At 31.3% G+C, this 270657-nt stretch overlaps 11 protein-coding genes and 11 long non-coding RNA genes across 28 annotated transcripts; 12 read left to right on the forward strand and 10 right to left on the reverse strand.

Annotated features, from left to right (window-relative positions):
• Positions 1-18555: 18555 nt before the first annotated feature.
• On the reverse strand, positions 18556-31678 carry LOC141392198 (centrosomal protein of 104 kDa). The gene is made up of 8 exons (XM_073965153.1): positions 31660-31678; positions 30649-30816; positions 25980-27108; positions 25197-25311; positions 23624-24807; positions 19782-19927; positions 19214-19315; positions 18556-19151 (listed from the first exon to the last, which is right to left on the reverse strand). The coding sequence occupies exons 1-8, from the start codon at positions 31676-31678 to the stop codon at positions 19003-19005; spliced, it is 3012 nt and encodes a 1003-aa protein (XP_073821254.1). The 3' UTR covers positions 18556-19002.
• Positions 31679-32566: 888 nt separating this feature from the next.
• LOC141392617 (uncharacterized) lies at positions 32567-35279 on the forward strand. 2 transcript variants are annotated; one of them, XM_073965548.1, is made up of 5 exons: positions 32567-32839; positions 32893-33230; positions 34564-34683; positions 34801-34984; positions 35048-35279. In XM_073965548.1, exons 1-3 carry the CDS (start codon positions 32824-32826, stop codon positions 34621-34623), a joined length of 414 nt encoding a protein of 137 aa, XP_073821649.1. In that variant the 5' UTR covers positions 32567-32823; the 3' UTR covers positions 34624-34683; positions 34801-34984; positions 35048-35279. The 2 variants fall into 2 exon arrangements, with proteins under 2 accessions (XP_073821649.1, XP_073821648.1); XM_073965547.1 differs by having other exon boundaries at positions 34863-34984.
• Positions 35280-35345: 66 nt separating this feature from the next.
• On the reverse strand, positions 35346-38032 carry LOC141392618 (uncharacterized). 3 transcript variants are annotated; one of them, XR_012409800.1, is made up of 4 exons: positions 37941-38032; positions 37595-37816; positions 36021-37543; positions 35346-35880 (listed from the first exon to the last, which is right to left on the reverse strand). XR_012409800.1 is itself a non-coding variant. In XM_073965549.1 (4 exons), exons 2-3 carry the CDS (start codon positions 37707-37709, stop codon positions 37300-37302), a joined length of 363 nt encoding a protein of 120 aa, XP_073821650.1. In that variant the 5' UTR covers positions 37710-37816; positions 37941-38032; the 3' UTR covers positions 35346-35880; positions 37289-37299. The 3 variants fall into 3 exon arrangements, 1 of the variants encoding a protein (XP_073821650.1); XR_012409799.1 differs by having other exon boundaries at positions 36021-37547; XM_073965549.1 differs by having other exon boundaries at positions 37289-37547.
• Positions 38033-38494: 462 nt separating this feature from the next.
• On the forward strand, positions 38495-62697 carry LOC141392619 (transmembrane reductase CYB561D2). Of its 2 annotated transcripts, none has more exons than XM_073965551.1 (3): positions 38495-38782; positions 58641-58833; positions 62223-62697. In XM_073965551.1, exons 1-3 carry the CDS (start codon positions 38546-38548, stop codon positions 62531-62533), a joined length of 741 nt encoding a protein of 246 aa, XP_073821652.1. In that variant the 5' UTR covers positions 38495-38545; the 3' UTR covers positions 62534-62697. The 2 variants fall into 2 exon arrangements, with proteins under 2 accessions (XP_073821652.1, XP_073821653.1); XM_073965552.1 differs by lacking the exon at positions 38495-38782 and adding an exon at positions 50648-50923.
• LOC141392620 (uncharacterized) lies at positions 62616-63053 on the reverse strand. The gene is made up of 2 exons (XR_012409801.1): positions 62898-63053; positions 62616-62827 (listed from the first exon to the last, which is right to left on the reverse strand). It is a non-coding gene; the product is annotated as an uncharacterized lncRNA (long non-coding RNA).
• A 21729-nt stretch (positions 63054-84782) lies between these two features.
• Positions 84783-104523, forward strand: LOC141392621 (uncharacterized). 2 transcript variants are annotated; one of them, XM_073965553.1, is made up of 5 exons: positions 84783-84947; positions 96672-96827; positions 103480-103557; positions 104026-104196; positions 104348-104523. In XM_073965553.1, the coding sequence occupies exons 1-5, from the start codon at positions 84846-84848 to the stop codon at positions 104501-104503; spliced, it is 663 nt and encodes a 220-aa protein (XP_073821654.1). In that variant the 5' UTR covers positions 84783-84845; the 3' UTR covers positions 104504-104523. The 2 variants fall into 2 exon arrangements, with proteins under 2 accessions (XP_073821654.1, XP_073821655.1); XM_073965554.1 differs by lacking the exon at positions 103480-103557.
• Positions 104524-111940: 7417 nt separating this feature from the next.
• Positions 111941-130147, forward strand: LOC141393841 (uncharacterized). The gene is made up of 13 exons (XM_073967401.1): positions 111941-112169; positions 114020-114055; positions 114120-114155; positions 114219-114272; positions 114512-114556; positions 114629-114724; positions 114795-114845; positions 114917-114985; positions 127439-127507; positions 127576-127641; positions 127713-127811; positions 129496-129645; positions 129714-130147. Exons 1-13 carry the CDS (start codon positions 112038-112040, stop codon positions 129993-129995), a joined length of 1185 nt encoding a protein of 394 aa, XP_073823502.1. The 5' UTR covers positions 111941-112037; the 3' UTR covers positions 129996-130147.
• A 15045-nt stretch (positions 130148-145192) lies between these two features.
• On the forward strand, positions 145193-145718 carry LOC141392622 (uncharacterized). Its single transcript, XM_073965555.1, has 2 exons — positions 145193-145301; positions 145365-145718. The coding sequence occupies exons 1-2, from the start codon at positions 145206-145208 to the stop codon at positions 145620-145622; spliced, it is 354 nt and encodes a 117-aa protein (XP_073821656.1). The 5' UTR covers positions 145193-145205; the 3' UTR covers positions 145623-145718.
• Positions 145719-145920: 202 nt separating this feature from the next.
• On the reverse strand, positions 145921-146363 carry LOC141392623 (uncharacterized). The gene is made up of 2 exons (XR_012409802.1): positions 146221-146363; positions 145921-146151 (listed from the first exon to the last, which is right to left on the reverse strand). It is a non-coding gene; the product is annotated as an uncharacterized lncRNA (long non-coding RNA).
• A 6354-nt stretch (positions 146364-152717) lies between these two features.
• On the reverse strand, positions 152718-153366 carry LOC141392624 (uncharacterized). The gene is made up of 2 exons (XM_073965556.1): positions 153265-153366; positions 152718-153205 (listed from the first exon to the last, which is right to left on the reverse strand). Exons 1-2 carry the CDS (start codon positions 153358-153360, stop codon positions 152762-152764), a joined length of 540 nt encoding a protein of 179 aa, XP_073821657.1. The 5' UTR covers positions 153361-153366; the 3' UTR covers positions 152718-152761.
• A 7388-nt stretch (positions 153367-160754) lies between these two features.
• On the forward strand, positions 160755-161423 carry LOC141392626 (uncharacterized). The gene is made up of 2 exons (XM_073965557.1): positions 160755-160857; positions 160917-161423. The coding sequence occupies exons 1-2, from the start codon at positions 160762-160764 to the stop codon at positions 161403-161405; spliced, it is 585 nt and encodes a 194-aa protein (XP_073821658.1). The 5' UTR covers positions 160755-160761; the 3' UTR covers positions 161406-161423.
• Positions 161424-164546: 3123 nt separating this feature from the next.
• LOC141392627 (uncharacterized) lies at positions 164547-165697 on the reverse strand. Its single transcript, XM_073965558.1, has 2 exons — positions 165581-165697; positions 164547-165522 (listed from the first exon to the last, which is right to left on the reverse strand). Exons 1-2 carry the CDS (start codon positions 165674-165676, stop codon positions 164602-164604), a joined length of 1017 nt encoding a protein of 338 aa, XP_073821659.1. The 5' UTR covers positions 165677-165697; the 3' UTR covers positions 164547-164601.
• Positions 165698-179637: 13940 nt separating this feature from the next.
• LOC141392628 (uncharacterized) lies at positions 179638-180482 on the forward strand. The gene is made up of 2 exons (XM_073965559.1): positions 179638-180219; positions 180291-180482. Exons 1-2 carry the CDS (start codon positions 179698-179700, stop codon positions 180351-180353), a joined length of 585 nt encoding a protein of 194 aa, XP_073821660.1. The 5' UTR covers positions 179638-179697; the 3' UTR covers positions 180354-180482.
• Positions 180483-184538: 4056 nt separating this feature from the next.
• LOC141392629 (uncharacterized) lies at positions 184539-185705 on the forward strand. Its single transcript, XR_012409803.1, has 3 exons — positions 184539-184640; positions 184868-185536; positions 185618-185705. It is a non-coding gene; the product is annotated as an uncharacterized lncRNA (long non-coding RNA).
• A 17289-nt stretch (positions 185706-202994) lies between these two features.
• On the reverse strand, positions 202995-203347 carry LOC141392630 (uncharacterized). Its single transcript, XR_012409804.1, has 2 exons — positions 203187-203347; positions 202995-203123 (listed from the first exon to the last, which is right to left on the reverse strand). It is a non-coding gene; the product is annotated as an uncharacterized lncRNA (long non-coding RNA).
• Positions 203348-220503: 17156 nt separating this feature from the next.
• On the reverse strand, positions 220504-220967 carry LOC141392631 (uncharacterized). Its single transcript, XR_012409805.1, has 2 exons — positions 220840-220967; positions 220504-220782 (listed from the first exon to the last, which is right to left on the reverse strand). It is a non-coding gene; the product is annotated as an uncharacterized lncRNA (long non-coding RNA).
• Positions 220968-221184: 217 nt separating this feature from the next.
• LOC141392632 (uncharacterized) lies at positions 221185-221498 on the forward strand. Its single transcript, XR_012409806.1, has 2 exons — positions 221185-221327; positions 221405-221498. It is a non-coding gene; the product is annotated as an uncharacterized lncRNA (long non-coding RNA).
• Positions 221499-223868: 2370 nt separating this feature from the next.
• On the reverse strand, positions 223869-224286 carry LOC141392633 (uncharacterized). Its single transcript, XR_012409807.1, has 2 exons — positions 224064-224286; positions 223869-224005 (listed from the first exon to the last, which is right to left on the reverse strand). It is a non-coding gene; the product is annotated as an uncharacterized lncRNA (long non-coding RNA).
• Positions 224287-241293: 17007 nt separating this feature from the next.
• On the reverse strand, positions 241294-245283 carry LOC141392634 (uncharacterized). Of its 2 annotated transcripts, XR_012409809.1 has the most exons (3): positions 245265-245283; positions 241499-241623; positions 241294-241440 (listed from the first exon to the last, which is right to left on the reverse strand). It is a non-coding gene; the product is annotated as an uncharacterized lncRNA (long non-coding RNA). The 2 variants fall into 2 exon arrangements; XR_012409808.1 differs by lacking the exon at positions 245265-245283 and having other exon boundaries at positions 241499-241660.
• Positions 245284-252855: 7572 nt separating this feature from the next.
• On the forward strand, positions 252856-253464 carry LOC141392635 (uncharacterized). Its single transcript, XR_012409810.1, has 3 exons — positions 252856-252972; positions 253035-253200; positions 253290-253464. It is a non-coding gene; the product is annotated as an uncharacterized lncRNA (long non-coding RNA).
• Positions 253465-256753: 3289 nt separating this feature from the next.
• On the forward strand, positions 256754-257125 carry LOC141392636 (uncharacterized). Its single transcript, XR_012409811.1, has 2 exons — positions 256754-256922; positions 256991-257125. It is a non-coding gene; the product is annotated as an uncharacterized lncRNA (long non-coding RNA).
• Positions 257126-257670: 545 nt separating this feature from the next.
• Positions 257671-258010, forward strand: LOC141392637 (uncharacterized). The gene is made up of 2 exons (XR_012409812.1): positions 257671-257815; positions 257886-258010. It is a non-coding gene; the product is annotated as an uncharacterized lncRNA (long non-coding RNA).
• The last annotated feature ends 12647 nt before the right edge of the window (positions 258011-270657 follow it).

Raw genomic sequence — 270657 nt, forward strand, 5'->3', positions numbered from 1 at the left:
ACGAATTATTGAAAAATAATTTTTAAAAAATCCACGAATTATTGAAAAATAATTTTTAAAAAATCCACGAATTATTGAAAAATAATTTTTAAAAAATCCACGAATTATTGAAAAATAATTTTTAAAAAATCCACGAATTATTGAAAAATAATTTTTAAAAAATCCACGAATTATTGAAAAATAATTTTTAAAAAATCCACGAATTATTGAAAAATAATTTTTAAAAAATCCACGAATTATTGAAAAATAATTTTTAAAAAATCCACGAATTATTGAAAAATAATTTTTAAAAAATCCACGAATTATTGAAAAATAATTTTTAAAAAATCCACGAATTATTGAAAAATAATTTTTAAAAAATCCACGAATTATTGAAAAATAATTTTTAAAAAATCCACGAATTATTGAAAAATAATTTTTAAAAAATCCACGAATTATTGAAAAATAATTTTTAAAAAATCCACGAATTATTGAAAAATAATTTTTAAAAAATCCACGAATTATTGAAAAATAATTTTTAAAAAATCCACGAATTATTGAAAAATAATTTTTAAAAAATCCACGAATTATTGAAAAATAATTTTTAAAAAATCCACGAATTATTGAAAAATAATTTTTAAAAAATCCACGAATTATTGAAAAATAATTTTTAAAAAATCCACGAATTATTGAAAAATAATTTTTAAAAAATCCACGAATTATTGAAAAATAATTTTTAAAAAATCCACGAATTATTGAAAAATAATTTTTAAAAAATCCACGAATTATTGAAAAATAATTTTTAAAAAATCCACGAATTATTGAAAAATAATTTTTAAAAAATCCACGAATTATTGAAAAATAATTTTTAAAAAATCCACGAATTATTGAAAAATAATTTTTAAAAAATCCACGAATTATTGAAAAATAATTTTTAAAAAATCCACGAATTATTGAAAAATAATTTTTAAAAAATCCACGAATTATTGAAAAATAATTTTTAAAAAATCCACGAATTATTGAAAAATAATTTTTAAAAAATCCACGAATTATTGAAAAATAATTTTTAAAAAATCCACGAATTATTGAAAAATAATTTTTAAAAAATCCACGAATTATTGAAAAATAATTTTTAAAAAATCCACGAATTATTGAAAAATAATTTTTAAAAAATCCACGAATTATTGAAAAATAATTTTTAAAAAATCCACGAATTATTGAAAAATAATTTTTAAAAAATCCACGAATTATTGAAAAATAATTTTTAAAAAATCCACGAATTATTGAAAAATAATTTTTAAAAAATCCACGAATTATTGAAAAATAATTTTTAAAAAATCCACGAATTATTGAAAAATAATTTTTAAAAAATCCACGAATTATTGAAAAATAATTTTTAAAAAATCCACGAATTATTGAAAAATAATTTTTAAAAAATCCACGAATTATTGAAAAATAATTTTTAAAAAATCCACGAATTATTGAAAAATAATTTTTAAAAAATCCACGAATTATTGAAAAATAATTTTTAAAAATCCACGAATTATTGAAAAATAATTTTTAAAAAATCCACGAATTATTGAAAAATAATTTTTAAAAAATCCACGAATTATTGAAAAATAATTTTTAAAAAATCCACGAATTATTGAAAAATAATTTTTAAAAAATCCACGAATTATTGAAAAATAATTTTTAAAAAATCCACGAATTATTGAAAAATAATTTTTAAAAAATCCACGAATTATTGAAAAATAATTTTTAAAAAATCCACGAATTATTGAAAAATAATTTTTAAAAAATCCACGAATTATTGAAAAATAATTTTTAAAAAATCCACGAATTATTGAAAAATAATTTTTAAAAAATCCACGAATTATTGAAAAATAATTTTTAAAAAATCCACGAATTATTGAAAAATAATTTTTAAAAAATCCACGAATTATTGAAAAATAATTTTTAAAAAATCCACGAATTATTGAAAAATAATTTTTAAAAAATCCACGAATTATTGAAAAATAATTTTTAAAAAATCCACGAATTATTGAAAAATAATTTTTAAAAAATCCACGAATTATTGAAAAATAATTTTTAAAAAATCCACGAATTATTGAAAAATAATTTTTAAAAAATCCACGAATTATTGAAAAATAATTTTTAAAAAATCCACGAATTATTGAAAAATAATTTTTAAAAAATCCACGAATTATTGAAAAATAATTTTTAAAAAATCCACGAATTATTGAAAAATAATTTTTAAAAAATCCACGAATTATTGAAAAATAATTTTTAAAAAATCCACGAATTATTGAAAAATAATTTTTAAAAAATCCACGAATTATTGAAAAATAATTTTTAAAAAATCCACGAATTATTGAAAAATAATTTTTAAAAAATCCACGAATTATTGAAAAATAATTTTTAAAAAATCCACGAATTATTGAAAAATAATTTTTAAAAAATCCACGAATTATTGAAAAATAATTTTTAAAAAATCCACGAATTATTGAAAAATAATTTTTAAAAAATCCACGAATTATTGAAAAATAATTTTTAAAAAATCCACGAATTATTGAAAAATAATTTTTAAAAAATCCACGAATTATTGAAAAATAATTTTTAAAAAATCCACGAATTATTGAAAAATAATTTTTAAAAAATCCACGAATTATTGAAAAATAATTTTTAAAAAATCCACGAATTATTGAAAAATAATTTTTAAAAAATCCACGAATTATTGAAAAATAATTTTTAAAAAATCCACGAATTATTGAAAAATAATTTTTAAAAAATCCACGAATTATTGAAAAATAATTTTTAAAAAATCCACGAATTATTGAAAAATAATTTTTAAAAAATCCACGAATTATTGAAAAATAATTTTTAAAAAATCCACGAATTATTGAAAAATAATTTTTAAAAAATCCACGAATTATTGAAAAATAATTTTTAAAAAATCCACGAATTATTGAAAAATAATTTTTAAAAAATCCACGAATTATTGAAAAATAATTTTTAAAAAATCCACGAATTATTGAAAAATAATTTTTAAAAAATCCACGAATTATTGAAAAATAATTTTTAAAAAATCCACGAATTATTGAAAAATAATTTTTAAAAAATCCACGAATTATTGAAAAATAATTTTTAAAAAATCCACGAATTATTGAAAAATAATTTTTAAAAAATCCACGAATTATTGAAAAATAATTTTTAAAAAATCCACGAATTATTGAAAAATAATTTTTAAAAAATCCACGAATTATTGAAAAATAATTTTTAAAAAATCCACGAATTATTGAAAAATAATTTTTAAAAAATCCACGAATTATTGAAAAATAATTTTTAAAAAATCCACGAATTATTGAAAAATAATTTTTAAAAAATCCACGAATTATTGAAAAATAATTTTTAAAAAATCCACGAATTATTGAAAAATAATTTTTAAAAAATCCACGAATTATTGAAAAATAATTTTTAAAAAATCCACGAATTATTGAAAAATAATTTTTAAAAAATCCACGAATTATTGAAAAATAATTTTTAAAAAATCCACGAATTATTGAAAAATAATTTTTAAAAAATCCACGAATTATTGAAAAATAATTTTTAAAAATCCACGAATTATTGAAAAATAATTTTTAAAAAATCCACGAATTATTGAAAAATAATTTTTAAAAAATCCACGAATTATTGAAAAATAATTTTTAAAAAATCCACGAATTATTGAAAAATAATTTTTAAAAAATCCACGAATTATTGAAAAATAATTTTTAAAAAATCCACGAATTATTGAAAAATAATTTTTAAAAAATCCACGAATTATTGAAAAATAATTTTTAAAAAATCCACGAATTATTGAAAAATAATTTTTAAAAAATCCACGAATTATTGAAAAATAATTTTTAAAAAATCCACGAATTATTGAAAAATAATTTTTAAAAAATCCACGAATTATTGAAAAATAATTTTTAAAAAATCCACGAATTATTGAAAAATAATTTTTAAAAAATCCACGAATTATTGAAAAATAATTTTTAAAAAATCCACGAATTATTGAAAAATAATTTTTAAAAAATCCACGAATTATTGAAAAATAATTTTTAAAAAATCCACGAATTATTGAAAAATAATTTTTAAAAAATCCACGAATTATTGAAAAATAATTTTTAAAAAATCCACGAATTATTGAAAAATAATTTTTAAAAAATCCACGAATTATTGAAAAATAATTTTTAAAAAATCCACGAATTATTGAAAAATAATTTTTAAAAAATCCACGAATTATTGAAAAATAATTTTTAAAAAATCCACGAATTATTGAAAAATAATTTTTAAAAAATCCACGAATTATTGAAAAATAATTTTTAAAAAATCCACGAATTATTGAAAAATAATTTTTAAAAAATCCACGAATTATTGAAAAATAATTTTTAAAAAATCCACGAATTATTGAAAAATAATTTTTAAAAAATCCACGAATTATTGAAAAATAATTTTTAAAAAATCCACGAATTATTGAAAAATAATTTTTAAAAAATCCACGAATTATTGAAAAATAATTTTTAAAAAATCCACGAATTATTGAAAAATAATTTTTAAAAAATCCACGAATTATTGAAAAATAATTTTTAAAAAATCCACGAATTATTGAAAAATAATTTTTAAAAAATCCACGAATTATTGAAAAATAATTTTTAAAAAATCCACGAATTATTGAAAAATAATTTTTAAAAAATCCACGAATTATTGAAAAATAATTTTTAAAAAATCCACGAATTATTGAAAAATAATTTTTAAAAAATCCACGAATTATTGAAAAATAATTTTTAAAAAATCCACGAATTATTGAAAAATAATTTTTAAAAAATCCACGAATTATTGAAAAATAATTTTTAAAAAATCCACGAATTATTGAAAAATAATTTTTAAAAAATCCACGAATTATTGAAAAATAATTTTTAAAAAATCCACGAATTATTGAAAAATAATTTTTAAAAAATCCACGAATTATTGAAAAATAATTTTTAAAAAATCCACGAATTATTGAAAAATAATTTTTAAAAAATCCACGAATTATTGAAAAATAATTTTTAAAAAATCCACGAATTATTGAAAAATAATTTTTAAAAAATCCACGAATTATTGAAAAATAATTTTTAAAAATCCACGAATTATTGAAAAATAATTTTTAAAAAATCCACGAATTATTGAAAAATAATTTTTAAAAAATCCACGAATTATTGAAAAATAATTTTTAAAAAATCCACGAATTATTGAAAAATAATTTTTAAAAAATCCACGAATTATTGAAAAATAATTTTTAAAAAATCCACGAATTATTGAAAAATAATTTTTAAAAAATCCACGAATTATTGAAAAATAATTTTTAAAAAATCCACGAATTATTGAAAAATAATTTTTAAAAAATCCACGAATTATTGAAAAATAATTTTTAAAAAATCCACGAATTATTGAAAAATAATTTTTAAAAAATCCACGAATTATTGAAAAATAATTTTTAAAAAATCCACGAATTATTGAAAAATAATTTTTAAAAAATCCACGAATTATTGAAAAATAATTTTTAAAAAATCCACGAATTATTGAAAAATAATTTTTAAAAAATCCACGAATTATTGAAAAATAATTTTTAAAAAATCCACGAATTATTGAAAAATAATTTTTAAAAAATCCACGAATTATTGAAAAATAATTTTTAAAAAATCCACGAATTATTGAAAAATAATTTTTAAAAAATCCACGAATTATTGAAAAATAATTTTTAAAAAATCCACGAATTATTGAAAAATAATTTTTAAAAAATCCACGAATTATTGAAAAATAATTTTTAAAAAATCCACGAATTATTGAAAAATAATTTTTAAAAAATCCACGAATTATTGAAAAATAATTTTTAAAAAATCCACGAATTATTGAAAAATAATTTTTAAAAAATCCACGAATTATTGAAAAATAATTTTTAAAAAATCCACGAATTATTGAAAAATAATTTTTAAAAAATCCACGAATTATTGAAAAATAATTTTTAAAAAATCCACGAATTATTGAAAAATAATTTTTAAAAAATCCACGAATTATTGAAAAATAATTTTTAAAAAATCCACGAATTATTGAAAAATAATTTTTAAAAAATCCACGAATTATTGAAAAATAATTTTTAAAAAATCCACGAATTATTGAAAAATAATTTTTAAAAAATCCACGAATTATTGAAAAATAATTTTTAAAAAATCCACGAATTATTGAAAAATAATTTTTAAAAATCCACGAATTATTGAAAAATAATTTTTAAAAAATCCACGAATTATTGAAAAATAATTTTTAAAAAATCCACGAATTATTGAAAAATAATTTTTAAAAAATCCACGAATTATTGAAAAATAATTTTTAAAAAATCCACGAATTATTGAAAAATAAGTTTAAAAAATTCACGAATTATTGAAAAATAAATTTAAAAAATCCACGAATTATTGAAAAATAATTTTTAAAAAAGTTCACGAATTATTGAAAAATAATTTTTAAAAAAGTTCACGAATTATTGAAAAATAATTTTTAAAAAAGTTCACGAATTATTGAAAAATAATTTTTAAAAAATCCACGAATTATTGAAAAATAATTTTTAAAAAATCCACGAATTATTGAAAAATAATTTTTAAAAAATCCACGAATTATTGAAAAATAATTTTTAAAAAATCCACGAATTATTGAAGAATCATTTTTAAAAAATCCACGAATTATTGAAAAATAATTTTTAAAAAATCCACGAAATATTGAAAAATAATTTTTAAAAAATCCACGAATTATTGAAAAATAATTTTTAAAAAATCCACGAATTATTGAAAAATAAATTTTAAAGAATCCACGAATTATTGAAAAATAAATTTTAAAAAATCCACGAATTATTGAAAAATAAATTTTAAAAAATCCACGAATTATTGAAAAATAATTTTTAAAAAATCCACGAATTATTGAAAAATAATTTTTAAAAAATCCACGAATTATTGAAAAATAATTTTTAAAAAATCCACGAATTATTGAAAAATAATTTTTAAAAAATCCACGAATTATTGAAAAATAATTTTTAAAAAATCCACGAATTATTGAAAAATAATTTTTAAAAAATCCACGAATTATTGAAAAATAATTTTTAAAAAATCCACGAATTATTGAAAAATAATTTTTAAAAAATCCACGAATTATTGAAAAATAATTTTTAAAAAATCCACGAATTATTGAAAAATAATTTTTAAAAAATCCACGAATTATTGAAAAATAATTTTTAAAAAATCCACGAATTATTGAAAAATAATTTTTAAAAAATCCACGAATTATTGAAAAATAATTTTTAAAAAATCCACGAATTATTGAAAAATAATTTTTAAAAAATCCACGAATTATTGAAAAATAATTTTTAAAAAATCCACGAATTATTGAAAAATAATTTTTAAAAAATCCACGAATTATTGAAAAATAATTTTTAAAAAATCCACGAATTATTGAAAAATAATTTTTAAAAAATCCACGAATTATTGAAAAATAATTTTTAAAAAATCCACGAATTATTGAAAAATAATTTTTAAAAAATCCACGAATTATTGAAAAATAATTTTTAAAAAATCCACGAATTATTGAAAAATAATTTTTAAAAAATCCACGAATTATTGAAAAATAATTTTTAAAAAATCCACGAATTATTGAAAAATAATTTTTAAAAAATCCACGAATTATTGAAAAATAATTTTTAAAAAATCCACGAATTATTGAAAAATAATTTTTAAAAAATCCACGAATTATTGAAAAATAATTTTTAAAAAATCCACGAATTATTGAAAAATAATTTTTAAAAAATCCACGAATTATTGAAAAATAATTTTTAAAAAATCCACGAATTATTGAAAAATAATTTTTAAAAAATCCACGAATTATTGAAAAATAATTTTTAAAAAATCCACGAATTATTGAAAAATAATTTTTAAAAAATCCACGAATTATTGAAAAATAATTTTTAAAAAATCCACGAATTATTGAAAAATAATTTTTAAAAAATCCACGAATTATTGAAAAATAATTTTTAAAAAATCCACGAATTATTGAAAAATATTTTTTAAAAAATCCACGAATTATTGAAAAATAATTTTTAAAAAATCCACGAATTATTGAAAAATAATTTTTAAAAAATCCACGAATTATTGAAAAATAATTTTTAAAAAATCCACGAATTATTGAAAAATAATTTTTAAAAAATCCACGAATTATTGAAAAATATTTTTTAAAAAATCCACGAATTATTGAAAAATAATTTTTAAAAAATCCACGAATTATTGAAAAATAATTTTTAAAAAATCCACGAATTATTGAAAAATAATTTTTAAAAAATCCACGAATTATTGAAAAATAATTTTTAAAAAATCCACGAATTATTGAAAAATAATTTTTAATTTTTTTAAATAAAACACATTTTTTAATTTTGTTTTCGTCTTTACTTTATTCAGAATCATTTTATTTTTGTTGTGTATTTTTCAACTACAATTTTATTGTATTAATTTGTATTTTTTTGGTTTTTATTTGTTTGTTATATTTTTATTTTGTTTTAAATTACTAATAATAATTGTTACATTTTGAATTGTGGAGGGGTTAGATTTAACGGACGTTTAACTATAGTGTTTTGTTTTTGTAAACATAGAACTTAGACCTGTTTCTTTGAGACTTTTTAATTTTGAACTAAAGCTAAAGTTTAACAAGAGGGCAACTTAATTAAATTAACGTAATGGGATCGTTTTCTTTAGTATACACAACTGGTATGCTCCTTTACTTTTAAAAATGGCAACAGTGGCAAAAAATGGTAAAAGTAGTGTACTGCTCTCATATAAATTGTATGCTTTTAAAAGTAAGGGAACACTTTGCGGGTAAAAAGTCGTAACTTCAGGCACGTAAAGGAACACGACTTACGTTAACGGGAAGCTGTTGGTGTTGCCAAGCTTTAACCACTATCAACCACATACATATATACTTGTGAAAGACTGACGACTGTCACAAAAAATAAATGTTATAAAAAGTAATAGTGGGTCTGTTCCAAAACTGCAAGAATCTACAATTTTTTAGATTCTGGAAGGTTCTGGAACATTCAACTCCAATTGAGAGTACGTTTAAACCGTCGCCATGTTGCCAACTGTTTTCGAAATAGTCCTGTTATCATGATAATAGACGTTAATCTAAACTTAATGACTTAAGGATTTCATAATTATTATATTTAGAAACGATCAAAATAAAACTTTCTATAACTAAAAATCGACCTAATAATTAGGAAGATAATGACGTAACAGAATAATAATACGTATTGCAAAAATAGTAACAAAATTTAACATAGGAATATACAACATGCATATGTAATTCAGTATGCATTATCAGTAATTATATAGATATATATCAAATAAATTATATGACTTTATTTATATATGTATATATAAATGTATAAAACTTAATTTTATATATTTAGTTTTAATAGAATCGTGTGTTTTGGGTTTGTTTGGTTGATCAGTTGTTTGAATTGTAGCTGTGTGGAAAAACAGCCTTATATGGACAATTACTGAGAATACATTTTAAATAAACATATTGGCGGACTTCCGAAACGTCAGGTGCTTTGTAGTCGTGCATGATCTAAGAACCGCTAGTTACAAATAATTTTTAAAAAAGTCCACGAATTATTGAAAAATAATTAAAAAAATCCACGTATTATTGAAAAATAATTTTAAAAAATCCTCGAATAATTGAAAATTAATTTAAAAAAAATTCACGAATTATTGAAAAAAAATTAAAAAATCCGTGAGTTATTGAAAAATAACTTTTAAAAAATCCACGAATTATTGAAAAATAATTTTTAAAAAATCCACGAATTATTGAAAAATAATTTTTAAAAAATCCACGATTTATTTAAACACAATTTTTAAAAAATCCACGATTAATTTAAAAATAATTTTTAAAAAATCCACGATTTATTTAAAAATAATTTTTAAAAAATCCACGAATTATTTAAACACAATTTTTAAAAAATCCACAAATTATTAAAAAAAAAAAAAAAATTAAAAATTCGCAAGTTATTGAAAAATAATTTTAAAAAAATCCACGAATTATTGAAAAATAATTTTTAAAAAATCCACCATTTCTGTAAAAATAATTTTTAAAAAATCCACTAATTATTGAAAAATAGTTTTTAAAAAATCCACGAATTATTGAAAAATAATTTTTAAAAAATCCACGAATTATTGAAAAATAATTTTTAAAAAATCCACGAATTATTGAAAAATAATTTTTAAAAAATCCACGAATTATTGAAAAATAATTTTTAAAAAATCCACGAATTATTGAAAAATAATTTTTAAAAAATCCACGAATTATTGAAAAATAATTTTTAAAAAATCCACGAATTATTGAAAAATAATTTTTTTTAAAAAATCCATGATTTATTTAAAAATAATTTTTTTTAAAAAATCCACGATTTATTTAAAAATATTTTTTTTTAAAAAATCCACGATTTATTTAAAAATATTTTTTTTTAAAAAAAATCCACGATTTATTTAAAAATAATTTTTTTAAAAAATCCACGATTTATTTAAAAATAATTTTTTTAAAAAATCCACGATTTATTTAAAAATAATTTTTTTAAAAAATCCACGATTCATTTAAAAATAATTTTTAAAAAATCCACGATTTATTTAAAAATAATTTTTAAAAAATCCACGATTTATTTAAAAATTATTTTTAAAAAATCCACGATTTATTTAAAAATAATTTTTAAAAAATCCACGATTTATTTAAAAATAATTTTTAAAAAATCCACGAATTATTGAAAAATAATTTTTAAAAAATCCACGAATTATTGAAAAATAATTATTAAAAAATCCACAAATTATTGAAAAATAATTTTTAAAAAATCCACGAATTATTGAAAAATAATTATTAAAAAATCCACAAATTATTGAAAAATAATTTATTTAAAAATTTAATTTGTGTGAACTACTTCTGCCAGCTGTACTCCAGGTAATAAGCTCTTTTGATAGGTCATAACCGCCTAGCCTTGAGGGACTTTAATGCACATAATGACCAGAGGGATATAGACTGGCTGAGCAGATTGATAGCTCTATGTTTTGCACGGTCAATGAGGACGCTCCTACCAGAGTTAGCGGAAAGTGTCACAGTTTGCCAGACAAAACAATCGTGTAACCTGCTCGGACAAATGACGTCACCTGTCAACGCGTCGTTTCTCTTGGGTCAGACCATCTCCCTTTAATTGTTTCTATCAGCAGACCGCCCCGATTTCATAATCTCTAATTGCCTCACTTTCATCAATCATGGGAAAACTAAGTGGCCTAGTTTCAGAGAGTTCACTAATCACCGCTTCAGAGATCTATTCAACCCTTCTGATGTTCGGGTACACTCCGAGACATAATCACTGCTACAGCCGCTCGTTATATACCTGTTGGTCGAATACTCGAAGTGAGACCAAACTTCCCAGCAGAAGCGACGGGATTGGCAAATGAGCGTAATGAGCTTCGTCGTGACAACCCCAGAGTCAGGGAGCTGACACTGGAAGTTAACAGGCTGGTCGGCGAGCATAAGCGGAACAAGTGGTTAAATCATCTGAAGAGTTGCAACATGGTGCCGGTTTAAGAGAATTGTGGGCACTTTCGAACCTTGGAAGGAGGGAAGATAGGACCTCAGTCACGTTTGGCGACATTAAGGCCAGAACAGAATAAATCGTCGCTTGCTTCCCAAATGTCAAATTATAAAGGAATGCCAGAGCCTCCTAAAGGAGAACGCATGCGGATTTGCAAAGAGGCTCTGGCATTCCTTTATAATTTGACATTTGGAGAAGCAAGCAAAGCAAGTGACGATTGATTTTGTTCTGGCCTTTATGATGACTGACCCGAAGAGGTCCTCAAGTTATTTCAATCGACACTTTGTCTAGCACCCCCTGAGTGACAGGGCGAAGAGAAGAGCACTACGTCGCACTTGATCTCTTCCTGCCGAGAATGAACCACAACAGTTTACAAATGGATGATGTTGCGAATGCCATCAGGAACGCTAAATCATCCAAAGCGTTGGGCCCTGGTAGAATCTCCATAGTAATGCTAAAGGAGATGGATAAGCCGGGAGTGGAGTATCTCAGTAAAATTCTGAACTTGTCGCTAGCCACCCTCATTGTTCCCGAAGTCTGGAAAATGGACCCTTGAGTCCTTAATCCACAGGAACAAGAAGTCCGAACCCCGTAGATTGAAAAAGGGAGTTCACCAATGTGGGGTAATATTTCCGGAACTGTTTAACCTCTACCTTTCCTGTATTCCGCCCCCTCTAGACGGCATTGAGATCGTAACGTATGCGGATGATTGTACGATCTTGGCGTAATGACATCTGCGAGAGACTGAACTCTTATTTAACCGATCTTACCACATTTTTCCACGCGATGAATCTACGGCCACTCTGTTCACCACATGGACGGCGCAGTATAGAAGAGAGTTGAATGCAGTGGTTGATGGTAGCAGAATTCCGGCCACAAACTGCCCCAAAATTAAAGGGGTCACATTCGACAGCACGTTCTCGTCGTCCGAGCTATTTGCGACAAGCTGAAATGTAGCAACAAGGTCCTCAAGACCCTAGCCGGCAGCACTTGGGGTGCAGATAAAGAAACCTTGTTGACTCTGGTAAGCTGTTTGTTCCACGGCGCCAGTTTGTTCCACGAATTTATGTGATACGCAGTGGATTAAGATTCAATCTTGTCAGAATGCCGCCTTGAGACATGATGTCTCCTCATGTCTTCCGTGGACATTCTACATGAGGAGACAAACAACAACGTTACAACAACGCTCCTAAGTCCATATTGAGGGTGTTGAGAGGGTTACCATATGCCTCACCTCTCTCTCTCATACAAACTGACAATGTCATTCTCCAAGCGGCCAAGCGTCATATCCCAGCTGGAAGAATTCCGCAATGTAGACCTGGTTATCCCACGGCTGCAGCAAGACTTGCTGACCAACGCGACCACCTGCGTGCTACAAGCCTCGATGACCACAGGATGGCATCCTTGACGGCAGAGATTAATATTCTGGTCAACCAGCACCGTCGGGAAAAATGGATCAATCACCTCAACAATTGTGATGCTGGTTCACATAAATTATGGTCTACGATCAAAGGTCTATCCGGCGTAAATAGCAACCAGGGTAACATTGCTATAACTTTCGACAACGCCCAACAATCAGATGCCAAAAAGTGCGCAAATAAGTTCTGCCAGCAATTTATTGCCCATCCCACCACGCAGAATAGGGCCAGAAGAGCAACCCTTTGGAAATTTAGGAAACTCCCATGCGAGACCAATCCCCGCTCCTTCACAACTGCTGAAGTTGAAGCTGCAATCTCCAAGGCGAAACCATCAAAAGCTCATGGCCCAGATGGCATCTCCATGGTGATGCTAAAGCACCTCGGTCCAATAGCCCTGGAATTCCTTTCGCAACTTCTTAGTCTTTCGGTAAACATGTTGGTAATACCAGAGATTTGGAAAGTTGCACGGGTAATCCCACTTCCAAAGCCTGATAAAACGGCAAACTCTGGAGAATCATATAGTCCTATCTCTCTATTATCACCTATTGCCAAGGTTTTCGAAGCGCTATTGCTGCCATCCATGAGCGAACACCTCCAACTAGCTAATCATCAGCTTGGATTTCGAAAGGCTCGTAGCACAACGACGGCTTTAAACGAGATAACTACACATATTGCGAATGGTTTCAACCAGAATCGACCGCCAGCACGGACTGTGATCGCCGCTTTGGACTTGTCAAAGGCTTTTGACACGGTGGATCACTCGATTCTGATGGGTGACATTATGGATTTCACATTGCCGGTAATATTGGGCAATGTGGAATCCATAATGTCGGGTGACGTAGGGGATGAATGATACCAAGCAACGGTCTTGACCGGCTTTAACTTGGCAAAGTCCAGGATTTATCTTGGTCCCTCTTTCATCTCAAGTGGACACTGACCTCCCCGTGGTGTCACCTGGGGTAGCTGGCTTTAACACCCGTTAAAGGTAGTGAGCTAACATGTGCCGCGCGTTCACCCATAAGAACGTTAAAAGCCTGGGTTTGGGCACAGGGTCAGTAACCCTCCCCAAGAAAAAGCAACCTACTATGAAAAAATAAAAGAAAAGAAAAACAAATCCCTCAAAAGTTGACGACCCCCGCAAACGTTTTAAGGACCATGATCTGCGAATCTGCACCTGGAATGTTCGCACTCTTTATAGAGTATTCGCAGTTTACGCATTGGCAGTTGTACTTGAAAAGTACAAGGCCGACACTACTGCTATACAGGAAATACGATGGAATGGGAAAGGCGTCACAACAACACCTAAAGGTGACGCACTGTATTATAGCTGCCATGACACAAAGCATGAGTTTGGTTGCGGATTTGTAGTTGGTCGGAGGTTAAAACACCTGGTCTCCAGCTTCACACCAGTGAATGAAAGACTTGCTGCAATTCGAATAAAAGCTAAATTCTTCAACATCAGCTTTATTTGCGCTCATGCTCCCACTGAAGACAAGGACGAACTGACCAAAGATATATTTTATGAGCGCTTAGAAGAAACATATGACCGTTGTCCTTTCCATGACATTAAAATTATTCTAGGCGATTTTAATGCCAAATTTGGAAAGAAAAATATCTTTGGCCCAACAGTCGGAAAATTCAGACTCCACAGTGAAACATCTGACAATGGTATGAGGCTGATAGACTTCGCAGCGGCAAAAGATTTCAACATCTCGACATACATAAGGGCACCTGGCTGTCTCCAGATCAGAAAACAAGAAATCAAATTGGTCACGTTGTGATAGATGGAAGACATTAATCTAGCGTGTTAGATGTGCGTTTGTTCCGAGGCACAAACATAGACTCGGACCACTACTTTGTTGCAGCAAAGGTACGCACCCGTTTAAACGTTGCAAACAAAGTACGAACACACACAACGCGAAAATTAGACATCGGTAAGCTGCAATCACAACAGATAGCCACAACATATTCCACTCAACTAGCCCAATTGCTTAATCAAAGCACTCCTCATCCCGATAACATATCAGCACAATGGCATGTATTGCCCACTCCATACAAACAGCCGCAAAATCCATACTTGGATACCAGAGACCTCCACCAAGGAATCCATGGTATGATCAAGAGTGTCGTGGTGCTACCGAAGAGAAAAAATGCGGCATATATGGCTACTTTACAATCCGTAGCAATGCGTAGCGCACGAGAGAGATATCGGGAGAAAAGGAGAGAGGAGAAACGTCTTTTCCGCAGGCAAAAGAGACAGATGGAAAAGCGGGAGTGTGAAAAAATCGATATGTACAGGAACCAGAATGAAGTCCGAAAATTCTACCAAAGACTCAAGCATCAAACTGATGGCTTTGGTACAGGAACATCCTCCTGTAGAGACCAGAAAGGTAATTTGGTAACTGATGCAGATAGTGTGCTCAGGATATGGAAAGAACATTTGACAAAACTGTTGGTATCCAATAGCAGCGAAGACGATGAAGATACCACACACCCAATCCCAGAAGATGGGATTGAATGTAAACCGCCCAGCCAAGATGAGGTAAAGACAGCAATAAATCGGCTGAAGAATAATAAGGCAGCAGGAGCCTATGGCTTAACAGCCGAGCTGTTCAAAACCGGAGGCGACACGCTGATAAGGTGTATTCATCAGCTAGTTAGCACCATTTGGCAGGAAGAACGAGTACCCGACGATTGGAACCTGAGTATCCTGTGCCCCGTCCACAAGAAGGGAGATAAGACTGTATGCTCTAACTATAGGGGCATAAGTCTACTCCCTATTGCCTACAAGATCGTGTCAGGGATATTGTGCGAACGACTAAAGCCTATGGCCAACGAAATAATTGGACTATAACAATGCGGCTTTAGACCTGGCAAGTCCACCATTGACCAGATATTTACCCTTCGGCAAATCCTGGAGAAGACCAAAGAGATGCAGATCGACACCTAACACTTTTTTGTCGATTGTAAAGCAGCCTTCGACAGCCCGCTGCGTTCAAAGGTATTCCAAGCCATGTCTGAATTTGGTATCCCCGCAAAGCTCATCCGGCTTTGTAAAATGATTTTAACTGACACGAGGTCCTCAGTTAAAATAGGAAAGAACCTCTCCGAAGAGTTTTGTACCAAAAGATGTTTCAGACAAGGAGACAGCCTTTCGTGTGATCTCTTCAACATCCTGCTGGAAAAGGTTATACGAGAGGCAAACGTCTAAAGAAGTGGCACAATCTACACCAATAGCCACATGTTACTTGCTTGTGCTAATGATATAGACATCATGGGACGATCAGTAAAAGAAGTAACTGATACCTTTATGAAGGACGAAGGCGAATCTGCTAAAGTGAGTCTGGCGGTAAACGGTGAGAAGGCCAAGTTGATGGTGTCGACGCGCAATGCGTCCATTGAGCTCGGACCAACTGTGGAAGTTGGTTCCTATAATTTTGAGGTAGTAAAAGACTTCGTTTACCTCGGCACTTTCGGTTAGGAACTGTGTTCATAACGTTTAAAACCCTTAATATGGGGCAGTACCGTTATATGGGGACTATATTAAAACGTGGACATACACTGACAGCTTTTATAATAAATGATTCTCACTTGCAGAGAACCCAAAATATAAAATTTCAGCCAATTTGGTTGGCAAATGTGGCCAGAAACACCAAAAACTCTTCAAATGGGCGGTACCGTTGTATGGGGTCTATATTAAAAAATGGACCCACTTTGACAATTTTTGGTAGGGAGATAGTGTACTCGTAAATAACCTTATATTTCAATTTTTAACTAAATCGGATAATTGTTGTAGGTAAAATCCTGAAAATATATAAAATCGGGAGGTACAGTTATAGGGGGTCTATATCCCGGCGTCGCACGTGGTCGCAGCTAATTTATTGAGAAATTGATAGCTCAACAGCTCCTCTAAATTTGTGTACTATTAGAACTGCGGATAACCGCGGGGCTTTTTAGTTATATCCCATTTAAAAAGACCAATATAAGATATACACGTAGAAAAGGTTCCAAAACAAATCCGGGTTTTCTACAGAAGTGTTACACAAATGCAATTACTTTTAAACATATTTTAATACGTCAGATTTCGTACTATAGTTTAGCAAAAAGAACCATTAAAATTTTTCAATAACTCGCGACAATATGGTCCACACAAAATCGACAAATTTGACTGTGTTTTTGAGTATTCGTTTGTCGTAAAAAAAGTCCATGTTATAGGTACCATTACATCAAAAATAGCGGTACAACCAACGAAATTTTTAATTTTCTCTCATAGCTAGAATGTTTTCTATCCCTCCATGTAAAATTTTTGTAAATTTTCAAACAAAATTTTTTGGAATTTTTGGCACAAAATATTGTGAAATAAAAAGGAGAATTATATTGGCCAACAGATGCTTCTTTGGCTTAAGTAAGCAGTTTAAAAACAAAGCCACATCTCGTCAAACAAAAATAACGCTCTACAAAACACTGATACTACCCGTGCTTATGTATGGCTCCGAAGCCTCGGTACTTGCGCAAGCAGACATGGCAGTGCTTGGTGTGTTTGAGAGAAAAATTCTTCGAAAGATCTACGGACCAATCTGCGTTGACGGTGAATATCGACGTCGTATGAACCACGAGCTGTATCTGCTATACAACGACATCAATATTGTTAAACGTATCGAGATGCAGCGATTGCGTTGGCTAGGCCATGTCATAAGAATGGGCGAGTATGAACCCGCTAAAAAGGCGTATACATACGAACCACTTGGCGGTGCACGCAGAATTGGCAGGCCAAGGAATAGATGGCGCAAACAAGTGGATGAATAGACGAAAAGGCGCTGTATTCCTGAGTGCGAAGCAACAAATAGAGAGAATTGGAGATCGTTTCTTAGTTCGGCCTAAGGAACAAATGTTCTGTAATGGGACAGCTAAGTAAGTAAATATGGTCTAAGATTTGTTTCGGGCAAATTTTTTAATGACTGCCTTTTCTGAGAACGTAGGAAATGGAAGGAAGAAGAATTCATCGAAAATATGTGTAAAAAATGTATTTCTTGATGTTAGTATTTCGTCCATATAAGGTAGTGGTGTGTTTTATTAAAATTGTTGACCTTGATTTTGTGGTGTGGGTATATAAAATATAATTTTGAAATGGCTATCTACCAAACAATAGCTGTTTTGCACAAAAATCTGGTGACTAGTTTATTATTTTTTTCCTATTAGATACAAGGAAAAACGGTTATAACAAACTTATTGGATTTTACAAAAATGAAGATCCTTTGGAATTAAAGTCAAGGTTGTAATTATCAGATCTAAACTTAAAGACTTAATATATTCCATAAAATTGTATAATTTCCAAAAGTTCGTTATAACCGATTCGATTCCTTTTTTGTATTTAGTTAAATTTCAATGTTTAAGCTCCAAAAATGTTTTGTTGTTCGCAAAAAAGTCTCTTAACAATTTAAGACAGGATTTCTTCATTGATTATTTGTATTATTATCGTAGTTTTTAATTTTTGTTTAGATTTAAGTTCAGTTTTAAAAATGTGCTTAAATTGTAAATCCCTAAAGAGAAGAGCTAAACACGTAACTATTCCCAATTAACCTTTTTTTCTTCTTCAACATTCAAGCTCTTAGATTTTAATTGAGTTATTTTTTTTTTTTGTTTTTAATTTTTTTGATTATTTTATTCCATAATTTTTCTTCTATCTTCAAGTCCCTTAATTTTGCCAAAGATTCCAGATTGGTTCTTATGCTCTTTTGAATTGGCTTATTCTTATTTTCTTCTTATATAAGTAACACATACATATATCTTATAAAGGCAGATAGTGGACTGTGTATGTTTGTGAGAAATATGAAAAATTTCGTGTGGGGTAGAATGAGCGAGTTTCTTTTTGTTGTTGTTTCATTATAACCATTATCCATTTGCTTAGATTTACGAAGATGAAGTGGATTTTTTGGAACGTCTTCTTGTATTACCAGGACAACCAGAGGCACTCAGCAAATGTAACTTCCAACCACCATCCAAGGGTAAATGGACATCGTCGTGACACAATGGGCAACGGGCGGCACCGGTTTTTAATTCTGGAAGAAAGATATTTGTGTGAATACAAGGTTTCTACGAAGTTCTAGGATATTAATCCTACCTCTACAATAGTCTTCCATTTGATGCAAATCATACAGTTGCTTGTGTACCGATTCTGTGCACCTTTCACACATTATATAATTATCCTTGACCTCACATTCCTCTGAAAATATTAATAAAAATTATGTATAAGAATATTATTTTGGTTATATTGATAAGTTCCAGTCCACAATAGAGTGATTTCATTGAAAAAATACATGAAATTATGCGTCACTAGATCGAGTTCCATAGTAGAGTAATATCATCAAATTGTTGCACCTAATTTCATGAAATTTTTTCAATGAAATCACTCTAATGTGAACCTGGACTAGTTTATTATAGATGGAAATTTAAATTTTCGAAAATAATTGAGAAATTTTGAAAATATATTTTAGCCAATATTTCAATTAAAAAAACTCGACACTAAGAAACATTATTTACGAATTTAAAATTTTTCTAAAATTATAAAAATATCCAAATTTTCTAAAAAAAAAAAATAAATTTCTCAAAATTTTATTTGAGACATAAAAGTAAAAAATACCTTAATAATATAGAATAATTCCTATGGAACTGTCTAAATCAAAACTTACTTGTCAAATGATAGTTTAAGGCAGCCACCTCCAACACTTGACTACATTGCGGACATTTTGTCAGGAATGGGCAAGACTTCCAATAGTGACGATCTAGCTGTGATGGATCACCGCTCTGTGAGGACCAATCACAGAATGGGCAAGATCTGAAAGAGGAGAAAAAAACGTGGTCTCCTGTTAAATTCTTTAAAAAATGCACAATACTTGGCCCCCAAAATTCTTTAAAAATATCCACGATATGTGGCCTCTAAAATTCATTAAAAAAATGCACGATGTGTAACCTCCTAAAGTTCCTTAAAAATCCACGTTACGAGGCCTCTAAAATTCTTTAAAAAAATGCACGATACGTGGCCTCTAAAATTGTTAAAAAAATCCACGTTTCGAGGTCTCTAAAATTCTTTAAAAAAATGCACGAAACGTGGCCTCTAAAATTTTTTAAAAAATCCACGATACGTGGCCACTAAAAATCTTTAAAAAAATCCACGACACACGGCCCTTAAATTTTTTAAAAAATCCACGATACGTGGCCACTAAAAATCTTTAAAAAAATCCACGACACACGGCCCTTAAATTTTTTAAAAAAGTCACGATACTTGGCCTCTAAAATTCTTTAAGAAAATCCACGTTACGTGGCCTCTAGAATTCTTTAAGAAAATCCACGTTACGTGGCCTCTAGAATTCTTTAAAAAAATCCACGTTACGTGGCTTCCTAAAATTCTTTAAAAAAATCCACTTTAGATGGTCTTCAAAATTCTTTAAAAAATCCACTTCAGATGGTCTCTAAAATTATTTAAAAAATCCACGCTCTCTAAAATTCTTTAAAAAAGCCACGTTACGTGGCCTCTAAAATTCTTTAAAAAAGCCACGTTACGTGGCCTCTAAAATCCTTTTAAAAAATTCACGAGACGTGGCCTTTAAAATTTTTTGTAAAAAATCCATGATACGTGGCCTCTAAAAATTTTTAAAAATATCCACGATACGTGGCCTCTAAAATTCTTTAAAAAAATCCATGAAAAGTGGCCTTTAAAATTCTTAAAAAATCCACGTTACGTGGCCTCTAAAATTCCTTAAGAAAAATCCAAGATATGTGGCCTCCTAAAGTTCTTAAAAAAAACAAAAGTGGCCTTTAAAATTATTTAAAAAATCCACGATACGTGTACTCTATAATTATTTAAAAAATCCACGTTAGGTGGTCTCTATAATTATTTAAAAAATCCACGTTAGGTGGTCTCTATAATTATTTAAAAAATCCACGTTAGGTGGTCTCTATAATTATTTAAAAAATCCACGTTAGGTGGTCTCTATAATTATTTAAAAAATCCACGTTAGGTGGTCTCTATAATTATTTAAAAAATCCACGATACGTGGCCTCTAAAATTCTTTAAAAAATCCACGATACGTTGCCTCTTTAAAAAATCCACGATACGTGGCCTCTAAAATTCTTTAAAAAATCCACGATACGTTGCCTCTTTAAAAAATCCACGATACGTGACCTCTAAAATTTTTTTAAAATATCCACGATACGTGGCCTCTAAAATTTTTTAAAAATATCCACGATACGTGGCCTCTAAAATTCTTTAAAAATCCATGAAAAGTGGCCTTTAAAATTCTTTAAAAAATCCACGTTACGTGGCCTCTAAAATTCCGTAAAAAATCCACGTTACGTGGCCTCTAAAATTCTTTAAAAAATCCACAATACGTAGCCTCCAAAATTATTTAAAAAATCCACGATACGTAGCCTCCAAAATTATTTAAAAAATCCACGATACGTGGTCTCAATTTTTTTTAAAAAAAATCCACGTTACGTGGCCTCCAAAAATTCTTTAAGAAATCTAAGTTACGTGGCCTCCTAAAATTCTTTTAAAAATTCACGATACGTGGCCACTGAAATTCTTTAAAAAATCCACTTCAAGAGGTCTCTAAAATTATTTTTTAAAAAATCCACGTCTCTAAAATTATTTTAAAAATCCACGCTACGTGGTCCCTAAAATTCCTTAAATAATCCGAGGCCTCTAAAATTGTTAAAAAATCTACTATAAGTGGTATCCAAAAATTCTTTAAAAAATTACGATACTGTCCTCTAAAATCCACGTTACGTGGTCTCTAAAATTCTTTAAAAAATTACGATACTGTCCTCTAAAATCCACGTTACGTGGTCTCTAAAATTCTTTAAAAAATTACGATACTGACCTCTAAAATCCACGTTACGTGGTCTCTAAAATTCTTTAAAAAATCCACGTTACGTGGTCTCTAAACTTCTTTAAAAAATCCACGTTACGTGGTCTCTAAAATTCTTTAAAAAATCCACGTTACGTGGTCTCTAAAATTCTTTAAAAAATCCACGTTACGTGGTCTCTAAAATTCTTTAAAAAATCCACGTTACGTGGTCTCTAAAATTCTTTAAAAAATCCACGTTACGTGGTCTCTAAAATTCTTTAAAAAATCCACGTTATGTGGTCTCTAAAATTCTTTAAAAAATACACGTTACGTGGCCTGTAAAATTCTTTAAAAAAATCCACGTTACGTGGCCTGTAAAATTCTTTAAAAAAATCTACGTTACGTGGCCTCTAAAATTCTTTAAAAAATCCACGTTACGTGGCCTCTAAAATTTTTAAAAAACCTACAATACAAGGCCTCTAAAATTCTTTAAAAAAAAATCCATGAAAAGTGGCCTCTAAATTCTTTAAAAAATCCACGTTACGTGGCCTGTAAAATTCTTTAAAAAAATCCACGTTACGTGGCCTGTAAAATTCTTTAAAAAAATCTACGTTACGTGGCCTCTAAAATTCTTTAAAAAATCCACGTTACGTGGCCTCTAAAATTCTCAAAAAATCCACGTTACGTGGCCTGTAAAATTCTTTAAAAAAATCTACTTTACGTGGCCTGTAAAATTCTTTAAAAAAATCTACGTTACGTGGCCTCTAAAATTCTTTAAAAAATCCACGTTACGTGGTCTCTAAAATTCTTTAAAAAATCCACGTTACGTGGTCTCTAAAATTCTTTAAAAAATCCACGTTACGTGGTCTCTAAAATTCTTTAAAAAATCCACGTTACGTGGTCTCTAAAATTCTTTAAAAAATCCACGTTACGTGGTCTCTAAAATTCTTTAAAAAATCTACGTTACGTGGTCTCTAAAATTCTTTAAAAAATCCACGTTACGTGGTCTCTAAATTTTTTTAAAAAATCCACGTTACGTGGTCTCTAAAATTCTTTAAAAAATCCACGTTACGTGGTCTCTAAAATTCTTTAAAAAATCCACGTTACGTGGTCTCTAAAATTCTTTAAAAAATCCACGTTACGTGGTCTCTAAAAGTCTTTAAAAAATCCACGTTACGTGGTCTCTAAAATTCTTTAAAAAATCCACGTTACGTGGTCTCTAAAATTCTTTAAAAAATCCAAGTTACGTGGTCTCTAAAATTCTTTAAAAAATCCACGTTACGTGGTCTCTAAAATTCTTTAAAAAATCCACGTTACGTGGTCTCTAAAATTCTTTAAAGAATCCACGTTACGTGGTCTCTAAAATTCTTTAAAAAATCCACGTTACGTGGTCTCTAAAATTCTTTTAAAAATCCACGTTACGAGGCCTCTAAAATTCTTTAAAAAATCCAAGTTACGAGGCCTCTAAAATTCTTTAAGAAATCCAGGTTACGTGGCATCTAAAATTCTTTAAAAAATCCACGATAAGTGGCCTCTAAATTTTTTTAAAAAAGTCCATGATACGTGGCCTCTAAAATTCTTAAAAAATCCACGATACGTGACCTCTAAAATTCTTTAAAAAAAAACATGAATAGTGTCCTCTAAAATTCTTAAAAAAATCCACGTTACGTGGCCTTTCTACTTACATCACATCGGCTGCTTCTTCAAACGATTCCGAGTTGGAATTCGAATTGGAATTCTTCCGGGAACTGCTGGCCGATATCATGGACCGTTTCAAAAGCTCATTATACTGTTGTTTTCCATTACATTTAGCATTGTCACGACCGCTGCCACTGCTGTTATAACCATTACTTGTGCCTGGATTATTGGCCTGAGCCAATGTCTGACCGCTACGACTTTTAAGAATTCTTGTCTCCGAACGGCGCATAGGACTTGACTGGGAATCTGGAGATTTACATGAAAATCCATAGGGACTGGCTCGACTATCTGAGCTACCACCACTGGCCGCACCGCCACCACCTCCACCCAACTGTAAATGTTCCACAGCACTGCGATTTGAGGGAGGAGATTGTGGATCACTGGAACTATGACCACCAGCATATTTATTCGCCTCCAGCATTTCCGTTTTACGTTCCAAATCCAACTTATCGAATTCCGTAAATAGCTGCCTATACAACAAATTACGACGTGTTATATCATCATCGGGCGGTAGCTGTTTACGCACAAGACGTGGATTGACTTTGTACACAAGTAAAAGAATCCTTTCGGCTACCTTACGCACCGGCTCCGCAGGATGATGTATACCCGAACAGCCGCATTCCGAGAGGGCACGACATGTCAAACCGCTATGCTTATCAGTGCTAATGCCTTGACTAAGGACTAATTGCTCAAGCATTTGCATTCGACTCAAGGCCAGACGAGGGTGAGTACCAGAACTGACAGTCCTCGATAGGGCTGGTGCGACCAAATGTTGTTCGGCAACTTCGGGGCATGAAGCCATACTCAAAATGGTATGTTGGGCCAGTGTGTGGATACGAGCAGAGGGATCACCCGATTTGGCCAACAATTCTGGCAGCAAACGATCTACACAACGAGCCACCTCGCTTTGTGACACCCGTCCGGGTACATATTCCAAGAAAAGAACTCGTACAGTTTCGGTGGCTTGATTAAACACTGAATATACAGCATCTCGTACGCCACGATGCAGAAGGAAGGCGGCGCTGCGTGCTACCTTATTGGGACCGGCAGTGTTTTCGGTTCCCGAATTACTGGCCGGTAGGGTTTCCGTCTCTTGACCTTTGAGAAAGTTCCGCAAACGCACCAAACCATCTTCACGATCTTGAAATTGTCGCGAGTAGAATTGTTCGACCTGAAATGGAGAGGGAGAGGAAAATAATAAAAAAGGATATTAAAAAGAAATTTTTTCTGAATTTCTTATTAAAAATCCACGTTACGTGGTTTTCTAAAATTCTTTAAAAAATCCATGTTACGGGTCTTCCTAAAGTTCTTTAAAAAAATCCACGTTACGTGTCTTCCTAAACTCTTTAAAAATCCACGTTACGTGTTTTTAAAAAAATTCTTTAAAAATCCACGTTACGTGTTTTTAAAAAAATTCTTTAAAAATCCACGTTACGTGTTTTAAAAATTCTTTAAAAAATCCATGTTACGTGTTTTGTAAATTTCTTTAAAAATTCACGTTACGTGGCCTCTTAATATTCTTTAAATTGTGCTTTCAATATACCTTACATTAATGCTTACCATATCATTACCAAACACCAATATGGGTAGAGCTGCCTGACGACGTTCACGATCATTGAGCCGAGAACGTCCACGATTTGGATCCGCTTCCAGTAGGGCCGTACCTTGACACTCTCTTAAAAATTCATTAGTATTTGAACTGGTGATCAGAGGTCATGGGAAGGTTTTCAAAGTGTTTTTGGTAATATGTTAAACATCGATTACAACAAAAATGGAAAAATCGAAAACAAAGTATTACAAAAATAAGGTTATGTATGGTATTATGGAAATATAATTTTGTGACATATCAGGCGAGTGAAAGATACAGAAAGAGAGCCATATGATTCCAATTCGTTTGATGACAGAGTAGCCATGATAAACAAATAAAAAACACAGTTATAATTGTAGAAAGAGATAGAGAAACGAGAAGAACAAAGAGAAGTGTTTAGAACTAATTGAAGCTACAAATTAAAATTGACCTGTGGTAGATGAGGTAGTAGATGATGATGATGACGACCAAGACGACGGATATGAAGTCAATGGTGTTAAGGGTTCATCAACTAGTCTAGGTATGTTTGTTGTTGTAAATAGATCACATAAGAGCATGCATGAGGGAGAACAAATTATTATTTTATCTAAAGTTTTTTTTTTAATTATTTTTTTAGAAGAAGAGTTAGAACATCCAAAGTAACTTTGTCTTAAGGGGGAAAGGGATAGTTACAACTAGAATCATTAGGCTAAATAGAATCTAGAAACATTTCTCGCTATATATTACGAAGGGGGAAAATATTGACTGATACTTACTGCCTTAGAGTGGGTATGGCGCGATCTTCATATTCCTCATAGGAGTTGCGGGGAGCACTTTTGTTACGTCTCCTCAAGGAACCCTGGTGACTGGACATGGGTGAACTATGGCGACTGGGACTGCGACGCATGTTGAGTTTAGGTGACATGGGTATTTCATCGTGGGATCTACGCAAATTGGCTGCAGTTAACGATGAGACATGATCAGTTTGTTTGTTACTGGTTGAAGTTTGGAAATGTTTACCACCTCCACTGCCTCCTCCAGTGACACCACCTCCTGTAGAACTATTACCATCTGTAGAGGATTTATCTTCTTGGCAACTTTTGGGACTCATGGTGGCAGCCATGTGGGCCTCTGCCAAGGCCTGGGCCACATCTTGTAGACTGGGAGCCACCGGCAATATCGGCTTCGAGGCATACACCTCACATGCCACATCATTGGCCGCCAAGGATTCACCATTTTTCTCCAGCAAATCATCAACCAAAAGATGTTTAAAAACTGCCGATTTATACATTTCAATTTGCTCTTTCCTCAGCTTGGCTGTAGTGAAATCCTCCTGCTGCACCGCCTGCCTCTTCGCCAAGGCATAGCGACCCAAACGTTCTCCTGCTGAACGCAAGGCGCTCATACACAACTTTAGCTTACGGGCATATTCAAAACGTTCCGATGCCACTGCCTTGGCTTTGCGTTCCTCCATTTCGCGAATAATATCAGCAATGGATTCTTCCACATACATAGAAAACAATAAATCATCACACATCGAAGCCAAGGGCAGTTCACTGGCATCACTTGAATCACCAGCTCCCGCAAGCGAACCACCACTATTTTCCGCCTCCGTTTCTTTACTCGCATTTCCACTTGTCTCCAAATCTTCACCCAAAACATTTACCGCAATTAAGGCAATTTGATTATTCGTATTATATTCATTCGTATGTGGACCACTTAGCCTTAATTTTAAGTGGGTACCCTTGCGAGGATTAACGGAGACACTTTGTAGCTCTCGTGATTTATAATTTGTTGCAGCATTATCGGCTAAGGCTACAAAGCCAAGGAAATCAAAGCATTGCGATGATGGTGTACTGGGTATACTTTTTGGGGAATAGTGTAACCAAAGTTCAACTTTTTCAGCTGGAAAGAGAGGGAGAGATACGAAATGTTAATAAGAACTCTAGTTTGTATAAAAATAAGTTTTAAAATAACCTCCTAGTATTGATTTCGACCTCAGCTTCCCGACAAACAAAAAATTCTTTAAAAAAACTACGAGGTTTCCTCTAAAATTCTTTAAAAAATTTACGATACGTGGCCTCAAAAATTCTTTAAAAAAATTCTAAAAAAATCTAGTTTACGTTTCCACTAAAATTCTTTAAAAAATCTACGTTACATTTCCACTAAAATTCTTTAAAAGATCTACGTTACGTTTCTACTAAAATTCTTTAAAAAATCTACGTTACGTTTCCACTAAAATTCTTTAAAAAATCTACGTTACGTTTCCACTAAAATTCGAAAAAAAACTAATTTACGTTTCCTCTAACATTCTAAAAAAATCTAGTTTACGTTTCCTCTAAAATACTTTAAAAAAATCCAAGTTACGCAGCCTCAAAAATTCTTAAAAAATCGACGTTACGTTGCCTTCAAAATTATTAAAAAATTCCACCTTACGTAAACAGTAACAGTAGAAGCCCCATTATGGAGGGAACCAAATACATTCTTAGTTTCTTTGAGAGAAGTGCTGCTCATCGCATTAATGAGTACGATAATCTGAGGAAGCACATCCCGCTCCAGAGATATCATGCGGCTGCAGATTTTTATATCCATCAATCGTGGATTTTTTAAAAAGTATTTTTTCATAAATCGTGGATTTTTTAAAAAGTATTTTTTCATAAATCGTGGATTTTTTAAAACATTTTTTATAAATCGTAGATTTTTTAAAACATTTTTTATAAATCGTAGATTTTTTAAAACATTTTTTATAAATCGTAGATTTTTTAAAACATTTTTTATAAATCGTAGATTTTTTAAAACATTTTTTATAAATCGTAGATTTTTTAAAAAATTTTTTATAAATCGTAGATTTTTTAAAACATTTTTTATAAATCGTAGATTTTTTAAAACATTTTTTATAAATGGTAGATTTTTTTAAAGAATATTCGTGGATTTTTTAAAAACTATTTTTTCATAAATTGTGGATTTGTAAAAAAAAGTTTTTTTTTATAAATCGTAGATTTTTTAAAAAATATTTTTTCATAATCGTGGATTTTTTAAAAAATATTTTTTCATAATCGTGGATTTTAAAAAAAAAATTTTCATAATCGTGGATTTAAAAAAAAAAAAAAAAAATTTCATAATCGTGGATTTTTAAAAAAAATTTGTTTTTATAAATTTTGGATTTTTTAAAAAATATTTTTTCATAAATCGTGGATTTTTTAAAAAATATTTTTTCATAAATCGTGGATTTTCAAAAAATATTTTTCAATAATTCGTGGATTTTTTTAAAAATAGTTTTTCATAAATTGTGGATTTTTTTAAAAATATTTTTTCATAAATCGTGGATTTTTTAAAAAAATATTTTTTCATAAATCGTGGATTATTTAAAAAATATTTTCTCATAAATCGTGGATTTTTTAAAAAAAAATTTTCTCTTAAATCGTGGATTTTTGAAAAAAATATTTTTCATAAATCGTGGATTTTAAAAAAAATATTTTTTCGTAAATCGTGGATTTTTAAAAAAATATTTTTTTCATAAATCGTGGATTTTCTAAGAAAATATTTTTTCACAAATCGAGGATTTTCTAAAAAAAATATTTTTTCACAAATCGAGGATTTTCTAAAAAAAATATTTTTTCATAAATCGTCGATTTTTTAAAAAATATTTTTTCATAAATCGTCGATTTTTTAAAAAATATTTTTTCATAAATCGTCGATTTTTTAAAAAATATTTTTTCATAAATCGTGGATTTTTAAAAAATATTTTTTCATAAATCTTGGATTTTTTAAAAAATATTTTTTTCATAAATCTTGGTTTTTTTAAAAAAATATTTTTTCATAAATCTTGGGTTTTTTAAAAAATATTTTTTCATAAATCTTGGATTTTTTAAAAAATATTTTTTCATAAATCTCGGATTTTTAGATCATGGATTTTTTAAAAAATATTTTTTCATAAATTGTGGATTTTTTAAAAAATGGTTTTTCATAAATCGGGTATTTTTTTGAAAATATTTGTTCATATATCGTGAATATTTGTAAAACAATAATTTTTTATAATTTGTGAATTTTTGTAAAACAATATTTTTTATTAATTCGTGAATTTCTTAAAAATTTTTTGAAAAGTTCGTAAATTTTTTAAAAAATGTTTTTAATAAATAATTCTTGAGGTTTTTATAAAATATTGTTGAATAATTCGTAATTTTTTAAAATAATAATTTTTCAATAACTAATGGGTTTTTTCAATAATTCCTGGATGTTTTAAAAATATTGTATAGTATATTCGTGAATTTTTAATTTTTTTTTTCAATAATTGGAGGATTTTTTAAAAAATTTATCGATTTATCGATAATTCGTGGATTAACAAAATATCAATAATTCGTGGATTTCTAAAAAAATATTTCTCAATAATTCCCAAATTTCTTAAAACTTCTAAAAAATATTTGTCAATAGTTCTAATTTTTAAAAAAAAATCTGATTTAAATAAATCAATAATCGTTGATTTTTTAAAAATATTTTTAAATAATTTTTAATTTTTTTGAAAATGTTTTTCAATAATTCCTAATTTAAAAAAAAAAATATTTTTCAATGATTCCTAAATTGTTAATAAAATAGTTTCAATAATTCAATATTTTTTTAATTTTTTTCAATAATTCCTAAATTTAAAAAAAAATATTTTTTCATATATAGTGGATTTTTTAAAAAATATTTTTCAATAATTCGTGGATTTTTTTAAAAATATTTTTCAATAATTCGAGGATTTGTTAAAAAATATATTTCAATAATTTTTTTTAAATATTTTTCAATAATTCTTAAAAAATATTTTTCAATAACTCCTAAATTTCATAAAAATTTTTCGATAGTTCTAATTTAAAAAAAAATATTATTCAATAATTCTGATTTAAAAATAAATTAATTATTCGTGGATTTTTTAAAAAAATATTTTTAAATAATTTTTAATTTTTTTGAAAATGTTTTTCAATAATTCCCAATTGTTTCAAAAAAAATAGTTTTCAATGAATCCTAAATTGTTAAAAAAATAGTTTCAATAATTCCAATTTTTTTAATTTTAAATTTATAATAATTTTAAAAAAAATATTTTATCAAATATAGTGAATTTTTAAAAAAACATTTTGCAACAATTCGTGGATTTTCTAAAAATATTTTTCAATAATTCGAGTTTCAATTATTCCTAATTTTTTAACTTTTTTTCAATAATTCCTAAATTTTTAAAAAATATTTTTTCACATATAGTGGATTTTTAAAAAAATATGTTTAAATAACTCGTGGATTTTTTTAAAAATATTCTTCAATAATTCGTGATTTTTTTAAAAAAATATTTTACAATAATTCGTGCATTTTTTAAAAATATTTTTCAATAATTCGTGCATTTTTTAAAAAATATTTTTCAATAAAAGGTGAATTTTTTGAATAGGTAGATTTTTAAAAAATTTAAATTATACTTACGTATCAAATATTGGTGGGCTAATATCTGTATACGATATATTTTGGCTGGTTTATGAAATCTCAGTACAATATCATGCGGTGTGATGGTACTATTCGGGGCACTCCGCCATCCATGTACCGTTGGACCATGTGTATTTAATTCACTGGCAGGATAATTAGGATCCTCATCTATAAAGAAAAAAAATGGGAAATAACGATATTAGTAATGGAACAAAGCTATTATTTTTAATAGTGATAATTATTAGGTTCGGTTTTCAGATAACCATTTTATTTGGAGGTAATCTAACCTTATCAGCTGATTGTAGGTAGAAACATACAGTCAACCAAAAAAGTCTACATACACACTATAAATCTCGGGTTTTAAGGGTAAGGAAGCATTTTTATGAAAATCCAAGTACATAGCTCTATTTAATATCCCTAATAAACAATATTACATACAACAAAAATATATTCCATAATACGAATAACGGTAAATTCTATAAAAATTAAAAAATTAATAGGGAAAAAGTGTACATACACCCAATGAAATACTAAGATTACCGTAAAATTTATGAAAAAAGCAATACAAATTTTACATTTTATTGCTTTATCGAATGTCTCTGGTTGTCTATGATATATTTTAGACAAAATAGGAACATATTTGTGGATTAATTGCCGTTATTTAATGTCAGACTTCGCGTATAGCTCGTTAAGGCGGACCCTTGCAGATTTCTTTGAGTTTTTCAGCCTGGTAGATTCTGAAACCCAAGGAAATACAGTGGGACTAATTATTTTGAGATCCTAGAGCGCTTTGAAGTTGTTCTTATGGATAATATATGCTTCTGAGCTTCGTTAAATATGTGAATTCCTGAGCCTTTCATAAATTGTATAGTTTTCACAACATTCCAAGGGGCAAATTACATGCAGAAGCCTTCGAATTACCTTGTAATAAGGTCTAGTACAATCCACGAGCATCCCTTGAATCAGCAATGTAAAAGTATCCGACATTTAAGCGCTTCAAGTGACCCTAACGATCATTATACGATGGCATACTAGTTAACAGTGTAAATTTCATACAAATTCCATGCATTCTTTGGTGGTGCTTTTATTTTGATGCTTTGGAAACTTTAGGAGCGGGTTTGTAGAATAATGTTGTACATTTCTGATTGAGTTAAGGTCCAAAAATGTATTACAAGGTAATTCCAAGGCTTCTGCATGTATTTTGCCCCTTGGAATGCTGTGAAAACTATAAACTTTATGAGAAAACTCAGGAATTCGTATACTTAGCGAAGCTCAGGAACATATATTATCCACAAGGAAAACTTCAAAGCACTCTAGGACCTCAAAATAATTAGTCCCACTATATTTCCTGGGGTTTCATATGCTACCAGACTGAAAACTCAAAGATATCTGCAAGGGTCCGCCTTAACGAGCTATACGCGAAGTCTGACCTTAAATAACGTCAATTAAAGCACAAATATGTTCCTATTTTGTCTAAAATATATCATAGACAACCAAAGACATTCGATAAAGCAATAAAATGTAAAATTTGTACTGCTTATTCCATAAATTTTACGGTAATCTTAATATTTCATTCGGTGTATGTACACTTTTTCCCTATTAATTTTTTAATTTTTATAGAATTTACCGTTATTCGTATTATGGAATATATTTTTGTTTTATGTAATATTGTTTATTAGGGATATGAAATAGATCTATGTACTTGGATTTTCATAAAAATGCTTCCTTACCCTTAAAACTCGAGATTTATAGGGTGTATGTAGACTTTTTTGGTTGACTGTAAGTTTATGATGTTACAGGTGTCACAGATATGACAGCTATATGTTTATGTTTCTCACTAAAATAAAAAGATATGTATGGGAAAGATAGAGTTGCCATTTCAAAAATTATTTATGACGAGCAAAAGAAAGTAAAGCTTCGTTCCAGTACTTTTTGAATGGGAAAAGTTGCAAAAGAGAGAACTGTCAGAATCGCTCTGAGAATACCCATTTGGCAGAAATGTACGGGAATGGAAAATAGTAGCAAAAAATAGTAATTGTAGTGTCCAAGCAAAACTTGTCAAAAAATTGACACAACAAAATATTCTTTGTGGATACAGAATAAAAAAGTCATAAGCTGCCCTGAAATTAAATAAAATAAACACAAACGAAGCGAATTTTGGGAATTAAACAGAAAATGGACTACTTGGCCGGTAAGTGGCGAAAAATTTATATTAATGCTTAGTTTCAAATTGTATGTTTTCAGAAAATATAATTGAATACGTGGAAGTTGATTTTGATGAAACTTCAAGTTCGGGAAAACAATCCTGTTTGCAGCTTGATTTTCCAGAAAGTTCAACTTCGGGAAAACTATACTGTTTGGGGCCTGATTTTGCAAAAAGTTCAACTTCGGGAAAACAATCCTGTTTGGAGCTTGATTTTGCAGAAAATTTAAATTCGGGAAAACAATCCTGGTTGGAAGCTCCAGTAATATTAATGCTATCGCTGTTGGACGAGCTCTTGCCAAAGGTTGGAAAGAGCGCTTATTTAAAAAAACAAAAAGAAACTTTGGAAAGTGATTGCCGAAAAACTACAAGAGAATGGGTAAGTTGAAAACCTATATATTTGTCATATATCCTTCTTTCTAAGGCAATTAATAATCGCGGCATATACTAAACTTGTAACATAACAATCCTTGGTTATGTCAGATGATCGTAGATAGGTGGACTGCTATTATTTTTCACCCGACGTCGGCATCTCTCAATAACCTTATTCTTCTGTACATGAAAATGTGTCTGCTCTTCATTCTGACACCCGTTTGGAGCCTTGTGTTTCTGTTATTAATGTATTTGGCTTGTGTTTCTGTTATTAATGTACGGATTTCGCAGCTGTTTCTATGGAGGCTGCAATAATTAAGTTCAAAATAACTGTCGAAGGGAGTAACCTATTGGGTCCGAATTTTCCCCGTCGAAGTATTTCATACATATATGTGGACTATATCCGTCCACCTCCCTTACAAAAGCTCAATGTTTTTGCTCAAGTGCAGTTTAAGAGTGCATTTTTTTCAAAGTTCTTCTTGTTCCTTTCTACTGCGTTAAAATGTTTTTCTTTGGGCAATTCCATGCTTCCCGACATAATTGTCCAAAAACTCCATAAAATCCACGGTAACCAACTAAAGTGCATGATGGGCACGACCACTATACAAAGGAGTGATTGACATTGGGCTCCAACCTTTGCGCATTGTAATATTTCTTTCACACTTTATCATGTTGGAATATTGATTATATCGGTCCACTTCTTCCGGTACCATACTCACAAAAGTTCAAATAGTTGGTCTTAAGATCAGGTTCAGAGCTGTACTCATTACAACCATAATAGTACATTTACATTTACGAAATCCATCCGATTTCAACTGCCAATTTTATTGTATAAACGTGAAATGAAATCCAATGTATTTCAGATGAGTTTGATGTTAATGCAAAGGAATTGACAGCTGAAATCGGGTGGATTTCGTAAATATAAACTACTATAACTTAATAAATGTATTAAAACACCTTAAGGCCTCTACACATAAGAAACATGACTTTCTAGCTGAAGTATATATCTGTACAAGTCTATAGACCAAGTTCGACTTAATTCAAATGTGGTTCTTACATTTCTTTAGTCCGTGTTTAGATACACGGGAAAGTAAATTCAGTTTTTAGGCAATAGGGGGTAGGAAAGAGTATTGAGGAGCTCTTTCCTCTCCGCTCTCTCCCAAAAACTCAATTTACTTTCCCGAGAAATTTGTGTGTCTAAACACAGACTTATTCCTTTGCCAGAAACCAGCCGCTTATGTGTCGGGGCATTAGCTTCTTTTCATTATTCCAGAAGCTGAGGGTATATCTCTGTCGACAAAGCCGACTGATTTTTTTACTGGATTATTGTCTAATTACAGGTACGTATTTTCTGCAGAGCAAGTACAAACGAAATTCCGCACAATGGAAAGGCGTTATAAAAAATCCAAGTTACACAACTCCCTCACTGGTCGAAACAAAATGACGTATCCGTTTGAGATGTAAGTTTGTCGTATAAAATTGCAGAATTTTAATATCGTACACCACCATCTGTGTGAGATGATATTATTGATTTGTTTCGAATCAATAAAATAAAACTTTCTTTCATTATGATACAGGCTGTGGTGTAGATTTAATATGGTAGGTTGGCGACATGAGCTTTCCTTTACTTTTTTAATAGGGAACTGGATGGTCTTTTCGGAGAAAAAAAATCTATTAACCCAGAATATGTTCTGGGGAACGAGAATCTTGAGGGGAAGGCAGGCAAAAGTGGCAATATGAACGATAATTCGGATGACAGCGGTAAGAAATGCATACTAAAGTTAATGGGCCGCCTTTAACGCCTTTTTACTGATTATTTTTCAGATACTCCTTCTAGTCCAAAAAAGTCTACCAGCGAGAAAAAATGTAATTAAAACAATATACAACAATTTATTTACTTCAAAAATTGCAACTACATATATCAATTCACATGTATAGAAAAATGCAACCCAAAGCAAAAGGCATTGAAGGTGCTCCAGGAAATAGCGGAGGAAAAAAGAATTTTCATTTCGGGGTGATGCAACACTTGGAGGCCAAAGAAAAAAAATTTGATAGAAAATTAGAATTGCTTGAAAAAATTGCATCTCACTTCTGCAACAATAACAATTCAATTTAATTAAAATTCAATTTAAATTTAATTTTTTTATTTATGTATTTTAAATAATCATTCAATTTAATTATACTATGTATATACATATTTGTACCACAAAATAATACTATTTGTGTAATATAATACTTTTTGTGTTTCTTGAAATTATATGCCAAATGCTTACTCTTCATTGATCAAAATAATAGAACATCTATATATTACATAATAAAATATGTCCCAACTAGAACGCATTTTTAAAATTTGGCGCCAATCGGAGTGTCACTGTTTGACATTTGACCAAGTATAATAAAGTTTCACGATTGTTTTTAAATATCTGTGTTTTATCTAAAATTTAAAAATTGCGTTCTAGTTGGGACGCTCGTTATAAACTCGTTATAAGACTGATACTATGTAATTTAAAATATAAATAAAATTATTATTAAAATCAATTTAAGTACATGGAATTTAAAAATAATCAGTGGCAGTACATAAGTTTTTTATGGTTTGTGTCCTTAAATTTCCCACATTATGTCAGATTTGCATATATAAATGAATCCTTTAATAAGACCTAGAAATGAATAGAAATTAAATAATGGTGGTATAAGGCAATTTATAATCAGATTTATTAGAAAACGTTGTATAATAATGCATGGACTATTATTAAGTCTATTAGCAAGGGGCTGTAAGATTTAAAAGCTTTTGACTTACTTATCTGACGACATATCAACCCAGCAAAATATGTTGGAAGTAGTGCAATGTAGACTAGTTCTTTCATGGCATGTTTTGATGCAGTTCAAACGGAGTCGTGAAAGAGGCACTCCATTGTACTTCTACTGTGCTGTTGGGGGACTGAGGGGAAGTTTCGTAGTCTATCGATGACGACTCGATGGGGGCTGTGTTGACTCAAGTCCAGAGCAACCCCTAAGATTCACCCACTCCTGACATCTACCAAAGATTGGATATGGGTGAAGATGCGAATGTAACAAGCCGAGCACAAATATACTGGTCCTGGTTTTTCCTCCTTCACGGCGCGGACCCAAAGAATCCGGACGACTATGCCAAGCCACCGCTTTGATTCTTCCTCAACAAACTCAGAAAGCATACTCAGAGAAAATTATAAGAATTTGACAAGACGTACATGGTTGTAAGGTATCGAAGTAAATCTGTCTGAAAATCTCAGTATACTCGGTTACACTGGTTATTTTCTATAATCTAATTGTAACAAGTGAGCCAAGGCTAGGGTCGGGACGGGGCCGACCATGTGATACCCTACACCACTACCCCTGTGCATAAGCTTTTCACTGATAAACATGTCTTTTAGGGAATATAATCCGATTACCACCAAACATAATATGCCTCTTTCTCTCTGGGACCCCCATAAGCAATCAAAATTTCGTGACGATCCGATCAAAATATCGACTTGTAGCGTGATTACAAGGTTTGGATGGACAGACGGACGGACACACATAGACAGATCGACTCAGCTCGTCGAGACATTGATTTTGGTATATATGTATAAGTATGGGTCTACGACCATTATTTCGATGCGTTACAAACTTTTTGGCCAAAACCAACTTATAATACCCTCTCCACATAGTGGTGTAGGGTATAACGGCACAGAAAATGATTGACGAAAAGCCACTTGAAAATTAGCGGATAGTATACACCGCTCTACTCTTTTTGTCCTCGAAAAGGCCCTTAGAACAGACCTTCCTAACCGTCGACCAAGTTCTCCCAAATTGTGCACACGCATGTCAACAGCACTCTACGGTGTGGACTGTAAATATTAGCCTCGTATGATTCATCATCTATACCAGCCTTACAACATACCAATTTTAAAATATATTGCATATATGCCCCGCGAGCCTCATCGCCAAGCAGTTTCTTGCTTTTTCTTTATCGGTGGTGGGCCACTTTATAACTTGTGGACTGAGGCGGCTCAAAAAGTTTGTAACTCGAGTTATCGCCCTGCTTACCGTTGATATGGTTACGTTGAACCGATCCGAAATGTCCCTAAAACAGCAGGCTTCGTGTCCAGCGAACGAAAAATTGCAACATGGTCCTCGCTGGACATCCTTTTGTCAGCACGGAGATTTTTGAAATATTCACTGTCCGCAAACATTGAACTTAGCGTGTTAAACATGGTTCTGGATATGCGAAAGTGCATTTTAAACTCTTCCTCCGTGTATTTGGTGATAACCGATGTCCTATAGTTGACAATTGAGTTCCGTCTTCCTAAAAATCTTAAAATTACGAAAGTCATATTACAGTTTTCAACTTACCTTTTACCGACCACACTAAATTCTCTATTATCTCCTCGTCATCAGAATCCAAAAACAGGAATTCACTTTCGCTGCTGGAATCTTCCAGAAGGTACACAAATAATTCTCTATCCATTCAGTCAAATTTAAAAATTAATCAATTAATTGAAAATAACTTTTTATTTGTTGTTTTCACATTTGTATGTATTGCTTTTAATTTTTAGTTTTTTTGTTGTTTTTGTTCTATCAAATAAACGTCAAATAACATTGCTACTTTCTACTACACGAAATTTGTGTAGTAGAAAATAGTAGAAGAGAAAGCCATTTTTGTCTCTGCTCTCTTAAATTTGGGTACAATTTTTGCTACTTTTTGGGGTACAGGAACGCTTTTCTAGCAAAAATTTTAAAAATAGTACAATATAGTACTATTTTGCAGGTTCTGGAACACAACTTATGTTTTTTTATAGCAGCCATAAAATATTAACACGCGGTCCTTGGAAGATAATTCTCAGCCCTTATGAATATATGTACAATTAATGTTATGTGGCATTACAATCTCTAAATTATATTAAAAACATTCTTTAAACAAATCAGAGACGTTAGCTTCGCATTTAAACAAGTATTTATTTTACAAATATTCAACGTAAATGTCTTAATAAATAAATATTGAATTTTATTAAACTCGTTTGGAATAAATGAGACTTAACTCGTATAATAAATTCGGTAACCCTTGACTGCTGCACTCTCATTTTTCTCGCCTCATATCTACAGATATGAACGATAGAGATAAGAAACAAAAATTATTTTCACACAGATACTCACCCATACACAAAGCTTGAAGCAATTTTATCTCAAAGTTAGAATGACTGTTTGAAAATAACAAATGTTTTTGGGACAGTTTAGTTCTTTGTGGATATATGAACAGGTTGTTTTGTCGTCGTAAAGTCGGACGTTAAGTTTAACATAAATAATATGGCTGCGAAAACAAAATCAACACCGGCTAAAGCCGCCAAAACAAATTCAACTCCTGCTCCTCCCAAGCCCAAAACCAAAGCAGAGTTAATTAAAGGTGTTTGGGCTCAAATTCAAAGTATTTTGAATACCATAAATCATACTTTGATTTTATTAATTGCCGTATTTGTCACCCTGCTGGCACGGAATTTACACTTTGAAGATACGGCAATGCACATGTTCTTGACCGTTATTGGGGTAAGTAGAGAGATAATAAGAGTTGAAGTTCATAAACAAACATTTAAAATGTTCAAACGTAACTGACCACAATGAGAGTATTTTTTTAATACAGATTTTGAAAGGCCTGCAGCTGAGGGTTCTTTAAGTAGACGAAAATTGACATTTTGTAAAAAGCAACCAAGAAGTTTTTATAGGTTGCTCTTATCTTCTTCTTTATTTGCAAATTCGGTATTCGAATATAAGCGACCATACAATTGTAGCATATTTCATTTCAATTACATAGATCACAAATGTGATATTTTTTCATGACATTTATAAATTATTGACAATTCTTTCAAAATTGCTTCTATTTCTTGATATACTGAGAAGATTAGCCGTGTTGTTGATATTTGTCCAGTCTTCTATGTTTTTTATCCAAGTCATCTCTTTTCTGCCTCCGGTACGGCGTCCTTCAATGGTCATTTTAAGTATTGCCTGCAGGAGCTTATACTTTCCATGTCGCATGATGTGTCCTAAGTATGCCGTTTTTCGTTTTTTGATGACAGATACAAGTTCTCTCCGTTGGTTCATTTTTGTCAGTAATTCGAGATTTGTGACGTGTGCAGTCCAAGGTATTTTTAATACTCTTCGATTAATCCACATTTCAAAGGCTTCTAGTCTTTTTATGTCAGCAGCTTGGTCCAGACTTCTGCAGCGTATAATAAGACTGACCATACATAACATTTAATAAATCGTACTTTTGTCTCAATATTTATATCATGGTTGGTCAAAACTTTTTTATATTTGCCATTTCTATACGACATCTTATTTCCTTTGAGGGATCCCATTGTTCATTAATTAGAACACCGAGGTATTTAAAACTTTGTACTTTCTCGATGTGTGCCTTGTTTTTTTTTAACATTGTTTCATTGTGCGAATTTTTCTTACTAACAGTCATCAGTTTTCTTTTGTGTGTTTATTTTAAGACCATATGATTCGCTGCGTGAAGTGAGTTCATTTACTAGTTTTTGAAGTCCGGATATACTATCGGCTAATACATACGTCATCTGCATATCGGATGTTGTTAATATAAGCACCGTTTAGTTTTATTCCTTCTTTTATATTTTTGACGGATTCTTGGAAAATTCTCTCTGAGTATAAGATATAAGATAAGATACAGCCTTGCCTAACCCCTCTTGATATCGGTATATCGTCGGTAAGATTGCCTTTGACATCAATCTGTGCAGTTTGATGCCAGTACAGACTCCGAATGCACCTGAGTTCTTTGTCATCTATCCCAATAGACTAAAGTATTTCCATTAATTTGTCATGGTTCACTGTGTCAAATGCTTTCTCATAGTCGATGAAGCATAAAAAAAATGTCCTTGTTAGCCTCTCGACATTTTTGAATAAGGACCTGAACACAGCCGAATTGATTTACACCCATAGCTTGTTCACATTTTTTATAAACTCTGCTGTGTATAATTTTATGGAATATTTTAAGAGCGTGGCTCATTACGCTGATAAGTCGGTGGTCACCACAGCGTTTAGCATGACTTTTCTTAGGAATTGCTGCAAAAGTTGATTTTAGCCAGTCTTGATTCATTAACCTTGTTAGCAGGTCAAAATTATTTTCATCTATGAGTTTTAGCATTTCTGAAGGAATTTCATCCGGCCCTGTTGCTTTTCTAGTTTTTAGAGATGTGATCACAGATTCTCCCTCGCTCTTAGTAATGTTTGTTCCAGTCATCGGTTGTGCTGATTGGGTATTAAAACTTAATCTGTTGACGGCTATAAATAGGCTTTGAATGTAGTTCTTCCAAATTGCTTGTTTCTCCGCATTCTCTGGTTGCTCTTATAACATTTGCTATAGATATTTATAGGGTCTATGGCTGTTGGGCGCCATTGGTTTCTATGCACATGGGGCCTAAAAATAATATTTGCTTTGTTCCAGAAAAGGCAATTCAGTTCAATTTTTTTTAAATTTTCTGTCAAATTTATAAAAGAACATTTTATGACATTGTCAAAACAGCACACTCTTGCAGGTTCTGGAACAAAAAGCAAATAGATTTTATAAGGCCAATGTAGATAGAGAAAAATGGCCTCCAACAGCCATTGGGCCAATAAATATCTATTCATTTTACTCCCAAAGGAGCATAAGGCGCCATCAATGGCCGATTTCCATCTCACTCGGTTTGGAAATATATATGTACATACATATGTACATATATCTAAGTTGATCCCAGGTCAATCCCATAGATCTCATTTCGGCTTTTGCGGAACCGCTTCAAGTTTTCTTTGGTCTTTCAACTCTTCTTCCTTCTTGGCTGAAGGGATTCAAGCGTTAAGCTTCTTTTGCTATATTGTTAGTCATCATCTCAACATGTCCAATCCATTGTCATTTACGTTTTCGGATATTCCCACATCCATCTGATGTGCTTGGCACAAGAGCTCTGAGTTCGTTATTATACACAGTCAAAATATACGTAGAATCCGGAGAAGGCAGCGATTAAGGAACACTTGTAATCGTTTTGTAACGCCGTTGGTAGCCAACATTCAAATTCTGCTTTAGCTTTAGTAATTTTTATTTCTACATCTACTTCTGTGTCACCATCCAGGTCCACCAAGCTTCCAAGATGACAGAATTTATCAACTGAGGCATAGCTTTGACCTCTTGAGTGTAACTGTTGTTCGGTGTTGGTCTTCTTTTGTTATCCTTCACTCCCTGTGGAGCATAGGGTCTCAACCATTCTTTTGTATCGAACTCTGTTGTGCGATGCTTGATTGACGTCGTTCCATGAATAGTTTGCAGCTTGTAGTTTTGCGTCGATCGACCTTCTCCAAGTTTTAGCTGGTGCACCAACACGCCGGCCTCTACCCTGGGGATTCCAGCGAAGCGCTTGAAGAGCAATGTTTTCGGCAGGTCTTCGTAGCGTGTGGCCTATCCAGCTCCATTTCCGTTGACAAACCTCAACGGGAGCTGCACTTTGATTGACGATGCTCAATAGTTCAGCATTTCGTATTCGGTTTGGCCACCAAATGTTTAAAATTTGCCGCAGACATTTGTTTGTAAAACTTTGTAGAAGGCCGTCTGTTGAACTCGTACGTTTCCAGGTTTTGCATCCGTAAAAAAGGACAGATTTCACATTCGAATTATATATGCGAAGCTTGGTGTGTGTTGAGATTTCTCGAGATCTCCAAATAGGCTGAAACATGCCGAGAACAGCCTTTGCTTTATTTAATCGAGCGGTGATATCTTCTTCAGCTCCACCCTTTATCGTTATTAGGCTACCAAGGTAATTTAATTTTTCCATCCATTCGATGTCAACATTGTCAATGCGGATGTGTGAATCCAAGTTCGCACCATAGCCTCCCGACATGGACTTAGTTTTTGAGATGTTGATTTCGAGCCCGACTGAACGCGACTCATTTTTAATGGAGTTGATATTTTCCTGCAGGTGACTAGTTACTTGGCTCAGTAGACATACGCCATCAGCGTATGGAAGACTTGATTCCAGGTGTTTAAACGGCGTCCACTGGATTCCACGTCTGCCATTCAAAGCTGAACGCATTACATCATTGATGACAAGAATGAAAATTATAGGTGACAGAATACATCTTTGTCTTACCCCTGTTTTGCCTCAAAAGAATCTGATAATTTACCATTATGAATCTGAAGTCGTTATAAATGCCTTGATTAAATTGAGAATTTTAGATGGTATGTTACGTCGTTCCAGAATATTCCATAGAGAGAGTCGGTTAATACTATCAAAAGCTTTCATGAAGTCTATGAATGCCAAGTATACTGGTATGCGAAACTCATAGCACTCTCCAATACTATTCTTACAGTGTTAATAAGGTCAACACAGGAACGATTTTCTCTGAATCCAAACTGATTCTCTCGGAGTGTATCAATGACCGAGTCAGATATTCGGGTTAGAATTATGCGGCTTAATATTTTGCTTGGGATTGGTAGTAATGTAATTCCCCTGTAGTTATTACAATTTTTGGTATTTTTATCAGGATACCTTCATTCCAAGAGGAAGGAAGTACTTCTTCTTCCCAAATTTTTAAAATATACGGGAGCCATAATGTTGCTTGTTGTTCTGCATCACAATGAAGCATTTCCACAGAGATATTATCGTTGTCTGGGGCCTTGTTATTTTTCAGGCTTTTTATCGCCATTTGTACCTCCTGTTTAGTTGGCGGGTTATCCACAATTCCAGTAAATGTCATATCGCGGTTAACAACGAAATGCGTCTCTATTGGCGTTGTTAGTCCAATTGGATTATTAAGTGTTGACTTGAAATGTTCCATCCACCTTAATAACTGTTCATCTGTCGCAGTAAGTAGGGTTCCATTTTCGCTCATGATAGGTTTGTTGGTGTAAGTTGGTTTTCCGCACAATGTCCTTGAGATGTTGTATAGCGATTTGACGTCGCCTCTTCTAGCAGCTTGGTTTGCTTGTTCATCAATCCATTGTTGTTTGTTTCTTCTTTCAGACTTTTTTTATACTCATTGACAGATTTTGATAGAGTGTACGTAGGTCTGTAGCATCTCCATTTTCATTTGAGATTCTAATATTTAGAGCATTACGCTGATCAATCATTTCCCACGTATTATTACTAATCCATACTTTCCTGTTATGATTTTTGAAACCTATTGTTTGTTTGGCGGTCTTATTATAGATGTTTGTAATATTTGTGTTGATATCATTGATATTGAGGTGTCTGTTGTTCGTGACATGAGGAGGAGGTGTTGGTCTTAGTACTCATGTATTTGTCTCTCCAGTTATCTTGGAGGTTTGTGACAGATTGTGTTACGTGTATGGCTCTGATTGTAGGCAAATGTCATCTGCGTAGATCAAATAATTTAAAAATGTGCCGTCTATTCTCCATTGTATACCTTTTTCGATCAAACGCAGTTGCAGATAGTAACTCTCCGATAACAATTAAAAAATGATAGGTGAGAGAATGCATCCGTGTCTTACTCCACTCACAAAATGAAAAGGGTTAAACAATTTTCCTTTATGCAAATCATAGCAGTTTGAGCCACTATAGCTTTCTTTTATAAGCTTCGGCGAAATAGCTCTTTTCTGCAATGAATTATAAATGCAGGAAAGGGTTATGCTGTCGAAAGCCTTTTCAAAATCGACAATGTGCTTTTCGTACCTCGTATCTCTGAATTAAATTCTTTACTCTGCTCAATACTTAAAGGAATGGTATTTATATGGTCCGCACATGAACACTCACTTCGGAAACCGGCTACCGCGGAGTTTATGGAAACCACCAGGTGATCTTGGAGATAATTTTGGCAATTATTTTCGCTATTATCGGTAGCACTCAAATGCCACTTTTCTTCAATTCTCCCTTTTTGTCAATTTTTACAATTATGCCATCTTTCGTTCGGAAAGATATCTTCCTCCTAGACTCCGGATATCAAAAGGAGGAGGATTTCAGCATTAAAATTTATGTTGGCTATGGATAATTCGGTGTATATACCATCAATAAAGGCAACTTTTCCACGTAAGCTTGGTGTTGTTGGGTTTTTCCCCTGTTACTCCTCTTGGGAGCATAGAACTTCGACATAGCTTCACCATCTTACACGATTAGTTGCCTTTGTTTTTGCATTTTCCCAAGGTAAGGTTATTTTGTCTCAGTTCTTGGTTTATTGTTCGTCGGCAGGTGTTTCTTGGTCGACCTCGATTTTGTGATCCTTGAGGATTCCATACCAGCGTCATTCTGGTTATGCTATGAGCACTTGTTTAAGGTGTGGTCGATCCACCTCAATTTCCTACGTTTAATCAGCTTTTGTATGGGTTCCGTGATCATTGAGGATTTCAATCAGGGCTATAAATATTTTTCGTAAAGTGGTAACCAATCAATCCCAATTCCTACGTTTAATCTGCTTTTGTATGGGTTCCTGGTTCGTTAAGTTCCACAGCTCTATGGACTTATGGTGTTGGGCAAAATATCCAGGATATACTCCGGAAGCTACCTTACCTTGCTTGCTTCTGATAAAAGAATAAAAAAGAAAAGGGCAACCCAGTCCGAAATTTTTCGGCCTTCTTTATTCTTTTATTTTTATTATGTGAGAAATTAAGCAGGAAAGCAAGGCATTCAGGCGAGGCAGCTAATGTACCCAGGCCTTTAGACACTATCCAGGTTTCACTGCCGTATAGCAGAATCACTTCGAATTATTTTTAGGTTGTTATTTTCTGGATATGTGTGACCCACAGAATGATGATCTTGCTTTATTTAGCTTATTATTACGACCGTTTCTGCGTCGCTATTCGTTGTTACGGTGCTTCCTAGATAGCACAAACAATCGGCTTATTCAAAGGCTTGGCCCTACTGGTGTTCTTAATTTTATGGCCATGTTAATCTCAAGTCCAAAATTGCAAGCCAATCTCCAATTTTCTGCAAATTGGATAACTTGTGAGAGAGAAGACAGATATCCTGGTGCTTTTAATTCTCATGGCCATGTTAATCTCAAATCCAGCATTGCGCACCAGTCTCTCCAGGTCTTCTAATTTTGACTGCATATTTGATATCTTGTGAGAGAGAAGACAGATCATCCGCATAATCTACGGCTTCGAGTTGCCATGAGAGACTCCATGTTATGCCTCTTCTCTGAGAGCAGACTTTATGCATTACTTCATCCAATATAATTTCGAATAGTAGGGATGAGAAAAGGCCTCGTTGCTTTACTCATGCGTTGGTGAGAAACTGTTGGCATCCTTAGACATCACTCTTATTATTCGGATTATTTGCTACGGTGCTCCTTTTATGGTAAATGCTTCCCATACGACAATTTATCTGATGGTGTAGAAGGCTTTCTTGAAGTCGATGAACCGTAGATGGGCACCCCCATTCTATGGATTCTTTTATTATGACGGGTGTTGGTCTGCTTTGTGGAACAATTATTTTCGAATTCGTTTTTGTAGGGATATTCCTCTCCAGTTTTTACAAACTTTCAAATCTCCATTTTTTGGGTAACTTTACAACGTTGGGGCAGACTTTATTGCTCCCAAGCAGCTATGATGTGAGGTCGAAGCAACTCAGTTGCAGTTCTGCCGTCGACTTGTAGAGCTTCCGCCGGTAAATTATATTCTCATGCTGCTTTGTTACATTTTAATTGTTCTACTGCCACCTTTTTTGTTCAAATCGGGAGGATCAGGGTTATGTTTAACGTATAATTCATTGGACTGAAAGTGCGTCCTGTAACGACACCAAGGTACGTCTCAGAAATTTATTGATTTCAGTGATGGAGAGTGAGAAAATGTTTGTTTAGATTTTACTAGGTATATGGAACAAAAAGCTTAAGCTCCGTTTGCAAAGGTAGCTCACGGTGGCCAGGGTACGTCCAGAAATTTATTGATTCCAGTGACGAAGAGTAAGGAAAGGTTTGTTTGGATTTTACTAGGTATATGGAACAAAAAGCTTAAGGGCTGTGTGCAGATGCGAGACATAAGACGGTTCTCTTGATGTCGCGTTGTCTAGATTGTGGTGTTTAGATGGTCATGGCTCACTTTTTTGTTGGTTGTTTATGACAGGGAAACACAGGTTTCCTAAGGTCAGAAATTTGGTTGTTGCTGGTTGTTAACGAACTCCACCATGCCCCGTAACCCTGCATGTTTTGGCTGGTTGTTTACGAACTCCACCGTGTTCCGTAGCCGCGTATGTTGTGCTGGTTGCACGTAAATCGTTGCTCATTGTTTACGAACTCCAATTGGATTGTGTGTTTACTTTGATTATCCTTCTTATTGTGCTGATGATCATCGGTGTTAACAAGAACGAGTGGGCCATAACAATTTAGAGAAATAAACAAGTTCATGGACGCAACCCTTCGTTATTTTCAATGGAGTTTCTGACGTTACTAATTTCTTCGAATTGTTGTTACTAATTTCTTCGAATTGTTGTTGTTGTCTTTGAATTTGTTCATCATTGTTCGTTAGTAGCCTATCATTGAGATCTTTTATTGCATGGCTCCTGGTATACCTTCGATTTGTGAGACTATCTATTGCCTGGTGTAGCTTTCTCATGTTGTTCTGGCTAGCTGCTTCCTCGGCTGTCTTCTAGAAAGTTTCTTTTGTCTTTTCTTGCAGCTTTCTACACTTGCTTTGGGAGTTTTTGATAATGATCTCTTGTGATGTTGTCGTTGTTCAACTGCATCTTAAGTTCACCTCCAAAACTGCCCTATTTTTGTACAACTTTGTGATATGTTAATGTGATGTCTTCCCATGTATTTTATTGGTAATTTTTCTCGTAATGCAGTAAATATTTTCTCCATTGCTTCTTTACTAGTTCAAACAGTTATCTACCGTTATCAAAACCAAGTCGATAATGCCGTCTATTGCCCAAACATTACTCTGGCAACACCACCAAAACTTAAACAATTTCACTCATACATATCTCTTTTAAACACTCATTTTCTACAATACTCAATTCTCTTTTATTTTACTCCAAATGGAGATAAACAATCGGGCACACACAACAACAACAAGACTTTATCATCTTATTAAAAAAATTGTATCTCAAAGTCTGATGGTCACTGTTTTTTGGAACACAGTTTGTTATTTTAGTTTGAACGGGACGGTTAAGAACATACCAAAGAAAAATTAATAAGGTGGTCATGGCTGCAAAAACAAAAAAATCAAATGGTGCTAAAGCTAAGCCTTCGGCGGCGGCTGCTAAGCCCAAAACTTGTATTTGGGTCACAATACAAAAAATCTTAAATACCGTCAATCATACTTTGATTATATTTATTGCAATTTTTGTAACTCTACTCGCTCGCAGTTTAGAATTCAAAGATACGGCAATGCATATGTTCCTTACGGTTGTTGGGGTAAGTGTCAAACAAAAAAAAAAAAAAACATTAAATTGAGATAAATGAGAGCTCACCTAAATTTGTAGTTACGTAGAGAATGTGTATGTGGTACGTGTGTATGTTTGCACTTGTTGTAAAATGAGTGCCAGTTTGGATGGGGGGAAATGAGTAATGACGTCATTGTTTGGTGTTATTTGTTTACAGCTCGCATACAATGGTGCACAAGAAGAGAATGCTATTTTGGGTTTTTGTATGGGAAAGAGAGTTGTAGTTAACTTTTTCGTAAAGAAGCGTGCATGGCTGCTCGCATATTTGCCGGCTTTTTCTTTGAGATGAGAGACTACTGAGAGCAAAACGATTGAGTAAATGTGTGGGGTTTGGTTATACACGTGCATGTTGTGTACTGTGTTGTTGTTTGTTTACTGTCAAAGGTTATTTATTCAGTTATGGAAAGATGTCAATAAGAATGAAAGCCGCCGTCAGATAGCACGGTTTATGATTTATGAATATGCTAATATTTAAACATATGGGTCGTTATAAGAAAAAAAATAATTTTTAGAGAAAGACCTTCTCTTATTCTTTTATTTTTATTATGTCAGAAATTAAGCAGGAAAGCAAGGCATTCAGGCGAGGCAGCTAATGTACCCAGGCCTTTAGACACTATCCAGGTTTCACTGCCGTATAGCAGAATCACTTCGAATTATTTTTAGGTTGTTATTTTCTGGATATGTGTGACCCACAGAATGATGATCTTGCTTTATTTAGCTTATTATTACGACCGTTTCTGCGTCGCTATTCGTTGTTACGGTGCTTCCTAGATAGCACAAACAATCGGCTTATTCAAAGGCTTGGCCCTACTGGTGTTCTTAATTTTATGGCCATGTTAATCTCAAGTCCAAAATTGCAAGCCAATCTCCAATTTTCTGCAAATTGGATAACTTGTGAGAGAGAAGACAGATATCCTGGTGCTTTTAATTCTCATGGCCATGTTAATCTCAAATCCAGCATTGCGCACCAGTCTCTCCAGGTCTTCTAATTTTGACTGCATATTTGATATCTTGTGAGAGAGAAGACAGATCATCCGCATAATCTACGGCTTCGAGTTGCCATGAGAGACTCCATGTTATGCCTCTTCTCTGAGAGCAGACTTTATGCATTACTTCATCCAATATAATTTCGAATAGTAGGGATGAGAAAAGGCCTCGTTGCTTTACTCATGCGTTGGTGAGAAACTGTTGGCATCCTTAGACATCACTCTTATTATTCGGATTATTTGCTACGGTGCTCCTTTTATGGTAAATGCTTCCCATACGACAATTTATCTGATGGTGTAGAAGGCTTTCTTGAAGTCGATGAACCGTAGATGGGCACCCCCATTCTATGGATTCTTTTATTATGACGGGTGTTGGTCTGCTTTGTGGAACAATTATTTTCGAATTCGTTTTTGTAGGGATATTCCTCTCCAGTTTTTACAAACTTTCAAATCTCCATTTTTTGGGTAACTTTACAACGTTGGGGCAGACTTTATTGCTCCCAAGCAGCTATGATGTGAGGTCGAAGCAACTCAGTTGCAGTTCTGCCGTCGACTTGTAGAGCTTCCGCCGGTAAATTATATTCTCATGCTGCTTTGTTACATTTTAATTGTTCTACTGCCACCTTTTTTGTTCAAATCGGGAGGATCAGGGTTATGTTTAACGTATAATTCATTGGACTGAAAGTGCGTCCTGTAACGACACCAAGGTACGTCTCAGAAATTTATTGATTTCAGTGATGGAGAGTGAGAAAATGTTTGTTTAGATTTTACTAGGTATATGGAACAAAAAGCTTAAGCTCCGTTTGCAAAGGTAGCTCACGGTGGCCAGGGTACGTCCAGAAATTTATTGATTCCAGTGACGAAGAGTAAGGAAAGGTTTGTTTGGATTTTACTAGGTATATGGAACAAAAAGCTTAAGGGCTGTGTGCAGATGCGAGACATAAGACGGTTCTCTTGATGTCGCGTTGTCTAGATTGTGGTGTTTAGATGGTCATGGCTCACTTTTTTGTTGGTTGTTTATGACAGGGAAACACAGGTTTCCTAAGGTCAGAAATTTGGTTGTTGCTGGTTGTTAACGAACTCCACCATGCCCCGTAACCCTGCATGTTTTGGCTGGTTGTTTACGAACTCCACCGTGTTCCGTAGCCGCGTATGTTGTGCTGGTTGCACGTAAATCGTTGCTCATTGTTTACGAACTCCAATTGGATTGTGTGTTTACTTTGATTATCCTTCTTATTGTGCTGATGATCATCGGTGTTAACAAGAACGAGTGGGCCATAACAATTTAGAGAAATAAACAAGTTCATGGACGCAACCCTTCGTTATTTTCAATGGAGTTTCTGACGTTACTAATTTCTTCGAATTGTTGTTACTAATTTCTTCGAATTGTTGTTGTTGTCTTTGAATTTGTTCATCATTGTTCGTTAGTAGCCTATCATTGAGATCTTTTATTGCATGGCTCCTGGTATACCTTCGATTTGTGAGACTATCTATTGCCTGGTGTAGCTTTCTCATGTTGTTCTGGCTAGCTGCTTCCTCGGCTGTCTTCTAGAAAGTTTCTTTTGTCTTTTCTTGCAGCTTTCTACACTTGCTTTGGGAGTTTTTGATAATGATCTCTTGTGATGTTGTCGTTGTTCAACTGCATCTTAAGTTCACCTCCAAAACTGCCCCATTTTTGTACAACTTTGTGATATGTTAATGTGATGTCTTCCCATGTATTTTATTGGTAATTTTTCTCGTAATGCAGTAAATATTTTCTCCATTGCTTCTTTACTAGTTCAAACAGTTATCTACCGTTATCAAAACCAAGTCGATAATGCCGTCTATTGCCCAAACATTACTCTGGCAACACCACCAAAACTTAAACAATTTCACTCATACATATCTCTTTTAAACACTCATTTTCTACAATACTCAATTCTCTTTTATTTTACTCCAAATGGAGATAAACAATCGGGCACACACAACAACAACAAGACTTTATCATCTTATTAAAAAAATTGTATCTCAAAGTCTGATGGTCACTGTTTTTTGGAACACAGTTTGTTATTTTAGTTTGAACGGGACGGTTAAGAACATACCAAAGAAAAATTAATAAGGTGGTCATGGCTGCAAAAACAAAAAAATCAAATGGTGCTAAAGCTAAGCCTTCGGCGGCGGCTGCTAAGCCCAAAACTTGTATTTGGGTCACAATACAAAAAATCTTAAATACCGTCAATCATACTTTGATTATATTTATTGCAATTTTTGTAACTCTACTCGCTCGCAGTTTAGAATTCAAAGATACGGCAATGCATATGTTCCTTACGGTTGTTGGGGTAAGTGTCAAACAAAAAAAAAAAAAAAAAACATTAAATTGAGATAAATGAGAGCTCACCTAAATTTGTAGTTACGTAGAGAATGTGTATGTGGTACGTGTGTATGTTTGCACTTGTTGTAAAATGAGTGCCAGTTTGGATGGGGGGAAATGAGTAATGACGTCATTGTTTGGTGTTATTTGTTTACAGCTCGCATACAATGGTGCACAAGAAGAGAATGCTATTTTGGGTTTTTGTATGGGAAAGAGAGTTGTAGTTAACTTTTTCGTAAAGAAGCGTGCATGGCTGCTCGCATATTTGCCGGCTTTTTCTTTGAGATGAGAGACTACTGAGAGCAAAACGATTGAGTAAATGTGTGGGGTTTGGTTATACACGTGCATGTTGTGTACTGTGTTGTTGTTTGTTTACTGTCAAAGGTTATTTATTCAGTTATGGAAAGATGTCAATAAGAATGAAAGCCGCCGTCAGATAGCACGGTTTATGATTTATGAATATGCTAATATTTAAACATATGGGTCGTTATAAGAAAAAAAATAATTTTTAGAGAAAGACTTGAAATATTTTTTTTTATTTTAACAAAAAGGCGGAGAAAGGTAGAAATGGGTCTAAATGTCACAAGGCAGTTTGTCCAACAATTATTAAAACATGACATTGGTCTAAAATACATATAAAAAACTATCAAACCGTGCATATGCCTAACCCAGTTCCACAAAAATTTAAGAATTTTTTTGCTGAGAAATATATGTTGAAAATATACTTGCTAAGATACACTGTCTGTTCAATCCTAATATCTCTACCTAGTAGGCTTTGGTTTTCATAACGTATGTTTATGTTGCCTACAATATATTTGTGTTTGTTCGCCGTTCCTGCAAATAGAAAAATTGGATGAAGGGAATTATGATTCCTGGCATGTGCATATGAAAAGCGTTCTGGTACACAACGAGCTACGGAAATACGCGAATGGAAGCGATAAATGTGATCCAAGTTGGACAGCAGCGCAAATGGCAGAATGGGAAATCCGTGATGAGAAGGCTTTAGCAATAATAATTCTAAGCGTCAAGGGAAGTCAGCTGAATTATATCAAGAAATGTAAGTATTCTGCGGAGGCTTGGAACAAATTAGTCGCGGTGTACAAGCCGAGAGGTCCAGTCCAGAAAGTGATGTTATATAAGAAGCTCATGAATTACAAGATGGCGGAAAATGAAAACATGGCGCAATATGTAAATAAATTTGAAAATATTATGGAGAAACTGGCCGATGTCGGAATAGAGCTACAGGATGAGCTGTTGGCAATTATTCTTCTGTCAAGTTTGCCACCAAGTTTGGAGAATTTCATTATCGCAATGGAAACACGGGATAAGTTGCCGACATTCCACGAACTGAAATTGAAACTATTGGAAGAAGGCGAACGTCTTGTAAGTGTTTATAACACATTGGAGGCTAGTGGTTCACAACAAGCATTCGTTGCATGTTCTCAGCCGAAAGAAAATGTCTGGAATATGAAGAGTTCGAGATCTAAGAGGAATTTTTCTGGTAAATGTTATGTTTGTCGTCGCAAGGGACATTATGCTCGAGATTGCCGTGAGAAGAAAACCGGAGAGCAAAGATCAAGCGCAATGCTAGCGGCATCCAGCGGTTTTAAGTCTGATGTTTGGTACATAGACAGTTGCTCAACACCCCATATGTGCAATAATCAAGATTTATTCACAAAGTTTGAAAAATTTAATGAGAAGATATTCCTGGCGGGTGGAAATTTCATAACAGCGATTGAAAAAGGTAAAGTTGTGATTAACGCAGAATGTGAAGTTCGTCTGAAAGATGTTTTGTATTCTCCGGATCTGCGTGGAAACTTTATTTCGATTAGCTAGGCCCTTGATAAATATAAAGCAATATTCAATTCTTATGGCGTCAAAATAAAGGATACTGATGGTTTTGTTACCATGAAGACCAAGTGGGAGCAAAAGTTTGTTTGTGGTGACCGGAAAATCTAAACATGGTTTGAATGCCCAAGACGAAGCAAGATTGGACAGTAAAGAAACATTTGTTGTGGTTTTAAGTAACAAAAACAATCAACGTCCGGAATTGGGAGAATTTGGTCGAATCTTGAAAGAAGATGTATACCAGGAAGACGTGTTCAACAACGCTGATGAGAATAGTAGTGGTCCAGGAGAGGAAACTACAATACAGCAAGTCGAGGAAGAGGACGATGATGTAGAAGGAATTGTTAATAAAGAAGAGCCGAAAAGAGGTCGGGGAAGACTTAGATTATTACGAGAAGGTAATAAAGGAAGGCCAAGAAAACAATTCAATGTGGCGAGTGAAGAAGAAGCCGTGAGTTGTCAAAACGCAAGTCAATGGAAGAAAGCAAAGACAGAAAAGTGTGTTGCTTTCAAGAAAAATAAAAGAAGGTCATTAGTTGATCTGTCGCATGAAAAGAAATCAATAAGTAGGCAAATTGAAATGAACGAAGAATTTGTCGACGTCGAAACATAAGAAATAATGTATTTAAAGTAATTTGTGTAATTACGATATTCGGTTTGAGGGGGAGTGTTGAAAATATACTTGCTAAAATACACTGTCTGTTCAAACCTAATATTTTTACCTAGTAGGCTTTGGTTTTCATATCGTATGTTTATGTTGCCTACAATATATTTGTGTTTTAGTCTTGTAAGAAACTTCTGAACTGGAAACAACATTTGTGTTTGCTGTCATTATTTTTTACAACATTGTCATGAAAAAAAGTTTAAGTTGGGCAGACCTGATGGTCATCACAAATACTGCAGATATTTGTGACATCCTCGACAATTGTGTTACCACAAAACCATAGTTCTGGAAAGTCGAATTTATGCTTTGTTCCAACAAAAATAAATACCGAAATATATGTTGAGTTATTAGATAACAAATTCAAAGAATCTACTTGAAAACTTACGGAGTTAATAGAACTTTCCAGCAAAATAATGCTCCGATTCACATTGTTCGACATTCTAAGGACTTTTTAGGGTACGAAATTTACCATTATTAAAGAATTAGCAAGAAATCACATGTGTTCCAGCCAACTGTAGTCGGAGATAATAAAAATTGGTTATGCTCTGTCTGAGATGTATATTTTACCCGGTAAAAACGCTGATACAGAACTGAAGGAGGTCTTGCATTTATGAGAGGTCATAGAATGTTCGTTGGCACTCAGTGGCTAATCTAGTTGAATATGCCTCTTTTCAAAGAAAGTTCAACGTTATTTCGATCTCGTTTAAACAAAATGGCACCATCATGATTGCGAGGATGGAGACGCAGTATATATTGTACAATTTCGAATTATACTCATTTCACTACCTCACGAAAGCCATGTTGAAGGAGTGACAGAGAACATTGGGTGATGAAATTGTGTGCGAAGAATATTTTTCTATCGAGAGATTCTTCTACAAATAATTGCGAGTTAGTGACTCTGAAGTCTCACGCATCAAGTTAAAGTCCACTTATGATGAAGTAGAGAACAACCCATATTTCATACAGCTGAGACGAAAAGAAAATTGGTTGTTCGTTTCACTACCTAACAAAAGTCATGTTGAAGGAGTGCCAGAGAACATTGGGTGATGAAATTGTGTGCGAAGAATATTTTTCTATCGAGAGATTCTTCTACAAATAATTGCGAGTTAGTGACTCTGTAGCCACACGCATCAGGTTAATGTCCACTTATGATGAAGTAGAAAACAACCCATATTTCATACAGCTGAGACGCAAAGAAAATTGACTGTTCAATATATTTGCCATTGCAATAGTTCATGGTTTATTTCTAGAGCCAGACTGTACGAGAGGATAAGCAAAATAACATTGGTGGCGGTCCATAAGCAAAGGAATGATATAGCATCCCAATTTCATTCAGTTTTCTCGAAAGACGTGAGTCCGGCGAAAAGGGAGATCATAAAATCCGATAGGGATGTCCTGCCAATCATCACGAAGAAATCAACCACATAAAGAAGTTCGTGAACAAATTAAAGAAGGAGAACATAGAATTAAATGGCTTAGAATTCCATTATTTGTCCAGCCACTTAGCATTTATTTTAGTCATAATAACAATAATTCTCATTATATGAAGAATGATAAAGAAGGGACATATTTCAGATATTCAATACCCAGTTGTGTGCGACACCTCCAAAAATACAAAAATGGTTGCCGGAATAAAAATTATAGGTTCTAGGTTGCTAAAAGCTCAGACCTCAAACCAATTGAACAATAATGAGTCATAGTCAAAATATTTCAAAGCACGAGTTACATAGTCGAGTTCATCAAGAATGGGGTAATATTCCTAACGAAATTATTGAAAATTAGGAACTATTGCCAAAACGAGTGAAAATTTCTATTAAGACAAAAAACTATTGCCAAAATACTGGAATATCTTTTATGGAATATAGTGCAAAACTGAGTGCGTCCAGACATCAATCTTTTGCATTAATGTATTCATAGAATATTTGTTTTATTTTTCTGACGAAGTTATTCATATTATCGTGTTAGTTAATTAAAATTTCTGAATTAATGTCAAAAAAATTTTCTTCTATTGGAAATAGTTTTATACATAAGTAGATTATCTAAATATGGAAGCATTTATTAATGTTTGATAAGATAACGCTTTTATTAATCATGTTGAGGTTGCTAAGCGTAGACGCTAGGATTGGGAGCAAGTACATATTTTAAGAAATGGTATATTTCGGTCAGATAAGCTATAGAATGTATAATATTATTTTTTGAAAGCTCCCTCACAATTCTGTGTGTCTTTCAAGCTAAATCTGAAGCAGATGATGAAACTAAAAACAGAGTTGATGAGACTAAGATCAATCTGTGTAATTATTGGGAACATCAACATAAGGTCTGGAATATGCCATAGCAAATAGCACTAGAAGAAAGTCTTGTTGGCATACAAAAAGTCCACAATGATAATAATGGTTTAGAAGTTTTCTATTTAAAAAGATGACAAGATATTCAGGAAGATCGACAATAATATTAAATCATACTTCGGAAAGTCCTTGGAAGCAATACCACAACATAGTGAACGGTTTATCTGCATACAGAATGTCTTCGAAAGCAATAGTTAGGCAGAAGTTTATATATAAATAGAGAAGTGGGTAAGGAAGAATGACTCGATAGAAAAACAACTGATATGTTTAAGCAGATCAATACAAATTGAACCTAGAAATTCGAGAAATATTTCCATACTGCTAATCTTCAGAACATTCGCAACCTGCTGAATAAATGTTGGAATTTTTCAAATAAAGTAATCTTGGTAGATATATGTATACACACTTTCTTCTATGATCGCATTTACGATGAGACCATTTCATTTACTCACAAAAAATTCACCTCAAACACTTAGTTTTGGTACGGCCCCACAATAAAATCGTTTATAAGAGATAGACATCTTCCATACTCTAGGTGGAAAAGTTTCAAAACCCATGAGCTTCACGAAATATACCGATATGCAAGAATAATATGTAAGAGTAATGCTAAAGTTGGGTCAGACAACACAAACCTACGAGCAATTTACCCATGGAGGTGTAGGTAATGTTTGTAATCTAGACCTGTGCATGGACCATCAACTTTTCGTCGGGGAAACTAGATTCCCTCATAGAGGCATTCATAAGTACACATGGGAATCACCAGACGGTGTAACTAGAAATCAAATAGACCACAAATTGATTAGCAGAAAAAATTTTGGTTGCTTGTTAGACATAAAGACTATAAGGGACGCTGATATACACAACTTTTGGTCCGTATCGTAGAACATCGGCCCATTGCGAACTTTAAGCAATATAGTGCGAGGAAAAGGTTCAATGTACATCGCCTACAGTATCCTACAACTGCAAATGAATTCGGTGCGGCGTTGAACGAGGCAGATCTCATCATCTGGAGAAATATAACAGACACATGTATTAAAGTGGCACATGAGACATCAGGTGTTGGTAAACCCCACACAACACCCTGGATCAGAAACCGCACCTGGTTAAAAATCGATGAACAAAAAAACTAAAGAAGACCTTCTTGTATCTAAATCTGTCGAGCAATCAGACAAATAAACAACTTTTGGTCGGTATCGTAAAACTTCGGCCCATTGCGAACTTTAAGCAATATAGTGCGAGGAAAAGATTCAATGTACATCTCCTACAACCTCCTACAACTGCAAATGAATTCGCTGCGGCGTTTAATACTAAACTGAACGAGGCAGATCTCATCATCTGGAGAAATATAACGGACGCATGTATTAAAGTGGCACATGAGACATCAGGTGTTGGTAAACCCCACACAACATCCTGGATCAGAGACAGCACCTGGTTAAAAATCGATGAACGGAAATGAACCAAAGAAGACCTTTTTGTATTTACATCTGTCGAGCAAATCAGACTAATAAACAAAAACTACAACTATATTGGAACACAGATTAAAAAAATTGTACGCTCTGACCGTCGAGTATGCCTACAATATATCGGAGGAAGGCTAAGAACACAGCAGCTCTCGGCATAACGCGTGAAATATTTTTCAGCGATCAAAAAGTGAACGTTGCGAAGGTAAGCCAAATTAAGCCAAACATAAAACATAGCAGTGGTAATTTGATATTAAATGCAGAAGCCCAAATGAAAGATGGAATGAGTTCTTCAGAACCTTCTCCATACCTATCGGAGAGTTTACATCGCTTCCAGTTCCAACCAGAAGAAAGCCGAGGCGGGACATAAGAACATCACCAAGTCCACTCCCTGAAATAAGACATGCTATGTCAAATTTAAAAAATGGTAAAGCGTCAGGATCGGATATGCTATCACCCGAAATTTTCAAGAATATTCCTTCTATAACCAACTATATCCTACCCCTCTTAGTTGAGGCATGGAACTCATGCAGATTTCCTGCTGAGTGAAAAAAGGGGACATCATAACCCTACCAAAGAAAGGCGACCTGACAGAATGCCGTAATTGGAGAGGCATCACCCTCCTTAACACCATAAACAAAGTGGTCGCATTGATTATACTAGACAGAATATCCCCAGCCATCGAGTCACCTCTCGGCAACGAACAATGTGGCTTCAGACCAAACCGTTCATGTATTGACCGCATAAACACCTTAAGGATAATTATAAAATAATCGTACCTGTCCTTTCTTTAATCGTATTGGATGAAGTCCTAAAGAAAAAAAGCGGGGAAGCGCAATCAGGCATCCAATGACATCTTCAAGAATGTCGTCACGATTTGGACTAAGCCGATGACATCTGCTTAATGTCACATTCGCTTGAAGGCCTACAATGCAAACTGGGCAGGTTGTATGAAAATGGTGGCAGAGTCAAAAATTAATGCCTCAAAACAAAGTCTATGCGGATCCGAACGACAAGCTAAAAAGCAGTCTGCAATAGAACCCCCTAGGAAAACGAAATGTAGTTGGACAAAAAGCACCTGGCGCAGATTAGTGGAAGCTGAACACCGAAAGAGAGGTCTATCCTGATCCCAAACAAGTCGCAGGACAGAGTCAATTGGAGATTTTTTGTAGAGTCCTTATAATAATATATTAAAAAATTTAATGCAATCTAAATGTATTGTAATATTTGAGATTGCCAGAAGCTCCATCTCTGGAGTGGCACAATTGTAGTGCAACTAAAGGATAAACAAATGTATTTGAAAGCGGTGTTCTAAGCTTCTAATTTGAGAAATTCTAATGTACTAATCTATTGTTTTTTTTTTTGCAGTGGCACTTTTTGGCCGCCGAAGCCTTGATGTCCCATTATGCCCATAATCCCGTCACCAACAAATTGTCACATCGTAACAAATCACGATTCCATGGTATTTTACAGCTGATTGGTGGTTCTATGTCTCTGCTGGGTGCTGTGGGTAAAATTCAAGCTACCGAAGACCATTTCACAACATGGCATGGTAAAATTGGTAAGTGAACCATTCACATATACTATTGCTCTGTTCCAGGAGCTTCAAGAATCTACTAGAAAATTCAAATTTTCTGTCAAATTTATAAAGGAAAAATTTTTTAAAAATTTCAAAAATAATAGACAAGTATTGAATTTCCGAGCTACGTCTTTGCAACACACAACTCACAATGGAAGAAACTAAGATTATTGAAAAAATATTTTTTAAAAAGTCCAAGATTATTAAAAAAATATTTTTTAAAAATTCCAAGATTATTGAAAAAATTGTTTTTAAAAAATCCAAGATTATTGAAAAAATTGTTTTTAAAAAATCCAAGATTAAAGAAAAAATATTTTTTAAAAAATCCAAGATTAAAGAAAAATTTTTTTTTAAAAAATCCAAGATTATTGAATTTTTTTTTTTAATCCACGATTATTGAAAAAAAATTTTAAAAATCCACGATATTTGACAAAAAAAATTTAAAAATCCACGATTATTGAAATTTTTTTTTTTAATTTCCACGATTATAGAAAAAAATTTTTTTAAATATCCACGATTATTGAAAAATTTTTTTTTTAATTTCCACGATTATAGAAAAAATATTTTTTTTTTAAATATCCACGATTATTGAAAAAAATATTTTTAAAAATCCACGATTATTGAAAAAATATTTTAAAAAATCCACGATTATTGAAAAAAATATTTTTAAAAAATCCACGATTATTGAAAAAAATATTTTTAAAAAATCCACGATTATTGAAAAAAATATTTTTAAAAAATCCACGATTATTGAAAAAAATATTTTTAAAAAATCCACGATTATTGAAAAAAATATTTTTAAAAAATCCACGATTATTGAAAAAATATTTTTAAAAAACCCACGATTATTGAAAAAAATATTTTCAAAAAATCCACGATTCTTGAAAAAAATATTTTTTAAAAAATCCATGATTATTGAAAAAATATTTTTTAAAAAATCCACTATTATTGAAAAAATATTTTTAAAAAATACACGATTATTGAAAAAATATTTTTTAAACAATTTAGAAAAAGTAAATATTATTGAAAATAGGTTTTTTAAAAAATCCACGATTGTTGAAAAAATATTTTTTAAAAAATCCAGGATTATTGAAAAAATATTTTTTAAAAAATACACTATTATTGAAAAAATATTTTTTAAAAAATCCAGGATTATTTAAAAAAATATTTTTTAAAAAATCCAGGATTATTTAAAAAAATATTTTTAAAAAATCCACTATTATTGCAAAAATATTTTTTTTAAATCTACGATATTTGAAAAATATTTTTATTTAAATCCACGATATTTCAAAAAATATTTGTTAAAATATCCACGATATTTCAAAAAATATTTGTTAAAATATCCACGATTATTGAAAAATATTTTTTTTAAATATCCACGATTATTGAAAAATATTTTTTTTAAAAAATCCACGATTATTGAAAAAGTATTTTTTAAAAAATTCACGATTATTAAAAAAATATTTTTTTAAAAATCCATGATTTTTGAAAAATATTTTAAAAAAAATTTAAAAAAATCCACGACTATTGGAAAAATATTTTTAAAAAAAAATCACGATTATTGAAAAAATATTTTGAAAAAGATCGACGATTATTGAAAAAATATTTTTTAAAAAATTTACGATTATTGAAAAAGTATGTTTTAGAAAATTCACAATTATTATTTTTTTTAAATCCACAATTATTGAAAAAAAAATTTAAAAATTCCCTACTATTAAAAAAATAATTTTTACAAATTTTTTAAATTATTAAAAAAATATTTTTAAAAAAAATCCACGATTATTGAAAAAATATTTTTTAAAAAATCCACGATTATTGAAAAAATATTTTTTAAAAAATCCACGATTATTGAAAAAATATTTTTTAAAAAATCCACGATTATTGAAAAAAATATTTTTTAAAAAATCCACGATTATTGAATAAATATTTTTTAAAAAATCCACGATTATTGAATAAATATTTTTTAAAAAATCCACGGTTATTGAAGAAAATATTTGTTAAAAAATCCACGATTATTGAAAAAAATATTTGTTAAAAAATCCACGATTATTGAAATAATATTTTTTTTTAAATCCACGATTGACAAATATTTTTAAAAAAATCATAGATTATTGGAAAGTTATTTTATTATATTTTATTATATTATTTTTGAAAAACTATTTTCTAAAAAATTCACGATTACTGAAAAATATTTTTAAAAAATCCACGATTTTTGAAAAAAAAAATTTGTTAAAAAATCCACGATTATTGAAAAAATATTTGTTGAAAAACCCACAATTATTGAAAAAAATATTTTTTAAAATATCCACGATAATTGAAAAAATATTTTTTAAAAAAGCTACGATTATTGAAAAAAATATATTTTAAAAAATCCACAATTATTGAACAAATATTTTTTAAAAAATCCACTATTGTTGTAATAATATTTTTTAAAAAAAATCCAAAAAAAAAAATATTAAAAAAAACAAGATTATTGAAAAAATATTTGTTACAAAATCCACGACTATTGAACAAATATTTGTTACAAAATCCAAGATTACTGAAAAAATATTTCTTAAAAATCCACGATTATTGAAAAAATATTTTTTAAAATCCACGATTATTGAAAAAATATTTTTAAAAATCCACGATTATTGAAAAACTATTTTTTAAAATCCACGATTATTGAAAAAATATTTTTAAAAAAATCCACGATTATTGAAAAAATATTTTTTTAAAAAATCCACGACTATTGAAAATACATTTTTAAAAAAATCCACGATTATTGAAAAAATATTTTTTAAAATATCCATGATTATTGAAAAAATATATATTTTTAAAAAATCCACTATTATTGAAAAAATATTTTTTAAAATCAACGATTATTGAAAAAATACTTTTTAAAAAATCCACGATTATTGGACAAATATTTGTTAAAAAATCCACGGTTATTGAAAAAATATTTCTTAAAAAATCCACGATTATTGCAAAAATATTGTTTAAAAATCCACGATTATTGAAATAATATTTCTTAAAAAATCCACGATTATTGCAAAAATATTTTTTACAAATCCACGATTATTGAAATAATATTTTTTTAAAAAATCCACGATTATTGAAAAATATTTTTAAAAAATCATAGATTATTGAAAAGTTATTTTTAAAAATTCACTATTTTTGAAAAATTATTTTCTAAAAAATCCACGATTATTGAAAAATATTTTTTAAAAATCCACTATTATTGAAAAAATATTTTTAATTTATTAAATTAAATTTTAAATTTTCTTATTATGAGCGATCAACAAACGAGTAGAAGTGTTCAGTTCTGGAACAGAGCATATACATAGGTTGCATAAATCTTATTAAAAAATCTTATTTTTTCTTCTTTTTAGGCCTCGCTTCAACCATCCTCTGTGTTGCCAGCCTTGTGGGTGGTATCGTCAACTTCTTCCAACCGAAATTTGTCCACAAATTCCATTCCCAAGCTGAAATTAAATATCGTCACAATCTGTTTGGCATTATTGGATTTATTGTGGCCATGGTTACCATCGTCTTGGGTTATTATACCGCATTCTTTGTTAAATATGTTGATAATAGTGCCATTCCGGCATTTATATTGGCCACAATTTTGGTGCTGCTGTTTACATTGATTGCTCCCGTCACCTCGTTGTTGGATAAATTGAAACACAAAAAGAAGAAGTAAAATGGAATCGCTGGAGCAGGACGATAATTGGAGCGGATAATTGCATTTCTTTTTGTAGCAGAGATTAATGAGGCTTTAAAGGTGCTGGAAGAGTGCATGTGATTTTGTACCACTGTTTTATTGAATTGAATAAAATTTAAGATAAAAAATTCAACATTTTAAAGTATTTTATGGATCACTAGTTTTTATAATGTCGAGTCAGCAAACGGCGGGGCTTTATGGGACCTATTCAAAAACGTCATCAAAACTTGGTGGAAATGGTAAAGATTCGATTTGCCTGGAAGACTTAGATACCTGTCAAAAGAAGAAGTTAAACTCAAGTCAATACAAAATTAAGTACTAAACATTTTTATAGACAACTTACTGCTGCTTTGGGTTGAATACGTCTATTTTTTGCACCCTTTACCCTTGCTTCGGCAAGCGGCATTGCCGCCAGTATTAAGCAAATAATTATTATAAAGCAAATACTCTTTAAAATCAGCATTTTCAATATGCAGTTAGATGAATAACTTGCCGCAATCAATACTAGACTGTTTTACAATAAACAGGGTCACTTGTACTTATATAAAAATATTCTGACTAAGAATCCACCACCAACAACAACATTGTTGACTTAATTAATGTGGAAACCAGAGGAGTTAATAAGTCATCACAGAACATTTTTATAAATAAATTCCGATAAATGTAAACGCAAATTAGTAATGATATTTTAAATACATCTACAAATAAATAAACGTGGATTTTTAAAGAATATTTTTTCATCCATCCTCACACCAATAAATGTGGATTTTTAAGGAATATTTTTTCATCCATCCTCAGACCAGTAAACGTGGATTTTAAAGAATATTTTTTCATCCATCCTCAGACCAATAAACGTGGATTTTTAAAGAATATTTTTTCATCCATCCTCAGACCAATAAACGTGGATTTTTAAAGAATATTTTTTCATCCATCCTCAGACCAATAAACGTGGATTTTTAAAGAATATTTTTTCATCCATCCTCAGACCAATAAACGTGGATTTTTAAAGAATATTTTTTCATCCATCCTCAGACAAATAAACGTGGATTTTTTAAAGAATATTTTTTCATCCATCCTCAGACCAATAAACGTGGATTTTTAAAGAATATTTTTTCATCCATCCTCAGTTCAATAAACGTGGATTTTTAAAGAATATTTTTTCATCCATCCTCAGTTCAATAAACGTGGATTTTTAAAGAATATTTTTTCATCCATCCTCAGACCAATAAACGTGGATTTTTAAAGAATATTTTTTCATCCATCCTCAGACCAATAAACGTGGATTTTTAAAGAATAATTTTTCACCCAAACAACACAACAATAAACGTGGATTTTTAAAGAATATTTTTTCATCCATCCTCAGACCAATAAACGTGGATTTTTAAAGAATATTTTTTCATCCATCCTCAGACCAATAAACGTGGATTTTTAAAGAATATTTTTTCATCCATCCTCAGACCAATAAACGTGGATTTTTAAAGAATATTTTTTCATCCATCCTCAGACCAATAAACGTGGATTTTTAAAGAATATTTTTTCATCCTAACTCAGACCAATAAACGTGGATTTTTAAAGAATATTTTTTCATCCATCCTCAGACCAATAAACGTGGATTTTTAAAGAATATTTTTTCATCCATCCTCAGACCAATAAACGTGGATTTTTAAAGAATATTTTTTCACCCAAACAACACAACAATAAACGTGGATTTTTAAAGAATATTTTTTCATCCATCCTCAGACCAATAAACGTGGATTTTTAAAGAATATTTTTTCATCCATCCTCAGACCAATAAACGTGGATTTTTAAAGAATATTTTTTCATCCATCCTCAGACCAATAAACGTGGATTTTTAAAGAATATTTTTTCACCCAAACAACACAACAATAAACGTGGATTTTTAAAGAATATTTTTTCATCCATCCTCAGACCAATAAACGTGGATTTTTAAAGAATATTTTTTCACCCAAACAACACAACAATAAACGTGGATTTTTAAAGAATATTTTTTCATCCATCCTCAGACCAATAAACGTGGATTTTTAAAGAATATTTTTTCACCCAAACAACACAACAATAAACGTGGATTTTTAAAGAATATTTTTTCATCCATCCTCAGACCAATAAACGTGGATTTTTAAAGAATATTTTTTCATCCATCCTCAGACCAATAAACGTGGATTTTTAAAGAATATTTTTTCATCCATCCTCAGACCAATAAACGTGGATTTTTAAAGAATATTTTTTCACCCAAACAACACAACAATAAACGTGGATTTTTAAAGAATATTTTTTCATCCATCCTCAGACCAATAAACGTGGATTTTTAAAGAATATTTTTTCACCCAAACAACACAACAACAAACGTGGATTTTTAAAGAATATTTTTTCACCCAAACAACACAACAATAAACGTGGATTTTTAAAGAATATTTTTTCATCCATCCTCAGACCAATAAACGTGGATTTTTAAAGAATATTTTTTCACCCAAACAACACAACAATAAACGTGGATTTTTAAAGAATATTTTTTCATCCATCCTCAGACCAATAAACGTGGATTTTTAAAGAATATTTTTTCACCCAAACAACACAACAACAAACGTGGATTTTTAAAGAATATTTTTTCACCCAAACAACACAACAATAAACGTGGATTTTTAAAGAATATTTTTTCATCCATCCTCAGACCAATAAACGTGGATTTTTAAAGAATATTTTTTCATCCATCCTCAGACCAATAAACGTGGATTTTTAAAGAATATTTTTTCATCCATCCTCAGACCAATAAACGTGGATTTTTAAAGAATATTTTTTCACCCAAACAACACAACAATAAACGTGGATTTTTAAAGAATATTTTTTCATCCATCCTCAGACCAATAAACGTGGATTTTTAAAGAATATTTTTTCACCCAAACAACACAACAATAAACGTGGAATATTTAAAGAATATTTTTTCATCCATCCTCAGACCAATAAACGTGGATTTTTAAAGAATATTTTTTCATCCATCCTCAGACCAATAAACGTGGATTTTTAAAGAATATTTTTTCATCCATCCTCAGACCAATAAACGTGGATTTTTAAAGAATATTTTTTCACCCAAACAACACAACAATAAACGTGGATTTTTAAAGAATATTTTTTCATCCATCCTCAGACCAATAAACGTGGATTTTTAAAGAATATTTTTTCACCCAAACAACACAACAATAAACGTGGATTTTTAAAGAATATTTTTTCATCCATCCTCAGACCAATAAACGTGGATTTTTAAAGAATATTTTTTCATCCATCCTCAGACCAATAAACGTGGATTTTTAAAGAATATTTTTTCACCCAAACAACACAACAATAAACGTGGAATATTTAAAGAATATTTTTTCATCCATCCTCAGACCAATAAACGTGGATTTTTAAAGAATATTTTTTCATCCATCCTCAGACCAATAAACGTGGATTTTTAAAGAATATTTTTTCATCCATCCTCAGACCAATAAACGTGGATTTTTAAAGAATATTTTTTCACCCAAACAACACAACAATAAACGTGGATTTTTAAAGAATATTTTTTCATCCATCCTCAGACCAATAAACGTGGATTTTTAAAGAATATTTTTTCACCCAAACAACACAACAATAAACGTGGATTTTTAAAGAATATTTTTTCATCCATCCTCAGACCAATAAACGTGGATTTTTAAAGAATATTTTTTCATCCATCCTCAGACCAATAAACGTGGATTTTTAAAGAATATTTTTTCATCCATCCTCAGACCAATAAACGTGGATTTTTAAAGAATATTTTTTCACCCAAACAACACAACAATAAACGTGGATTTTTAAAGAATATTTTTTCATCCATCCTCAGACCAATAAACGTGGATTTTTAAAGAATATTTTTTCACCCAAACAACACAACAACAAACGTGGATTTTTAAAGAATATTTTTTCACCCAAACAACACAACAATAAACGTGGATTTTTAAAGAATATTTTTTCATCCATCCTCAGACCAATAAACGTGGATTTTTAAAGAATATTTTTTCACCCAAACAACACAACAATAAACGTGGATTTTTAAAGAATATTTTTTCATCCATCCTCAGACCAATAAACGTGGATTTTTAAAGAATATTTTTTCACCCAAACAACACAACAACAAACGTGGATTTTTAAAGAATATTTTTTCACCCAAACAACACAACAATAAACGTGGATTTTTAAAGAATATTTTTTCATCCATCCTCAGACCAATAAACGTGGATTTTTAAAGAATATTTTTTCATCCATCCTCAGACCAATAAACGTGGATTTTTAAAGAATATTTTTTCATCCATCCTCAGACCAATAAACGTGGATTTTTAAAGAATATTTTTTCACCCAAACAACACAACAATAAACGTGGATTTTTAAAGAATATTTTTTCATCCATCCTCAGACCAATAAACGTGGATTTTTAAAGAATATTTTTTCACCCAAACAACACAACAATAAACGTGGAATATTTAAAGAATATTTTTTCATCCATCCTCAGACCAATAAACGTGGATTTTTAAAGAATATTTTTTCATCCATCCTCAGACCAATAAACGTGGATTTTTAAAGAATATTTTTTCATCCATCCTCAGACCAATAAACGTGGATTTTTAAAGAATATTTTTTCACCCAAACAACACAACAATAAACGTGGATTTTTAAAGAATATTTTTTCATCCATCCTCAGACCAATAAACGTGGATTTTTAAAGAATATTTTTTCATCCATCCTCAGACCAATAATCGTGGATTTTTAAAGAATATTTTTTCATCCATCCTCAGACCAATAAACGTGGATTTTTAAAGAATATTTTTTCATCCATCCTCAGACCAATAAACGTGGATTTTTAAAGAATATTTTTTCATCCATCCTCAGACCAATAAACGTGGATTTTTAAAGATTATTTTTTCATCCATCCTCAGACCAATAAACGTGGATTTTTAAAGAATATTTTTTCACACAAACAACACAACAATAAACGTGGATTTTTAAAGAATATTTTTTCATCCATCCTCAGACCAATAAACGTGGATTTTTAAAGAATATTTTTTCATCCATCCTCAGACCAATAAACGTGGATTTTTAAAGAATATTTTTTCACACAAACAACACAACAATAAACGTGGATTTTTAAAGAATATTTTTTTATCCATCCTCAGACCAATAAACGTGGATTTTTAAAGAATATTTTTTCATCCATCCTCAGACCAATAAACGTGGATTTTTAAAGAATATTTTTTCATCCATCCTCAGACCAATAAACGTGGATTTTTAAAGAATATTTTTTCACCCAAACAACACAACAATAAACGTGGATTTTTAAAGAATATTTTTTCATCCATCCTCAGACCAATAAACGTGGATTTTTAAAGAATATTTTTTCACACAAACAACACAACAATAAAACTGGATTTTTAAAGAATATTTTTTCATCCATCCTCAGACCAATAAACGTGGATTTTTAAAGAATATTTTTTCACCCAAACAACACAACAATAAACGTGGAATATTTAAAGAATATTTTTTCATCCATCCTCAGACCAATAAACGTGGATTTTTAAAGAATATTTTTTCATCCATCCTCAGACCAATAAACGTGGATTTTTAAAGAATATTTTTTCACCCAAACAACACAACAACAAACGTGGATTTTTAAAGAATATTTTTTCACCCAAACAACACAACAATAAACGTGGATTTTTAAAGAATATTTTTTCATCCATCCTCAGACCAATAAACGTGGATTTTTAAAGAATATTTTTTCATCCATCCTCAGACCAATAAACGTGGATTTTTAAAGAATATTTTTTCATCCATCCTCAGACCAATAAACGTGGATTTTAAAAAAATATTTTTTCATCCATCCTCAGACCAATAAACGTGGATTTTTAAAGAATATTTTTACACTCACACAACACAACAATAAACGTGGATTTTTAAAGAATATTTTTACACTCACACAACACAACAATAAACGTGGATTTTTAAAGAATATTTTTTCATCCATCCTCAGACCAATAAACGTGGATTTTTAAAGAATATTTTTTCACCCAAACAACACAACAACAAACGTGGATTTTTAAAGAATATTTTTTCACCCAAACAACACAACAATAAACGTGGATTTTTAAAGAATATTTTTTCATCCATCCTCAGACCAATAAACGTGGATTTTTAAAGAATATTTTTTCATCCATCCTCAGACCAATAAACGTGGATTTTTAAAGAATATTTTTTCATCCATCCTCAGACCAATAAACGTGGATTTTTAAAGAATATTTTTTCATCCATCCGCAGACCAATAAACGTGGATTTTTAAAGAATATTTTTTCATTGATCCTCAGACCAATAAACGTGGATTTTTAAAGAATATTTTTTCATTGATCCTCAGACCAATAAACGTGGATTTTTAAAGAATATTTTTTCATCCATCCTCAGACCAATAAACGTGGATTTTTAAAGAATATTTTTTCATTGATCCTCAGACCAATAAACGTGGATTTTTAAAGAATATTTTTTCATACATCCTCAGACCAATAAACGTGGATTTTTAAAGAATATTTTTTCATTGATCCTCAGACCAATAAACGTGGATTTTTAAAGAATATTTTTTCATTGATCCTCAGACCAATAAACGTGGATTTTTAAAGAATATTTTTTCATCCATCCTCAGACCAATAAACGTGGATTTTTAAAGAATATTTTTTCATTGATCCTCAGACCAATAAACGTGGATTTTTAAAGAATATTTTTTCATTGATCCTCAGACCAATAAACGTGGATTTTTAAAGAATATTTTTTCATTGATCCTCAGACCAATAAACGTGGATTTTTAAAGAATATTTTTTCATCCATCCTCAGACCAATAAACGTGGATTTTTAAAGAATATTTTTTCATTGATCCTCAGACCAATAAACGTGGATTTTTAAAGAATATTTTTTCATTGATCCTCAGACCAATAAACGTGGATTTTTAAAGAATATTTTTTCATCCATCCTCAGACCAATAAACGTGGATTTTTAAAGAATATTTTTTCATCCATCCTCAGACCAATAAACGTGGATTTTTAAAGAATATTTTTTCATCCATCCTCAGACCAATAAACGTGGATTTTTAAAGAATATTTTTTCATCCATCCTCAGACCAATAAACGTGGATTTTTAAAGAATATTTTTTCATCCATCCTCAGACCAATAAACGTGGATTTTTAAAGAATATTTTTTCATCCATCCTCAGACCAATAAACGTGGATTTTTAAAGAATATTTTTTCATCCATCCTCAGACCAATAAACGTGGATTTTTAAAGAATATTTTTTCATCCATCCGCAGACCAATAAACGTGGATTTTTAAAGAATATTTTTTCATTGATCCTCAGACCAATAAACGTGGATTTTTAAAGAATATTTTTTCATTGATCCTCAGACCAATAAACGTGGATTTTTAAAGAATATTTTTTCATTGATCCTCAGACCAATAAACGTGGATTTTTAAAGAATATTTTTTCATTGATCCTCAGACCAATAAACGTGGATTTTTAAAGAATATTTTTTCATCCATCCTCAGACCAATAAACGTGGATTTTTAAAGAATATTTTTTCATCCATCCTCAGACCAATAAACGTGGATTTTTAAAGAATATTTTTTCATCCATCCTCAGACCAATAAACGTGGATTTTTAAAGAATATTTTTTCATCCATCCTCAGACCAAAACGTGGATTTTTAAAGAATATTTTTTCATCCATCCTCAGACCAATAAACGTGGATTTTTAAAGAATATTTTTTCATCCATCCTCAGACCAATAAACGTGGATTTTTAAAGAATATTTTTTCATCCATCCTCAGACCAATAAACGTGGATTTTTAAAGAATATTTTTTCATCCATCCTCAGACCAATAAACGTGGATTTTTAAAGAATATTTTTTCATCCATCCTCAGACCAATAAACGTGGATTTTTAAAGAATATTTTTTCATTGATCCTCAGACCAATAAACGTGGATTTTTAAAGAATATTTTTTCATTGATCCTCAGACCAATAAACGTGGATTTTTAAAGAATATTTTTTCATCCATCCTCAGACCAATAAACGTGGATTTTTAAAGAATATTTTTTCATCCATCCTCAGACCAATAAACGTGGATTTTTAAAGAATATTTTTTCATCCATCCTCAGACCAATAAACGTGGATTTTTAAAGAATATTTTTTCATCCATCCTCAGACCAATAAACGTGGATTTTTAAAGAATATTTTTTCATCCATCCTCAGACCAAAACGTGGATTTTTAAAGAATATTTTTTCATCCATCCTCAGACCAATAAACGTGGATTTTTAAAGAATATTTTTTCATCCATCCTCAGACCAATAAACGTGGATTTTTAAAGAATATTTTTTCATCCATCCTCAGACCAATAAACGTGGATTTTTAAAGAATATTTTTTCATCCATCCTCAGACCAATAAACGTGGATTTTTAAAGAATATTTTTTCATCCATCCGCAGACCAATAAACGTGGATTTTTAAAGAATATTTTTTCATTGATCCTCAGACCAATAAACGTGGATTTTTAAAGAATATTTTTTCATTGATCCTCAGACCAATAAACGTGGATTTTTAAAGAATATTTTTTCATCCATCCTCAGACCAATAAACGTGGATTTTTAAAGAATATTTTTTCATCCATCCTCAGACCAATAAACGTGGATTTTTAAAGAATATTTTTTCATCCATCCGCAGACCAATAAACGTGGATTTTTAAAGAATATTTTTTCATTGATCCTCAGACCAATAAACGTGGATTTTTAAAGAATATTTTTTCATTGATCCTCAGACCAATAAACGTGGATTTTTAAAGAATATTTTTTCATCCATCCTCAGACCAATAAACGTGGATTTTTAAAGAATATTTTTTCATTGATCCTCAGACCAATAAACGTGGATTTTTAAAGAATATTTTTTCATACATCCTCAGACCAATAAACGTGGATTTTTAAAGAATATTTTTTCATTGATCCTCAGACCAATAAACGTGGATTTTTAAAGAATATTTTTTCATTGATCCTCAGACCAATAAACGTGGATTTTTAAAGAATATTTTTTCATCCATCCTCAGACCAATAAACGTGGATTTTTAAAGAATATTTTTTCATTGATCCTCAGACCAATAAACGTGGATTTTTAAAGAATATTTTTTCATTGATCCTCAGACCAATAAACGTGGATTTTTAAAGAATATTTTTTCATTGATCCTCAGACCAATAAACGTGGATTTTTAAAGAATATTTTTTCATCCATCCTCAGACCAATAAACGTGGATTTTTAAAGAATATTTTTTCATTGATCCTCAGACCAATAAACGTGGATTTTTAAAGAATATTTTTTCATTGATCCTCAGACCAATAAACGTGGATTTTTAAAGAATATTTTTTCATCCATCCTCAGACCAATAAACGTGGATTTTTAAAGAATATTTTTTCATCCATCCTCAGACCAATAAACGTGGATTTTTAAAGAATATTTTTTCATCCATCCTCAGACCAATAAACGTGGATTTTAAAGAATATTTTTTCATTGATCCTCAGACCAATAAACGTGGATTTTTAAAGAATATTTTTTCATCCATCCTCAGACCAATAAACGTGGATTTTTAAAGAATATTTTTTCATCCATCCGCAGACCAATAAACGTGGATTTTTAAAGAATATTTTTTCATTGATCCTCAGACCAATAAACGTGGATTTTAAAGAATATTTTTTCATTGATCCTCAGACCAATAAACGTGGATTTTTAAAGAATATTTTTTCATCCATCCTCAGACCAATAAACGTGGATTTTTAAAGAATATTTTTTCATCCATCCTCAGACCAATAAACGTGGATTTTTAAAGAATATTTTTTCATCCATCCGCAGACCAATAAACGTGGATTTTTAAAGAATATTTTTTCATTGATCCTCAGACCAATAAACGTGGATTTTTAAAGAATATTTTTTCATTGATCCTCAGACCAATAAACGTGGATTTTTAAAGAATATTTTTTCATCCATCCTCAGACCAATAAACGTGGATTTTTAAAGAATATTTTTTCATTGATCCTCAGACCAATAAACGTGGATTTTTAAAGAATATTTTTTCATACATCCTCAGACCAATAAACGTGGATTTTTAAAGAATATTTTTTCATTGATCCTCAGACCAATAAACGTGGATTTTAAAGAATATTTTTTCATTGATCCTCAGACCAATAAACGTGGATTTTTAAAGAATATTTTTTCATCCATCCTCAGACCAATAAACGTGGATTTTTAAAGAATATTTTTTCATTGATCCTCAGACCAATAAACGTGGATTTTTAAAGAATATTTTTTCATTGATCCTCAGACCAATAAACGTGGATTTTTAAAGAATATTTTTTCATTGATCCTCAGACCAATAAACGTGGATTTTTAAAGAATATTTTTTCATCCATCCTCAGACCAATAAACGTGGATTTTTAAAGAATATTTTTTCATTGATCCTCAGACCAATAAACGTGGATTTTTAAAGAATATTTTTTCATTGATCCTCAGACCAATAAACGTGGATTTTTAAAGAATATTTTTTCATCCATCCTCAGACCAATAAACGTGGATTTTTAAAGAATATTTTTTCATCCATCCTCAGACCAATAAACGTGGATTTTTAAAGAATATTTTTTCATCCATCCGCAGACCAATAAACGTGGATTTTTAAAGAATATTTTTTCATTGATCCTCAGACCAATAAACGTGGATTTTTAAAGAATATTTTTTCATTGATCCTCAGACCAATAAACGTGGATTTTTAAAGAATATTTTTTCATCCATCCTCAGACCAATAAACGTGGATTTTTAAAGAATATTTTTTCATTGATCCTCAGACCAATAAACGTGGATTTTTAAAGAATATTTTTTCATACATCCTCAGACCAATAAACGTGGATTTTTAAAGAATATTTTTTCATTGATCCTCAGACCAATAAACGTGGATTTTTAAAGAATATTTTTTCATTGATCCTCAGACCAATAAACGTGGATTTTTAAAGAATATTTTTTCATTGATCCTCAGACCAATAAACGTGGATTTTTAAAGAATATTTTTTCATCCATCCTCAGACCAATAAACGTGGATTTTTAAAGAATATTTTTTCATTGATCCTCAGACCAATAAACGTGGATTTTTAAAGAATATTTTTTCATACATCCTCAGACTAATTAATGTGGATTTTTATATAAAACGTGGACAATTAAACGTGGATTTTTAAAGAATATTTTTTCATCCATCCTCAGACCAATAAACGTGGATTTTTAAAGAATATTTTTTCATCCATCCTCAGACCAATAAACGTGGATTTTTAAAGAATATTTTTTCATCCATCCTCAGACCAATAAACGTGGATTTTTAAAGAATATTTTTTCATTGATCCTCAGACCAATAAACGTGGATTTTTAAAGAATATTTTTTCATTGATCCTCAGACCAATAAACGTGGATTTTTAAAGAATATTTTTTCATACATCCTCAGACCAATAAACGTGGATTTTTAAAGAATATTTTTTCATACATCCTCAGACCAATAAACGTGGATTTTTAAAGAATATTTTTTCATACATCCTCAGACCAATAAACGTGGATTTTTAAAGAATATTTTTTCATTGATCCTCAGACCAATAAACGTGGATTTTTAAAGAATATTTTTTCATTGATCCTCAGACCAATAAACGTGGATTTTTAAAGAATATTTTTTCATTGATCCTCAGACCAATAAACGTGGATTTTTAAAGAATATTTTTTCATTGATCCTCAGACCAATAAACGTGGATTTTTAAAGAATATTTTTTCATTGATCCTCAGACCAATAAACGTGGATTTTTAAAGAATATTTTTTCATTGATCCTCAGACCAATAAACGTGGATTTTTAAAGAATATTTTTTCATTGATCCTCAGACCAATAAACGTGGATTTTTAAAGAATATTTTTTCATTGATCCTCAGACCAATAAACGTGGATTTTTAAAGAATATTTTTTCATTGATCCTCAGACCAATAAACGTGGATTTTTAAAGAATATTTTTTCATTGATCCTCAGACCAATAAACGTGGATTTTTAAAGAATATTTTTTCATTGATCCTCAGACCAATAAACGTGGATTTTTAAAGAATATTTTTTCATTGATCCTCAGACCAATAAACGTGGATTTTTAAAGAATATTTTTTCATTGATCCTCAGACCAATAAACGTGGATTTTTAAAGAATATTTTTTCATACATCCTCAGACCAATAAACGTGGATTTTTAAAGAATATTTTTTCATACATCCTCAGACCAATAAACGTGGATTTTTAAAGAATATTTTTTCATACATCCTCAGACCAATAAACGTGGATTTTTAAAGAATATTTTTTCATACATCCTCAGACCAATAAACGTGGATTTTTAAAGAATATTTTTTCATACATCCTCAGACCAATAAACGTGGATTTTTAAAGAATATTTTTTCATACATCCTCAGACCAATAAACGTGGATTTTTAAAGAATATTTTTTCATACATCCTCAGACCAATAAACGTGGATTTTTAAAGAATATTTTTTCATACATCCTCAGACCAATAAACGTGGATTTTTAAAGAATATTTTTTCATACATCCTCAGACCAATAAACGTGGATTTTTAAAGAATATTTTTTCATACATCCTCAGACCAATAAACGTGGATTTTTAAAGAATATTTTTTCATACATCCTCAGACCAATAAACGTGGATTTTTAAAGAATATTTTTTCATACATCCTCAGACCAATAAACGTGGATTTTTAAAGAATATTTTTTCATACATCCTCAGACCAATAAACGTGAATTTTTAAAGAATATTTTTTCATACATCCTCAGACCAATAAACGTGGATTTTTAAAGAATATTTTTTCATACATCCTCAGACCAATAAACGTGGATTTTTAAAGAATATTTTTTCATACATCCTCAGACCAATAAACGTGGATTTTTAAAGAATATTTTTTCATACATCCTCAGACCAATAAACGTGGATTTTTAAAGAATATTTTTTCATACATCCTCAGACCAATAAACGTGGATTTTTAAAGAATATTTTTTCATACATCCTCAGACCAATAAACGTGGATTTTTAAAGAATATTTTTTCATACATCCTCAGACCAATAAACGTGGATTTTTAAAGAATATTTTTTCATACATCCTCAGACCAATAAACGTGGATTTTTAAAGAATATTTTTTCATACATCCTCAGACCAATAAACGTGGATTTTTAAAGAATATTTTTTCATACATCCTCAGACCAATAAACGTGGATTTTTAAAGAATATTTTTTCATACATCCTCAGACCAATAAACGTGGATTTTTAAAGAATATTTTTTCACCCAAACAACACAACAATAAACGTGGAATATTTAAAGAATATTTTTTCATCCATCCTCAGACCAATAAACGTGGATTTTTAAAGAATATTTTTTCATCCATCCTCAGACCAATAAACGTGGATTTTTAAAGAATATTTTTTCACCCAAACAACACAACAACAAACGTGGATTTTTAAAGAATATTTTTTCACCCAAACAACACAACAATAAACGTGGATTTTTAAAGAATATTTTTTCATCCATCCTCAGACCAATAAACGTGGATTTTTAAAGAATATTTTTTCATCCATCCTCAGACCAATAAACGTGGATTTTTAAAGAATATTTTTTCATCCATCCTCAGACCAATAAACGTGGATTTTAAAAAAATATTTTTTCATCCATCCTCAGACCAATAAACGTGGATTTTTAAAGAATATTTTTTCATCCATCCTCAGACCAATAAACGTGGATTTTTAAAGAATATTTTTTCACCCAAACAACACAACAATAAACGTGGATTTTTAAAGAATATTTTTTCACCCAAACAACACAACAATAAACGTGGATTTTTAAAGAATATTTTTTCATCCATCCTCAGACCAATAAACGTGGATTTTTAAAGAATATTTTTTCACACAAACAACACAACAATAAACGTGGATTTTTAAAGAATATTTTTTCATCCATCCTCAGACCAATAAACGTGGATTTTTAAAGAATATTTTTTCATCCATCCTCAGACCAATAAACGTGGATTTTTAAAGAATATTTTTTCATCCATCCTCAGACCAATAAACGTGGATTTTTAAAGAATATTTTTTCATCCATCCTCAGACCAATAAACGTGGATTTTTAAAGAATATTTTTTCATCCATCCTCAGACCAATAAACGTGGATTTTTAAAGAATATTTTTTCATCCATCCTCAGACCAATAAACGTGGATTTTTAAAGAATATTTTTTCATTCATCCTCAGACCAATAAACGTGGATTTGTAAAGAATATTTTTTCACACAAACAACACAACAATAAACGTGGATTTTTAAAGAATATTTTTTCATCCATCCTCAGACCAATAAACGTGGATTTTTAAAGAATATTTTTTCATCCATCCTCAGACCAATAAACGTGGATTTTTAAAGAATATTTTTTCACCCAAACAACACAACAATAAACGTGGATTTTTAAAGAATATTTTTTCATCCATCCTCAGACCAATAAACGTGGATTTTTAAAGAATATTTTTTCACACAAACAACACAACAATAAACGTGGATTTTTAAAGAATATTTTTTCATCCATCCTCAGACCAATAAACGTGGATTTTTAAAGAATATTTTTTCACCCAAACAACACAACAATAAACGTGGAATATTTAAAGAATATTTTTTCATCCATCCTCAGACCAATAAACGTGGATTTTTAAAGAATATTTTTTCATCCATCCTCAGACCAATAAACGTGGATTTTTAAAGAATATTTTTTCACCCAAACAACACAACAACAAACGTGGATTTTTAAAGAATATTTTTTCACCCAAACAACACAACAATAAACGTGGATTTTTAAAGAATATTTTTTCATCCATCCTCAGACCAATAAACGTGGATTTTTAAAGAATATTTTTTCATCCATCCTCAGACCAATAAACGTGGATTTTTAAAGAATATTTTTTCATCCATCCTCAGACCAATAAACGTGGATTTTAAAAAAATATTTTTTCATCCATCCTCAGACCAATAAACGTGGATTTTTAAAGAATATTTTTACACTCACACAACACAACAATAAACGTGGATTTTTAAAGAATATTTTTACACTCACACAACACAACAATAAACGTGGATTTTTAAAGAATATTTTTTCATCCATCCTCAGACCAATAAACGTGGATTTTTAAAGAATATTTTTTCACCCAAACAACACAACAACAAACGTGGATTTTTAAAGAATATTTTTTCACCCAAACAACACAACAATAAACGTGGATTTTTAAAGAATATTTTTTCATCCATCCTCAGACCAATAAACGTGGATTTTTAAAGAATATTTTTTCATCCATCCTCAGACCAATAAACGTGAATTTTTAAAGAATATTTTTTCATCCATCCTCAGACCAATAAACGTGGATTTTTAAAGAATATTTTTTCATCCATCCTCAGACCAATAAACGTGGATTTTTAAAGAATATTTTTTCATCCATCCTCAGACCAAAACGTGGATTTTTAAAGAATATTTTTTCATCCATCCTCAGACCAATAAACGTGGATTTTTAAAGAATATTTTTTCATCCATCCTCAGACCAATAAACGTGGATTTTTAAAGAATATTTTTTCATCCATCCTCAGACCAATAAACGTGGATTTTTAAAGAATATTTTTTCATCCATCCTCAGACCAATAAACGTGGATTTTTAAAGAATATTTTTTCATCCATCCTCAGACCAATAAACGTGGATTTTTAAAGAATATTTTTTCATCCATCCTCAGACCAATAAACGTGGATTTTTAAAGAATATTTTTTCATCCATCCGCAGACCAATAAACGTGGATTTTTAAAGAATATTTTTTCATCCATCCTCAGACCAATAAACGTGGATTTTTAAAGAATATTTTTTCATCCATCCGCAGACCAATAAACGTGGATTTTTAAAGAATATTTTTTCATTGATCCTCAGACCAATAAACGTGGATTTTTAAAGAATATTTTTTCATTGATCCTCAGACCAATAAACGTGGATTTTTAAAGAATATTTTTTCATCCATCCTCAGACCAATAAACGTGGATTTTTAAAGAATATTTTTTCATTGATCCTCAGACCAATAAACGTGGATTTTTAAAGAATATTTTTTCATCCATCCTCAGACCAATAAACGTGGATTTTTAAAGAATATTTTTTCATCCATCCTCAGACCAATAAACGTGGATTTTTAAAGAATATTTTTTCACCCAAACAACACAACAACAAACGTGGATTTTTAAAGAATATTTTTTCATCCATCCTCAGACCAATAAACGTGGATTTTTAAAGAATATTTTTTCATTGATCCTCAGACCAATAAACGTGGATTTTTAAAGAATATTTTTTCATCCATCCTCAGACCAATAAACGTGGATTTTTAAAGAATATTTTTTCATCCATCCTCAGACCAATAAACGTGGATTTTAAAAAAATATTTTTTCATCCATCCTCAGACCAATAAACGTGGATTTTTAAAGAATATTTTTTCATCCATCCTCAGACCAATAAACGTGGATTTTTAAAGAATATTTTTTCACCCAAACAACACAACAATAAACGTGGATTTTTAAAGAATATTTTTTCACCCAAACAACACAACAATAAACGTGGATTTTTAAAGAATATTTTTCATCCATCCTCAGACCAATAAACGTGGATTTTTAAAGAATATTTTTTCACACAAACAACACAACAATAAACGTGGATTTTTAAAGAATATTTTTTCATCCATCCTCAGACCAATAAACGTGGATTTTTAAAGAATATTTTTTCATCCATCCTCAGACCAATAAACGTGGATTTTTAAAGAATATTTTTTCATCCATCCTCAGACCAATAAACGTGGATTTTTAAAGAATATTTTTTCATCCATCCTCAGACCAATAAACGTGGATTTTTAAAGAATATTTTTTCATTCATCCTCAGACCAATAAACGTGGATTTGTAAAGAATATTTTTTCACACAAACAACACAACAATAAACGTGGATTTTTAAAGAATATTTTTTCATCCATCCTCAGACCAATAAACGTGGATTTTAAAAAAATATTTTTTCATCCATCCTCAGACCAATAAACGTGGATTTTTAAAGAATATTTTTTCATCCATCCTCAGACCAATAAACGTGGATTTTTAAAGAATATTTTTTCACCCAAACAACACAACAATAAACGTGGATTTTTAAAGAATATTTTTTCACCCAAACAACACAACAATAAACGTGGATTTTTAAAGAATATTTTTCATCCATCCTCAGACCAATAAACGTGGATTTTTAAAGAATATTTTTTCACACAAACAACACAACAATAAACGTGGATTTTTAAAGAATATTTTTTCATCCATCCTCAGACCAATAAACGTGGATTTTTAAAGAATATTTTTTCATCCATCCTCAGACCAATAAACGTGGATTTTTAAAGAATATTTTTTCATCCATCCTCAGACCAATAAACGTGGATTTTTAAAGAATATTTTTTCATCCATCCTCAGACCAATAAACGTGGATTTTTAAAGAATATTTTTTCATTCATCCTCAGACCAATAAACGTGGATTTGTAAAGAATATTTTTTCACACAAACAACACAACAATAAACGTGGATTTTTAAAGAATATTTTTTCATCCATCCTCAGACCAATAAACGTGGATTTTTAAAGAATATTTTTTCATCCATCCTCAGACCAATAAACGTGGATTTTTAAAGAATATTTTTTCATCCATCCTCAGACCAATAAACGTGGATTTTTAAAGAATATTTTTTCACCCAAACAACACAACAATAAACGTGGATTTTTAAAGAATATTTTTTCATCCATCCTCAGACCAATAAACGTGGATTTTTAAAGAATATTTTTTCACACAAACAACACAACAATAAACGTGGATTTTTAAAGAATATTTTTTCATCCATCCTCAGACCAATTAACGTGGATTTTTAAAGAATATTTTTTCACCCAAACAACACAACAATAAACGTGGAATATTTAAAGAATATTTTTTCATCCATCCTCAGACCAATAAACGTGGATTTTTAAAGAATATTTTTTCATCCATCCTCAGACCAATAAACGTGGATTTTTAAAGAATATTTTTTCATCCATCCTCAGACCAATAAACGTGGATTTTTAAAGAATATTTTTTCACCCAAACAACACAACAACAAACGTGGATTTTTAAAGAATATTTTTTCACCCAAACAACACAACAATAAACGTGGATTTTTAAAGAATATTTTTTCATCCATCCTCAGACCAATAAACGTGGATTTTTAAAGAATATTTTTTCACCCAAACAACACAACAACAAACGTGGATTTTTAAAGAATATTTTTTCACCCAAACAACACAACAATAAACGTGGATTTTTAAAGAATATTTTTTCATCCATCCTCAGACCAATAAACGTGGATTTTTAAAGAATATTTTTTCACCCAAACAACACAACAACAAACGTGGATTTTTAAAGAATATTTTTTCACCCAAACAACACAACAATAAACGTGGATTTTTAAAGAATATTTTTTCATCCATCCTCAGACCAATAAACGTGGATTTTTAAAGAATATTTTTTCACCCAAACAACACAACAACAAACGTGGATTTTTAAAGAATATTTTTTCACCCAAACAACACAACAATAAACGTGGATTTTTAAAGAATATTTTTTCATCCATCCTCAGACCAATAAACGTGGATTTTTAAAGAATATTTTTTCATCCATCCTCAGACCAATAAACGTGAATTTTTAAAGAATATTTTTTCATCCATCCTCAGACCAATAAACGTGGATTTTTAAAGAATATTTTTTCATCCATCCTCAGACCAATAAACGTGGATTTTTAAAGAATATTTTTTCATCCATCCTCAGACCAAAACGTGGATTTTTAAAGAATATTTTTTCATCCATCCTCAGACCAATAAACGTGGATTTTTAAAGAATATTTTTTCATCCATCCTCAGACCAATAAACGTGGATTTTTAAAGAATATTTTTTCATCCATCCTCAGACCAATAAACGTGGATTTTTAAAGAATATTTTTTCATCCATCCTCAGACCAATAAACGTGGATTTTTAAAGAATATTTTTTCATCCATCCTCAGACCAATAAACGTGGATTTTTAAAGAATATTTTTTCATCCATCCTCAGACCAATAAACGTGGATTTTTAAAGAATATTTTTTCATCCATCCTCAGACCAATAAACGTGGATTTTTAAAGAATATTTTTTCATCCATCCGCAGACCAATAAACGTGGATTTTTAAAGAATATTTTTTCATTGATCCTCAGACCAATAAACGTGGATTTTTAAAGAATATTTTTTCATTGATCCTCAGACCAATAAACGTGGATTTTTAAAGAATATTTTTTCATCCATCCTCAGACCAATAAACGTGGATTTTTAAAGAATATTTTTTCATTGATCCTCAGACCAATAAACGTGGATTTTTAAAGAATATTTTTTCATTGATCCTCAGACCAATAAACGTGGATTTTTAAAGAATATTTTTTCATTGATCCTCAGACCAATAAACGTGGATTTTTAAAGAATATTTTTTCATTGATCCTCAGACCAATAAACGTGGATTTTTAAAGAATATTTTTTCATTGATCCTCAGACCAATTAATGTGGATTTTTAAAGAATATTTTTTCATTGATCCTCAGACTAATTAATGTGGATTTTTAAATAAAACGTGGACAATTAAACGTGGATTTTTAAAGAATATTTTTTCATCCATCCTCAGACCAATAAACGTGGATTTTTAAAGAATATTTTTTCATCCATCGTCAGACCAATAAACGTGGATTTTTAAAATATATTTTTTCATCCATCCTCAGACCAATAAACGTGGATTTTTAAAGAATATATTTTCATCCATCCTCAGACCAATAAACGTGGATTTTTAAAGAATATTTTTTCATCCATCCTCAGACCAATAAACGTGGATTTTTAAAGAATATTTTTTCATCCATCCTCAGACCAATAAACGTGGATTTTTAAAGAATATTTTTTCATTGATCCTCAGACCAATAAACGTGGATTTGTAAAGAATATTTTTTCATTGATCCTCAGACCAATAAACGTGGATTTTTAAAGAATATTTTTTCATTGATCCTCAGACCAATAAACGTGGATTTTTAAAGAATATTTTTTCATACATCCTCAGACCAATAAACGTGGATTTTTAAAGAATATTTTTTCATACATCCTCAGACCAATAAACGTGGATTTTTAAAGAATATTTTTTCATACATCCTCAGACCAATAAACGTGGATTTTTAAAGAATATTTTTTCATTGATCCTCAGACCAATAAACGTGGATTTTTAAAGAATATTTTTTCATACATCCTCAGACCAATAAACGTGGATTTTTAAAGAATATTTTTTCATACATCCTCAGACCAATAAACGTGGATTTTTAAAGAATATTTTTTCATTGATCCTCAGACCAATAAACGTGGATTTTTAAAGAATATTTTTTCATTGATCCTCAGACCAATAAACGTGGATTTTTAAAGAATATTTTTTCATTGATCCTCAGACCAATAAACGTGGATTTTTAAAGAATATTTTTTCATAGAATTTCAGACTAATAAACGTGGATTTTTAAAGAATATTTTTCCATAGAATTTTAGACTAATAAACGTGTATTTTTAAAGAATATTTTTCCATAGAATTTCAGACTAATAAACGTGGATTTTTAAAGAATATTTTTCCATAGAATTTCAGACTAATAAACGTGGATTTTTAAAGAATATTTTTTCATCCATCCTCAGACCAATAAACGTGGATTTTTAAAGAATATTTTTCATCCATCCTCAGACCAATAAACGTGGATTTTTAAACAATATTTTTCTACTGAATTTCAGACCAATAAACGTGGATTTTTAAAGAATATTTTTTCTACTGAATTTCAGACCAATAAACGTGGATTTTTAAAGAATATTTTTTCATAGAATTTCAGACTAATAAAAGTGGATTTTTAAAGAATATTTTTCCATAGAACTTCAGACCAGTAAACGTGGATTTTTAAAGAATATTTTTTCATAGAATTTCAGACTAATAAAAGTGGATTTTTAAAGAATATTTTTCCATAGAACTTCAGACCAGTAAACGTGGATTTTTAAAGAATATTGTTCAATAGAAATTCTGACCAATAAACGTGATTTTTAAAGAATATTTTGCTATAGAAATTCTGACCAATAAACGTGGATTTTTAAAGAATATTTTTCTATAGAACTTCAGGCCAATAAACGTGGATGTTTAAAGAATATTTTTCTATAGAACTTCAGGCCAATAAACGTGGATGTTTAAAGAATATTTTTCCATAGAACTTCAGACCAGTAAACGTGGATTTTTAAAGAATATTGTTCAATAGAAATTCTGACCAATAAACGTGATTTTTAAAGAATATTTTGCTATAGAAATTCTGACCAATAAACGTGGATTTTTAAAGAATATTTTTCTATAGAACTTCAGGCCAATAAACGTGGATGTTTAAAGAATATTTTTCTATAGAACTTCAGGCCAATAAACGTGGATGTTTAAAGAATATTTTTCTATAGAACTTCAGGCCAATAAACAGGGATGTTTAAAGAATATTTTTCCATAGAATTTCAGATTAATAAGCGTGGATTTTTAAACAATATTTTTTCATCCGTCATCAGACCAATAAACGTGTATTTTTAAAGAATATTTTTCTCATTGACCTTCAAACCAATAAATGTGATTTTTTAAAGTATATAAAGTAATAGACCTATAAACCAATAAACGTGGGTTGGTAAAAAGTTTTTTTTTTTGCATTCATCCTCAGACCAAAATATAAAGCGAATATAATTGTATAAAATCCATTACAAATCTGATTCATTTTTTCATCGACATAAATATAATTTGTTACTAAACGCGGTTAAAATCTTTTTATAGAAAAAAGAAATGATGATTTATTTTTATCCTTTTATTTTTTCAATGTTATCTGCAATATAATCTGTTCGTATAAAATCACCATGTAATTCTTTTTACAATTTAATTTGTTTTGAATTATTGTTTGATATTTAACGTGAGTTTCTATACAATTCGTTAATTTGTGTCCTTTGGAAATTACAAAAAAAAAAGGATGAGTATCAAGTGGTGTTTTTTAATTGCATGCCTGATATTGCTATGCAATTATGGCTATGCATCAAAAAGGACCGAAGCAAATACGATATCGTATAAGCATGTAAGTATATAGGAAAGGTATAGCACATAATAAACTGATAAGAATAATTTGTATCTACTTTCATGCATGAAAATAATGTTCGGTACAATAGGGAAATCCTATTAAACCTCAGCAGACAAAGAAAAAATTGTCCTTGGTTAGGTTAGAGTTAAACAAGATCGTAAATCCAATAAACCAAAATATAAGGGAACAGCTAATCAGGCTTTCTCCACCATATACGAAACCAAATTGAAAACTTCGAAAGTGGACCAGTCAAAAGTGTTTAATCATAATTCAAAAGGCAATATTGGACAATCCGTTTTTTGTATAAGTATTATTAACAAGCTGGACAGGTCTGTTTTTTTTTCTAAAGCTACTCCAAGTTATATTTCCCTGACATTGCCATCTAGTCCTTAATTTTATAATTAGCATCGGATAAACGTCTTCTTTATTTAAAGTGTAGATTGCCCAAAGACATACAATGGTAAAGATTGGACATAGTGCATAATTCAGTTCAATTTTACTATTAAACCATAGAGGGTGTTTGGGTATAGCAGGCAACTAACAGAACACAACGGCAACAAAAACAAGTATAACATAAATTCATGTCGCCATATTTAAATTAACATTATGTTAGACCCAATGCGCCATCTGTCGATGTATAGTTGCAATGACAATGCTACATCTTGTTATGTTATATATCTTTGGATTGCGTCAGCGCGTTTTGTACATTATTTAGAATATTATTAAAAGTTACCTCTCCTTTTCAGTTATATTTCAATATTGGGTCTCAGCGATTTCCTTTCTAACGAACTTCTAACTTAGGTACTCAAAAACATGAATTCAAGTCAGATACCACAACTTACCTGTAGCAATCTAACAATGTTAGATAATTACACTTGTAAAGTAGAAAAGAGGCGGAACTTTAATCTAAGTGAGCGCTTGTAAGACCCTGATTTTTGTTAAGTGATATTTCACTTGGGCCAAAAGTGTTTAATCATAATTCACAAGGCAATATTGGACAATATGTTTTTGTATAAATATTAATAAGCTGGAGCCGGGATGGTGGCTATGAACTGGCAGCCCCAGTACCATCATAGGATACGATGGACCAATCACCCATCTATCTGAAACACAAACCGATTAACGAAACTGATACAAGAGAAACAGAAACTGAATCAACCGAAACGATGACGACCTTTAGCAAACGAAACCGGATAAGAGTAGGACAATGGAACGTTCGTACGTTAAGGGAACCCTCAAGGCTTGCCCAACTTGAGGCGCAGACAAAAAAGTACAACATTGCCGTATTGGGTATAAGCGAAATGCGTTGACCTGGGAATGGAGAGATGATATCTGCTAATGAAAACCTTGTACTGTTCAGCGGAAATGAAACAAGAAGCGAATATGGTGTAGGCTTTATAATAAGCAAGGAATTGCGCAAAACCCTCTATTCGTGGAGCCCAATTTCCGAACGCATTATAATGGCCCGTTTCTACAGCGATGTCAAAAAATATGTTACTATTGTGCAATGCTATGCACCCACGGAGGATGCAGAAGAAGAAATTAAGGACCAGTTTTACAACCAGTTAACTGCCACTATTCACAAGGTAGCGGAGCGCGACATATTACTTCTGACAGGGGATTTCAATGCAAAAATAGGTTCCAACAATGATGGCACATCTGAAATTATGGGAAAACACGGCTTGGGAGTAAAGAACAACAATGGGGAACGACTTATTGAACTTTGCCAAACATTTCAGCTGGTTATAGGCGGTTCACTATTTCCACACAAGAATATACATAAATATACATGGACGTCGGCAAACGGATACACAAAAAATCAAATAGACCACATTTGTATACGCCGCAAATGGAGAGGGTCTTTAATCGACGTGCGCACCAACAGAGGTGCTGATATTGACAGCGACCACGAGCTAGTGGTGGCGACTATAAAAATCAAGCTGAGGAGAATATATAAGAAGAACCAGAACAAAATACCGAAACGCTTTAATGTAACAAAATTGAAAAATAGTCAGAGGAGAGATGAGGTAAGCAACGCGTTAAGAGACTGTGTACTGTCGACAAACACAACATGGGAAGACACATATAAAGCAATCATAAATATAGCGAAGGATAAAATTGGTTACAACGAGAAAACGGAACGGAAAGTATGGATGTCAGAAAACACATGGAATTTAATCAACGAGCGTAATAACATGAAAATTCAAAAAATACCAACCCCACTTTTCAATCAAGTTACTCATCTTTAGCGAAAAGAGTTAAAAGAGCTGCGAGAAATGACAAAAGGAAATATTTGGAGTTAATGGCTAGCGATGCAGAAGCAGCGGCAGGTGCAAATAATATGAAAGAATTGCATCAAATTATTAATCATATTTCCAATAAAACCGGAAGCCGATCCCATGCCATAAAAGACAAAAATGGTAATCTTTTGACAGACACTGCTGAACCAACACGCAGATGGAGACAACACTTTATGGAAATAAGTAACTGTGGAAACGCGAATAATGCAGAAGCCCCTATGTCGCCAATCGAGGACGATATAGTGGATAATCAAATATCAACAGAACATCCGAGCGTAGAAGAGATCGCTAGTGTAATTACAAAGTTAAAAACTAACAAATCGCCAGGGGAAGATGGGATACCCCCGGAACTTCTACAGGCCAACCCAATCGCTTCGGCTGAATTATTATTCCCACATATACTCGAGGCATGGTCCAACGAAACATTTCCCAGCCAGTGGACAAACGGCGCCATTATAAAACTGCAAAAAAACATGATCGCAAAGATTGTAACAATTGGAGAGGCATCACGCTGCTTAATACAGTCTACAAAATAGTAGCCACAATCATAAACAACAGGCTACACTGGGTGGAAGAATCGCTACGCGACGAACAAGCTGGGTTCAGACCACATCGTAATTGTGTGGACCAGACAAATACATTGCGCATTATTATTGAACAGTCGGTTGAATGGAGATCCCCTCTTTATTTGGTATTCGTCGACTTCAAAAAAGCATTTGGCTCTTTACGGCGAAGTGCAATTTGGTCGGCATTAAAGAAAAAGAGGGTACCACAGAAAATAATAAACATTATACAAGCTATGTATACAAACAATAAACTACATGTGCGTCACAACGGAACCACAAGTGATATATTTGAAACAAATACAGGTGTTAAACAAGGTTGTCCGTTATCCCCACTCCTATTCGCCGTAACATTGGATCAAATCATGCTACAACTTGAAACGAAGAAAAGGGGAATTTTTAACGCGTGTGTAAAATCCACCCTACTTTATGGTAGCGAAACATGGAAGACTACGTCACATATAATCCAAAGACTTCAGACATTCGTGAACAGACGCCTTCGGATAATTTGTCGCATATTCTGGCCAAACCGAATCACAAACACTGATCTATGGATAATGGCAAACGAGGAACCCATAATCCGCCAAATAACAAGAAGAAAATGGAAATGGATACGCCATACACTACGGAAGCCACAGTACAGCATAGCTAGAATGGCCTTGGAATGGAACCCACAAGGTAGCAGACGTCCTGGGCAACCAAAAAACACGTGGTGAAGAACGGTCCTACATGAAATCGAAAAGCAAAATACAAACTTAGATAATTTAAAACATATTTGTAACGATAAAGTAAGATGGAATTCCTTTGTAGAAGCCCTATGTTCCCAAGTGGAATAAATAAAGGATAAAAAAATTAATAAGATGGACAGGTACGTTTTTAAAAAGATACTCGAAGTTATATTTCCCTGACATTGCCATCTATTCCTCAATATTATAATAAGCAAAGATGTATAATATTACAAAGACATACAATGGTAAAGATTGGACATCATGCAAATTTTTTTTAAATTTTCATATTCAAGCATAGAGGGCGTTTATGTATAACAGACAATTAACAGAAACAAAAGCGTACACCAATGTGAACTATGTTAAATATAACATAATTCATGTCACCATATTGTAACATCACATTATGTTAGACCACCAGCGCCATCTGCCGATGTATAGTAGCAATTGAAATGTCTTATCTTATAATATTATACATCTTTGTATTATAAGATGAGACATTTCAATTGCTACTATACATTGGCAGATGTCGCTAGTAGTCTAACATAATGTGATGTTACAATATGGTGACATGAATTATGTTATATTTAACATAGTTCACATTGGTGTACACTTTTGTTTCTGTTAATTGTCTGTTATACATAAACGCCCTCTATGCTTCAATATTAAAATTAACTCGATTGTGCATGATGTCCAATCTTTACCATTGTATGTCTTTGTAATAAGCAAAGATATATAATATAACAAGATGGGACATTTGCATCGCTACTATACATCGGCAGATGGTACTGGTGGTCTAACATAATGTGAAGTTACAATATTGTGACATGAATTATGTTATATTTAACATAGTTCACATTGGTGTACGCTTTTGTTTCTGGTTATTGTCTGTTATACATAAACGCCATCTATGCTTGAATAGTAAAATTACCTCGATTGTGCATGACAAAGACATACAATGGTAAAGATTGGACATCATGCAAAATTTTTTAAATTTTCATATTCAAGCATAGAGGTCGTTTATGCATAACAGACCATTAACAGAAACAAAAGCGTACACCAATGTGAACTATGTTAAATATAACATAATTCATGTCACCATATTGTAACATCACATTAAGTTAGACTACCAGCGCCATCTGCCGATATATAGTAGCAATTGAAATGTCTTATCTTATAATATTATACATCTTTGTGCATGATGTCCAATCTTTACCATTGTATGTCTTTGAAATTTAACTCCATTGTGCATGATGCCCAATCTTTACCATTGTATGTCTGTGGTCAATGCAGATATCAGATAGTGTGGAAAAATTGTGTGTTTTTTTTTATTTATAGCTGTTTTAACACAACATGTGTTAAAACGTAGTCTAATCACAAAGATTTTTTACAAAGTTTTTGCATTCTGCTCTATTTCGAGCTATATATCGTAGTTCATTAAACGATTTGGACGTTTCTTTACTTATTGTTCTGCGCCATGTTGTCTAAGGTCTTCCTCTCTTCCTCGAACCCTGTGGATTCCACTCCAGTGCAGCAGGCGTAACGTCATCATTCGGCTTTCGTAAGGTATGTCCGAACCATTGGTATTTTCTTCTGCGTATTTCTACTTCTATTGATGTCTGGTGAGTAACCTGCCACAGGCGTTCGTTGCTTATCACTCTTGGCCACCATATGTTGAGGATGTTGCGGAGGCATCTGTTTATATATGTTTGGAGTTTATTGGTGACAGCTTGCGTAACCAACCATGTCTCGCAGCCGTATAGAAGTGTTGATTTAACGCACGCGTTGAATATCTTAAGCTTTGTAGTTTGATTTATTTTGTTGCTTCTCCAGACACGGTACATACATGCAAAAACTCCTTTTGCTTTGCGTAGTCTGTTGTCAATATCTTCCATTGTACCCCCTGTGCTGTTTAAGACGCTGCTAAGATATTCAAAATTATCAACATTCTCTACTTCGCCATTGTTGATACATAGGGGTGAGTTGTTATTTGTGTTGATTCGCATACATTTCGTTTTGCGCGTGTTAATTTTCAGCCCAATTTTGTATGCCTCCTGAGAGATTTCTGAGATCTGTGATTGCATATCTTGATGTCTGGTTGCAAGTAGAACTATGTCGTCAGCGTATGCGAGAGCAGATAGGTTGTTGAATCTCCAGGGAATGACTTGTTTTTGGTCTAGATTGTTAAGAACCAGGTCCAGCGTTGCAATAAATAGAATTGGTGAAAGTGCACACCCTTGTTTTACCCCACTCACGCTGGGGAATTCTCCACTCAAGCACCCATCGTGTATCACCCTAGTGGAATTCCCTTCACTTCCAAGGCTTTCCATATATAATCTCTCCTTAGCGCATCGAAGGCCTTCTCAAAGTCCGCGAATGTCAGATAAAGGGTGGAGTTAAATTCTGCGTATTGTTCGATGAAGTTCCTGACCGCACTAATATGGCCTATGCAGCTACGGTTTGGTCGGAAACCAGCTTGGGTGCTGGGTAATTGTCTGTCTAACTCGCTCAAAATCAAAAGAATGATTTGATTAAACAGCTTGGTTATTGATGGTAGAAGCGAGATTTCTCTCCAGTTGTTACGGATTTTCTTGTCCCCTTTCTTTGGAAGCTTTATAATAATTGATTCCTTCCATTCATTTGGTATATCCTCCAGTATCCATATTTTTTCAAAGAGTGGGAGAAGGAGTGAGGCCATTTTTTCGGAGTTTATTTTAAAACATTCAGCGGGGATTCCGTCGTTCCCTGCAGTCTTTCCAGATTTTATCTTGAGTATTGCATCTTTAACTTCATCTATACTCGGTGGAGATGAAGATATGTTCACATTTGGTTGGGGTATGCTTGATAATAGCAACCCGTCTATGTCTTCATCATAAATGACATTTAGCGTTCGCTCAAAATGTTGCTTCCATGCCTCCAATTGTGCTGCAGTGTCTGTTACTAGCTTTCCGTTATCATCAAGGATTGGGTAGTTAAAACGTCCGCGAGAGCCATTGATATCTCTTATTATATTAAATAGATCTTTTGTATTGCCTAGCTTGTCAAGGAAAGTGTTTTTGTCGTGCTTGGCTTTTCGCTTTATTCTTGCATTAAAATTTCTGAGTTCTGCATCCAGAGATTTACTGGTGATGTCATCTGTACGAGATAGAAGCCGAATTTTCACTTTTGATCTTTCCTGAATAAGACCCCAGCATTCTTCGGACATCCACTCCTTTCTCTTTCGCTTGTGATAGCCAAGCGTGCTTTCGCATTCATTTTTCAACTGGCTTTTTAAGTTATTCCAAATTTCCTCGGGTGTATTTTCATAGTTTAGCCTAATGTTGTTTATTTTGGCGGATAGGTCATTGTGTACAGCTTCATCATTGAGATTTTTAACTTCAAACTTTTTCGCAGTTCTGATAGAGACATTTTTCTTAGGTCTGATGTTTATGCAGAGCTCACATAAGAGCAAGTAGTGATCGCTTCCTATTTCAGCGCTTCTTTTATTTCTAACATCACAGCAGATGTTAAACCAATCTCGGGAGACACAAATGTGATCTATTTGTGTGTTGACTTTTCTATTGGGCGATTTCCACGTGACTTTGTGTATGGTTTTGTGGGAAAAAATCGAACCTGCTATTTTTAAGTTGTGGTTGTTACATAATTCCAGAAAGAGCTCTCCATTTTTATTGCAAGCGCCCAAGGCATGCTTTCCCATAATATTTTCGTAACCCGAATTATTTTCACCAATTTGAGCATTAAAGTCCCCCATTAAAATAATAATATAATTTTCTGGAATCTCTGATAGCGTCTTTTCAGGTATGTTGTAGAATAATTCTTTTTCGTCTAGCATTGTCTCTTCAGTGGGTGCATAGCATGGCACGAAGGAAATATTGTTTTTCATCCCTTTCAGCCTCACCATTATTAGTCTTTCTGATATGGGTTCCCAAGACATTAATGACTTTATAATATTTTTCGAGATATAAATTCCGACTCCACGGATATGTGGATCATTTTCTCTTGGCATCCCAGAATGTAACAGTGTCCCTCCACTATCGTCTATAGTTCGGTCAGTTCCGTTCAAACGTACCTCGCTTAAACCAATTAGGTCAATTTTCAACCTCTCACATTCTTTGGTGAGCTGTTCACGCTTTCCATCTTGGTGGAAACATTGTAGCGCCATCTATTCTTCAATTTTTAATTTCATTAAATTCAATCTAGCGAATTGTTTGAGAGAAATGTGACTTACTGAGTCTACTTTTGGGCGGAATATTTAAATATTAATCAATAATGGACCAATGGTTTTCAACTGAAAGATTTAAATTAAAGTCCAGGCTTATTGATTTGCTAAGAATAAATAACGCCGATTTTGGAAAACTTTTGAAATACAAATACAAATATGTTTAAGTCTCATCCGATTATATCCTTCCCTTCTTACTAAATTATTTAAATCCAAATAACCAATGAGGACAACATTTTGTCCTGCAAACACTGCGTATTAAAAAAAAAACAAAAAGTAATACAAACAATTCCACAATTGTCTATAAATTCTCGAAAACAAATTTTCTTTTATTGATCTGTCAAATTCTTCAGTAATTTTATGTAATGTGAACAGATTAGTAAACATTTATCCAATTTTGTCGACAATTGCAGGACCGAGACCTTCAACCGCCTTACCAGCCACATGAGCCTATATTTAATGAAAGGGTAAAAAATAATTTTATTTGCAATTTTAAGATTTAAAATTTTCTGCAGTTAACTTACTCCTGCTCTAATGTATTCGCCTTTGTTGCCACCTCTACCTCTACCGCCGCCTCCGCGTCTACCTCCCCTGGCCTCAATTTGACCTGTAGCCAAGGCCAAGATTAGGGCCACCACAGCGAAAATGTGACAAAAATTCATTTTTAGTTGTTTTTCCGTTGTTTTAAGAAGTTAACTTGCCGTAACCGGAGGACTGTTAATTGTAGTCTGAGGATTCCGAGCATAACACGGAGTTTATATAGGCAAACATGTTGTGGCAAATTTCTATTTTTTACCAAAATGATTCAATGATATGCCAATAACATAATTAGTTCTTCGATAACCGCACAACAATTTATTATTGAAATTAATAGCGACTACATTCAACAATGAGGATTAATCACCAATTCTAAATAACTATTTTTTTGCAATTACCACAACTCGTGGTATCCTCTCATTCAAGTGGTCTTGACCAATCTCATCTAAAAGTGTATACAAATTTGGTTGTACAACCCTACTTTATATATCATTATTGGTACTAAAGTCTAGCGGTGAAATGCAAATAATTTGACAAAGATATATAACATAACAAGATGGGACATTTTTATTGCCAAAGACATACAATGGTAAAGATTGGCAAAGACATAGAACTGTAAAGATTGGACATAGTGCATAATGCAGTTCAATTTTCCTATTAAACCATAGAGGGTGTTTGTGTATAAAATACAACTAACAGAACACGACGGCAACAAAAACAAGTATAACATAATTTTAGGTCACCATATTGGAATATAACATTATATTAGACCTCCAGCACCATCTGCCGATGTATAGTAGCAATGTAAATGTCCCATCTTGTTATATTTTATGTCTTTGAGATTGGACATAATGCACAATGGAGTCAAATTTTAATATTCAAGTATAGAGGGCGCTTATGTATAACTGACAGTTAACAGGATGCAACAGAAATAAAATCGTACACAAATGTGAATCATAGACAAATAAAAGAATAGACAAAGCAATCCTCTCACCTAAATTCTCTCACTCACTGAGAATTGAGTCAGTTTACGAGATACTCAATTTTTAAAATGGCAAGAACTATACATTTTGAAACTATTTTTGATGGTAAAAGACAATTTGTGGGTAGTATTTGGCCGGATCTACACCCTGATATAAAAAAATCAAACAAATCTTGCAATTTACCCAAAAACAAAATGCAATTGAGTGAACACATAGCATATTGGTTGTAAGAGCGTTAAATATAACATAATGTCATGTGACAATATTGTAAAATGACATTATGTTAGACCCCCCCCCCCCAGCTCCATCTGCCGGCGTATAGTAGCAATGTAAATATCCCATCTTGTTATATATCTTTGGTCAAAGACATATATTGGTAAAGATTGGACATCATTCACAATGGAGTTCAATTTAAATATTCAAGCATAGAGTGCGTTTATGTATAACAGACAATTAACAGAAACAAAATCGTACACCAATGTGAACTATGTTAAATATAACATAATTCATGTCACAATATTGTAACTTCACATTATGTTATACCACCAGTACCATCTGCCGATGTATAGTAGCAATGGAAATGTCCCATCTTGTAATATTTTATGTCTTTGGTCTATCCCAAAGACATAAATTGGTAAAGATTGGACATCATTTACAATGGAGTTCAATTTATATATTCAAGCATAGAGTGCGTTTATGTATAACAGACAATTAACAGAAACAAAATCGTACACCAATGTGAACTATGTTAAATATAACATAATTCATGTCACAATATCGCAACATCACATTATGTTAGACCACCAGCACCATCTGCCGATGTATAGTAGCAATGGAAATATCCCATCTTGTAATATTGTATATCTTTGTCTATCCAAAGACATAAATTGGTAAAGATTGGACATCATTCACAATGGAGTTCAATTTAAATATTCAAGCATAGAGTGCGTTTATGTATAACAGACAATTAACAGAAACAAAATCGTACACCAATGTGAACTATGTTAAATATAACATAATTCATGTCACAATATTGTAACTTCACATTATGTTATACCACCAGTACCATCTGCCGATGTATAGTAGCAATGGAAATGTCCCATCTTGTAATATTTTATGTCTTTGGTCTATCCCAAAGACATAAATTGGTAAAGATTGGACATCATTCACAATGGAGTTCAATTTATATATTCAAGCATAGAGTGCGTTTATGTATAACAGACAATTAACAGAAACAAAATCGTACACCAATGTGAACTATGTTAAATATAACATAATTCATGTCACAATATCGCAACATCACATTATGTTAGACCACCAGCACCATCTGCCGATGTATAGTAGCAATGGAAATGTCCCATCTTGTAATATTTTAGCTTCGTTCCTGTACTTTTTAATGGTAAAACTCGTAAAAGAGAGAACTGCAAAAAATTTGTTCTCACACAAAAGTTTTTTGAAATAGTTCGGGAACGGAAAAATGGAAAATACGTCAAAAAAACTGGAACAAATGTCAAAGTCGGCGTATCAGCCAATCAGACGCCGGCAACCATGTTACTATTTTTTTACTCGCCCAAATTTGTCGTGTAAAAAGTTTTTAAAGAGAGCGTCATTCAGCGCCATTTTTGTTTAAAGAGAAGTGAACATTTTACAACTTTTTTGTGTACGGGAACGCTTTTTCGAGTAAAATGTGTAAAAGTCGTAAAAATTGTAAAAACTTTTTAGTTCTGGAACACAGCATTTATGTCTTTGGTCTATCCCAAAGACATACTATGGTAAAGATTGGACATCATTCACAATGGAGTTCAATTTATATATTCAAGCATAGAGTGCGTTTATGTATAACAGACAATTAACAGAAACAAAAGCGTACACCAATGTGAACTATGTTAAATATAACATAATTCATGTCACAATATTGTAACTTCACATTATGTTATACCACCAGTACCATCTGCCGATGTATAGTAGCAATGGAAATGTCCCATCTTGTAATATTGTATATCTTTGTCTATCCAAAGACATAAATTGGTAAAGATTGGACATCATTCACAATGGAGTTCAATTTAAATATTCAAGCATAGAGTGCGTTTATGTATAACAGACAATTAACAGAAACAAAATCGTACACCAATGTGAACTATGTTAAATATAACATAATTCATGTCACAATATTGTAACTTCACATTATGTTAGACCACCAGTACCATCTGCCGATGTATAGTAGCAATGGAAATGTCCTATCTTGTTATGTTATACATCTTTGGTCTATCGGTGAAAACGATAATTTTAGATAAAGATGGCGCTTGAACAATATAGTTAGGATATGATGAAGTAGTAAATAATGTATATATATTAACTATATAATTACTAATAATTTTTAAAAATCTTTTCCAGCCTGCGATCAATCAAACTTTGTCACCATCATCAGAAAACCATGTTAATATTTCATCTAATGTAGCCAGTGAAGATAAGAATCAAAAGGAACCAAAAAATTTTTTCGCATCAACATGGGATAAAACTAAAAATTATTTTCATAAAATATTTTCTAAGGTAGGTTAACAATAACATTAGACAGAACATATCGATGTCTTACTTCCTCATCCTCGCATCTTAAAAAGAAACATTTTCAAGAATGATAAAAAACGATAATTTTTTAATGCAGTTATTATGAAATTAATAATTTTCTAATAATTGCATTTAAACTTTTACCCAAAACCGTACGTATCAAAAAATTATCGCTTTTTATCTCTCCTGGATATTTTTTTTTAAATACGAGGTTGAGTAATCCAATTATTATTTATATTTAAATATTCTGTCCAAAACTATGCTTATTGAATGAATGGTACAATAATTTACAGGTAGAATTAAGTGCCAGCTGTTTTGATTCTCCTGTAATACTAGTGTCAAATTCCAAAAGATATTTTGTATTCTTATTTCTTCCTATGTACATTAGGGTTATATATTTTTTGAGAGCAAAATATCATTCAGAATAAAACCTATTTACCATGAATATCTCCGAAGATAAAACGGGAATACCTCCCTCATGTCAATGAAAGATTCTTCGAGTCCGAACGAACTGCCTCACATATTATGACACCACATATGGGGACGCTACTTCAGAGCAATTTCGTGAGGGATTTTAGCCACCGCGAAGTTGGTGTCCAAGACGGACTACACAATAATATACCCAATATCGATCTTCACACTACGATCTTGCATATTATGAACATATTTGTGTCAATTTTTGTTTTCATATGCACAATAGGGTTATGACCCAGGAAAAATCCTCATTACAAACCTCCTTTCCCACCCATTATTTTAACAAGGGCATGTCGCGCGATATATCTGGTTATTTTGTAACCACTGAAATAAGTAGTCAGAATCTACTCAGTATCTACTTATTTCAGTGGTTACAATCTACCTATTTCAGTGGTTACAAAATAACCAGATATATCGCGCGACATGCCCCTGTTAAAATAATGGGTGGGAAAGGAGGTTTGTAATGAGGATTTTTGTTGGGGACTTTTTGACCTTTTTTTCTCAAAAATGATTTCCTGTAGCAGGAATGAATGAACTTTCATCGTCCATGACAACCCGAAGAACTCGATCCAGCACTTGTTGCTGGCAACTGATGAACTTGGGTGCGTGGTATCCTTTCGCTTCAAACATTTGCTGCAGTCGAACTACAACGCCTGTCTTGTTGCCGGTATTCACGCTTGTTGTATCAGCAACAATCATCATCAGAGGTTGAACTCCTCTAACACATTCTGGAGACCTTCTGTGATTGTTTTAGCTTTCCCACCTTTCAATGTGAGCCCAGTCAATCTAATTTCTTTAAATTCGTTCTTGAGGACCAATGCCTGATATTCATAGCTCTCAAGGTGTTTGCCGTCAAAATGCATGCTCCACTTATCTAGATAAAGGGTGTTTACCGAGTGGTTCTTCAACCGAGCAGCTTCCTTGTAGATAGCCCTGTGAATTCCTGAGTGACATGGGGTTGGGATTTCAATGCCTTCAGGGGAAAGCTGCTGGAACATCGTAGCTGCTTTATTGGACGAAATCTTTGACTTGTAACAAGGCGTCTTGCAATGCCTGTTTGGTTGTGCGTCCCTTTGCTCGTTGATGCTGCATTTTTATCCTCCCAGGGACTATCTGTACTACTGTCGTAAAAATACGAGCCACTTTCGGAACAATCAGGTATCGCTATGCTGGTAAATGTGGGCGCACTCGCTTCTATTGTCTTCTTTCGCTTGGACGGGTGAATGGTATTGACACCAGCAGGTTTGCCGCTTGAATAACCAACGCGGCCTTTGCTCTCAATTTGCAGTGTTTCTCATCTTCTTTGCACATCCACTCGCCCTTTACATTAGTGATGTCAATCAGTTCCCTCATTGGATCAAAGTTTCGTTTTCTTCTGCAGCTCTCGTAGTATTTCAGAAGAGTTCTTAGTTTTGCCTGAATGGCTTGGTCCGATATATGCGGGAAGTTCAATACTTTACTCCATAGAACCTTAAGCTCACAGCAATTAGAGCGATCCTCTCTGTACGTGCTGTAGACTGAAGACATTTGATGCGACCAATGACGTGTATCTTCAGGGACATGCGACTCCTTTCACCCAGAGCTGTTTCCACAATTGCCACTATGCCTCTTCTTAATGGCGCTTGAAACTGGACTAGGTTCTTTGTTCTTCTCCGTGTTGGAAGCACTCTTCTTGAATGACATGTTATAATTAACTTTTCACTTCACTTTCACTTTTTATATTTGTTCTTTTCGGGGTTTTCGACACTTGTTGAATGACACAAAACGATCAATGAACACCTATTTATACAAGAATTTTTCAATATTTTTCTGGCAGGTACTTATAAATGGGATTATTTATGGTGACATTATACCTGATTCAGCACGTGTGCGTTGAACATTTTAAAAAATTTTAAAAAATTTCGAAAAAAATAAGGCTAATAAATGTGGTTTCTGCAGTCAACGGAAAAACACACATCAATAAAAAATACATTGAATGTAAAAAAACCGGGTAAATGTCAAAAAGGACAATGAAAACGTGACAATATCGATTAGTTGTCAATGAGAACCGTACCTAAAATTCTCTGAGCAATATTTTTGTGGAATATTTGGATGCTGTAAAATCTCATCTTGTGGTACTTTTACTACGGTTCAAGAAAGAAAGGACGAAAAGGACATGAAAGGTATTGCGTTAGAAGAATGAAATGTTCTACAAAAAGATTCGCCATTCGATTTGACTGAAGACATGTAATCTCAAAACGCAGCTACAATAACGGCAAACAGAGATATAAAGCTCTTTTCTCAAGCATCATAGGCGAAAATTCAAAAAATTCATCGCGCGATATCTCAGAACCTTGACCTATGGGGAAAATTTCCTTTTGGGTTCTTAATATACCCACTAAGGACTTTCATCTCCAGAAGGAATTTTCCACCGCACAGACCTTGAGTTCCAATTTGTGGCACAGTGTTATTAAAAAGGTCACGCACAAACCACTTTGAAATTATATTTCTGTGACAAATTTTACATTTTTTTTCTTTTTTGTTAGTTTTATAAACCCAAAACGGAAAAAATTTAAAATTTGTATTACTCCCACGAAGAGCCACATAACCTATGAATAAAATGAGACATTGATCATAAAAATCGATGAACATCTCACGTTTTTATTTACAATTAAGTGAAGGTATCACATGTTGAATCGAACGTATCTCTCGGGAAAAAACTTTGACGATTTTTTATGATTCTCACAATTTGTAAATTAGTGAAAAAAGGATAACTCATTTTTATGATTGCGGTAGGGAGATAATAAACTCTCATAAATTTATGACTAATTGCTCTACTGGTTCATTTATGGGAGTTACTCCTTTACATTCAATGTATTTTTTATTGATGTGTGTTTTTCCGTTGACTGCAGAAACCACATTTATTAGCCTTATTTTTTCGAAATTTTTTAAAATGTTCAACGCACACGTGCTGAATCAGGTATAATGTCACCATAAATAAGCCCATTTATAAGTACCTGCCAGAAAAATATTGAAAAATTCTTGTATAAATTCGATCAATGAACACCTGATCGTTTTGTGTCATTCAACAAGTGTCGAAAACCCCGAAAAGAACAAATATAAAAAGTGAAAGTGAAGTGAAAAGTTAATTATAACATGTCATTCAAGAAGAGTGCTTCCAACACGGAGAAGAACAAAGAACCTAGTCCAGTTTCAAGCGCCATTAAGAAGAGGCATAGTGGCAATTGTGGAAACAGCTCTGAGTGAAAGGAGTCGCATGTCCCTGAAGATACACGTCATTGGTCGCATCAAATGTCTTCAGTCTACAGCACGTACAGAGAGGATCGCTCTAATTGCTGTAGAGCTTAAGGTTCTATGGAGTAAAGTATTGAACTTCCCGCATATATCGGACCAAGCCATTCAGGCAAAACTAAGAACTCTTCTGAAATACTACGAGAGCTGCAGAAGAAAACGAAACTTTGATCCAATGAGGGAACTGTTTGACATCACTAATGTAAAGGGCGAGTGGATGTGCAAAGAAGATGAGAAACACTGCAAATTGAGAGCAAAGGCCGCGTTGGTTATTCAAGCGGCAAACCTGCTGGTGTCAATACCATTCACCCGTCCAAGCGAAAGAAGACAATAGAAGCGAGTGCGCCCACATTTACCAGCTCAGCGATACCTGATTGTTCGGAAAGTGGCTCGGATTTTTACGACAGTAGTACAGATAGTCCCTGGGAGGATAAAAATGCAGCATCAACGAGCAAAGGGACGCACAATCAAACAGGCATTGCAAGACGCCTTGTTACAAGTTCAGAGATTTCGTCCAATAAAGCAGCTACGATGTTCCAGCAGCTTTCCCCTGAAGGCATTGAAATCCCAACCACAGTGCTGTCTTCAAGGAAGCTACTCGGTTGAAGAACCACTTGGTAAACACCCTTTATCTAGATAAGTGGAGCATGCATTTTGACGGCAAACACCTTGAGAGCTATGAACATCAGGCAGTGGTCCTCAAGAACGAATTTAAAGAAATTAGATTGACTGGGCTCAAATTGAAAGGTGGGAAAGCTAAAACAATCACAGAAGGTCTCCAGAATGTGTTAGAGGAGTTCAACCTCTGGGGATCAATTGTGATGATTATTGCTGATACAACAAGCGTGAATACCGGCAACAAGACAGGCGTTGTAGTTCGACTGCAGCAAATGTTTGAAGCGAAAGGTTACCACGCACCCAAGTTCATCAGCTGCCAGCACCAAGTGCTGGATCGAGTTCTTCGGGTTGTCATGGACGATGAACTCCATGCGTCTACAACATCACCAAACATCGAATACTCTTTTGTGAAGGATTTGATGAAAAACTATGCTCAATTGAAAGCAGTCTTCAGTAATGGTACAACTTTGATTAAGGAAACAGGTGGATGGAGAGACGACATGAAGCTTCTCTTCTACCTTACTCGTGTTTTCCGCCATTTCACTGAGAAGACCGAGATTCCTTTTATAGATTTTAAGCAGATCCCAAACATTTGCAATGCACGCTGGAACTCTCGTGCCATTCTAGCTCTACTTGCTTTTATACTGATGCCTTAAATATGGAGCAGGTTGCGTAAAATCTGTTTATTCATTTCTTATTCATGGGCTGATCATTGGTTCAGTAGTCAATTGTTCCGCTCTGAAGATTTCGCAGAACTATCTGCAGCTCTGAATGACTACCCAAAAGTTCTCAAATGCTTGAGTACTCATTGGAAAAAAGATAAATCTCCAATTAACATTGCCCAAAGCAACCAGTGTTGTGAGCGCGCGATCAAAGATATGCAAGACTTATACAACTCCTGCCGTAACAAGGACAACCCTCACTGAGATTCATCCTCTCCAATGACAATGTGAATATTTAACTTTCTTTTGTGTTTTATGATCCTTGTTTTGTTAGTATATTTATTTTAGTTATTATTTACTTTATTATTTATATACTTTTTAATATCTACTTATAGTGACTCGAAAAAATGTCAAAAATGCATAAATAAAAATTTTCAAATGATTTTGTTAAAGCTAAGATTTTATGTAATCTTATGTAAAAGTTCGTCCCAATATGATACATGAATATGAGGTTGTAAAAAGTCATAACCCTAATGCACAACTTAAAACAATCTTTTTTAGCAGAACAGGGACCTAATTACGACATTCGCTTCAATCGAGTATTTGCTCATGAATGAAAAAATCGAACTATGAAAAACTGTTCGCGCCACCACACGTACATTTACTGAAGTAGATGCGTTAGCAATTTGTTACAAAAATGTCAAGACAAAAATAAATCATTTCGTAAATTTTTCTAGATTCGAAATTATTACCCAAAGTATTATACAACGATTTCAACAAATATTTAATTTTTTTTATTAATTATTTTGTATTTTAGTGTTTGTTTCAAAATAAACACACTTTTTACCATCTACTTTTTGCGATGGAGAGAAAACTTTTTTTGCGATGGAGAGAAGGTTGCACAAAATGTGCCTTATATTGTAAAATAAAAAAAAAAATTAAAACCCCAATAAACATATTTCTTTATTTTTTAAAATTTTGCCTGATAGGGCGAAAATCATTTTTAATGATTTTTATTAATTTTCTCGTTTAGAGTTAAGCTTGATGATCGAAATTTTTTTGCAAGTGAAAAAGGTTAGCCAATGACTCGGGCCCACACAGTCATTTTCTTTATTTCAAAAACAAAAGTTTGAAGCAACCTTTCATTTTTCATGACATTTTTAGCTACCACAAACAGTTTTGTAACAAATATCCTTCCTGCTTGCAATTGTCAATTTAGAGGAATTGAACATAAATCGAATTTTCATTAATGATTTTCAAATTTATGTAACCAAATCTAAAAATATTTATTTTTGAAATTAAAATAATTTTACTGACACATTTTTTATGTTTTTGTTTACAAATACCAGTGACACTAGTATTACATACAAAAACGAATTTCTATGTGGTTGTTGTTACGTTTGCTGTACAACAACACTTGCCTCTACCTGTAAAATAATTGTGCCATGCATTGGAGACCAAAAAATCAAGTATAGATGGAGTCATGGCGCAAAGTGTACTGGAAAGGATAGTTTTGAAGATTTCTTATTCACTTTTGGGCATTTCTGGCCAATTTTAAAGAATCCTCTGTAAAAAACATTTTTCTCTTGCAGCACGGTGATACTGTTGAGCATAATAAGACAGCTCAAATTAAAGCTGAGGAGCCAAAGAGAAAATCTTCCTTGGAAAAGGTAAATAGTGTAACAATTAAAGAAAATGATAAAGGCAATGAACCGAAACATAATCGATCGGCTAATCGGACTTTCTTAACCACACCAGAATCCAAATTAAATACTACTAAACTGGGCCATTCAAAATTGAATGATTATAATAATGTCGGCAATAGTGAACACTCCATTTTTAAAATCACATAAAGCCACTGGTCGTTTAGACTACACAAAATATGGTTGCAAAAATTGGCGTAAAACTCTGGATTTTTCGAATATTTTTGTGGGTTTTTAGAAATACACCTATATTAGCCTCCAAAGTTGTTGGCATTTTTAAAAGAAGGCTCGATTCGAAGAAAACTCTAAATTTTAGAGAAAAAGTTACTTGTTTAAAAATGCTTAAGAAGTCTCAAAAATATCATTTTCATATACAATTTTTTGTTTTATTTTTTTTTTTTCAAATATAATAAATAATTATTAATATTTTTTCAGTCTGGGGTCAATCAAACTTTGTCACCATCATCAGGACACCAATTTAATATTACATCCAATATAGTCGGTAATGCTGAACATAAAGAGCCAAAGCAAGTCGAACCCAAAAAACCAAACAAAAAATCCACATGGAATTCGGTTAAAAATGGCCTCGCTAAAAAAGCTGCTACGGTAGGTGACTATAAAATTGGAACGAAAAAATAATTTTCATCATCAAGTATTAAAAAAAGAATATGTACTTAGTTTTGGGATGACTACTAAGATTCCTTAAAGATCATAAGTAGTTGAATGTAGAATAATTTTGTTATTATTCTTTTTCCAGGAGCCAAAGAACACAAAACCTGCCCTAAAGTCTACCTATGATGATTCAGTTAAACTAACTCTGATTTATGTTGGATGTGGTCTGGCAATTCTAGCGACAGTCGGAATAGTTGCTTATGTTTTCACCCGTCAACGAAAATCGTATAATACGAATTAATCAAAAAAGAAGAAAAATGTATTGAAAATTTTTAGAAATAAAAATATAATGATATTAAATTGTATTTTTTATTATGAAAAAATAAGCACTTTTTCGAACCTCAGTTTTATCTGTGTCCAAGCCCGACCGTAGGTGAGGATTAGCAGACAGAAGGTATGCCTTACAAGGGTCCAGAAAGAGCATTTGACCAAGTTGCTGAACATGACATTAAATTAGTTTTGAATTAGTATTTTGTCCTACGCTCGGAAAGTTCTTCTCCCAGGGGGGAAACTCAAAATAATGGTATGAGGTCTATAAACATCTAGAAATTCCGTCACATCAATGAATTTCATGCAACGTTCTAACATCAGTAATTTCGTTTGCAAGTTGGTGATCAATCAGTCAGTCACTCAATCGTCACTCGAAAACAATAAGTCAAGTCACAAACCCTAACGAGTTCGTACGATTATAACCATCTAACATAAGTGCAGCGCTCCCTACATGTGAAAACGTAGTTTGGAATGTAGATGTCGCAGTCATGTTCCTTGAAACGCTTGCGTGGGCCTTATTGGGGATCTTCCGACCATTACGTGGGTTTTCAAAGAATATTTTTTCATCGATTCTCAGACCAATAAACGTGGATTTTTAAAGAATATTTTTTCATTCATCCTCAGACCAATAAACGTGGATTTTTAAAGAATATTTTTTCATTCATCCTCAGACCAATAAACGTGGATTTTTAAAGAATATTTTTTCATTCATCCTCAGACCAATAAACGTGGATTTTTAAAGAATATTTTTTCATTCATCCTCAGACCAATAAACGTGGATCTTTAAAGAATATTTTTTCATTCATCCTCAGACCAATAAACGTGGATTTTTAAAGAATATTTTTTCATTCATCCTCAGACCAATAAACGTGGATTTTTAAAGAATATTTTTTCATTCATCCTCAGACCAATAAACGTGGATTTTTAAAGAATATTTTTTCATCCATCGTCAGACCAATAAACGTGGATTTTTAAAGAATATTTTTTCATCCATCCTCAGACCAATAAACGTGGATTTTTAAAGAATATTTTTTCATCCATCCTCAGACCAATAAACGTGGATTTTTAAAGAATATTTTTTCATCCATCCTCAGACCAATAAACGTGGATTTTTAAAGAATATTTTTTCATCCATCCTCAGACCAATAAACGTGGATTTTTAAAGAATATTTTTTCATCCATCCTCAGACCAATAAACGTGGATTTTTAAAGAATATTTTTTCATCCATCCTCAGACCAATAAACGTGGATTTTTAAAGAATATTTTTTCATCCATCCTCAGACCAATAAACGTGGATTTTTAAAGAATATTTTTTCATCCATCCTCAGACCAATAAACGTGGATTTTTAAAGAATATTTTTTCATCCATCCTCAGACCAATAAACGTGGATTTTTAAAGAATATTTTTTCATCCATCCTCAGACCAATAAACGTGGATTTTTAAAGAATATTTTTTCATCCATCCTCAGACCAATAAACGTGGATTTTTAAAGAATATTTTTTCATCCATCCTCAGACCAATAAACGTGGATTTTTAAAGAATATTTTTTCATCCATCCTCAGACCAATAAACGTGGATTTTTAAAGAATATTTTTTCATCCATCCTCAGACCAATAAACGTGGATTTTTAAAGAATATTTTTTCATCCATCCTCAGACCAATAAACGTGGATTTTTAAAGAATATTTTTTCATCCATCCTCAGACCAATAAACGTGGATTTTTAAAGAATATTTTTTCATCCATCCTCAGACCAATAAACGTGGATTTTTAAAGAATATTTTTTCATCCATCCTCAGACCAATAAACGTGGATTTTTAAAGAATATTTTTTCATCCATCCTCAGACCAATAAACGTGGATTTTTAAAGAATATTTTTTCATCCATCGTCAGACCAATAAACGTGGATTTTTAAAGAATATTTTTTCATCCATCCTCAGACCAATAAACGTGGATTTTTAAAGAATATTTTTTCATCCATCCTCAGACCAATAAACGTGGATTTTTAAAGAATATTTTTTCATCCATCCTCAGACCAATAAACGTGGATTTTTAAAGAATATTTTTTCATCCATCCTCAGACCAATAAACGTGGATTTTTAAAGAATATTTTTTCATCCATCCTCAGACCAATAAACGTGGATTTTTAAAGAATATTTTTTCATCCATCCTCAGACCAATAAACGTGGATTTTTAAAGAATATTTTTTCATCCATCCTCAGACCAATAAACGTGGATTTTTAAAGAATATTTTTTCATTCATCCTTAGACCAAAAAACGTGGATTTTTAAAGAATATTTTTTCATCCATCCTCAGACCAAAAAATGTGGATTTTTATAGAATATTTTTTCATCCATCCTCATACCAAAAAACGTGGATTTTTAAAGAATATTTTTTCATCCATCTTCAGACCAATAAACGTGGATTTTTAAAGAATATTTTTTCATCCATGCTCAGACCAAAAAACGTTGATTTTGAAAGAATATTTTTTCATCCATCCTCAGACCAAAAAACGTGGAATTTTAAAAAAATATTTTTTCATCCATTCTCAGGCAAATAAACGTGGATTTTAAAAAATAGTTTTTCATCCATCCTCATGCAAATAAACGTGGATTTTTAAAGAATATTTTTCATCAATCCTCAGACCATAAAGCGTGGGTTTATGAATAATATTTTTACATCGATTCTCTGTCCAAAAAACGTGTGGTTTTTTAAGAATATTCCATCGATTTCAATACAAACAATTTTATGTGGTCCAAGGGTCAGAAAGTTCATTCGTTGTGGAAAAGAAAAAAGCTCAATATTGCTGTGGGGCTCTTACACTTCCACTTATACTTCCATGTCAGCCATTTCGTTTGGGAGTTGATGTCCAATCAGTCAGTCACTCATCACCTAACTGATCATAAACTAAAAAGCCCAGCCACAAACATTAACCAAAATGCCCTCCACATGCCAATTTCGGTACTAATGTCAGTTTGTACACGGAAACTGATGGCCCACATAGGTTCTCATTGGAATTTTGGGAGTCATTCCTTTCGATAGTGCAAATCAGCCATTTTATACGGGCACCGTAGAATATTTTAGAGCTTTGGGTCAAGTTTGGACTTGCCCAGGAAAAAATAATTATTTTGCTGTAATCAGGTCGGAGTCTAGCAAATGGTGCTTGCGAATCATTAACAACACGATAAATTTGTCATCTATAGAAGTGATGGACTTCTTGCTGAATTTCAATTTTCAATTTCAATTTATTTCCATTTTATAATGCCCAGTCTTTCAACCTTAGGGCTGTATACTACATTTGAGCTTAAAATAACAAATTGCATAACTTAATATTGTAGCTTAAAATTAATAAGGAAAGGCTGTTAAACTACTCCAATCAAAACAGAATACTCATCATAATAAAGGGTAAAAAAACATATAAATTTGCATCTCCTTACAGAAAACTTTTGATTTAAATGCATGAATTGAAACTACTCCAGCAAGGAGTGGGAGGGATGTTCAACTACTCCAAACAAAACATACAAGGTTTAAGAATTGATTGTATTAAAATAGTAAAATATATAAGTTATATAAAAAAATCATATTAAAAAAAAAAACTTTTGATTGAGTTGTGACTACTCCAGAACAATATTCAATATAAAAAAGGAAAACAGTTAATGGAATTTGAACTACTCCAATAAAAAATACGTTTTGATATATGAATGTATAAGTTTATCATTGCAATGCAAATATGAGCAATAAAAGGGCAATAACAATATATATAATGGGGCAAAAAAATATATATAATTGGGCAAAACTAAGAGTAATTTGAAATAAAATACTCTAGCATCTTTTCCCGAAATAAAATAGATGAAAGATTAAAAGTTTTTAAGGGCTGTGGCAATGAATTATAAACCCGAGCAACACGTACATGAAAAGATCGTTCTAGAGAAGATGATAGCATTGGGATACGAATTTGACGATTTCGCGAAGACCTCATGAAATTAAACATTTTGAGAAAGTGAAGTGGAGTCTGCTTCTTAAAACATTTATAAAAAAGGAGGTACATCCGTAGCTTTATAAAATCATGAAACTTGCAACCTAAGAAATCAACAACGAATGAAGTAACGCGCTGCCAACATCTGACTGAATAAACGTACCTTATTACTCTGTTAAAAGCTACTCTTAAAAGAATTTCTACGCCATGAAATGTTAGGATCTTCTAAAAGACGATTCAGGGTAAACGTTTTAAAGAGAAACCTTATATAAGAGTCTTAAGAGTGTTATTGAAGAACTACTGGTGTTTTAAAAAATATAAATTTAATACTTATCTCTTTATATTGAATATCGATATTATTATCATTTGAATTTACATACCTGCAACGAAAAGAGAAAGAAAACAATTATTATAATGTTACATATGTATGTTTCCTTGTAAAGGCGAAGATGATCACATTTTGGGAACTGGGTATAACAAAGGTACTGAAGATACTTGAAAAAATATTCTTTAAAAACTCCACGCCTCTGAAGGTACTTGAAAAAATATTCTTTAAAAACTCCACGCCTCTGAAGGTACTTGAAAAAATATTCTTTAAAAACTCCACGCCTCTGAAGGTACTTGAAAAAATATTCTTTAAAAACTCCACGCCTCTGAAGGTACTTGAAAAAATATTCTTTAAAAACTCCACGCCTCTGAAGGTACTTGAAAAAATATTCTTTAAAAACTCCACGCCTCTGAAGGTACTTGAAAAAATATTCTTTAAAAACTCCACGCCTCTGAAGGTACTTGAAAAAATATTCTTTAAAAACTCCACGCCTCTGAAGGTACTTGAAAAAATATTCTTTAAAAACTCCACGCCTCTGAAGGTACTTGAAAAAATATTCTTTAAAAACTCCACGCCTCTGAAGGTACTTGAAAAAATATTCTTTAAAAACTCCACGCCTCTGAAGGTACTTGAAAAAATATTCTTTAAAAACTCCACGCCTCTGAAGGTACTTGAAAAAATATTCTTTAAAAACTCCACGCCTCTGAAGGTACTTGAAAAAATATTCTTTAAAAACTCCACGCCTCTGAAGGTACTTGAAAAAATATTCTTTAAAAACTCCACGCCTCTGAAGGTACTTGAAAAAATATTCTTTAAAAACTCCACGCCTCTGAAGGTACTTGAAAAAATATTCTTTAAAAACTCCACGCCTCTGAAGGTACTTGAAAAAATATTCTTTAAAAACTCCACGCCTCTGAAGGTACTTGAAAAAATATTCTTTAAAAACTCCACGCCTCTGAAGGTACTTGAAAAAATATTCTTTAAAAACTCCACGCCTCTGAAGGTACTTGAAAAAATATTCTTTAAAAACTCCACGCCTCTGAAGGTACTTGAAAAAATATTCTTTAAAAACTCCACGCCTCTGAAGGTACTTGAAAAAATATTCTTTAAAAACTCCACGCCTCTGAAGGTACTTGAAAAAATATTCTTTAAAAACTCCACGCCTCTGAAGGTACTTGAAAAAATATTCTTTAAAAACTCCACGCCTCTGAAGGTACTTGAAAAAATATTCTTTAAAAACTCCACGCCTCTGAAGGTACTTGAAAAAATATTCTTTAAAAACTCCACGCCTCTGAAGGTACTTGAAAAACTATTCTTTAAAAACTCCACGCCTCTGAAGGTACTTGAAAAAATATTCTTTAAAAATTCCACCTTTCTGAAGGTAGTTGAAAAACTATTCTTTAAAAACTCTACGCCTCTGAAGGTACTTGAAAAAATATTTTTTAAAAACTCCACGCCTCCGAATTTACTTGAAAAACTATTCTTTAAAAACTCCACGCTTCTGAAGGTACTTGAAAAAATATTCTTTAAAAACTCCACGCCTCTGAAGTTACTTGAAAAACTATTCTTTAAAAACTCCACGCCTCTGAAGGTACTTGAAAAAATATTCTTTAAAAACTCCACCTTTCTGAAGGTAGTTGAAAAACTATTCTTTAAAAACTCCACGTCTCTGAAGGTACTTGAAAAAATATTCTTTAAAAACTCCACCTTTCTGAAGGTAGTTGAAAAACTATTCTTTAAAAATTCCACGCCTCTGAAGGTACTTGAAAAAATATTCTTTAAAAACTCCACCTTTCTGAAGGGAGTTGAAAAACTATTCTTTAGAAACTCTACGCCTCTGAAGGTACTTGAAAAAATATTTTTTAAAAACTCCACGCCTCCGAATTTACTTGAAAAACTATTCTTTAAAAACTCCACGCCTCTGAAGTTACTTGAAAAAATATTCTTTAAAAACTCCAGGCCTCTGAAGTTACTTGACAAATATTCTTTAAAAACTCCACGCCTCTGAAGGTAATTGAAAAAATTTTTTTTTAAAAACTCCACGCCTCTGAAGGTAATTGAAAAAATATTCTTTTAAAAACTCCACGCCTCTGAAGGTAATTGAAGAAATATTCTTTTAAAAACTCCACGCCTCTGAAGGTACTTGAAAAAATATTCTTTTAAAAACTCCACGCCTCTGAAGGTACTTGAAAAATATTCTTTAAAAACTCCACGCTTCTGAAGGTACTTGAAAAAATATTCTTTAAAAACTCCACGCCTCTGAAGGTACTTGAAAAAATATTCTTTAAAAACTCCACGCCTCTGAAGGTACTTGAAAAAATATTCTTTAAAAACTCCACGCCTCTGAAGGTACTTGAAAAAATATTCTTTAAAAACTCCACGCCTCTGAAGGTACTTGAAAAAATATTCTTTAAAAACTCCACGCCTCTGAAGGTACTTGAAAAAGTATTCTTTAAAAACTCCACGCCTCTGAAGTTACTTGAAAAAATATTCTTTAAAAACTCCACGCCTCTGAAGTTACTTGAAAAAATATTCTTTAAAAACTCCACGCCTCTGAAGTTACTTGAAAAAATATTCTTTAAAAACTCCACGCCTCTGAAGGTACTTGAAAAAATATTCTTTAAAAACTCCACGCCTCTGAAGGTACTTGAAAAAATATTCTTTAAAAACTCCACGCCTCTGAAGTTACTTGAAAAATATTCTTTAAAAAATCCACGCCTCTGAAGTTACTTGAAAAAATATTCTTTAAGGCCTCTGAAGGTATCAGAATACGGTTAATAATAAAATTACACCGATTGTAGTCATTCTGACAACATAGGACCTCTTGGCTAATATCTGATATATATAAAGATTTATTGAATCAATATCAGAACATTTATCATCACTTGCTAAAAGGGTCGAAAACCTCAAGTTCATTGTTATATATACAGAATTCAGATTAATACATTTAAAGATATATTCTTAAATTTCCAATCAATGGTTGTGGTTAGGTTTTATTTGTGTTGAAATGTATCATCGATTTTCATAGCAGAATTACAAGAGTATGTGTAAATGCAGTGTATTAATCATAACGCTTGTATAAAAGCTTAAATGCTTTATCATTTAAGGATTAGTTCGATCGCAGATTTTTGTATCATTGACACGCTTTGTTAATTGCGCGGTGAATTTGTATTGTGTTCGACGTGAAAAAAGATCGCTCAAATGCATATTAAGTGGATTTTCTTTTTCGCTTGCCTAATATTGCTGCTTAACTATGGCTGTGCATGGCGAAGTAAAAGTTCGACGAGGCGTTCGGGTGGTGGTAGTAGATCCAAGGCCACATATCATGTAAAGGTATGTTAAAACAAAGTCAAGTTTAATTGTGTGTTAGTATCCGGAAGATAGCCTTTAAAGATCCATATTTAGTGGTGTGTTGTTCTCGGGAAATGTATTCTTTCAAGGCCTCCATAGGAGGCTTCTATAGAATAGAAGGCCTCCGTAGAAGGCCTCTATAGAATAGAAGACATCCGTAGGAGGCTTCTATAAAGTAGAAGACCTCCGTAGGAGGCTTCTATAAGATAGAAGACCTCCGTAGGAGGCTTCTATAAAATAGAAGACCTCCGTAGGAGGCTTCTATAAAGTAGAAGACCTTCGTAGGAGGCTTCTATAAAATAGAAGACCTCCGTAGGAGGCTTCTATAAAGTAGAAGACCTTCGTAGGAGGCTTCTATAAAATAGAAGACCTCCGTAGGAGGCTTCTATAGAATAGAAGTCTTCAAAGGAGGCTTCTATAGAATAGAAGGCCTCCTTTGGAGGATCTATAGAATAGAAGGCCTCTGTAGGATACTTCTATATAATAGAAGGCCTCCGTAGGAGACTTCTATAGAATAGAAGGCCTCCGTAGGAGGCTTCTATAAAATAGAAGACCTCCGTAGGAGGCTTCTATAGTTGGAGGCTTCTATAGAATAGAAGGCCTCCGTAGGAGGCTTCTATTGAGTAGAAGACCTCCGTAGGAGGCTTCTATAAAATAGGAGACCTCCGTAGGAGGCTTCTATAAAGTAGAAGACCTTCGTAGGAGGCTTCTATAAAATAGAAGACCTCCGTAGGAGGCTTCTATAAAATAGAAGACCTCCGTAGGAGGCTTCTATAGTTGGAGGCTTCTATAGAATAGAAGTCTTCAAAGGAGGCTTCTATAGAATAGAAGGCCTCCTTTGGAGGATCTATAGAATAGAAGGCCTCTGTAGGATACTTCTATATAATAGAAGGCCTCCGTAGGAGACTTCTATAGAATAGAAGGCCTCCGTAGGAGACGTCTATAGAATAGAAGGCCTCCGTAGGAGACTTCTATAGAATAAAAGGCCTCCGTAGGAGACTTCTATAGAGTAGGAGGCCACCGTAGAAGGCTTCTGAAAATATCAGGCTTCCGTAGGAGGCTTCTATGGAATAGAAACCCTCCGTAGGAGGCTTCTATAGAATAGAAGACCTCCGTAGGAGGCTTCTATAGAATAGGAGACCTCCGTAGGAGGCTTCTATAAAGTAGAAGACCTTCGTAGGAGGCTTCTATAAAATAGAAGACCTCCGTAGGAGGCTTCTATAGAATAGAAGTCTTCAAAGGAGGCTTCTATAGAAAGAAGACCTCCGTAGAAGGCTTTTATAGAATAGAAGACCTCCGTAGGAGGCTTCTATAAAATAGAAGACCTTCGTAGGAGGTTTCTATAGAATGGAAGGCCTCCATAGGAGGCTTCTATAGAATGGAAGGCCCCCATAGGAGGCTTCTATAGAATAGAAGGCCTCAGTAGGAGGCTTCTATAGAATAGAAGGCCTCCGTAGAAGGCTTCTATAGAATAGAAGACTTCCGTAGGAGGCTTCTATAGAATAGAAGACTTCCGTAGGAGGCTTCTATAAAGTAGAAGACCTCCGTAGGAGGCTTCTATAAAATAGGAGACCTCCGTAGGAGGCTTCTATAAAGTAGAAGACCTTCGTAGGAGGCTTCTATAAAATAGAAGACCTCCGTAGGAGGCTTCTATAGTTGGAGGCTTCTATAGAATAGAAGGCCTCCGTAGGAGTCTTCTATAGAATAGAAGGCCTCCGTAGGAGGCTTTTATAGAACAGAAGGCCTCCGTAGGAGGCTTCTATAGAATAGAAGGCCTCCGATTTCAAAATTCTTGGTTTTGAGCCGTCTAAAATGATTTGTTTTCTTTCCAGCCTTCCAAAGTTACCCCTTCAAGAAGTGCTGCATATGTAAGTGAAACTAACCGATTTTTTTCTGCATAGAATTCAAAATAATTTTTATTTTGTTTTTCAGACTCCGAAACGAACTCAGATAGTGAGTCATGCATATGTAAGTAAAAGTTGCTAAACAAAAGAAAGCATTGTAAAATGTTGTAATTTTTTATTTAAATAGAAACCGCAGGTCCCCTCTGCTCCGATGCAAACTCATGTACAGAGTTCTTTATATGTAAGTATATATAGGTTGCTAGCAAACATTTTTGGGCCGTTTCACTAAGACGATTCGAATACAAATTCGTTCAAACTGCAACCAAACTTCAGTTTTTTTTTTTTAATATGTTATTCTTTTTTGTTTTCGATTAAACAATAACATTAGTTTGGTTTTAATTCGAACGAATTTGAATTCGAATCGTCTTAGAGAAACAGACCATTAGTTTGTAAAATTTTGTAATTTGTGTATTTAAATAGAGACCCAAGGCTCCCTCTGCACCTGCCCCACCACAGCCTATAGGGGTAAGATATTTGAATTTTTGAAATTAATTTTTCACTAATAATATAAAAAAATATATTTTTTTTTTTGGTAAGATGAAAAATTCGTATGGAAGCCATGCCTCGAAACCACCAGTGAAACCTCAATACGCTTCTAGGCCTGGTCAAGGTATTGCCAAACCCTTGGTTTCGGTAAGTATCCAAATAAAACGAATTATTTGTTATAATCCATAAGATTGTTATAATATTCGAAATTTTATAGAACTCCAAAGTGACTCCTGTAATGATTCCACCGATGCATCATCATATTACGGTAAGTAAATTATTGTGAATAAAAATCATTAAAGATTATTTTGTAAATATATTAAAATATTTCCTTTTCAGAGACACAACGCCTCTAGACCAAATCAGGCGATTCCATATGGAAATGCTCGCCGCAATAACACACAAACGGTAAGGCAACAAATATATTTATATAATTTTTTTATTAATGAGTGACTGACGGGTAATGGGTGATTGACTGATTGATTAAAAATGAATCATTGAATAATTCAATTTAATTATAATTATTTTACTAAAGATCAAAAATGGCAAGGTAAAATGATTCAATCCTTTAGAATAGAAAATTGTGCAAGAGGCAACTATTCGTGAGAAAGTGAAGAAAGCGGAGGTTTGTGAACATTTTCTCATTAAAAGTCCCCACAAATGTTGTCAACGAATAACGCCATCTGTACTTCAATTTAAATATTATTGATCGAAAGATCGCAGTTAGGCAAAACAATTCAATCTCTGAGGATAGTTAATTCTGTAAGATCCAACTATTGTTGAGAAAATGAAAAAACCGAGGATTTCAGAAATTCTCCAACTAAAGAAGTACGAAAACTTAAAAGCTGTCTTAACGAATAACACCATCTGTACATCAATTTAAATAACATTTATGATCTTCGGATAAATGGCTAGGCAAAAATATTGAAATTAGGATAGAAAATTTTGTAAGAGGTTACTATTACTAGTGTCAAAATGCTGAGATTTTCGGAAACTCTCCTATTAAAGGGGTTGAAAAATTCCAAAAAAATTTCCTTGAATAGTACCGCATGTACTTCAATTCGAAAAATTGATGTTCACCGATGTTGATTCAAATTCGTATGAAGTGCTAAGTGATCTCTCCCAGGTATCTCTTCCATCTTTCTAGCCACTCAATCTAGCAGGTCCCATCATCTTTGTCGGCCTACTTCCTTTTCCAAGCTGAACTATCTTCATTTGACTGCATCTTTATTCTGGAGGTACTCTCATTGCCTTTCTCTGGCGACTTCTTCTTCCTGGCATTGTACAGCTGGCACAATACAGCAGTATAACTTCCTTGCTTTGGATTTTTTTGGTCCGTGCCGAGGTGGAGGAAAACCCAAGACCATTATATATGTGCTCGGTTTGTCACATTCACCATACTCAAACTTCGATGAGATGCAAGGGAGTACGACAGGAACAATATTGCTGCGTGAAAACAGCCCACAGTGAGTTGTCGTCGTCATCTGAATACGGGACTTCCCAGCAGTCCCCCAACAACATCCGCACACGCAGCACTTAACACCATCCGTTGATGTTCTGAGAATGCATCCATCTCTCAATTTAATTGCTATGGACTCCGTGGTAAGATCGAGGAAATAGTACATGTCATGAGTCGTAAGAATATCATGGCAGGGACGGTGCCATGAAACCAAGCTCAACAACAACTGCAGCTTATAGCGTTGTGATGGTTACAACGTATTAAGGAAAGAGCTGGGTTATAGACCCATCATTAGCCCGCTTCTGGAAGCTCGTAATCGCCTGGTTTTGGGGGGGACTTTAATGTTCATCATGAGTGCAACATTCGGTCTTCGGAAACAAAGAGACGATTGACAGATCAACGTTTTGCACGGACAATGAGGACGCCCATACCAGAATTAGCATAGAGTGTCACAGTTCGCCAGACATAACGATCGTGTCACTTGGTCTGACCAATGACGTAACCTGGCAACCCATCATTTCTCATGGTTCAGAACATCTCCCCATAATTGTCTCCATCAGCAGATCGGCCGATTTCATCACCTCTGAACGCCGCATTTTCATCAATCATGGAAAAAGTAATTGACCTAGATTTCTGAGAGTTCACTAATCACCGCTTGAGAAATCTGCCCAATCCTTCTGATGTTCTGGTAGCAAAAAGGACGTTCCGAGACATCATCACTACTGCAGCCGCTAGTTATATACCTGCTGGTCGAATACCCTAAGTGACACAAAATTTCCCAGTAGAAGCTACGAAATTAGCAAATCAGCCCTATGAGCTTTTTCGTGCCAACCGCCAGTGGCCCCAGAGTCAGGGAGCTGGCACTGGAAGTTAACAGGTTGGTCGGCGAATATTTGCGGAAACTCTGCAGAGTTGCAACATGTAACGACAAGTTCCCTCCGGTTGCTTGGATAGCTAGTGGAAATACCGAGAGAGGTTGTTTTTAATCAACACTTTGATTTATTAACGGAATTTTTTTAAGGAGTACACAGTTATAAGTTATTAGGTATATACAAAAGGCCGCGTTCCAGTCTCTTGTTCGGGGTGACCTGAATAAGTTCACCTATCAGCTCGTCGTTGGCAGTCCGGTCTCGATGGAAGACCCGGGTAGATTCCGTATATGGGCTGCGGGGGAGACCTCGATAAGTTCTCCGTCTATGTTGACCTGTTGGGCAACCTGGATAAGTTCGCCCCACCGTCCTGGTCCTCCGTGGAGATCTAGAAAAATTCCCATGAATGGATGGGCAAAGAGGGAGACCTGGATAAGTTCTCCGATTGGCGAGAGTGTGATTGGCAGATTGGCTAACTGGACAGGGATACGCGAAGGAGATGACCCAAGAGTTGCGAACACTTTAAGGAATCTGGGTAACGGTACGCGAAGGAGTTCCAAGAGTTATGGACACTTCGAGGAATCTGGGTAATAGTACGCGAGAAAGTTCCAAAGTTTCGAACACTTTAAGGAATCTGGGTAATAGTAAGCGAGGGGGTTCCAAGAGTTGCGAACACTTCAAGTAATGTGGGTAACGGTACGCGAAGGAGTTCCAAGAGTTGAGGACACTTCGAGGAATCTAGGTAGTAGTACGCAAGGGAGTTGCAAGAGTAGCGAAAACTTCAAGGAATCTAGGTAAGAGTACGCGAAGGAGTTCCAAGAGTTGCGGACACTTCAAGGAATCTGGGTAGGAGTGCCCGAGGGAGTTCCAAGAGTTGCGAACACTTCAAGGAATCTACACAATGGTACGCGAGGGAGTTCCAAAAGTTGTGGACACTTCGAGGAATCTGGCTAACGGTAAGCGAAGGAGTTCCAAAAGTTGTGGACACTTCGAAGAATCTGGGTAATAGTACGCGAGAAAGTTCCAAAGTTGCGAACACTTCAAGAAATCTGGGTAAGGGTACGCGAAGAAGTTCCAAGAGTTGCGGACACTTCAAGGAATCTGGCAGAAGTGCGCGAGGGAGTTCCAAGAGTTGCGAACACTTCAAGGAATCTGGGTAACGGTACGCGAAGGAGTTCCAAGAGTTGCGGACACTTCAAGGAATCTGGGCTCCTGCCCGAGGGAGTTCCAAGAATCGCGAAAACTTCAAGGAATCAAGAGTTGCGGACACTTCAAGGAATCTCGGCAGGAGTGCGCAAGGGAGAACCAAGAGTTGCGATCACTTCAAGGAATCTGGGCAATAGGACGCGATGGAGTTCCAAGAGTTACAAACACTTCAAACAAATATAATTCAGACATTTGTTGGAAGGGATAACCGTAATGATAGGTGTCACCTATTACCAGACCGATCGTGGCCTTGATTCGATCAGTCATTGAACTTAACTGTTAACACTTGAACTACTTTAGTAAACAAATATGAGGGGTGGTTAAATCAGTTTGGGAATAAACATAACATAGACAAAGGGTGTAGACGTAAACGAGCGCAGCGACTTTCGTCGTTACAAACATTGGAGCCGGAATAAGTGAATTATGGCCAACGATTGAGTCACTCTCGAACCCTTGAAAGAAGGAAAATAGAACCTCAGTCACGTTTGGTGACGTTACGTTGACTGATCCGAAGAGGTGTTCCTAAAACAACAGAATGAGCCGGGAGTCGAGTATTATTCCATCAATGTTCTCATCCTGTTGCTAGCCACCCACATCGTTCCCAAAGTCTGGAAAATGAGCAGGGTGGTCCCGTTGCTGAAGCCAGGCAAGGATGCCAGGTGCCAAAGGTGTATCGTACAGATCGATTTTGCTGTTGTCACCCGCAGCAAAGATCCTTGAAGCTTTAATCCACCCCAGCGTCAGAAGTAGCTATCCCGTTGTCGATCATCCGCATGGGTTCCGTAAGCAGCACAGCATGACAACAGGGCTACACGCCTTGTGATAGAACTATAATGGTGGCGCTTGATTTTTCAAAAACCTTTGATACTGACAAGCACTCCACGGACATCGACATCGGTCAAGTTTGAAATGTTGGATAATCAATTAGATGTGTGGACCCCAGTCGTATGTGGAATTATGGAACAAGAATCCAAGGCCCGTAGATTAAAGCAGGAAATTCCCCAATGTGGTAGCTGAATTTCAACGTTCCAATATGTCTCTTCATGACACTTCTCAGATGAGACCCGGAAGTCTCTCTACTTCATCTTCAATTCTTGCTGACGTCTCATTCCTACGCAAGATGGTCAATAACATTTTCCTTAAGGACAATATCCACACTTGAGTAGCAGTTCGTAAAACCCCACGACTTCTTCGTCCCTATTCTTAGCTTTCCAGTAGTTTTTTGTTTCGGCCACCGATCCGGTTCGAAGGTCCAAAAGGGAATAGTAAGTAATGTTGAACGTTTGAATGTTGATGTGATACTTCTTTTTTTATTTTCAATTATTTTAACTTAAATGCTATCTTACAAATTATTTCTTAACCTAGACGCAATCTAAGAACTCTTGTCTTTTATTTAGGCAGGCAAACCGAAATTAAAGGGAATATCGGCAATTTTTTCCCTTTCCGTTTTGACCCACGACGACTCTTGAACGAAATGTCTGTCACTTTTCCTTGCGTTCTGGTCCACGACGGCTCATTATTTCGCAGGAAAATTTAGTTCAGTCCTACAATGGCTCTTGAGCTCTACGAGATTATTTAACTTCGCGTTTTCCGTGATCCACCACGGTACACTGCAATTTGCTTTACACCAGTTTTCACTCACCACCGGGCTTCGAACAGCACACTCTCTTTCTAGTTATTTGATTTGTCCTTTGGTCTGGTATCCAGATCGACTCCTCTTTACCGACTGATTCCCAGCCTGGCTTGTCCCTGTCCATTGAAAACTTCGATAGCTGATTTCAGGCTACTTCGTTTAATAGCCTTCCCCACATCGCTTCTGTGCTGCTGTGCTGACCACGTGGCTTTTCGGTTAAAGGGAACTTGTTTAGAAAATTTATGTCAAGTGTACGAGGAATTTATTTGTGCCGTCAAAATTTGTAACTACATTTGATTTAAACTTACATTTTCTTTAAACACAACTGTACCAGACTAAGGGCAAAAATGAGACATGATTTTTTGTAGTCTTAAGTCTTTTCCAGGTTTTAGATGATAATCTCAGGAGCTATGAAGTTCTCCCCGAAAAAGTCGTATGTTACAATTGGGGACAGCTAGGATAAACAGCTGCGAGAAAGTTTAAAACGATCAGAGACATGTTCATTGGTTTCTTTGAGTGAATCATCCAACAAAACAGTTTTTTTTTTTTTTGAAAAGTGGAACTTGCTCTTTCATGAAAGTTTCACCTGTAGCAAAAGTTCGTTGGCCTGATCTTTCTAAATTAAACACAAGAACGACTTCCATTGATCTAATTCAGGCGCTTCTTTCAGTGAATTATTCAAATGGAACTTGCTCTTTAATTATAGTTTCACATCCAGCTAAATTTCACTAGGTTGATATCTCTTAATAAACTAAAGGAACGACTTGCAATGAGCTTGTTCAGACGCTTCTTTCAGTGAATTATTCAAATGGAACTTTCCCTTTCGTGATATTATGACCTGGAGCTAAAGTTCATTAGTTTGATCTCTCTTAATGAACTAAAGGAACGACTTGCAATGAACCAGTTCAGTCGTTTCTTTCATTGAATCCCTCAATGGAACTTGTTCTTTGATGAACGTCTCATTCTCAACAAAACAGTTCATTGGTCTGCTCTCTTTATGAACCGAAGGAACGGCTTGCAACGAACTGGTGCAGTTGTTTCTTTCAGCGAGTCATTTCATGGAACTGGTTCTTTCAGGAATTTTTCCTCTCCTTTGACAGTAATTTCTTTCACTTTTTCATGAGATTTCACCTCCTCAAAAGTTCGTTGGCCTGTTCCTTCTAAATGCAACACAATAATGACTTGCAATGAACTAGTTCAGACGCTTCTTTCAGAGAAATATTCAAATGGAACTTGCTCTTTCATGATAGTTTCACCTCCAGCTACACTTCGTTAGTTTGATCTCTCTTAATAAACTAAAGGAACGACTTGCAATGAACTAGTTCATTCCTTTCTTTCATTGAATCCCTCTTTGGAACTTGTTCTTTGATAAACGTTTCATTGTCAACAAAAGTTCATTGGTCTGCTCTCTTTATGAACTGAAGGAATGGCTTGCAACGAACTGGTGCAGTTGTTTCTTTCAGCGGGTCATTGCATGGAACTGGTTCTTTCAGGTATTTTCCCTCTCCTTTGACAGTAATTTCTTTTAGTTTTTCATGAAAGTTTCACCTCCAGCAAAAGTTCGTTGGCCTGCTCTTTCTAAATGAAAGACAAGAACGACTTCAATGAACTAGTTCATACGCTTCTTTCAGCGAATTATTCAAATGGAACTTGCTCTTTTATGATAGTTTCACCTCCAGCTAAAGTTCATTAGTTTGATCTATCTTAATGAACTAAAGGAACGACTTGCAATCATCTAGTTCAGCCGTTTCTTTCATTGAATCCCTCAATGGAACTTGTTCTTTGATGAATGTTTCATTCTCAACAAAAGTTCATTGGTCTGCTCTCTTTATGAACCGAAGGAATGGCTTGCAACGAATGATGATGATGAATGATGCAGTTGTTTCTTTCAGCGAGTCATTGCATGGAACTGGTTCTTTCAGGTATTTTCCCTCTCCTTTGACAGTAATTTCTTTTAGTTTTTCATGAAAGTTTCACCTCCAGCAAAAGTTCGTTGGCCTGCTCTTTCTAAATGAAAGACAAGAACGACTTGCAATGAACTAGTTCATACGCTTCTTTCAGCGAATTATTCAAATGGAACTTGCTCTTTTATGATAGTTTCACCTCCAGCTAAAGTTCATTAGTTTGATCTCTCTTAATGAACTAAAGGAACGACTTGCAATCATCTAGTTCAGCCGTTTCTTTCATTGAATCCCTCAATGGAACTTGTTCTTTGATGAATGTTTCATTCTCAACAAAAGTTCATTGGCCTGCTCTCTTTATGAACCGAAGGAACGGCTTCCAACGAACTGGTGCAGTTGTTTCTTTCAGCGAATCATTTCATGGAACTGGTAGTTTTCCTCTCATGTGGCAGTCGTTTCTTTCTCTTTTTCATGAAAGTTTCACCTCCAGCAAAAGTTCCTTGGCCTGCTCTTTCTTAATGAAACACAAGAACGACTTGCAATGAACTAGTTCAGACGCTTCTTTCAGTGAATTATTCAAATGGAACTTGCTCTTTCATGATAGTTTCACCTCCAGCTAAAGTCTATTAGTTTGATCTCTCTTAATGAACTAAAGGAACGACTTGCAATCATCTAGTTCAGTCATTTCATTCATTGAATCCCTCAATGGAACTTGTTCTTTGATAAACGTTTCATTCTCAACAAAAAAGTTCATTGGTCTGCTCTCTTTATGAACCGAAGGAACGGCTTGCAACGAACTGGTGCAGTTGTTTCTTTCAGCGAATCATTTCATGGAACTGGTTCTTTCAGGAATTTTTCCTCTCCTTTGACAGTAATTTCTTTCACTTTTTCATGAGATTTCACCTCCAGCAAAAGTCCGTTGGCCTGTTCCTTCTAAATGCAACACAATAATGACTTGCAATGAACTAGTTCAGACGCTTCTTTTAGTAAATTATTCAAATGGAACGTGCTCTTTTATGATAGTTTCACCTCCAGCTAAAGTTCATTAGTTTGATCTCTCTTAATGAAATAAAGGAATGACTTGCAATGAACTAGTTCAGTCGTTCCTTTCATTGAATCCCTCAATGGAACATGTTTTTTGATGAATGTTTCATTCTCAGCAAAAGTTCATTGGTCTGCTCTCTTTATGAACCGAAGGAATGGCTTGCAACGAATGATGATGATGAATGATGCAGTTGTTTCTTTCAGCGTGTCATTGCATGGAACTGGTTCTTTCAGGTATTTTCCCTCTCCTTTGACAGTAATTTCTTTTAGTTTTTCATGAAAGTTTCACCTCCAGCTAACGTTCATTGGTCTGCTCTTTCTAAATGAAACACAAGAACGACTTGTAATGAACTAGTACAGACGCGTCTTTCAGTGAATTATTCAAATGGAACTTGCTCTTTCATGATAGTTTCACATCCAGCTGAAGTTCATTAGTTTGATGTCTCTCTTAATGAACTAAAGGGAAGACTTGCAATGAACTAATTTATTCGTTTCTTTCATTGAATCCCTCAATGGAACTTGTTCTTTGATGAACGTTTCATTCTCAACAAAAGTTCATTGGTCTGCTCTCTTTATGAACCGAAGGATTGGCTAGAAACAACTGGTGCAGCTGTTTCTTTCAGCGAGTCATTCCGTGGAACTGGTTCTTTTAGGTATTTTTCCTCTCCTTTGGCAGTAATTTCTTTCACTTTTTCATGAAAGTTTCACTTCCAGCAAAACTTCGTTGGACTGCTCTTTCTAAATGAAACACAAGAACGACTTGCAATGAACTAGTTCAGACGCTTCTTTCAGTGAATTATTCCAATGGAACTTGCTCCTTCATGATAGTTTCACATCCAGAAAAGGTTCGTTGGCCTGCTCTTTCTAAATGAAAGACAAGAAAGACCTGCAATTAACTAGTTCAGACGCTTCTTTCAGTGAATTATTCAAATGGAACTTGCTCTTTCATGATAGTTTCACCTCCAGCTAAAGTTTATTAATTTGATCTCTCTTAATGAACTAAAGGAACGACTTGCAATCATCTAGTTCAGTCATTTCATTCATTGAATCCCTCAATGGAACTTGTTCTTTGATGAACGTTTCATTCTCAACAAAAGTTCATTGGTCTGCTCCATTTATGAACCGAAGGAACGGCTTGCAACGAACAGTTGTTTCTTTCCGCGAATCATTTCATGGAACTGCTTCTTTCAGAAAATTTTCCTCTCATTTGGCAGTCGTTTCTTTCTCTTTTTGATGAAAGTTTCACCTCCAGCAAAAGTTCGTTGGCCTGCTCTTTTCTAAATGAAACACAAGAACAACTTGCAATGAACTAGTTCAGACGCTTCTTTCAGTGAATTATTCAAATGGAACTTGCTCTTTCATGATAGTTTCACCTCCAGCTAAAGTTCTTTAGTTTGATCTCTCTTAATGAACTAAAGGAACGACTTGCAATGAACTAGTTAAAACGCTTCTTTCAGTGAATTATTCAAATGGAACTTGCTCTTTCTGATAGTATCACCTCCAGCTAAAGTTTATTAATTTGATCTCTCTTAATGAACTAAAGGAACGACTTGCAATCATCTAGTTCAGTCATTTCATTCATTGAATCCCTCAATGGAACTTGTTCTTTGATGAACGTTTCATTCTCAACAAAAGTTCATTGGTCTGCTCCATTTATGAACCGAAGGAACGGCTTGCAACGAACTGGTGCAGTTGTTTCTTTCCGCGAATCATTTCATGGAACTGCTTCTTTCAGAAAATTTTCCTCTCATTTGGCAGTCGTTTCTTTCTCTTTTTTATGAAAGTTTCACCTCCAGCAAAAGTTCGTTGGCCTGCTCTTTCTAAATGAAACACAAGAACAACTTGCAATGAACTAGTTCAGACGCTTCTTTCAGTGAATTATTCAAATGGAACTTGCTCTTTCATGATAGATTCACCTCCAGCTAAAGTTCTTTAGTTTGATCTCTCTTAATGAACTAAAGGAACGACTTGCAATGAACTAGTTAAAACGCTTCTTTCAGTGAATTATTCAAATGGAACTTGCTCTTTCATGATAGTTTCACCTCCAGCTAAAGTTCATTAGTTTGATCTCTCTTAATGAACTAAAGGAACGACTTGCAATGATCTAGTTCAGTCGTTTCTTTCATTGACTCGCTCAATGGAACTGGTTTTTTGATGAACGTTTCATTCTCAACAAAAGTTCATTGATCTGCTCTTTTTATGAATCGAAGGAACGGCTTGCAACGAACTGGTGCAGCTGTTTCTTTCAGCGAGTCATTTCATGGAACTGGTTCTTTCAGGTATTTTTCCTCTCCTTTGGCAGTAGTTTCTTTCTCCTTTTCATGAAAGTTTCACCTCCAGCAAAACTTCATTGGCCTGCTCTTTCTAAATGAAACACAAGAACGACTTGCAATGAACTAGTTCAGACGCTTCTTTCAGAGAAATATTCAAATGGAACTTGCTCTTTCTGATAGTATCACCTGCAACTAAAGTTCGTTAGTTTGATCTCTCTTAATGAACTAAAGGAACGACTTGCAATGAACTAGTTCAGTCGTTTCTTTCATTGAATCCCTCAATGGAACTTGTTCTTTGTTCTGAACGTTTCATTCTCGACAAAAGTTCGCTGGTTTGCTTTCTTTATGAACCGAAGGAACGGCTTGCAACGAACTGGTGCAGTTGTTTTTTTCAGCGAGCCATTTCATGGAACTGGCTCTTTCAGGAATTTGTCCTCTCCTTTGACAGTAATTTCTTTCACTTTTTCATGAAAGTTTAACCTGCAGCAAAAGTTCGTTGGCCTGCTCTTTCTAAATGAAACACAAGAACGACTTGCAATGAACTAGTTCAGACGCTTCTTTCAGTGAATTATTCAAATGGAACTTGCTCTTTCATGATAGTTTCACCTCCAGCTAAAGTTCATTAGTTTGATCTCTCTTAATGAACTAAAGGAACGACTTGCAATGATCTAGTTCAGTCGTTTCTTTCATTGACTCGCTCAATGGAACTGGTTTTTTGATGAACGTTTCATTCTCAACAAAAGTTCATTGATCTGCTCTTTTTATGAATCGAAGGAACGGCTTGCAACGAACTGGTGCAGCTGTTTCTTTCAGCGAGTCATTTCATGGAACTGGTTCTTTCAGGTATTTTTCCTCTCGTTTGACAGTAATTTCTTTTAGTTTTTCATGAAAGTTTCACCTCCAGCAAAAGTTTGTTGGCCTGCTCTTTCTAAATGAAAGACAAGAACGACTTGCAATGAACTAGTTCAAACGCTTCTTTCAGTGAATTATTCAAATTGAACTTGCTCTTTTATGAGTTTCACCTCCAGCTAAAGTTCATTAGTTTGATCTCTCTTAATGAACTAAAGGAACGACTTGCAATCATCTAGTTCAGTCGTTTCTTTCATTGAATCCCTCAATGGAACTTGTTCTTTGATGAATGTTTCATTCTCAACAAAAGTTCATTGGTCTGCTCTCTTTATGAACCGAAGGAACGCCTTGCAACGAACTGGTGCAGTTATTTCTTTCAGCGAATCATTTCATGGAACTGATTCTTTCAGGAATTTTTCCTCTCTTTAACAGTCGTTTCTTTGTCTTCAGTCATTTCTTTCTGTGAATCATTCAATGGAACTAAAGAAACGATTTGTTTCTTTCCGTGAATCACTTCATGGAAATTGTTCTTTAAACAAAGGTTCTTCTTCTTCAAAAATGCATTGGTCTGCCATCTTAATGAACTAAAGGAACGACTTGTAATGAACTGGTTTAGTCGTTTTTTTCCATGAATCAATCCATGGAACTTGTTCTTTCAAGAATCTTCCCTCTCTTTTAAATGTTCATTGGCCGGCTCTCTTAATGAGCTAAAGGAAATTGTTTTTTCATGAAAATTTCTCATATAAAAGATTATTTTCTTTTTTGTTTGGCAAATTTTGCAGATATTTGTTGGAAATCACAATTCCACAATGTGCGGTGCTAATGTTCCGATTCAAAATACCACTTTAAAAAATCGGAAACGATCAAAGAGATTTACATCCTGGATAAATATTGTTAAGGTAAATAGAAAAAAGTGTTCCGTTGTAAAAGCAGCCGCGAGGATAAGCTGCTGGTGAAAAAATGTTAAACTATCCGAGACATGCCTCTCAACATAAAACGAGACATTTTGGAAAATTGGAAAAGGGAAAGTCAGGGATAATTGTTGTAAGAGAGGAGCAAATTTTGCTATCTGGTTCCGCAGTTTCTAGTATTCGCACTAAAGGCCAGGGTATGGAAGCGTGTCTTAAGCAAGCGTACATATTAAAGGCAAAGGTAACATAGTTTGAATTATGTTCGAGCGTTTTTTATTCCTTTACCAGAAATGGCTTAAGCTAGAATTGCCATGCTGGTTACTTATCGAGGCCTATAGGGAATGGTTGGACCACCGATAAATATTAGAATAATTCTAAAGTTGTGGATATGTAGCGGTAGGGGATTCTGATTACTGGAATTACTATTATGGGCTTAGAATGACCGGACAATTTATTTTATTTAATAGGATAATGAAAATGATACTTGAACTATCTTATTGCCTTACAAAGGCCACGGTACATATGCATCAGTCGTTTCGGGTAAGAGAATAAAGAATGGACGGGCAAACTTCGAACTAGGTTGCCCTTTGCCTTTAAGTATTTTACCAGAAGTAACTTAAAGACGAATTCCATGCTGCTTATGTACCGAGGCTTTATGAAAATTTAAATTTAATTTAAAATCCATTCAACTTTTTATTTTTTCCCCCTTTTTGCAGAACTTTAGCAAATCTCACAGTCCTCCGAATCATGTACGTCTTAATAATACCAAGACCTGGGCCCAACCGGTAATGCAATATTTTTATATAAACAAACTAATAAAACCTACTTACATATTATATTTGTTATATTTCAGACTTTTAATAAAACGGCAATTAACCGAAATTATCAAAAGTTCAATTCCAGTGCTAAAGCTGCCCCGGTGAGTATTATATTTGAAATTTTATATTATATATAAAATGTAATGTATATTTATTTGTTCATATTTTTCAGAATTATAACCGAAATGTGACATACAATGGAGCCAGAGCGAATGGTGCTGCTGCCAGTTATTACCCAGCCCAAGGTGGACAAACTGCAATTACAAAAAAGGTATTACTTTATAGTGCAGAGTAGAGATATATAATTCGGCTTTTAAAGTAAAAATTTAAAGACGAAAGCCTCGGAAAAAGGCGTGGAATTATTAAGAATTTTTTCAAGCCTCTGAGAGAGGCGTGGAATTTTTAAGAATATTTTTTTCAAGTCTATGGAAAGAGAAGAATTCTTAAAAATATTTTTTCAAGCCTCTGAAAGAGGCGTGGAATTTTTAAGAATATTTTTTTCAAGCCTCTGAAAGAGGCGTGCAATTTTTAAGAATATTTTTTCGAGCCTCTGAAGGAGGCGTGGAATTTTTAAGAATATTTTTTCAAGCCTCTGAAAGAGGCGTAGACATTTTAAGCATATTTGTTCAAGCCTCTGAAAGAGGCGAGGAATCTTTAAGAATATTTTTTCAAGCCTCTGAAAGAGGCGTGGAATTTTTAGAATATTTTTTCAAGCCTCTGAAAGAGGCGAGGAATTTTTAAGAATATTTTTTCAAGCCTCTGAAAGTGGCGAGGAATTTTTAAGAATATTTTTTCAAGCCTCTGAAAGAGACGTGGAATTTTAAGAATATTTTTTCAAGCCTCTGAAAGAGGCGTGGAATTTTTAAGAATATTTTTTCAAGCCTCGGAAAAAGGCGTGGAATTTTTAAGAATATTTTTTAAAGCCTCTGAAAGAGATGTGGAATTTTTAAGAATATTTTTTCAAGCCTCTGAAAGAGCCGTGGAATTTTTAAGAATATTTGTATTCTTAAGCCTCTGAAATAAAGCGGAATTTTTAAGAATATTTTTTTGGTCTCAAAAAGAAGCGTGGAATTTTTAAAACTATATTTTTTGGCCTCCCAAGGAGGCGTGGATTTTTTAAACTATATTTATATTCCCGAAGAAGCGTGGAATTTGTAAGCAATTGAAATAGGCGTGGAATTTTTAAGAATATTTTTTAAAGCCTCTGAAAGGGACGTGGAATTTTTAAGAATATTTTTTCAAGCCTCTGAAAGAGCCGTGGAATTTTTAAGAATATTTTTTCAAGCCCCTGAAAGAGCCGTGGATTTTTTAGGAATATTTTTTGAGTTTCTGAATGAAGCGTGGAATTTTTAGGAATATTTTCTCAAGCCTTTGAAAAGCCGTGGAATTTTTAAGAATATTTTTTCAAGCCTCTGAAAGAGCCGTGGAATTTTTAAGAATATTTTTTGAGTTTCTGAATGAGGCGTGGAATTTTTAAGAATATTTTCTCAAGCCTCTGAAAAAGGCGTGGAATTTTCAAAAATATATTTTTTTGGCTTCCCGAAGAAGTGTGGAATTTTTTAGCTATTGAAATAGGCGTGGAATTTTTAAGAATATTTTTTAAAGCCTCTGAAAGAGACGTGGAATTTTTAAGAATATTTTTCAAGCCTCTGAAAGAGCCGTGTAATTTTTAAGAATATTTTTTCAAGCCTCTGAAAGAGCCGTGGAATTTTTAAGAATATTTTTTAAGTTTCTGAATGAGGCGTGGAATTATTAAGAATATTTTCTCAAGCCTCTGAAAGAACCGTAGAATTATTAAGAATATTTTCTCAAGCCTCTGAAAGAGCCGTGGAATTTTTAAGAATATTTTCTCAAGCCTCCGAAAGAGACGTGGAATTTTTAAGAATATTTTCTCAAGCCTCTGAAAAAGGCGTGGAATTTTTAAGAATATTTCTTTGTTTTTGCCAATTTTGCAGGTTCATATTGGAACTCATAATTCTGCACCACCAGCCCCGAATGGTCCCATTACGATACATGTTAATGTACCTGGTGGAGGTAATGTTGCGACTCAACAGCCAAAGGAAAAATCATCTTCATGGAATATCTTTAAAAAAGTTATTAAGGATGTAAATATACACGCCACCCATTAACATTTTCATTCAATTTAATCTATTTTTTTCTTATCGTCTTTCAGAAATTCGCATCAAAAAAATCCAAAGACAAACCCGTAACTCGCAAAACAATCTCACACAGTTCTGCTAAAAATCCCAACAATTATTATGCTGATACATTTGCCGATTATACCTGGGAAAATAATAATGAGAATATTAGAATCGAGCCGAACAAGAAATCAGTATTGAAATCCATATCAACTACTACTCTCGTTTGTATTATCGCTGGTGTGGTTGTATTGGTGGCAATTGCATTTGCAACTTTTGTTTTTTGTCGAAATCGCCGATCGGAGAACTTACAATAAATTTCATGTTTAAAATGCCAGATTGTTAATTATGTATATCACAAAGTTTTTAAAATATAGAAATATATATTGTTTTATATCTGAAAATTGAAATAAAGTTATATCAAGCTGTATAGAGAGTGACTTAGAGCCTTGATAAAGTCCAAGACTTATATTACTACATATTTTTTTTACGAGAAGTTCAACTGAAAAAAGGTGTGGAATTTTTAAGAATATTTTTCAGCCTCTGAAGGAGGCCTCTGAAAAGGGTGTGGAATTTTTAAGAATATTTTTTAAAGCCTCTGAAAGAGGAGTGGAATTTTTGAAAATATTTTGTAAACTCTCTGAAGAAGGCGTGGAATTTTTAAGAATATTTTTTCAAGCTTCTGAAAGAGGTGTGGAATTTTTAAGAACATTCTTTCAAGCCTCTGAAGAGCGTGGAATTTTTAAGAATATTTTCTCAAGTCTCTGAAAGAGGCGTGGAATTTTTGAGAATATTTTCTCAAGCCTCTGAAAGAGGCGTGGAATTTTTAAGAATATTTTCTCAAGCCTCTGAAAGAGGCGTGGAATTTTTAAGAATATTTTCTCAAGCCTCTGAAAGAGGCGTGGAATTTTTAAGAATATTTTCTCAAGCCTCTGAAAGAGGCGTGGAATTTTTAAGAATATTTCTTCAAGCCTCTGAAAGAGGCGTGGAATTTTTAAGAATATTTTCTCAAGCCTCTGAAAGAGGCGTGGCATTTTTAAGAATATTTTCTCAAGCCTCTGAAAGAGGCGTGGAATTTTTAAGAATATTTTCTCAAGCCTCTGAAAGAGGCGTGGAATTTTTAAGAATATTTTCTCAAGCCTCTGAAAGAGGCGTGGAATTTTTAAGAATATTTTCTCAAGCCTCTGAAAGAGGCGTGGAATTTTTAAGAATATTTTCTCAAGCCTCTGAAAGAGGCGTGGAATTTTTAAGAATATTTTCTCAAGCCTCTGAAAGAGGCGTGGAATTTTTAAGAATATTTTCTCAAGCCTCTGAAAGAGGCGTGGAATTTTTAGGAATATTTTCTCAAGCCTCTGAAAGAGGCGTGGAATTTTTAAGAATATTTTCTCAAGCCTCTGAAAGAGACGTGGAATTTTTAAGAATATTTTCTCAAGCCTCTGAAAGAGGCGTGGAATTTTTAAGAATATTTTCTCAAGCCTCTGAAAGAGGCGTGGAATTTTTAAGAATATTTTCTCAAGCCTCTGAAAGAGGCGTGGAATTTTTAAGAATATTTTCTCAAGCCTCTGAAAGAGGCGTGGAATTTTTAAGAATATTTTCTCAAGCCTCTGAAAGAGGCGTGGAATTTTTAAGAATATTTTCTCAAGCCTCTGAAAGAGGCGTGGAATTTTTAAGAATATTTTCTCAAGCCTCTGAAAGAGGCGTGGAATTTTTAAGAATATTTTCTCAAGCCTCTGAAAGAGGCGTGGAATTTTTAAGAATATTTTCTCAAGCCTCTGAAAGAGGCGTGGAATTTTTAAGAATATTTTCTCAAGCCTCTGAAAGAGGCGTGGAATTTTTAAGAATATTTTCTCAAGCCTCTGAAAGAGGCGTGGAATTTTTAAGAATATTTTCTCAAGCCTCTGAAAGAGGCGTGGAATTTTTAAGAATATTTTCTCAAGCCTCTGAAAGAGGCGTGGAATTTTTAAGAATATTTTCTCAAGCCTCTGAAAGAGGCGTGGAATTTTTAAGAATATTTTCTCAAGCCTCTGAAAGAGGCGTGGAATTTTTAAGAATATTTTCTCAAGCCTCTGAAAGAGGCGTGGACTTTTTAAGAATATTTTCTCAAGCCTCTGAAAGAGGCGTGGAATTTTTAAGAATATTTTCTCAAGCCTCTGAAAGAGGCGTGGAATTTTTAAGAATATTTTCTCAAGCCTCTGAAAGAGGCGTGGAATTTTTAAGAATATTTTCTCAAGCCTCTGAAAGAGGCGTGGAATTTTTAAGAATATTTTCTCAAGCCTCTGAAAGAGGCGTGGAATTTTTAAGAATATTTTCTCAAGCCTCTGAAAGAGGCGTGGAATTTTTAAGAATATTTTCTCAAGCCTCTGAAAGAGGCGTGGAATTTTTAAGAATATTTTCTCAAGCCTCTGAAAGAGGCGTGGAATTTTTAAGAATATTTTCTCAAGCCTCTGAAAGAGGCGTGGAATTTTTAAGAATATTTTCTCAAGCCTCTGAAAGAGGCGTGGAATTTTTAAGAATATTTTCTCAAGCCTCTGAAAGAGGCGTGGAATTTTTAAGAATATTTTCTCAAGCCTCTGAAAGAGGCGTGGAATTTTTAAGAATATTTTCTAAAGCCTCTGAAAGAGGCGTGGAATTTTTAAGAATATTTTCTCAAGCCTCTAAAAGAGGCGTGGAATTTTTAAGAATATTTTCTCAAGCCTCTGAAAGAGGCATGGAATTTTTAAGAATATTTTCTCAAGCCTCTGAAAGAGGCGTGGAATTTTTAAGAATATTTTCTCAAGCCTCTGAAAAAGGCGTGGAATTTTTAAGAATATTTTCTCAAGCCTCTGAAAGAGGCGTGGAATTTTTAAGAATATTTTCTCAAGCCTCTGAAAGAGGCGTGGAATTTTTAAGAATATTTTCTCAAGCCTCTGAAAGAGGCGTGGAATTTTTAAGAATATTTTCTCAAGCCTCTGAAAGAGGCGTGTAATTTTTAAGAATATTTTCTCAAGCCTCTGAAAGAGGCGTGGAATTTTTAAGAATATTTTCTCAAGCCTCTGAAAGAGGCGTGGAATTTTTAAGAATATTTTCTCAAGCCTCTGAAAGAGGCGTGGAATTTTTAAGAATATTTTCTCAAGCCTCTGAAAGAGGCGTGGAATTTTTAAGAATATTTTCTCAAGCCTCTGAAGGAGGCGTGGAATTTTTAAGAATATTTTCTCAAACCTCTGAAAAGGCGTGGAATTTTTAAGAATATTTTCTCAAGCCCCTGAAAGAGGCGTGGAATTTTTAAGAATATTTTCTCAAGCCTCTGAAAAAGGCGTGGAATTTTTAAGAATATTTTCTCAAGCCTCTGAAAGAGGCGTGGAATTTTTAAGAATATTTTTTCAAGCCTCTGAAAGAGGAGTGGAATTTTTAGGAATATTTTCTCGAGCCTCTGAAAGAGGCGTGGAATTTTTAAGAATATTTTCTCAAGCCTCTGAAAGAGGCGTGGAATTTTTAAGAATATTTTCTCAAGCCTCTGAAAGAGGCGTGGAATTTTTAAGAATATTTTCTCAAGCCTCTGAAAGAGGCGTGGAATTTTTAAGAATATTTTCTCAAGCCTCTGAAAGAGGCGTGGAATTTTTAAGAATATTTTCTCAAGCCTCTGAAAGAGGCGTGGAATTTTTAAGAATATTTTCTCAAGCCTCTGAAAGAGGCGTGGAATTTTTAAGAATATTTTCTCAAGCCTCTGAAAGAGGCGTGGAATTTTTAAGAATATTTTCTCAAGCCTCTGAAAGAGGCGTGGAATTTTTAAGAATATTTTCTCAAGCCTCTGAAAGAGGCGTGGAATTTTTAAGAATATTTTCTCAAGCCTCTGAAAGAGGCGTGGAATTTTTAAGAATATTTTCTCAAGCCTCTGAAAGAGGCGTGGAATTTTTAAGAATATTTTCTCAAGCCTCTGAAAGAGGCGTGGAATTTTTAAGAATATTTTCTCAAGCCTCTGAAAGAGGCGTGGAATTTTTAAGAATATTTTCTCAAGCCTCTGAAAGAGGCGTGGAATTTTTAAGAATATTTTCTCAAGCCTCTGAAAGAGGCGTGGAATTTTTAAGAATATTTTCTCAAGCCTCTGAAAGAGGCGTGGAATTTTTAAGAATATTTTCTCAAGCCTCTGAAAGAGGCGTGGAATTTTTAAGAATATTTTCTCAAGCCTCTGAAAGAGGCGTGGAATTTTTAAGAATATTTTCTCAAGCCTCTGAAAGAGGCGTGGAATTTTTAAGAATATTTTCTCAAGCCTCTGAAAGAGGCGTGGAATTTTTAAGAATATTTTCTCAAGCCTCTGAAATAGGAGTGGAATTTTTAGGAATATTTTCTCGAGCCTCTGAAAGAGGCGTGGCATTTTTAAGAATATTTTCTCAAGCCTCTGAAGGAGGCGTGGAATTTTTAAGAATATTTTCTCAAGCCTCTGAAAGAGGCGTGGAATTTTTAAGAATATTTTCTCAAGCCTCTGAAAGAGGCGTGGAATTTTTAAGAATATTTTCTCAAGCCTCTGAAAGAGGCGTGGAATTTTTAAGAATGTTTTCTCAAGCCTCTGAAAGAGGCGTGGAATTTTTAAGAATATTTTCTCAAGCCTCTGAAAGAGGCGTGGAATTTTTAAGAATATTTTCTCAAGCCTCTGAAAGAGGTGTAGAATTTTTAAGAATATTTTTTTTAAGCCTCTGAAAGAGGCGTGGAATTTTTAAGAATATTTTCTCAAGCCTCTGAAAGAGGCGTGGAATTCTTAAGAATATTTTTTCAAGCCTCTGAAAGAGTCGTGGAATTTTTAAGAATATTTTCTCAAGCCTCTGAAAGAGGCGAGGAATTTTTAAGAATATTTTTTCAAGCCTCTGAAAGAGGCGTGGAATTTTTAAGAATATTTTCTCAAGCCTCTGAAAGAGGCGTGAAATTTTTAAGAATATTTTTTCAAGCTTCTGCACGAGACGTGGTGTTTTTAAGAATATATTTCCAAGACCCTGAAAGAGGCGTGGAATTTTAAAGAATATATTCCCAAGCTTCTGAAGCTTTGGAAGGAGGGTTGGAATTTTTAAGAATATTTTCTTAAGCCTCTGAAAGAGCCGTGGAATTTTTAAGAATATTTTCTCAAGCCTCTGAAAGAGGCGTGCAATTTTTAAGAATATTTTCTCAAGCCTCTGAAAGAGGCGTGGAATTTTTAAGAATATTTTCTCAAGCCTCTGAAGGAGTCGTGGAATTTTTAAAAATATTGTTTCAAGCCTCTGAAAGGGGCGTGGAATTTTTTAAAATATTTTTCAAGCTTCTGAAAGAGTCGTGGAATTTTTAAGAATATTTTTTCAAGCCTCTGAAAGAGACGTGGAGTTTTTAAGAATATTTTCTCAACCCTCTGAAAGAGGCGTGGAATTTTTAAGAATATTTTCTCAAGCCTCTGAAAGAGGCGTGGAATTTTTAAGAATATTTTCTCAAGCCTCTGAAAGAGGCGTGGAATTTGTAAGAATATTTTCTCAAGCCTCTGAAAGAGGCGTGGAATTTTTAAGAATATTTTCTCAAGCCTCTGAAAGAGGCGTGGAATTTGTAAGAATATTTTCTCAAGCCTCTGAAAGAGGCGTGGAATTTGTAAGAATATTTTTTAAAACCTCTGGAAAAGGCGTGGAATTTTTAAGAATTTTTTTAAGACGTCTGGAAAAGGCTAGAAATTTTTAAGAATATTTTTTCAAGCCTCTGAAAGAGGCGTGGCACTTTTAAGAATATTTTTTCAAGCCTCTGAAAGAGGCGTGGCACTTTTAAGAATATTTTTTCAAGCCTCTGAAAGAGGCGTGGCACTTTTAAGAATATTTTTTCAATCCACTGAAAGAGGCGTGGCACTTTTAAGAATATTTTTTCAAGCCTCTGAAGGAGGCGTGCAACTTTTAAGAATATTTTTTCAAGCCTCCAAACTACTGCAAAAGTCGTGAAATTTTTAAGAATATTTTTAAGACCTCTGGAAAAGGCGTGGAATTTTAAAGATTTTTTTTTAAATGTCTGCAAAAGGCTCGGAACTTTTAAAAAATTATTTTTGAAGCCCCTGAAAGAGGCGTGGTATTTTTAAGAATATTTTTTTCAACCCTCTGAATGAGGCGTGGAATTTTAAAGAATATTTTTTGAAGCCTCTGAAAGACGCGTGGAATTTTTAAGAATATTTTTTTCAACCCTCTGAATGAGGCGTGGAATTTTAAAGAATATTTTTTGAAGCCTCTGAAAGAGGCGTGGAATTTTTAAGAATATTTTTTATAGCCTCTGAAAGAGGCGTGGAATTTTTAAGAATATTTTTTATAGCCTCTGAAAGAGGCATGGAATTTTTAAGAATATTTTTTCTAGCCTCTGAAAGAGACGTGGGATTTTAAGAATAATTTTCAAGCCTATGAAAGAGCCGTGGAATTTTTAGGAATATTTTTTTCAATCCTCTAAAAGAGCCGTGAAATTTTTAAGAATATTTTTTTAAGCCTCTGAAAGAGGCGTGGAATTTTAAGAATATTTTTTCAAGCCTCTGAAATAGGCGTGGAATTTTTGAGAACATTTCTTCAAGTCTCTGAAAGAGGCGTGGAATTTTTAAGAATATTTTCAAGCCTCTGAAAGAGGCGTGGAATTTTTAAGAATATTTCTTCAAGTCTTTGAAAAAGGCGTGGAATTTTTAAGAATATTTGCTCAGGCCTCTTAAAGAGTCGTGGAATTTTCAAGAATATTTTTTCAAGCCTCTGAAAGAGGCGTGGAATTTTTAAGAATATTTCTTCAAGTCTCTGAAAGAGGCGTAGAATTTTTAAGAATATTTTCTGAAGCCTCTGAAAGAGGCGTGGAATTTTTAAGAATATTTTTTTTAAAGCCTCAGAAAGAGGCGTGAAATTTTTAAGAATATTTTCTCAAGCCTCTGAAAGAGCCGTGGAATTTTTAAGAATATTTTTTTAAGCCTCTTAAAAAGGCGTGGAATATTTAAGAATATTTTCTCAAGCCTCTGAAAGAGGCGTGGAATATTTAAGAATATTTTCTCAAGCCTCTGAAAGAGGCGTGGAATTTTTAAGAATATTTGTTCAAGCTTCTGAAAGAGACGTGGAATTTTTAAGAATATTTTCTCAAGCCTCTGAAAGAGTCGTGGAATTTTTAAGAATATTTTCTCAAGCCTCTGAAAGAAGCTTGGAATATTTTCTTTTATTTTTATTTTTTCTATTAAAAATATAGTTTTTAAAATTGAAATTTATTTAACCCTCGTTATTTTCTGTTCGTTTGGTTCATCCGAGGTTATTATCCATGTTTTAATGTAGCTTCATCGAGTGCCTTTGATACATCCTCAATTGCATTTTTACCCATTTTCTTTGCGCCATGGCTCATAGGTTTACGTAGAAATAGACCCTAAACCGGAGGAAAATATTGAATTTAGCAACAATAACAATAGGAAAGAAAAGTATACTCACAATAATCTTTCCCAAAATTTTTCCTCCATAGCCTTTGGCTTCAACATTCTGTATACAGAGAAGAACTAACAACGAACTGAAAACTATGACTTTGATGAAGTTCATGACGGAGCCCTAATTATGGCAATCGATAAATGGTTAATGACATCATTCTCCATTATGATTTCTAATCACACGTTGCTGTTTTGGAAATTTCCATTTTAAATAGTTTGTAAAGGGGAAATATACAACTCATGTAACCACAAATGGTAATGGGCTTTTGTGGTTAGCAAAGATGAAAACTTCTACGATACAATGGGCGTGGGTTTATAAAGATTTTTTGGGAGCAACCAAAGACCACAATGGGCGCGGATTTTTAAAGATTTTATTGGGAGCAACTGAAGACCATAATATGTGTTTTGGTGTTTACTTTTTTTGTTTGCCTAAAAGTATGCAGCACACATTCTAAATAAACACAATTTTCTCATTATCATCTCTAGGGAGATATTTTTGCGACTTCTCTCCTTAAAATCTTTGAAGAAATATTAAATAAAAATACTTGAAAGATATTCTCCCCTCAAGCATTTTCTTCACAATCTTCTTACATTAATAAACCATAAACTGTAACAAATTCGAAGCAGAATCGTAACAAATGCTTATGGAATTTGGCGGAACTAAAAAATTCAATCTTTCCAAATATTTTATATAAATAACTAGAACCCATTATCGTGTGTGTGTGACAGTATAATTTCTATAGGCTTGGAAGGCAGTTTTAAAATGAATATTTTAAATATAATAATTTTTTCAACTATACTAATGATGTTCTATAATTCAATCCAGGTGGAGGCCTTCCTAGGTCCCGTAATAGCGGGTGTAAGTAAATTTATTATGGAATTAAAAAAAAAAAAATTCCTTATTTATTTTCTTTTTTCAGGCAAAGGTTTTCTTGATGACAGCTGGTTTTCAGACAGTGTGGAACGCAGTAGAAGAACATGGTCCTAAAGTGTGGAACAGTGCAAAAGAACATGGCAAAAAAATTGTGGACAAAATACATGAAACATTTAAAAAAAGATCATAAAGAATAATTAAAAATAATTTTCAGAAAACAACAACAAATTTAAACATTTTAAATATGTAGTATAATACTATGCCCTCAGTAATCTTTATATGACAAAATTTTCAAACTTTCCAATGACTCGTTAATGTAAAATAATACATTGAATTATTTCAATATTGCGGTTTGAAATTATTAACTACCGTATTAATTATTAGTATCACTTGATTGTCAGTACCAAGAAGCTATATAAGTCAATAACATTTTCAATGGATTTTAATCAAAGCAACCTGTCGCACAATGCAGGTCCTTAGCCTCTTTATTTTATCAGTTATTCTGGTCATTTTATTTGAGGGTATCCAAGTGGAGGCCTTTGGTGCACTAATTGGGGCAATAGTAAGTCAACTTAACTTCAACAAAATCGAAACCCAATTTTTTTGAAATGTTTTTTTTTCTTTTTAAGGCAAGAATCGCTGGCGGTGCGGCTGGTAATGTGGCTAAGAATGCAAACAGAATAGCCAAAGGTGTAAAGGCTGGGAGTAAACTTGACAGTGGTGAGCAAAAGCCTTACACTAAATTACATTACGCTCGCGCGGAGGCACGTAGGAAAAAATATCCAGGCTGAGACTAATGGTTCGACAATGGACCTTTAAGTGACATGTATATACATACACGTTTAATTTAATAAAACGGATAAAAAAGGTCATCAGAGGATCAAAAATATTAAAAAAAGATCAGGCAGAAAAAATATTTTTAAAAATCCACGCCTCAGAGTAGTAGAGGCAGAAAAAATATTTTTAAAAATCCACGCCTCAGAGTAGTAGAGGCAGAAAAAATATTGTTAAAAATCCACGCCTCAGAGTAGTAGAGTCAGAAAAAATATTTTTAAAAATCCATGCCTCAGAGTAGTAGAGGCAGAAAAAAATATTTTTAAAAATCCACGCCTCAGAGTAGTAGAGGCAGAAAAAAATATTTTTAAAAATCCACGCCTCAGAGTAGTAGAGGCAGAAAAAATATTTTTAAAAATCCACGCCTCAGAGTAGTAGAGGCAGAAAAAATATTTTTAAAAATCCACGCCTCAGAGTAGTAGAGGCAGAAAAAATATTTTTAAAAATCCACGCCTCAGAGTAGTAGAGGCAGAAAAAATATTTTTAAAAATCCACGCCTCAGAGTAGTAGAGGCAGAAAAAATATTTTTAAAAATCCACGCCTCAGAGTAGTAGAGGCAGAAAAAATATTTTTAAAAATCCACGCCTCAGAGTAGTAGAGGCCGGAAAAATATTTTTAAAAATCCACGCCTCAGAGTAGTAGAGGCCGGAAAAATATTTTTAAAAATCCACGCCTCAGAGTAGTAGAGGCCGGAAAAATATTTTTAAAAATCCACGCCTCAGAGTAGTAGAGGCCGGAAAAATATTTTTAAAAATCCACGCCTCAGAGTAGTAGAGGCCGGAAAAATATTTTTAAAAATCCACGCCTCAGAGTAGTAGAGGCCGGAAAAATATTTTTAAAAATCCACGCCTCAGAGTAGTAGAGGCAGAAAAAATATTTTTAAAAATCCACGCCTCAGAGTAGTAGAGGCAGAAAAAATATTTTTAAAAATCCACGCCACAGAGTAGTAGAGGCAGAAAAAATATTTTTAAAAATCCACGCCTCAGAGTAGTAGAGGCAGAAAAAATATTTTTAAAAATCCACGCCTCAGAGTAGTAGAGGCAGAAAAAATATTTTTAAAAATCCACGCCTCAGAGTAGTAGAGGCAGAAAAAATATTTTTAAAAATCCACGCCTCAGAGTAGTAGAGGCAGAAAAAATATTTTTAAAAATCCACGCCTCAGAGTAGTAGAGGCAGAAAAAATATTTTTAAAAATCCACGCCTCAGAGTAGTAGAGGCAGAAAAAATATTTTTAAAAATCCACGCCTCAGAGTAGTAGAGGCAGAAAAAATATTTTTAAAAATCCACGCCTCAGAGTAGTAGAGGCAGAAAAAATATTTTTAAAAATCCACGCCTCAGAGTAGTAGAGGCAGAAAAAATATTTTTAAAAATCCACGCCTCAGAGTAGTAGAGGCAGAAAAAATATTTTTAAAAATCCACGCCTCAGAGTAGTAGAGGCAGAAAAAATATTTTTAAAAATCCACGCCTCAGAGTAGTAGAGGCAGAAAAAATATTTTTAAAAATCCACGCCTCAGAGTAGTAGAGGCAGAAAAAATATTTTTAAAAATCCACGCCTCAGAGTAGTAGAGGCAGAAAAAATATTTTTAAAAATCCACGCCTCAGAGTAGTAGAGGCAGAAAAAATATTTTTAAAAATCCACGCCTCAGAGTAGTAGAGGCAGAAAAAATATTTTTAAAAATCCACGCCTCAGAGTAGTAGAGGCAGAAAAAATATTTTTAAAAATCCACGCCTCAGAGTAGTAGAGGCAGAAAAAATATTTTTAAAAATCCACGCCTCAGAGTAGTAGAGACAGAAAAAACATTTTTAAAAATCCACGCCTCAGAGTAGTAGAGGCAGAAAAAATATTTTTAAAAATCCACGCCTCAGAGTAGTAGAGGCAGAAAAAATATTTTTAAAAATCCACGCCTCAGAGTAGTAGAGGCAGAAAAAATATTTTTAAAAATCCACGCCTCAGAGTAGTAGAGGCAGAAAAAATATTTTTAAAAATCCACGCCTCAGAGTAGTAGAGGCAGAAAAAATATTTTTAAAAATCCACGCCTCAGAGTAGTAGAGGCAGAAAAAATATTTTTAAAAATCCACGCATCAGAGTAGTAGAGGCAGAAAAAAATATTTTTAAAAATCCACGCCTCAGAGTAGTAGAGGCCGGAAAAATATTTTTAAAAGATTCACGCCTCAGAGTAGTAGAGGCAGAAAAAATATTTTTAAAAATCCACGCTTCAAAGTAGTAGAGGCAGAAAAAATATTTTTAAAAATCCACGCCTCAGAGTAGTAGAGGCAGAAAAAATATTTTTAAAAATCCACGCTTCAAAGTAGTAGAGGCAGAAAAAATATTTTTAAAAATCCACGCCTCAGAGTAGTAGAGGCAGAAAAAATATTTTTAAAAATCCACGCTTCAAAGTAGTAGAGGCAGAAAAAATATTTTTAAAAATCCACGCCTCAGAGTAGTAGAGGCAGAAAAAATATTTGTAAAAATCCACGCCTCAGAGTAGTAGAGGCAGAAAAAAATATTTTCTAAAAATCCACGCCTCAGAGTAGTAGAGGCAGAAAAAATATTTGTAAAAATCCACGCCTCAGAGTAGTAGAGGCAGAAAAAAATATTTTCTAAAAATCCACGCCTCAGAGTAGTAGAGGCAGAAAAAATATTTGTAAAAATCCACGCCTCAGAGTAGTAGAGGCAGAAAAAAATATTTTTTAAAAATCCACGCATCAGAGTAGTAGAGGCAGAAAAAAAATATTTTTAAAAATCCACGCCTCAGAGTAGTAGAGGCCGGAAAAATATTTTTAAAAGATTCACGCCTCAGAGTAGTAGAGGCAGAAAAAATATTTTTAAAATGTTCACGCCTCAGAGTAGTAGAGGCAGAAAAAATATTTTTAAAAATCCACGCTTCAAAGTAGTAGAGGCAGAAAAAATATTTTTAAAAATCCACGCCTCAGAGTAGTAGAGGCAGAAAAAATATTTTTAAAAATCCACGCCTCAGAGTAGTAGAGGCAGAAAAAATATTTTTAAAAATCCACGCATCAGAGTAGTAAAGGCAGAAAAAAATATTTTTAAAAATCCACGCCTCAGAGTAGTAGAGGCCGGAAAAATATTTTTAAAAGATTCACGCCTCAGAGTAGTAGAGGCAGAAAAAATATTTTTAAAAATCCACGCTTCAAAGTAGTAGAGGCAGAAAAAATATTTTTAAAAATCCACGCCTCAGAGTAGTAGAGGCAGAAAAAATATTTTTAAAAATCCACGCTTCAAAGTAGTAGAGGCAGAAAAAATATTTTTAAAAATCCACGCCTCAGAGTAGTAGAGGCAGAAAAAAATATTTTCTAAAAATCCACGCCTCAGAGTAGTAGAGGCAGAAAAAATATTTGTAAAAATCCACGCCTCAGAGTAGTAGAGGCAGAAAAAAATATTTTCTAAAAATCCACGCCTCAGAGTAGTAGAGGCAGAAAAAATATTTGTAAAAATCCACGCCTCAGAGTAGTAGAGGCAGAAAAAAATATTTTCTAAAAATCCACGCCTCAGAGTAGTAGAGGCAGAAAAAATATTTGTAAAAATCCACGCCTCAGAGTAGTAGAGGCAGAAAAAAATATTTTTTAAAAATCCACGCATCAGAGTAGTAGAGGCAGAAAAAAATATTTTTAAAAATCCACGCCTCAGAGTAGTAGAGGCCGGAAAAATATTTTTAAAAATCCACGCCTCAGAGTAGTAGAGGCAGAAAAAATATTTTTAAAAATCCACGCCTCAGAGTAGTAGAGGCAGAAAAAATATTTTTAAAAATCCACGCCTCAGAGTAGTAGAGGCAGAAAAAATATTTTTAAAAATCCACGCCTCAGAGTAGTAGAGGCAGAAAAATATTTTTAAAAATCCACACCTCAGAGTAGTAGAGGCAGAAAAAATATTTTTAAAAATCCACGCCTCAGAGTAGTAGAGGCAGAAAAAATATTTTTAAAAATCCACGCCTCAGAGTAGTAGAAGCAGAAAAAAAAAATATTTTTAAAAATCCACGATTCAGAGTAGTAGAGGCAGAAAAAATATTTTTAAAAATCCACGCCTCAGAGTAGTAGAGGCAGAAAAAATATTTTTAAAAATCCACGCCTCAGAGAAGTAGGGGCAGAAAAAAACATTTTTAAAAATCCACGCCTCAGAGTAGTAGAGGCAGAAAAAATATTTTTAAAAATCCACGCCTCAGAGTAGTAGAGGCAGAAAAAATATTTTTAAAAATCCACACACACCTCAGAGTAGTAGAGGCAGAAAAAATATTTTTAAAAATCCACGCCTCAGAGTAGTAGAGGCAGAAAAAATATTTTTAAAAATCCACGCCTCAGAGTAGTAGAAGCAGAAAAAAAATATTTTTAAAAATTCACGCCTCAGAGTAGTAGAGGCAGAAAAAATATTTTTAAAAATCCACGCCTCAGAGTAGTAGAGGCAGAAAAAATATTTTTAAAAATCCACGCCTCAGAGAAGTAGGGGCAGAAAAAAACATTTTTAAAAATCCACGCCTCAGAGTAGTAGAGGCAGAAAAAATATTTTTAAAAATCCACGCCTCAGAGAAGTAGAGGCAGAAAAAATATTTTTAAAAATCCACGCCTCACAGTAGTAGAGGCAGAAAAAATATTTTTAAAAATCCACGCCTCAGAGTAGTAGAGGCAGAAAAAATATTTTTAAAAATCCACGCCTCAGAGTAGTAGAGGCAGAAAAAATATTTTTAAAAATCCACGCCTCAGAGTAGTAGAGGCAGAAAAAATATTTTTAAAAATCCACGCCTCAGAGTAGTAGAGGCAGAAAAAATATTTTTAAAAATCCACGCCTCAGAGTAGTAGAGGCAGAAAAAATATTTTTAAAAATCCACGCCTCAGAGTAGTAGAGGCAGAAAAAATATTTTTAAAAATCCACGCCTCAGAGTAGTAGAGGCAGAAAAAATATTTTTAAAAATCCACGCCTCAGAGTAGTAGAGGCAGAAAAAATATTTTTAAAAATCCACGCCTCAGAGTAGTAGAGGCAGAAAAAATATTTTTAAAAATCCACACCTCAGAGTAGTAGAGGCAGAAAAAATATTTTTAAAAATCCACGCCTCAGAGTAGTAGAGGCAGAAAAAATATTTTTAAAAATCCACGCCTCAGAGTAGTAGAAGCAGAAAAAAAAATATTTTTAAAAATCCACGATTCAGAGTAGTAGAGGCAGAAAAAATATTTTTAAAAATCCACGCCTCAGAGTAGTAGAAGCAGAAAAAAAATATTTTTAAAAATCCACGCCTCAGAGTAGTAGAGGCAGAAAAAATATTTTTAAAAGATTCACGCCTCAGAGTAGTAGAGGCAGAAAAAATATTTTTAAAAATCCACGCCTCAGAGTAGTAGAGGCAGAAAAAATATTTTTAAAAATCCACGCCTCAGAGTAGTAGAAGCAGAAAAAAAAAATATTTTTAAAAATCCACGATTCAGAGTAGTAGAGGCAGAAAAAATATTTTTAAAAATCCACGCCTCAGAGTAGTAGAAGCAGAAAAAAAATATTTTTAAAAATCCACGCCTCAGAGTAGTAGAGGCAGAAAAAATATTTTTAAAAAATACACGCCTCAGAGTAATACTGGCAGAAAAAATATTTTTAAAAAATTCACGCCTCAGAGTAATACTGGCAGAAAAAATATTTTTAAAAATCCACGCCTCAGAGTAGTAGAGGCAGAAAAAATATTTTTAAAAATCCACGCCTCAGAGTAGTAGAGGCAGAAAAAATATTTTTAAAAGATTCACGCCTCAGAGTAGTAGAGGCAGAAAAAATATTTTTAAAAATCCACGCCTCAGAGTAGTAGAGGCAGAAAAAATATTTTTAAAAATCCACGCCTCAGAGTAGTAGAGGCGGAAAAAATATTTTTCAAAATCCACGCCTCAGAGTAGTAAAGGCAGAAAAAATATTTTTAAAAATCCACGCCTCAGAGTAGTAGAGGCGGAAAAAATATTTTTAAAAATCCACGCCTCAGAGTAGTAGAGGCGGAAAAAATATTTTTAAAAATCCACGCCTCAGAGTAGTAGAGGCGGAAAAAATATTTTTAAAAATCCACGCCTCAGAGTAGTAGAGGCGGAAAAAATATTTTTAAAAATCCACGCCTCACAACAGAATCCAAGCTTGAAATATAGAAATGTCCATGGTAATGGAAACAATATTGAAAACTAATAGAAGTGCACATTGCACCTAACATTTTATAGAGAATTTATTGAAACTGCAGTTGCGTTCTTTAATTCCAAGCGATTAGAAAATGAGACATTTGCGGTTATAGTGTTAGCCATTAATTACGGATATCGACATTGTAGGCATTCCTAAGATGAGTGTTTCAATATATTTTTTTATGTTGCGGTGAACCAGAGAGATCAACTATAAATTCGATTTCAAATCATATGAGTTTGCTAATATTGTATTTCAATATTGTGTCAACCATGGATCTGACAAGAATTTTAATTCTCTCAGCCGTTTTGCTGGTTCTTTGGAGTGTTTCTGAAACTGAAGCTTTTGTGGGAGCATTAGTCGGTGTTGTGAGTTAAAACAAAAAACATTTAAATTTTAATTTGAATTAATAAAAATATTCGAATCTCAAGATTAGAGCAGGAGTTATGGCAGCAAGAGCTGGTGGTATGGCAGCTAGGATTGGTAGCAGTGCGGCTAGAGCTGGAGCTGCAGCCGGCCGAATTGGTGGCACTGCTAGTAGAGCGGGTAAGGTCGTTTCCAAAGTTGCTAAAACTAGCAAAAACATTAAGAAAGGCATTAAAATGGCAGAGAAAGTTGATAATGCGCGAAAGAAAATTGAAAAAGTATTGCCCGCTAATTCAGGTCTTCGGTTACGATTCGGCAGATAATAATAATAAAATGTGGAAGATTAATTAAGAATAAATTAAACCAATAACATAATAATAATTAATTACAATAAATAAATTGAAATCAAAATTCCTTGATTTTAGGGAATAAAAAATTTAATGGATAAAAAATATTCTTAAAAATCCATGCCTCACAGCAGAGGATACGCATCACGAATTATTCTTAAAAATCTACGCCCCACAGCTGTGGATAATGGATGGCCGCGATTAACAATTGTAGCACCCCAAGTCATATGGGTAGCCTAAAAGTATGCAGCACGCATATTAATTAGGTAAAACATTAGGATGTTATAATACATTTATTTATTAAATATATTTTTGCATTTTGCATTGAACATAGTTTTACATTAAATTGCTTAAAAAATTGAGTTTAGTAATCATTTTCCGCATATTGATTAATCATTTGGACATTCCGCTCAAAAGTTCTTCCAGCAATTTTATTTACACCCCGCTGTGATGATCTACCAACCGTTGATGCAAAATTTTTGCCAATAGCAGTTGTCATTCGACTCTAAAAGTATGACAAAATTTTAACAATATTAAAAAACGGGATATTAGGAATACCCCGCGGAATACATACAAATCCACCAAATAAGTTAAATGCCTCAACTTTTTCTGAAGCATTGCCTAAAATCAGTAGAACTAATGTTATAATAAATTGTATTGAAAAATCCATAGCAATTTGGTTTGGCTTAGCTGTTAGCCGCGACAACTTGTTGCAAAGTGAATTAGCAAATTAGAGATTTTAAAATCTAGAATTACAGGACGTGTCTAAATATAATTATTTGAAATTAATTGTTAACTAATTTGTTACAACTACAAAACCAAAACAAATTGTTTTTGAATATTCCGTTGTTTTATTATTTATTGTTAGGAACAGTGTGGACAATAGGGCAACAGTCGCCGGATAAGCAAGACAGACACTGCAGTGAGGCGTGGATTTTTAAAAATATTTTTTCAGCCACTGCTGTGAGGCGTGGATTTTTAAAAATATTTTTTCCTGCCATTACTCTGAGGCGTGGATTTTTAAAAATATTTTTTCAGCCACTCTTGTGAGGCGTGGATTTTTAAAAATATTTTTTCAGCCACTCTTGTGAGTCGTGGATTTTTAAAAATATTTTTTCAGCCACTCTTGAGGGGCATGGATTTTTAAAAATATTTTTTCAGCCACTCTTGTGAGGCGTGGATTTTTAAAAATATTTTTTCAGCCACTCTTGTGAGACGTGGATTTTTAAAAATATTTTTTCAGCCACTCTTGTGAGGCGTGGATTTTTAAAAATATTTTTTCAGCCACTCTTGAGGGGCATGGATTTTTAAAAATATTTTTTCAGCCACTCTTGTGAGGCGTGGATTTTTAAAAATATTTTTTCAGCCACTCTTGTGAGGCGTGGATTTTTAAAAATATTTTTTCAGCCACTCTTGTGAGGCGTGGATTTTTAAAAATATTTTTTCAGCCACTCTTGAGGGGCATGGATTTTTAAAAATATTTTTTCAGCCACTCTTGTGAGGCGTGGATTTTTAAAAATATTTTTTCAGGCACTGCTGTGAGGCGTGGATTTTTAAAAATATTTTTTCAGGCACTGCTGTGAGGCGTGGATTTTTAAAAATATTTTTTCAGGCACTACTGTGAGGCGTGGATTTTTAAAAATATTTTTTTCAGCCACTGCTGTGAGGCGTGGATTTTTAAAAATATTTTTTCAGGCACTGCTGTGAGGCGTGGATTTTTAAAAATATTTTTTTCAGCCACTGCTGTGAGGCGTGGATTTTTAAAAATATTTTTTCCTGCCATTACTCTGAGGCGTGGATTTTTAAAAATATTTTTTTCAGCCACTGCTGTGAGGCGTGGATTTTTAAAAATATTTTTTCCTGCCATTACTCTGAGGCGTGGATTTTTAAAAATATTTTTTTCAGCCACTGCTGTGAGGCGTGGATTTTTAAAAATATTTTTTCCTGCCATTACTCTGAGGCGTGGATTTTTAAAAATATTTTTTCAGGCGTGGATTTTTAAAAATATTTTTTCAGGCGTGGATTTTTAAAAATATTTTTTCCCGCCATTACTCTGAGGCGTGGATTTTTAAAAATATTTTTTCCCGCCATTACTCTGAGGCGTGGATTTTTAAAAATATTTTTTCAGCCACTCTTGTGAGGCGTGGATTTTTAAAAATATTTTTTCAGCCACTCTTGTGAGGCGTGGATTTTTAAAAATATTTTTTCAGCCACTCTTGTGAGGCGTGGATTTTTAAAAATATTTTTTCAGCCACTCTTGTGAGGCGTGGATTTTTAAAAATATTTTTTCAGCCACTCTTGTGAGGCGTGGATTTTTAAAAATATTTTTTCAGCCACTCTTGTGAGGCGTGGATTTTTAAAAATATTTTTTCAGCCACTCTTGTGAGGCGTGGATTTTTAAAAATATTTTTTCAGCCACTCTTGTGAGGCGTGGATTTTTAAAAATATTTTTTCAGCCACTCTTGTGAGGCGTGGATTTTTAAAAATATTTTTTCAGCCACTCTTGTGAGGCGTGGATTTTTAAAAATATTTTTTCAGCCACTCTTGTGAGGCGTGGATTTTTAAAAATATTTTTTCAGCCACTCTTGTGAGGCGTGGATTTTTAAAAATATTTTTTCAGCCACTCTTGTGAGGCGTGGATTTTTAAAAATATTTTTTCAGCCACTCTTGTGAGGCGTGGATTTTTAAAAATATTTTTTCAGCCACTCTTGTGAGGCGTGGATTTTTAAAAATATTTTTTCAGCCACTCTTGTGAGGCGTGGATTTTTAAAAATATTTTTTCAGCCACTCTTGTGAGGCGTGGATTTTTAAAAATATTTTTTCAGCCACTCTTGTGAGGCGTGGATTTTTAAAAATATTTTTTCAGCCACTCTTGTGAGGCGTGGATTTTTAAAAATATTTTTTCAGCCACTCTTGTGAGGCGTGGATTTTTAAAAATATTTTTTCAGCCACTCTTGTGAGGCGTGGATTTTTAAAAATATTTTTTCAGCCACTCTTGTGAGGCGTGGATTTTTAAAAATATTTTTTCAGCCACTCTTGTGAGGCGTGGATTTTTAAAAATATTTTTTCAGCCACTCTTGTGAGGCGTGGATTTTTAAAATTATTTTTTTTAGCCGCTGCAGTGAGATGTGGATTTTTAAGACTATTTTCTTTTTCAGCCACCGCTGTGAAGCGTGGATTTTTAAAAATATTTTTTCAGCCACTCTTGTGAGGCGTGGATTTTTAAAAATATTTTTTCAGCCACTCTTGTGAGGCGTGGATTTTTAAAAATATTTTTTCAGCCACTCTTGTGAGGCGTGGATTTTTAAAAATATTTTTTCAGCCACTCTTGTGAGGCGTGGATTTTTAAAAATATTTTTTCAGCCACTCTTGTGAGGCGTGGATTTTTAAAAATATTTTTTCAGCCACTCTTGTGAGGCGTGGATTTTTAAAAATATTTTTTCAGCCACTCTTGTGAGGCGTGGATTTTTAAAAATATTTTTTCAGCCACTCTTGTGAGGCGTGGATTTTTAAAAATATTTTTTCAGCCACTCTTGTGAGGCGTGGATTTTTAAAAATATTTTTTCAGCCACTCTTGTGAGGCGTGGATTTTTAAAAATATTTTTTCAGCCACTCTTGTGAGGCGTGGATTTTTAAAAATATTTTTTCAGCCACTCTTGTGAGGCGTGGATTTTTAAAAATATTTTTTCAGCCACTCTTGTGAGGCGTGGATTTTTAAAAATATTTTTTCAGCCACTCTTGTGAGGCGTGGATTTTTAAAAATATTTTTTCAGCCACTCTTGTGAGGCGTGGATTTTTAAAAATATTTTTTCAGCCACTCTTGTGAGGCGTGGATTTTTAAAAATATTTTTTCAGCCACTCTTGTGAAGCGTGGATTTTTAAAAATATTTTTTCAGCCACTCTTGTGAGGCGTGGATTTTTAAAAATATTTTTTCAGCCACTCTTGTGAGGCGTGGATTTTTAAAAATATTTTTTCAGCCACTCTTGTGAGGCGTGGATTTTTAAAAATATTTTTTCAGCCACTCTTGTGAGGCGTGGATTTTTAAAAATATTTTTTCAGCCACTCTTGTGAGGCGTGGATTTTTAAAAATATTTTTTCAGCCACTCTTGTGAGGCGTGGATTTTTAAAAATATTTTTTCAGTCACTGCTGTGAGGCGTGGATTTTTAAAAATATTTTTTCAGCCACTGCGAGGCGTGGATTTTTAAAAATATTTTTTCAGCCACTGCTGTGAGGCGTGGATTTTTAAAAATATTTTTTCAGCCACTGCTGTGAGGCGTGGATTTTTAAAAATATTTTTTCAGCCACTGCTGTGAGGCGTGGATTTTTAAAAATATTTTTTCAGCCACTGCTGTGAGGCGTGGATTTTTAAAAATATTTTTTCAGCCACTGCTGTGAGCCGTGGATTTTTAAAAATATTTTTTCAGCCACTGCTGTGAGGCGTGGATTTTTAAAAATATTTTTTCAGCCACTGCTGTGAGGCGTGGATTTTTAAAAATATTTTTTCAGCCACTGCTGTGAGGCGTGGATTTTTAAAAATATTTTTTCAGCCACTGCTGTGAGGCGTGGATTTTTAAAAATATTTTTTCAGCCACTACTGTGAGGCGTGGATTTTTAAAAATATTTTTTCAGCCACTGCTGTTAGGCGTGGATATTTAAAAACATTTTTTTCAGCTACTGCTGTGAGGCGTGGCTTTTTACTTTTTCAGCCACTGCTGTGAGGCGTGGATTTTTAAAAATATTTTTTCAGCCACTGCTGTGAGGCGTGGATTTTTAAAAATATTTTTTCAGCCACTGCTGTGAGGCGTGGATTTTTAAAAATATTTTTCAGCCACTGCTGTGAGGCGTGGATTTTTAAAAATATTTTTTCAGCCACTGCTGTGAGGCGTGGATTTTTAAAAATATTTTTCAGCCACTGCTGTGAGGCGTGGATTTTTAAAAATATTTTTTCAGCCACTGCTGTGAGGCGTGTATTTTTAAAAATTATTTTTCAGCAACTGCTTTGATGAGTAAATTTTTAAAAATATTTTTTTCATCAACTGCTGTTAGGCGTGGATTTTTAAAAATAGTTTTCAGCCACTGCTGTGAGACGTGGATTTTTAAAAATACTTTTTCAGCCACTGCTGTTAGGCGTGGATATTTAAAAACATTTTTTTCAGCTACTGCTGTGAGGCGTGGCTTTTTAAAAATACTTTTTCAGCCACTGCTGTTAGGCGTGGATATTTAAAAACATTTTTTTCAGCTACTGCTTTGAGGAGTGGATTTTTAAACATATTTTTTTCAGCCACTGCTGTTAGGCGTGGATATTTAAAAACATTTTTTCAGCTACTGCTATGAGGCGTGGATTTTTAAAAATATTTTTTCAGCCACTGCTGTGAGGCATGGATTTTTAAAATTATTTTTTTTAGCCACTGCTGCGAGGCGTGGATTTTTAAAAATATTTTTTCAGCCACTGCTGTGAGGCGTGGATTTTTAAAAGTATTTTTTCAGCCACTGCTGAGAGGCGTGGATTTTTAAAAATATTTTTTCAGCCACTGCTGTGAGGCGTGGATTTTTAAAAATACTTTTTCAGCCACTGCTGTTAGGCGTGGATATTTAAAAACATTTTTTTCAGCTACTGCTGTGAGGCGTGGCTTTTTACTTTTTCAGCCACTGCTGTGAGGCGTGGATTTTTAAAAATATTTTTTCAGCCACTGCTGTGAGGCGTGGATTTTTAAAAATATTTTTTCAGCCACTGCTGTGAGGCGTGGATTTTTAAAAATATTTTTCAGCCACTGCTGTGAGGCGTGGATTTTTAAAAATATTTTTCAGCCACTGCTGTGAGGCGTGGATTTTTAAAAATATTTTTCAGCCACTGCTGTGAGGCGTGGATTTTTAAAAATATTTTTCAGCCACTGCTGTGAGGCGTGGATTTTTAAAAATATTTTTCAGCCACTGCTGTGAGGCGTGTATTTTTAAAAATTATTTTTCAGCAACTGCTTTGATGAGTAAATTTTTAAAAATATTTTTTTCATCAACTGCTGTTAGGCGTGGATTTTTAAAAATATTTTTCAGCCACTGCTGTGAGGCGTGGATTTTTAAAAATATTTTTCAGCCACTGCTGTGAGGCGTGGATTTTTAAAAATATTTTTCAGCCACTGCTGTGAGGCGTGGATTTTTAAAAATATTTTTCAGCCACTGCTGTGAGGCGTGGATTTTTAAAAATATTTTTCAGCCACTGCTGTGAGGCGTGTATTTTTAAAAATTATTTTTCAGCAACTGCTTTGATGAGTAAATTTTTAAAAATATTTTTTTCATCAACTGCTGTTAGGCGTGGATTTTTAAAAATAGTTTTCAGCCACTGCTGTGAGACGTGGATTTTTAAAAATACTTTTTCAGCCACTGCTGTTAGGCGTGGATATTTAAAAACATTTTTTTCAGCTACTGCTGTGAGGCGTGGCTTTTTAAAAATACTTTTTCAGCCACTGCTGTTAGGCGTGGATATTTAAAAACATTTTTTTCAGCTACTGCTTTGAGGAGTGGATTTTTAAACATATTTTTTTCAGCCACTGCTGTTAGGCGTGGATATTTAAAAACATTTTTTCAGCTACTGCTATGAGGCGTGGATTTTTAAAAATATTTTTTCAGCCACTGCTGTGAGGCATGGATTTTTAAAATTATTTTTTTTAGCCACTGCTGCGAGGCGTGGATTTTTAAAAATATTTTTTTCAGCCACTGCTGCGAGGCGAGAATTTTTAAAAATATTTTTTTCAGCCTCTGCTGTGTGGCGTGGATTTTTAAAAATATTTTTTTAGCCAATGCTGTGGTGCGTGGATTTTTAAAAAAATGTTTTTTCAGACACTGCTGTGATCCGTGGATTTTTAAACATATTTTTTTTTCAGTCAATGCTGTGAGACGTGGGTTTTAAAAAAATTGTTTTTTCAGACACTGCTGTGATCCGTGGATTTTTAAACATATTTTTTTTTCAGTCAATGCTGTGAGACGTGGATTTTTAAAAATATTTTTTTTTCAGTCACTGCTGTGGAAATGTTGTTGTAATATACTGCCATAGCGGTATTGGTTTTTTCTTCGTTTTATTATTATTACAAATTTGAATAGAGTTTACACCTCATCATATTAATAATCATAATCATTATAATAATCCGGTTCGTTTTCCCTTTCCTTAAGTTTCTTTCTCAGCTTGATGATTTTCCTGCCAACTTTTAAGACTTTTTCAACAGTTTTTCCAGCTGTTGTGAGTTTTTCAACAACGCTGTTGGATTTAGTAGTTTTTATACCATTTTTCACAGAATTTCCAGCTTTTATGCCCGACTTAGCAGCTCTCGCCAATTTTCCACCAATTTGGACAAAAGTACGACCAACTCGACCTGCAGCAGTAGCACCAATTCGAGCAGCAGTACCAGCAACTCGAGTGGCTGTTGCACCAACACGAGTGGCAGTTGCACCAACTCGGGCAGCAATAGTACCAAATCGAACTCCAGTAGCACCAACTCGGGCGGCAGTAGCTCCAATTCGGGCAGCATTAGCGCCGACTTGGGCTGCCATGACACCTCCCTTAACCTTGTAAAAACATTTTGCAATTAATTCCATTTTAAACCAGAAGTATTTCAATAACTCACAGCGTGAAGAATTCCTCCCAGAAAGGCTCCAGTTTCAGAAACACTCCAAAAAGCCAGCAAAACTGCCGATAAAATGCAAATTCTTTTCACATTCATTGTAGGCACAAATCTTTGGAATGGTAACTACGGATTATCGGATACACATATTTATACGAATAGAACGTTCAATTATATCGATATGGTCCACAAAACGAACCACAGAATATTCTTTGTTGTGTTTATATATATATACATAAATATGGGTTCATTGGTTAATAAATCATATCAAGATAACGTCAACTATAATTTAGCTTAGACTATATATAGTAATATTTACATTATAGTTGTTGTTGTTGTATCAGTGTTTGTTATTATGTTTGTATGTTCGTTCTTCTGTTCAATCTGGCTCTGGGTCTATCTCCAGTTTCAGGAAAGTGGCTGCTTCGATGGGGATGTAACCACAGATCCACTGGAGTTAGATGAGTAGGTTTGGCTGGGCAGTTGAAAAGGTGTTTTGTGTCGTGCGGGCCCATGCCACATACTGGGCAGATGTCTTGCACGCCGCGGTCGATTTCCGCCCAATAAGAATTTAGGCGACTGCAATATCCCGAGCGTAGTTGAGCCAAAACTACTCTAGTTTGTCGTGGCAGCTGACGCTCCTCAGCTGCAATAGATGGGGGATGTATTTCGAGGACTTTATTCACACTATAATTGCTTAAGGCCTTGGCAACTGCATCCGTGTGAATACTATTTAAACCTGCTTGATATGCTTGTTGATCTAGGGGTTCTCTCCTGTATCGTTGGACCTCTCCCTCTAGAGCATGGATATCCTTCCTTTTCTGCCTGAATGTGTCGGGCCTACCCACAAGATGTTGATTGGGATGGCTTACACGGTAACACCCAGGCAGGTACTGCAACGAAAGCATCTCATTGTGTTGCTTTACTGGAAGAATCTTTGACTCCTCATGTAGATGGCCCACTGAAGATTTGAGGAGGCACCCTGTCGCTGTTCTCAGGGCGACGAATTAGAAAAAGATTCAAACTTGCCAGATTTGAATATGTTTCCAATTCGTATCACATAATCTCGGGGACCAGACTGGCGCCGCATAGCTTACCACAGACCAACCTATCGCGTTATATGTAGTCAACAAGGTTACTTTATCTGCACCCCAGGTGCTGCCGGCTAGGGACTTGAGGACCTTGTTCCTACTTTTCAGTTTGTCGCAGATAGCTGTGGGGTGCGCGCACGTCGTGAAAGTAGTGTCGAATGTGACCCCTAAAATTGTTGGGGCAGTTTGCAGTCGGAATTCTGCTACCGTCGACCACGACATTCAATTCTCTTCCAAACTGCGCTGTCCATGTGCTGAACAGAGTGTCTGTTGATTTTGTGGCGGAAATCTGTTGATTTTGTACATATGTTTGTACATTGTAGTTTTGTATCGGGTACTTCTATACACCCTTGTTTCTATAGAACCTTGCTGGAAGAAAGGGTGCGTCTATAGACCCTTGCTAAAAGAAAGGTTGATTCAATAGAGGGCACATCTATATACCCTTGCTGAAAGAAAGGGTGCTTCAGTAGACTTGCTGAAGGAAAGGATGCTTCAAATGACCCTTGCCTGCTTCAATAGACCATTGCTGAAAAAGGGTGCTTCAATATACCCTTGCTAAAGAAAGGGTGCCTTAGTAGACCCTTGCTGAAAGATAGTGTGCTTCAGTAGACCCTTGCTGAAAGAAAGGGTGCTTAAGTAGACACTTGCTAAAAGAAAGGGTGCTTAAGTAGACCCTTGCTGAAAGATAGGGTGCTTCTATAGACCCTTTCTAAAAGAAAGGGTGCTTCTATAGACCCTTTCTAAAAGAAAGGGTGCTTCTATAGACCCTTTCTAAAAGAAAGGGTGCTTCTATAGACCCTTTCTAAAAGAAAGGGTGCTTCTATAGACCCTTTCTAAAAGAAAGTGTGATTCTATAGACCCTTTCTAAAAGAAAGGGTGCTTCTATAGACCCTTTCTAAAAGAAAGGGTGCTTCTATAGACCCTTTCTAAAGGAAAGGGTGCTTCTATAGACCCTTTCTAAAAGAAAGGCTGCTTCTATAGACCCTTTCTAAAAGAAAGGCTGCTTCTATAGACCCTTTCTAAAAGCAAGGGTGCTTCTATAGACCCTTTCTAAAAGAAAGGGTGCTTCTATAGACCCTTTCTAAAAGAAAGGGTGCTTCTATAGACCCTTTCTAAAAGAAAGGGTGCTTCTATAGACCCTTTCTAAAAGAAAGGGTGCTTCTATAGACCCTTTCTAAAAGAAAGGGTGCTTCTATAGACCCTTTCTAAAAGAAAGGGTGCTTCTATAGACCCTTTCTAAAAGAAAGGGTGCTTCTATAGACCCTTTCTAAAAGAAAGGGTGCTTCTATAGACCCTTTCTAAAAGAAAGGGTGCTTCTATAGACCCTTTCTAAAAGAAAGTGTGATTCTATAGACCCTTTCTAAAAGAAAGGGTGCTTCTATAGACCCTTTCTAAAAGAAAGGGTGCTTCTATAGACCCTTTCTAAAGGAAAGGGTGCTTCTATAGACCCTTTCTAAAAGAAAGGCTGCTTCTATAGACCCTTTCTAAAAGAAAGGGTGCTTCTATAGACCCTTTCTAAAAGAAAGGGTGCTTCTATAGACCCTTTCTAAAAGAAAGGGTGCTTCTATAGACCCTTTCTAAAAGAAAGGGTGCTTCTATAGACCCTTTCTAAAAAAAGGGTGCTTCTATAGACCCTTTCTAAAAAAAGGGTGCTTCTATAGACCCTTTCTAAAAAAAGGGTGCTTCTATAGGCCCTTTCTAAAAGAAAGGGTGCTTCTATAGACCCTTTCTAAAAGAAAGGGTGCTTCTATAGACCCTTTCTAAAAGAAAGGGTGCTTCTATAGACCCTTTCTAAAAGAAAGGGTGCTTCTATAGACCCTTTCTAAAAGAAAGGGTGCTTCTATAGACCCTTTCTAAAAGAAAGGGTGCTTCTATAGACCCTTTCTAAAAGAAAGGGTGCTTCTATAGACCCTTTCTAAAATAAAGGGTGCTTCTATAGACCCTTTCTAAAATAAAGGGTGCTTCTATAGACCCTTTCTAAAATAAAGGGTGCTTCTATAGACCCTTTCTAAAATAAAGGGTGCTTCTATAGACCCTTTCTAAAATAAAGGGTGCTTCTATAGACCCTTTCTAAAATAAAGGGTGCTTCTATAGACCCTTTCTAAAAGAAAGGGTGCTTCTATAGACCCTTTCTAAAAGAAAGGGTGCTTCTATAGACCCTTTCTAAAAGAAAGGGTGCTTCTATAGACCCTTTCTAAAAGAAAGGGTGCTTCTATAGACCCTTTCTAAAAGAAAGGGTGCTTCTATAGACCCTTTCTAAAAGAAAGGGTGCTTCTATAGACCCTTTCTAAAAGAAAGGGTGCTTCTATAGACCCTTTCTAAACGAAAGGGTGCTTCTATAGACCCTTTCTAAAAGAAAGGGTGCTTCTATAGACCCTTTCTAAAAGAAAGGGTGCTTCTATAGACCCTTTCTAAAAGAAAGGGTGCTTCTATAGACCCTTTCTAAAAGAAAGGGTGCTTCTATAGACCCTTTCTAAAAGAAAGGGTGCTTCTATAGACCCTTTCTAAAAGAAAGGGTGCTTCTATAGACCTTTTCTAAAAGAAAGGGTGCTTCTATGGACCCTTTTCTAAAAGAAAGGGTGCTTCTATAGACACTTTCTAAAAGAAAGGGTGCTTCTATAGACCCTTTCTAAAAAAAGGGTGCTTCTATAGACCCTTTCTAAAAAAAGGGTGCTTCTATAGACCCTTTCTAAAAGAAAGGGTGCTTCTATAGACCCTTTCTAAAATAAAGGGTGCTTCTATAGACCCTTTTCTAAAAGAAAGGGTGCTTCTATAGACACTTTCTAAAAGAAAGGGTGCTTCTATAGACCCTTTCTAAAAGAAAGGGTGCTTCTATAGACCCTTTCTAAAAGAAAGGGTGCTTCTATAGACCCTTTCTAAAAGAAAGGGTGCTTCTATAGACCCTTTCTAAAAGAAAGGGTGCTTCTATAGACCCTTTCTAAAAGAAAGGGTGCTTCTATAGACCCTTTCTAAAAGAAAGGGTGCTTCTATAGACCCTTTCTAAAAGAAAGGGTGCTTCTATAGACCCTTTCTAAAAGAAAGGGTGCTTCTATAGACCCTTTCTAAAAGAAAGGGTGCTTCTATAGACCCTTTCTAAAAGAAAGGGTGCTTCTATAGACCCTTTCTAAAAGAAAGGGTGCTTCTATAGACCCTTTCTAAAAGAAAGGGTGCTTCTATAGACCCTTTCTAAAAGAAAGGGTGCTTCTATAGACCCTTTCTAAAAGAAAGGGTGCTTCTATAGACCCTTTCTAAAAGAAAGGGTGCTTCTATAGACCCTTTCTAAAAGAAAGGGTGCTTCTATAGACCCTTTCTAAAATAAAGGGTGCTTCTACAGACCCTTTCTAAAAGAAAGGGTGCTTCTATAGACCCTTTCTAAAAGAAAGGGTGCTTCTATAGACCCTTTCTAAAAGAAAGGGTGCTTCTATAGACCCTTTCTAAAAGAAAGGGTGCTTCTATAGACCCTTTCTAAAAGAAAGGGTGCTTCTATAGACCCTTTCTAAAAGAAAGGGTGCTTCTATAGACCCTTTCTAAAAGAAAGGGTGCTTCTATAGACCCTTTCTAAAAGAAAGGGTGCTTCTATAGACCCTTTCTAAAAGAAAGGGTGCTTCTATAGACCCTTTCTAAAAAAAGGGTGCTTCTATAGACCCTTTCTAAAAGAAAGGGTGCTTCTATAGACCCTTTCTAAAATAAAGGGTGCTTCTATAGACCCTTTTCTAAAAGAAAGGGTGCTTCTATAGACCCTTTCTAAAAGAAAGGGTGCTTCTATAGACCCTTTCTAAAAGAAAGGGTGCTTCTATAGACCCTTTCTAAAAGAAAGGGTGCTTCTATAGACCCTTTCTAAAAGAAAGGGTGCTTCTATAGACCCTTTCTAAAAGAAAGGGTGCTTCTATAGACCCTTTCTAAAAGAAAGGGTGCTTCTATAGACCCTTTCTAAAAGAAAGGGTGCTTCTATAGACCCTTTCTAAAAGAAAGGGTGCTTCTATAGACCCTTTCTAAAAGAAAGGGTGCTTCTATAGACCCTTTCTAAAAGAAAGGGTGCTTCTATAGACCCTTTCTAAAAGAAAGGGTGCTTCTATAGACCCTTTCTAAAAGAAAGGGTGCTTCTATAGACCCTTTCTAAAAGAAAGGGTGCTTCTATAGACCCTTTCTAAAAGAAAGGGTGCTTCTATAGACCCTTTCTAAAAGAAAGGGTGCTTCTATAGACCCTTTCTAAAATAAAGAGTGCTTCTACAGACCCTTTCTAAAAGAAAGGGTGCTTCTATAGACCCTTTCTAAAAAAGGGTGCTTCTATAGACCCTTTCTAAAAGAAAGGGTGCTTCTATAGACCCTTTCTAAAAGAAAGGGTGCTTCTATAGACCCTTTCTAAAAGAAAGGGTGCTTCTATAGACCTTTTCTAAAAGAAAGGGTGCTTCTATAGACCCTTTCTAAAAGAAAGGGTGCTTCTATAGACCCTTTCTAAAAGAAAGGGTGCTTCTATAGACCCTTTCTAAAAGAAAGGGTGCTTCTATAGACCCTTTCTAAAAGAAAGGGTGCTTCTATAGACCCTTTCTAAAAGAAAGGGTGCTTCTATAGACCCTTTCTAAAAGAAAGGGTGCTTCTATAGACCCTTTCTAAAATAAAGGGTGCTTCTATAGACCCTTTCTAAAATAAAGGGTGCTTCTATAGACCCTTTCTAAAATAAAGGGTGCTTCTATAGACCCTTTCTAAAATAAAGGGTGCTTCTATAGACCCTTTCTAAAATAAAGGGTGCTTCTATAGACCCTTTCTAAAAGAAAGGGTGCTTCTATAGACCCTTTCTAAAAGAAAGGGTGCTTCTATAGACCCTTTCTAAAAGAAAGGGTGCTTCTATAGACCCTTTCTAAAAGAAAGGGTGCTTCTATAGACCCTTTCTAAAAGAAAGGGTGCTTCTATAGACCCTTTCTAAAAGAAAGGGTGCTTCTATAGACCCTTTCTAAAAGAAAGGGTGCTTCTATAGACCCTTTCTAAAAGAAAGGGTGCTTCTATAGACCCTTTCTAAAAGAAAGGGTGCTTCTATAGACCCTTTCTAAAAGAAAGGGTGCTTCTATAGACCCTTTCTAAAAGAAAGGGTGCTTCTATAGACCCTTTCTAAAAGAAAGGGTGCTTCTATAGACCTTTTCTAAAAGAAAGGGTGCTTCTATAGACCTTTTCTAAAAGAAAGGGTGCTTCTATAGACCTTTTCTAAAAGAAAGGGTGCTTCTATACCCTTTTCTAAAAGAAAGGGTGCTTCTATAGACCTTTTCTAAAAGAAAGGGTGCTTCTATACCCTTTTCTAAAAGAAAGGGTGCTTCTATAGACCTTTTCTAAAAGAAAGGGTGCTTCTATACCCTTTTCTAAAAGAAAGGGTGCTTCTATAGACCTTTTCTAAAAGAAAGGGTGCTTCTATACCCTTTTCTAAAAGAAAGGGTGCTTCTATAGACCTTTTCTAAAAGAAAGGGTGCTTCTATAGACCTTTTCTAAAAGAAAGGGTGCTTCTATAGACCCCTTCTAAAAGGAAGGAGAACAGCAACAGGGTGCCTCCTCAAATCATCAATGGACCATTTAAATGAGGAGGCAAAGATTCTGCCAGTAAAGCAACACAATGAAATGCTTTCGTTGCAGTACCTCCTTGGATGTTACCGTGTGAGCCATCCCAATCACCATCTTGTTGGTAGGCCCGACACATTCAGGCAGATCAGGAAGGATATCCATGCTCTAGAGGGAGAGGTCCAACGATACAGGAGAGAACCTCTAGATCAACAAACATATCAAGCAGGTTTAAATAGTATTCACACGGATGCAGTTGCTAAGGCCTTAAGCAGTTATAGTGTGAATAAAGTCCTCGAAATACATCCCCCATCTATTGCAGCTGGGGAGCGTCAGCTGCCACGACAAACTAGAGTAGTTTTGGCTCAACTACGCTCGGGATATTGCAGTCGCCTAAATTTTTATTGGGCGGAAATCGACCGCGCCGTGCAAGACATCTGCCCAGTATGTGGCATGGGCCCGCCCGACACAAAACACCTTTTCAACTGCCCAACCAAACCTACTCATCTAACTCCAGTGGATCTGTGGTTACATCCCCATCGAAGCAGCCACTTTCCTGAAACTGGAGATAGACCCAGAGCCAGATTGAACAGAAGAACGAATATACAAACATAATAACAAACACTGTTACAACAACAACAACTATAATGTAAACATTACTATATAGTCTAAGCTAAATTATAGTTGACGTTATCTTGATATGATTTATTAACCAATGAACCCATATTTATGTATGTATATAAACACAACAAAGAATATTCTGTGGTTTGTTTTGTGGATCATATCGATATAATTGAACGTTCCATTCGTATAAATATGTGTATCCAATAATCCGTAGTTATCATTCCAAAGATTTGTGCCTACAATGAATGTGAAAAGAATTTGCATTTTATCGGCAGTTTTGCTGGCTTTTTGGAGCGTTTCTGAAACTGGAGCCTTTCTGGGAGGAATTTTTCACGCTGTGAGTTATTGAAATACTTCTGGTTTAAAATGGAATTAACTGCAAAATGTTTTTACAAGGTTAAGGGAGGTGTCATGGCAGCCCAAGTCGGTGCTAATGCTGCCCGAGTTGGAGCTACTGCCGCCCGAGTTGGAGCTACTGCCGCCCGAGTTGGTGCTACTGGAGTTCGATTTGGTACTATTGCTGCCCGAGTTGGAGCTACTGCCACTCGAGTTGGTGCTACTGCCTCTCGGGTTGTTGGTACTGCTGCTCGAGTTGGTGCTACTGCTGCAGGTCGAGTTGGTCGTACTTTTGTCCAAATTGGTGGGAAATTAGCGAGTGCTGCTAAGTCGGGCATAAAAGCTGGAAAAGTTGTGAAAAATGGTATTCAAACTGCAAAAGATAGCCAAGTTGTTAAAACGCTCATAAAAACTGGAAAACAAGTCAAGAAGGTCATAAATACTGTGGAGAGAGCTAATAAATTTAAAACTGAAATTAGAGACCTGATTACAATATTAAAGCAAGAAGAAGTGAATAATAATGATGAAGTGAAATTATTATTGGCCTAATAAATATAAACAAAAAAATCTAACAGTTATGACAGTGTCTTGAAAAATATTCTTATTTGTTCCACAAACATCTCAGACGGGACAAGGGAGATTTCTCTCATATCATTGAATGAATCCCGATTCATAGTAGCTCAATGTTATGGGATCTATTGTTTATCGCCAAGTCCGAACTGTTGGTGTCCTAAGACATCACTTGTGGATATAAGTTTTATATGCCTCAGATACTCAGAAAATGTCGCCAAACATTACACTGAGGGGTATTTTGCTACCATTGGCAATTTGATGCTGCCTGGCCGGGGAATCGAATCCGGACATTAAGCGTAACATTGCACCACGGTGGCAGCCGCAAATGTATCGGAAAATATAACACGAATTTAAGAACAAATTCTGAAACTTATAGCGGTTTAAAATCACTCTCGAATCCAGGAAGAAATTATGACAGAGCGTATGTTACTTTCAACGGCGTATCAGTGTTCTGCGTGATTCGAAGAGAAATCCCCATTGTTTTAGCCGACAGTTTATAGAGCACCCCGAGAACGATAGGGCGAAGAGGAATGTGTTACGCTGTATAAGAAAGGCCTTCCCCACCGAGGAGATACCGATCACTCTCTTGTTGCCAGTAGCGAAAATTCTAGAGGCTAGTGCCGCTTCATTATGAGAAGCAGTTTCCCAGTTGCCAAACATCAGCATGATTTTCGGAAAATACACAGCACCACAACAGCATTACACGTCATATCCACACACACACATCACTGAACAGTTATGGTGGCTCTTGACCTATCGAAAACTTTCGATATCGTCAACCTTGCCAAGCTGTTCGAGGATATAGAGAAGAAATTTCTCAAGCGCCGTGAAACATTGGATAATTAACCGTGGACGCAATCGACTGAAACAAGGAGTTCCCCATAGCGGGGTGATAGTTCGGAACTGTTTTCTGAAATTGAACACCCTTCAGATGGCATACATAACGAAATGCATGCGGATTGTACGATCTTGGCATCGGGCCCTATAGCTGACTTAGTGCAGTTCTTCTGCAGTTCATCTGAAGAATATGAAAGTATCCACCGATTAATCCGCTGCCACACTGTTCACCATCTGTACGCCTGAAATGAGGCTCCTCCTGAAATATTGGTCGAAAGTGCCGCAATTTCAACAACTAAGTACCCTTTCTTTCACAAAGGGTCTATAGAAGAATCTTTTCATACAGAAAGCATCTATAGAAGCGAAATTTCTCTCTGAAAACGTCTATAGAAGCACCCGTTGTGTCAGAAAGGGTCTATAGTAGCACCCTTTGTGTCAGAATTGGACTATAGAGACACGCTTTCTTGCAGAAAGGGTCTTAAGAAGCACCATTTTTTCAGAAAGGGTCCTCAGAAGCATCCTTTGTTTCCGAAAGGGTATACAGAGGCACATTTTCTTTCCGAAAGGGTCTACAGAGGAACCCTTTATTTCCCAAAGGGTCTACAGAGGCACCCTTTCTTTCCGAAAGGGTTTACAGAGGCACCCTTTCTTTCCGAAAGGGTCTACAGAGACACCTTTTCTTTCCGAAAGGGTATACAGAGGAACCCTTTTTTCCGAAAGGGTCTACAGAGGCACGCTTTATTTCAGAAAGGGTCTAAAGAAGCGTCCTTTGTTTCAGAAAAGGTCTATATAAGCACATTTTTTCAACAAGATCTTGTAAAAGCAAGAGGCTATAAAAGCACCTTTTTTATGAAAGGATTTATAGAAGCACCTTTTTTCAAAAGGGGTCTGTAAAAGCACCCTTTCTTTTAGCAAGGGTCTATAGATTCTTTCAGTTAAAGTCTATAGAGGCACCCATTCCTTCGGCAAGGGTCTATTGAAGCAACCTTTCTCTCAGCAAGGGTGACAGAAGCAACCTTTCTCTCAGCACGGGTCTAAAGAAGCACCCTTTAATTCAGAAAGGGTCTAAAGAAGCGCTTTTAATTCAGAAAGGGTCTAAAGAAGCATCCAGCCACTGTTGTTAGGCGTGGATTTTTAAAAATAATTGTTGCAGCCACTACTGTGAGGCGTGGATTTTTAAAAATATTTTTTTAGCCACTGCTGTGAGGCGTGGATTTTTAAAAATATTTGTTGCAGCCACTACTGTGAGGCGTGGATATTTAAAAATATTTTTTAGTCACTGCTTTGAGGCGTGGATATTTAAAAATATTTTTTAGTCACTGCTTTGAGGCTTGGATTTTCAAAAATATTTTTTTTTTTGCCACCGCTTTGAGGCTTGGATTTTTAAAAATATTTTTTTCAGCCGCTGCTGTGAGGCGTGGATTTTTAAAAATATTTTTTTCAGCCACTGCTGTGAGGCGTGGATTTTTAAAAATATTTTTTTCAGCCACTGCTGTGAGGCGTGGATTTTTAAAAATATTTTTTTCAGCCACTGCTGTGGGGCGTGGATTTTTAAAAATATTTTTTTCAGCCACTGCTGTGAGGCGTGGATTTTTAAAAATATTTTTTTCAGCCACTGCTGTGAGGCGTGGATTTTTAAAAATATTTTTTTCAGCCACTGCTGTGAGGCGTGGATTTTTAAAAATATTTTTTTCAGCCACTGCTGTGAGGCGTGGATTTTTAAAAATATTTTTTTCAGCCACTGCTGTGAGGCGTGGATTTTTAAAAATATTTTTTTCAGCCACTGCTGTGAGGCGTGGATTTTTAAAAATATTTTTTTCAGCCACTGCTGTGAGGCGTGGATTTTTAAAAATATTTTTTTTCAGCCACTGCTGTGAGGCGTGGATTTTTAAAAATATTTTTTTTCAGCCACTGCTGTGAGGCGTGGATTTTTAAAAATATTTTTTTCAGCCACTGCTGTGAGGCGTGGATTTTTAAAAATATTTTTTTCAGCCACTGCTGTGAGGCGTGGATTTTTAAAAATATTTTTTTCAGCCACTGCTGTGAGGCGTGGATTTTTAAAAATATTTTTTTTCAGCCACTGCTGTGAGGCGTGGATTTTTAAAAATATTTTTTTTCAGCCACTGCTGTGAGGCGTGGATTTTTAAAAATATTTTTTTCAGCCACTGCTGTGAGGCGTGGATTTTTAAAAATATTTTTTTCAGCCACTGCTGTGAGGCGTGGATTTTTAAAAATATTTTTTTCAGCCACTGCTGTCAAAATATTGTTGTAATATTCTGTCATAGCGGTATTGGCTTTTTCTTTGTTTTATTATTATTAGAAATTTGAATAGAGTTTACACCTCATCATATTCATATTCATAATCATAATAATAATCCGGTTCGTCGTCTTCCTTTTCCTTAAGTTTCTTTCTCAGCTTGTTAATTTTCCTGCCAACTTTTATGACTTTCTTAACAGTTCTTCCTGCTGTTCTTAGTTTATCGACAACGCTGTTGGATTTTGTAGTTTTTATACCATTTTTCACAACTTTTCCAGCTTTTAAGGCTCTCGTAGCAGGTCTCACTAATTTTGTACGCATTACACCAGCTCGTCCAGCTCTCACAAATTTTCCACGTGTAACACCAACTCTGGTAACTCGGGCGGCAGTACCACCAACTCGAGAGGCAGTAGCACCAGCTCGAGTGGCTGTTGCACCAACTCGAGTGGCAGTAGCACCAACTCGAGTGGCAGTAGCACCAACTCGAGTGGCACTAGCACCAACTCGAGTGGCAGTAGCACCAACTCTAGAGGCAGTACCACCAACTCTAGAGGCAGTAGCACCAACTCGAGTGGCACTAGCACCAACTCGAGTGGCAGTAGCACCAACTCTAGAGGCAGTACCACCAACTCTAGAGGCACTAGCACCAACTCGAGTGACAGTAGCACCAACTCTAGAGGCAGTACCACCAACTCTAGAGGCAGTAGCTCCAACTCGACCAAATCGGGCAACTCGGGAACCATATCGACCAATTCCTGCAGCAGTACTACCAAATCGCGCGGCGGTACCTCCATATCGTGCGGCAGTACCACCAAATCGTGCTGCCGTAGAACCAAATCGGGCTGCCGTAGAACCAACTCGTGCGGCAGTACCACTAACTCGTGCAACAGTACCACCAACTCGTGCAGCAGTAGCACCAACTTGGGCGGCCGTAGCACCAACTCGGGCGGCGGCAGCACCGACCCGGGCAACTTGGGCTGCCACCATTCCTGCTCTTACCTTGAAATAACATTTTGCATTAAATCAAATTCAAACCTGAAGAATTTCAATAACTCACAGCTGCAACAATTGCTCCCACAAAGGCTTCAGTTTCAGAAACTCTCAAAAAAACTAGCAAAACTGCCGATAAGATCCAAACTCTTTTCATATTCATTGCAGGCACTAATCATAAAACTGATATCTAGAATTTATTAGATATACTTATATATACCAATAAAATGTTCGATTATATCGATATGGTTCACACAACAAACCGCAACATATAGTTTGTGGCGTTTATATATGTATATATGGGTTCATTGGTTAACATAACTGCATGATTGATCAGATAACGTCTACAAATGTGTAGTGTAGACTATATATGGTATTATTGACATTAAAGCTTTGGGTCGGGTTGTGGGACATTTCGGGGCCCTTGATTCTTAAAGTATATTTTTTATAGATCCTCAGACCAATAAACGTGGATTTTTAAAGAATATTTTGTCATTGATCCTCAGACCAATAAACGTGGATTTTTAAAGAATATATTTTCATTGATCCTTCTCTATTACTAATGATTAGCTTTCCAGCTAACTCGTTGTATCTGAATTTGCATTAAAGCAATTTTAACCTGCATTACTTAGAATTGCCACAGAAAGCGTTTCAAAATATCGTTGTTTATAAAACCACAAGACTAAAACATAAATAAAATAAAATAAAACATGAATAAAATTTTGCGGTTTCATAAGCATCCAAGCGAAGATGAAGAGTTCATTAGAGTCTTCCTATTCATAAGTGCAGCAATAATGCGTTTAAAACTTATAATTTCAATTATTTATGTGGTTCTCTTTATAATCTTCAGGGTATCCAACATAAGTGCCTTGGGAGCAGTTACTGCGGTCATTGTAAGTTATAGCAAATGGAATCGTGAAGACATCAAATTGGACAGAAAACTACTAACAATCTCATATTAATTGAAGAAATTTCCGAAAAAAATATTTCATTATACAGATGATGGCTTATTTTGGCCGAGATTTACGTAGCAGCTGTTCACTAGAAATTTTTAATTTGTTTAATTTTTATTTCTATAGGGTAGAATAGCCACGCGAACTGGAACTTCACCCTCAACGATAACAAAAATTATAAAAAATGCCAACAACATCAGAAGAGAAGCAGCTGTTGGTGATATGCGTAAACGTCTGAAACAGGAATTTTCCAAAATTCCATTTAAACCACAAGTCGCAAATAATAAATGAAAAATAAAATTAATAAATTGTAGAGTGTAGGGTTTCCCTAAAAATACTTGTTAAAACTCCACGTTTGTGGAGTACTTTGGGTTCCCTAAAAATACTTTTTAAAAATCCACGTTTGTGGAGTACTTTGGGTTCCCTAAAAATACTTTTTAAAAATCCACGTTTGTGGCGTACTTTGGGTTCCCTAAAAATACTTTTTAAAACTCCACGTTTGTGGAGTACTTTGGGTTCCCTAAAAATACTTCTTAAAAATCCACGTTTGTGGCGTACTTTGGGTTCCCTAAAAATACTTGTTAAAAATCCACGTTTGTGGAGAGCTTTGGGTCCTTTTCAAATACTTTTAAAAATGACTAACTCAGCGAAAACCACAGCTATTTATTTTTATATATAAAATGCACTTCAGTCAATATATACTCGTATAACAATATTGAATTAGTCAGCAGTGTTTATCATATTTTTTAGGATTCAATAACCTATCGAGGCTGTAAAGAATATTTTTTAAAATATCTAATGGAGATATTTTCATCTCTTTATGTATTATATTTAATACACACACATATATATGTATGTCTGTGCACGGTGCGCCTAAACCGACTTTAAATGGAAGCACAATCTTGAAGAGAATTTTCACAGCTACAAATATTTTTACACACATTTCCATAGGGCTTGCGGTTTCCAAGCAAAATCGTGAAAACCTAAAAAAACACCTAAAATGTGAACTTTGACCCGATTTATTTAAAAAGCGCTGCGGCGATTACTTTGATCCTTCTCATCTATGAACATTGTAGTTTCAGAATCTGCACAAACGGTGTAAGCTCCTTTAATTTAAAGTTCGTTCAGGCGCATCGTGTGTGTTCTTGAGTTGCGGAAGACGTAGTTCCAAGTTCTAATGACAGCGATATATTTCCGCCACTTATCTTTAATCGTACAGCTTACCTGACAAGCAAAGTATTTGATTTTACAATACTAAAAACTTACCTGAAAAGAAGAAAATAAATAAAATTTAATACTTTTTAGAAATATTATTATTTAAAAATAGTATTTTATGTTGTACTGATGAATGAACGTCATTTTGTCCATGTGATGACTCGAAACCACAATTTGCTGCGGTTTGCTGTTATCGCAATTAAACTTGTAAACGGTTGGTCTTGCATTTGCGTTTTTAACACAAATGTTTTTTTTGTATCCAACTCATCATTTTACTCATTTCAATTATGAAATTTCATTGCTTGAGCGGTGTAATTTCGCTTATTACCTTGATTTTATTTTCCCATAACTCGGATGCCAGCGGAATAAAACATTATAAAAAACGATATAGGACTCCAAAACATATATCACGTTTTACGGGATCACATTGTGGGGCGGTAAACGTGTAAGTTTTTCTTTAAGTAAATGACAAACTGTTTTAATTTATTTTTTTTATTTCAAGGCCACCTCCCATGGTTAAACCTTTGAGTCCCCATGCACTGGAGATTGCCGAAGAGATGATTAAATCATATAAATGGAATATATTTAAACGCAGTGATGATGATGAATAATAAACTATGGAATAAATAAAAAAAATAAAATCATTAATCATGATGATATAGAAGAAACGTTAATGGTTTTCGAATGGGTAGCAGAAAAAATATTCTTAAAAATCCGATGGTTTTGGATTGCTGGTAGATCTTCTTCGGAACTACGGCGGTATTACCAGAATATAAAATTTAAAATATAAAATAAAAAAATAAAAAACATAAATATATAATATATAAAACATAATATATAAAATATAACATATAAAATATAAAATAAAATATAGAATATAACATATAATTATAAAATACAAAATAAAAACTATAAAATATGAAATAAAACATATAAAATACAAAATATAAATTATAAAATATTAAATAAAAATATAAAAAATATAAAGTATAAGATATAAAAATCCACGATTATTGAAAAAATATTTTTAAAAAATCCATGATTATAAAATTAATTGTTTTAAAAGATATTTTTTTTTAAATTCTCGATTATTGAAAAATATATTGTTTAAAAAATCCAAGAATATTGCAAAAATATTTTTAAAAAAAATCTACGATTATTGAAAAAAATATTTTTCAAAAATTCACAATTATTGTTTTTTTTAAACACACGATTATTGAAAAACTAATTTGTAAAAAATCTACGATTATTGAAAAAGTATTTTTAAAAAATCCAAGATTATTGAAAAAGTATTTTTAAAAAATCCACGGTTATTGAAAAAGTATTTTTTTAGTAAATCCACGATTATTGGAACAAAAAATATTTTTTAAAAAAATCCACGATTATAAAAAAAATTAAAAATACACGATTGTAAAAAAAATTTTAAAATACAGATTATTGTTATATGTTTTAAAAAAATCCACGATTATTGAAAAAATATTGTTAAAAAAATCCTCGATTATTGAAAAAATATTTTTTAAAAATCTACGATTATCGAAAATTTTTGAAAAATTCAAAAAAAATATTTTCTCAATAATCGAGGATTTTTTTTAAAAATATTTTTTCAAAATCTACGATTATCGAAAAATATTTTTTGAAAAATTCACGATTAAGAGGTTTGGCGTTTTTTTTATTGAAAAATATTTTAAAAAAAATCCCCGATTATCCAAAAATTATATATTTAAAAAAAACCACGATTATTGAAAAAATATTTTTTTAAAAAATCCACGATTGTTGCAAAAACATATTTTTTTAAAATACCCACGATTACGAGGTTTGGCGTTTTTCCATTGAACAATATTTTTTAAAAAATCCACGATTAGGAGGTTGGTGTCTTTTTATTGAAACATATTTTTTAAAAAATACACGATTATTGAAAAAATATTTTTTAAAAAATCCACGATCATTGAAAAAATATTTTTTAAAAAATATTTTGGAAAATATGGAAAAATATTTTTTTCTAAAAATCCATTTTTATTAAAAATAATTATTTTAAAAAATTCACAATTATTAAAAAAATATTTTTAAAAAACCACAATTATTAAAACTTATTTTTTAAAAAAAATCCACGAAAAATGTTTCTTTTTTAATCCACGAATATTGAAAAAATGTTTTTTTTTAATCCACGAATATTGAAACAATGTTTTTTTTTAAATCCACGAATATTGAAAAAAATGTTTTTTTTGTAAATCCACGAATATTGAAAAAAAATATTTTTTACAAGAATCCACGAATATTAAAAAAATATTTTTTTAAAAAATCCAGAATTATTGAAAAAATTATTTTTAAAAATCCACTACAATTAAAAAAAAAATATTTAAAAAAAACACTACTGTTGAAAAACATATTTTTAAAAAACTCCACTATTATTGAACAAATATTTTTTAAAAAATCCACGATTATTGAAAAATATTGTTTAAAAAAATCCACAGTTATGAAAACAAATATTGTTTAAAAAGTCCACAATTATTAAAAAAAAAACATTTCTTAAAAATTCCACGATTATTGAAGAATTTTTTTTTTAATTCATGATTATTGAAAAAATTTTGTTTTAATAAATCCAGGATTATTGAATAAGAATTTTTTCAAAAGTCCACAATTACTAAAAAACATTTCTTAAAAAATCCACGATTATTGAAGATTTTTTTATATGAACGATTAGTAAAAAATATTTTATAATATATCCACGATTATTGAAAAAATATTTTTTTAAAAAATCCACGATTATTTTTTTTTTTAAATCCACGATTATTGAAAAATATTTTGGAACATTGGTGGCGTTTTTTGTTGGGATAGCTGTTACAATTTTGATTTTTCAAAATAGTCTGGCTTAATCCCATTGTTGTTGTTTTAATATTTAAAACAACTAATTTATTAGTGGTGAAAGTTTTTTGTTGAAGAAGTTATTGAATAATAACTTCGGTGCAGAATATCCACAAACAAAAAACAAGGGAACTAATGAGATCCTGTGGCGAGGATCGAAACTAGTCTTCCCTGCCTTACCCCTTGGCGAACAATGCCAAACCATCTCCACTAATAAATTAGTTGTTTTAAGTATTAAAACAACAACAATGGGAGTAAGCCAGACAATATTAAAAAATGAAAAAAATGTTTTTTAAAAACTCTGGGATTATTGAAAAAACTATTTTTTAAAAAATCCACGATTATTGAAAAACTATTTTTTAAAAAATCCACGATTATTGAAAAAAATATTTTTTAAAAAATCCACGATTATTGAAAAAAATATTTTTTAAAAAATCCACGATTATTGAAAAATATTTTTTAAAAAATCCACGATTATTAAAAAAATATTTTTTAAAAAATCCACGATTATTAAAAAAATATTTTTTAAAAAATCCAGGATTATTGAAAAACTATTTTTTAAAAAATCCAGGATTATTGAAAAACTATTTTTTAAAAAATCCACGATTATTGAAAAACTATTTTTTAAAAAATCCACGATTATTAAAAAAAATATTTTTTTAATTTTATGGATGAATAAAATTGTTCGAGCTTGAGGTCACTAAAATATGTTTATATAATTTCTATAAATTTATATTTATATAAATAAATAAACATATTTTACTGACCTCAAGCTCGAACAAGTTTATTCATCCAAAAAAAAAGCATTTCTTAAAAAATCCACGATTATTGAAAAATATTTGTTTTTGAAAAATCCACGATTATTAAAAAATATATTTTAAAAAATATTTTTGAAAAAATCCGCAATTATTGAAAAAATATTTTTTAAAAATCCGCAAATATTAAAAAAAAAATATTTTTCAAAAAAAATCTAGATTATTAATTTTTTTTTTAAATTCTCGATTATTGAAAAAATATTTTTTAAAAAATCCACGATTATTTAAAAAAATCCACCATCAATATATTTTTTAAAAAATCCGCGATTATTTAAAAAATATTTTTTTTTAAAAATCCACGATTACGATAAAATATTTTTTAAAAAATCAAAAATTATTTGAAAAAAATGTTTTAAAAAGTACACGATTAATAAAAAACATATTCGGACTAAGAAATTGGGTAAAAATTTCGTCTATTTCAACCCTAAATTTTTTATAGACCCACACTGGCCCGGGGTTTATCCTTATCACGGCAGGGACCAAATATCCAAGATTAGTAAAAATATTTTTTAAAAATTCACGGTTAGTAAAAAATATCTTTTAAAAATCCACGATTATTAAAAAATATTTTTTTTTCAATATCCACGATTAGTAAAAATATTTATTTTTTCATAATCCACGAGTAGTAAAAAATATTTTTTTTAAATCCACGATTAGAAAAGAATATTTTTTAAAAATCCACGATTAGAAAAGAATATTTTTTAAAAATCCACGATTAGAAAAGAATATTTTTTAAAAATCCACGATTAGAAAAGAATATTTTTTAAAAATCCACGATTAGAAAAGAATATTTTTTAAAAATCGACGATTAGTAAAAAAATTTTTTCAAAATTATTAATTTTTTTTTTAAATTCTCGATTATTGAAAAAATATTTTTTAAAAAATCCACGATTATTTAAAAAAATCCACCATCAATATATTTTTTAAAAAATCCGCGATTATTTAAAAAATATTTTTTTTTAAAAATCCACGATTATGATAAAATATTTTTTAAAAAATCAAAAATTATTTGAAAAAAATGTTTTAAAAAGTACACGATTAATAAAAAATATTTTTTTAAGAACGACGGTTAATAAGAAAACATTCTTTAAAATTTTCGGACTAAGAAATTGGGTAAAAATTTCGTCTATGTCAACCCTAAATTTTTTATAGACCCACACTGGCCCGGGGTATATCCTTATCCCGGCAGGGACCAAAAGAGGTCGGAGCAGGCATTCCGGCATAAATGACGGCTCCTATGGTAAGAAATACACAAACACATAACTGTTGAGGTGACGGCCCCTGGTCGCAGATTCCTCCGAGTAAATCCCGTGCATAGAAGGGGCCGCCGTTGGATTGTGGTATTTAGTCTTCTTTGGGGGCTACAAAACTTTCCCCCAGAAATTTGTCAGCATAGGTCTACGTATTGTTATAGGCACTATAGAAAGATACCTTCCCATGGTCGAAATGGCTGAAATTTGGCATTTAGGCTTTGTTGGTAGTAGAAAACTTTTCCCTAAAAAATTTGTCGCTATAGATCAGATGTAAGGTATTTTGAAGGTTGTGACCTCAATATCCCAAAAAATGGCTGAAATTTGGTATTTAGTCTTGGTAGGGGGTAAAGAGTTTTTAACCGGAAATTTGTCGGCATATGTCCACGTCTTCATATAGCCCCCATAGAACGGTACCGCCCGATTTTCGGTATTTTGAAGGTTGTGTCCTCATTGTTCCACCGAAATGGCTGAAATTTGGTATTTAGTCTTCGCTAGCGATATAAACGTTTCCAACTCAAATTGGTCGGTATAGGTCAACATTCTCGTATAGCCCTCATAGAATGGTAACTCCCGATTTCCCGTACTTTGAAGGTAGCGACCTCAATATCCCACCGAAATGTCTGAAATTTGGTATTTAGTCTTCGTTGGGGCATACAACTCGTCTTTATATCGCCTTCCTAGAATGGTACCTTCCGATTTTCGGTATTTTGAAGGTAGTGGCCTCAATATGGCTTGGACAAAAAGAGCTAGAATACCACAAGAGTTCCAGCGTGCATTGTTGATGTTTGGCATCTGCTTCAAATTTACAAAAAGGATCTCACACCTCTCAGTGAAGTGACGGAAGAGAAACTTCATGTTGTCTCTTCAGCCCTCTGTTTCCTTAATCTAAGGTTTTCCATAGGTGAAGTATGCTTGCAATAGGGCATAATTGCCCATCAACTCCTGCACAAAGAAATATTCTGTGCTTGGTGATGTAGTCGACCCATGGAGCTCATCTTCCATGCCATCCTTTTCTGCTATTGGAAATATGTTTTTAGAAAAAACTTCGAAAAGTTTTTTTTCGAACAATGTTTTACAGCCGTTTATGTATTTCGAAACGAACACACCCAAACTTTAGTTTTGGAAATATTATTTTCTTTGCTTTTGCTTCAAAACCAAAAACAAATTTGAAAAACACACTCGAGTTAGGTTGTGTTTCTTACGTATTCATTTTCTTACCGACATACATAAACAGGCTGTTAGTTTAGATGCAATTTATTGCATATTATTTGTGAGGAAAATTATTGTATTTCTTTAGGCTTGTGGATTATTTGAATTTTAATTCACAATTGTTTGTTTCTCGTGGTATCTTTTAAAGCATAGTTTTAGGGATCGGTGATAAATAATTTTCGGCCTTTTCTAATATTTTAGCGTGAAATGTTATAAAAGAACGACACTCACAGTATTTAGTCCATTCTAATTGTATTATGATGGTAAGGTTCGTATTGAATTAAAATATGTTACCTTATTGCGTATAAGTATTGTCATAATGTATACGCCATCGAAGAAATCAAAAATTAATTTAGAAATTAAAAAAAGTAAAAAAAGTGCACGCTTGTTCTCTGTCATAAATTCGAACCTTACTCATAATGACGGACCGATCGAATTATTGTGTAGAAATCCACGACTATTCAAAAACATTTTTAAAAATCCATAAGTAAAAATATTTTTTAAAAATCCACGATTAGTAAAAAATATTTTTAAAAATCCACGATTAGTAAAAAATATTTTTTAAAAATCCACGATTAGTAAAAAATATTTTTTTTAAAAATCCCCGATTAGTAAAAAATATTTTTTCAAAAATTCATGATTAGTAAAAAATATTTTTTAAAGATTCACGATTGGTAAAAAATATTTTTTAAAAATCCAAGATTAGTAAAAATATTTTTTAAAAATTCACGATTTTAAAAATCCACGATTAGTAAAAATATTTATTTTTTCATAATCCACGATTAGTAAAAAATATTTTTTTTAAATCCACGATTAGAAAAGAATATTTTTTAAAAATCCACGATTAGAAAAAAATTATTTTTTAAAAATCGACGATTAGTAAAAATTTTTTTCAAAATCCACGATTAGTAAAAAATATTTTTATAAAAATCCACGATTAATAAAAATATTTTTAAAAAATCCACGATTAATAAAAAAATATTTGTATAAAAATCTACGATTTATAAAATATTTTTATAAAAATCCACGATTAATAAAAATATTTTTAAAAAATACACGATTAATAAAAAAATATTTGTATAAAAATCTACGATTTATAAAAGTATTTTTAAAAAATCCACGATTAATGAAATATATTTTTAAAAAATCTGCGATTAATAAAAAATATTGTTTTTAAAAATCCAAGATAAATAAATATACTTTTTAAAATTCTCACCATTACTAGATATTTGTTTAAAAATCCAATATTTTTTAAAAATTCACTATGATAAAAAATACTTTGTAACGATTAAAAAATATTTTTTTTTAAATAAAGCTTAATGTTTTTTTAATAACGCCTGATATAAAATATTTTTGTTTGTTAAAAATAACGCTTAATAAAAAATATTTTTTTTTAAATCCACGCTTATTAAAAATATTGTTTTTTTTTAAATACGGTTAATAAAAAATATTTTTTTTTTTAAATCCAAGCTTAGTGAAAATATTTTTTGAAAATACGGTTAATAGAAAATATTGTTTTAAAATAACGCTTTATAATTTTAAAATAAAAATATTTTTTTAAATTAACGATTAATAAAAAATATTTTTTTTAATTAAGGAAAAAATTAACGCTTAATAGAAACTATTTTTTTAAGTCATGGCTTAATAAAGACATTATTTTAAAAAAAGATTAATAAAAATATTTTTTAAAAATCCACGATTAATAAAAAATATTTTTTAAAAATCCACGATTAATAAAAAATATTTTTTAAAAATCCACGATTAATAAAAAATATTTTTTTAAAAATACACGATTAATAAAAATAATTTTTTAAAACTCCACGATAAATAAAAATATTTTTTTTAAAAATCCACGATTAATAAAAATATTTTTTTTAAAAATCCACGATTAATAAAAATAATTTTTTTAAAAATCCACGATTAATAAAAATAATTTTTTAAAAATCCACGATTAATAAAAATAATTTTTTAAAAAATCCACGATTATTAAAAATAATTTTTTAAAAATCCACTATTAATAAAAATAATTTTTTTAAAAATCCACTATTAATAAAAAAAAAATTTTTAAAAATCCACTATTAATAAAAATTATTTTTTAAAAATCCACGATTAATAAAAATATTTTTTTAAAAATCCACGATTAATAAAAATAATTTTTTTAAAAATCTACGATTAATAAAAATGTTTTTTTTAAGAATCCACGTTTATAAAATAATTTTTTTTAAAAATCCACGTTTATAAAAATAATTTTTTTAAAAATCCACGATTAATAAAATTATTTTTTTTTAAATCCACGATTAATAAAAATATATTTTTTTAAAATCCACGATTAATAAAAATATGTTTTTTAAGAATCCACGATTATAAAAATATTTTTTTTAAAAAACCCCGATTAATAAAAATATTTTTTTTTTAAAAATCCACGATTATAAAAATATTTTTTTAAAAAATCCACGATTAATAAAAATATTTTTTTTTAAAGTCCACGATTAATAAAAATATTTTTTTAAAAATCCACGATTAATAAAAATATTTTTTTTTAAAAATCCGCGATTATAAAAAATAATTTTTTTAAAAATCCACGATTAATAAAAATAATTTTTTAAAAATCCACGATTAATAAAAATAATTTTTTTAAAAATCCACGATTAATAAAAATAATTTTTTTAAAAATCCACGATTAATAAAAATAATTTTTTAAAAATCCACGATTAATAAAAATAATTTTTTAAAAATCCACGATTAATAAAAATAATTTTTTTAAAAATCCACGATTATTAAAAATCCACTATTAATAAAAATATTTTTTTTTAAAAATCCACTATTAATAAAAATAATTTTTTTAAAAATCCACTATTAATAAAAATTATTTTTTAAAAATCCACGATTAATAAAAATATTTTTTTAAAAATCCACGATAAATAATTTTTTTTTTTAAATCCACGATTAATAAAAATATTTTTTTAAAAATCCACGATTAATAAAAATATTTTTTTTAAGAATCCACGTTTATAAAAATAATTTTTTTAAAAATCCACGATTAATAAAAATATTTTTTTTTAAAAATCCACGATTAATAAAAATATTTTTTTTAAATCCACGATTAATAAAAATATTTTTTTTTTAAATCCACGATTAATAAAAATATATTTTTTTTTTTAAATCCACGAATAATAAAAATATATATATTTTTTTAAATCCACGATTAATAAAAATATGTTTTTTAAGAATCCACGATTATAAAAATATTTTTTTTAAAAAACCCCGATTAATAAAAATATTTTTTTTTTAAAAATCCACGATTATAAAAATATTTTTTTTCAAAATCCACGATTAATAAAAATATTTTTTTTAAAAGTCCACGATTAATAAAAATATTTTTTTAAAAATCGACGATTAATAAAAATATTTTTTTTAAAAATCCGCGATTATTAAAAATAATTTTTTTAAAAATCCACGATTAATAAAAATAATTTTTTAAAAATCCACGATTAATAAAAATAATTTTTTTAAAAATCCACGATTAATAAAAATAATTTTTTAAAAATCCACGATTAATAAAAATAATTTTTTTAAAAATCCACGATTAATAAAAATAATTTTTTAAAAATCCACGATTAATAAAAATAATTTTTTTAAAAATCCACGATTATTAAAAATCCACTATTAATAAAAATAATTTTTTTAAAAATCCACTATTAATAAAAATAATTTTTTTAAAAATCCACTATTAATAAAAATTATTTTTTAAAAATCCACGATTAATAAAAATATTTTTTTAAAAATCCACGATAAATAATTTTTTTTTTTAATCCACGATTAATAAAAATATTTTTTTAAAAATCCACGATAAATAATTTTTTTTTTAAATCCACGATTAATAAAAATGTTTTTTTAAAAATCCACGATTAATAAAAATATTTTTTTTAAGAATCCACGTTTATAAAAATAATTTTTTTAAAAATCCACGATTAATAAAAATATTTTTTTTTAAAAATCCACGATTAATAAAAATATTTTTTTTAAATCCACGATTAATAAAAATATTTTTTTTTTTTAAATCCACGATTAATAAAAATATTTTTTTTTTTTAAATCCACGATTAATAAAAATATTTTTTTTAAAAATCCACGATTAATAAAAATATTTTTTTTAAATCCACGATTAATAAAAATATTTTTTTTTTAAATCCACGATTAATAAAAATATTTTTTTTTTTTAAATCCACGATTAATAAAAATATATATTTTTTTTTAAATCCACGATTAATAAAAATATGTTTTTTAAGAATCCTTTATAATCGTGGATTCTTAATAATTTTTTTAAAAATCCACGATTAATAAAAATATGTTTTTTAAGAATCCTTTATAATCGTGGATTCTTAATAATTTTTTTAAAAATCCACGATTAATAAAAATATTTTTTTTTTTTTAAATCCACTATTAATAAAAATAATTTTTTTAAAAATCCACTATTAATAAAAATTATTTTTTAAAAATCCACGATTAATAAAAATATTTTTTTAAAAATCCACGATAAATAAATTTTTTTTTTAAAAATCCCCGATTAATAAAAATATTTTTTTAAAAATCCACGATTAATAAAATTTTTTTTTAAGAATCCACGTTTATAAAAATAATTTTTTTTAAAAATCCACGATTAATAAAATTTTTTTTTTTAAAAATCCACGATTAATAAAAATATTTTTTTTTAAATCCACGATTAATAAAAATATTTTTTTTAAATCCACGATTAATAAAAATATTTTTTTTTAAATCCACGATTAATAAAAATATATTTTTTTTAAACCACGATTAATAAAAATATGCTTTTTAAGAATCCTTTATAATCGTGGATTCTTAATAATTTTTTTAAAAATCCACGATTAATAAAAATATTTTTTTTTTAAATCCACGATTATAAAAATAATTTGTTTAAAAATCCACGATTAATGAAAATATTTTTTTTAAAAATCCACGATTAATGAAAATATTTTTTTTAAAAATCCACGTTTATAAAAATATTTTATTTTAAAAATCCACGTTTATAAAAATAATTTTTTAAAAGTCCACGATTAATAAAAATAATTTTTTTAAAAGTCCACGATTAATAAAAATAATTTTTTTAAAAATCCACGATTAATAAAAATATTTTTTTTAAATCCACGATTAATAAAAATATTTTTTTTAAAAATCCACGATTAATAAAAATTTGTTTTTTTAAAAATCCACGATTAATAAAAATTTGTTTTTTAAGAATCCACGATTATAAAAATAATTTTTTTAAAAATCCGCGATTAATTAAATTTTTTTTTAATCCACGATTATAAAAATAATTTTTTAAAAATCCACGATTAATAAAAATAATTTTTTTTTTTAAAATCCATGATTATAAAAATAATTTTTTTGAAAATCCATGATTAATAAAAATAACTTTTTTAAAAATCCGCGATTAATAAAAATATTTTTTTTTTAAAAGTTCACGATTATTAAAAATATTTTTTTAAAAATTCACTATTAATAAAAATATTTTTTTTAAAAATCCGCGATTAATAAAATTTTTTTTTGATTAAAAAAAATATTTTAAAAATCCACGAGTAATGAAAACTAATTTTTTAATCCACAACTAATAAATATATAACAATTATTTTTTTAATCGTCTTCAAGAATCTAATGACCTCACAATGAATTTAACTATAATTTTCTAAATATGTTTGTGGTCAGCAAGTTCTTGATAATTTCACAAACACTTGCATACATATGTTGTAAAAAATAAATTCCATCGATTAGCAATGACCACCGACTAGAGCCTATATAAAGGAAACACTTGCGTTGGAAATCTGAACAGATCATAATCTCTCCATCTTTGGAAAACATTATGAATTTCAAGTATTACTTTGTGGTGGCCTTTGTTATATTGGTCGTATTCACGGTCCAATTGGAGGCTAAAAGTCGTTATCAAGGAGGTGGTGGCAAAAAGTCAAGTCCTAAATCTGGTAAAAGTGGTAGTAGTGCTGCAGCTTCCAGTGGCTACGGCAGGAACTCCAATCGGCAGGAAACTCAAACAACTGGCCGTAAAAGTGGAGTTAGTGCTGCAGCTGCTGGTGGCTACGGCAGGAACTTCAATCGGAAGGAAACTCAAACAACTGGCCGTAAAAGTGGAGGTAGTGCTGCAGCTGCTGGTGACTACGGCAGGAACTCCAATCGGCAGGAAACTCAAGCAACTGGCCGTAAAAGTAGTGGAAGTGCTGCAACTGCCGGTGGCTACGGCAGGAACTCGTATCGACGGGAGACTCAAACAACTGGCCGTATAAGTAGGGGGAGAGCTGCAGCTGCTGGTGCAGCGAGGCGAGGAAGTGGTAGAGGTGGAAGTACTGGAACAGAATTAATAAGAGCAGGTGTAAGTAAAATTACAAAATTTGATACGAATTTTAAGATTCGTATAATATTTCTTCTTTTTTCTTCCTTAAGGCTTATGTTGCCGGTGAAGCTTTTGCAGGAACGGGTGTGGCTCTGATTGAACAACTTGGTTGATATGATTTAAAATTTTTGTGATTAAGTCATTTATATAGTGAGAATCCAAACAAGTTATTTCCGTGTAAAAAATTCAAAGAAATTAAAAAAAGTTTATAGAATTTCAAATAAAATTATAACAAAAAATAATTCGAGCCTCCGGTTTATTTCCATGTAATCTCAGTTATGTAAAATTTATTTACAAGTTTTGTCGTACTATATTCCATACGGCTCTCGAAATCTAAAGTTAAGAGAAGTTCTGCTAACTTTGAATGGAAATAGTTTTTTTTCGCTTTGGGAGTGTCGGTTTAAATTTTCTCGCAAATTGACCTCTGGAACTTCGTTGCGTATGAGTATTGTCGTGATGTATACGCCATTGTTTAAAAATTTATAATTTGATATTATTTTTTTTTCGTCCTATATTATAAGGGCAAACGGCAAAAAAAAAATATTGTTTCACCCATTATCAGATCAAAAAAAAAAAAACAGAACGTGGATTTTTTAAAAAATATTTGTTTACCCATTATCAGATCAAAAAAAAAAAACGTGGATTTTTTAAAGAATATTTTTTTTATCCATCATCACAACAATAAACGTGGATTTTTTAAACAATAATTTTCCATCCATCATCACAACAATAAACGTGGATATTTAAACAATATTTTTCATCCATTATCAATCAGACCAAAACAAACGTGGATTTTTTAAAGAATATTTTTTATCCATCATCACAACAATAAACGTGGATTTTTAAAGAATATTTTTTCACCCATCATCAGACCAATAAACGTGGATTTTTTAGAGAATATTTTTCACCCATTATCAGACCAAACAAAAACGTGATTTTTCAAAGAATATTTTTTCACCCATCATCAGATCAATAAACGTGGATTTTTTAAAGAATATTTTTTCATCCATCATCAGACCAATAAACGTGGACTTTTAAACAACATTTTTCACCCATCATCAGACCAATAATTGTGGATTTTTTAAAAAATATATTTCATCCATCATCACAACAATAAACGTGGATTTTTAAAGAATATTTCTTCACCCATTATCAGACCAACAAACGTGGATTTTTTAAAGAATATTTGTTCACCCATCATCAGACCAATAAACGTGGATTTTTTAAACAAAATTTTTTCACCCATCATCAGACCAATAAAGGCCCATGTGGCCCACATGGTTGTTGACAAAATGTTGTTAAAAATCAACGCCTAAAGGACTTATGGCCCTTAAAAAACATTGTTAAAAATCCACGCTAAAAGCCCATTTGGCCCTTGAAAAACTATTGTTTAGAAATCCACACCTAGAGGACTTACGGCTTTTGGAAAAAATATTGTAAAAAATCCACTGCCAAAGGCCATATGGTCTTTGAAAAAAATTGTTTAAAATCCAGTCCTAGGGGCATAAACCCCTTGAAAAAAAAAATATTGTGAAAAATCCACGCCTAAAGGCCATAAAACCCTTGAAGAAATATTGTTAAAAATTGAATTCTGAAGGCCATAAAACCTTCGAAGAAAATATTGTTAAAATTCCACGCCTAAAGGACTGACCCTAAAAATAAAAATATTGCTATGGCCTTATGGCCCTAAAATAAAATTGTCAAAAGTTCACGCCAAAACCCCTTATGGCCTTTGAAAAATATTATTAAAAATCCAAGCCGAAGGGTCTTTTGGCCCTTGAAAAAAAAAAAAATATTGTTAGAAATCCACTCCTAAAGGCAATATGACACATGAAAAAATTAAAAAAAAAAAATATTCTTAGAAACCACGTTTAAGGCAGCATGGAGTGAAATTCGAATACTTAAAACAGAAATCTCCACCTTTATGTTTGAAAATTTTTTTACTTAATATTTCAAAATACCTTTAATTACATCTACACAGCCACATTTATTATGTACCACAATAATGATTGGGTAATAAAATTCAATGCATTGCAAATTTATTCCAAAATGTTGAACGTCGCTATGCATAACATTTTAAAATTTTCCAAATGTAATGTAACATTTTTTTTTTTCAAATGCAAACTATATAAGTGACCTAAAATCGTTGGAATAACTTGCAGTTTGTTTCGAAGAAATATGAAATTTCTTTATATGGTCGTAATTGCCATTTTAGTGGTATTGGGATTTTTAACTGAAAATGTCATGGCAGAGCCTCAACTTTTCCCTGCCCTGAGTGGATTTAATCTTGGTTTTGAGCCAATGGGTGGTGGTCATGGCGGCGGTAGAAAAAGGAGAAGAGGTTAAATTGGTCCTGATATTCATAAGTGATTAAGATATATAAAAATAAAAATTAATTTAAAAAATAATCGAATTTTTGTTTTTTTAAACAATATTTTCACCACTCAATAGGCCAATAAACGTGGATTTTTTAAAGAATATTTTTTCATCCATCATCACAATAATAAACGTGGACTTTTTAAAAAATATTTTTTATCCATCACAACAATAATAAACGTGGATTTTTTAAAGAATATTTTTCATCCATTATCAGACTAATAAACGTGGATTTTTAAACAATATTTTTTCACCCATCATCAGACTACTAAACGTGGATTTTTTAAACAATATATTTTGACCCATCATCAGACCAATAAACGTGAATTGTTTAAAGAAATTTTTCCATCCATTATCAGACCAATAATCGTCGATTTTTTAAAGAATATTCTTTCACCCATCATCAGACCAATAAACGTGGATTTTTTAAAGAATATTCTTTCACCCATCATCAGACCAATAAACGTGGATTTTTAAACAATATTTTTTCACCCATCATCAGACTAATAAACGTGGATTTTTTAAACAATATATTTTGACCCATCATCAGACCAATAAACGTGGATTTTTTAAAGAATATTTTTTCACCCATCATCAGACCAATAAACGTGGATTTTTTAAAGAATATTTTTTCACCCATCATCAGACCAATAAACGTGGATTTTTTAAAAAATATTTTTTCACGCATCATCAGACCAATAAACGTGGATTTTTAAAGAATATTTTTTCACCCATCATCAGACCAATAAACGTGGATTTTTTAAAGATTACTTTTTCAACCATCATCAGACCAATAAACGTGGATTTTTTAAAGATTACTTTTTCAACCATCATCAGACCAATAAACGTGGATTTTTTAAAGATTACTTTTTCAACCATCATCAGACCAATAAACGTGGATTTTTTAAAGAAAGAATATGTTTTCACCCATCATCAGACCAATAAACGTGGATTTTTTAAAGAATATTTTTTCACCCATCATCAGACCAATAAACGTGGATTTTTTAAAGAATATTTTTTCACCCATCATCAGACCAATAAACGTGGATTTTTTAAAGAATATTTTTTCACCCATCATCAGACCAATAAACGTGGATTTTTTAAAGAATATTTTTTCACCCATCATCAGACCAATAAACGTGGATTTTTTAAAGAAAGAATATGTTTTCACCCATCATCAGACCAATAAACGTGGATTTTTTAAAGAATATTTTTTCACCCATCATCAGACCAATAAACGTGGATTTTTTAAAGAATATTTTTTCACCCATCATCAGACCAATAAACGTGGATTTTTTAAAGAATATTTTTTCACCCATCATCAGACCAATAAACGTGGATTTTTTAAGAATAATTTTTCAACCATCATCAAACCAATAAACGTGGATTTTTTAAAGATTACTTTTTCAACCATCATCAGACCAATAAACGTGGATTTTTAAACAATATTTTTTCATCCATCATTGGACCAATAAACGTGGATTTTTTAAAGAATATTTTTTCACCCATTATCAGACCAATAAACGTGGATTTTTTAAAAAATATTTTTCAGCCATCATCAGACCAATAAACGTGGAACTATTTTTTATCCATCATCAGACCAATAAACGTTGATTTTTTAAACAATATTTTTTCACCCATTATCAGACCAATAAACGTACAATTTTTTTCATTAATTTGAAACATGCGTCTGTCAATATATTCTAAAATAGCCAGGACAGGGCTCATTATGTAATATCCTACACCACTACCACTGTGCATAAGCTTTTCACGTTCCAAAGGAATGTATAATTGTGAATATTTTATGAATATATAATATTCATATGTAGAGCGATTTTTATGGGATTAATGTATTCTTTATTCCAAATCACGCAGATGATTGATGAGAATAAAAATTTAAATAAATAAAATTTATTGTTTAATTTGTTCTGAAACCAAAAGTTGCAATGACGAACTATACAACGTTATTCGGCACATTTTTATTTGCCATAATTTTTGGCGCTGCCTCAGCTAAACCGCGTAGTGTAAGTACATAGATATGTATAACCGCCTTTTGTAAGACAATTAAGAATCCACTTGGACTAAATTATGGGCTAACTCTTGTTATTGTAGAAAAAATTTTAGTTTATTGAAATCAAAGAGGTATTAACATTCAGACACAAGATGCTGAAATATTTTGAAAAAAATGTGGCATATGACCCGTAATGAAAGATGCTAAATTTAAACATTTATGTTCTACATTTCTTTTCAGAACGAGTTTCCAGTTTGGCCCATAGATTAGATATAATAATATCATATTTATGTAAAACCTAAATAAAACACTTTTTCAAGGATGTGGTTTTTTAAAAAATAGTTTTTCAAGAACCTGGATTTTTTAAAAAAACTTTTTTTCAAGGACATGGATTTTTTACATATATTTTTTCAAGGACGTGGATTTCTTACAAACATTTTTTCAAGGACGTGGATTATATAGAAATATTTTTTCAAGGACGTGGATTTTTTAAAAATATTTTTTCATGGTGTGTATTTTTTAAAACTATATTTTAAGGATGCGGGTATTTAATTACTTTTTTTTTTGGATTTTTTTAAAACATTTTTCAAGCACATGGATTTTTTAAAAAATAGTTTTTCTAGGACGTGGATTTTTTTAAAAATACTGTTTCAAGGACGTGGATTTTTTTAAAAATATTTTTCAAGGACGTTGATTTTTTTAAATATTTTTTTCAAGGACGTGAATTTTTTAAAAATATTTTTTCAACTACAAGAGCGATACTGACAATGCGGCCTACTGCTACCGACACCTAACACAAAAGAGATCGTGCAATATGTAAAGTAATCCAGTGCAATATTTACAGTCGACGATGACGGTGAAGTCTGTCATAGTTTTTAAGTAATTTTGACGCTAATTTAATTTTTACATGTAAGCGATTTCTTTGTGTACAGTGTTTGTATCTCTAGATTGTAAAAAAGATGTGATATTAATATTAAGTATGTTTTGTAGATCCCCTGAAGATGCAATTTATTCAATTGCGAAATATTGGAAGCAAATAAATGAAACCAAATATGACCTAAAGCTCAACAACAAATACATCTGTTTTATTGGAATCAAAAAGGTCGAAAAAAATAACAACAATTAGGACGTGGATTTTTTAAAAATATTTTTTCAAGGACGTGGATTTTTTTAAAAATCATGGACTTGTATGTTTTAAAAAAATATTCAAGGACCTGGATTTTTTAAAAATATTTTTCAAGGACGTTGATTTTTTTTAAATATTTTTTCAAGGACGTGGATTTTTTAAAAATATTTTTTCAAAGATGTGGATTTTTTAAGGACGTGGAGTTTTTTCAATTGCCTGTATTTTTTTAAAATATTTTTTCAAAGATGTGGATTTTTTTAAAGACGTGGAGTTTTTTCAATTGCCTGGATTTTTTAAAAATATTGCTTCAAGAACGTGGTTTGTTAAAAATATTTTTCCAAAAAGCTGATTTTTTTTAAAATATTTTTTTTTCAAGGACGTGAACGTGGATTTCTTAAAATTATTTTTTCAATAACGTGGATTTTTTAAAAATATTTTTTCAAGAACGTGGATTTTTTAAAAATATTTTTTCAAGAACGTGGATTTTTTAAAAATATTTTTTCAAGAACGTGGATTTTTTAAAAATATTTTTTCAAGAACGTGGATTTTTTAAAAATATTTTTTCAAGAACGTGGATTTTTTAAAAATATTTTTCAGGAACGCGCACTGCGAAATATGAGCACTTTAGTGGAACTTTAAGGAAATTTGGAAGTATATAAAATTCATTATTTTTGTATTGCAATCGTAAGCTAAGTATCCCACCGTAAATGGCCCAAACACAGTTTCGCGATTTATTTCGCGAAACGGCTTCGAAATGCACTTAAAAGTTGCACTTTTGTTTCATATTTTTTTTTTTCTAAGAAATAGATTTTTGATTCATGATTTGGTGTGGGCAAACGGTATATCGGTATGCCATGATTTCTTTTTCTTAAAATTTTAGAAAGCAATTATGAGATTTTACTCTTTAAGAAATGCAAAAAAAAATCTTATTGTTTTTGCGCAGTTTTAATCGGAAAGAAGTGCTTTTTTTTAAGTTTTCAAACAATTTGTTTTGTTTTCCGTGGACATTTCAAACGTGATTTACGTACATTCACGTGTTATGATATATATAATCTGAAATATTGGATCCTCCTCTGTTCGGAAAGCTATAAAACAGATACGGGAACGCGCGGTTTTCGGAGATATTCATGTTCTTTCAAAATGACTTCGGAAATTTCTTTTAATTTAATTTTCCAAAAGTGGAAACAAGAACCGAAAATTGACTAAATTTTATTTTAATTCTTGGAAAAAATGGGCTCGCCAGTGTTAACAAATTATGAACTACGTTCTATAAGGTCAACTATTACTAGTTTGGTTTATAGAATAAAGATACGGTGGATTAAATCTTCGCGAAACTTAACGACATTTGGGATGAAAAATTCTAGTTGGCTTAAACACAAGGTTCCATTTCCAAAGACGTTGATAATGTAGCGAATGCCACCAGACGCAAAAAGGAATTTAAGGATTGTCATCCAAAAGTGCAAATGAGAAAAGTTCATAACCTTGTGAAGTCTTGCACTCAGGAGGAGTTAGGCAATCAAGGGGCTAATCAAGTTAATTATAGCCAAAAGTTCATGGATTCACAAAGTTCGGATGATAATATGTTTAGCTTATCACTGGTCCCGATTCAAATGAGTGCTATAAATGATGGTGAGAGTCAATCTGTAATTTGGAAAAACCCTTCTCCCTCTTCCACACGGTACTGTCGCCCCATTAGGTTTATTTTTGCAAAGGAAACATCTAACCTGATTACCTCTGAAGTAAATAACGTTAAAGAGCAAATAAAACACTAACTCCAACTACTGTAATCGTAGTTGGTAAGCAATTTCACGTTACAGCAACCATGATTTTTTGTAGGATTAACGGAAAAGTTGGTAACGTAGTATCATCCTGTGCATCATCACAAACATGCAACTTATGTGGCGCTAAACCTAGTGAGATGAATAATATAAGTGAAATAGCCAAGAAGAATATAAATGGATGTTACTTATCGCTAGGGTTATCACCCCTCCATGCCTGGATTCGATTTTTCGAATGTATTTTACATATATCATACAGACAAGATATAAAGTCATGGCAAGCTCGAGGACCAGAAAAGAAACAAAAAGTTGCTGACAGAAAAAAATACGTCCAACAAAAATTAAAGGAGGAACTTGGTTTAATCGTGGATATGCCTAAACATCAGTCTGGAATCTCTAATAATGGTAATACGGCGAGAAATGCTAAAAAGTCATCTGGAATCACTGGTGTAAATTTCCACTTAATTAAGCGCTTTCAAGTGGTGTTAGAGTGTTTAAATTGCGGACTTAATATCAATCCTGAAAAGTTCGATAATTACTGTAGAGAAACATTAGAATTATATTTGAAGGAATATTTCTGGTACTCCATGCCAGTAAGTGTGCATAAAGTCCTCTGTCATGGAAAGGATATAATAGCCTCTTGCATCCTTCCCATCGGACAACTTTCTGAAGAAGCTCAGGAGGCAAGAAACAAAGATTGTAGGAAGTATCGCGAACTCTTTACAAGAAAAACTTCAAGGATTGTATTAGAGTTGTTGATTAAAATAATACCTAACGATGAACTTTAAAAAATAATTCATTAACAATAGTTTAAAAAAAACAAATACTGTTTATTTAAAAATGTAAATAAAATATACATATACAGCCCTAGAAATAATTATATGGTACAGCCATGATTATCTTTAAACTTATAGTCAAGGACTATTATCCAGATGTTATTTATTTACAATAGTAGTGGTTAGTGTGCTTGTTCATACCTATGACTGCCGACCTTGTGTGTCTTATATACATATCCGTAATATTATTCAAATTAATTTTTCTTTGGTACAGGGAAAAATTTTAAAGTTATAATTTCACTACAAAGGACCTGAACAAAATTATTGACATAAAATGTATTTAGGATTAAGTACAATAAAGAAATATTCAATTTAGGAATAATTGAAATGGTTCCCATTGGGTTCTGTCCCTGGCTGCAGCCCTGGGAAACAATAAAATCGTGGAAACTGCTTTATGGACAGAAATCATGCAATCTAAAACAGCTATATCATGATTTTTTTACTTTCCTTACAATTTTAAATCAGATCTGTCCAATATAACTAACTGCTTTCAATAGAAATTATGAAACTCATCCCTCACAAGGTGTTTGTAACCTGCCTGACGACTACAATTTGGGTCTGGATCATATTAGTAACCAACAAAAACTTATGTAATCAAACGGTGCACTCTTTTTAAAACTTTTAATTGTAGAAAATAAACAAATGATAAAATAAAAATTAAAAATGGCAAGTTACAGTAATGTTAAATACTAAAATAATAGCAGAATTCCCTGAAAACATCAATGAGCAAAACATTACAGTTGCTTACTCAGTTGTTCGATAAGTACCCTATTGTACGTTCTCGAAACGGGTATATATCATCTAAATTTTTCGTTTTATGTCACTTTAAATGATATTACACCGTTATATTGTGCATATGTATCTGTCTAACAGGTACATGTGTTTTATTATGCTTCGGCACAATAAAGGACAAGTTTGGTGTTAAATTTGGCCTTTTTTTTAAATCGTCTATTAGTTATCTATCCTTTAAAGTTGAAAAATCTGCATATTGTTTGATTACGTAACGTTTTGTAGGTCACTTATTTGGTCCTGACCCAAATTATAGCTGCCAGGCAGGTTATAAACTACTAATTTGGATGTATTACACAATTGATATTGAACATTGTTATTTCTGTTATTTAGTTTCAATTGAAATGTTTGTAAAAATGTACAAAAATCTTGGTTAAACCTTACAGTATAACAAAACTTCGGCCTATATGCCAATATGCAATTGTCTTCTGGTTTCCAGGGTCATATTAAGAGACGGAATGATATACAAGCCATTCTGATTGTACTTAAAGTTCATGCAACTGCGTTGCCCATAATCCAAAATTAATTTTAGGTCAATATCTGTACTTAATCTTTTTGTATTAAAATAAGAACTTAAATATTTTACATTGTACCATATAAATATTTCTCAAGAAAATTCTTTAAAAAATATTGTTATTAAAATAACGGTATATGTATAAATGCCACAATGTGAAAAGTTATAGGTTATAATAAGCACCTAATATACTAAAAACATAAATTATAAAAATCCCCGTTATGTACATTTTTAAGAAAAATCTGGACATATTTATATTTGTACCATATAATTATTTCTAGGGCTGTATGTACATATGTATACATGATATTTGGGTCACACCGTAGCATGGACCAATGCTGATGTTTTTTGTTTTGGTTTTGTTTTTTTTTTGGCGGGGGGGGGGGGGTGGGTGTGGGTTATCCTTAAAATACACTCAGCACTAAAAATGTGACAGTACAGAAAAAACTACTAAGGGGTAGTTTACATTTACATTATGTAATTGTCATATGACATGAAATTTTCCGTCGTTATATATTCGCTAGTATGTGTAATATTGGAGATTTTCCTTACGCCATTTATATCGAACCTTGGACCTACCTCGATAATATTTCACATAGAGGTAGTCTATGTACAAGGAACATTTAATGGGAATGTGCAATCAAATAGGTTGGAAACTGTTACTTAAAATACGTCATACCGAGCGGTACAGTTCAATGGGGCTACACCAAAACGCGAGCATATATTGATAATAGTTTGTGCATATGTTTAATATCCTCTGAAACCTTTATATACTAATTTGCAGCGAAATCCGTTGAATACAAAAAACGGTCGCCACCGTTACATGAGCGCTACCGGAAACCGCGGGTATATCTGACCCATATTTAGCCCCATGCTACCCACTTATATAAGAAACAAATTTGCAAATTTTTGGTATCCTACGTCCTTTACTTTAGAAGATATTAGTAAAGTTCCACTAAAGTGCTCATATTTCGCACTGTGGAACGTGGATTTTTAAAATTATTTTTTCAAGGACGTGGATTTTTAAAAATATTTTTTCAAGAACATGTTTTTTTAATATTTTTCTCAATGACCTTGATTTCTTAAAAATATTTTTTCAAGAACATGTTTTTTTTTAAATATTTTTCTCAATAACGTGAATTTCTTAAAAATATTTTTTCAAGAACGTGGATTTTTTAAAATTATTTTTTCAAGAACGTGGTTTTTTAAAAATATTTTTCAAGAACGTGGATTTTTTAAAAATATTTTTCAGGAACGTGGATTTTTTTAAATTATTTTTTCAAGAACGTGGATTTTTAAAATTATTTTTTCAAGGACGTGGATTTTTAAAAATATCTTTTCAAGAACTTGGATTTGTAAAAATATTTTTTCAAGGACGTGGATTTTTAAAAATACTTTTTTCAAGGACGTGGATTTTTAAAAATATTTTTTCAAGGACGTGGGTTTTTAAAAACATTATTTCAAGGACATGGATTTTTTAAAAAAAATATTTTTTCAAGAACATGGATTTTTTAAAAATAATTGATTCAATGACGTGGATTTCTTAAAAATATTTCTTCAAGGACGCGGACTTTTTTGAAAAATATTTTTTTCAATGAAGTGGATTGTTAATACATATTTTTGTTATTTAAGAGATATTTTTTTAAGTACGTGATTTTTTTTTTTAAATATTTCTTCAAGGACGTGGATTTTTTAAAAACATTTTTTTAATGACGTGGATTTTAAAAACAGTTTTTCAATGACGTGGCTTTTTAAAAGTATTTTTTCAAGGACGTGGATTTTTTTTAAAAATATTTTTTGCGAGATTGATTTTTTAAAAACATTTGTTCAAGGACGCGCAGTTTTTAAAAATATTTTTTCAAGGACGTGGATTTTTTAAAAATAGGCTTTCAAGGACGTGTTTTTCTAAAAATATTTTTTCAAGGACATGGATCTTTTAAAAATTATTTTTCAAGAACCTGGTTTTTTTAAAAATACTTTTTCAAGGACCTGGATTTTTTAAAAATATTTTTTCATGGACCTGGATATTTTAATTATATTTTTTCAAGGACCTGGATTTTTTAAAAATAATTTTTGAAGGACCTCGATTTTTTAAAAATACTTTTTAAGGACCTGGATTTAAAAAAAAATTCAAGAACGTGGATTTGTTTGAAAATATTTTTCAAGGAACTAGATTTTTTAAAAATATTTTTTAAAAAACCTGAATTTTTTTTAAAAATATTTTTTCAAGGTCTTGGATTTTTTAAAAATATTTTTTTAAAGCCGAGGATTTTTTAAAAACATTTTTTCAAGGACGTAGATTTTTTAAAAACATTTTCTCAAGGACGTCGATATTTCAAAAATATTTTTATGACGTGGATTTTTTAAAAAAAAATTTCAAGGACTTGGATTTTTTGAAAATATTTTTCAAGGACCTAGACTTTTTAAAAATATTTTTTAAAAACCTGTATTTTTTAAAAATATTTTTTAAGGACCTGAATTTTTTAAAAACATTGTTTCAAAGACGAGGATTTTTTAAAAATATTTTTTCAAGGACGTAGATTTTTTAAAAAATATTTTTTCAAGGACGTCGATTTTTTAAAAAATGTGTTTTCAAGGACTTGGTTTTTTAAAAATATATTTTCAGGGACGTGGAATTTTTAAAAATTATTTTTCAAGGACCTGGATTTTTAAAAATTATTTTTCAAGGACCTGGATTTTTAAAAATATTTTTTCAAGGACTTGGATGTTTTAAAAATATTTTTTCATGGATTTTTTAAAAATATTTTTTGAAGGACCTCGATTTTTTAAAAATTATTTTTTAAAGACCTGGATTTTTTAAAAAAAATTTCAAGAACGCGGATTTTTTGAAAATATTTTTCAAGGACCTAGATTTTTTAAAAATAGTTTTTAAGGACCAGAATTTTTTAAAAATATTTTTTCAAGGTCCTGGATTTTTTAAAAATATTTTTTCAAAGACGAGGATTTTTTAAAAATATTTTTTCAAGGACGTAGATTTTTTAAAAATATTTCTCAAGGACGTGGATTTTTTAAAATATTTTTTCAAGGACGTCGATTTTCTAAAAATATTTTCTTAGGACGTGGATTTTTACAAATATTTTTTAGGACGTGGATTTATTAAAAATATTTTTTCAAGGACGTGGATTTTTAAAAGTATTTTTTAAAAATATTTTTTCAAGGACCTGAATTTTTTAAAAATATTTTTTCAAGGACTTGGATTTTTTAAAAATATTTTTAATGACGTGAATTTTTTAAAATATTATTCATGGATGTGGTTTTTTTAAATATTTTTTAAGGACGTGGATTTTTTAAAACTATTCTTGCAAGGACGTGGATTTTTAATAAATTTTCAAGAACGTTGATTTTTTAAAAACATTTTTTCAAGGACGTAGATTATTTTAAAATATTTTTCAAGGACTTGGATTTTTAAAAAATATGTTTAAAAAATGTTTTTAAAAATATTTTTTCAAGAACTTGGATTCTTTAAGAAATATGTTTTCAAGAACGTGGAGTTTTAAAAACATTTTTTTAAGAACGTGGAGTTTTAAAAACATCTTTTTAAGAACGTAGATTTTTTAAAACTATTTGTTCAAGAACGTGGATTTTTAAAAACATTTTTTCAAGAAGGTGGATTTTTTAAAGCATTTTTTCAAGAAAAACGCTGTTGAAGTTTCTACAAAAAACAACAGATTGTTCCCTTTTGACTTCTTATACCGCAGGTTATTATGATTTGACCATCGGCTTTGTGCGCATGTTATTTGGATATTAATAAGAGTCATAATTGAAGCCATTTATTTTTCAAACCTCCACAAAATGGCGCCGATTACACCAAAATCACATACCATATTTGTTAGCAAAAATTTTTCAACACATAATATTATTTGAGAGCTGTACATACCTGAAAAGAAAAAAAAATATTAATTTATTAATGGTTATGTTAGAATTGTAAAATTAAAAAATCGTTAAGTTTCGGGCCGGGCCGAACTTTTTATAAAAATAAACTATTAACTAATAAATGTCAAACTACAAGTTGTTCAATCAAAAAATTTAGCTAAAATCCTCAAGATACCGAAAATCGGGAGGTAGTGCTAGAGGGTGATTATGCTAAAATATGGATCTATGTTGACAATATTTGGTGGAAAACCTCAAATGTTAAAGTAGTTCGGTCAAACAAATTTAGCTAAACTCCTCAAAACACCTGAAATCTGACGTTACTGTTATATAGGGGACTATACCAAAACATGAACCTATGTTGACAATTCAATTACAAGAATTTTAGCTTAAATCTTGAAAATGCCGAAAATCTGGAGTTACCGTTATATTGGGAGCTATACCAGAACACGGACATAGTATGTTGACAATTTTTGGTGAAGAAGTTTTGTGGCCACTGGGAACAGCAGACGTCAAATTGCAATATATTGGGTGCCACCGTGATGCAATGGTATGCACACCCGCCTTGCACGCTAAAGGTCGTGGGTTCGAATCCCCGGCCAGTCAACATCATACACTTTTCAACGGTGGCAAAATACCCCTCAGTAATGTTGGCGACATTTTCTGAGTATTTCAGCCTTGTACAACTTCTCTACAAGTGGTGTCTTAGACACGCCGTTCGGACTCGGCGATAAACAGTAGGTCCCATATAATTAAGCTAATATGAATTGGGGTGCACTCATTGATATGAGAGAAGTCTCCCCTGTCCCTCATGGGATGTTTGTGGAACAATTATTATTATATTATATATTATTATACAAAACGTGGATCCATATAGTTAGAGGTGCTTAATGTGTACATATTGCCGATGAATAGTTGTGCCCTACGTTACAGTCCTGATACTAATTCACTTTTCGAGGGCTATAACGTAATGACCAGAAGATTATTGCGCTAGCCGAGCAAATATATAGCTTCAGATTTTGCAAGATGAACGTGGAAGGATAAAATGAGTTTGCCAAAACTCGCCAGACACCACCATTGTGACATCTGGTCAAATAAATAACCTGTCCTGCCAACGCGGCATTTCGCTTGGATTAGACCACCTTGTTGTTTTCAAAGTCGTGATAGTGACAGATCCAGTCCGAAGAGCAATATCTTTAAGGTCATCCGAAACACGAAGCAACTGGGCGAACTGAAGTTGAGTTGAGTGTTTGACTGGTAATCCTACTACTGAAGCCAGTCAAGGATGCCTGCCAGTAGAGGTGAATCGTGCAGACCGATTTCACTTCTGTCGCCAGTAACGAAGATTCCAGAGAGACAGGGACGTACGCATGGTTTGGTCGAGTAACATTTTTTGAGCTACTTTAACAAATTATTGCCTCTTTTCTATCTTTCTGCTGTATTTTTTCTATTTTTTGAAAATTTCAAATGGAATGTTGTATTGTTCTGAAGTTTCTATACTGAAAATGTACTTCTTGGACACGTTTTTTAAGAAATATTTTAAATTTTTCTGTTTGAGCGGTCTTTTTGAGATAAACTGCCAGTAAAATCTGAATTACTTTTTTATGCCATTTTATCATTTTCACATAATAAAGGAACGAGGAATTCCGTAAGTAATATACTTCATATTTGATATCACTGTGCGCCAAATTTTGAGTCATGGTTTATTGACCTTTTCTGACACCACAGCGTGATAGAAGACCAAAAATTAGAAGACACGTGTCCCGGCATTTTTCCCAATCACTTCGATATTCGCGGTTATGGACCCCCAAAAGACCTGAGGCCTTGATGTCAAAAGGGATAATTTCGTCAGGCTAATATATTCTAAACCGCTAAGAATGTGGATTCACTAGTGGAAGCAAAGCTGTAGATCTCGTCTTAAAGAATAATAATTGTGAACACATAAAATCCATTCAGCTTCATCTTCAAGGTAAAATTTCCGTTTAAATTTTTTCTTCGATTTCGGTCTACAGATATCAAACCGATCAAAATTGTAGCAAACAACCAACTACAACAATCTAACATAGATCTCAATAAACAATTTTCTAGAACATACGAACTCTGTAATAGCCAAAATAGCAAAACAAATGCGGTTTTTATCTCGGTTTATTCTCCATAAATACTAAACCGTTCAAAATTCAAACAAACAAACAAACAGCGACAATAATGTAGCGAAGTTATAAACAACTTTCTGGAACATACGAACTGTTCTTAAAGGTGAAAATCGCAAAAACTTTTGAAAATATTCGATTTTTATACTTTTTCTCAGATTCTACTCCACCGATGCCGAAAATTAAGGAAACAGTCAACAAAAATGTACCTAAGATCTCAATAAACAATTTTGTGGAACATCTGAACACTCTAGGAACTGTTCTTCCAGCTCCAAATTCGATTATTTTAGATCATATTCTTTCCTGTTCAAGTCCGAAAATAACAAACCTATCAAATTTCCTTGAGCTTTGAAAAATGTGTTATTTTCAGACCTGAGCAAGGGGAAACGTTAAAAATTACTTAACTGTTTGTGAATTTCAGTTTAAGTCATATCTATTCACTCCTTCAGGTTCAAAATTAAGTTTCAAATTTACATTATATCGGTACATTCCTTCAAGTATCTCTCACAAAAATTTGTTCCTATGTCCATAATTTATGGTTGAGAAGTTTCTTGGTTAGTGAGAACCATAAATGCCATATATAATTGTTCCACAAACATCCCATAAGGGACAAGGGAGACTTCTCTAAATGCCATATTATAGCTAATTCGGCCAGAAAACTTAGCTAAAACATCAAAATACCAGAAATCGGGCGACACCTTTATATGGCTGGTTTACGTGGTGGCTATAACTTTCATAGCTTCATTTAGTATGTTAAATATACAGTTTTGAAAATCACACCACTCGGGTAGAGATTGTTATTCCGTTATAGCATATTGGTAATTATATCCAACCTGAATTGAGAAACTTCAGAAGGTCTCCCAGACCTAGGTCGGTTGCCTCAGCAAGATCGTGTAGGAATGGCGGTCCTAGAATTTTCAATCTTCGTTGCATTTGTACAGGGCAGGAGTATAAGAGGTGTTAACACGTTTACTCCTTTTCTTCGTTTCCAATATATACCGTGAACTGCAAACAAAAAGACGCACTTTGTCCAAATTTCAGTGTTCTATCTCAATTTTTGTAGATGCTAGAGTGATTGCCACAGACGGAGGGACGGACGTGCAGATCGACTCTGAATTTTACCCTGATCAAGAATATATATACTTTATAAGGTCGCAAATGATTAATTCACAAACAGAATGTTACAAACAGAAAAACAAACTTAATATACCCTCCCTATTATGGTGGAGAGTATAAACATGTTTGAATTGTTTTTCCAATAAATTACAAACACGGTGTCCAGCAAGGTTTTTAATGTCACCGAGTCCAAAAATAATTAAGAAATTAATATCGCTTCATCTGAAACATTATACCAGAAGCAGAGAATGCTGCCTGGACACAAATCATGGAGTTTTTTTAACTTGTAATATTTTGTCAGTACTTAGATTTTGAAAGTTGTTGGTTTCTGACATTATTTTCTGAGATATTTGTTCGACCATGTTTTGGCAAAGGCTCAAACAGTACTGCGAGTAGGATTCGGAATATATGAACCTTAGTCTGTATCTCCCGACTCCGTGTATTTTCTTAATGTAAAGTTTTGCATTTTTTAGGTGGCTTGCACGGACTCATCAATTCTGGTAAAATTTCAACGTTTTGGTGTTTTGACGACACAAAAGAGTATTATTTTATTTTATCTACACAATCGCTGGATTGGAAATATTCGACTTGTACAATCTGCATTCGTGAATTCAAATTATACATCTTTTTGGGGGTATCTAATTCAAAGAAGTCGTTTAGGTTGCGCTCAGGAATTAACGAAAACCATTCAGATAAATATTATAAAAGTAGTTTATAGAGATAAAAATACTGAGTTAATAAAATATCACGACAGATTACTGTATACCAAATACCATTCAAAGGTTTATAAGATGGTGATAAAGGTTACATATCAAAGATTTGTTCAATTAAAAACTGTTTGAAATATGGGACTGAAGTTAGAGTGTGATAACTGGATGTGAATTTTAAAGAACAAAACAACGTTATGTTCGGACCGAACTTTTCATAACCTCCAAAACATTAAACCCCTTTGTAACTCTATTCGATATATTCGTGAATGGAATTATATAGGAATTGCATTGGGGTTCTGCAAACAGAAAGAAATCACAAAAAATCCATATTATAGCCGATGTTCTTAAAAATAGGGTAAGATCTTCGAAACACTCAAAATCTTGCAATAGCGAAAACAAAGAGAATTCACTGCTGAAAATAGAACATAAAATGTCTATTAAGAGCGAGTGTTGTTAAAAAATGTTTGGATATATGTACCAACATATATGGTTAAAAATTACCCGAAACCGGGTGGAACTTTTTGTATGTGGACTATACCGTGTCCGGTATGGTTCATTTTCATTTGGGGCTATGTACCATTTTTCAAAATTGTATCTGAAATATTGTGAACTTTCTCTATTGCCTTTATACACTTAGTTCATATAAAATCAACTATCTATACCTTAAAGTAGCTTTACGTAACGTTACACAACATTTTAAAATTTCATGATTTTTGGTCAAGTTGGGCCCCCCCGAAATGAAATCCTGCGTACGTCCCTGCAGAGAGACACTACTATTCCCCATAATGGGAAGCGGTTTCCCAGTTTCCCGGAAAAACATTGCACCACAACAGCATTACTAGCCATCTAGGATATAGAGATGATGGAAATATACGCGGCTAAATCTACTGCCGCTTATACAGTTGAAATGAGGATCCCCTGAATTTATTGGTCAGAATCGTTTTTAACTGGTCAAAATTTTGTAACTTTTGTACGGATAGAGATATTGTCATAATTCTTTTTAGTTAGACAGATTATACAATCAGCTTTCAGATGAATTATAAGCGGTCAAATTCGGTCTTGTAGTTGCAGAGAAATTCAAGGTCAAAGTTAAACTTTTTAGTTTTTTTTTTACTATTTTTCATAAAAAAATATTTTTAAAAAATCCTCGTTCTTTACGTAAAATTTAAAATTTTTTTTTTTCAAAAATTCACGTTTTTATACCCTCAGCCTTTAGGCTAGAAAGGGTATATACACTTTCATACGGGCAAAATGTGCCTCATCGAAATAATGGTTTTAGACCCCAAGTATGTTTGGACGAAATGTGTTTCAGACAATTTGGAGTTGATTTAGCAATGTCCGTCCATCTGTCTGTCCGTCTGTCTGTCTGGCTGGCTGGTGCGCACGATAACTCTCGAACGGATGAACCGATTCGGTTCAAATTTTGGCTTTCGTAATATTTTGTCCAAACTTAGTTTAAGTTCGAAGATGAGCTAAATCGGTCCACTCCTTCCGGTTCCTCCCCCACAAAAGTTCCAAAATGTTCGGAAGTTTTGTGGGCATGATAACTCTTGAAGGGTGTAACCGATTTGGTCCATACTTTGCACATCGTGAAATTTCTACCAGACTTAGATGAAGTTCCAATATGGACTCAATCGGCCCACTCTTTCGGGTACCTCCCACACAAAATTTCGGATAAGTTCAGTTTAGGACCTGCTCTCGAATCACTTTGATTTTTGTTGCAACAACTTGTATTTACTTCCCCCCATACGACGGTGCAAGTTTCATCAGGGGCAAGTCTATACTTCCTGAGAAAATTACCGGAAAGATGCAAAAAGCCCCTATGACACCTTGTGTAGTGGTTGGAGCGCAAGAGAACTCTCGAACGGATCTGTCGATTCGGCCCAAAATTTGGCCTTCGTAATTTTTTATCAAAATATAGTTTAAGTTCGAAGATGGGCTATCTCGGTCCACTCCTTCAGGTACCTTCCCCACAAAACTTCAAAAATGTTCGGAAAAATTTTTCGCACGATAACTCTTGAAGGGAGTGACCGATGTAATCTATACTTTGCACATCCTACTATATCTATCAGATATAGATCAGGTTCGAATATGGACTATATTTGTCTACTCCTTCTGGTACCTCTCACACAAAACTTCCGATAAGTTCACTTTAAGACCTGCTCTCGAGTCATTTTGATTTTCGTTGAAGCGATTTGCATTCGCTACCTCCATTACGACGGTAAAAGTTTTTTCAGGGGCAAGTCCATATTTTTTGGGAAAACAGCCCGAAAGTGTAAAAAACCCCTATGTGACCATATGTGGCGGTCGGAGAGCACGATAATTCTCGAACTGTACAACCGATTTGGTCCAACATTTGGTCTTCGTCATATTATATCCAAACTTAGCTTCATGGACAATACCGGTCCACAACTTTTGGTACTTCTCCCCAATGTCAGTAAAATGCTAGGACGAATGGGGTAACCAATTTGGTCCAAACTTTGGATCTACTAATATTTTATCAAAATTTAGTTTAACTTCTAAAATGGCCAATATCGGTCCTCCCTAAGGGTACCTGCCCTACAAAACTTCAACATTTGTGTATTAGTGCAGTTAGTACCTAATCCACGTTTTTGTCGGCAAGTTCAAATATCTAAAAAGGCCACACAATTCTGAAGAGACCTTAAATACATTCGATCTGTCCGGAGGTGAAAGTTTCGCTTCACATTGGCTGAGAGTATATATATGTCGGTAAAGCCGACTGACACTTTTTTACTTGTTTAAAAGTATTTTCAAAAACTCTACGTTCTTGAAAAAATATTTTTAAAAATCCAAGTTCTTGAAAAAATATTTTAAAAAACCCAAGTTCTTGAAAAAATCTACGTTTTTTTTAAAAAATATTTTCGAAAACTCTACGTTCTTGAAAAAATATTTTTAAAAAATGCACGTTTTGAAAAAAAAAATTTTCGAAAACTCTACGTTCTTGAAAAAATATTTTTAAAAAATTCACGTTCTGAAAAAAAATATTTTCGAAAACTCTACGTTCTTGAAAAAATATTTTTAAAAAATCCAAGTTTTTAAAAAATATTTTTAAAAATCCACGTTCTTGAAAAAATGTTTTTAAAAAATCCACGTTCTTGACAAAATATTTTTAAAAATCCACGTTCTTGAAAAAATGTTTTTAAAAAATCCACGTTCTTGAAAAAATATTTTTAAAAAATCCACGTTCTTGAAAAAAGTATTGTTAAAAAATCCACGTCAATGAAAAAAGTATTTTTAAAAAATCCACGTCCTTGAAAAAATGTTTAAAAAAAAAAACACTTTCTTGACAAAATATTTTTACTTCTACTATTTTTCATAAAAAAATATTTTTAAAAAATCCACGTTCTTGAAAAATATTTTTAAAAAATCCTCGTCCTTGAAAATATATTTTTATAAAATCCACGTCATTGAAAAATATTTTTAAAAAATCCACGTTCTTGAAAGAATATTTAAAAAAAAATCCACGTTCTTAAAAAATATTTTTAAAAAATATTCGTCCTTGAAAAAATATTTTTAAAAAATCCTCGTTCTTGAAAAAAGTATTTTTAACAAATCCACGTCAATGAAAAAAGTATTTTTAAAAAATCCACGTTCTTGAAAAAGTGTTTTTAACAAATCCACATTCTTAAAAAATATTTTTAAAAATCCACGTTCTTGAAAAATATTTTTAAAAAATCCACGTTTTTGAAAAGATATTTTTAAAAAATCAACGTTTTTGAAAAAATTATTTTTAAAAAATCCACGTTTTTGAAAAGATATTTTTAATAAATAATAAATCCAAGTTCTTAAAAAAATCCAAGTTCTTAAAAAAATATTTCTAAAAAGTCCATGTTCTTGACAAAGTATTTTTAAAAAATTCACTTTCTTGAAAAATATTTTTAAAAAAAATCTACTTTCTTAAAAAAGTCTTTATAAAAAATCCACGTTCTTGAAAAAAAAAAATTTAAAAAATCCACGTTCTTGAAAAAAGTATTTTTAAAAAATCCACGTCAATGAAAAAAGTACTTTTAAAAATCCATGTCCTTGAAAAATATTTTTGAAAAATCAACGTTCTAAAAAAAATATTTTTTTAAAAATCCACGTTCTTAAAAAAATTATTTTTAAAAAAATCCACGTTCTTAAAAGAAATATGTTTAAAAAATCCAAGTCCTTGGAAAATTATTTTTAAAAAATCCACGTCCTTAAAAATTATTTTTAAAAAATCCACGTCCTTGAAAAATATTTTTAGAAAATATTCGTCGTTGTAAAAAATATTTTTAAAAAATTATCGTCCTTGAAAAAATATTTTTAAAAAATATTCAACCTCGAAAAAATATTCGTCCTTAAAAAAAATATTTTTAAAAAATATTCGTCCTTGAAAAAATATTTTTAAAAAATATTCGTCCTTGAAAAAATATTTTTAAAAAGTCCATGTCCTTGAAAAAATATTTTTAAGAAGTCTACGTCCTTGAAAAAATAATTTTAAAAAATCCACGTCCTTGAAAAAAATATTTTCAAAAAATCCACGTTCTTGAAAAAAGTATTTTTAAAAAATCTACGTCTTAAAAAGAATATTTTTAAAAAATCCGCGTCCTTGGAAAAACATTTTTAAAAAATTCAGTTTTCAGATGAATTATAAGCCGTCAAATTCGGTCTGGTAGTTGCAGAGAAATTCAAGGTCAAAGTTAAACTTTTCATTTTTTTTACTATTTTCCATCAGAGTATCAGTGTTTTTGGGTTATATATATCTTCCTATATAATAAAGATGGTCAAACGGCAATAAATAAACTATAAAAATACAACAAAACAAAAATAAAAAAACAACAAAGATCGAATTTGACCGATTATAATTCATCTAAAAGCAGATTGTATAATCTGTCTAACAAAAAAGTTATATACAAAAGTTATAAAATTTTGACCAAGAAAAAAAAAACGATTCTGAACTACTGTGCGGCGTCAGTGTGGTATGTAAATGTTGTCGCTACATATTTCAATGAACTGATGAAAGGTAGTCTTTAATAGAAAGTTTCGCGTACACTCAACACATCCAACATCGATATGAAGAGCAAACATCGGCTAGGAATTCATGTCAAGACCAGAAGGTGATCCAACCGAAGAGAAGAATGCGACATATAGGGCTACCCTGCAATCAGTTGCAACGCATTACGTATGAGAAGGATACTGTGACTCAAGAAGGAAGTAGAAAAAAACAACATGTACAGGAGGAAACAAACTATGGGCATTATCAGTGGATAGACCTAGGGTCCCTAGGTCCCCCTCACCCGAAATGGTGATTCTCCTTCAATTAAATTACGATAAAGGTCCAACTTTTGAAAATTCGTTGATGTTGTATTGTAATCTGTGATTCTCAGTGTACATAAAACCTACCTTCCAAAAAAAAGTTTTTCGATCCAAATTCGTATTTGGTCTACTGTAATAATATTCGTTTCAATAACATTTTCGATTATATAATAAGGCAACAATTAAAGTTGTTGATTTTATTTTTTGTTATACCAGACGAATCATACGTTTTGCCTACGTTCACATTATATTTTATTTTTACCGAACATATAAGCCTTTCCCAATCTAAAATAAAAAAATGTAATATGCAATAAGAGATGTGTGTATCAATTTAGTAGGACAACTTACAATTTGCCCATTAGCTACAGCATAGCCTGCGAAAAGTGCTATTGCCAGCAGTGCCACAAGCAAATATTTCATTTTGGATAGGGTTAAATTTTGGGATACAGATTATGTGACGGTATTTATAGGTAATTTTAAAAGCAATATTTTACATGCGATTTGTTACGGTAGTGTCTGCGATTTTATGGCAATGCATTTAAAATAGAACGTGAGTAATTGTAATGTGAACTTAATTTTTTTACGATGTAGTAAAAACTTAAAAAAAAAATAATAAAATGAATTAACATAAATTTACAAAATTCTATATTGAAAAAGTAATAAAATGCAACTGAAAACACAGTACTGCAATCAATTTAATAGTAACCGTTCCAACATTTCTTTAAACCAGAAAAAATGAAGTTTTTATTTTTGGGTCTTGTAGCTGTTGCCTTACTTGCAGGCTCTGCAAATGCCAGTGATATTGTAAGTAACAAAAATAGAAATTCCATATTTAAATTAATTAAAATAATTTCCTTTTTAATTTTTCAGCTTTCAAAAAGGTTTTAAGTCAAGCATGAAATGTACTTAAGCGAAAATGCGGATTTTTATCTAACCTAAATAAAGCTGAAATAAAAAACCTTGAACTTTTATTGAGGGACTAGCACAGATAAAATATTTATGGGGAACTATTACATTAACAGTAGGGGATGTAGGGAATATTTTAACAAATAAACGTGGATTTATAAGAAGATTTTTTAGGGACCTTCAGACAGATAAATCACAATTTTTAAGGATTTTTGAGCGACCTATATTTATATTTTCTCTAAAAAAATGTCAACGAATAAACGTGCATTTCTTTAAAAAATATTTTCAACAAATAAACGTGGATTTCTTTAAAAAATATGTTCAACAAATAAACGTGGATTTCTTTAAAAAATATTTTCAACAAATAAACGTGGATTTCTTTAAAAAATATTTTCAACAAATAAACGTGGATTTCTTTAAAAAATATTTTCAACAAATAAACGTGGATTTCTTTAAAAAATATTTTCAACAAATAAACGTGGATTTCTTTAAAAAATATTTTCAACAAATAAACGTGGATTTCTTTAAAAAATATTTTCAACAAATAAACGTGGATTTCTTTAAAAAATATTTTCAACAAATAAACGTGGATTTCTTTAAAAAATATTTTCAACAAATAAACGTGGATTTCTTTAAAAAATATTTTCAACAAATAAACGTGGATTTCTTTAAAAAATATTTTCAACAAATAAACGTGGATTTCTTTAAAAAATATTTTCAACAAATAAACGTGGATTTCTTTAAAAAATATTTTCAACAAATAAACGTGGATTTCTTTAAAAAATATTTTCAACAAATAAACGTGGATTTCTTTAAAAAATATTTTCAACAAATAAACGTGGATTTCTTTAAAAAATATTTTCAACAAATAAACGTGGATTTCTTTAAAAAATATGTTCAACAAATAAACGTGGATTTCTTTAAAAAATATTTTCAACAAATAAACGTGGATTTCTTTAAAAAATATTTTCAACAAATAAACGTGGATTTCTTTAAAAAATATTTTCAACAAATAAACGTGGATTTCTTTAAAAAATATTTTCAACAAATAAACGTGGATTTCTTTAAAAAATATTTTCAACAAATAAACGTGGATTTCTTTAAAAAATATTTTCAACAAATAAACGTGGATTTCTTTAAAAAATATTTTCAACAAATAAACGTGGATTTCTTTAAAAAATATTTTCAACAAATAAACGTGGATTTCTTTAAAAAATATTTTCAACAAATAAACGTGGATTTCTTTAAAAAATATTTTCAACAAATAAACGTGGATTTCTTTAAAAAATATTTTCAACAAATAAACGTGGATTTCTTTAAAAAATATTTTCAACAAATAAACGTGGATTTTTTTAAAAAAATATTTCAACAAATAAACGTGAATTTCTTTAAAAAATATTTTCAACAAGTAAACGTGGATTTCTTTAAAAAATATTTTCAACAAATAAACGTGGATTTCTTTAAAAAATATTTTCAACAAATAAACGTGGATTTCTTTAAAAAATATTTTCAACAAATAAACGTGGATTTTTTAAAAAAATATTTTCAACAAATAAACGTGGATTTCTTTAAAAAATATTTTCAACAAATAAACGTGGATTTTTTAAAAAAATATTTTCAACAAATAAACGTGGATTTCTTTAAAAAATATTTTCAACAAATAAACGTGGATTTCTTTTAAAAATATTTTCAACAAATAAACGTGGATTTCTTTTAAAAATATTTTCAACAAATAAACGTGGATTTTTTAAAAAAAATATTTCAACAAATAAAGGTGGATTGCTTTAAAAAATATTTTCAACAAATAAAGGTGGATTGCTTTAAAAAATATTTTCAACAAATAAACGTGGATTTTTTTAAAAAAATATTTCAACAAATAAACGTGGATTTCTTTAGAAAATATTTTCAACAAATAAACGTGGATTTTTTAAAAAAAATATTTCAACAAATAAAGGTGGATTGCTTTAAAAAATATTTTCAACAAATAAACGTGGATTTCTTTAAAAAATATTTTCAACAAATAAACGTGGATTTTTTAAAAAAAATATTTCAACAAATAAAGGTGGATTGCTTTAAAAAATATTTCAACAAATAAAGGTGGATTGCTTTAAAAAATATTTTCAACAAATAAAGGTGGATTTTTTAAAAAAAATATTTCAACAAATAAAGGTGGATTGCTTTAAAAAATATTTTCAACAAATAAACGTGGATTTCTTTTAAAAATATTTTCAACAAATAAACGTGGATTTTTTTAAAAAAATATTTCAACAAATAAACGTGGATTTCTTTAAAAAATATTTTCAACAAATAAAGGTGGATTGCTTTAAAAAATATTTTCAACAAATAAACGTGGATTTTTTTAAAAAAATATTTCAACAAATAAACGTGGATTTCTTTAAAAAATATTTTCAACAAATAAACGTGGATTTCTTTAAAAAATATTTTCAACAAATAAACGTGGATTTCTTTAAAAAATATTTTCAACAAATAAACGTGGATTTCTTTAAAAAATATTTTCAACAAATAAACGTGGATTTTTTAAAAAAATATTTTCAACAAATAAACGTGGATTTCTTTAAAAAATATTTTCAACAAATAAACGTGGATTTTTTAAAAAAATATTTTCAACAAATAAACGTGGATTTCTTTAAAAAATATTTTCAACAAATAAACGTGGATTTTTTAAAAAAAATATTTCAACAAATAAACGTGGATTGCTTTAAAAAATATTTTCAACAAATAAACGTGGATTTTTTTAAAAAAATATTTCAACAAATAAACGTGGATTTCTTTAAAAAATATTTTCAACAAATAAACGTGGATTTCTTTAAAAAATATTTTCAACAAATAAACGTGGATTTCTTTAAAAAATATTTTCAACAAATAAACGTGGATTTCTTTAAAAAATATTTTCAACAAATAAACGTGGATTTTTTTAAAAAAATATTTCAACAAATAAACGTGGATTTCTTTAAAAAATATTTTCAACAAATAAACGTGGATTGCTTTAAAAAATATTTTCAACAAATTAACGTGGATTTTTTTAAAAAAATATTTCAACAAATAAACGTGGATTTCTTTAAAAAATATTTTCAACAAATAAACGTGAATTTCTTTAAAAAATATTTTCAACAAATAAACGTGGATTTCTTTAAAAAATATTTTCAACAAATAAACGTGGATTTCTTTAAAAAATATTTTCAACAAATAAACGTGGATTTTTTAAAAAAATATTTTCAACAAATAAACGTGGATTTCTTTAAAAAATATTTTCAACAAATAAACGTGGATTTCTTTAAAAAATATTTTCAACAAATAAACGTGGATTTCTTTAAAAAATATTTTCAACAAATAAACGTGGATTTCTTTAAAAAATATTTTCAACAAATAAACGTGGATTTTTTAAAAAAAATATTTCAACAAATAAACGTGGATTGCTTTAAAAAATATTTTCAACAAATAAACGTGGATTTTTTTAAAAAAATATTTCAACAAATAAACGTGGATTTCTTTAAAAAATATTTTCAACAAATAAACGTGGATTTCTTTAAAAAATATTTTCAACAAATAAACGTGGATTTCTTTAAAAAATATTTTCAACAAATAAACGTGGATTTCTTTAAAAAATATTTTCAACAAATAAACGTGGATTTTTTTAAAAAAATATTTCAACAAATAAACGTGGATTTCTTTAAAAAATATTTTCAACAAATAAACGTGGATTGCTTTAAAAAATATTTTCAACAAATTAACGTGGATTTTTTTAAAAAAATATTTCAACAAATAAACGTGGATTTCTTTAAAAAATATTTTCAACAAATAAACGTGAATTTCTTTAAAAAATATTTTCAACAAATAAACGTGGATTTCTTTAAAAAATATTTTCAACAAATAAACGTGGATTTCTTTAAAAAATATTTTCAACAAATAAACGTGGATTTTTTAAAAAAATATTTTCAACAAATAAACGTGGATTTCTTTAAAAAATATTTTCAACAAATAAACGTGGATTTCTTTAAAAAATATTTTCAACAAATAAACGTGGATTTCTTTAAAAAATATTTTCAACAAATAAACGTGGATTTCTTTAAAAAATATTTTCAACAAATAAACGTGGATTTCTTTAAAAAATATTTTCAACAAATAAACGTGGATTTTTTAAAAAAATATTTTCAACAAATAAACGTGGATTTCTTTAAAAAATATTTTCAACAAATAAACGTGGATTTCTTTAAAAAATATTTTCAACAAATAAACGTGGATTTTTTAAAAAAATATTTTCAACAAATAAACGTGGATTTCTTTAAAAAATATTTTCAACAAATAAACGTGGATTTCTTTAAAAAATATTTTCAACAAATAAACGTGGATTTCTTTAAAAAATATTTTCAATGCATAAACGTGGATTTCTTTAAAAAATATTTTCAATGCATAAACGTGGATTTCTTTAAAAAATATTTTCAATGCATAAACGTGGATTTCTTTAAAAAATATTTGCAATGCATAAACGTGGATTTCTTTAAAAAATATTTGCAATGCATAAACGTGGATTTCTTTCAAAAATATTTTCAACAAATAAACGTGGATTTCTTTAAAAAATATTTTCAATGCATAAACGTGGATTTCTTTCAAAAATATTTTCAACAAATAAACGTGGATTTCTTTAAAAAATATTTTCCACAAATAAACGTGGATTTCTTTAAAAAATATTTTCAACAAATAAACGTGGATTTCTTTCAAAAATATTTTCAACAAATAAACGTGGATTTCTTTAAAAAATATTTTCAATGCATAAACGTGGATTTCTTTCAAAAATATTTTCAACAAATAAACGTGGATTTCTTTAAAAAATATTTTCCACAAATAAACGTGGATTTCTTTAAAAAATATTTTCAACAAATAAACTTGGATTTCTTTAAAAAATATTTACAACAAATAAACGTGGATTTCTTTAAAAAATATTTTCAACAAATAAACGTGGATTTCTTTAAAAATATTTACAACAAATAAACGTGGATTTCTTTAAAAAATATTTTCAACGAATAATCGTGGATTTCTTTAAAAAAATATTTTCAACGAATAAATGTGGATTTCTTTAAAAATATTTTCAACAAATAAATGTGGATTTCTTTAAAAAATATTTTCAACAAATAAACGTAGATTTCTTTCAAAAATATTTTCAACAAATAAACGTGGATTTCTTTCAAAAATATTTTCAACAAATAAACGTGGATTTCTTTCAAAAATATTTTCAACAAATAAACGTGGATTTCTTTCAAAAATATTTTCAACAAATAAACGTGGATTTCTTTCAAAAATATTTTCAACAAATAAACGTGGATTTCTTTCAAAAATATTTTCAACAAATAAACGTGGATTTCTTTCAAAAATATTTTCAACAAATAAACGTGGATTTCTTTCAAAAATATTTTCAACAAATAAACGTGGATTTCTTTCAAAAATATTTTCAACAAATAAACGTGGATTTCTTTCAAAAATATTTTCAACAAATAAACGTGGATTTCTTTCAAAAATATTTTCAACAAATAAACGTGGATTTCTTTCAAAAATATTTTCAACAAATAAACGTGGATTTCTTTCAAAAATATTTTCAACAAATAAACGTGGATTTCTTTCAAAAATATTTTCAACAAATAAACGTGGATTTCTTTCAAAAATATTTTCAACAAATAAACGTGGATTTCTTTCAAAAATATTTTCAACAAATAAACGTGGATTTCTTTCAAAAATATTTTCAACAAATAAACGTGGATTTCTTTCAAAAATATTTTCAACAAATAAACGTGGATTTCTTTCAAAAATATTTTCAACAAATAAACGTGGATTTCTTTCAAAAATATTTTCAACAAATAAACGTGGATTTCTTTCAAAAATATTTTCAACAAATAAACGTGGATTTCTTTCAAAAATATTTTCAACAAATAAACGTGGATTTCTTTCAAAAATATTTTCAACAAATAAACGTGGATTTCTTTCAAAAATATTTTCAACAAATAAACGTGGATTTCTTTCAAAAATATTTTCAACAAATAAACGTGGATTTCTTTCAAAAATATTTTCAACAAATAAACGTGGATTTCTTTCAAAAATATTTTCAACAAATAAACGTGGATTTCTTTCAAAAATATTTTCAACAAATAAACGTGGATTTCTTTCAAAAATATTTTCAACAAATAAACGTGGATTTCTTTCAAAAATATTTTCAACAAATAAACGTGGATTTCTTTCAAAAATATTTTCAACAAATAAACGTGGATTTCTTTCAAAAATATTTTCAACAAATAAACGTGGATTTCTTTCAAAAATATTTTCAACAAATAAACGTGGATTTCTTTCAAAAATATTTTCAACAAATAAACGTGGATTTCTTTCAAAAATATTTTCAACAAATAAACGTGGATTTCTTTCAAAAATATTTTCAACAAATAAACGTGGATTTCTTTCAAAAATATTTTCAACAAATAAACGTGGATTTCTTTCAAAAATATTTTCAACAAATAAACGTGGATTTCTTTCAAAAATATTTTCAACAAATAAACGTGGATTTCTTTCAAAAATATTTTCAACAAATAAACGTGGATTTCTTTCAAAAATATTTTCAACAAATAAACGTGGATTTCTTTCAAAAATATTTTCAACAAATAAACGTGGATTTCTTTCAAAAATATTTTCAACAAATAAACGTGGATTTCTTTCAAAAATATTTTCAACAAATAAACGTGGATTTCTTTCAAAAATATTTTCAACAAATAAACGTGGATTTCTTTCAAAAATATTTTCAACAAATAAACGTGGATTTCTTTCAAAAATATTTTCAACAAATAAACGTGGATTTCTTTCAAAAATATTTTCAACAAATAAACGTGGATTTCTTTCAAAAATATTTTCAACAAATAAACGTGGATTTCTTTCAAAAATATTTTCAACAAATAAACGTGGATTTCTTTCAAAAATATTTTCAACAAATAAACGTGGATTTCTTTCAAAAATATTTTCAACAAATAAACGTGGATTTCTTTCAAAAATATTTTCAACAAATAAACGTGGATTTCTTTCAAAAATATTTTCAACAAATAAACGTGGATTTCTTTCAAAAATATTTTCAACAAATAAACGTGGATTTCTTTCAAAAATATTTTCAACAAATAAACGTGGATTTCTTTCAAAAATATTTTCAACAAATAAACGTGGATTTCTTTCAAAAATATTTTCAACAAATAAACGTGGATTTCTTTCAAAAATATTTTCAACAAATAAACGTGGATTTCTTTCAAAAATATTTTCAACAAATAAACGTGGATTTCTTTCAAAAATATTTTCAACAAATAAACGTGGATTTCTTTCAAAAATATTTTCAACAAATAAACGTGGATTTCTTTCAAAAATATTTTCAACAAATAAACGTGGATTTCTTTCAAAAATATTTTCAACAAATAAACGTGGATTTCTTTCAAAAATATTTTCAACAAATAAACGTGGATTTCTTTCAAAAATATTTTCAACAAATAAACGTGGATTTCTTTCAAAAATATTTTCAACAAATAAACGTGGATTTCTTTCAAAAATATTTTCAACAAATAAACGTGGATTTCTTTCAAAAATATTTTCAACAAATAAACGTGGATTTCTTTCAAAAATATTTTCAACAAATAAACGTGGATTTCTTTCAAAAATATTTTCAACAAATAAACGTGGATTTCTTTCAAAAATATTTTCAACAAATAAACGTGGATTTCTTTCAAAAATATTTTCAACAAATAAACGTGGATTTCTTTCAAAAATATTTTCAACAAATAAACGTGGATTTCTTTCAAAAATATTTTCAACAAATAAACGTGGATTTCTTTCAAAAATATTTTCAACAAATAAACGTGGATTTCTTTCAAAAATATTTTCAACAAATAAACGTGGATTTCTTTCAAAAATATTTTCAACAAATAAACGTGGATTTCTTTCAAAAATATTTTCAACAAATAAACGTGGATTTCTTTCAAAAATATTTTCAACAAATAAACGTGGATTTCTTTCAAAAATATTTTCAACAAATAAACGTGGATTTCTTTCAAAAATATTTTCAACAAATAAACGTGGATTTCTTTCAAAAATATTTTCAACAAATAAACGTGGATTTCTTTCAAAAATATTTTCAACAAATAAACGTGGATTTCTTTCAAAAATATTTTCAACAAATAAACGTGGATTTCTTTCAAAAATATTTTCAACAAATAAACGTGGATTTCTTTCAAAAATATTTTCAACAAATAAACGTGGATTTCTTTCAAAAATATTTTCAACAAATAAACGTGGATTTCTTTCAAAAATATTTTCAACAAATAAACGTGGATTTCTTTCAAAAATATTTTCAACAAATAAACGTGGATTTCTTTCAAAAATATTTTCAACAAATAAACGTGGATTTCTTTCAAAAATATTTTCAACAAATAAACGTGGATTTCTTTCAAAAATATTTTCAACAAATAAACGTGGATTTCTTTCAAAAATATTTTCAACAAATAAACGTGGATTTCTTTCAAAAATATTTTCAACAAATAAACGTGGATTTCTTTCAAAAATATTTTCAACAAATAAACGTGGATTTCTTTCAAAAATATTTTCAACAAATAAACGTGGATTTCTTTCAAAAATATTTTCAACAAATAAACGTGGATTTCTTTCAAAAATATTTTCAACAAATAAACGTGGATTTCTTTCAAAAATATTTTCAACAAATAAACGTGGATTTCTTTCAAAAATATTTTCAACAAATAAACGTGGATTTCTTTCAAAAATATTTTCAACAAATAAACGTGGATTTCTTTCAAAAATATTTTCAACAAATAAACGTGGATTTCTTTCAAAAATATTTTCAACAAATAAACGTGGATTTCTTTCAAAAATATTTTCAACAAATAAACGTGGATTTCTTTCAAAAATATTTTCAACAAATAAACGTGGATTTCTTTCAAAAATATTTTCAACAAATAAACGTGGATTTCTTTCAAAAATATTTTCAACAAATAAACGTGGATTTCTTTCAAAAATATTTTCAACAAATAAACGTGGATTTCTTTCAAAAATATTTTCAACAAATAAACGTGGATTTCTTTCAAAAATATTTTCAACAAATAAACGTGGATTTCTTTCAAAAATATTTTCAACAAATAAACGTGGATTTCTTTCAAAAATATTTTCAACAAATAAACGTGGATTTCTTTCAAAAATATTTTCAACAAATAAACGTGGATTTCTTTCAAAAATATTTTCAACAAATAAACGTGGATTTCTTTCAAAAATATTTTCAACAAATAAACGTGGATTTCTTTCAAAAATATTTTCAACAAATAAACGTGGATTTCTTTCAAAAATATTTTCAACAAATAAACGTGGATTTCTTTCAAAAATATTTTCAACAAATAAACGTGGATTTCTTTCAAAAATATTTTCAACAAATAAACGTGGATTTCTTTCAAAAATATTTTCAACAAATAAACGTGGATTTCTTTCAAAAATATTTTCAACAAATAAACGTGGATTTCTTTCAAAAATATTTTCAACAAATAAACGTGGATTTCTTTCAAAAATATTTTCAACAAATAAACGTGGATTTCTTTCAAAAATATTTTCAACAAATAAACGTGGATTTCTTTCAAAAATATTTTCAACAAATAAACGTGGATTTCTTTCAAAAATATTTTCAACAAATAAACGTGGATTTCTTTCAAAAATATTTTCAACAAATAAACGTGGATTTCTTTCAAAAATATTTTCAACAAATAAACGTGGATTTCTTTCAAAAATATTTTCAACAAATAAACGTGGATTTCTTTCAAAAATATTTTCAACAAATAAACGTGGATTTCTTTCAAAAATATTTTCAACAAATAAACGTGGATTTCTTTCAAAAATATTTTCAACAAATAAACGTGGATTTCTTTCAAAAATATTTTCAACAAATAAACGTGGATTTCTTTCAAAAATATTTTCAACAAATAAACGTGGATTTCTTTCAAAAATATTTTCAACAAATAAACGTGGATTTCTTTCAAAAATATTTTCAACAAATAAACGTGGATTTCTTTCAAAAATATTTTCAACAAATAAACGTGGATTTCTTTCAAAAATATTTTCAACAAATAAACGTGGATTTCTTTCAAAAATATTTTCAACAAATAAACGTGGATTTCTTTCAAAAATATTTTCAACAAATAAACGTGGATTTCTTTCAAAAATATTTTCAACAAATAAACGTGGATTTCTTTCAAAAATATTTTCAACAAATAAACGTGGATTTCTTTCAAAAATATTTTCAACAAATAAACGTGGATTTCTTTCAAAAATATTTTCAACAAATAAACGTGGATTTCTTTCAAAAATATTTTCAACAAATAAACGTGGATTTCTTTCAAAAATATTTTCAACAAATAAACGTGGATTTCTTTCAAAAATATTTTCAACAAATAAACGTGGATTTCTTTCAAAAATATTTTCAACAAATAAACGTGGATTTCTTTCAAAAATATTTTCAACAAATAAACGTGGATTTCTTTCAAAAATATTTTCAACAAATAAACGTGGATTTCTTTCAAAAATATTTTCAACAAATAAACGTGGATTTCTTTCAAAAATATTTTCAACAAATAAACGTGGATTTCTTTCAAAAATATTTTCAACAAATAAACGTGGATTTCTTTCAAAAATATTTTCAACAAATAAACGTGGATTTCTTTCAAAAATATTTTCAACAAATAAACGTGGATTTCTTTCAAAAATATTTTCAACAAATAAACGTGGATTTCTTTCAAAAATATTTTCAACAAATAAACGTGGATTTCTTTCAAAAATATTTTCAACAAATAAACGTGGATTTCTTTCAAAAATATTTTCAACAAATAAACGTGGATTTCTTTCAAAAATATTTTCAACAAATAAACGTGGATTTCTTTCAAAAATATTTTCAACAAATAAACGTGGATTTCTTTCAAAAATATTTTCAACAAATAAACGTGGATTTCTTTCAAAAATATTTTCAACAAATAAACGTGGATTTCTTTCAAAAATATTTTCAACAAATAAACGTGGATTTCTTTCAAAAATATTTTCAACAAATAAACGTGGATTTCTTTCAAAAATATTTTCAACAAATAAACGTGGATTTCTTTCAAAAATATTTTCAACAAATAAACGTGGATTTCTTTCAAAAATATTTTCAACAAATAAACGTGGATTTCTTTCAAAAATATTTTCAACAAATAAACGTGGATTTCTTTCAAAAATATTTTCAACAAATAAACGTGGATTTCTTTCAAAAATATTTTCAACAAATAAACGTGGATTTCTTTCAAAAATATTTTCAACAAATAAACGTGGATTTCTTTCAAAAATATTTTCAACAAATAAACGTGGATTTCTTTCAAAAATATTTTCAACAAATAAACGTGGATTTCTTTCAAAAATATTTTCAACAAATAAACGTGGATTTCTTTCAAAAATATTTTCAACAAATAAACGTGGATTTCTTTCAAAAATATTTTCAACAAATAAACGTGGATTTCTTTCAAAAATATTTTCAACAAATAAACGTGGATTTCTTTCAAAAATATTTTCAACAAATAAACGTGGATTTCTTTCAAAAATATTTTCAACAAATAAACGTGGATTTCTTTCAAAAATATTTTCAACAAATAAACGTGGATTTCTTTCAAAAATATTTTCAACAAATAAACGTGGATTTCTTTCAAAAATATTTTCAACAAATAAACGTGGATTTCTTTCAAAAATATTTTCAACAAATAAACGTGGATTTCTTTCAAAAATATTTTCAACAAATAAACGTGGATTTCTTTCAAAAATATTTTCAACAAATAAACGTGGATTTCTTTCAAAAATATTTTCAACAAATAAACGTGGATTTCTTTCAAAAATATTTTCAACAAATAAACGTGGATTTCTTTCAAAAATATTTTCAACAAATAAACGTGGATTTCTTTCAAAAATATTTTCAACAAATAAACGTGGATTTCTTTCAAAAATATTTTCAACAAATAAACGTGGATTTCTTTCAAAAATATTTTCAACAAATAAACGTGGATTTCTTTCAAAAATATTTTCAACAAATAAACGTGGATTTCTTTCAAAAATATTTTCAACAAATAAACGTGGATTTCTTTCAAAAATATTTTCAACAAATAAACGTGGATTTCTTTCAAAAATATTTTCAACAAATAAACGTGGATTTCTTTCAAAAATATTTTCAACAAATAAACGTGGATTTCTTTCAAAAATATTTTCAACAAATAAACGTGGATTTCTTTCAAAAATATTTTCAACAAATAAACGTGGATTTCTTTCAAAAATATTTTCAACAAATAAACGTGGATTTCTTTCAAAAATATTTTCAACAAATAAACGTGGATTTCTTTCAAAAATATTTTCAACAAATAAACGTGGATTTCTTTCAAAAATATTTTCAACAAATAAACGTGGATTTCTTTCAAAAATATTTTCAACAAATAAACGTGGATTTCTTTCAAAAATATTTTCAACAAATAAACGTGGATTTCTTTCAAAAATATTTTCAACAAATAAACGTGGATTTCTTTAAAAAATATTTTCAACAAATAAACGTGGATTTCTTTAAAAAATATTTTCAACAAATAAACGTGGATTTCTTTAAAAAATATTTTCAACAAATAAACGTGGATTTCTTTAAAAAATATTTTCAACAAATAAACGTGGATTTCTTTAAAAAATATTTTCAACAAATAAACGTGGATTTCTTTAAAAAATATTTTCAACAAATAAACGTGGATTTCTTTAAAAAATATTTTCAACAAATAAACGTGGATTTCTTTAAAAAATATTTTCAACAAATAAACGTGGATTTCTTTAAAAAATATTTTCAACAAATAAACGTGGATTTCTTTAAAAAATATTTTCAACAAATAAACGTGGATTTCTTTAAAAAATATTTTCAACAAATAAACGTGGATTTCTTTAAAAAATATTTTCAACAAATAAACGTGGATTTCTTTCAAAAATATTTTCAACAAATAAACGTGGATTTCTTTAAAAAATATTTTCAACAAATAAACGTGAATTTCTTTAAAAAATATTTTCAACAAATAAACGTGGATTTCTTTAAAAAATATTTTCAACAAATAAACGTGGATTTCTTTAAAAAATATGTTCAACAAATAAACGTGGATTTTTTTAAAAAATATTTTCAACAAACAAACGTGGATTTTTTTAAAAAATATTTTCAACAAATAAACGTGGATTTCTTTAAAAAATATTTTCAACAAATAAACGTGGATTTTTTTAAAAAATATTTTCAACAAATAAACGTGGATTTCTTTAAAAAATATTTTCAACAAATAAACGTGGATTTCTTTAAAAAATATTTTCAACAAATAAACGTGGATTTCTTTAAAAAATATTTTCAACAAATAAACGTGGATTTCTTTAAAAAATATTTTCAACAAATAAACGTGGATTTCTTTAAAAAATATTTTCAACAAATAAACGTGGATTTCTTTAAAACATATTTTCAACAAATAAACGTGGATTTCTTTAAAAAATATTTTCAACAAATAAACGTGGATTTCTTTAAAAAATATTTTCAACAAATAAACGTGGATTTCTTTAAAAAATATTTTCAACAAATAAACGTGCATTTCTTTAAAAAATATTTTCAACAAATAAACGTGGATTTCTTTAAAAAATATTTTCAACAAATAAACGTGGATTTCTTTAAAAAATATTTTCAACAAATAAACGTGGATTTCTTTAAAAAATATTTTCAACAAATAAACGTGGATTTCTTTAAAAAATATTTTCAACAAATAAACGTGGATTTCTTTAAAAAATATTTTCAACAAATAAACGTGGATTTCTTTAAAAAATATTTTCAACAAATAAACGTGGATTTTTTTAAAAAATATTTTCAACAAATAAACGTGGATTTCTTTAAAAAATATTTTCAACAAATAAACGTGGATTTCTTTAAAAAATATTTTCAACAAATAAACGTGGATTTCTTTAAAAAATATTTTCAACAAATAAACGTGGATTTCTTTAAAAAATATTTTCAACAAATAAACGTGGATTTTTTTAAAAAATATTTTCAACAAATAAACGTGGATTTCTTTAAAAAATATTTTCAACAAATAAACGTGGATTTCTTTAAAAAATATTTTCAACAAATAAACGTGGATTTCTTTAAAAAATATTTTCAACAAATAAACGTGGATTTCTTTAAAAAATATTTTCAACAAATAAACGTGGATTTCTTTAAAAAATATTTTCTTTTTAAAAAATATTTTCAACAAATAAACGTGGATTTCTTTAAAAAATATTTTTAACAAAAAAACGTGGATTTCTTTAAAAAATATTTTCAACAAATAAACGTGGATTTCTTTAAAAAATATTTTTAACAAAAAAACGTGGATTTCTTTAAAAAATATTTTCAACAAATAAACGTGGATTTCTTTAAAAAATATTTTTAACAAAAAAACGTGGATTTCTTTAAAAAATATTTTCAACAAATAAACGTGGATTTCTTTAAAAAATATTTTTAACAAAAAAACGTGGATTTCTTTAAAAAATATTTTCAACAAATAAACGTGGATTTCTTTAAAAAATATTTTTAACAAAAAAACGTGGATTTCTTTAAAAAATATTTTCAACAAATAAACGTGGATTTCTTTAAAAAATATTTTTAACAAAAAAACGTGGATTTCTTTAAAAAATATTTTCAACAAATAAACGTGGATTTCTTTAAAAAATATTTTTAACAAAAAAACGTGGATTTCTTTAAAAAATATTTTCAACAAATAAACGTGGATTTCTTTAAAAAATATTTTTAACAAAAAAACGTGGATTTCTTTAAAAAATATTTTCAACAAATAAACGTGGATTTCTTTAAAAAATATTTTTAACAAAAAAACGTGGATTTCTTTAAAAAATATTTTCAACAAATAAACGTGGATTTCTTTAAAAAATATTTTTAACAAAAAAACGTGGATTTCTTTAAAAAATATTTTCAACAAATAAACGTGGATTTCTTTAAAAAATATTTTTAACAAAAAAACGTGGATTTCTTTAAAAAATATTTTCAACAAATAAACGTGGATTTCTTTAAAAAATATTTTTAACAAAAAAACGTGGATTTCTTTAAAAAATATTTTCAACAAATAAACGTGGATTTCTTTAAAAAATATTTTTAACAAAAAAACGTGGATTTCTTTAAAAAATATTTTCAACAAATAAACGTGGATTTCTTTAAAAAATATTTTTAACAAAAAAACGTGGATTTCTTTAAAAAATATTTTCAACAAATAAACGTGGATTTCTTTAAAAAATATTTTCAACAAATAAACGTGGATTTCTTTAAAAAATATTTTCTTCTTTAAAAAATATTTTCAACAAATAAACGTGGATTTCTTTAAAAAATATTTTTAACAAAAAAACGTGGATTTCTTTAAAAAATATTTTCAACAAATAAACGTGGATTTCTTTAAAAAATATTTTTAACAAAAAAACGTGGATTTCTTTAAAAAATATTTTCAACAAATAAACGTGGATTTCTTTAAAAAATATTTTTAACAAAAAAACGTGGATTTCTTTAAAAAATATTTTCAACAAATAAACGTGGATTTCTTTAAAAAATATTTTTAACAAAAAAACGTGGATTTCTTTAAAAAATATTTTCAACAAATAAACGTGGATTTCTTTAAAAAATATTTTTAACAAAAAAACGTGGATTTCTTTAAAAAATATTTTCAACAAATAAACGTGGATTTCTTTAAAAAATATTTTTAACAAAAAAAACGTGGATTTCTTTAAAAAATATTTTCAACAAATAAACGTGGATTTCTTTAAAAAATATTTTTAACAAAAAAACGTGGATTTCTTTAAAAAATATTTTCAACAAATAAACGTGGATTTCTTTAAAAAATATTTTTAACAAAAAAACGTGGATTTCTTTAAAAAATATTTTCTTCTTTAAAAAATATTTTCAACAAATAAACGTGGATTTCTTTAAAAAATATTTTTAACAAAAAAACGTGGATTTCTTTAAAAAATATTTTCAACAAATAAACGTGGATTTCTTTAAAAAATATTTTTAACAAAAAAACGTGGATTTCTTTAAAAAATATTTTCAACAAATAAACGTGGATTTCTTTAAAAAATATTTTTAACAAAAAAACGTGGATTTCTTTAAAAAATATTTTCAACAAATAAACGTGGATTTCTTTAAAAAATATTTTTAACAAAAAAACGTGGATTTCTTTAAAAAATATTTTCAACAAATAAACGTGGATTTCTTTAAAAAATATTTTTAACAAAAAAACGTGGATTTCTTTAAAAAATATTTTCAACAAATAAACGTGGATTTCTTTAAAAAATATTTTTAACAAAAAAACGTGGATTTCTTTAAAAAATATTTTCAACAAATAAACGTGGATTTCTTTAAAAAATATTTTTAACAAAAAAACGTGGATTTCTTTAAAAAATATTTTCAACAAATAAACGTGGATTTCTTAAAAAAATATTTTCAACGAATAAACGTGGATTTCTTTAAAAAATATTTTCAACAAATAAACGTTGATTTCTTTAAAAAATATTTTCAACAAATAAACGTGGATTTCTTTAAAAAATATTTTCAAAAAATAAGTCACCACCTGTTTCGTTCTTAAAACCCAAATATTTAAAATCGAAAAAAAAAACTTTATAATCATTGATTCCATAGCGTAAAAATTGTATTTTTATTATACTTAATCTTGGGCGTTAAGACCGTCCAAACCGCAGTCATAAGGCCTAAGTAAGTGTAAAAATTGTACTAACGTAAGGAGAATTATGAACATGTTGCCGGCTTTAGGTAGATATGTCCAAGGTTGAATGTGTCCTTACCGAAAATTGTAATTTAAAGCAGATTATAAGGTTAAGGGGAATCTTTAAACGAATCTTCAAACTACATTATAACTTATTTGGTGGATTTAAATAAGTCTCTCGCTAACTAAAAATTAAATTGGTTTATCAGAAATATGTATATCAGTTTAGTAAGTTAACTCACGAAATCTTCAAAAGCTACAGAATAGCCAGCGAAAAGAGCTATTGTCATCAGTGCCGAAAGTAAGTATTTCATTTTTTGGGGTAAAATGTGAGATACAAATTATGTGAAGCGGTATTTGTAGGTAATTTTTAAAACAAAATTTTACACGTTACGGATTAGTTACGGAACTTAAAGGAATTATGAACATTAATGGCAATGTATTTTAAACATAGCGTGATTAATTGTAACGTGAACTTCATATTTTACTAGGCCGTATTTGAAAAAAATTATGGAGAACCACATTTTAAAAATTTCCCACTTAAATTAGCATAGAATTACAAAATTCTATATAAACTGCAAAATAAATAAAATCCGACTGAAAAAATAACAGAATTGCAGTCCATTAAATTAAAGCAGCTAAAGAATTTTTGTATACCAAGAAAATGAAGTTTTTATCCTTGGGACTTGTAGCTTTTACCTTACTTGCAGGTACTGCAAATGCCTCTGTTGTAAGTAACTATAACTATAATTTAAATCATGTAATTATAATTAAATAAATTAAAATTATTAACTTTTATTTTTTAAGCGTACAAAAAGGGTTTAAATGGAGGTCGAAATGTAGCTGTGGATAATGTGAACTTCAATCTAACCTAAATAAATAAAGCTTAAATAAAAAATAAGTGGGTTTTTTATTTAAAAGAATAATTTTTCAGCTACCTTCAGACCAAAAAAACATGGATTTTTTAAAGAATTTTTTTTCATCCATCATTTTTCAAAAAATATTTTTCAACAAAGAATATTTTTTCAACAAACATGGATTTTTTAAAGAATATTTTTTCATCCATCATCACAACAATAAACGTGGATATTTTAAAGAATATTTTTTCATCCCTCGTCACAACAATAAACATGGATTTTTTAAAGAACAGTTTTTCATCCACCATAACAACAATAAACGTGGATTTTTTAAAAAATATTTTTTCATCGATCATCACAGCAATAAACGTGGATTTTTTAAAAAATATTTTTTCATCCATCATCACAGCAATAAACGTGGATTTTTAAAAAAATATTTTTTCATCCATCATCACAGCAATAAACGTGGATTTTTTAAAAAAATATTTTTCATCCATCATCACAGCAATAAACGTGGATTTTTTAAAAAAAATATTTTTTCATCCATCATCACAACAATAAACGTGGATTTTTTAAAGAATATTTTTTCATCCATCATCACAACAATAAACGTGGATTTTTTAAAGAATATTTTTTCATCCATCATCACAACAATAAACGTGGATTTTTTAAAGAATATTTTTTCATCCATCATCACAACAATAAACGTGGATTTTTTAAAGAATATTTTTTCATCCATCATCACAACAATAAACGTGGATTTTTTAAAGAATATTTTTTCATCCATCATCACAACAATAAACGTGGATTTTTTAAAGAATATTTTTTCATCCATCATCACAACAATAAACGTGGATTTTTTAAAGAATATTTTTTCATCCATCATCACAACAATAAACGTGGATTTTTTAAAGAATATTTTTTCATCCATCATCACAACAATAAACGTGGATTTTTTAAAGAATATTTTTTCATCCATCATCACAACAATAAACGTGGATTTTTTAAAGAATATTTTTTCATCCATCATCACAACAATAAACGTGGATTTTTTAAAGAATATTTTTTCATCCATCATCACAACAATAAACATGGATTTTTTAAAGAATATTTTTTCATCCATCATCACAACAATAAACGTGGATTTTTTAAAGAATATTTTTTCATCCATCATCACAACAATAAACGTGGATTTTTTAAAGAATATTTTTTCATCCATCATCACAACAATAAACGTGGATTTTTTAAAGAATATTTTTTCATCCATCATCACAACAATAAACGTGGATTTTTTAAAGAATATTTTTTCATCCATCATCACAACAATAAACGTGGATTTTTTTAAAGAATATTTTTTCATCCATCATCACAACAATAAACGTTGATTTTTTTAAAAAATATTTTTTCATCCATCATCACAACAATAAACGTGGATTTTTTAAAGAATATTTTTTCATCCATCATCACAACAATAAACGTGGATTTTTTAAAGAATATTTTTTCATCCATCATCACAACAATAAACGTGGATTTTTTAAAGAATATTTTTTCATTCATCATCACAACAATAAACGTGGATTTTTTAAAGAATATTTTTTTTATCCATCATCACAACAATAAACGTGGATTTTTTTAAGAATATTTTTTATCCATCATCGCCGCAATAAACGTGGATTTGTTAAAGAACATTTTTTCATCCATCGTCACAACAATAAAGCGTTGATTTTTCAAAGAATATTTTTTAATCCGTCATCACAACAATAAACGTGGATTTTTTAAAAAATATTTTTTCATCCATCATCACAGCAATAAACGTGGAATTTTTTAAAAAATATTTTTTCATCCATCATCACAGCAATAAACGTGGAATTTTTTAAAAAATATTTTTTCATCCATCATCACAGCAATAAACGTGGAATTTTTTAAGAATAGTTTTTTATCGACCTTCAGACTAATAAACGTGGATTTTTTAAAGAATGTTTTTTCAGCCATAATCAGGCAAAAACCATGGAATTTTTTAAGAATATTTTTTCAGCCATCATCAGACAAAAACGTGGAATTTTTAAAGAATATTTTTTCAGCCATAATCAGGCAAAAAACGCGGAATTTTTTAAAAATATTTTTTCATCGACCTTCAGACCAATAAACGTGGATTTTTAAAGAAAATTTTTTCATCGACCTTCAGACCAATAAACTTGGATTTTTAAAGAAAATTTTTTCAGCGACGTTCAGACCAATAAACGTGGATTTTTAAAGAGAATTTTTTCATCGACCTTTAGACCAATAAACGTGGAATTTTGAAGAAATTTTTTTCAGCGACCTTCAGACCAATAAACTTGTATTTGTTAAAGAATACTTTATCGTCGGCCACCGTGAACTAAGCAAGTATATAAGACTATGGTTTCCAACATGCCTTTATATTGAATATCATTTTTATTTGTTATATATTTTTCATTGATTGTCACATATGTTATGTCTGAAATAAATCATGACTTGTTTCCAACTACCAGATCTGAACTTATCATGGAGGAATATATACGCCTCTTGGTAACTGTAAAACACAAGTAGTTTCTATGACATTACTTGATAATTTTAATAGGATTACTTACGCTGGGATCAGCTGCAGCATAGCCTGCGAACAGAGCTATTGCCAAGAATGCCAAAGGTAGAAATTTCATTTTAGAAATATGTGCCAATGAAGTTTTTAGTTGAAATTTATAGAAAAAGCTATAAACTGAATTTTTGTAAAATTTATGCAAAACGTGAGTTGACATAATGATCATTTCATATTAATATAGAAATGTAATGCAATTATTTAATAATATATTCCAAATTTACAATATGAGGCGGTTTATTGATCTGAAAAAATATTCTGTAAAAATTCCACATTTATTGGTCTGAAGGTGGATGAAAAAATATTTAAAAAAAAATTCCACGTTTATTGTTTTGAAGGTCAATGAAAAAATATTTTTTAAAAAATCCACATTTATTCTTCTGAAGGCCGATGAAAAAATATTCTGTATTGGTCGTTGAAAAATATTTAAAAAAACAATCTACGTTTATTGTTCTGAAGGTCGATGAAAAATTATTTAAAAAAATCCACGTTTATTAACCTGAAGGTGGATGACAACATATTTTTTTAAAAAAATCCACATTTATTCTTCTGAAGGTCGATGAAGAAATATTCTGTATTGGTCGTTGAAAAAATAGTTAAAAAACACGTTTATTGGTCGCTGAAAAAAATATTTCTTAAATCCACGTTTGTTGGTCGTTGAAAAAATATTTTTTAAATCCACGTTTGTTGGTTGTTGAGAAAATATTTTTTAAAAAATCCACGTTTATTGATCTAAAGGTCGATGAAAAAATATTCTTTAAAAAATCCACGTTTATTGTTGTGATGATGGATGAAAAAATATTCTTTAAAAAATCTACGTTTATTGTTGTGATGATGAATGAAAAAATATTCTTTAAAAAATCCACGTTTATTGTTGTGATAATGAATATTTTTTCATCCATCATCACAACAATAAACGTGGATTTTTTAAAGAATCTTTTTTTATCCATCATCACAACAATAAACGTGGATTTTTAAAGAACATTTTTTCATCCACCATCAGCAATAAACGTGGATTTTTTAAGGAATATTTTTTCATCCATCATCACAACAATAAACGTGGATTTTTTAAAGAATATTTTTTTATCCATCATCACAACAATAAACGTGGATTTTTTAAAGAATATTTTTTCATCCATCATCACAACAATAAACGTGGATTTTTAAAGAATATTTTTTCATCCATCATCACAACAATAAACGTGGATTTTTAAAGAATATTTTTTCATCCATCATCACAACAATAAACGTGGATTTTTAAAGAATATTTTTTCAACCATCATCACAACAATAAACGTGGATTTTTTAAAGAATATTTTTTTATCCATCATCACAACAATAAACGTGGATTTTTTAAAGAATATTTTTTTATCCATCATCACAACAATAAACGTGGATTTTTTAAAGAATATTTTTTCATCCATCATCACAACAATAAACGTGGATTTTTAAAGAATATTTTTTCATCCATCATCACAACAATAAACGTGGATTTTTTAAAGAATATTTTTTCATCCATCATCACAACAATAAACGTGGATTTTTTAAAGAATATTTTTTCAACCATCATCACAACAATAAACGTGGATTTTTTAAAGAATATTTTTTTATCCATCATCGCAACAATAAACGTGGATTTTTTAAAGAATATTTTTTCATCCATCATCACAACAATAAACGTGGATTTTTAAAGAATATTTTTTCATCCATCATCACAACAATAAACGTGGATTTTTAAAGAATATTTTTTCATCCATCATCACAACAATAAACGTGGATTTTTAAAGAATATTTTTTCAACCATCATCACAACAATAAACGTGGATTTTTTAAAGAATATTTTTTTATCCATCATCGCAACAATAAACGTGGATTTTTTAAAGAATATTTTTTCATCCATCATCACAACAATAAACGTGGATTTTTAAAGAATATTTTTTCATCCATCATCACAACAATAAACGTGGATTTTTAAAGAATATTTTTTCATCCATCATCACAACAATAAACGTGGATTTTTAAAGAATATTTTTTCAGCCATCATCACAACAATAAACGTGGATTTTTTAAAGAATATTTTTTTATCCATCATCGCAACAATAAACGGGGATTTTTTAAAGAATATTTTTTCATCCATCATCACAACAATAAACGTGGATTTTTAAAGAATATTTTTTCATCCATCATCACAACAATAAACGTGGATTTTTAAAGAATATTTTTTCATCCATCATCACAACAATAAACGTGGATTTTTAAAGAATATTTTTTCATCCATCATCACAACAATAAACGTGGATTTTTTAAAGAATATTTTTTCATCCATCATCACAACAATAAACGTGGATTTTTTTAAAGAATATTTTTTCATCCATCATCACAACAATAAACGTGGATTTTTAAAGAATATTTTTTCATCCATCATCACAACAATAAACGTGGATTTTTAAAGAATATTTTTTCATCCATCATCACAACAATAAACGGGGATTTTTTAAAAGAATATTTTTTCATCCATCATCACAACAATAAACGTGGATTTTTTTAAAGAATATTTTTTCATCCATCATCACAACAATAAACGGGGATTTTTTAAAGAATATTTTTTCATCCATCATCACAACAATAAACGTGGATTTTTAAAGAATATTTTTTCATCCATCATCACAACAATAAACGGGGATTTTTTAAAGAATATTTTTTCATCCATCATCACAACAATAAACGTGGATTTTTTTAAAGAATATTTTTTCATCCATCATCACAACAATAAACGTGGATTTTTAAAGAATATTTTTTTATCCATCATCACAACAATAAACGTGGATTTTTAAAGAATATTTTTTCATCCATCATCACAACAATAAACGTGGATTTTTAAAGAATATTTTTTCAACCATCATCACAAAAATAAACGTGGATTTTTTAAAGAATATTTTTTTATCCATCATCGCAACAATAAACGTGGATTTTTTAAAGAATATTTTTTCATCCATCATCACAACAATAAACGTGGATTTTTTAAAGAATATTTTTTTATCCATCATCGCAACAATAAACGTGGATTTTTTAAAGAATATTTTTTCATCCATCATCACAACAATAAACGTGGATTTTTAAAGAATATTTTTTCATTCATCATCACAACAATAAACGTGGATTTTTAAAGAATATTTTTTCATCCATCATCACAACAATAAACGTGGATTTTTAAAGAATATTTTTTCATCCATCATCACAACAATAAACGTGGATTTTTAAAGAATATTTTTTCATCCATCATCACAACAATAAACGTGGATTTTTAAAGAATATTTTTTCATCCATCATCGCAACAATGAACGTGGATTTTTTAAAGAATATTTTTTCATCCATCATCACAACAATAAACGTGGATTTTTAAAGAATATTTTTTCATCCATCATCACAACAATAAACGTGGATTTTTAAAGAATATTTTTTCATCCATCATCACAACAATAAACGTGGATTTTTAAAGAATATTTTTTCATCCATCATCACAACAATAAACGTGGATTTTTAAAGAATATTTTTTCAACCATCATCACAACAATAAACGTGGATTTTTTAAAGAATATTTTTTTATCCATCATCGCAACAATAAACGTGGATTTTTTAAAGAATATTTTTTCATCCATCATCACAACAATAAACGTGGATTTTTTAAAGAATATTTTTTCATCCATCATCACAACAATAAACGTGGATTTTTTAAAGAATATTTTTTCATCCATCATCACAACAATAAACGTGGATTTTTTTAAAGAATATTTTTTCATCCATCATCACAACAATAAACGTGGATTTTTAAAGAATATTTTTTCATCCATCATCACAACAATAAACGTGGATTTTTAAAGAATATTTTTTCATCCATCATCACAACAATAAACGGGGATTTTTTAAAGAATATTTTTTCATCCATCATCACAACAATAAACGTGGATTTTTTTAAAGAATATTTTTTCATCCATCATCACAACAATAAACGTGGATTTTTTAAAGAATATTTTTTCATCCATCATCACAACAATAAACGTGGATTTTTAAAGAATATTTTTTCATCCATCATCACAACAATAAACGTGGATTTTTAAAGAATATTTTTTCATCCATCATCACAACAATAAACGTGGATTTTTAAAGAATATTTTTTCAACCATCATCACAACAATAAACGTGGATTTTTTAAAGAATATTTTTTTATCCATCATCGCAACAATAAACGTGGATTTTTTAAAGAATATTTTTTCATCCATCATCACAACAATAAACGTGGATTTTTTAAAGAATATTTTTTTATCCATCATCGCAACAATAAACGTGGATTTTTTAAAGAATATTTTTTCATCCATCATCACAACAATAAACGTGGATTTTTAAAGAATATTTTTTCATCCATCATCACAACAATAAACGTGGATTTTTAAAGAATATTTTTTCAACCATCATCACAACAATAAACGTGGATTTTTTAAAGAATATTTTTTTATCCATCATCGCAACAATAAACGTGGATTTTTTAAAGAATATTTTTTCATCCATCATCACAACAATAAACGTGGATTTTTAAAGAATATTTTTTCATCCATCATCACAACAATAAACGTGGATTTTTAAAGAATATTTTTTCATCCATCATCACAACAATAAACGTGGATTTTTAAAGAATATTTTTTCAACCATCATCACAACAATAAACGTGGATTTTTTAAAGAATATTTTTTTATCCATCATCGCAACAATAAACGTGGATTTTTTAAAGAATATTTTTTCATCCATCATCACAACAATAAACGTGGATTTTTTAAAGAATATTTTTTCATCCATCATCACAACAATAAACGTGGATTTTTTAAAGAATATTTTTTCATCCATCATCACAACAATAAACGTGGATTTTTTAAAGAATATTTTTTCATCCATCATCACAACAATAAACGTGGATTTTTTAAAGAATATTTTTTCATCCATCATCACAACAATAAACGTGGATTTTTTTAAAGAATATTTTTTCATCCATCATCACAACAATAAACGTGGATTTTTAAAGAATATTTTTTCATCCATCATCACAACAATAAACGTGGATTTTTAAAGAATATTTTTTCATCCATCATCACAACAATAAACGGGGATTTTTTAAAGAATATTTTTTCATCCATCATCACAACAATAAACGTGGATTTTTTTAAAGAATATTTTTTCATCCATCATCACAACAATAAATGGGGATTTTTTAAAGAATATTTTTTCATCCATCATCACAACAATAAACGTGGATTTTTAAAGAATATTTTTTCATCCATCATCACAACAATAAACGTGGATTTTTAAAGAATATTTTTTCATCCATCATCACAACAATAAACGTGGATTTTTAAAGAATATTTTTTCATCCATCATCACAACAATAAACGTGGATTTTTAAAGAATATTTTTTCATCCATCATCACAACAATAAACGTGGATTTTTAAAGAATATTTTTTCATCCATCATCACAACAATAAACGTGGATTTTTAAAGAATATTTTTTCAACCATCATCACAAAAATAAACGTGGATTTTTTAAAGAATATTTTTTTATCCATCATCGCAACAATAAACGTGGATTTTTTAAAGAATATTTTTTCATCCATCATCACAACAATAAACGTGGATTTTTTAAAGAATATTTTTTTATCCATCATCGCAACAATAAACGTGGATTTTTTAAAGAATATTTTTTCATCCATCATCACAACAATAAACGTGGATTTTTAAAGAATATTTTTTCATCCATCATCACAACAATAAACGTGGATTTTTAAAGAATATTTTTTCAACCATCATCACAACAATAAACGTGGATTTTTTAAAGAATATTTTTTTATCCATCATCGCAACAATAAACGTGGATTTTTTAAAGAATATTTTTTCATCCATCATCACAACAATAAACGTGGATTTTTAAAGAATATTTTTTCATCCATCATCACAACAATAAACGTGGATTTTTAAAGAATATTTTTTCATCCATCATCACAACAATAAACGTGGATTTTTAAAGAATATTTTTTCATCCATCATCACAACAATAAACGTGGATTTTTAAAGAATATTTTTCAACCATCATCACAACAATAAACGTGGATTTTTTAAAGAATATTTTTTTATCCATCATCGTAACAATAAACGTGGATTTTTTAAAGAATATTTTTTCATCCATCATCACAACAATAAACGTGGATTTTTTAAAGAATATTTTTTCATCCATCATCACAACAATAAACGTGGATTTTTTAAAGAATATTTTTTCATCCATCATCACAACAATAAACGTGGATTTTTTTAAAGAATATTTTTTCATCCATCATCACAACAATAAACGTGGATTTTTAAAGAATATTTTTTCATCCATCATCACAACAATAAACGTGGATTTTTAAAGAATATTTTTTCATCCATCATCACAACAATAAACGGGGATTTTTTAAAGAATATTTTTTCATCCATCATCACAACAATAAACGTGGATTTTTTTAAAGAATATTTTTTCATCCATCATCACAACAATAAACGGGGATTTTTTAAAGAATATTTTTTCATCCATCATCACAACAATAAACGTGGATTTTTTAAAGAATATTTTTTCATCCATCATCACAACAATAAACGTGGATTTTTTAAAGAATATTTTTTCATCCATCATCACAACAATAAACGTGGATTTTTAAAGAATATTTTTTCATCCATCATCACAACAATAAACGTGGATTTTTAAAGAATATTTTTTCATCCATCATCACAACAATAAACGGGGATTTTTTAAAGAATATTTTTTCATCCATCATCGCAACAATAAACGTGGATTTTTTAAAGAATATTTTTTCATCCATCATCACAACAATAAACGTGGATTTTTTAAAGAATATTTTTTCATCCATCATCACAACAATAAACGTGGATTTTTTAAAGAATATTTTTTCATCCATCATCACAACAATAAACGTGGATTTTTAAAGAATATTTTTTCATCCATCATCACAACAATAAACGTGGATTTTTAAAGAATATTTTTTCATCCATCATCACAACAATAAACGTGGATTTTTTAAAGAATATTTTTTTATCCATCATCGCAACAATAAACGTGGATTTTTTAAAGAATATTTTTTCATCCATCATCACAACAATAAACGTGGATTTTTTAAAGAATATTTTTTCATCCATCATCACAACAATAAACGTGGATTTTTTTAAAGAATATTTTTTCATCCATCATCACAACAATAAACGTGGATTTTTAAAGAATATTTTTTCATCCATCATCACAACAATAAACGTGGATTTTTAAAGAATATTTTTTCATCCATCATCACAACAATAAACGGGGATTTTTTAAAGAATATTTTTTCATCCATCATCACAACAATAAACGTGGATTTTTTTAAAGAATATTTTTTCATCCATCATCACAACAATAAATGGGGATTTTTTAAAGAATATTTTTTCATCCATCATCACAACAATAAACGTGGATTTTTAAAGAATATTTTTTCATCCATCATCACAACAATAAACGTGGATTTTTAAAGAATATTTTTTCATCCATCATCACAACAATAAACGTGGATTTTTAAAGAATATTTTTTCATCCATCATCACAACAATAAACGTGGATTTTTAAAGAATATTTTTTCATCCATCATCACAACAATAAACGTGGATTTTTAAAGAATATTTTTTCATCCATCATCACAACAATAAACGTGGATTTTTTAAAGAATATTTTTTTATCCATCATCGCAACAATAAACGTGGATTTTTTAAAGAATATTTTTTCATCCATCATCACAACAATAAACGTGGATTTTTTAAAGAATATTTTTTTATCCATCATCGCAACAATAAACGTGGATTTTTTAAAGAATATTTTTTCATCCATCATCACAACAATAAACGTGGATTTTTAAAGAATATTTTTTCATCCATCATCACAACAATAAACGTGGATTTTTAAAGAATATTTTTTCAACCATCATCACAACAATAAACGTGGATTTTTTAAAGAATATTTTTTTATCCATCATCGCAACAATAAACGTGGATTTTTTAAAGAATATTTTTTCATCCATCATCACAACAATAAACGTGGATTTTTAAAGAATATTTTTTCATCCATCATCACAACAATAAACGTGGATTTTTAAAGAATATTTTTTCATCCATCATCACAACAATAAACGTGGATTTTTAAAGAATATTTTTTCAACCATCATCACAACAATAAACGTGGATTTTTTAAAGAATATTTTTTTATCCATCATCGCAACAATAAACGTGGATTTTTTAAAGAATATTTTTTCATCCATCATCACAACAATAAACGTGGATTTTTAAAGAATATTTTTTCATCCATCATCACAACAATAAACGTGGATTTTTAAAGAATATTTTTTCATCCATCATCACAACAATAAACGTGGATTTTTAAAGAATATTTTTTCAACCATCATCACAACAATAAACGTGGATTTTTTAAAGAATATTTTTTTATCCATCATCGCAACAATAAACGTGGATTTTTTAAAGAATATTTTTTCATCCATCATCACAACAATAAACGTGGATTTTTAAAGAATATTTTTTCATCCATCATCACAACAATAAACGTGGATTTTTAAAGAATATTTTTTCATCCATCATCACAACAATAAACGTGGATTTTTAAAGAATATTTTTTCAACCATCATCACAACAATAAACGTGGATTTTTTAAAGAATATTTTTTTATCCATCATCGCAACAATAAACGTGGATTTTTTAAAGAATATTTTTTCATCCATCATCACAACAATAAACGTGGATTTTTAAAGAATATTTTTTCATCCATCATCACAACAATAAACGTGGATTTTTAAAGAATATTTTTTCAACCATCATCACAACAATAAACGTGGATTTTTTAAAGAATATTTTTTTATCCATCATCGCAACAATAAACGTGGATTTTTTAAAGAATATTTTTTCATCCATCATCACAACAATAAACGTGGATTTTTAAAGAATATTTTTTCATCCATCATCACAACAATAAACGTGGATTTTTAAAGAATATTTTTTCAACCATCATCACAACAATAAACGTGGATTTTTTAAAGAATATTTTTTTATCCATCATCGCAACAATAAACGTGGATTTTTTAAAGAATATTTTTTCATCCATCATCACAACAATAAACGTGGATTTTTAAAGAATATTTTTTCATCCATCATCACAACAATAAACGTGGATTTTTAAAGAATATTTTTTCAACCATCATCACAACAATAAACGTGGATTTTTTAAAGAATATTTTTTTATCCATCATCGCAACAATAAACGGGGATTTTTTAAAGAATATTTTTTCATCCATCATCACAACAATAAACGTGGATTTTTAAAGAATATTTTTTCAACCATCATCACAACAATAAACGTGGATTTTTAAAGAATATTTTTTCATCCATCATCACAACAATAAACGGGGATTTTTTAAAGAATATTTTTTCATCCATCATCACAACAATAAACGTGGATTTTTTTAAAGAATATTTTTTCATCCATCATCACAACAATAAACGGGGATTTTTTAAAGAATATTTTTTCATCCATCATCACAACAATAAACGTGGATTTTTAAAGAATATTTTTTCATCCATCATCACAACAATAAACGTGGATTTTTAAAGAATATTTTTTCATCCATCATCACAACAATAAACGTGGATTTTTAAAGAATATTTTTTCATCCATCATCACAACAATAAACGTGGATTTTTAAAGAATATTTTTTCATCCATCATCACAACAATAAACGTGGATTTTTAAAGAATATTTTTTTATCCATCATCACAACAATAAACGTGGATTTTTAAAGAATATTTTTTCATCCATCATCACAACAATAAACGTGGATTTTTAAAGAATATTTTTTCAACCATCATCACAAAAATAAACGTGGATTTTTTAAAGAATATTTTTTTATCCATCATCGCAACAATAAACGTGGATTTTTTAAAGAATATTTTTTCATCCATCATCACAACAATAAACGTGGATTTTTTAAAGAATATTTTTTTATCCATCATCGCAACAATAAACGTGGATTTTTTAAAGAATATTTTTTCATCCATCATCACAACAATAAACGTGGATTTTTAAAGAATATTTTTTCATCCATCATCACAACAATAAACGTGGATTTTTAAAGAATATTTTTTCATCCATCATCACAACAATAAACGTGGATTTTTAAAGAATATTTTTTCAACCATCATCACAACAATAAACGTGGATTTTTTAAAGAATATTTTTTTATCCATCATCGCAACAATGAACGTGGATTTTTTAAAGAATATTTTTTCATCCATCATCACAACAATAAACGTGGATTTTTAAAGAATATTTTTTCATCCATCATCACAACAATAAACGTGGATTTTTAAAGAATATTTTTTCATCCATCATCACAACAATAAACGTGGATTTTTAAAGAATATTTTTTCATCCATCATCACAACAATAAACGTGGATTTTTAAAGAATATTTTTTCAACCATCATCACAAAAATAAACGTGGATTTTTAAAGAATATTTTTTCAACCATCATCACAAAAATAAACGTGGATTTTTAAAGAATATTTTTTCAACCATCATCACAAAAATAAACGTGGATTTTTAAAGAATATTTTTTCATCCATCATCACAACAATAAACGTGGATTTTTAAAGAATATTTTTTCATCCATCATCGCAACAATGAACGTGGATTTTTTAAAGAATATTTTTTCATCCATCATCACAACAATAAACGTGGATTTTTAAAGAATATTTTTTCATCCATCATCACAACAATAAACGTGGATTTTTAAAGAATATTTTTTCAACCATCATCACAACAATAAACGTGGATTTTTTAAAGAATATTTTTTTATCCATCATCGCAACAATAAACGTGGATTTTTTAAAGAATATTTTTTCATCCATCATCACAACAATAAACGTGGATTTTTAAAGAATATTTTTTCATCCATCATCACAACAATAAACGTGGATTTTTAAAGAATATTTTTTCATCCATCATCACAACAATAAACGTGGATTTTTAAAGAATATTTTTTCAACCATCATCACAACAATAAACGTGGATTTTTTAAAGAATATTTTTTTATCCATCATCGCAACAATAAACGTGGATTTTTTAAAGAATATTTTTTCATCCATCATCACAACAATAAACGTGGATTTTTTAAAGAATATTTTTTCATCCATCATCACAACAATAAACGTGGATTTTTTAAAGAATATTTTTTCATCCATCATCACAACAATAAACGTGGATTTTTTTAAAGAATATTTTTTCATCCATCATCACAACAATAAACGTGGATTTTTAAAGAATATTTTTTCATCCATCATCACAACAATAAACGTGGATTTTTAAAGAATATTTTTTCATCCATCATCACAACAATAAACGGGGATTTTTTAAAGAATATTTTTTCATCCATCATCACAACAATAAACGTGGATTTTTTTAAAGAATATTTTTTCATCCATCATCACAACAATAAACGGGGATTTTTTAAAGAATATTTTTTCATCCATCATCACAACAATAAACGTGGATTTTTAAAGAATATTTTTTCATCCATCATCACAACAATAAACGTGGATTTTTAAAGAATATTTTTTCATCCATCATCACAACAATAAACGTGGATTTTTAAAGAATATTTTTTCATCCATCATCACAACAATAAACGTGGATTTTTAAAGAATATTTTTTCATCCATCATCACAACAATAAACGTGGATTTTTAAAGAATATTTTTCATCCATCATCACAACAATAAACGTGGATTTTTAAAGAATATTTTTTCATCCATCATCACAACAATAAACGTGGATTTTTAAAGAATATTTTTTCAACCATCATCACAAAAATAAACGTGGATTTTTTAAAGAATATTTTTTTATCCATCATCGCAACAATAAACGTGGATTTTTTAAAGAATATTTTTTCATCCATCATCACAACAATAAACGTGGATTTTTTAAAGAATATTTTTTTATCCATCATCGCAACAATAAACGTGGATTTTTTAAAGAATATTTTTTCATCCATCATCACAACAATAAACGTGGATTTTTAAAGAATATTTTTTCATCCATCATCACAACAATAAACGTGGATTTTTAAAGAATATTTTTTCAACCATCATCACAACAATAAACGTGGATTTTTTAAAGAATATTTTTTTATCCATCATCGCAACAATAAACGTGGATTTTTAAAGAATATTTTTTCATCCATCATCACAACAATAAACGTGGATTTTTAAAGAATATTTTTTCATCCATCATCACAACAATAAACGTGGATTTTTAAAGAATATTTTTTCATCCATCATCACAACAATAAACGTGGATTTTTAAAGAATATTTTTTCAACCATCATCACAACAATAAACGTGGATTTTTTAAAGAATATTTTTTTATCCATCATCGCAACAATAAACGTGGATTTTTTAAAGAATATTTTTTCATCCATCATCACAACAATAAACGTGGATTTTTTAAAGAATATTTTTTCATCCATCATCACAACAATAAACGTGGATTTTTTAAAGAATATTTTTTCATCCATCATCACAACAATAAACGTGGATTTTTTAAAGAATATTTTTTCATCCATCATCACAACAATAAACGTGGATTTTTTAAAGAATATTTTTTCATCCATCATCACAACAATAAACGTGGATTTTTTTAAAGAATATTTTTTCATCCATCATCACAACAATAAACGTGGATTTTTAAAGAATATTTTTTCATCCATCATCACAACAATAAACGTGGATTTTTAAAGAATATTTTTTCATCCATCATCACAACAATAAACGTGGATTTTTAAAGAATATTTTTTCATCCATCATCACAACAATAAACGTGGATTTTTAAAGAATATTTTTTCATCCATCATCACAACAATAAACGTGGATTTTTAAAGAATATTTTTTCAACCATCATCACAACAATAAACGTGGATTTTTTAAAGAATATTTTTTTATCCATCATCGCAACAATAAACGTGGATTTTTTAAAGAATATTTTTTCATCCATCATCACAACAATAAACGTGGATTTTTTAAAGAATATTTTTTCATCCATCATCACAACAATAAACGTGGATTTTTTAAAGAATATTTTTTCATCCATCATCACAACAATAAACGTGGATTTTTTTAAAGAATATTTTTTCATCCATCATCACAACAATAAACGTGGATTTTTAAAGAATATTTTTTCATCCATCATCACAACAATAAACGTGGATTTTTAAAGAATATTTTTTCATCCATCATCACAACAATAAACGGGGATTTTTTAAAGAATATTTTTTCATCCATCATCACAACAATAAACGTGGATTTTTTTAAAGAATATTTTTTCATCCATCATCACAACAATAAATGGGGATTTTTTAAAGAATATTTTTTCATCCATCATCACAACAATAAACGTGGATTTTTAAAGAATATTTTTTCATCCATCATCACAACAATAAACGTGGATTTTTAAAGAATATTTTTTCATCCATCATCACAACAATAAACGTGGATTTTTAAAGAATATTTTTTCATCCATCATCACAACAATAAACGTGGATTTTTAAAGAATATTTTTTCATCCATCATCACAACAATAAACGTGGATTTTTAAAGAATATTTTTTCATCCATCATCACAACAATAAACGTGGATTTTTAAAGAATATTTTTTCATCCATCATCACAACAATAAACGTGGATTTTTAAAGAATATTTTTTCAACCATCATCACAAAAATAAACGTGGATTTTTTAAAGAATATTTTTTTATCCATCATCGCAACAATAAACGTGGATTTTTTAAAGAATATTTTTTCATCCATCATCACAACAATAAACGTGGATTTTTTAAAGAATATTTTTTTATCCATCATCGCAACAATAAACGTGGATTTTTTAAAGAATATTTTTTCATCCATCATCACAACAATAAACGTGGATTTTTAAAGAATATTTTTTCATCCATCATCACAACAATAAACGTGGATTTTTAAAGAATATTTTTTCAACCATCATCACAACAATAAACGTGGATTTTTTAAAGAATATTTTTTTATCCATCATCGCAACAATAAACGTGGATTTTTTAAAGAATATTTTTTCATCCATCATCACAACAATAAACGTGGATTTTTAAAGAATATTTTTTCATCCATCATCACAACAATAAACGTGGATTTTTAAAGAATATTTTTTCATCCATCATCACAACAATAAACGTGGATTTTTAAAGAATATTTTTTCATCCATCATCACAACAATAAACGTGGATTTTTAAAGAATATTTTTCAACCATCATCACAACAATAAACGTGGATTTTTTAAAGAATATTTTTTTATCCATCATCGTAACAATAAACGTGGATTTTTTAAAGAATATTTTTTCATCCATCATCACAACAATAAACGTGGATTTTTTAAAGAATATTTTTTCATCCATCATCACAACAATAAACGTGGATTTTTTTAAAGAATATTTTTTCATCCATCATCACAACAATAAACGTGGATTTTTAAAGAATATTTTTTCATCCATCATCACAACAATAAACGTGGATTTTTAAAGAATATTTTTTCATCCATCATCACAACAATAAACGGGGATTTTTTAAAGAATATTTTTTCATCCATCATCACAACAATAAACGTGGATTTTTTTAAAGAATATTTTTTCATCCATCATCACAACAATAAACGGGGATTTTTTAAAGAATATTTTTTCATCCATCATCACAACAATAAACGTGGATTTTTTAAAGAATATTTTTTCATCCATCATCACAACAATAAACGTGGATTTTTTAAAGAATATTTTTTCATCCATCATCACAACAATAAACGTGGATTTTTAAAGAATATTTTTTCATCCATCATCACAACAATAAACGTGGATTTTTAAAGAATATTTTTTCATCCATCATCACAACAATAAACGGGGATTTTTTAAAGAATATTTTTTCATCCATCATCGCAACAATAAACGTGGATTTTTTAAAGAATATTTTTTCATCCATCATCACAACAATAAACGTGGATTTTTTAAAGAATATTTTTTCATCCATCATCACAACAATAAACGTGGATTTTTTAAAGAATATTTTTTCATCCATCATCACAACAATAAACGTGGATTTTTAAAGAATATTTTTTCATCCATCATCACAACAATAAACGTGGATTTTTAAAGAATATTTTTTCATCCATCATCACAACAATAAACGTGGATTTTTTAAAGAATATTTTTTTATCCATCATCGCAACAATAAACGTGGATTTTTTAAAGAATATTTTTTCATCCATCATCACAACAATAAACGTGGATTTTTTAAAGAATATTTTTTCATCCATCATCACAACAATAAACGTGGATTTTTTAAAGAATATTTTTTCATCCATCATCACAACAATAAACGTGGATTTTTTTAAAGAATATTTTTTCATCCATCATCACAACAATAAACGTGGATTTTTAAAGAATATTTTTTCATCCATCATCACAACAATAAACGGGGATTTTTTAAAGAATATTTTTTCATCCATCATCACAACAATAAACGTGGATTTTTTTAAAGAATATTTTTTCATCCATCATCACAACAATAAATGGGGATTTTTTAAAGAATATTTTTTCATCCATCATCACAACAATAAACGTGGATTTTTTAAAGAATATTTTTTCATCCATCATCACAACAATAAACGGGGATTTTTTAAAGAATATTTTTTCATCCATCATCACAGCAATAAACGTGGATTTTTTAAAGAAAAAATTTTTATCGACCTGCAACCAACAAACGAGGGTTTTTTAAAAAAAATAATTTTATCGGCCTGCAACCAACAAACGAGGGTTTTTTAAAGAAAATAATTTTATCGACCTTCAAACAATAAACGAGGATTTTTTAAAGAAAAAAATTTTATCGACCTTCAACCAATGAACGTGGATTTGTTAAAGGAAATTTTTTTCATCCATCATCACAACAATAAACGTGGATTTTTTAAAGAATATTTTTCATCCATCATCACAACAATAAACGTGGAGTTTTTAAAGAATATTTTTTCATCCATCATCACAACAATAAACGTGGAGTTTTAAAGAATATTTTTTCATCCATCATCACAACAATGAACGTGGATTTTTTTAGAGAATATTTTTTCATCCATCATCGCAATAATAAACGAGGGTTTTTTAAAGAATATTTTTTCATCGATATTCAGACCAATAAGCTTGGATTTGTATACCTCAGCCTTTAGGCTAGAAAATGTGACTCATCGAAATAACGGTCCCCAAGTATGTTTGGACGTAATCCGTTTTAGACAGTTTGGAGTTGATTTTGCCATGTCCGTCTGTCTGGCTGTAGTGCACGATAACTCTCGAACTGATCAACCAATTTGGTCCAAAATTTGGCTTTCGAAATATTTTGTCCAAAATTGATACTTGTATTCACTGCCCCTTTAAGATGGTACTAGTTTTTTAAGGGGCAAGTCCATACTTCCCGAAAGTTCTAAAAATCCATATGGCAGTAGTTGGAGCGCACTATAGCACTCGAACTGATTGAAATATTTGACCCAGGATTTGGTAATTTTTAAATGACTAGCGTGCCTAGTTGCTCCCTAATTAGACATCTAAAAGGAAACAACTGGCCATTGTTTTAAAAAGGCTTGTTTTCTTAGTTCAGCTATAGAAGATGCTGATATTGAAGAAAATAATATTGCTATGATAAAAATAGGGTCTCAATATGTACAGAAATAATATTGAAAATTTTACTTTGAAAACCGTGCTAATGTCGATTGCGACACTTTGACTATGAACTATCCTTTTTTGGAGTCTGGAAGCAATGTTGCCGATCATCTGTGTTCTTCCATTGCTCATTGTGAAGTTTTTGATAAATAAATAATTCAATTTATGTTTGTTTCCTTATTACTCATGTATGTAGGCCAAATTAACCATTTTGCCTTGGTTTCTCTATAACGTAATAATCAAGTCCTCAAGTGCTACGTTATAGAGAAGTTCGACTGCTTTTTCATCGACCACCGTGAAGCAAATATGTATATACGACCATGGGTTTCAATATGTTTTTATATTGAATATCCTTTTTATTTATTTTATACTTTTCTTTGATTGTCACATATGTATGTTATGTCTGAAATAAATCATGACTTGTTTCCAACTACAAGATCTGATCTTATTATGGAGAAAGATATATGCCTCTGTTTACCTGTAAAACAAAATTAGTTTCTATAACAATACTTCATAATTTTTATGGGATAACTTACGATGGGCTCAGCTGCAGCATAGCCTGCGAACAGAGCTATTGCCATGAATGCCAAAGGTAGAAATTTCATTTTGGAACTATGTGCCCATAAAGTTTTTAGTTGAAATTTATAGAAAAAGCTATAAACTGAATTTTTGTAAAATTTATGCAAAACGTGAGTTGACATAATGACAAATTGTTATAAATAAACAAATGTAATGCAATTATTTAATAATATATTGCATTCTTAAATGTGTACGGCCGACATAAATTTACAAAATGACAGGGGGTTTATTGATGTGAAAAAATATTGGATGACAAAATACTTTTTAAAAAATCTACATTTATTGGTCTGAAGTTCGATGAAAAAATATTCTTTACAAAATGCATGTTTATTAGTCTGCAGGTCGATGAAAAAATTTTCTGTATTGGTCGTTGAAAAAATATTTAAAAAATCCACGTTTATTGGTCGTTGAAAAAATATTTAAAAAATCCACGTTTATTGGTCGTTGAAAAAATATTTAAAAAATCCACGTTTATTGGTCGTTGAAAAAATATTTAAAAAATCCACGTTTATTGGTCGTTGAAAAATATTTAAAAAATCCACGTTTATTGGTCGTTGAAAAAATATTTAAAAAATCCACGTTTATTGGTCGTTGAAAAAATATTTAAAAAATCCACGTTTATTGGTCGTTGAAAAAATATTTAAAAAATCCACGTTTATTGGTCGTTGAAAAAATATTTAAAAAATCCACGTTTATTGGTCGTTGAAAAAATATTTAAAAAATCCACGTTTATTGGTCGTTGAAAAAATATTTAAAAAATCCACGTTTATTGGTCGTTGAAAAAATATTTAAAAAATCCACGTTTATTGGTCGTTGAAAAAATATTTAAAAAATCCACGTTTATTGGTCGTTGAAAAAATATTTAAAAAATCCACGTTTATTGGTCGTTGAAAAAATATTTAAAAAATCCACGTTTATTGGTCGTTGAAAAAATATTTAAAAAATCCACGTTTATTGGTCGTTGAAAAAATATTTAAAAAATCCACGTTTATTGGTCGTTGAAAAAATATTTAAAAAATCCACGTTTATTGGTCGTTGAAAAAATATTTAAAAAATCCACGTTTATTGGTCGTTGAAAAAATATTTAAAAAATCCACGTTTATTGGTCGTTGAAAAAATATTTAAAAAATCCACGTTTATTGGTCGTTGAAAAAATATTTAAAAAATCCACGTTTATTGGTCGTTGAAAAAATATTTAAAAAATCCACGTTTATTGGTCGTTGAAAAAATATTTAAAAAATCCACGTTTATTGGTCGTTGAAAAAATATTTAAAAAATCCACGTTTATTGGTCGTTGAAAAAATATTTAAAAAATCCACGTTTATTGGTCGTTGAAAAAATATTTAAAAAATCCACGTTTATTGGTCGTTGAAAAAATATTTAAAAAATCCACGTTTATTGGTCGTTGAAAAAATATTTAAAAAATCCACGTTTTTTGGTCGTTGAAAAAATATTTAAAAAATCCACGTTTATTGGTCGTTGAAAAAATATTTAAAAAATCCACGTTTATTGGTCGTTGAAAAAATATTTAAAAAATCCACGTTTATTGGTCGTTGAAAAAATATTTAAAAAATCCACGTTAATTGGTCGTTGAAAAAATATTTAAAAAAAATCCACGTTTATTGGTCGTTGAAAAAATATTTTTTTTTTTTAAATCCAAGTTTATTGGTCGTTGAAAAAATATTTTTTTTTTTTTAAATCCAAGTTTATTGGTCGTTGAAAAAATATTTTTTTTTTAAATCCACGTTTATTGGTCTTTGAGAAAATATTTTTTTAAAAAATCCACGTTTATTGGTCGTTGAAAAAATATTTTTTTAAGAAAATCCACGTTTATTGGTCGTTGAAAAAATATTTTTTTAAAAAATCCACGTTTATTGGTCGTTGAAAAAATATTTTTTTAAAAAATCCACGTTTATTGGTCGTTGAAAAAATATTTTTTTAAAAAATCCACGTTTATTGGTCGTTGAAAAAATATTTTTTTAAAAAATCCACGTTTATTGGTCGTTGAAAAAATATTTTTTTAAAAAATCCACGTTTATTGGTCGTTGAAAAAATATTTTTTTAAAAAATCCACGTTTATTGGTCGTTGAAAAAATATTTTTTTAAAAAATCCACGTTTATTGGTCGTTGAAAAAATATTTTTTTAAAAAATCCACGTTTATTGGTCGTTGAAAAAATATTTTTTTAAAAAATCCACGTTTATTGGTCGTTGAAAAAATATTTTTTTAAAAAATCCACGTTTATTGGTCGTTGAAAAAATATTTTTTTAAAAAATCCACGTTTATTGGTCGTTGAAAAAATATTTTTTTAAAAAATTCACGTTTATTGGTCGTTGAAAAAATATTTTTTTAAAAAATCCACGTTTATTGGTCGTTGAAAAAATATTTTTTTAAAAAATCCACGTTTATTGGTCGTTGAAAAAATATTTTTTTAAAAAATCCACGTTTATTGGTCGTTGAAAAAATATTTTTTTAAAAAATCCACGTTTATTGGTCGTTGAAAAAATATTTTTTTAAAAAATCCACGTTTATTGGTCGTTGAAAAAATATTTTTTTAAAAAATCCACGTTTATTGGTCGTTGAAAAAATATTTTTTTAAAAAATCCACGTTTATTGGTCGTTGAAAAAAATATTTTTTTAAAAAATCCACGTTTATTGGTCGTTGAAAAAAATATTTTTTTAAAAAATCCACGTTTATTGGTCGTTGAAAAAATATTTAAAAAAAATCCACGTTTATTGGTCGTTGAAAAAATATTTAAAAAATCCACGTTTATTGGTCGTTGAAAAAATATTTAAAAAATCCACGTTTATTGGTCGTTGAAAAAATATTTAAAAAAATCCACGTTTATTGGTCGTTGAAAAAATATTTAAAAAATCCACGTTTATTGGTCGTTGAAAAAAATATTTAAAAAATCCACGTTTATTGGTCGTTGAAAAAATATTTTAAAAATCCACGTTTATTTGTCGTTGAAAAAATATTTAAAAAATCCACGTTATTGGTCGTTGAAAAAATATTTAAAAAATCCACGTTTATTGGTCGTTGAAAAAATATTTAAAAAATCCACGTTTGTTGGTCGATGAAAAAAATACTCTTTAAAAATCCACGTTTATTGTTCTGGTGATGGATGAAAAATATTCTTTAAAAATTCACGTTTATTGTTGGGATGAATGATGAAAAATATTCCTTAAAAATCCACATTTATTGTTGTGATGATAAATGAAAAAATATTCGTTAAAAATCCACGTTTATTGTTGTGATAATGGATGAAAAAATATTATTTAAAAAATCCACGTTTATTGTTGTGATGATGGATGAAAAAATATTCTTTAAAAAATGCAAGTTTATTGTAGTGATGATGGATGAAAAAATATTCTTTAAAAAATCCACGTTTATTGTTGTGATGATGGATGAAAAAATATTCTTTAAAAAATCCACGTTTATTGTTGTGATGATGGATGAAAAAATATTCTTTAAAAAATCCACGTTTATTGTTGTGATGATGGATGAAAAAATATTCTTTAAAAAATCCACGTTTATTGTTGTGATGATGGATGAAAAAATATTCTTTAAAAAATCCACGTTTATTGTTGTGATGATGGATGAAAAAATATTCTTTAAAAAATCCACGTTTATTGTTGTGATGATGGATGAAAAAATATTCTTTAAAAAATCCACGTTTATTGTTGTGATGATGGATGAAAAAATATTCTTTAAAAAATCCACGTTTATTGGTCAGAAGGTGGACGAAAAAAGTATTCTATAAAAAATTGGTCGGAGTTATGTCAGTTTTGAGTTTGTTTGCGTATTGTGTGGTTTATCGGAAATATCCGTAACCCATGTCAGACAAAAATTAATATATAAAATTGTTTTTTTAATAAAATATTTATCATTGTTGTGGTTAACCACAACAAATTAGGTTTGAGAATGCTTAACACGTTCCCCGCATTGTGGTGAATATATTTCGGTTTACATAAAAAAATAAATTTCAACAGAATTCACAAAGCAGTTGCTGGAGATCGGAATGAAACTCTTAATCGCTTTGCTGCTACCCATTTTTGTGGTTATGTTCTTTGGTTTCGGAAAGCAGAGTGCATATTCTTCACTGGTTAGTACTGCAGATTATTCTTAGGTTTATTAAAGTGAATTAATGATAAATTATTATTTTTGTTTCTTACAGAAAGGTTCGTGTGACATGTGTTGCAAATATAAATGTAGAATGTAAAAAAAAAATTATAAGAATATTAATAAAAATTAACAACTAACGAGTCCACGTTAATAAAAAAATTTCCAAATTAAAATACTTTCACTAGTAATTAGAGAAATGTTTTCTCAAATTTTTAGCGTAGTCAAATTTTTGAATGAATCATGTGGGACGAGCTGTATCCAAATATGAAGCGATTCTCACCAAAAGCAATAGCGTTTTTATTATGACTAAAATGTTCTTCACCAATTTTCAGCCGAATAGGATATTAAATGGGACCTGCAAGAACGGATAAATCGACACAGAAAGTGATTCTGTGTATATCCCAAGAATGAACTATGGGTCTATCTCTTTTTCTTTTACATGTTACACACATACAAATGCACAAAGTCATAACATAAACTGTTTCCCACGAACACCGCTGAAGGGGTAAAAGGAGACTTCATGATGTGGTACCTCCATTTGATCACCGAAATTAAAGGGCATTTTTAACAACCTTTTTTGTGTTGTAATGTTGAACTTTCGTTGAAGTGGCACCTTTCGATAGTTATTGTGTCCTTCAGCCTGTTTGATTGGCCACATCTACATTTTTATACCCTCAGCCTTTAGGCTAGATACGACCAAAAATGTGCCTCATCGAAATAACGTTCTTAGACCGCAAGTAAAAAATATAAATAGTTTTAGTGCAATTTATTTAAAAGTCACTTGGAAATGATCAGGCATGCAAGGTGTATAAAAATAACACATACTTGCCATGGGAATGACTAATAATGTCCCTGTTTGCAAGGCATTCGAACAGGGGATGCTTTGCAACGGTTTGTGAAATGGAAGAAGTTGAAGATAACAACTCAGACTATGGCATTGAAAATAAGAGAGGTAGGAAAAAAACGCTTATATAAAAAATGTTCTTAATTTAAGAAAAAAAATCAATAAAGACATTAGCGACACTAGCTCTGAATATAAACCTTTGCGAATTTATTGATATTTATGTATTTTTTATTATTTGTAAAGTAAACCACTATTTATATAATAGAATATACTATTCATATATATTTTCACTACAGTATTAACAAACATATCTGCAACAATTGTTACACGTTCCTCTCTGTGAAATTAAAAAAAATAAAATTTATTATGTCGAGAAATAAACATATTATTAAAATGAATTTTTTTATTATTGAAAACTCTTTTAATACATACTCCATGAGGTGACATTGCCAAGATCACAGGTATTATAAATATGTATTTCAATATAGATTGCATGATGACTTAAGTTAAACACCAGATGTTTATCTACTAAAGTTATATTTATAAATTATTAAAATCTTACAGTATATTTCTACTAAGTCGAATTTTTTAAAGCATAGCTAATATCCTTAACTAATTTGAGAAGTTATTCACAATCTCATTCACAAACCAAAAAAAAAAAAAATCCACACAAAATAATAATAATAATTTCCAATTTCGCTATGCCGGTGGTTACACAGTATTAAAATGTCTTCCTTGTACCTTCTGGGATGTTTAAGGAACAATTTTAAATCACATGTACTGATGTGAAACAATTTTGAACGTCTTTCTCTGCAACAAATGTAGATTTTTTAAAGAATATACTTCCATTATTTTCTCCACGTTTAAAAAATAACGAAAAAAATTCTATTTAAAAACTCCACGTTTAAAAAATAAAACATATTCTTTATATTCCAGGGTTGATAAATAATGCAAAAATATTCTTTAAAAACCCACTTTTGAAAAATAAAAGAAAAATATTCTTTAAAAAAATCTACGTTTGAAATATAATGAAATAGTAGTCTTTAAAAAATCTAGGTTTGAAAAATAAAGAAAAAAGATATTCTTTAAAAAATCCAAGTTTGTAAAATAATGGAAAAAATATTCTTTAAAAAATCCAGTAATAATGGAAAACTATACTTCAAAGGCTTGTAGAATTATGGAAAAATATTCTTTAAAAAATCCAGAGTAAAAAACAATGGAAAAAAATTTTTTAAAAAATCTAGGTTTAAAGAATAATTAAGAAAATATTTTTTGAAAATTCCACGTTTGAAAATAATAAACAAAATATTCTTTAGAAAATCATGGTTTGAAAATGATGAAAAAAATATTCTTTAAAAAAAGTAGAATAAGATCACTCTCAATAAAGATGCCGAACAGTAAAGACCTGCCTTTCACTCTCTAGAACATAGAGAACATCACCATCCACAGCAAAACCTAAATTGTTTCAACATCCACGTTTGATAATGGAAAGATATTCTTTAAAAAATCTACCATTGAAAAATAACGATTCCTTAAATAATTCAGGTTTGAAAAATAATGCAAAAAATGTTCTTTAAAAAATCCAGCTTTGAAAAATAATGAAAAAAAACATTCCTTAAAAAATCCAGGTTTGAAAAATAATGGAAAAAATATTCTTTAAAAAATCCGGGTTTGAAAAATAATGGACAAAAATATACATTAAAAAATCCAGGTTTGAAAAATAATGGAAAAAGTATTCTTTAAAAAATCCAGGTTTGACAAATAATGAAAAAAAATATTATTTGCAACGAAAAAAATATTCCTTGAAAAATCCACGATTGAAAAATTGTGAAAAAAATATTCTTTAAAAAATCCAGGTTTGAAAAATTGTGAAAAAAATATTCTTTAAAAAATCCACGTTTAAAAAATGATGGAAAAATATTCTTTTAAAAATGAAAAAAAAATATTTTTTAAAAAATCTACGTTTGAAAAATATGGAAAAAATCTTACTTAAAAAATGAAAAAAATATTCTTTAAAAAATCCACGTATGAAAAGTAATGAAAAAAAAATTCTTTAAAAAATCTACGTTTGAAAAAAAATTAAAAAATCCAGGTTCAAAAAATAATGGAAAAAATATTCTTTAAAAAATCCACGTTTGAAAAATGATGGAAAAATATTCTATAAAAGATCTACGTTTGAAAAATAATGAAAAAATCTTCTTTTAAAAATAAAAAAATATTCTTTAAAAATCTACGTTTGAAAATAATGAAAAAAATCTTCCTTAAAAAATGAAAAAAATATTCCGATCCGATGTAGTACATATTCGGACCTAATACAAATCTGTAGGAAATATTTTTTTTCTTTATTAGTCTATGGATATTTTCCTTACAGACTATATAATTAAATATGTTGTACTTAATTTTCTGAATTTAAATATATTACAATTTTACTTTTCAATTTACAAAGTTTGAGCTAAATCGATTTCTCTCTCAAAGGGTTATTTTACACATTAGCCAGTTTAGGTGCCGGTAGGATTTTCTGGACCTTTTTGGATCATTATCTCAAGAAATATGGACTTTCCCACGAAAAAAAATTACAACGTCGTAACAGGGGCCGCAAGTGCAACCTGCTGCGTCACAAATTAATAAGATCGGAGAGGAGTTGTTAAACTATACTTTTTCCAAATTTTGTGTGGGAGGTACTCAAATGAGTGGACCGATATAGTCCATATTAGAACTCGATCTATGCCTGAAAGTAATATTACCAATAGCAAAGTTTGGCTCAATTCGGTTATTCCCTCCTAGAGTTATCATGCTCACAATCTTGGCGAAAAATTTTGAACCTTTGTGGGGGAGTTACCGGAAGGAGTGGACAGATAGGGTCTATCTTCGAATTTAAACTAAGTTTGGACAAAATATTGATAGACCCAAAATTTTAACCAAATATGTATGTTGATCCGTTCGAGAGTTATCGTGCACTCCAACTACGACACATGGTATTATATGGGTTGTTTGCAGTTTTCGTGCTGATTTCTGAGGATATATGGACTTGCTCCTGAAAAAAATTATATCGTCGTAATGGGGGTAGTGAATACAAGTGGCTGCAACAAAAATCAAAGCGATTCGAGAGCAGGCCTTAAACTGCACTTAAGCAAAATTTTGTGTGGGAGGTACCCGAAAGAGTGAACCAATAGGGTCCATATTGGAACCTCATCTATGTCAGGTAGAAATGTCACGATGTGCAAAGTATGGACTAATTCGGTTACTCCCTTCAACAGTTATCGTGCTGACAATTTTTCCGAACATTTTTGAACTTTTGTGGGGGACGTACCTGAAGGAGTGCACCGATATGGCCCATCTTCGAACTTAAATCAAATCTGGACAAAACATTTCGATACCCAAAATTTGAACCGAATCGATTGATCCGTTCGAGAGTTATCGTGCGCACCAGCCAGCCAGACAGACAGACGGACGACGGACATTGCTAGATCGACTCAAAATTGTCTGAAACGGATATCGTACAAACATACTTGGGGTCTAAAACCATTATTTCGATGAGGCACATTTTTGGCCGTATCAAAGTGTAAATACCCTCTTTAGCCTAAAGGCTGAGGGTATAAATATATTTTTCCATTATCTTTAAAACATCGATTTTTTAAGGAATATTTTTTTCATTACTTTTTTAACGTGGATTTTTTAAAGAATATTTTTGCTTTATGTTTCAAACGTGGATTTTTTAAAGAATATTTTTGCTTTATGTTTCAAACGTGGATTTTTTAAAGAATATTTTTGCTTTATGTTTCAAACGTGGATTTTTTAAAGAATATTTTTGCTTTATGTTTCAAACGTGGATTTTTTAAAGAATATTTTCCGCTTTATGTTGCAAACGTGGTATTTAAAGAATATTTTTCGCTTTACGTTTGAAAAATAATGGAAAAATATTCTTTAAAAAATCCACGTTTGAAAAATGATGGAAAAATATTCTTTAAAAAATCTACGTTTGAAAAATAATGAAAAAAATCTTCTTTTAAAAATGAAAAAAAAAATATTCTTTAAAAAATCCACGTATGAAAAATAATGAAAAAAATATTCTTTAAAAAGTCTACGTTTGAAAAAAATTAAAAAGTATTTCTTAAAAAATCCAGGTTCGAAAAATAATGGAAAAAATATTCTTTAAAAAATCCACGTTTGAAAAATGATGGAAAAATATTCTATAAAAAATCTACGTTTGAAAAATGATGAAAAAAATCTTCTTTTAAAAATAAAAAAATATTCTTTAAAAATCTACGTTTGAAAAATAATAAAAAAAAAATCTTCCTTAAATATTAAAAAAATATTCTTTAAAAAATCCACGTTTGAAAAATTATGAAAAAATCTTCTTTTAAAAATAAAAAATATTCTTTAAAAATCTACGTTTGAAAAATAATGAAAAAATATTTCTTAAAAAATCCAGGCTCGAAAAATAATGGAAAAAATATTCTTTAAAAGCCCAGCTTTGAAAAATAGTGGAAAATATTCTTTTCGTGAACAGGAGAGGATGACAAAAGCGGTTGCATTTAAGAAACATCAATAATCCAACGTAATTGTTATTGTTATATGTTTGTTTTTGTATATCTATGTAACACAAATGTTAATTGTTCTTTTAAAGTGAAACGAAATCCCTGATAATGACTATCGAAGATGGTGGAAAAATTGAAAAATAAAATACAAAATAGAAAAAAAAATATTTTATTCCATTATTTTGTAAACCTGCATTTTTTAAAAATATGTTTTCCATTATTTTTCTAGCCTGGATTTTTAAGGTATATTTTTTTTTAATTTTTCAGATGTAGAATTTTACAGAATATTTTTTCCATTATTTTTCAAACCTGGATTTTTTAAGAATATTTGTTTCATTATTTTTCAAACCTGGATTTATTAAAAAATATTTTTTCCACGCCTGGATTTTTTAAAGAATATTTTTTCCTTTATTTTTTAAACGTGGATTTGTTTAAAGAATATTTTTTGCATTATCTTTGAAACATCGATTTTTTAAGGAACATTTTTTTCATTACTTTTCAAACGTAGATTTTTTAAAGAATATTTTTCTCTTTATGTTTCAAACGTGGATTTTTAAGAATGTTTTTTTTCATTATTTTTCAAACCTGGATTTTTTAAAGAATATTTTTTCCATTACTTTTCTAACCTGGATTTTTTAAGAATATTTTCCCCATTATTTTTCAATCATGGATTTTTAATAAAAATATTTTATCCATTATTTTTCAAACATGGATTTTTTTAAAGAGCAGTTATCCAATATTTTTAAATCGTGGGGTTTTTAAAGAATTTTTTCAAACGTGGATTTTTTAAAGAATTTTTTTCAAACGTGGATTTTTTAAAGAATATTTTCCATTAATTTTTAAATGTGGATTTTTTAAAGAATATTTTTTCCATTATTTTTTAAATGTTGACTTTTTAAAGAATATTTTTCATTTTTATTTTTAATCTTCTAAGCCTAACATTAAATTATTGCATTCCAAGATAAAAAGGACACTAAAAATATCCTTGAAAAATTAAGCCAAAGTGAGCATTTTGGCAGGCGCATATCTTCTAAATCGCGAAGGATTTTAATTTGTTCACGGAGGCAAAGTTGTAGCTCTTGTCATAAAGAATATAAATTCTGGACACATGAAATCCTCCAAACCTCATCTTTATCATCTTCTATAATTTTTTCTAGGGGTTTGACCTTGGCGATTTTGACCTTGAAAATGAGGTTTGGTGGATTTCATTTGTCCAGAATTGATGTTCTTTATGACAAGAGCTACAACTTTGCCTCCATGAGCAAATTAAAATTCTTCGCGGTTTAGGAGATATGCGCCTGCAAAAATGCTCACTTTTGACTTAATTTTTCAAGGATATTTTTGATGTCCTTTTTATCCTGGAATGGAATAATTTATAATTATTATATAAAGCCTATACTCTCCTCTTTAATATGGCACCAATATCAGCATCGTATGACGATTACAAGTATTTAAAATATTTTTTTGAAAAATGTTGACCTTTGAAATTTGTTTGACCTCTAAAAGGTCAAAACGATGAGAAAACGAAGAATTAAAAATACCATTATACTCCATTTTGCCTATACTTTCAAACGTACATAGTCCGGTTCAAGTGTAGTAACAGTTTTGAGCTAGAATTTTTTTAAAGAATATTTTATTAAGACAACCACAAGTACAAGGAATAATTTTTAAAACTTATTTGCTCTCTTGCCACCACTTGTGATGGCCATAAATTTCATTACTTCATAAATTTGCAGCGACTTAATATAATTTTATGTATTTATTCAGCTTGCAAAATATATCGATTTTCTTTATATTTGAGTAAAACACAAAACACTTTAAGAAAACAAGTTTTCAATACAACACAATGCCTTACATTTATTTGGCGTTAGGTTACGCAGCCCTTTTTATTATATCAATAAATTCAGCTGTTTCTACTACACTCGTATGTTGAATTTTAAGAAATTTCAAATAAATTGTATATGTTTCTGTGTTTGGAAATTTTAGGGAGGACAATTTCAAAAAATGAGTATTTTGCAACTTGGATAACAAACAAACTGAATTCGTCTACGTTACCTGAAATTAACATCGAAAAAAAAAAATGAATTACTTGTCTTTGCTTTTTAGTATTGCAGGCCTCATAGCTGCACTATCATCGGTATCGGCCTCATTGGTAAGTAGTTGACAAAAAAATAATTTTGTGGATTATATATATTGTCAAGTATTTTATTTGTAATTCAAACCTTCATTTTTTCCTTTCAGGATAGTATGTTTGTTCGTCAAAAATACGCAACTACAGGAAAATAATAAAAACGAGAAATATCTAAAATATTGTGATAGCTGTAATAAATGATTTGAAGTATACGAAATATCGGTCACGGTATGACAATCGGAGAATTTATAACTTTTATATAAAGAAAAATTTTCTGTTACGCCAGCATCATGTGTTCTTCTTTTCGAAGACAATGTGGGGTTTTATTTAAAAAATCGTTTTTAATTATATATATGAATACCATTTGGATTTCTATTTGAAGACCATTGTGATTTCTATATGAAGATCTTTCTGGCTTCTATCCGGGGGCAATTTTCTATGGGTGACAGTTTAGGCTTTCATATGAAGACTAATTTGAGTTTTTATTTATAGGACATCTGAGCATCTACTTCATGTAGAGAGAAGAGATATTGTAGGAGCAATCATATTCTAAGAAGAAAATACGCAAATTTAAAAATATGAAAATGTATATTGTTGATTCAACAATATATTTTGTGATATTATGGGGCCTGATACAAAATATTATATTGGATTAAAAAAAAAAAAAAATTCATCACTCCAATAAACGTGATTTTTTTAAAAAAAAAATATTTTTAGGTCACTCCAATAAACGTGGATTTATTAAAAAATATTTTTTTATCACTCCAATAAACGGTTATGGAATTTTTAAAAAATATTTTTTATCACACCAATAAAAGTGAATTTTTCATCAGTCCAATAAACGTGTTTTTTTTTAAAAATATTTTTTCATCCCTCCAATAAACGTGGATTTTTTAAAAATAATTTTTTCATCACTCCAATAATCGAGGTTTTTTTAAAAATAATTTTTTTATCACTCCAATAAACGTGGATTTTTTAAAAATAATTTTTTATCACTCCAATAAACGTGGATTTTTTAAAAAAAAAATTTCATCGCTCCAATAAACGACGATTTTTTAAAAATATACCAATAAACGTGGATTTTTGAAAAAAAAAAACATTTTTTCATCACACCAATAAACGTGGATTTTTTAAAAAATATTTTTTTCATCACGCCAATAAACGTGGATTTTTAAAAAAATATTTTTTCATCACGCCAATAAACGTGGATTTTTAAAAAAATATTTTTTCGTCACACCAGTAAACGTGGATTTTTTAAAAAATATTTTTTCATCACGCCAATAAACGTGGATTTTTAAAAAATATTTTTTCATCACACCAATAAACGTGGATTTTTTAAAAAATATTTTTTCATCGCACCAATAAACGTGGATTTTTTAAAAAATATTTTTTCATCACACCAATAAACGTGGATTTTTTAAAAAATATTTTTTCATCACACCAATAAACATGGATTTTTTAAAAAATATTTTTTCATCACACCAATAAACGTGGATTTTTTAAAAAATATTTTTTCATCACACCAATAAACGTGGATTTTTTAAAAAATATTTTTTCATCACACCAATAAACGTGGATTTTTTAAAAAAATATTTTTTCATCACACCAATAAACGTGGATTTTTTAAAAAATATTTTTTCATCACACCAATAAACGTGGATTTTTTAAAAAATATTTTTTCATCACACCAATAAACGTGGATTTTTTAATAAATATTTTTTCATCACACCAATAAACGTGGATTTTTTAATAAATATTTTTTCATCACACCAATAAACGTGGATTTTTTAAAAAATATTTTTTCATCACACCAATAAACGTGGATTTTTTAAAAAATATTTTTTCATCACACCAATAAACGTGGATTTTTTAATAAATATTTTTTCATCACACCAATAAACGTGGATTTTTTAAAAAATATTTTTTCATCACACCAATAAACGTGGATTTTTTAAAAAATATTTTTTCATCACACCAATAAACGTGGATTTTTTAAAAAATATTTTTTCATCACACCAATAAACGTGGATTTTTTAAAAAATATTTTTTCATCACACCAATAAACGTGGATTTTTTAAAAAATATTTTTTCATCACACCAATAAACGTGGATTTTTTAATAAATATTTTTTCATCACACCAATAAACGTGGATTTTTTAAAAAATATTTTTTCATCACTCCAATAAACGTGGATTTTTTAAAAATAATTTTTTCATCACTCCAGTAAACGTGGATTTTTTAAAAATAATTTTTTCATCACTCCAATAAACGTGGATTTTTTAAAAATAATTTTTTCATCACTGCAATAAACGTGGATTTTTTAAAAAATATTTTTTCATCACACCAATAAACGTGGATTTTTTAAAAAATATTTTTTCATCACACCAATAAACGTGGATTTTTTAAAAAATATTTTTTCATCACACCAATAAACGTGGATTTTTTAAAAAATATTTTTTCATCACACCAATAAACGTGGATTTTTTAAAAAATATTTTTTCATCACACCAATAAACGTGGATTTTTTAAAAAATATTTTTTCATCACACCAATAAACGTGGATTTTTTAAAAAATATTTTTTCATCACACCAATAAACGTGGATTTTTTAAAAAATATTTTTTCATCACACCAATAAACGTGGATTTTTTAAAAAATATTTTTTCATCACACCAATAAACGTGGATTTTTTAAAAAATATTTTTTCATCACACCAATAAACGTGGATTTTTTAAAAAATATTTTTTCATCACACCAATAAACGTGGATTTTTTAAAAAATATTTTTTCATCACACCAATAAACGTGGATTTTTTAAAAAATATTTTTTCATCACACCAATAAACGTGGATTTTTTAAAAAATATTTTTTCATCACACCAATAAACGTGGATTTTTTAAAAAATATTTTTTCATCACACCAATAAACGTGGATTTTTTAAAAAATATTTTTTCATCACACCAATAAACGTGGATTTTTTAAAAAATATTTTTTCATCACACCAATAAACGTGGATTTTTTAAAAAATATTTTTTCATCACACCAATAAACGTGGATTTTTTAAAAAATATTTTTTCATCACACCAATAAACGTGGATTTTTTAAAAAATATTTTTTCATCACACCAATAAACGTGGATTTTTTAAAAAATATTTTTTCATCACACCAATAAACGTGGATTTTTTAAAAAATATTTTTTCATCACACCAATAAACGTGGATTTTTTAAAAAATATTTTTTCATCAGCCCAAAAGACGTGAATTTTTTAAAAAAAAATTTTCATCAGTTTAATAAACGTGGATTTTTTTTAAGAAATATTTTTCATCACACTAATAAACGTGGATTTTTTAAAAAATATATATTTTCATCAGTCCAATAAACCTGGATTTTTTAAAAAATATATTTTCATCAGTCCAATAAACCTGTATTTTTTAAAAAAATATTTTTTCATCACACCAATAAACGTTGATTTTTTTAATAAAAAAAATTCTCTCACGAATGCTGACCTTACATCGAGGGGCCGTAAAATAAATGTTGTTCTTAATTAATTCAATAACATGCCCCAGGAAGATTCTTTCCGCACATGTTTTTGTCAGGAATCAAATTTTATTGCAACAAAGTCATATAAAAATTAAAAACAAATTACTTTACTTTCAACAACTCAAGCGACACAATGAAGTTTTTGCCAATTTTATTCGGCTTTATAGTCTTGGCCCTATTTTCTGATCCCACAACTGCTGAACCAGTGGGTTATACATCCGAACAATCAAAGATGAGTTTTATTAATAAAATATTATTTACGATTTTATTTAGGGACTTACAGACCGTTTTAGAAGACCACTTTTTGGCAGAGGAAGAAATTGATCCCGATAGTGCGACAGGAAAGCAGAGAAAAATAAAACCACCAAGTAAATAATATGCAATAAAAAATTTTCAAGAAAAAAAGAACTAACACAGCGACTTCTCTTTAAAGACCAATGGGCTTCTATAAAGAACATTTGGGTTTCTATGAAGACAATTTGGGTTTCTATTTAAATAACATCTGGGCATCTATATGGCTTCTCTATGAAGACTATTTGGATTTCTATTGGATGACCATTTCTTCTCTTTGAATACCATTGAGGCTTCTATATGAAGACCGTTAAGACTTCTATATTGAATATCATTTGAGTTTCTATATGAAGACAATTTGAGTTTCTATAGGAAGAGCTTTTGGGGCTTCTTCTTAAAAGCCTATTGGCCTTCTATGCAGATACCACTAAAAATTTTCTTTCTAGCCCTAATCGTAGTTTGGTAAAGCTCCAAAGATAAAATGATTCGAACGTGTCCATGCACACAGCGTGAATTGTGAATTTTTCAAACTTCGAGCTTTCGTCATTGTTAATTAATGCCGAATGCCGAAACCATTTCGAGGTGCCGTAAAATTAAAATTTGCTTATTAATTACGCAACATGTCTCAATGGGTTTCTTTCTTCACATGCAGTTTTCAAAGATCAAATTTTATTGCAAATCATATAAAAACTCAAAACAAATTGCTTTGTTTTCAACAACTCGAACGGTGGCGCAATGAAGTTTTTGCCAATAGTAATCGGCTTTATTGCCATAGTCCTATTCTCTGATCCCACAACTGCTGATCCGGTATGACTTACAAGAAAAAAAAAAAAACGGAAGAGTTTCATTAATAAATACTATTTACGATTTTATTTAGGGGCTTACTGATTATTATGATGGACCACGTATTTGAGAAAGTGGTATAATATCAATACGATAAGGATCATAGGATCAGAAAGCAGAAAAAATACAACTACCAAATAAATAACCTATATTAATAAATGAGTAAAGTGCTTGACTGACTGACTCAGTGACTGATTGATTCATCAACGGAGAGACGAAGCGGCTGAAGCTAGAATTTTGACATTTTGGGTAAGGTCACTCTTGGTCCGAAGGTGTCAGATAAGGCTGGGTTTTTGGAAATTCGAACGGTATGAAAAAGTACTAAACCGATATAACAGCCATACAGGAAATACAATGTATTGGGACAGACGTCACAACATGAGTTTGGTTGCGGTTTTGTAGTCTGTATGAGGTTAAAACATCTGTAGTGTGATTCTCTGACTCAATACGTATAAAAGCAAACTTCCTCAACATTAGCTTTATCTGTGCTCATGCTCTAACCGAAGACAAAGACGAACAGACCAAAGATATATTCTATGAGCGCTTAGAAGAAACATACGACCGTTGTCCTGCCCATGACATTAAAATTATTCTAGACGATTTTAATGCCAAAATTGGAAAGGAGAATATCTTTGGCCCAACAGTCGGGAAATTCCGTCTCCACAGTGAAACATCTGACAATGGAATGAGGCTGATAGACTTTGCAGCGGCAAAGAGCATGGTAGTTAGCAGTACCAGATTTAAGCATCTCGACATCCATAAGGGCACTTGGCTGCCTCCAGATCAGAAAACAAGAAATCAAATTGATCACGTTGTGATAGATGGAAGAGATTCATCGAGCGTGTTGGATGTACGATCGTTACGAGGAGCAAACGTGGACTTGGGCCACTACCTTGTTGCAGCAAAGCTATGTACCCGTCAAAACGTTGCAAATAAAGCACAAACAGACACAATACGGAAGTTTAACATAGGCAAGCTGCAAACACAACAGTTGTTGTTGTTGTTGTTGTTGTTGTAAAAGTGTTTTTTTAATTATGTTTGCATGTTCGTTCCTCTGTTCAATCTGGCTCTGGGTCTATCTCCAGTTCCAGAAAAATTGCTGCTTCGATGGGATGTAGCCACAGATCCACTGGTGTTAGATAGGTAGGTTTGGCGGGGCAGTTGAAAAGGTGTTCTGTGTCGTACGGGCCCATGCCGCATACTGAGATGTCTTGCACGGCGCGATCGATTCCCGTCCAATAAGAATTTAGGCGACTGCAATATCCCGTGCGTAGTTGAGCCCAAACTACTCTAGTTTGTCGTGGCAGCTGACGCTCCTCAGCTGCGATAGATGGGGGATGTACTCCGAGTACTTTATTCACACTATAATTGCTCAAGGCCTTGGAAACTGCGTCCGTGTAAATGCTATTCAAACCTGCTTGATATGCTTGTTGACCTAGGGGTTCTCTCCTGTATCGTTGGGCCTCTCCCTCTAGAGCATGGATATCCTTCCTGATCTACCTGAATGTGTCAGGCCTACCCACAAGATGGTGATTGGGATGGCTCACACGGTAACATCCAAGCAGGTACTGCAACGAAAGCATTTCATTGTGTTGCTTTACTGGAAGAATCTTTGCCTCCTCATGTAGATGGTCCACTGAAGATTTGAGGAGGCACCCTGTTGCTGTTCTCAGGGCGGCATTCTGGCAAGTTTGAATCTTTTTCCAATTCGTATCACATAATCCCGGGGACCAGACTGAAGCCGCATAGCTTACCACAGACCCACCAATCACTTTATATGTGGTCAACAAGGATTCTTTATCTGCACCCCAAGTGCTGCCGTCTAGGGACTTGAGGATGTTGTTCCTACTATTCAGCTTGTCGCAGATAGATATGGCGTGTGCGCACGACGTGAATGTAGTGTCGAATGTGACTCCTAAAATATTAGGGCAGTTTGTGGTCGGAATTCTGCTACCGTCGACCACGGCATTCAACTCACGTCCAAACTGCGCTGTCCATGTGGTGAACAGAGTGTAGATTTCGTGGCTGAAATCTGCATATTCCTCGAATGGAAAAAGATGCTTAGATCGGTTAAATAGTTGTTCACTCTCACAGATGTCATCAGGATAGGTACCTGATGCCAGGATTGTGCAATCATCCGCATACGTTACGATTTCGGTGCCGTCTGGAGGGGGCGGAATACAGGAGAGGTAGAGGTTAAGCAGTTCCGGAGATATCACCACACCTTGGGGAACTCCCTGTTTCACTCTACGGGGCTTGGACTTCCTATTCCTGAATTCCACGTACGACTGGCGTCCACACATATAATTGACTATCGTTTCAAGCTTGGCCGGAGGGTTGTTTGCTCAATGTCCTCAAACAGCGTGGAGTGCCTGACTGTATCAAAGGCTTTTGATAAGTCAAGCGCCACTATCACTGTTCTATCGCACGGCCGCCTCTGGTTGAGTCCTTGACAAATATGTGTGGTAATGGCGTGCAGCGCAGTTGTCGTGCTGTGCTGCTTACGGAATCCATGCTGATGATCGGCAACTTGATAGCTATTTCTGATACTGGGGAGGACTAAGGCCTCAAGGGTCTTTGCTACGGGCGACAAAAGCGAAATCGGCCTGTACGATTCACTTTTGCTGGCATCCGGGTTTTCTTACTTGGACCACCCTGCCCATTTTCCAGACTTCGGGAACATTGAGGGTGGATAGCGACAAGTTGAGAACTTAAGGCTCATCCAGCTGACTCAGTATTGCCATGGAGATTCCATCAGGGCCCAACGCTTTGGATGATTTAGCGTTCCTGATGGCATTGGCAACATTATCCTTGTAAACTGTGGTGGCTCCTACTCGGCAGGAAGAGATCTGATGGGACGTAATACTCTTCTCTTCGCCCTGTCACTCGCGGCGTGCTCGACAAACTGTCGATTGAAATAACTTGCGCACATCTTCGTGTCAGTCAACGTAACGTCGCCAAACGTGACTGAGGTCCTATCTTCTCTTCTTCCAGGGTTCGAGAGTGACTTAACCGTTCCAATGTTGCAACTCCAATGTTGCAACTCTTCAGATGATTTAACCACTTGTTCCGCTTATGCTCGCTGACCTGCCTGTTAACTTCCAGTGTCAGCTCCCTGACTCTGGGGTCATTGCTAATCCCGTCGCCTCTGCTGGTAAGTTTGGTCTTACTTCGGGTATTCGACCAACAGGGATATGGCGAGCGGCTGCAGCAGTGATGATGTCTCGGAACGTCCTTTCCGCTACCCGAACATCAGAAGGATTGGGCAGTTCTCTGAAGCGGTGATTGCTGAACTCTCTGAAACCCGGCCAATCAGCTTTCTTATGATTGACGAATGTGCGGCGTTCAGAGATAATGAAATCGAGTGGTCTGCTAATGGAGACAATTATGGGGAGATGGTCTGATCCAAGGGAAATGACGGGTTGCCAGGTAACGTCATTTGTCACACCAGGTGACACGATGGTTATGTCTGGCGAACTGTGACACTCTCCTCTAATTCTGGTATGGGCGTCCTCATTGACCGTGCAAAACGCAGAGCTGTCAATCAGCCAGCGCTGTACCTCTCTGGTCGTTTTCGAAGGCCGAATGCCACATCTCATGATGAGCATTAAAATCCTCCAGGACCAGACGATTATGACCTTCCAAAAGCGTGCTAATGTTAGGCACGTAATCTGAGATACAGCTATTTCTCGGCGGGATGTAAACGTTAAGCAACTGTATCTCGGCAGTTCCACACCTGACTGCTACCCCCATACATTAGAGACAGGCTCAAGCGAGATAGGTCTGTATTGGACAGACTGGTGCAATAGGAAAGCTAATCCCCCACCTCCACTTCTGGTGCGATCCTTCCTTAGCACGTTGTAACCATCGCAACGTTTTAAGCTACAGTTGTTGCTGAGCTTGGTTTATTGCACCGCAGCGACCTTGATATTCCTCCGGCTCATGAAATCTACTAGTTCCTCGATCTTACCTCGGAGTCCATTGCAATTAAATTGCAAAAAGGATGCATTTTCTGGGATTGGGACAACAACGACTGGTGTTAAAGGCTGCGATTGCGGTTGTTGTAGAAGGGACTGCCGGGGAGTTTCGTAGTCAAACGACGAGGGAGTTTCTTAATCCGACGCAGCATGCAGCAACATATTCCCTGTCGTGAGGGACACGTGGACAAGTCCAGAGCAACCCCTTAGATGCACCCACGCCTGACATCTATTGCATCTCACCGAAGGTTGGATGTGGGTGAAGATGCGGATGTGACAAACTGAGCACAGATATATTGGTCCTGGGTTTTCCTCCGTCATATGTTAATTGCGTATGCCGACGACATTGACATCATGGGTCGATCGGTAAAGGAAGTAACTGATGACTTTGTAAAAGTCGAAAGGAAATCTGCCAAAGTCTGAATACGTCCTCAGACTGAATACGTCGAAACGGCAGAACAATAGGAGATGAAAGGGGCCATTACACTTTTGTAAGCAATATAGGTAACTCAGTCAATGATATTGCAGCAGTGACTTTTGATGGACTTAAAATGGTAACAAGTAGGGGAGAAAGTATGGTCAGATCATTTACCAATAAATATCTCAATAGAAGTTGCACAAACGGAAAAATCAACGAATTTGTTACCAAAATTACTTTGGGGAAAACAAAAACATGAACAAACGCAACATGGAAGGGCTTTTGAGTAATAAGCAAATTTCGTTGATGGATAAATGTCTGTAGAACAACACAATCGTATGCAGTACAAGTTTGGGGTTATGAATGGTTCGAAGAAGTTGACAAGTTGCAGAGATATTTCGTAAAAAGAGTTTTAACAAGTAAAAAGTCGTTAAGTTCGGCCGGGCCGAACTTTTTATACCCTCCACCATAAAATAGTCTTAATTAAAATGGAATAATTAGGGTCCTTTCACAATTTTAGGTGGAACAACTTTTCGACAGTGGATAAATTCCTACTGCCTCCCACTATTGCTTAAATTACACTGTGAACACAAATGTTGGGGCAGGGATAATTCCTTTTGGGAATGAAAGCCCTTGGTGTGTGTACATTAAAAACCCCGAAGGACAGATGCGCCGTGAGTCGAACTTTCGCGTTATGGCGTGATGAAATTTTTGCAAGGGACCCTGTAAGCCATCATGAATTAGCATTATATCTTTGTTTGTTGTTTTTGTAGAGCACTTAAGCAACAGTAAACAAAGATATAACGCTAATTCCTGATGGCCCACAGGGTCTCTATCAAAAATTTTATCACGCCATAACGCGGAAGTTCGACTCACGGCGGATCTGTCCTTCGGGGTTCATAATATACTCACCAAGGCCTTTCTTCCCCAAGAGGAATTTTCCGTGCCCCAGACTTTCACCTCCATTTTGTTGCACAGTGTTATCTAATCTAATCTAAAAAATGTGTTCAGCTAGGTGAAAGGTACCACCAACGGGGCTATATCAAAGAGTCAACCAATCTTTAAATTTTTTGGCGGAAAAGTTTTATAGCTGCAGGGAACTTCAAGAGTCAAATTGAGGGTAGTTTCATCAAAACAATGTAGACCCTCAAAAATGGACCCATATTGACGAATTTTAGTGAAGAAATTTCGTGACCACTGAAAATTCCCGAAAATCGGGAGGTACAGTTATATGGGGGGATATACCAAAACATGGACCTATATTGACGATTATTTTTGAATAGACAAAATTGTAGCTAAAATTCTCAAAATACCGATCATTACAGCTAGTTCGGTTAAAAATTGCAGCTAAAATTCTCAAAATACCGAAAATCGGGAGATACCGATATATGGGGGCTATACCAAAACATGGACCTATGTTGACGATGTTTCGTTGGAGATGTTTTATGACCACTGAGAACTTCAAATGTCAAATTACAGCTATTTCGGTTAAAAATTGAAGCTAAAATTCTCAAAATACTGAAAATCGGGAGGTACCGATATATGGGGGCTATACCAAAACATGAACCTATGTTGACGATGTTTCGTGGAGATGTTTCATGACCACTGAGAACCTCAAATGTCAAATTACAGCTAGTTCGGTTAAAAATTGTAACTAAAATGCTCAAAATACCGAAAATCGGGAGGTACGGTTATAAGGGGGCCATACCAAAACATTGACCTATGTTGACGATGTTTGGTGGAGATGTTTCATGACCACTGAGAACCTCAAATGTCAAATTGCAGATGGTTCGGTTACAAATGGTGGCTAAAATTCTTAAAATACCGAAAATCGGGAGGTACCGTTATATGGAGGCTATACCAAAACATTGACCTATGTTGACGATGTTTGGTGGAGATTTTTTATGACTACGGAGAACCTCAAATGACAAATTACAGCTAGTTCGGTTAAAAATTGTAGCTAAAATTCTCAAAATACCGAAAATCGGGAGGTACCGTTATATGGGGGCTATACCAAAACGTGGACCTATGTTTACGATGTTTCGTGGAGATGTTTCATGACCACTGAGAACCTCAAATGTCAAATTGCAGATAGTTCGGTTAAAAATTGTGGCTAAAATTCTCAAAATACCGAAAATCGGGAGGTGCCGTTATATGGGGACTATACCAAAACATGGACCTATGCCCATATCCTTTGGGATATAACTTTGTTGATCAGTAGGAACCCTAAGTGCCAAATTATAGCTAATTCGGTCTGCAAATGTGGCGAAAAACGTCAAAATACCTCAAATCCGGAGGTACCGTTATATGGGGGCTATACCAAAGAGTGGACCGATATAGCCCATCTTCGAACTTGACCTGCCTATGGAAAAAACACCCTCGCGTGCAAAATTTCAGCACTCTATCTCAATTATTGCGGACGATAGAGTGATTACAACAGACGGACAGACGGACGGACAGACGGACATGGCTAGATCGTCTTAGAATTTTATCCTGATTTATATATACTTTAAAGGGTAGCAAATGATTAGTTCGATGTGTTACAAACGGAATGACAAACTTAATATACCCTCCATACTATGGTGGAGGGTATAAAAATACCGGATCATATACCAAACTATGTGCTATCATTAGAAACGGATATACCTGACAATCACTTCTATACACTTAAACTTCATTTAAATTATCTCTACAATACGGTATATAACTATGAAGTACAAAGATTGACAAAAATTCTCTCCAAAATGATATGGAAAAAAAGATATTTTGGGCCAAAGCCATGGAAAATTTAGCAGAAAGAACAAATACGTTCATTATGAATCTGGATATAAACTCCCATGAGTGGGGGGCTAGAACTAATGACATGCTGAATAAGCTTAGAGTAGAAAGCTATATTGAGAAGCGACAAAAGGCAAACAATATCGTTTTTTGAATACAGAAGTTGGAGTAGAATATATGTCGAACACATGAATATCAATAATAATGCGAAGCAGAACAGATGTACTCCTTAGAGTTGGGCGAACTCGTTCAAGTGAACGATCCGGATCACTATCTCGTTCAATGGACCCCGGTAATTTCTTTGACAAAACTGCGTATACTTAATTTAACACGTTTGTTTTTATGATGTTATTCATTCGTCTTTGAACGAGAACAGTGATCCGGATCATACAATTGAACGAGATTGCCCAACCCTAGTACTCCTCTTAAATGGATGCAGTTACGAAGATAGAAAAGAATATACTCTCTGCAATACGAACAAACCGTATACCTTTTTTAGGAAGTTTATATCTAGATAATATACAGTTAATTGGGTGCCACCGTGGTGCAATGGTATGCACGCCCGCCTTGCACGCAGAAGGTCGGGGGTTCGAGTCCCCGGCCAGGCAACATCAAACAATTTTCAACGGTGGCAAAATACCCCTCAGTAATGTTGGCGACATTTCCTGAGTATTTCAGCCTTGAAAAACTTCTCCATAAGTGGTGTCTTAAGACACGCCGTTCGGACTCGGCGATAAACAGTAGGTCCCATATCATTGAGCTTTAATATGAATCGGGGTGCACTCATTGATATGAGAGAAGTCTCCCTTGTCCCGTATGGGATGTTGTGGAACAATGTTTTTTTTTTTGTTTAATATACAGTTAATAAACATTCTAAATGGTTATGTAAATAACTTTTTGCTATTTTCACCTTTACTAGGCGTTTACACCAGACAGTTTGTCTTCAAATAAAACTCTGATTTACTAACACATGCATGCATTTGTCGGCTGTCTTCCAGCTGTCCATCATTGTTGCAGAGACAGTGAGGTTAACAAATTTTTGACATTTTTGTAAAAAATAAGTGAGATTATAATTGAAATGTGTTGAAAACAAAAGAACATGAACAAAAACAAAATATGTGAACTTAAAACTAAAATAAATCGATGATTATTATTCATAATTTTACAACTGTTTTTGCAGTTGTCGGGACGCTTACGTCACACAGGCAAGTTTTGGATTTTTGACAATCAATACATGAACTCAACTGTCCTGTCATTTGTAAACGCAGGGTTAAGAACCGTTCATAGACATTTCACATGTTCCAGAAAGTTGTTCATTGATGTCTTTGCTACATTATTGCAGTTAGTTATTTTCTTGTATATTGAACGGTTTAGTATCTGTGGATTAGAACCAGAGAAAAAAGAATAAAAATCCCATTTGCTTTGTTATTTTGACCTACCTAGATCGTCTGTTCTAGAAAGATGTTTATTGGGATCTGAGGTACATTTTTGTAGTTGGTTGTTTGCTTCAAATTTGATCGGTTTGATAGCTGCAGACCAAAACCCGAGAAAATTTTGTAAAAGAAATTTGACCTTGCAGATGAAGTTTGATGAATTGTATGTGTTCACAATTTTTGTTCTCTAAGACAAGAGCTACAACTTTGCCTCTGAGAGAAATTCAAATTTCCTAACGGTTTAAAAGATATAGTCTTGAAAAATTACCCCTTTTTACATCAAAGCCTCAAACCTTTGGAGGTCTATAACCGAGAAAGTTGATGAGATAGGGAAAAATGGCGAGACACGTGTCTTCTACTTTTTGGTCTTCTATCACACTGTGGAGTCAGAATATGGTTAATAAAACATGACTCAAAAAATTACACACAGTGATATTGTACCATTAGTTTTATGTGAACGCGAAAGTGTTTTCTAAATAATTTACTGAAATCAAATAAAGAAACGTGAATTATCTTTTCTACAAATGTTTTTGTTATTATGAAAGTTTTGGTAAACTCATTTGGAAACGTAGCATAGGTTTGATTTGATACTGGGTTGGCAGCCGCTGGCCGAAACACTATGGTTTCGGGTCAATCCGGTATGAAAGAACCCGCTGCCGTGGGATTGACGTAGTCCTATGCGACAGTTTTTATACCCTGCACCACTATGTGGGGACAAAAAGTTTGTAACGCATCGAAATAATGGTCGTAGACCTACACTTATTTGTATATACCAAAATGAATGTCTCGACGAGCTGAGTCGAACTGGCTATGTGTGACCGTCTGTCTGTCCATCTGAACCAAATCACGCTACAGGTCGCAATTTTGATCGGATCGTCGCCAAATTTTAGGTGTTGATGATTTTGGTGATGGTCGGTTAATATTTAGCGGTCGGAATGGGCAACAAAATTATTTGGAAAAAAGTCAACGTTTTATTCCAAAGCAAATATCTCAGCTTCTAAAAGGGGTATACCAAAGTGGGTTGTCGTAGGCATTCAACCAACGGAGATAACGCAATAGTCGCTTATAAAACGCAACTTTTAATTTTTGCGATTTTAATTATAATATCAAATTGACACAGCTTTGGCTGGAGACCTTCCAAGAGCAAAGCCTGACTATGAAAGTAGAAAATCCCATCTTTACAATGGTGCAAAGTATGTTGGCGTAGATGGCCAAATAACATCCCATTTCTCCTTTTTTTGTATCACGCTACAGGCCGCAATTTTGATGGGATCGTCACGAAATTTTGGGTGGTTAGTGGATGTCTCAGAGGGGAAGAAGCATATTACGCTAAGTGATGTGGGGATAATATTTATGGTCGGAATGAAAAAAACATATGTGGAGAAAATTCAACAATTTTTTCTTATGCGAATTTTTCCGCTTTTAATACAAGTATTCCAAAAGGAAAGCCCGTTGATGCAAGAAGAAAAGATTTCCTTTACATTGATGCAAATAGGTTGGCGTAGGTGGTCAAACAAGGGAGATATCGCAAAAGTCGGTAATGCATCCCATTTTTATACCCTCAGCATTTATGCTAACGAGGGTATATACACTTTCATACGGGCAAAATGAGCCTCATCGAAATAATGGTTTTAGCCTCCAAGTATGTTGGGACGAACTGTGTTTCAGACAATTTGGAGTCGATTGAGCAATGTCCGTCCGTCTGTCTGTCTGTCTGGCTGGCTGGAGCGCACGATAACTCTCGAACGGATGAACCGATTCGGTTCAAATTTTGGCTTTCGTAATATTTTGCCCAAACTTAGTTTAAGTTCGAAGATGGGCAATATCGGTCCACTCCTTCCGGTACCTCCCCCACAAAAGTTCGAAAATGTTCGGAAAATTTGTGCGCACGATAACTCTTGAAGGGAATAACCGATTTGGTCCATTCTTTGCCCATCGTAAAATGTGTACCAGACTTAGATAATGTTTCAATATAGACTCAATCGGCCTACTTCTTCGGGTACCTCCCACACAAAATTTCGGAAAAGTTCAGTTTAGGGCCACCTCTCGAATCGCTCTGATTTTTGTTTTAGCAACTTGTATTCACTGCCCTCCATACGACGGTACAAGTTTCATTAGGGACAAGCCTATACTTCCTGAGAATATAGCCGGATAGGTGCAAAAAAACCCGTATGACACCGTGTGAGGTGGTTGGAGCGCAAGATAACTCTCGAACGATCTGCAGATTCTGTCCAAAATACGGCCTTACTAATATTTTGTCCAAACATAGTTTAAGTTTGAAGATAAGCCATATCGGTCCACTCCTTCAGGTACCTTCCCCACAAAAGTTCAAAAATGTTCGGAAAATTTGTTCATCGGTAACTCTTGAAGGGAGTGGCTGAATTGGTCCATACTTTACACATCCTAATATATCTACTAGATATAGATCAGGTTTAAATATGGACTAGATTTGTCCACTCCATCCAGTAACTCCCACACAAAATTTTGGATAAGTTCACTTTAAGACTTGCTATCGAATCACTTTGATTTTTGTTGAAGCAACTTACATTCGCTGCCTCAATTACGATGTTAAACGTTTTTTCAAGGGCAAGTCCATACTTCTTGAGCAAACATCCCGAAGGGTGTAAAACCCCCTATGGCACCATATGTAGTGGCTGGAGATCCACTTCCATAATGGTCAATGTAGATCCATTCCTTTAAGTATCTCCTCCGCAAAACTTTTGATCTCTAATCCTAATGAACATTTTTGTCGGTTGAAATTCCCAACATTTAAAGAAAACCTAAATACATACGTTTTTTGCGAAAAAATTGTTTCAATATATACAGGCTGAGGGTATATCTCTGTCGGCAAAGCCGACTGATACTTTTTTATTTGTCCCATTTTGTAATCACGCAACAGGTCGCACTTTTAAACGGATCGTCTCAAAATTTTGGCGGCTTATGGGGGCCCAGAGTATAAGAAGCACATTGAGTTTGGTAATATTCAGGAGTCGGAATGGACAACAAACTTATGTGGAAAAAACGTCATAGTTGTATTCTTATGCGAATATATACGCTTCCAAAAGGGGTATTTCAAAAGGAAAGTCCGAAAATATCACATTTATAATCATGCGAAATTGGTTGGCATACATCCCACTTTTCCATTTTTATACCCTACACCACTATGTGGTAAGGGGTATTATGTGTTAGTGCATTTGTATGTAACATACAAAAGGAAGCGAGATAGACCCATAGTTCCTTCTAGGGATATACATAGAATCACTTTCTGAGTCGATTTATGCATGTCCGTCCGTCCGTCCGTTCGCAACATACAGGTCGCATTTGTTGACCGATTTCGCTGAAAATTGGGGAATACCATTTTTTTAGCCGTCGAAAGATCAAGTTAGAAGATGGGCTATATCGGTCCAAGTTTTGGTATATCCCCCATATAACGGTACCTCCCGATTTAAGGTATTTTAAGGATCTTAGCCGCATTTGTTGCCCAAAGCAGCTGAAATTTTACATTTGAGGTTCCCAATGGCCGCGAAATTGCTCCACTAAAAATTGTCAAGATAGGTCCACGGTTCGGTATAGTCCCCATATAACGATACCTCCCGATTTAAGGTATTTTATGGATCTTAGCCACATTTTTTGCCCAAACTAGCTGAAATTTTACATTTGAGGTTCTCAATGGCCGCGTAATTGCTCCACTAAAAATTGTCAAGATAGGTCCACGGTTCGGTATAGTCCCCATATAACGATACCTCCCAATTAAAGGTATTTTAGGGATCTTAGCCACATTTGAACTAGCTGAAATTTTACATATGTGGTTCCCAGTGGCCACGAAATTTCGCCACTTAAAATTGTTAAGATAGGTCCATGTTTTTTTGTAGCCCCCATATAACGGTACCTCCCGATTTTAGGTATTTAACGATTTTCCCCGAATATGGCTCCAATTTGCCATTTGGAGTTTAATGAGTTCAAAAATTTACTTTAATGTTTGTTTTGGGTTATTAAAAAACTTCTGGTGTAGGGTATTACATAGTCGACCCCGCCCGACTTTGGTCTTTTCCTACTGGTTTTCATTTGGATTGTACTGGCGAATATCACAGTGTTTCAACAAAAGTGAATTGGTGCCAATTGTGTTACCAAAATTGTTCAAATACTAGAGATGTAGAAAGAGACTCTCCGATATCCCAATTTGTGGAGTTTTATTTCCAT

The sequence above is a fragment of the Musca autumnalis genome, unplaced genomic scaffold (assembly GCF_047663935.1).
Source record: "Musca autumnalis isolate F117 unplaced genomic scaffold, ASM4766393v1 scaffold_2, whole genome shotgun sequence".
Classification (NCBI taxonomy): Eukaryota; Metazoa; Arthropoda; class Insecta; order Diptera; family Muscidae; genus Musca; species Musca autumnalis.

What these genes read in the sequence shown, in the direction of transcription:
- LOC141392618 (XM_073965549.1), bottom strand. Translation starts at nt 37,709, where the DNA reads ATGGATAGAGAATTATTTGTGTACCTTCTGGAAGATTCCAGCAGCGAA. An exon ending in TTTAGTGTGGTCGGTAAAAG is followed by an intron (nt 37,548 to 37,594) that starts GTAAGTTGAAAA and finishes TAAGATTTTTAG; the next exon opens with GAAGACGGAACTCAATTGTC.
- LOC141392198 (XM_073965153.1), bottom strand. An exon ending in GAAGAAGCAGCCGATGTGAT is followed by an intron (nt 19,928 to 23,623) that starts GTAAGTAGAAAG and finishes CTCCTCTTTCAG; the next exon opens with ATCTTGCCCATTCTGTGATT. An exon ending in CTTAAACTATCATTTGACAA is followed by an intron (nt 19,316 to 19,781) that starts GTAAGTTTTGAT and finishes TAATATTTTCAG; the next exon opens with AGGAATGTGAGGTCAAGGAT.
- LOC141393841 (XM_073967401.1), top strand. Translation starts at nt 112,038, where the DNA reads ATGCATATTAAGTGGATTTTCTTTTTCGCTTGCCTAATATTGCTGCTT. An exon ending in ATGTACAGAGTTCTTTATAT is followed by an intron (nt 114,273 to 114,511) that starts GTAAGTATATAT and finishes GTATTTAAATAG; the next exon opens with AGACCCAAGGCTCCCTCTGC. An exon ending in CCAGTGCTAAAGCTGCCCCG is followed by an intron (nt 127,642 to 127,712) that starts GTGAGTATTATA and finishes CATATTTTTCAG; the next exon opens with AATTATAACCGAAATGTGAC.
- LOC141392628 (XM_073965559.1), top strand. Translation starts at nt 179,698, where the DNA reads ATGAATTTCAAGTATTACTTTGTGGTGGCCTTTGTTATATTGGTCGTA. An exon ending in CAGAATTAATAAGAGCAGGT is followed by an intron (nt 180,220 to 180,290) that starts GTAAGTAAAATT and finishes TTCTTCCTTAAG; the next exon opens with GCTTATGTTGCCGGTGAAGC.
- LOC141392622 (XM_073965555.1), top strand. Translation starts at nt 145,206, where the DNA reads ATGGATCTGACAAGAATTTTAATTCTCTCAGCCGTTTTGCTGGTTCTT. An exon ending in TGGGAGCATTAGTCGGTGTT is followed by an intron (nt 145,302 to 145,364) that starts GTGAGTTAAAAC and finishes TCGAATCTCAAG; the next exon opens with ATTAGAGCAGGAGTTATGGC.
- LOC141392624 (XM_073965556.1), bottom strand. Translation starts at nt 153,360, where the DNA reads ATGAATGTGAAAAGAATTTGCATTTTATCGGCAGTTTTGCTGGCTTTT. An exon ending in TGGGAGGAATTCTTCACGCT is followed by an intron (nt 153,206 to 153,264) that starts GTGAGTTATTGA and finishes TGTTTTTACAAG; the next exon opens with GTTAAGGGAGGTGTCATGGC.
- LOC141392621 (XM_073965553.1), top strand. Translation starts at nt 84,846, where the DNA reads ATGAGTATCAAGTGGTGTTTTTTAATTGCATGCCTGATATTGCTATGC. An exon ending in ATACGATATCGTATAAGCAT is followed by an intron (nt 84,948 to 96,671) that starts GTAAGTATATAG and finishes AATCTTTTCCAG; the next exon opens with CCTGCGATCAATCAAACTTT. An exon ending in TCGCTAAAAAAGCTGCTACG is followed by an intron (nt 104,197 to 104,347) that starts GTAGGTGACTAT and finishes TTCTTTTTCCAG; the next exon opens with GAGCCAAAGAACACAAAACC.
- LOC141392627 (XM_073965558.1), bottom strand. Translation starts at nt 165,676, where the DNA reads ATGAATATGAAAAGAGTTTGGATCTTATCGGCAGTTTTGCTAGTTTTT. An exon ending in TGGGAGCAATTGTTGCAGCT is followed by an intron (nt 165,523 to 165,580) that starts GTGAGTTATTGA and finishes TGTTATTTCAAG; the next exon opens with GTAAGAGCAGGAATGGTGGC.
- LOC141392619 (XM_073965551.1), top strand. Translation starts at nt 38,546, where the DNA reads ATGGCTGCGAAAACAAAATCAACACCGGCTAAAGCCGCCAAAACAAAT. An exon ending in TGTTCTTGACCGTTATTGGG is followed by an intron (nt 38,783 to 58,640) that starts GTAAGTAGAGAG and finishes TTTTTTTTGCAG; the next exon opens with TGGCACTTTTTGGCCGCCGA. An exon ending in AACATGGCATGGTAAAATTG is followed by an intron (nt 58,834 to 62,222) that starts GTAAGTGAACCA and finishes TCTTCTTTTTAG; the next exon opens with GCCTCGCTTCAACCATCCTC.
- LOC141392617 (XM_073965548.1), top strand. An exon ending in GAAAAACTACAAGAGAATGG is followed by an intron (nt 33,231 to 34,563) that starts GTAAGTTGAAAA and finishes GTCTAATTACAG; the next exon opens with GTACGTATTTTCTGCAGAGC.
- LOC141392626 (XM_073965557.1), top strand. Translation starts at nt 160,762, where the DNA reads ATGAATGTGAAAAGAATTTGCATTTTATCGGCAGTTTTGCTGGCTTTT. An exon ending in TGGGAGGAATTTTTCACGCT is followed by an intron (nt 160,858 to 160,916) that starts GTGAGTTATTGA and finishes TGTTTTTACAAG; the next exon opens with GTTAAGGGAGGTGTCATGGC.